We start from the raw sequence: 286493 nt of genomic DNA, 5'->3' as shown, positions 1-286493 counted from the left end.
GATGGACACCAGGCATGTGGAATTTGACTGGAGAGACTAGTCAACCTCAGGCCACACCCTCACCCTCCAAGGCCAGTTGACTTCATGTGGAGCCACATCAGCAGGCACAGAGACCCCGTCTATTGACATAATATTGGCATTGGATTTGCCATTTGGGGTTGGGAGCCATCTTTAGAGGTTCCAAACTTTGATTCTGAGGCAAAGCCGCTTAACTTCCCCTAAGAACTTGTGCCTGCTATCAACCCCACCCCAGCTGAAACTCCCAAGCAGCTTTTGAAATTCCTCTTGTGTGATATAGCACCGCTCTGAGTGCCAACAGGCAACTGTCTTCAAAGGGACAGCCTGTTGGTATGCCTGTTAGATCTCTTGTGTGATGTGGTCCTTGGACTTTGTGTGGACTTGGAGTGTCCTTTCAGAGTCTCTCCTGTTGAAGAATCCAGAGACCAAGAAGCAATAAAAGCCCTTCCAGAGTTCCTAGGACATTGCCTAAACCATCTCCCCAGACTTACCAAATAAAGATCAGAAGAGATCAAGCTCTTCAGAACCATGCGCACACATGTAATGTGTCCAGTGGGCCACAGCATCCAAGGCCCAGCTAGAAAAATTGGCTCCACAAACTAGATAGTTTAAGGTCAGGAGTCATGTCATGAAAATATAAGGAAGACAATCAGTGTTTGCCTGGCTCCAAACTTGCATCCCCTTCCTGTCACCTGAAGGACATCTTCCCAGAACTGCCAGATATAAAGCAGCACGGGGCACAGAAACTCAAAGGCCCCAAGGTATGCTAATCAGAGTAGAGGTACAAAGCCAGCGTAGGTGCATGCAGTCCTTTACCCAAAGAAACAGCCACAAGCCAATATAAAAAATCACACAAGAGTGCAGAGGAGTTTGTACACAGAGTTGGGAGCAAAGGGAAGGACTGGATCAGGGACAAAGTAGCTGGTCAGCCACAGAGCAGGACCAGCCCAGATCCTGGGAACACAAGGGAAGGAAAAAGGAACAGAAGTCATTCAGAGGACAGGGGTTTGAGCATCTACACAGCAGTCAAAACCTCCCGCTTTCCCACCACTCAACTCCAGCATGTCACTGGTTCAGCACACTCAAGGCCGTGTAAGACCCACCTTGTCAAACCTTTGTGCTGCATAACTCCACACCATCCCCATTTCTACAGCATTGTTCTTTGGAAGAAATGACAACTTTGATTATTCAAGGGTCTCCGTTGGAGCACTAAAGACCAAACTCACACCCCTGCTCAATCTTCCTACTCATCCCAGTCCTTGCTAGGTCAATGTGGGGATCATGACTCAGACTCCAGACACTGGTCAAGAGGGTATTGCAGTTAACAATTTCATAGGAGCAAAGAAACAAGTCTAAAAGACTGGATGGAACAGGAAGATTCTTACTGGAGCACACAAAGTTCTCCTAGACAGTGCCTAGGCAGCAGCCCTCAGGCAAATGCCTTTACCCGACGTGGCAATAGCAAATGTTCATGATGAATTGGTCTCCTCCTTTGGAGAGTATTGGCCCCTCTTTCTAGCACCTATGCCCACGGTCAGCACACTCATGACCACCTAGGAAGTCAACTAAATGCTACAGACATGTAAGTTGGTGAATGTAACAATGAGTGACCCCCAAGGCTTCCTGTGTTAAAAAGGAATATTGTAAGCTACTAAGAGCACAGAAACAGTCTGTAGTGTTTAGAAATGAGTTTTGGGAAGTGATTAGGATTACATGAACTTTGAGGCTCCCAAGGTTGGTGCTGTTGGCCTTAAGTGGAAGAGGCCAGACAAATACATGAGCTCCCTACCCCTTGCCATGAGATGCCCTGCACAGCCTTATTGATTGCCAACAAGGTCATCACCCAATGATTTAGGACCTTGCACATCTAAAACAATGTGCCAATTAATCCCTTCTTTAAGATAGTGTTGTAGTACAACAGAAAGTTAATATGTTGCTGGCCAATCAGATGCCCTTTACACAATCAAAGACCTAAGATACTTAAAGCAAAGAGGATGGAAGAGTAGTGGGTAAACCCACAGAATGTGGTTCCACTGTTGCATGTTAGATTTTGAGGTCCAAGGAAGACAGTAGAAAAACCTCAGAAGTCAAGATGGTACAACAGATGGCACCATCTGATCAAACTAATCCCATGAAGTTGGCACGACAGCCCACAGTTCCTCCCTAGAACTAAGACTTCTGGAGGAGAAACAAGGAGACATGTTCATGCTTCGATACCAACCCACTACCCTCCACGTATAACAGCATTGGTAAGCTTCCAAGAACAACTTCTCCAGAGGGTCTGGACACAGCACACTGGGCTCATCCCACTGTTGACACTCCCAATTTTACAGCCAAGAAGCCAAGAAAGAATGCGAGTCGTAACATTTAGAGATGGCCTTGAGGCCCCCGCCCCCCGCCTCCCACCAGGTTGATGGTCAGAAGAGTTGCCCCAAGAGGTAGAGTCCTTCCCTCCATGCACCAGCAAACAGTGCATCTGTCTGCTACAGTCCAATCTTTCTCCCCCTTGGCATCCTTTCTCTGTTAAAATGAACTCCCAGAACATTACCAACCACGAACTGGAAGTTTAGGACCTGAAAGCTACCGAAAAAAAACCTTTCCCCAGCCCTGAGAATATACCTGCTCAAATTTTTACTGCATGGAGCAGGGTTCTAAATGTTCCTGGTCACCCAAGTCCACCAACATGATCCCCGATTGCTCAGGGAGAATATGCTCCTGCCACCCATAGCGAGCACTGCCTCACCTGCCTAGAACAGGCATCTCAGTGGTGGCATGGACAAAGTTCAGGGCAACAGGCTTCAACCATTCTCAGTTCAACCCTCTTTCAACATTTAAGCAGTCACATGCAGAAGGAGCAAGATCACATTCATTTGCTGAGATTTTAGCAAGAACCAGCCTGGGAAGACCACATTTCAACTAAGACCTAGGTCTAGATCAGTTTCTAGATCAAATACACGTTAAGTTACATCTCAGGCAAGGAAACAATGAAACAAAGAACCCACAGAGCAAAGATGGGATTTCTTTAAGCATTCTACAGAGATTGAATTCCCCTATCCTAAATCCGAGATGTTCCCCTAATCCAAAAGTAGCACACTGACAAGATCAAGAAGGTTCAGAATAAGGAACATTTCAGATTGTTTTTGCAATCAGGGTGCTCAACTGCTAACATCCATGTGAGTCTTCCAAAATCAGAGAACTACAAAAAAATAAACTTTGTTTCCACAAGTTTCAAATAAGGAATGTTTCCCTTCAGATAAGTCCTCCCTGAAGGGAACACCTTGAAAATGTGGGTTTGGGGAAGAACACCTCAGACAGGCTCCTGTCTGACCCTTTCCACCCTCGGAGGCACATAGGGGATTTCTACAACTAGGCATTTTTCACAGTTATGGACAAAATTCCTTTGGGCATCGATGAAAGATTACCAGGAATGCCCGCCCCGCTCCGATTCCCATATTTGGTTTCAGACCATCAGTAACATTGGAAGCAGGGCAAGACTCCTGTCTCATGGCAGATTTTAGAGAACAAGATGAGACAGTTGTAACTGTCCAGCTGATTTCTAGGACTCCTCCTCCTCATACCCGAGTATAACTTACCATCCTTATAACCCTGTCAGCAAGCACCAGGAGCTGAAGTCCAGTAAATGACACAGAAAAACAAGGAGTAGTGTCAAGTCAGCATGTCTCCCTTGGGAGGCAGTTTTTGAAGCACTGCCAACCAAGGTCAACACTACAAAAATCTCAACACCCTACTTTGATTCATCTTCAATGGTATGGTGGGATATCATGATACAAATCTCTGTATTCTCTCCAGTTCTCTCCAGACTGGCCAAGACTTGCTTATAGCCCTGCTCTCTGGAAGGGAACCAAAAATCTAGAGTATATACAGAAAGGTTGTAACCATCTCAGAATTGACCTGACCTCTTCACGATGGGTCCTCATGGCAGACTACCCCTGAACTCCCAATGAGCTTGGCCCCAAGGATCAAGTCTACTTTGTGTGCCAGATGAATCTTTGTTGTTTTTGTTCATTTTTAAATAAACAAAATTCCCAGCTGGTCACTTAGGTCTGCTTCATGCAGAGTTGTTGACCAGCAGAGCTGCCAGGATGTGGAAAGTCCACATGATTGCACACTGGCAAATACAGAATTCCTTATTAAGAGGGGCTCCATGGTTCTTTACTTTCATTGTATCACAGCCATTCCTTAGAATTCTCCCAAGAATCTCAAGTAGAAGCAAGACAGTGACTCATCTCTGGAGAGCCTGGCTGACTAGCTGCTTTTCAGATCACTGTGGCTCAGGATTCGTTTTTCCCCCACAGGATGGCTCTGCAAGGTTCAACCTTCATTTCTCCTAGACAGGCCCTGCCTATTCACAGAATGCCCAATACTGTCAACATCTCCCACCTGTCTGAGAATCACTCTATTGCTGCCAAAGCAGCAGCTGTAGACAGGTTTTACTCCATGCAGAAGATCAGCTTTCAGGCAAGGGTTGGAAAAATCCCAGAGTCAGGACGTTAGACTGGGAAAGTTTCAGCAATCTTCCCCAGATGTCGGGCTACTCAGAAAGGGCACAATGCTGCTCAGGACAACTAATCCCCCACCTGGGGGGGAATGTTTTATTGGTACCAAAAGACATGCCTCCAATATAATACCTCCCTGCTCAGTTGTAGTAAAGGCTCAGTTGTAGAGGACAGAAAATGTCTTTCCACATAACCATCTCTCCCCTCATGGCCTCTAAAGTGCATAGTAGAGGTGGAAGAAATTTAAGAAGTGTCAGAGTTGGATTGTACCAGTTGGTCAAACCTTTAAAGTATAGCCAGAGTTGGGCCATTGAAACAGACATCTTCAACATGCCAAGGCAGAGTAGATCGAGCATGGAGACCTGAGAATCACTGATGTGGAAGCCCAAGAACATGGGAAGACTTAGGTGACCATACCCTCAGTAGCTACCAATGAAATCCAAATCTAGCGCAGCTTCTCAGGCAGTGACCATCTCCTCTAGGCCAGAGTATGTGGAATGGTTTCTGGGATTCTCTCAAAAGGTAATGAGCCCACTATTGGCACACAGGGCCAGAGTATCTGGCAGATAAAGATCACAGGACAATGTAGGTTGTGCCCAGGAGGGTCTGGGATGATGAGAGTCAAACCCCAAGTGTGACAAGATAGTCCCTAGAAGAAAGCTCCCACTTGTGAGCAGACAGTCCTCACAGTGGGGTCTGCCAGGACTGAGTGAAAGGGCTTCAAACGGCTCCAGGCTCTCCACCTGGAGAGCTGTTCCAACCCCAGAACACTGAGGAGGAGTTAAGTGTTGTGTTGGCCCAGCTTAGAATTCCAGGGAACTGAAGGGGAGCCATTCTCCCCCCCCCAAAAAAAAACAAAAACCAACCATCAGCTGCTCAGATTCAGACAAGACATAATGTCATGTGAGACTATGAACAAGGGAGGACGCCTTATAAAACAAAGCGTACGATACACATGAAGGTAAGTATCAGTGAAATGCAATAGTTGGTGTCCATCAGGGTTCACAAGTCCAGAAATCTAACTCCTCTCTTCCATTACATCCCATGAACAAATAAGTCTTATTCTTTTTACCTCATCTAAGCAACTCCTGCCAGGAGGTCCAACACAAGGTACATCTAACTTTACATGCTCATCTAATACTTTTCTTCCAGAGGAAGTGTGACATAAAAAGTCGTCACCCTTTAAATAAAAAGGTAAGCATCCATCAACTTTTATGCTTAGCTTGCGACTTCCTTTGGTATTTGGCTCAAGCATGCATTGGGGAAAGCAGAGGGGAACATGCCTGAATGATAGGGCTATGCAGAGAATTGCCCCTACACACCCAGGAGAGGGAACAGTCTCCATCACGGGAAGCTGGAATAGGGAGCTCCTTCCTGCAGTGGGCACTGTGCCAGCCACTCTTCTGAAGGGAAGCCCATGCAGTATGTTCTGCAAAGGTGGGCTGCCTAGGAACAACCTCTAGCCCTTCTGTCTACTCGTTTTCACACGAAGTCACATCCCAGTAGTGCAGGGGAGCGATGCCTCAGAGAAAGATGACAGGGTAGCAGCAGGAAGTGTAAGTGACCAGACTCCAGATCCATTCTATATTCTAAGTGCATCACCAGTAGGACAGAGCCCCAGTCATCCTTGCATGTGACCAGCTCAATGCATTCCCCTCAACTGGCTGTCCTCCAGCCTCACCGATTCACCTTTGTCCTCTGGGTTTCCTAGGATCCCTTCCTAGTGAAAATAGCCATGTCCTAATCACCAGAAGCTGGGAACATGGTATTTGACACACCCGCTGAGGGACAGATAGGACTGGGGTTGCTAATGAGGTGACTGAGAAGCAATGAGCAACCTGGATCATCCAGGAGACTATTACCAAAAACGGTAATTAAGAGGAAGAGGGAGGCAGCATTTCAAGCAAGGTTTCTAAACCCTCCCAACCCTGATGCTGGAGGAGGGCCCGACCCTGAAGATGAGCCATGTGGCCCCAAGGCAGCAAGTGCAGGTGCTTCTGAAGGGGCTGCAACAAGACAACAAATTATCCTACAGAGCAGTCAGGAGGAAGGCAACCCCACCAGTACCTTCATTTCCTCCAGTTGAGGCCCTTCTCAAACTTCCAGTCTAACAATGAAGGAAACCGATTCTTCATCTGTTGCATTACTGAAAGAAATACAGTTCCTGTCCATAATTGACATAGTCCTTCAAGTTCCACACAGGAAGGAGTGGAGTCAGATTTAACTAGCACATTAAGGAAGCATGACTATTCTTTCCCTAGGGTCCCTGATCATGGAAAAAAAAATGACATCATCCTAGATTTCCACTATAGATAAGTTAAATGAAGGCTTTTCACTTCAGCACAAGTGCCTTGAAAGACAGGTTAACAATTGAAGATTAACTAGGTAATAATTATGAAGGTTTTCAGTGAAGTATGTAGTCAATATTCCCAAACTATTCTGTATTCCCAGATAAAAATCTACTGTGAAAGTTACCAGGTAAGGTTTTGGGTAGAGCAATTGTGTAAGAATTATTCCAGGCAGTTATGAATGGGATTATTTTCTCCTAGTTTCTTAGCTTTTCTATATACCAATAGAGAAACTGCTATTAGTTTTTGTATATTGATCTTGGATCACACTTTGCTGAATTTGTTCAGCAACTCTACAAGCCTGAAGTTTGTTTTTTTTTTTTTTAATGGCTTCTAAATGTAGACTCTTATCTGCAAGATAGTGGTTTGACTTCGTATGTGTATTCCATGAAGTTCCTTATCTTGCACTAAATGCTCTGGCTAGAAATTCCAGTACTATATTGAATAGAAGTAATGAGTGTGGAAATTCTGGTCTTGTTCCCGATTTTAAAGGAAATGCTTTCTGTTTCACCCTGTTCAGCATGATGTTAACTTTGAGTCCGTCATAGTCTTTATGATGAAGTTCCTTCTACCTGTAGCCTCTTCACTGTTTTAATCATGAATGGGTGCTATATTTTGATGAAGGCTTTTTCTTCCATTTATTGGAATGCGATTTGTCCTTAATTCTGTTTGATGCATTCATGTGTCAATTTGCATATACTGAAAACTTGCATTTCTGGGTTGAAACCCACTTGATTATGGTGTACCATCTTAATATATTTAGCAATCTACATTCAAAAACCTTAAGAATTTTTGCATCTGTGTTCATCAGGGATAGTGGTCTGCAGTTCTTTCCTTAGTGTGTCCTTTTCCTTTGGCATCAGGATGATACTGGCTTCAAAGAATGAATGTGGGAGTGCCCCCAGCCTCACTTTCTACTTCATAGACTAATTTGAGCATTGGCATTAGTTCTTGAGGTTTCTGGTAGAACTCGGCCAAGAATCCATCTGGACCCAGGCTTCCCTTTGGTAGAAGTCTTTCTAACTGGAGACTTTCTCCAAATAGTGCTCTTCTCAGATGACCCAAGAAAGAATAGCCAACAGGCAGCATTCCCCCAAACTGAAGGGGCTGGGAGAAGCTTGCTCCTTGGAGTAGACCATTGGATCCTTTCTCTTCATGAGCCATAGGAGGGAACAGCTGCCTAGGAGGCTGGACGTTTCTTCCTGCACCCCCCACCACCCCCAGACAACAAGCTCCTCCTGACCAACATTTGAACCTTCATCACCTTTTATGGGCAGCTGCCTTTCATGTTCTCTCAATGAGCTTCTCAAAAAAAATGAAGTTCAAATGTGAAAGGGGCTGAGCCTATACAGCAAAAACAGCAGCTGCTCCCATATCATAAAGCAAGCTGAGGCTCACTTCCCGTCTTAGGGGACTAACAGTCCAGAACTACCCTCATTGCAGTGATGGAAGTGATTTCAGAATCTTTATTCTTGGAGACTGTCTTTCCAGCCCAGAAGGATGGGTGTGTTGATGTGACATGATCAACACTATCTCAAGACATTCTGGGGCAGTCAAGGTGTTGGTAGGTTGTCTTCCTTCTAGCTGCTCTATGCCTGGGTAAGCAGGGCTCCCTGCAGCTGCCAAGGCAACTGTTCCGTCTTAGCCACAGATACTTTGCAGACTCTCAGTGGAATTGAGGGTCAGAGGGAAGGCTGGGTACAGAGCCTATAAAGAGTAGCACTCAGCCCACAGTGGATTCAGTCTCAAACTGGGCTGCTGAGAATGTTTCTGAATCCAGGTTAGAGTTATCCCACATGGACGGGAAAAATTCAAGGAATGAGATTTTTTATAAACTCATTAGGGTGAGACTTAAGGAATCATTGCAGAGCTGCTCATGGATGTTCCAGCAGCCTTTTGGCTCAGGAATCCACAAGGCCCTTGAGCAATTCCACCATGGGTTACTACTGGAGAATGAAAAGTATGTTTTAAGATCCAAAGGCCTGGGGACTGAGGTTGTGGCTCAGTGGTGGAGCACTTTCCTAGCATCTGTGAGGCACTGGGTTCAATCCTCAGCATCACATAAAAACAAAGGCATTATGTCCATCTACAACTAAAATTTTTTTTAAAAGATCCAAAGGCCTGGCATGGTGTTTGTATGGAAGAGATTGCCACTTATGGCCACACAAGATCTTGAGCGCACCAAGATACTGAAGGCAGACCCGTAAGTATCATCTGCTCAGTGCTCAGCCCGAGAATCCGATCCCCATGTGCAGTGCCCCCGAGAACATTCAATACAGCAAGGAAATAGATTCCCTGGCAAACAGCACTGCACTCATTGCTTGGGGTGTGCAGGTGTCCAGTAGTCTAAGACCACTACAGTGTATAGACCCAAGGGCTGAGAATCCCACTAGAGGAGGCCCAAGCTAAACCTTGATGTCCCATCTGCTGCTCACCATCCGAAGGTCGGGGCCTCGGTTGGTGAGCAGCATTTTATAATCCCTTTGTTTCACTGCTCAGCGACTACTTAAGTTCATGAGAACTACTTCACATTAAACCCTCACCTCCCACCCCCAGAAGCCTGTTCAGGGGGAACTCATGACCTTTCAGCACTTGGATCACAGGGTCCCCTCCAGGCACTAGGCAGGTACTAGGAATACCAATGGATCTTGCAGCTAAGAGAACATGGGACAGTAGCAGGTGATGATTTTTCTGTTTAATATTAAATAAGTTTAAGTACATCAACATAAAGCATCCTCACTAATGGCTTTGCAGATTTGTGTTTTAGAATACCAGGGTCATTTTATCTTCACTCTGAAACTCAATATACTTCAGGCTCATTGGCCATTATGAAGACAAAGTATAGGAAACCCCACTATTAAATTTATCTTTAAATGTTCCCAATCACAGTGAGGATAGCAAATCAAAATCTTATTAAATAATGCAGCATTTCCACAAGACAGGCACAAACAAGCCCTTCAAATGGAGTAAATCCTGTCAGTAAGCTGAAGAGGACACCACTTCATCACAAGAAATATCTTGTGGCACCAGATATTTCTGGGAGCAAGGAGGCTCCTGGTCAGGCTCTGCATTGGGGGAGGGGTTAGAGAGAATCAAAGTGCATTTCTAGCTTTGCACTGAGCAGTCCCTTACCTACTCTCGGCTCAGTAAGGAACGTCACTTCTAGGGTTCCATAAGGAGGACCCCCATCTGTGCCAAGTCCTCCAAAAGGGCACCTAGTTGCTCCACATGGGTCAGCAGCAGAGTGGGGAAGCACTCTCCCTTCATGCTGGATGCATGGTGGACCCATCAGGTTCCTAACCTTGTCCTTTATCACAAAAAAAAAAATAACTGAACATGCACAGGTTGAAGCACCCCCGGTGTGTGAACCTTGAAGACACCAGTGCCACACCCCCACAGTGAGCACTGCACATGTTAGCATCCAATGGGGCCTGCCTAGAGATAGTTGGTACCAAAAGAACTCCCCATGAAGTTTGGGTTGGGGGAGACCTCTCCTGGACCGACTCACATTCCAGGATAGGGAATTTTTTCCTCAAATGCCAGGAAGGATTGTCAGGAAACCCAGAGGATGACCACAGCTGCTACTCAAGTAAAATAGTTTGAGCATAGCAAGGACAGAATCCAGTCCAACCTGGGTGAGGCTCTGCCTAGGGTTCCAAGCAAGAGACGGTTTAGGAAATCTCATTCTGGATTCAACCATAGAAAGGAGCGTATTCCAGCCAGGAATCACCAAGATGTAGAAGCCCAACAAGGATATAGAACAAAAATTAAGCTCTTCACACAAGATTGGATTGCTTCAATTCAAATGAAAAGTATTTCTAGAGGCTTAAGAAATTGAGAAATACACTGTTTCCATGCTAAGTGGAAGCTATAAAGCTTTTCATGTTCTCTCCCCCTGAGCACTGAGGGAGGTGTGTGCCATGAGAAATAGACACATTAACATGAGAATGTAGAAACCAAGCTTCAGTAACTATTTCAGTCAGACGAGCTGTAGATTTCTACTACACCAGTTACATGGTCTTGTATCTAAGGTAGATCCAGTTTCTACCTAGTATGCACTCATTGCAGAGAGCATGAGTTTCAAGAAGACACTGAGACAACACTTAGAATTCAAAAGTAAAATATTCCATCATGAAAACAGACATTTGGTTCTGTGGCCAACATTTCTCAAAAGTAGGAGACAAAACTGAATGGATTGCAACCTCTGAAGAACATCTTCCCATAAAGAGAAAAGGCCAGAGTAAGGGGACAGGTGGTGGGGACTCGGCTGGAATCCTGGGAGCCTCACTGCGATAGGAAGAGGGAATAGGCCCCGAACCTGAGCGAAGAGCCCTCCTTCGGGCACAGCCATGAAGGACAGCACCATCCCAGTTTATTCTTTCAATCCATCTTTCAGGTTTTGGACTTTACCCAAGATTTTGGGGGGCTTATCCCTTTGAATCGGTCTGGACCGTATTAATAAGAACTATACAGCAGACATCACCAAGATGGCCCCCATAGATAATGTCACACACAGAAGATAGCTCCAACTCTGAAGAAGAGATCTATTTACAGTATGGGGAACCAGTTTCAGACCTTCATCCCACTGTGTTAACAGAAATCTGACTCCTTGTAATGAACATCCAGGTTGCATTTGTCTGGCCACGTCTGTAGTGGCAATCACAGAACCCCAGGCTGAGGGAATGTATGACACCCACTGGCTGCTTCCTTAATGCAAATGCTGAGCTTATGATTTTGATCCACTGAAGCCAGTGAATCCCAGCAGGGTGTTGCCATGACTGGAGAATCCTGTGCTCCACACCTTAGTTTGGACCCATCTTCAAGAGGTACCAACATTGACTGTAATGAGCATGGCCCTCAGCCTGCCCATCTCTCTAGCAAAGGCACCCAAAAGGATGCAAGACATCTGGCTCCAAGTTTCCTGCATTCAGCCATTTGCTTCTATTACTTTAAGATTCTGACTGAGGTATCATCCTCAGATCTGGGAGCTGAATACGATTATGTAGCCAACATCCAGTGACAACTGGGTATACTGAGGTACTCATCCGTTTCAGGGATAATTATTGTGACGAACACAGCTATTACAGGTACTTGAGGTACCTGATGCAAAGAACCTCTTGAGATCAGGAAACAAACTTAGGTACTCAAGGACAGACCAACCTCGGCTGTCTTCAGAGGCTTGGATCATGTGCATCACTCTCACCAACCTATGCTCAGTACTCAAAGGAGATGGCTTTGGAAGAATTTCCCTCTGTCAGTACAGAGGCAGGACTTGCAGATAGAGAACACCTAAAAAATATGTCCCTGCATAAAAGCAATGAGCACTGACAGATTGCTGAAGAATGAACTTCTCTAGTACCCTGGAAATAAACCAAAAACAATCCAAGGAGTTAAAATAGGTATTTATGGTATCTCGTCTTATTCCAGTCCTCTTCTCCCAGCTGTTCAGTTGCCTGGGAAACCAAAAAGCTTCACAACTATAGCAGCTGCGATGCCCTAATGATTAGAGGCTGCTCGAGACGCTGAACTTGGACCCCCATAAAGAGCCGTGAACACAGAGACTTAGATATTTGGTCTTCCTGGCACCTGTTAGTGAACTCCCCTTCCTCAAATTGTCTATTTGACCCATCTTCAAGCTCACTCATTAAGAATAGTGCTTTTCTCAAAGCACGGGATACATAAAAAAAATTGCTGCTTGTTTAACATCAAGGATTCTTGAAGTTGCATTTGCCAGTTAGGGAAAATGAAATCAGATTTAAAGGAGAAGACTAAGGAATAAGATGTTCACAGACAACTTTTTTTTATTTCTGGAACTGTAACAGACCAAGTACATGGCTGTGCACATGCCCAGGAAAGACCCGAGAAGACCCTCTCATCTCCTCTGGATGACCTAAAGGCTGCTCACAGAGGGGGAGACTGAGGCAAAGTCAAGTGCTGGATAATCAAAGCTGTGCCCCCAACACTGGAAGGCTTGATGGTTCTGAGCATTGTGCAGGAAATACCCATCATTACCAGCAAAGATAACCCAACAGACTTCAGAGGCAGCCCAAGTGTTGTACTACTAGCAGGGGAAAAAACTTCAAAGATGCCTACTCCAGTTCTGGGCAAGAGTGAATTTGTCAATGAGCTTGGAGTTGCTACCAGACAATGACAGTGCTCCCCCAGATCCCTTCTTACCACGAGGTACCAGGAAACCACTGGAGAAGTCAGATGTTCAGCGAGTTTTGGGTTATGGATAGTTCTAGAGATGCTGAACAGCTTATGCCTTAAGTTTATCATGTTGTGCCCTTTAAAGTTTACCAAGAATGCATATCAAGTGTTTGATACAGTTTTTTTTAAAGCAGTGGCATTAATCTACATAGAGTGGTGACCTAGTTTGAGTAGAACTTCGTACAGTTGATCCACTCTACTTATACCTAAACATTTTTGTAGCTGTACTTGCTGATGGGGTGATGTTAAAGGCTCAAATGACCATGCTTTAGAAAATACAGTAGGAAGAATGTCAAATGGAGGAACAAAAAGTATTAATCCTTTGAAGGACAAAATACTACCATGCATTCAACCTAATTTGTCATTTTGGAGGAGAGGAGATACCAGGGATTTAACCCAGGGATGCTTAACCACCGAGCCATATTCCCAGCCGTTTTTGAGATGGTCTAATATACTTAGGGGCTCCCCCAAGTTGCCCAGGCTGGCCCCAAACTTGTGACCCTCCTGCCTCTGCCTCTTGAATTACATTGCTGGAATTACAGCCATGCACCACCATACCTGGCTGGTATTTTACTCCTTGCTGCAAGGGATGAGGCAGTATACAAGCAAGGGCTAGTTTCAGTGACACTGAAGATTGCCCTCACCCAAGATCAACAGCATACCTTCACTAAGTTTGTGATATTTAACTGCCTATCAGTGAAGCCATGGGACCTCGTGTATACTCATATCCTGTGGGGCCTAAAACTAAGATGGTGCCTGGCTAAATGCCAGTAGGACACAAGTTGTTTTGAAACCTCGCTGATTGGCTTACTTCTCTTCTGTGCTCGTGCACAGCTCGTGCTCTTCATTAGAAGCTATGATATGGATATACATGTGAATTCCTCCTGCTGATTCGATCTTTATGTTGATTAAAACGCGGAAACGCAGGAACCAAAGTGTTTGGCTTTTACTCTTTATATAAGTTATGAGTTTCAATAAATGAGATCCTGCTTTGACTAGTCTCCCTGATGCATCTGATTGTTCTCTGGTGGGGAGGGCTGGGTGGGCAGCTGGCCGATCCTCACCTTTTTTAATCTGTCCAGGTTAGAGCGTGCTTTCCTAAGCCTCTTGCAGGATGGAGTGGACAAAAGCTAAAACAATATCCCACAGCCCACAACACTGGTATTTGTCAGTAAAGCATTAGATTACACTTAAACAACAAGAAGCTAGCACCATAGATAACCTTCCAACATGTAGGAGTGCCAGAAGTTGGAAGTTAAACCACCCCTAAAAAGTTGAGGCCCACTGTATCAGTGGCCTGGGTATAGGAGAACATCTGGGATTATCAAATTGTTACAGCTTGCAAACACCCATCAGGGAGCAAGAGACCCAATACTTGGTGCACATTTTTAGACTTTGGAGGCAATACACCTTTGTATGCACACATGTTTAGCTGCTGCTCAAACCCACTCATCAAGGTGTCCATAAGCTACCAAGCTGAAGTAGAATCCAGACCAAGAGTGGGTTAGACAGCAGGTACACAGGAATATAAAGATCAGATCCTGGAGTTGTCTATGATAAAGAGATACCATATGGAGCTTCATACAATCCCAGTAAGGAAACCACATTCTTGACATCTAGAATACCAGAGCCAGTCAATACCCTATTTTCCTGAATAGTTTGATTTGCTACTTGGCTCTGCCAGAAACCAAATGGATATTCCATGACACAAGATTTGATGATTCATAAAACCCAGCTCACGAGGGACAACTTCAGGTCACAAAGTTAGGCAAGCACCATGAGGGTGCATCATAAAATAAGATCAATTCTGAGTAACCAGGAGACAGTTGAATAATGAGCAGGTGGTTCAGAATCCCATGGTATCTTCTCCCAATGCTTTGTTAATCCACCTACAGCCTTTTAGAAGTGTCTGATTAGCTGAATCAGCGTGCAAACTTAGGTTTAAATGCAGCATTCTTGGTATGCCAGCAATCCTAGGAAGTGGTCACTAGATCATAGCCTATTCACTGCAAAGCCTAGAAGTGTAGGACTGAGAAATCTTCACAGGGCGACTTGCAGGCAATATTTTTCATGAAAGAGGACGATTGTCTAGATTTGTGCACATTCATGGTTAGTCAAACAATTCGGCTGCTAGGTAGAGGCATAGACCAATACTGAGGGCACCAGCCTGCCTCAAGCCACACCATGCACTTACTCCCTCATGGTAGAGGATCATGATGGCAGGAATAAAGGTTGTAGGATGTTTTCCAAAGGAAGCAGAGGGATGCTCTCATGCAGGAGGTTTACTAGAGATTGCTCCTAGACCACCACCTGAGGGAGAAGGATGCAGGATTGGAACAAGAGGCTGAGCTGAGAATTCAGTCTCATAAGGGCTGCCCCCAACCCCACAGGGCACTCTAGAGATAGCTTGGGAAAACCTTAAAGCCTTCCGAGGCAGAAGGACCAGACTTCCACAACAATCAGACATGGGTCAGCCACCCACAGGGAACAGCTCTCTTCAGGCAAGACAGGGAGGGTGGACACAGAAGGCCATCTTCCAGAGCATTCCCAGAAGTAGAGGCAGTATATCAGGGTGCTCACAAGGCCATTTTTGAGCCTCAACATCTGCTTCACCTCTTTGCAGAGTACTGTGAGAATACTGGTTTTTCTGAAGTCAACTGGGATCCAGAGTTGCCTCAATGAGAGGATGGGAGGGCCCCCAGTTCTGTCAGCTCCCAGCTTAGACCCCGTAGGGTGACAAATTTTGGAGACAATTTGAGTCACTTATATAGGATTTCATGTTACTTATCAAGTTTATCAATGAAGTACACGTCAGTTTTGTGACCTTCTCAGGTATACACCCCAGGTTCTAAACTGCAGGAGTCCTTCAGGAAATGCTCCTGAGCCTGCAATAAGCAGTTTTATCAAGTGTTCAAGTAAGACGAAAACTAGTCATTGTAATAGAGAGATTTATATTACTGCCTGTGATGTCTTTTGCACGTTTAAAGAAATATGCTTCAACATCCGAGGAAAGGGTTTTATCCATATGGGTGGCCTGTCTCATTTCTTGCCAATGCACCAGTTGATGGGGCACTGATCTGAACTCCCACTAAGTCAATGACTTGATGGCTCATTATACAGTATTGCCTTCTGCTTCCAGGGAAGGCAGCTCTGGAACAGAAGTTGACTCCCCGTGTTACTCTGAACAGCAATCTCAGGCAACCAATGAAGGGGCACCTGCTGAGCCCTTTAGGAATGGCACCCAGCACATTATCGTGGCCCTAAGTCTAAAGAATTCCCCAAGTCTAAACCTTTCCTAGAAACCATGGTAGCTTCTACCCAAATTCATTTCGGTTACTTGAGTTGAGTCTGGGTGGTAGAGACATTTAAAGCTTTACCCCAGTCTCAGCACTGCCCATCCCATCCTTTCATCCAAAGGACCAATCTCAGCCAAGATCAGCATTTATTGTCATTGTCATTTCCCAGGAACTTCAGGGCACTTATCCATCCATGTCTCATTTCACAAACACCAAGTCTTTGATCTTGGAGCTCACGAATTTCTGTAGGTGTCTTCTGAGTCAGCTCTAGGTTGACAAAGATAGGCCTGTTTGAACAGTGACTCTCTGGGTCTGTCATCTAGCAGTACCACCTTGGAAACTACAGTCTATGGACTGATAAGTCAGTTTTGCAGGCAAGCATCTGGTCTGTAGCCCACTTGACCTGGCAAGTTGTGAGCTATTGAGCCCAATAAATTGTAATTATCTAAATCATTTGCAAGAATGGAGTGTTTGACTTGCTTTAGTCAAGACAAATGAATCTTTGCTCTTGGCTATAGCAACCATACATACTCCCTATGTGGATAGCTGAACAAAACATGCATCCTATGTTTCCTTCTACTGTATCATTCTAAACTGCTCAGTAAATAGCTTAAAACCTATTGTATCTTCTGAGTTTGGTTGTCAATTCAAACACATGGTCCCCAGCCATGCTATAATTGCCATACCAGGAGAAATTCTAGTGGAAAAATCACGAGTTCCATATTGGAAAAGACACATACCAACTATCCAAGTTGCAAGTAAGATGTATGATTGCTTCTTTCCCAAAGCCCTTAATGTGCCCAGAAGACACAAGGCGACAGCGATTCCACTGGAGAGTTTAAGGCACCATCAAGAGTTGCCATTACTCTAATACTTCCTTGACTCCCAATCTTCCTCCCAGCCCATTTGTCTGCTTACCTGAACACTCCACGAGAAGTCCACTTTAGTCTGCTCAAGTTTTATCCCGTCTTTGAAATTGATTCTAACTCTTAAACTCAGCCAATCAGCCAATCAAGCTTTTCTTCCTATCAACCCAAACTGTTCAGCATGTTAAAAAGACATTTTTCTTATTATATCACCCATCAGCAGCATTCGACAAATGACCTCTCCCTTCCGGGAGCCACTTTCTGAACATGGCTTCTAAGGCATCTGCCTCCTTGGTCCTACCAAGCTGACCATTGCTTCTCAGTACCATGGGGCATTTCCTCCTTTTATTCCAAGTGTCTTAATGGCAGTAGGGATGAAATTCATAGTGTCACTGAGTAAACAGGAAAGAAATCTGAGCTAGACTCCATTGGGAATATATTATCTGATGCCATACAGCAAGACTCATGCTTGGTGTCACATTAGTAATTGTGATGGGAAAAAAAGAACACCCGAGAAAGGTATGAGCTTTTTGTATCACATCATATAATGGGAAACTGATGTCCCATTATAAGATCATTCATAACATCTAAGCCTCTGGCCACAGTTCCTGAAAACTGCTGTTGTGTACCTTTAAATGAATCTCTGTACAACTCATTTGAAAAATTTTTCCGTATTTGACAAGTTGAAGATTTTCATGAAGATTGAACAAGGGACACTATTATCCAAGTAAGTGCCTAAAAGGGTTTTCCCTGATCCCCTAAAAAAGTCTTTCAAAGATCTGAAGAAAGCACCCTGAATGTGTGCTCAGACAGCAGGACTGAACAGGCATGACTTTTTCCTCTGGAATTAATGGCAGCCCAAGCAAAGGGAAGCCAAGCACCTTCATCTGGTAGACAGGGGAAGTTGGTTTCCTACAAACACCTTTGGAAGCCATAGAATTACAAAGATAATATATTCTATCAAATGCTTTGACACTGTGGGTGGAAAGACTTAGAACAAGATGTGCACAACGCTGTGTTGCTTTCCTTCCAGCTCAACTTTAAGAGGATTACCGTCACCAGCAAGGGGAGGCAGTCATCTGCCAGATTCACCACTGTTCATGGCACTTCTCTGGTCGAGTGCGAGTGGGCCCTTTAAAGGCTTTGCCCTCCAACCTTCTGGTTGGTTCCTGCTCCGTTTTTTACATCTGGGGTCCTAGCATTTGTGTGTGAAGAAAATTCATTGCCAGCCAGTGGCTTCTATCTTCTGTAGACAGCCTACAGGACACACACTTACACCCATAGCTTACCTCACCTGGAGGGCCCCTTACAGGGGGATACCCATTTCATAAGGGCATTCATTGTGATTAGTATTTCTACATCAACTTGGTCCAAAGGACCACCATCTCCTATGGCCCCAAAGAGCCTTTCTTCTACCATCATTTTCTTCAAAGAAAAGGCACAAACATAGTATCTCAGGATCTGAGAAATACCAGACTCAATCCAGGCCATCCCATGTGGAAAGCAATCCACCCCTCCAAAAACCAATAATGCCTATGAAAGTCTTACAACTCTTCACCTACCGTCATCATGGTAGACAATACTACTTCAGTACACAAACTCAAGCTTCTAATAGGTGAAATGGAAACAAATCCATTCTTCTGTGACAAATCATGAAGTTGATAATAAATGTAAGCTCACCAAGTAGGGTCAACAGGGTTCATTGCATAAATCTCATGTATTGGCCACCAACAATTGGATTGCTCAAAAACCATGCGTTCTGGTTTAGAGATTCACTCAAAATACTGTTATAAAAAAACTTAATATGACAAGATATATCTAAAAAGATCCCATTTTCATATCTTTAGCCAGAGTTATCTAGTTAAAATTGGACCCTGATTATTAGAGACAGGTTTACACTTAAGATTTACTTTAAGATGAAATAGTTTATTTTGGGGGAGTACGGACAAAGACACCTGAAGATCATTGGGTATTAAAGAGTTGGGTCCAGAGAAGGAGAATTCCCAAACTATAGCGTAAAATGAGCTTAATGTTAATCTCGAGTCTTCCAGATGGAGCTCAGGTTGTCATCTTAGTAAGGTATCTATTCTAGAGTACGAGAATCAGATGAAAACACCTCAATAAAAAGTATTTGCTTGGAGAGCCAGCAAATGAAGGACAGGCAATATCAAAGCCATGTGGCAGGTGCCAGCCTTTGTGTTAGAGGTATATGACTTAGGGAAACACCTTACTTGATGACCTTCTGGTGACTGAAGAGCAGGACCTTTGGCTTATAAGAAATAAATGGCTCTGTTGGGTAAAGGAAAGGGCAATGTTTATGAAGGCCTCCCCATGGTCAAAACTTCCAGGCAACCTTGACTGATGGCTTGAAGAACCACCCAATGAAACATGCAGTCTGTACATACTCAGAAGGGTTCTCCTTCCTATGTCTCCCTTAGGGTTGTACTAGCAGCACAGCTCTCAGATCTTAAGTTCCTCTTCCTTCTTTCGACTATGACAGGAGCCTTGGGTAAAGGATACTGGTACCCAAGGCTCATAATCAATATTTCCTATTATCCAATATATGAAGGAATTGACCAGGGTTTAATCAGAACTGGAAACTGGGAACACAGGATGTGGGATGCCCCTTCATTGCTTTTAGAGGGTGCAGGAAGACTCAAGTCATGGAAAAAATGGTTAAGAATAAATATCAGAATCATCCCAGCCCTCAACAGACCCAGTCATGAATACCATCCAACTCCTTTGGGAGTGTGTGTAGTCATCTGGTGCAGTCAGTTGACAATTAGCTGGGTATACACTGGAAATTCTCAACTGAAGTTAGAATATTAAGTTGCCAACCATAGTGTACTCTATTCACTAAGAGACCTCAAACACCCGAGATTTATAAAAATTTCTAAAGAGGAATCTGAATTATGACTCGGGTTTTGAAGTGTTAAATTATTCCTGCTGGAGAAACATGACTATAGAGGGGCCAAGTTCCAAGACAACAGGAGCAGCCCTTGACTGGCCACTCATGCTGACAGGAAGTCCACCCTAGACAGTCCATGGCCCTCAGATGAAAGCAGAGCCATCTGTATCATTCTCAGTGGATAATAAAGCCTGGGAAGTAGTCTCATTTGAGGATGGAGGAAGATTACTTAAGATGGATCAGAACCACTTTCTGATCTGACAATACTTCTATACCCCAAATTATGATGTAAATTATTTCATGCTTGTAATAGAAAAACATGAAAAGAGGACCAGAGGGGTAGTAACTAAAGACAATGGCAGCTACTTAGGACCCCATCTCCCAGTATTCCTCCATGCCCAACTCAGAGCAAGAACACATCAAACAGTAAAATACTCATGTCCAAGGTAACTTAAATTTGGTATTTTCCTCAAGTTGTGTAAAAAACAAATGTCAGCAAGCCATCTCATGATTCTTTACCACTGCAAACCTCTATGATCAAGGGAAGGCCTAGAGAAACAGTTAAGGGGGAAGTTGGGAGCTAGTGAAAGGCTCAAACTTGATGTTAAGACCATCACCAAAAGACCCAAGTCCACCTTAAGCATATTCAGCAATATGACTATTCTAATTATACATGATGGCAGAACATTTCATATTATGTCGGGAACTAGAAGGAAATTCTCCTTCAAAGATTAGCCTGACAGCCCCCTGGGAGACATTCTGCCCTGAAGGCATCCTGCAGCTACCCATCTCCCTGGAACACCCTGTGGTTATCAGGATCAGACATCTTGCAGCTGGCAGTTTTACCCACCCACATCCAGCAATTGCTAAGAGCTTCCCCATCCCCAGCATATAAATACCCCTGTGTGAACAATAAAAGTTTGCAGCTTGATCAGAACTTTTGTCTTGCTGTCACCTTTCGTGTCTCTTGTCCCTTCATTTCTCCCCATCTAGGTTCGCTGCCCAAGTTCATGTGTCCTGCCGGACGGGACAATATTACACATGTAGAGCAGTTTTTCAAGTCACTGATTGTACGCTAAGTTTTTTCACACCATTCGTGTCTTCATGCATGTACTTATGAGATGGACATCATTACCCTTCCACCATCATTCCAACCCCCCCTTAACCCCCCTTCCTTCCCTTTGCCCTGAAGTTCTTCCATACCTCCAATGCTCCCCCCACCGTCACCATTATGAGTCAGCATCCTCATATCAAAGAAAACATTCAGCCTTTAGTTTTTGGGGGATGATGCTAAGCGAAGCTAGCCAATCAACTATCCATTTACCTGCAATTGCCAAGGTTTTATTTTTTTAATACTGAGTAATGTTCTATTGTGCGTGTATGTATAAATTGATTTGATATATATATATATATATATCAAATCAATCAACATATATCCATCAAAGTTTCCCTATCCATCTACTGAAGGGCATCTGGTTGGTTCCACAATTTAGCTATTATGAATTGTGCTGCTATAAACATTAATATGGCTGTGTCCCTGTAGTATTCCATTTTTAAGTCCTTTGGATATAAACTGAGAAGTGGGATAGCTGGGTCAAATGGTGGTTCCAGTCCCAGCTTTCCAAGGAATCTCCATGCTGCTTTCCTGATTGCCTGAGTGTGCCTTACCCCACCCCCCACATCCTCACCAACACTTGTTTGTATTCTTGATAGCATGAGAAAATCTTGGAAATGAAAATCAAAACTAGTAATTGCTAGAGATGAACTTTTATATATATATTTGTTGATTATATATCCTCTAAGAGGTGTCTATTCAGGACCTTGGCCCATTTATTGGTTGGGTTATTTGTTAAGGTTTTTGAGTGCTTTATAGATCCTGGAGATTAGTGCCCTGATGTGGTTGTGGTAAAGACTTGCTCCCATTCTGTAGGCTTTCACCTGTTTCTTTTGCTGAGAAGCTTTTTAGTTTGAATCCTTTCCATTTGATTCTTGGCTTTAATTCCTACGCTATAAGAGTCTTAAGGAAGTTGGGGCCTAACACAACATGGAGATTTGGGCCTACTTTTTTTCCCCCCACTAGGAACAAGATCTCTGGTTTAATCCCTAGGTCCTAGTCCATTGTGAGTCGAGTTTTCCATATGGTGAGAGGTGCGATTTCATTTACATGTGGATTTCCACTTTTCCCAGCAACATTTGTTGAAGACGCTCTTTTCTCCAATAAAAGATAACTATAGTTACATGGGTTAGTCTCTCCTCTATTCTGTACCATTGTCTACAGATCTTTTTGGTGCCAATAACATGCTGTTTGTTACTATTGCTCTTTAGTATAATTTAAAGTCTGGAATAGTAATGCCACCAGCTTCACTCTTCTTGGTAAGGATTGCTTTGGCTATTCTGAATATTTTTCCAGAATTTCATGACTGCTTTTTTATTTCTATGAGGAATGCCATTGATATTTTGATTGGGATTACATTTAATTTGTATAGTGGTTTGGTAGTATGGTCATTTTGAGAGTATTAATTCTGCCTATCCAAGAACCAGGTAGATCTTTCCATCTTTTAAGGTCTTTGACTACTTTCTTTAGGGTTCTGTAATTTATTGTAGATGTCTTTAACCTCTTTAAGGTTTTTATTTGTTTGTTTTGTGGCTATTGTAAGTGGGGTTATTTTCTTCATTTCCCTTCTAGAGGGATTTGTCATATATTATGCCACAAAGCAAATCAATACAAAAAAGTTAGGATGCTACCCTGCATTCTATCAGACCACAATGGAATGAGATTAGAATTATAATGTATAGAAATGCCTTTCATTTATGGGTGTTGATTTCATATCCAGCTACTTTGCTGAATTCATTTATTAGTTCTAGGAGATTCCTGGTAGAATATTTTGGGTCTTTTAGGTATAGAATCATATCTGCAAATAGTGATAATTTGATTTCTTTTCCTATTTGTATCCCTTTAATTTCTTTCATCTGTCTGCTCTGGCTAGAGTTTCAAGAACTATATTCAATAGAAGTGGTGGAAGAGGGCATCCCCGTCTTGTTCCCACTGGGCAGATCTTCCAAACAAGCTAAACAAAGAAACTTTAGAACTCAATACTACAATAACTTAAACTGACATATATAAACAAATACACTTCTCAGCAGCACATGGATCCTTCTCTAAAATAGAGCATATATTATGCCACAAAGCAAATCAATACAAAAAAGTTGGGATGCTACCCTGCATTCTATCAGACCACAATGGAATGAGATTAGAATGATAAAAAGATATTCCAACACCTGGAGACTAAATAATATGCTATGAATGAACAGTGAGTTGCAAATGATGAGATTTAAAAATTTGAGGTAAATAAGAACACTGATACAACATATGGAAATCTCTGGACACTATGAAGGCAGTTCTAAGGAAATTTCCTTCTTAGATGAAATAAATGTAATTCATTATTATTAATGTAATTCATTGCATGGAGTTCATCCCTTCAAAGAAATAGGAAACAAGTGACCTAACATTACATCTCAAAGCCCTTAAAAAAAAAACCCAACCCCCAAAGCAGAAGGCAGGAATTAATCAGAGCTGAAATCAGTTATACTGAAACAAAACAATTGGAAGAAGTTAAAAAGTTGGTTAACTAGATAAGTCATTAGTAACTTGAGTTCTCTTTAGTATGGCTAACGTCCATGATGAAAAATATTATGACAGTACAGAAATATAGGAGATAGCTAGAAATTACTTTGAGAATTTGTACTCCAATAAAGAATATTGAAGGCAAGTTTCTAGAGGCATATGATATGACCAAACTATATTAGAATGATATACATGATTTAAACAGATCTCTACTTCCTTGCTTGAAATTGGACACCATCAACAGCCTACCAGCCAAGAAAAACTCAGGACCGACTGGATGGATACACAGCCGAGTTCTACAAGATTTTAAAGAACACCCAATACTTCTCAAACTATTTCATGAAAGAAGGAACACTTCCAAACACATTCTATGAGGCCAATATCACCCAACTCCCAAAGACAAAAGAAAACTTCAGACCAATCTAATGAAAATAGATGCAGAAATTCAGTAAGATTCTGGCAAATCAAATACAAAAAACAAAAAAATAGTGTTCATCCCAGGGATGCAAGGTTGGTTCAACATGGAAATCAATAGATGTAATTCATTAATATGATCATGATTTTTATCTTTGAGCCTATCAATAAATGCAGGGAAAGCATGATAAAAATACAGCATCCCTTTCTGTTCAAAAGGCTAGAAAACCTAGGGATATCAGGAACATACCTCAACATTGAAAAGCTATCTATGCTAAGCCCCCAGGCAACATCATTCTAAATGGAGAAAAATTGGAAGTCCATATGATTTAAAGGGTCATTTTAAGAAGTTGACTGTTGGGTATAGCAAAAAGGGCCTAATTTGGGAATTCAACAAAGAATCAAGGAATGTATTAAGATATCTTACCAAAAGCCTCCAATCTTCCATAGATGTAGGTGCTACCTTCTTAGAGGAAGTAGGTTTGTTTTGTTGTTTTAAGCTCTTTCTATGGACTTTTTTTTCTGCTCTGCTGAGGGTAGACAAAGTTCCGTTTTTTGAGATACTGTCTCAGGGTACATGGACTCCACTACATGAGTCGTGTCACCCAGGATCCCAGGATTCACCATGTTCTCTATGTTTAGACCCCCAAAACATACATACCTGTGCACAATATCAAGATTAGTACAGTTCCGAAGTGGTGGTCTGATCAAACTACACAGAATGAAAGACATCCTAATACTCCAGAAAAGCTTCCAAATTAGATACCTTCCATCTAGAAGAGGGCCAAAATAAAAGCCAACATTCACAGCTAGCATTTGGTTCCAACTTCCTCAGTGCTGGCATGACTCATTGGCAGGTTATAAGAGCCAACTGTAGGAAGAGACCTGGCACAGGATCAGCAAGGAAAGGAAACAATGTCGGGCAGCAGTACAGCAATCCCCATCATGGTTGGTGGTACTCAGACATCATTCAGATCCTCCTTCAAGGACACATGTGGTGCTCCCTGCTGGGAATGCCATCTCCATATACTTCTCAGCCCTTTTAGATATTGCCTTTGCTATAGAGAGCCACCTTACCCCAAAGTCATTCCCTCTGAGGGGAGCTTACATCCAATGACCTATCAATGCAAGTATATAAATCATTTCATCCCAACACAGAACATGGACTTAAGCAGTTGTACCTCCAGAGCTTCTGCAGAATCCTCTGAAGTTTCAGTCACACATAGTGTCCTATAAACACTATGAAATGCCTCAATGAGAAAAACCAGATTACTGGAGTCTGTGAAACATGGCCAAGCCATCTGCAGCAGGGAGTTACCTTTTGAAAAAAAAAGGTTTCTAAAATAGGTTCTGATAGAGGGGGAATACTCAACCAAGTGATCAAGTGACCAAGTGACCAAGCATCCACCACTTCTGATTATTAGCTGGGCTCAATGCATTATTTAGGTAAGCCCAACAAGAATTCATCAAGCTTTTTAAGTTGTCCTTACAGAAGTGAGCATGAGCAGGACAAGAGTGCACAAGATGCACACCCATGACTCAGTGTTAAACCAGCACCCCTCTTAGCTCTATGCCCCAACATGGGACACATTACACTTAGCTGAAGAAAGAGCACCAAGGTTTACCAGTTAGTGCAAGTCAGAATGGGTATTCTTAGACAAGGAATAGAATCCTAAGAGCGATACTTATAGCAACGTTCTCAACCATTTCATGTAGAAGAAAGTCCAAGACTAGAGTACATGAGCAGTGGCACATGGCTTGGCCAACTGGAGATTTAAGATTGGAAGGTTTTGAGCAAGAAATTCTTGGGCAGAAGATACAGATGGACATGAGACTAGGCTCAAAGCAGATCTTTGCATCACGTGTTAAAGCCTGCCAGAGCGTATCTACCATGGAAAACATACTTGACCAGTTAGACAAATTGACCTTGCTGGTTGATATCAAGCCAAACTTGGGGTGGCCAAGGACAGAATGGCCATGACTACAGATGAAAGTTGAGCATGGTCACAGTGGCAAGGTGTCCCACATTCCAAGGCTGATTCTACCACCACTAAATAACTTGCCAACATGAGCGATCAGTGTCTAGCTCCCAGTACAACTCCATTCCTGTGGTGGCTAACCAACTGGCCACTTGGTAGGAAGCCGACTACCACAGGTTCTTGCAACTCTGGATAGGCCACTTGTTTTCTTCTTATAGGACTAATAAACACATAGCCAGTACATGGAATTCCTACCCACAGATATTTGGCACAGTTTCCTGAAGGTTTGAAGCAGTCAATCATGTTTCTGTGGGACACTAGATTTCCAATCATACCTGGGCATGTACTTCAATGAGAAGTGTGTAGCCGACTAATAACCATGGAATCCACTGGCTAGATCACAAGCTACGAGTCAGCTACCAACTTTACTAATTTGATAGAAAATAGGGTAGTATCTCAACTGAGCCTTTGGCAGTCCATCGCAAATGCTCTATATACACGATGCTACCCCCTCCAGGATGCAAAATTTCATTGATTTCAGTACTTTCAAATTGCACTATCACTAATCAGAAGGATACCCAGCACACTAACAAGGAGTAGCCTACTTGCCATCTCTCCCAAAGATCCAAAGAATGTGTGCTTTCCATCCATGCAGTTTCAGAAATCAGCTCTGACCCTGCAGAGCCCAAAAGAAAACATGTTTATGGCAAGGGACACTGAGCTACTTGTGTCTAAATAAACGGGCAGAAGGTAGACTTGCCATCTTGTCATAGATATTGGACTTTGAGAAACAAGAGAATCTAGGGTCACAGTTGGGGCACTAACTGTTTAGTGCACAATTGACCCAGTAGGTACTTCTTGGTACCCCCTTCCCAGTTATGAAAGTAAATGGAAAAGTAAAGCATGCAACTCCAATCCAAGAAGGACATGGTGACTAGGGGTACAGACTTCAGGGCTGAGAGTAGTTGATGCCAACCAGGTAAGACAAACAGGAGTGCCATGGAGAGCAGGAATCAAGACAGGAAGATAGATGGTTAGTGATGAAGAGTCACCATCAGGACAGTGAATGTTCCTGATAACTGATTAGAACAGACTGTAGTTTATCCCACTAACTCTCCTTTTCTGGGTTTTTCCCGAGGAAAGGAGATCCATCTGAACTGTAGAAGAACCATTTCTCCAGCATGTGAGGAAAGATCTGACATGCCCCCCCAAAAAAATGGGTTGTAATAGACAAGCAGATGCATCACACAGGTCTCCCTTCAAGGAATGACTTGTTCTGCAAGCTGTGAGAATGCTTTCAGCAGACAGGAATGGCCTCAGTCATAGAAAACCACTTCCCCTAGATCATGACTTTCCAGAAGTAGCCACACCTAATGATCGAGGTGACGTATCAAGGCATGGTTTGAGTCCAACACATCACAATCGGATGATATGCTCATGGGGGATATTTGAGGCTGACAGAATCACAATGCAGGCCAAGTTCTTCTACTCAGTCCAACTCCTTGCCCCATCCTTTGTACAGATACAGATCCCAAAGCACAACCCTGAATGAGCACACTGTATGCTATACTTTGTCAAACTGCTTCACCAAGAAGCCTGGTAATGACAAGGACTGAGGAACATACACAGTATCCTTTGTAGAGCTGAGGAATGAAGGATTCTAGACACAATAGGTCCTCTTCAGGAAATGGAGCATCTAGAGAACTTTACCCTTGCCAAGTTATTGGATCTTTCTCCCCACTTTATAAGCATCTCTTGGGAAATAGTATGACCTAATGTGGGTTTACCAATACAACTATGAAACTTGGAAAACATCAAAATTATCACAGAAAAAATCATTTACCTCAATTTACATCTACTTCGTGTGCTGCCGTTGTGCTTTACAGTAGTGGACTGTAATTGATAATGCATCTGGAATACCATGCAAAGGAAACTATGGGACCACCCCCACAAGTCAAATCTATGCAAGCATTCCATGTTATGTGTGCTTCTTTCCAAACACTGGAAGTAACTTTGAGGTCAAAAAAGAAAATGGAATGACTGATGCCTTAAGCCATGAAGTCTACTGTGAAAGGTCACTCTCAGGTCCTCTCCCACATGGGTACAGAGCTCAGCATCTGAACTCTACATTTCCTGGTCACATCCAGGTTTATAGAGCAAATGGTAGGATTTCACTTATAAGTGGAGAGCTTATTGAGGGATAAAGGATCTTTCGTATGTCTCTTTAGTTTTCCCAAAGACCCTTTCTCTGCTGTATATTACTGCCTTTAAGGGTGAATACTTAGACATTGAAGACAACTTGACTTTCCTGCCATCTTCCAGAGAGTTAGAGAATTTTATTAGAGTTCATTTTAATACATTTAGAGAGTTGTCCCAGGGACCCAACTTTCGATCACCCTTTCCACTAAAAGCCAGACCTGGCAGTTAGGTGGACTCAAACTCCAAAATCTCAAGCTTCGTGGTCCCAACCAGGTACCCTTTCTGTGCTAAGCTCTACGTTCACTCTGCATTCCTTATTTTCCTGTTGGAAATTGAACATTTTGCGTGTAATATGCTAGACAGCTATCAGTACTCTCAGGACCAGACCTGCTATGTGCACAGGTTTGAGAGGTTCCTTTTAAAAAACACTTGGTCATAGACATAACAGATTTGAAGAGTACTTGGAAAGTGGAAAGAAGGCATTCATGAAGCTGCATTATTGTCATGTGGATACATTGTGCTCACTTTATGTGGGTAACCAGTGAACCGGGCAGGTTGTCACATTAAAGGTGAATCTGAACTACAAAGTCCACTTTTGGGATCTTATAGCACACAAGAAATATCCTTAAAATAGCACAAACACATAGAGCCAGGCACAAGGTAATACTCAAGTATTCATTCCCTTGAATAAAAGGGAACAAAAGCAATCATGACTGATCAAAAAGCTCTCACCCAGACTGTTCTAGCAGTCACAAGGCACATCCAAGAGTTACCAAGGGAAAAATATGTTTTGATCCAACAGCCTGGATTTCAGTCCATGAACAACTCCTAACTGACCTCTACTACACGCAGTCTGCTTGCCAGGCCAACCTCCATTAGCTGCAGTGGCTGACTAAGTGGCCAGAGCACAGAATGGACATAAACAGTCTGCAAGCGAGCTCAGGAAGGCTTAAGAATCTTCCATGACATAAGCACAGAAATCCCAGAACTTAAGGTAATGAGGAGCAGATCTTCAGCCATCTGTCTACATAGACAAATACTTTATTAAAATGGGCCTACATGGTCCAATCTCATCTTATGCCCAAGTGAAAACCACTAGACCTACTGCACAATAATCCATATCACTCAAAAGCAGGTAGCATATGCTAAGATGAGTATATCCAATAACCAGTTGCCCTGGATTGTTTCTAAGGAAACAGAATTAGTATTCCATGTCCAGAATGAAGTAGTCCATAAATGTGTATCTTCCATAGAAATAGAGACCATCAAACCTGCCCTTTATGGTCATCTGCCCTATGGATTTGACTTATTTAGGCATCCTCACTATCATGTGAAGCAAATTCTTACAATGAATGTCCCGATGTCTGATCCTCTGATCCCAAGTGATCCAGGGTTCACTTCTGTCTTAGCTTCTTAAAGTGGTTTCAACTCCTCTGAAGCCGATTTTGGTTCAAGGGGTACCCTGGTCAAGTATAGCTGTCATGTCACTCATAGCTTCCTTCCACTGTAGGGACATAGTACTACTTTCTCACTCAGCATCTGTTCAAACCAGATATAAGCCAGAAAACATTCTGCTAAAGGACTTTAAGGTCATTTAGAGTCAGAGCCCCGAGCAATAAAGAGTCCATACTGGGATATATACAATTTAGCTACAAGCTTCATGACCAAAAAAAAAAAAAAAAAGAAGTGGTGAAAAGAATTCCTCAAAGAAAAACAGAACAATGAAAAGATCCCAGGCCCTAGGAACCAGTAATCCAGAGATGACTTTGGGGAGGAGGTCTCTTGTGTTTGCCAATATACACTTTCCCAACTTTGTAAGATCACTGGGAAAAATTCACAAGCAAGCAGCATACCAGCCATGAAGGCCCCCTAAGAGAACTGCAGACACTCAGGTGTTCCTGGAGAGTCACTGAACTAGGTTCTCTAACCCAAAGAGATGTGGTTCCCAGTGAAGATGAGTGGCTGGAGAAGGTTTTCTATTATGTCCAAGGAATGCTACTAGTCATAGCCAGGATAGTCAAGGGATGCCGAGTAACATCCTACAATGCACAGGATAACCCACAATGGGGAACCATCTAACCAAAATGTCAGTACTAATATGGTTGAGTCTGGCTAGCTAATAACTGACACGAAGTTCAAATACTTGAAGATGTGGAAGGATGCATAGAAGCATAGGTACTTTCAAATTTGTAGAATTTATGCTGAAGAACCACATGATAAAGAACCCCTACTCCAGTTGTTAAAGCTCATTGCCCACAAAGCAAGCCACTTTCCATGTTTCAAAGTTTTCCCATAGGTTCTGCCCTCTGCCACACACTGCCACCTTCAAGAGCGTTGCCATTGCAAAGTTCTGTTTAGTCTCATGAGTGGTTTGGACTACTAAGCCAAGAGCCTGAATACAGTGCTTAGAGCCTCTGTTCAAGCCAGCCTGCTGCTTGTTTGTGGAAGTTTTGTGGAGCAAACCTTTGCACTGAAAGGCCACCTGTCAGCATCACGTACCTTAGGGTCTTAGAGAATTCAGAGAATTTGGCTTCAATGACATTTGGCAAATGAGGTTTTTATTTAATTATGGGAAAAATTCAACACTGGGTTCTGACATTTTGATACTGCAACACATCTGAGACCTACATCCTAGATAGCAGCCTAGAAGTGCTGTGCCCTGGCATCACTTGAGGGGACCTAACTGGAACTTCACTAAACATGGACTGCAGTCATCTGTGGGGCAAGATAAACACCTACAGAGAATCGGGGAGAAACATCCCCTCCATGACAGGTTTCATGATAGTTCCAATTATTCTGAAACTCAAAGAATTATGATCACAGAGCTGTCAACAGCCATGTCCAACCACGGACCAAGAGAAGTACATGAAGGAAATTCTTATAGTTAAGAAGAGGCAGAATTTAACTTGACTGGAAAGACTGTTCTCTAGTAAAACTGGTAGTCCAGTGTGAAATGGGCTAAGATTTCCAAAAATGCCTGGTTCCTTGTCTACTTGTGACTTTTCACATTTGGATTCAGTATACGGAATTTTCCATTACAGAACCAGAGGGAAAGGATCTGTTAGACGCTACAGAACACAGCAAGTTGTAAGAAATGCCTTGTCCTTGAAAATAGTAAGGACTCATCCATGAATTGCTAAGAAGCTACCTGCCAAAGTACTTGGCTCTTCCCACTCAAGAAGACTCCACCTTTTCTAGTTCTCAGGACATGACACATTCCTGGCGTGGATACAGCTCAACACCACCCATAACCCTAGACTAGAAGTGCAGATGTGCCTGTTCCCTCAAGATGGCCCAATGGACAGTGCTAGAGCCAAGGTCAGGCCCATCCCAAGGGAACCACAGCCAGCAGCTATTCTGAAGAATGTGAAGTCTTAGCCAGATAGCTTTCTTAAATTTGGCGAAGCTCTTGAAGACAACTTCCAGCTGTAATTCCTTGTGGGGCCAAAGCTTGTACGGCAAACATACTATAATACTATAAGTCAACTTCTTTGTCCCAAACTTCCTTCCCTTCCTTCCTTGTATTCCAGGGAACTCATCCATAAGCCTAATGCATATAAGTTCCCATCTGTCTCTGATAAACTGAAAAAGTGTTAAGAGCTACATGTTCTATTTTTACCAGCCTATGTCATCTAAAATTTGAGATAAGATTCTCTTCAAGCTACAATGCTTTCTAACATCAGTCCCCTGGCATTTACTATTATATTAATGTTTGAAACTAAAGACTATTTGGCTTATAATACAAACACTAGGTGATGGGTTGTGGCTCAGTGGTAGAGCACTGGCCTAGCATGTGTGAGGCCCTGGGTTTGATCCTCAGCAAAGACAAATAAACATGTTAAAAAAACTGAAGATCTTCCAAGGAACCGCCTCAGACTTCCACAGAAGATACCAACCCATTGCCCAAACTGAACTAATGAGATATAGAAAACTAAACAAACTGATGACAGTGGGATTATACAACAACTTTCCAAAGAAAATCCTAGGAACAGATGAATTCTCAGTTCTATCAGACCTTTAAAGAAATGCCAATCCTTTCCAAGTTACTCTATGAAATATAAACGGGAGATTTCCAAGTTCATTGCATGCCTTTTCTAAAGCACATAGCAAGTTTCAGTTCTTTGATCTTCACCTATTAGTGTACACTTTTATTTAAAGAAAGCAAATTTTCATATTGACCTCAAGTAGAAACTTCAATGTCAGCACAAAGGATTAAATTCAAATGATAGCAAAGGCCCCATGGCCTGGGACTATTTTCTGAAGACATGCCTAGACAAGAAAGGTGTGGAACAACTAGTCTTCAGCCACCAGCTTTTTCCATGTTCCAGAAAAAAGTGAAGAGCAGGCAAGAAAGTTCTGAGACATGGCACCTTTCTCTCTAACCCTAGCAGAGAAGGAACAAAGGAATAGTGTTATCCACCATACTTGTGGCAGAACAATCCAGACTGTTGGTCATTTGACAAAGTAGCATTAGAAGTGGGCAAATTGCCTTGCTGCCCAACTATGGGACAGAGGTATCGCATCTCCTGTACTTTTTCAACTTAAAAGCCAGTCTCACTTCATCCCAATGTACGTTCGTTCAACCACTAATGTGAAATGGATACCAAGGTCTCTTAGATCGTATGTTTGTGGCACTCCTCCAGCATTGCTCCCATTGAGCCGAAAGGGGAGCCAAAGAGTCCAAGTACCCCTGACTCAAACCCACAGGGAAAAGCCAACATCTTGTGATCTGAGACAATAGTGCCTCCTTGCACTAACCCAGAGCTCCTTCAGCATGCATATTCCACATTCCATTGTCTGACAGGAAAACCCTAGTTCTATATCCACAGGAATTAACTGTCATTTTAGCCATGAACCTTACATGTGCCAAGTCTTCACAAAAATGCACTATAAAGCTCTTATTAGTGAAGCAGCCCTAGTTCCTACAGATGATTACTCTATGTAACCTGAGTATTACTATTTGAATCCCTAGGGTACCCTCAAAAACTCATGTTCCAGAATGCAGCAATATTAAGAGGTGAAATGATTAGAGTATGAGAACTATAGCCTCTACACTGGATTAATCCATGTGATGGACTAATGATTTGAAAATACTGGGCAGTAATTGTAGACAAGTGTGACATGGCTGGAATATGTAGGTCACTGGAGTGGAGGGTGGCCTGGACTGTCTTGTCCTTGGCTCCTCTCACCTTCCTGGCTGCTATGAGCTGAATAGATTTCTTCCATGGCCATCCACTATGTTCTGCTTGACTGAAATCTCAGAGCAATATAAGTGGTCATCCATGGATTGAACCTCTAAAACGATGAGCCCACCTTCCTCCTCCAAATCCGTATGTATTTTAGTACCAGCAATGGTAAACCTAACAAACTGATACTAAGAATTAGGGTAATCACTATGATGAACCTGACCATGCGATTCAGAAGCCTTTGGAACTGATCTAAGGAAATTTGGAACAATTTGGAGGTTAAGGATTGAGAAGCCTTAAAATGTTGTAAGCAGAGCTTAATAGGCAATTCTGGTGGAAGCTCAGAAGACCAAATGCCAACAGGAATGTTGACCGCAAGGACTGTACTCAGATTATAAGAACCACTGAGAATTGAACTAGAAGCCATACGTGTTATATTCTGGGGGCGGGGGGAGGAGAGAGAGACTTGTCTACATTTTGCCCATGTCCTGAGGTTTTCTGTAAGGCTTAAAGGTGATGGACCAACTAATCTGTAGAACATTTCATAGTAGCACAGCATTCAGGCAGTAGCACAGGTATTTCTGGAATATTTAAATTAGGTTTACTGAGAACTGAAGCACAGATTTTTAAAGCTTTGGCCAGAAATGCACTTATAAAACAGGAGCCAAGGAAGACAAAACTGCTGAAAGATGATCATTACTATAGAGAAACTAGGTACTTTGCACAGAGACGAGGAAAGAGGTCTCAAGGTCATCTAGGAATCAACAAGCCATAGCAGGCTTAAGGGTTTAAACATGAAAATTTGAAAAAGGTGTGTTAAGAAAGCACCAGGAGGCTGGGGATGTGGCTCAACTGGTAACACGCTCGCCTCGCGTACGTGCGGCTCAGGTTCCATCCTCAGCACCACATACCAAAGATGTTGTGTCCGCCGAGAACTAAGTATTAAAAGGAAAAAGCACCAGGGTTGCCTAAAAACCCGTTTCCCTAGAACTCCATCCACTATTCTCAGTCACCAGGTACTCTGCAGCCATGGTAGGAGGCTTGGCTACTGTTCAAGCTGGTGGCAGACCTTGGCATCATCCACATGGTATGTCTTCTGTAGGAATGTAGAATGCTGGAGTTAGTGGAAGCCTTCAAAACCCCATAAGATTAAGGGAAGACCTGGGAAGGCCAGGTAAAATGTAGCTAAGTCAGAATCCCTATGGGCAGCCCAAGATGATGCTGTGTGAAGCTGAGAGAGAAGCTAAAGCTACAGTAGACCCCCCTGGAATTGAGAGAAGCCACAAACATGGACCATTTGCTGAGGAAAGCTCCAAGTGGCGGACAGAGCCAGACCAAGAGAGGACCTGTAGACTGCAGCCAGCAAGGCCAAAGGGATAGACTTTCCAAGCCCTTTGGGTCCCACATCACCACCATGTCCCCCGAATGCCAGGCATAGAACTATGGGACCCAATATCCTGGCCAGGTTTCATTATTTTGGTTCCATCCATTCTTTCTCAGTATTAATCCATTTTGGATTTGAAGCATTCATTGTGCCATTGTATTTTGGATGAATGTAACTTGCTCAATTTTTATAGGGGCTCACAGCCAAGGGTTTGCCATAGGTCTTGGCAGAGACTTGGCCTAGCCTTCTAGACATGGCTGAACTGTGAGGTCTATGGAGACTCAAAGATGGACTGAATGAGTTCTGCATTGTGAGAAGAACATAAGCTTTGGGGGCCAAAAGTGGAATGTAATGATTTAAATCTTTAATGCCACCAGAAAAAGCTCATGTGTTAGCCATGCAGGAATGATCAGCAATAGTCATGAGAACTATAACCTCTGGAGTCATTCACTGATGGATTAACTTGAAATGATTAACCCTAGTTACTGGGTAGTAACTAGGCAGATGGGGCATGGCTGAAGGAAGTCACTGCAGGCGTGGCCTGGATTATCTTTCCTGGCTCCTCAGCTTCCTGCTTGCCATGAACTAAGTAGCTTTCCTCCACTATGCCTTTGTGCTATTATGTTCTGCCTCACTTCTGGTTCAAAGCAATGGAGTTATAGGTGAACCTCTGAAACCATGAGCCCTCAATAAACTTCCTCTACAATGTTGTCAGGCATTTTGGTCAGCTAACACTGGCTAGCTACCAAAAGACATTTTTAACCAGATTCTAGATTTTATCCCAGATTACTGCAAAGCAGATCTTTCAGTGAAGAGATTCCTCAGGTGTATCAAGACAGTATAAGTCCTGAAAGTTCATCTTCCCAGGAGTTTTGAACTGACAAGATGAGGTTAGAAAACTTATTTAAGCAAGTTGGTGACAACCTACCATAATCATTTCATCAGAATCTACCACTGACAGATTTTCTGATGCCCAGAAGTAAATATGTAGTTGCTTGGAAGAGACCCAACTTCTACAACAGTCATCTCAGTGACTGAGATGGATGAATGCTGTACAGCTGCACTACTGTTTTCCGCTATTACATGCGGAACTTGGGCAATACCCACTCCAATTCTGGGCTAGCTTGGGATTAAAAATTTCTGGTGGATATCTTGTTTGGGTAAATATGAAAAGCTAGATATGTTATAGTATTTCATGAATAAAATAAAAACTAGTTCTGTGTGAAAGGATTATTTTTTTTCCTGTAGCACAGAAAGGAACTTAGCAGGCTGTTCAATGTGGCATGGAAGAGGAAGATTTCTGGCAATGTGACCATGTGAGAAACATACCACCCTGAGAAGAGCATGCCTTCCTAAGGAACACACTTCATCTTAGCCTAGGGTAGGAGCCTTCCTCCACTTAGCCTGGTGCAGGGCAGACTTATGAGCCACATGACCACTGCAGTAAGTACCTAGATCTGTTCTGAAAACTTGCATTCAGAAGCAATGTGATTCATTTTAAAAAATGAGAAAATTTTTTAAAATGTCAAAGGTCTACCTTTATCTGGGCACAGGGACTAGGTGTGACTACCTCCCTCACATCTGCCAGGGAACGTGTGTTTTCACAGTGCAAATCCCATCCTGGATATACCCTATCATGTGGGACTCAACTGCAGTGGTTTATCAAGATATACATCTGAAAATGAGATACCTCTGGTTACAAAATGGTTCCAGTTGTCCAAGTTCTAAAGCTTCATGCTTGATTATCTCACCCACCCAAAGTTATGTAATATCATTTCTACCTACAGCCTTGAGGTTTTCATGAAGCTTGCCTTTAAGGCTCAGAACAGCTAAGAAACACGTAAATGATTTTAATAGCTTCTTTAAAAAGAGTTTAATGGATGGATAACAGACTGAAGTCAAAAAGGTCTAAGGAGTACAACACTGATATGGAACGAGGTCATCTAGAGATCAGATACAGAGGAAATTAAAGGAGGCTCAGGCCCTGAGGCCCTGGGAGCTCCAGTGCTTGCCTTGGCCAACACAGAGGCTCTGGTCTCACACACACCCACCATCAGGAAGAGCCCATGACTTGATACCAGCTACCTGGTGATGGAGTGTCACCTGCAGTACACTGCTATCCTATGATTCACCCTAGGGTCACAACAGGTGGTACCTAGACAGCTTAGTGAGCGGAGGACAGCCCTCTAATACTTAAATTTGGTGAGAAGTCAAGGCAATTATTGTTATGGAGCCATTTGTACAACTTTTACCAAGAAGCAGGTCATGAACAGTCAAAGCAGCCGGAAGACTATTTCCTTGCAAATATAATTATTCCCTGGGTCTCAGTAACATACTCTAATTATAACTATCATGCCTTCAAACCTCAGGCTCATTGCCAGAATTTCTTAAGGAGTATACCTTGAGAAATACATGGCCCTGTAAACCATTATCTAGATTGTCTTGGTAGCAAGTAGCTGCTTGGATACAAAAAAATGAGACCTTTTCTGAAAGCGGCACATAATTTGGTTTCTTTTAGGTTTAAACTGGCAAAAGACATACAAGTATAGACAACTGAGGACCAAAGGATGAACAGGAAGAACTAAATTCATCATGAGTACATTTGGCAAGAGGTCACACATTCTATGAGCAAGAAAAACGCCCCATCAGTTGGCTGTGCTCAAAATCCAAACTTCCTAGTACTAAAAATAAAAAGTACAAATTTAATAAGGATTTACATGAAGTTGCTAATGTCTGTTTTAGTCATGGGTCTTTCATCTGAAGATTCGGCTGTCCTCAGACAAGCTCATCGATTAAAAACAAGTTAAGGCTATCCCCTCTTCCTCCTCTTGCTCTGCAAAAAGGCTGTCATTTGATCATGCAAGTAGATTTCTCATCTCAGACCATCCAGGACCCAGGGTTAAACCTCACATCCAGCCTTAACACCTTTCACTGGCACCTGCCCTTCATTTAGATCACAGGATATTAGATTGCCTGGAATACATCTCTGCCAGCAGGAATCTGATGACCAGCTATCCTAGACTTTGAATAAATCCTCATCTCCCTTATTAAAAAAAGTTTTTCTACTAGTTAGTACAGAGTCTTTCATCCAGTATTAGGCAACATAAAAGATCAGATCAACTGGAGACATCCAGTAATCTTTGGAATTATCACATAATTTCACGTTTCCACATAAGTAGAGAAAATGTTGTGGAGTAATGCAACAATGAAACCTCCAGAGGTTCAGAAGCCATTTGTACCATTCAGAGAATTGTTAGTTCCAAGTATTTCCTCAGGAAAAATAGATGCTCAAAGATGTCCAAGTGTCAGTTCTTCCAAAAGTTAGGGCCATTTGTCCACTGAACACACCGCCTTCTAGACCTCCCAATGCAGTCTTCACAAAAATCTTTGTCAACTCGGTATGTTCCTTCTGCTACAGATAATCTGAGAAGGACAAGTATCAACATGGCAATAGTCTAGGCCTCATTGGCCACCTTTTCCAGTGACAGTAACACACACATGGCAATGAGAGCTTAAGTCTAGAGTCGAGCACAGGTTGTCATGGGAAAGTAGATTACATCCAAATGTACAGCAGTTTCCCCGAAAAAAGGTTCTGGGACCCATTTTTACTCCCAGAATCTGTTTGCTAACCACCCCTCACACACAAGCATACACACCCTGCCACTGGTTTGACAGTTTATAAGTCTCTAGTTACACAAAGGTGCATGTTGGCAGAAGGATCCCCTTTGATCAAGGATATCCTCAGGGCATCTTAGGCAGCAGACCAATGAGGTGGCTACTTTTCATCTTTAAGCCTGTGGCATGGTGAAAACCAAGAGAATGCAGCACTTTAAACCTAAACAGGCCTTAGACAGGGGACCAAGTTGTCCTTTAAAAAAAAGGAGTGGATTTCTACAAGTGTATGCCAGTAAAAATAGTGTTGGAAGTGACTCCCACGGGCTTAAGTTAAAAATCATTCTGGAACATTCAAAGCACACACCCATTCTCTTGAGGGGGACTTGGACCAGGAAGCTTCAGAACTCAGTTTCATTTTGACTGACAAGAGACCATCTTTTGAGTGCCTCTTCTGTTGTTCCGAATAGGAGGGAAGTCTGCCTGCACTGATAACCGTCTTTCAATTCAGAATTTGGAGTCATATCCAGTGACACAACCACCGTATGCTTTAGGTGTCAGTGTCATACAAGGCATCTTTTGTAGTAAAGTCAGTTTAAGATGAAACTATTCTTTGCTTCAGTTTCTTCCTGAAGTTTGGGTTTGTCTCCCAAACTTGAGTAAAATTCATGGCAATAGTGGAAGGAGAGTGAATGGAGAGAACTCCTGCAATGTGGGGGAGAACCCGATAGCAGGAAAACCCATTTGGGTGGGCTGGCCTAGAGGGTTAGTTTCTGGGGTATGAGCATTAGCCAAAGTCTGCATTAAATAGGCACCGAAAAAGTATCAAAGCCATTGGTCAAAATCTATGTTAAACAGGCATGGAAAAGTGTCAAGGCTGTTGGCCCTGTCCTTTAGCCTTTGAGTTTTAATCCTCCTCGTAACTCCTATTTGGCTTCACCTCCACCTTCCATTCCCACAGCTATGGGACAAGGAGCTGGCAGGAATGTCTCCATAAGTTAGCTTCATGGAGTCATCTTTATATTTGAAGAAAGATCTCATGGTGTGATCCTTACATAGGATAATGGGCCTCAGTTAAGAGCTTCTTCCTGATTGCTAAGGAGTTGAGGGTCCCTGTGGAGTAAGGATAGCCAATGGTCAGGCACAGTAACAGATTTGGAGAAGGCATCTTCAGATCCTCAGAGCATCTGTGTACTTTATCATGGGATGGCAGCAGTAAGCCTTCAGTTAGTGGTCCTGAGCTTCTCCAACTGATCCCTATATAGTGGGATGCATAGGAATTTGGATTATATTGGCATTCCACAGAAAGCTTGCTGGCCCATTATTGGCATAAGTCAGATTTTATGATCAATTAGCAAGTATTCTGGGTAAAAAAACCCAGATGCTAGAGTATGGGAAAGAAACCTACCAAGACATGGGAGGCCTGTCACATCAGTGATGACTGTCTAGGGCATGCAGATCGCCACTTGTAAGACAGTAGGTTACTTATTTCTTACCACAGTTGTAACTTCAAAACTGGAGGTTCCTTTGGATTTTAGGGATAGCATGGCACAGCTCCAAATGTTTCATTGAGCCCCATTGTCTGAATTTTGAGGACTTAAGATGGGCTCTTCAACTGCCTTGACCTCTGACATTCTGCCTGAACAGGAGTTTAGACAGATCCATAGGTCTCTGGACATCTCAGGAGGAAGAGTATACTGCAGCCCCTTAAGATTAAATCACAAGGCCATATTTTCACCAGTGGAAAACTAATTTGGCAGTCAACTTCATTTAATTTACTGTTGAGACTAAGCTACTGGCCATAAGTATTAAGTAACTGTTTAGAGCTACCCAGTGTAAGCTACCTACCATAAAAATCATAATTGTGTAAGCTCTGTTGGTCATATTTGCCACTTTAGGGAGGAAACTGTATGCATCTCTAGCAAACATACTATTAAAGTTGCAGAACAGGCGGCTCAGACGCCCTCATCCCCAAACTACTGTGCCTGTCCTTTCCAAGCTCACACCTCCAGCCTCAGTGGGATATCCCTAGGCCAAGTCAGAGGAAAGTGTTGGCTCCTAGCTGCATCAGCTCAATTTGTAATAGTGAACTTACAACAAACTGCTGTTACTACTCTTGCACAGGCAGAGGGAATGGGGTTCCCCTCAGTGGAATGGGCTAGCTGAGAAATAAAAACAGAAATAAAACAGTAAAAAAAATAGTTTCAAAAGCAGGGAGCAAGAAGGGCAAGCTGATCAGACAGATCAAGCTTCTAGACAAAAATGGAGCCCGTGCCTGCTGTATTTATATTGGAAATGAAGCGACTCTATAGAATGTTCTCCAAAAATGGTTGAAGGTAGACTGTTCAGTCCCTAACAGGTTACACCCATCTCCAGAGCTACTATGAGGAACCTCCCTAGCAAAGCTGAGGGAAATGTCATGTGCATTGGGCAATCTACTGCCACAAGAGAGCCATGGATAGTTCCAATGCCAGGCCTAACTCTCCCTGGCTACATACCGAGAGAAGATCCTTATGTATTTCACAGATGGCTTCCTTGTACAGCTACGGCTTTTTAGAGGGTACCAAAAATCTGAGTGAAATTTCTGCTAGTGGGAAGATATGCAGTCAATATACTTGGTCATCTCTATGAGGGAAGGGGAAAGAGGTAATAATTAAGTGCACTGGCAAATGCATGGGCTGGGTGGTCAGCCTGGAGTAGGCAAGATTAGAAGACGGGTGACCTGGAGGTCTGAGGAAACGGCTTGTGGGTGAACTCATGGGACACGCACAGCCTAAGTAGGTTGCATTATATATCAAAGCGTAGCATAGAGCATTCACCACAGAGGTTACAGTCCACAATCCAGTAGACAAGGCTCCTTGCCAGAACTTGGCTTCTGCACTTGGCCATACAGTACGTGTTGGAAGCACTTAATTGGGTAAACTTCATAGTCCCCCATCATTTAAGGGGATCAGAGCCTTTTTTGGGGGAGGGGGGCAAGCCAACTACATCTGACCTTCAAAACCCTGAAGGAGGGAGTATTTAATCAATTCTGTGACATTCTCAGAATATTTCCCTTCTATAGCTCTAAGTTCTTCTGGAATATCTAGTTTACTGCACAAAATTTCATACAAGCCACCGGGAGCAGGTGACTCATTTCATAAAAGGGTAAAGGAGGGAACAAGATGTGACTTACATCCTCTAGGATCTGCCACCCTGGTACATATTGGAACAATCTTTTGAAGGAACATCAAAAGAATCAAGTTGGGGGTAAACCTCAAGGCACTGCTTGACAGCCCCAAGACAGGAAGTGCTGCTTGTTAGGACAGAGATATGCCATCTCTGGCTCTTGGTCCCTTCCATACCATCCCACAGCTAATGACCAGCCCCACCAGGAGTGGGAATTCCATTCACCTCGACACAGGACAACTCTAAGACACCTGCTATGGAGTTCCCTGCCAGAATCACTCCAGTCTGACACCTTCTGCTAATCCAGCTTTTCTTTCCCTTCTTGCAGGCTTTAATGTTTTATACATCATACCATCAGTTTCAATCTTGACTCACATCTCCTTCTCAGAGAGCTGAAGTTCAACAATGAAGCATCAGAAGTCAGACAGTGTGGTATATAAGGAATGAGTCAGAAATTTGGTGCACTCTTCCATAACCCAAAGTTCACAAGCAACTTTCAGAGACAGTTTAGTAGGAGGGGGTTAGGGGACACCCAACCTATGACAAGTCAGTGCATCTGCGCTACAGCACTGTCATCCAACACCTTATTTCCCCAGCCATCAAGAACAGTTCTCAGAACTAAGTAGGTTTCTCATCACAATCCATTTTCCAGGGGGAGGGCTCTGCTTTCCAGCCATACAAATGTAGGTCCAGTGGGTCCTGGTTCTAGATGCTGCCACCAGTGGCCACAGATGGTGCCGCTAGGCCACCGGGCTCCTTTTGCCTGTAAACCATGGAGTTATTGCTACACAAAAGAAAGCCAAGAACATGAAGCTAGGGTAATTCCCTGGGGAATGTCTTCTGCTTATGCCCAGTGTTAAAAGGTTTGGACCATTCACAGCAAATGTGTTCCAATAAGACCCAGGCCACCAGGAATCTGACCTTAAATGAGGGTCTTGACCACAAATAATGCGAGTGCTGACCCAGTGCGAGACCCTCAAAATAAGTCATAACATCAATTCCTTCTAATTATGGTCCTTGTAGAAGTGATACAGTAGCTGTTGAAGATTTGACATTGTAGCTGCCTAGTAGACATGCACTCAGCTTTTAAGCCTTTTAACTGAAAAGACTGACCTATGCTCTAATCAAAGTAAACTGCATGGGACTCAAAGTTATTCTTTCAGAAATAGAAGACACCTGGAGCAGACAGATACTATGGTTTGTTCAATAGAAGAATCAAAGGAAATGGAAAAGGATCCAACCTTATCAAAGTCCCCCCACCAAGACTCCACTGCTCTGGCAGTCCTAGTTCACCTCCCAGGATTTCCACAAGAAAGGTACCCTGACAGTATGGACCAGATTTCCATAAAGCCCTGACCTACTCCACCTCTAGGCAGACATCCACACACCCTGGCCACCATCTACCTCTCCAACCACAGTGGACCGCTCCTTCTGACCAGAGCACAAGGTGAAACATGACCTTGCATGCAAACTCCAAAAGACTTGAGGGTAACATCCCATGACACCAAGAACAGGAAGGTCAGACTTTGATAAGGACGGTGTGGCAAGAGGCCATCTGTGTCTGCAGACTACTTGACTACAGATGGACCTATCTTCCATATTCCTGATGCCAAGTAAAGGCCTCTAGCCTATTTCTGGGTAAAGTTGCTTGCTCTACCTACACAGGTAGTACAGCGAGTTGAGGATAGTGATCACTAATGGCCAGCTGACCTCACATCACAAGTGCCTTCCTCAGCAAGGCCAAGCCACCAAAGGCAGCATCTCTGGCCAAATATGATGCAGGAATTCCACTCAAGATTCCTGCAAGGAGAGAGAGACAGGTCCCGTATATAAGATACAGCCTTCCCGTCCATGCTCCGAATTCCCCGCATGGTACTGACAAAGGCCCCACATCATTAACCATCTAGTAGCTGAATTTCACTAATGATCGGATAAAAATGACTAGTATACTAGTTGAAAAATATAACTCAGATTCCCTTGTACCATCCACAGTTCTAAACCTAGACACACCTATTAGAACTGGCATGGGTATAGCAACACGGTCCAGAGAAGTGTTGGCAAGACCAACCATTTCTCAGTCAAAACTGGCTTTGGCACAGTTTCAACATCCCAGGTTACCCCCAGGGAGGGCCGAGATACACCTCGGAGCATCTTGCTATTTAATATACCTGGTGACTCCAGGATGCTGCTGTACAGAGAAGAGTCCGTGTAATAGATTCTGTTTTCCTTATTTCCAGGAATGATTTTCTAGAGAATCTATTTAGAATGTATGATGATCATTTTATTTGCTGACTTACCAGGAATACAGTTTCTGAACTCTAATCAAATGCTAGTCTAGGTGGCCCTGACAAGTTATCTGTAGAGCTCAGAGTCTACAGTCACTTGATTTGGGGGAGCAGTTATCCTGATCTGGGTAGGCCCAATTCATTTGCCTGAACAGCAGAACTGAGGCTCCCCAGAAGACTCAGCTCCTGCCAGGAAGTCCTAGTCCACCCTTCCCACTGAGCAGCCCAGTAGATTCTTGACTTGGCTAGCCAGCCCCCATCTACAGGGAAAAGATCCCCGAAATAAGTGGCTTTTTTTGTCTCTGGGGAAATCCTGAGTAATGTAGAAATCATGCTACCCAACTCTAGCAGGTTAAGTCATCCCAAGCTGGTTTAGGCTCAAGGGTGAGATGGTAGTGGGCAGTCCTTATGTCATCCAGTAAGTTAGGTCATAGGCATCGGAAGGATGTACCAGAATCTGTCACTCAGCATAAGCTGGACAATCTAAATGAGAAAAAAGAGGTGTCCCACAGGAAGACACCAAGGTCATTCAGATTCAGACTTCTGAGCAGCAAGACATCCAGGCTGGGACATGCACAGTGGAAGTGTGATGACATTGAGCTACCAGACCCATGGGCGTTAGTCTCCATCAGCTTGGGATGACTTATCCTGCTAAAGTTGGGTAGCATGACATCTACATTACTCAGGATTTCCCCCCAGAGACAAAAAAAGCCACTTATTTCAGAGATCTTTTCCCTTTTCCCAGATGTTAAGGAGTCAATATCCTGAGCTCTTGGCAGGCCAAGACAAGCGAGAACAGCAGACTATTCTCAGGACGTCCTCAGTTGACATGGTCAGACTTTCCACAAGTTCCTCTTGAGACTGTGGACCTGCTTCATGTTTTTCTTATGCTTAGCCACTAGTATAGATCTATGACAGATTAAGGAAATAAATGTAAACATAGCATTGTTTTTAAAAAATATTTTGGTGTTTTGTCTGCCTAACCTCAAGGTTGCATTCCATGGTTGGGGCTGTAAACTAAGATTCTGGACTTGCCAATAATCATTGTCCTTAGCTGCACCAAGCTTTGGATCACTTGTGTACCTTCTTTCAACTTGTTCAGCTCTTCAGTTCTCATCAATAGACAACATGCAAATCCCAGGCCCAAGAGACAGACTGGGTGGAAACTTCCAAAATATTTCATTTTCCACCATCCCAAGATCACAGAAACTGCACAAGCATCCAGCACTCCATCTGTAAGAACCCCAGGGGACAACAGGTACAAGACACTTGGGTGCTCCTGGAGGAGCAGATAGCTAGTGGTCCTCCACCAGGGAGACATTGCTCCCCAGGTAGAACGTCATTGTCTTCAGGCATTTCTTTTGTCAAATTGAGCAGTTGCTAGAAGCTTCTAGTGAATTAGTCAAACGATGCTGAACATCCTACCACAAAAGGACACTCGTGAATGACAGTAATCATCCACCCGGAATATCAGTACCAATGAGGATGCACACCTCCTGCCAGCTGGAAGCCTTGACGAAAGTGTGATTTGAAGGATTCTAGGAGCAGATGAATCTTAACATTCCTGATTCTGCACACTGAAGTACAAGGTAAAGAGTCCCACCCTGGTTGCTAAGTCTTGTCCAGGGAGAATATCCTTTTCCTATCCACTTAGTTTTCCTAAAACCAAGCATTCTGCCTGACACAGTTCCCTGAAGGGTTGGGATCTAGACATTAGTGTATGGACATTTGTGTTGTCCCATTTCCCACTTAGGACACTGATACAGTGGTCACATAGTGACATAAGCAATGACCAGTACTGCAACCTGCCCTTCACACTTCCCCACCTGAAGTGCTTGGTGCTGGTCTAGGATCCTAAATAGTGATTATGAAGGGCAGTCCAGATGCCTCTGTAGGGCTGTCTCAGTTGTTATGGGGATGAGAGAAGACTTCTTTCACTTTAAACCCATCAAGAGCTATATGCCCACTGGAATAAATAGCCAAATGCACAGTGCATTCAAAGAAAGGAAATACCAGCTTTCCAATCTCATGTTTCATGAAATGAAGGGTCATCTGTCAAAGGTTCTGCCAGGCCATGTGTTTCACAAATGCCATCTTTAATACAGCCTCAGGTATGATTCAACTGCAGCGACAGGTGTAACAGACATGTGCTTGAATCCAGATTGCAGTGAGGACCCTCGAGATACCTGATAATTCCAGTTCTCCAAGTTGCCCAAGCACCCACTATTTCAAGCCCACGATCTGGTTAGGACCTCAACTAGTTTCATCCACCTCACTGGCCTCATGTGCCCAACAAATGACATACTCCAAGAGGAAAACCTGGGTGTTAAAACATCCTGGTCTGCCATTATCTAGCTCAGAATCATACTCTGCCAATGTACTGGTTTTAGGGAGCTCCTGAAAAATGCATTTGGTTTCAGGTATTCAACCAACAGACTAGCCTTAGAGTTGGAAAATGATTTGCATAGTTTCCTTGGAGAGCAAGAGTGCCTTCACAAAGCAGCAATCTGAGGACATGAAGAATTCTCACCTGGGATGGAGGAACTGACCAGAGAACTCCAGTGTTTTTCCAATTGAAAGCTATGCAAGAAACTGCATACTTTCAAAAAGTTTCTTACATGGAATTTAAGGCCTCATTGTGATCAGTGTTATTTCACAAAGCAGACATAATATACAATAGCAAATCTTAATACATGAACAGCTGGGATCCTCCCCATGAGAAATTAATATTCTTTCTGAAATCACATGGCATGTATAGGAGAACGTAACATGGAAGTGTTCAAGTTTAATTGGAAGATGGAAGGAAAAGCCCAACCTCATCAAAAGGCACCCTCACCCAGGTCATGTCTTCCTGAAAGTCGTAGGAGGTCTAGCTTTGCCACAGAATGGGATATATCTTATCCAATAGCTCAACTGGAGAGTCCATGACCAATGTCTCCCAACTGACATCTGCAAAACTGGGTGCCCCATCTTATCACATTGGTCACAAAGCCTAGGTTAACCAAGTCACAGCATGGATGCAAGTGTTCATCTTAAAAGCAGATGACACGTAGAATCCAGTATACCCTGCTCAGGCTATACAAAGATAACAAGAAACAGGTTCTACATTTGCACAAAGGAAATATTTGGTTAAATTAGACTTTCCTGGTTCATTCTCATACCCTGATGTCCAGATTAACACCTCAGCCTGCAACAGGGCAATGCAGGCCACAGATATCACCAAGTCTTGAGAGCTAGAATGCCAGCTGCCCAACATCACTAGTCCTACTCAAATAAGGCAGACCTCAGCGCCAGCACATCATAGCCAGCATAAAGCAAGCACTACATTATAGGTATTTCTACAAAAAAAAAAATGATCTAGCCCATTCTTGATAAGCCCTACAATTGCCAATCTGGCTAGCCAGCCCCTGGTACCATGTGAAGTAGCTCCCTACAATACATTCAATATTTCCATTTCTCTGAAAAATTCAGAATGATAAAGTTATGCTACTTTAACTTCTCAGGGGTCAGAAGTCTCCTGAAACCGGTTCTCTTTAGAAACGTTTCAGAGGCAGCTTTCACGTCATGGGAAATTCAGCCATAACAGCATTCACAGTGTTCAGTGTCTCACTGAGCATCTGTCCAATTTCAGATAAGCCACCCAAAGTCAGATAGCAACATCCCTGTACAGCGTCACGAACTTTCCAAAGCTGAAAAAATGAGGTCTGAGCTAACAGCCATGACCCTGACCATGTAAAAAGAAAATGAACATTTGAGGAAATTATGAAGAAGCGAGGCTAGAGGCAAAAGAAATTACCCTAAGTAGATGATTTCCTTCTATTAGAAAAAATCCAGGGAGAAAGGAGACCAGGTATCCAGTCACATTTTCTGGATTCTTGGCTAACTTTTGCAATCAACATTAAAGGGGCAAAAAAGATCTGGTTCAGATCAGGTGCAGAGGTCCTCATGACTTGGGAGTAGGGAAGCAGAGATCAGTCATACAGCAGATCCTGGAGAGGGGAAGAAAGATTCAGTACTCCAAAAAAAAAAAAAATAAATAAATACCATCTGAGCCAAGTAGTTTATGAAAACAGGTGAACCATTAAGAATACACCTGCCAAAGCCCTTGCCCTTTTTCACTAGACCTGTGCCCTGTAAGGTTAGGATGAGAAAACAATGCAATGAAAATACATCGATAAGTCTCATACCAAGTCATCCCAGATATATGCTCATTCACCAAGCCCAGGGATGGCACATGTAAATGTAAGGACAAATTCATGGACCAGGTCAGAAGTGAAACTTGCAACAGGGCAAAGAACATGTGATATTTATGATCTAGATAAGTGAGCTGGGGAAAGTTACATGTCTTCTGATTTCCTAAAAACCTGGTGAAGGCTCCATTTCCTTTTTTCCTCATAAAGAGCCAGCCATGTTCTCTATGATTCTGGATATTTCATGGATGCTAGCCCACCCTTAATAGCAAGAACCTGTTCCACAGCCATCCCAGTAAGGCCATCATGTACATTTCCATCCGAGTATATGCAGAACCTTCCAGATGCCCAGTCTTGGCCAAGTGCCTTCTACCCAAGGACAACCCTTCTTAGGCACTTTTTCCAGATACCATGTTCACCCCAATTCTCTCAATGCAGGCCTAGATTTTATCTGCTCAAGATAGAAATGTCATATTACCCAGTCTCCCTGACAATAGGCTTGGGCCATGGACTTTTAGCAATCAGACTTGTATCCTTTCAGTACAGTCACCTCCCTTTGCTATGCCATCTGAAGAATTGCTAGATAACAGGAGGCATTTACAGTGCCAAACCCAATGGGGAAGTGCCCACCCTGTAAGGCATGACCAAGAGCTCTCTAGTAGGCTGCTTCAGGGGCAAAGCAGAATAGACTCAAGGGTCTGCTTTCAAGATCCCCTTCATGGGCCCAAGGAACCTGTGTTACCCCTAAAATACCACAGGATATACATATTGTGAAGTCAAGTGCATGGTGATGCTCAAGTATTTGTTGGCTAGAAGTAAGGGTACTGAAAAGTAACCATGAGTTTATCAAAAGCATCACCAGGGCCAGGTTCCCTTGACAGTCACAGGATATCCGAGTCACAATATAGGCAGACTTCCCTGACCAAAAGCTCAGGTCTGATCAGATTCAAGACCAAGTACTCCAAGTTACATCTGACTAACCCAGTCACCAGGTCTATATTGCCCATCAGCCAGTGGCCAACTCCTACCACACAGGACACATATTCCAAATTAACAGAAATCCTCTATGAAAAAGCATAGAAGTCCTCTCCATGACAAGAATAGGCAACAATCATGAGGATGACTGTCTAGAAGGGACATCTTGGTTAGAGATGTCTTCTCTGGTTCTTGTAGTCCAATGTACAGGTGAAGCTCAAACACTTCAGGGCTTACGTAGGTTTTCGGGCTTTGCTTTTGGGAAAGGATGCCAGTTCAGTTAGGTGATCAACATCCCAATCATGCAAATATTCCCGAGACCAAATGAAGACAGATTGATATTCAACTTTTTGGTGGTGCTGGGGTTGAACCAAGGGCCTCAAGCATGCTAGGCAAGCACTAACAGTGACCTACATCTTCAGCCCATAACTATTCAATATAATTGCATAGACATCTCTGAAATGCATGAAGGCAGGCAGAATGTTTCCCCAGTTTGATGACTAGTGAGCACAGGATAGTTGCCAGGGAAGAAGCAAAGCTCACTCTTAGCTATGCTATATCCCTGGAATTTGGCTAATCTGCTAAACCATCACTTGCCTTATTTGATGTCATCATTTAAGCCGAGATAAATGGGGAGAGCCCCATTCCTACAGAGGGATTCCAAATGAGGGTACTAGCCAAGAAGTTGGCGGTATCTCTGAAAACAGGATAAAGGTCCCAAAACTAGCAAATCCTCTAACGTCATCCCTTCAGTACAGTCATCTCTTACTTTCAGCCACTTCTGCCAATATCATCAGGACAGTGCAAACAAGCATGGGGTCACCCAGGAGCCTGGCTTCCAACCCTGCAGCTTGTTGCCTGGACTCTCCTTGTAAAGATATGTGGCTCTAGAATCAAGGGACTCAGTCCTGCCAAGATGCAAGGGAAACCTCATTCAATGAGAGCGGGTCCCAGGACACAAGTTCTAAGCCTAATCTGTTTGTTCCCAGAACACATGACATACAACCTTCCCAAGCCAGACCTTGTGCTGTACCACTAGACCAGAAGAACCTAGACACTCATCCTTCACTGATGGGAGCTGTGTCACCATAGGTCATGCTCTTTTTCTGGAGAAGCCACACACAGATCTTAAGTGTGATGAAGAAATACAGCTGGGTCATCAGTTCAGGACAGTTATGGAGGGCCACCCAACTCCAGAGCTCCATGTGGACTAAAGCTTCTGTTGCAGAAGTCGAGTTCTATTCTCCCTGTCCCATCTTGCTTCCTTGGCTTCCTTTCAGGTCTTGCTACTAAGCACACTTTATACGTAAACCCAGTGCATGTGAATGAGTTCCCTAGAAGCAACCTGGGAGATGGCCAAACTCAGATCCTCTTCACGTTCTCAGATGCAGGAAATGGAACCTTCTTGGAGAGTATGGGCAGGGATAGACCCTGGCGGTTACTGTTTGTTTTTTTTTTTTCTTTGCCAAATTGTTCTAGACTTTGTTCCAGCTATTGCTAAAAGGTTTGTTTTCACTTTGCAGATGTTATTAGCAAATAAGACTTCTCTTTTATTTTATGTTCCACATACCAAGTTTGCTTTAATTTTAGTAACTGCTTGAAGAGGTGGGGAGAATAGAACTCAACTTTCACAACAGAAGCTTTAGTCCCATATGGAGCTCTCCCATGTAATGTTTTTCTATATTTAGTATTCTGTCATCTTCAAACAAAGGATAAATTCTCCAGTTTTTATAATATTGAATTACAGTGGTGAAAGTGGGCATCCTTGTCTGGTTCCAGATCTTAAAGGGAGAGTTCAGTTGTCATTGCCCAGGATGCTGTTAGCAATAGACCATTGTGTGTGTACTTCATTGTGCTTTCCTTCTATAATGAGTTTTTAAATCATGAAGGGTTTGGAATTTTACCAAGTGCTTTCTGCATCTTTTAAGATTGGAATCAAGGATAAAAAAACTGTTGGTTTGATACATCATTGATTTGCACATGTTGAACTATTCTTCCATTTGAGACAAACTACTTGGTCATGGTGAATGTTTTCAATGTGTTATTGAATTAGGTTTACTAGAATTTTGTTTAGCACTTTTGCATTGATGTTTATTTGGTCACTGGGGCCATTGGGCTTATGTTTTGTGTAAGTCCTTCTCTGGTTTTGGTATCAGTAATGCTGACCTCAAGTTTGAACAAGTTTGAAAGAATTGCCTCTTCAAAAACCAGTATCTGCTCTGGTGCAGATGTGGTTTGTTCAAAGGCTTACATGTTGGGGGCTTGGTCTTCAGAGTGGTATGTTGAGGTGCTGGTCTTATATAAGGTCTAGCAGAGGGTGATTGGGTCCATTGGGGACACTGCTAACATGAACAGTGTTCCCCAAACAGTGATGCTCCTAAGGAAGCATGCTTTACAGAAATCCAGTGGTCTTGAACAATCAAGTTATAGTCTGCTCTGGTGGATGGGCTTTAGGGCCAGAAATGTTCTTAAGTACAGGAAATTTCATTTTGTTGGTTAGTTCAATAACATGGGCCTTTTGTGTGCCTCTTAGAAAGTATAGGAATGAAGTTGCCTTTCATTTGAGATCTCTTAATGTAGAATTTAGGATCTCATGCCAAGTGAGAGCAAACTACCATATGCTTAACCAGACAACTGTCTATCATACAAGATACGGTACTGCTAATAACCACCAGCACTTCTGGCAATTAATACAGGTCTGAAAAATACCTTCTTTCAAACCTTAGTGAGGACCAATGTCAGTTTGCTTTGTCATGAAAAGGCCAGCAGTATACCCTTAGGTTCTCTGCCACAGTAACATTAAGAATCTTGATTTTATTGGCATTTCAGATCTCACTGGCTCAGAGGTCAGCCCTGATGATCAGAAGTAGCAAGTACTCTTGGGGGGAAAAAGACAAAGTGCCACATCATAGGACTTAAACCTCAAAGACCCAGGAGTCAAGCTTAATTATGTTTTTAGGCATTTAGCAAATCATTTCCCACTTTTAAGTAGTTGGTTACATCATCTTCTAACAAGGAAGAAACTTCAAAACTGGTAGGCCCCCTTTGGAGTCTAGAGAAAGCATACGTCACACTCAAGTTACAACTTTAAACCATTATTTCAGTGGGCTCTGAAGACTGCAAGTTTTGGACAAGACTCAGGAATCTACAACTGATCTTGGCCTTCCTTCTGCTTTGCTTCCCAAGGGGTTAGCCAGATCCCTGGTGAAAGTAGTACCAGGTGAGGTGCACCTCTGTACTCCCCTTAGTCCACACCTTCAGCAGTAGAAGACTAATGGGGGTTTGGAAGTCACTTCTAAGCATATTACTGTACCTCTTGGCCACAAGACTAACAGCATGAGCCTACTGTGACGTGAGCCAACTGGCAAGTTTCTTAAGGCCCAAGTCCCAGCAGACAGTAACAATTTTAGGAAGATAGTAACGTTCGCTTCGAGTCTCAGCTCACTACTATAGCTTCCGGGGAAGAGTTCAGTGACAACCAACAAAGGTTAAAATCCTGGTTCATAAACGCATTGGCTTAATTTGAAAGCTCAAACCAAAAATGTACTGCTATGACACCATGGTTCCTTTGAGAGTACCCAAAACTAAAACGTCCCCTCAACAAGCAGTTAATACACTTGGATCATCTGAATAGAAGGGAGGAGGGGTCCAAGACAGGCTCACTGCTTAGCTACAAGATGTTCACCCTTTAATGTTACCTCCTAGAAGGAGCACACGGCCAGCAGCCCAAACCAGGAGTAGAAATTCCAGTCCAACTTGGGACAAATTCAATGGAAGGCACTCTGGAGCTCCCTGCCATCTTAGTCTGATATGTTCTGCCCAATCCCACTTCTGCCTTTCACAGGTTTTAATCCCTGAACATCTTATACAACAAGCTCTATTTGTGATCTTGATTCAGTTTCTCCTCAGAGAGCTCAACTAAATACTATGAAAGATCAGGAGGCATAGACTCAGCATGGTCCAAGCTGGAGAAGCAGTCGGGCTCCTGGTGCCTTCTCCTTCCCAAGCCCACTTTATTTCTAGCAGTCTCAAGGGAGTATTTGCTAGAAAAACCCAACTGTGGTGAGCATAGTGCATTCAAGTTGCAGTAACTATTTTGAACTTTTATTGTATGGTACTATTTCAACAGGCAGAATAAAGGTTTGGAAGTCAAGAGTGGATGTGGTGAGCCGTTTCAGCGGACCGTGGCCGCCATTACAAGATGGCGCCGGCTTCCGCCATGGATTGCGACAAACTCCTTATTAGGGAGAGTTGGCACGTCATTGTTTAACACCCTATGAGAAAGGTCCACGTGGCGGCTTTGCATTGGAGCTTGGTGTGCTTTATTAAGTGTGGGAGGCGCGAGCAGAGAGAGAATGCTTGAAGACATGTCTGAGTAAAGGCCTGAATAAACTGCTGAGAGAAGATTCCCGAGTCGTGTCTTCCTTGCTGGCGAGGGGTCACAAGTGGAAATAAGTTTCTCCTATCAGTGACCCAGTAGAATATTTGTGCCTTCCATCCACACAAATATGGGTTCAGGAAGTCTAGATGTCATAGTTCTTAGATGCTTCTACCAAGGGATACAATGTTTGCAGGTTACTTGAACTTGTTGCCAAGAAAACAAATTCTTGCTGCATAAAAAAGGAGGGAAAATACAGCTTGTGATTTGCTGAGGCACATCTTGGTGCCTCCAGGATCAACACTGAAAAGAAGCAATTCACAGCAATCGTGGACTGGTAAGGATAAGGTCATCAGGGGCTCAGACCTAGGTCTTAGTTGTCCACTGAGCAGCAGACTGAAGCCATTGACGTACTGGACAAGTGTAAACAATGCTGGGACTGATGGTACGAGGACAACATTAAGTATACCTTACAGTGGTCCTCAGACCAGCTGCAGCAGTGAGAGGGTTGAGAACTCATAGCTGTCCATTACAGGTAGACAGGAGTATATGCCTAAGCATCTGCTTTATCCGTGAACCAGTGAGAGACAGCTCTTCCTTGAGTTTATAAGTGGTTCTCTAGCAGGGAAGATTTTGATTGGTTTCTTTTAAGAGGGTGCTATGAACATTTAACAGTCAAGGGATGCTGCTAAATATCCTACCATGCAGGGGCACCCATGGGAGTTAATCTAGCTCAAAATGTTAGCTAATGAAGCCGAGTTCTCCTGTGCTGGTTGGCAACCCTGATAACATTATTTGAAAGCTTTAGGAGCACAGGTAGATATGTCAAGTATTTTCATTCTTCTTGCCGAAGCAGAACACAAGGTAAGCCCTACCCTGGCTGATGAGGTGCATGAGCACCTGTTCCTGTTCCATTCCCTCAAACATTGCCTCTATTCAACAACCTGTAGGATGTGGATGCCAAGTCTGATGACACCCCATTTCCCACTAGTGATGCCAATATGGTGGCCACGTAGTGACATCTTATAAGCTATGACCCAGACTGAAACCTACCCATCACTTTCCCCCTAAAGCCAGACCTGATGTTTGAATGCTGGACCAGTGCCCAAAACAGTAAGACTGGCAGATGCCCAAGAAATATCTTATTAGTCACAAGGATGGGAAGTGACTTTAGAACACAATGGACTTAAGGTGGAGAAAGGCAACTAGTAACCACATGGCCACTGGAATAAGTAGCCAGACTTGCACTGGCATAAGTGTTTCCAAGTGAGGGACTTCAGGACTCCCGAAACACATTTTATGAAGCTAAGGTCAGTGGTTAAAGGTCTCACCATGAGAACAGATGTGTCCAAAAAATCTCCTTCATCCAGGCATTTGTCTATTATGTCATGCAAATCCCACCATAAACAGTGTATCATGTGAAGTAAGTGTAGTTATACAGTTAAAGTAGATATGTTGGATTCTAACTCAGAATAGGATGCACCTTTGCCTGCACGGTAAGCTCAGCTCTCCATGGCACATAGGTTCAGACATGATGTCTCTAGAGGTATTTACGTCATCCTCTAAAGCCTCAGATTCTTCATGCCAAGGATTAGCTTTAAGGCTCAGGACACTTAGGAAACATTTAAATCTTTAGTGAAGTACAGCTTTTGCCCGACAGGTATTATTGGAGTGACCTCTGTCACAGAGGTCTGGGATGAAGTTGAAGATGTTGAGGTAAAGTCATCCAGAAGTCTCACCAGAGAAAAGAAAGGAAGTCACTCAGGCTGCCCCAGAGGCATCAGTCACACACCTTCTGATCACGTCCTCCCACTTGGTGATGGGTATCAATTGCAGGTACACCACTGCTGTTGTGAGTATTCTGCAGGTCTAGGTGGATGGTTTCTAGATCCAGCTCAGCCACTGAGCCGAGATCAAACGCTAGCATCTTAGTCCCTAAAGAAAACCAAATGTGGTAAGACTTATTAAAGGGGGGGGGGGTCAATGCTTTATTTACTTTTAAATAGGAGTTTATATAGCTTCTTCCCACATCAAAAAAATGTGTTCCTGAAGGATTCTCAGGAAGCCAGGGTAGTGTGTATCAATTTCCTGAAATTGTTTCACAAGCCCCCAATTATCCCCAGGCCTCAATGACAGATATCATAGGTGATATGGCTGTGACGTCTTCTAATCACAGGCCTTGGTTCACTGCCGTAATCCCTTAAGCAGGGCTCAAGAGCTCATGTATTTTGTAAGGTAGAGCTGTATCTAAATTGTTCTTGGCATTTAGTAGCTACCTGGACACCATCCAAGAAGTAGGAGACCTAGATGCCTTTGGGGAGAAGTCCTAACGAGATTCTCAAGTTTAAACTAGACAAAAGATTGAAAGGTTTTAAAACAAAAACTGATAGGTATAAGCCATTCTATGACAAAAAATGCCCTGTCACTTGGCTGTGCTCAAACTTCACTAGAACAATTTTACAGGAAGTTGCCAATATCTACTTGAATCAGGTGTTTGACCTTTTCCTTACAGCTCAGCCACTACTCAGACCAGAGACCAGCTAAAGACTGCCCTGTTTCTAGCTTTTCATGAAGTCTGAAAGGCCCCATCCCTGTGAGTTGGCTTCACTGTTCCCATCTCCCTAAAGCAATCAGCACCCAGTTAGGTCCCAGCTTTATCCACCTCATACTGCAATAGGACAACCTCTGGGATATTGCAGGTAACTGGATCCACCCATGTCTAACAGCACATCCCTGTGGGCAGGAAATCTCAACATCAGCTTTCCACAACCACTTTTCCTCAACCTTGCACATGGAGAGGGCCTATTTTCAGAGAAGAATCAGGCACTTGTTTCTAACTGATGCCACAAGACATCTAGTTGATGGACAGTAACTGGAGGCTTAGGATGGATGAAGACTGGCCGGTGAGAACTGTCCTTTCCAAAACACCAACTAGAGATCGGGAAACCCACAGATGGTCATGCTCAATAACAGGTATTACTCAATGATGGCTATCAGCAATTCAGTGCCTACTTAGAACCGTCACTCCTGCCCCTCAACAAGGCAGATACTTCTGCTTCTGGCCACAAACACCAGATATGGCCTGCTAGCATTCTGCATGTGCACAATTCAGACACTGTTGGGCTAAATAACACGACGACCTCAACTACAAGCTACTTAACATGAAGAGGAGAGTCAATTTCCAGAAAGCTGTAGGAGCCAAATTTAGAGAGGTTGTCCAAGGAGGCAGAGAGCCTTCTAAGTGAATTTCACTGGCCCCCATCCCAAATCTCCCCAGTGTTAAGTATTGATTCCATCATCCAGCCTTCTTTCATGGGGGTCCATTAGGACTAACAGGGCATCTTGAAGTGCTTCTAAGAACAGATCAGCTATCCTTCAGTGATGTGATATAACCTGTCTCCCTTGCATGGGGAGACATTTGTAGTTGTAAGCTCGTGGGATGTGGCAAAAAGGAACAGAGACTACTTTTCCCAGGAAGCTTTTTCTGACCTCCACCCCCTACCAAGGGCAGAAAAGATTCTACCCCCTTGAGTCCCTGTACCTTTGTGTGATTAGGCCAGGTCCTGAATTTTTTATTTTTAACTAGCACATAGCAAAAATCATACATAGTAGAGTACTGTGCGATTTTCCATGTATGTATGTTGTATAATATTTAAGTCAGGTTAAACATCTCTTTAGTCATATGACATTAAGATAAAATAATCTATCCTTTAAGAGGATAGAAGTTCTAAAAATCCTGCCATATACAGCATAGCCCTACAGAGCAAGAATAATGCAGCTAGAAGATCAGTAGCACTGAAGGGGAAAACCCATCTAATAGGTGCTTCCAGAAAAGATCCGAACAAGGCCCAGCCTTGGCAGTCCATCCATAGGCAAAGGTAAGATCTTTAGGATATTGAAGTATTTATGACCTGAAGCAGCACACAATGATAAACAAAAGCCTGACCCAACTAACAGAAAGGTAAGACATTTCACCCATCTTTACAGTTTCCCCAAAGACCCTCTGTGCCATGCATGGCTTCCTTTGAGTGTACACAATGAAAGTTAGCCATGAAAATCCCATGTCCCATCTTCTTCTGGGAACAGAGATGCTATACCATCATGAAATCAACCAGGGGACCAACTAGCCCATACTCTAGGGATGATGGATGGGTGCTGGACTCGGACCAAGCTCCATGTTCCACATCAAGTCCTTCTGTGCTGCTTTGTTCACATTTTGTATTCCTTCAACTGGAAGGAAACGAGCACTGACCAGGGCCTCCCGAGAGTGAATTCAAAGTAAGCTCCGGTACCCCATGAAGTTTTTCATTAGTTTCTCAATACAGTGGAGGCTAATTCTCTCATGCAAGTTAAACTTAGAGAGCGCAGTACTGGACCCCCTCACCTCTGTTGCTCCCCCTGCATGGCTGGTGTCCTGAAAATTCTACAAGTGGAACTTCAGTGGTCAACACGGCCTGAGGTTATAGGGCTATTTCTTGGTGAACATGAATCACCTATACAACTTAGGAATGAAAATGCCCCTTCAGTGTGTGACAGCTTTCAACTATTTTGTTCACAACTAAGCTGTTGTCTGAGCCACCTCCAGAAGCTGCAATTGGCCGCTTTCTGTTTCTACAATGGATCACCCCCAAGTCTACCTGGCAGCTGCCACCAGTTGTAACCATCAATCTGTATTGCAAAGACTAGAGACCCTGTGTCCTTACAAGACATGACCCTCAATAGTAACTTCAACCCTGGCAAGCTCTGATCTTTCAGTAGAATCTCAGATCAAGAAGCCTCCACAACTTAAGGGAAGTCTGCTTAGATTCTATCCTCTACTGCCTTCCCCTCCTCCATTGCTACTATCCCCCTCCTGTTTTTCTGGCGTTTCTTTCAGTCCCACTGCCACCTCAGTTCTGGGGACTTTCATGCCCAGTACAGATAGAGCTATGGGTCTGGAGCAGCAGCTTCACCAAGGGGTCCTTGTTATGACCTTGGAGGCAGAGAAGTCGACACCCTGGCTGGGTGTTTTCTGGCCTGGTGTCTGTAGGGCAGCAGTTGCCAGGTATATAAATGGTCAGTTGAAATATTCTGTTCAAACATGTCTAGAGTTCTGGGTTAATTGTGATGAGGCCTGTCACTGAACCTGTCTCAACACGAAAGCCACATTTGAACAGGAAAGATTACCACCAATTGAAAGATGCTGGCCTATCATCTAACCCCGGACAGACCTGGGTATCTCCCCAGAACAGTTCTGGTCGTGGTAATGCAGACTTGTGTTATGGATGAACTGTCCTGCTTGGGACCACTGGAGAGCCAGAGGGGGCCTTCAAGAAGCACAACCTTATAGGCAGAGTGTCCTGGAAGAGAACTTCCAGAAGTTGCATAAGGCCACATTAATGGCAAAGATAACATGCTGTTGTCCACTTTCACGATCCTACATGCAGGGAAAGAAAATATTTCCTCAAATGGCACACCGGCATAGAATTCATGAGTGTTTGACCAGGGGATTGCAGGAAATGAAAAATAGCCTTATCACAAGGCATCTTCACCCAAGCCATGTCCTTCTGGAACTCGCAGGACATCAAATCTTACCACAGAGAAGATATGCCCTGCTAAAGAGCTCAAATGCACTCAAATGCACAGTCTGGCCAGCGACCCCTAAGCTGGCCGACTTGTCTACTTCCCAGGGAGCCTCAATCTAAAGCCTATTCTTTCTGATCATAGCACAGGATGGAATTCCTCCGGAAGAAAATTTAACACTGGGGGAAAGGAGCAGGAGCCAGGAAGTCATGCTCAGACTTTACAAGACTGAGAAACCCATCCCAAGCCATGTATCCACAAAGGTCATATTTGATTAGATTGTACGTTAGTGTAAAAAAGTAACCAGAAGTCCCAACACCTCAGACCCTGCCATAGGCCAATGCAGGCCACAGGTGTCACCATGTCTTAAGGATAGTAATCCCTGCTCACCGTCTTCCAACATCACTACACCCTGAGCAGCTGGCCTGCAGTAAGTCTCCTAATTTCTGTTCTTTTGAGATGGAGGAGTTATGCTACCTCCATTCCCGAGTCAGAAGTCACTGAAACCAATTTCTGCTCAGGGAAAACAGTTCTGGGAAGTTCCTATGTCACCCAGATGCAGGCTACAAGAGCCATCAGCAGAGCATATTTGTGTGACCTGGCATCTGCCCAGATGTTCCGGGTATGAACTAGTGTCCCACATGAGGGCACCACAGCCATTCAGGATAAGCTGGCGAGCAGGAGATGGTCCAGGCTGGGACCTGCACAGTGAAGATGGAGTGGCACTGAGCTATACATTTTACCACAGGAGTCTCTGGTGAAATGATCTCAAAACAAGAGAACAGGAAGTAAATCCCAAGCCCAGACAGCTCAATGGAGGCAATATTTCTAAGGAGTTCGGGTATTTTCTGTTAATGAATTCATTTTCTCTAGAATATTCTCACCCTACTTTCAAAGTTCATCAAGGAGTACACATAGTTGGGTGCTTATCTATGAAGGTCCTGTGAAGTATGGCAAGACACCCGCCTGGTTCCCGCAGAGCTCAGCACTTCACAGTGGAGCATTCTCCTTTGAAGTTAAGGCACCATCTCTAGAAATCATCACCAACACCCAGGAGGATTCATCAAGGAATGCTGTTCAACATGTGCACAGAACAGCTCCCCCGTGAGGAAGTGGAGGGGAGAGGAAAGGAACCCCCCTTCCCCTAGCCCTACCCTCAGAATTGATGAGGTAGGAGGGTCCTGACCTAGGTGCCATCTTTGATGCAGTCAGTACTGACACCTATTCAAGGCCTCACACGAGTGCAGGTAATGCCTTCAACTTAAGTTGAAGACACTGAGGGAATGCACAAAGATAACCACCCCACAAGGTCCCCGATGCTTGTTCTCCAGAGCCGAGAGAAGCTTCTTCCACCTGTTCCCCTTGGAGCATGGCTGAGCCCCATGTCCTTGGCCATGCACTGCTACCTTCACAGGTGGTATTTAGATGCTGCAGGTGCTCAAGAGGTATGGTGTTCCATTTTCCTCTGGGGATATGGACCATACAGTGGCCACAGCAACATCCTGCAAGCTGTAATTGTTCCACCTCTCCACTTCCCACTGGGCCAGACACAAAGTGTCAGGCCCTGGACTCAGACTCCAGGGCCCAAGCTGTGGTCCGAGCCAGGAGCCCTTGCTCTGCTACCCCGAGTTCACTTTCTTACAAAGAAACAGCAGACCAGTTTGGATTAGAGCCTCACAGGAGTGAGCAAATTCTTCTGTAGTCAAAGCACCCAAGAAGTTACAGAACTCACCCTCCATGGTGATTTGCGGGTAAGAATTTTGTGGGATAAGGTATTTCTATGTGACGACACTATGGACATTCAAAATACTGTAGAATTCACTTGATGTCAAGTAATATGGAAATACTCTAACCAGGCTACACCTACCCACCTCGAGTGGGATTCCACTAATGAAATCTTACCCCATCACCCAGATGCAGGACACCTATAAAAAACATGACTTATGGGAATCTGAAGTTTTTAGAGCTCTATTGAGAAAATATTCAAGTTCAAGTCTGTTAAGATAATTGTGAAAATGGCATAAGCTGTACCAAGTTACTTTTATTAAACTGCCAACTGGATAAAACATTATAAACTGATAATTCATGAATTTTATAGAACTATATTGCTCTTGAGTAATGCACCTGTACTTTTGATTGTCAATGTTTGAAAGTAGATTTGATACAAATGAATTATCAAGTGGTTAAATATCATTGGAATGAACTATAATGCAGTAAAACTACTTAAGCCAAGTTCAATGTGGAGAAACAGCCAATGTACCCCAACCAAAAGGTAGTGGGACCTATGATAGTTTCAGAGATGTGAATAAGCAACTGGTAGTTTTCCAAAGTATCTTTCCAGAGTTAAATGATATTGGCCTTTGTTCAAATTGATGTCCAATGCATGGATTATTCAAATTTGAAATCAACTTGATCTTCACAAAAGACATCTTAACACCTAAAACACTAATAAGAACACACCAGGAAGAGAGTCAACATTCTCAGACATGCTATTGTCCGAGAGAGTGTTAAGACTTAATACATCCTCAGTGACATTAAGACGAGCCATGTTATAAGAAGCTGACATTGTCAATTTACTTTGAAGTATTTCCTTTAAGTTATCAAATGGATCCTGTCACTACGTTTATGAAGTGATAGCATGTTTGTCCAATGTCCTATTTATAAGGAAGCTTATATATATGTAGAAGCTATACTGTTCTAGTGCCCTATTCATAGAACCTGTTTTCATTAATGATAAAAAAGCATATGTAAGCTCTGGATGATATCCAACCTATTTTAATATGCGGTATCAATTTTGTTCAATGATTCACAGAAAACTTGTATTAACAGACTGAGGTCACCAGACCCTTAGGACAGAAGGGAGAATTCTGTCAAGAGTCAAGTGTCTCTTCTATAGCTAGAGAATTACCACACCTAAGTATTCTAAAGCTCAGGTAGGACTAAAACATGAGCAGCCTGGAGTGGAATGAGTCTACCAACAAATCCCTTCCATGCTCCACGGTCTTCCATTCAACATGAAATGGGGAAAAAATAGATCTTGTAAAAACTTGGGAAACAGAGGGACTAGAATGAAAGTGGGGGTATTGGACATGTGGTAAATGCTGGTGGGGGACTAAGAAACATGCAGTCCATTCAAGGAGCAGGGTCTTCTACTTCAGGGAGTTATGGATGCAATAGGTTCAGTGAGAAACAACCTGCAGCAGAACTGACCCTTTCCATGTGCTCAGTTTACTTCTAAGTGACTGAGGACACAGAGGAAGGACAATTTACAGTAATGCAGCCCAGTCACCCCTGAAAATGCTCATTCACCAAGCAGTCACAGGACATCAAGCCAATGTGTAGAGAGAAATTCATAAGCCAAGACAACATATCTATTGTTCTAGTGTCTTACTGATACAGCCTATTTTCACTAATGATAAAGAGGATATGTAAGCTCTAGATATTAAAATAGGTTGGAAATCATGTGGTATCCTCTAGAACATGAGGACAACACATGTCATTTTGTCACTATCAAGGTCCAGTAAGCCTGACCCAAAGCTCAGGTTTGAGTCACGTCTATCTTGCCCATCAGCCACAGTGGCCAACTCCTACTAAGGGCACACGCTCCTCTTGTTAGCCAGTTTCAGATTGAGGAGTCTGCTGTGACAAAGCACATAAGCCCTGACCACAATAGGGACAATAAACAAAATGAGGACTGCTCTGCTACAGATGGCCTACATGATTGTCATAGGCCAGTGTATAGGTGAAGCCCATCAACTCATCAAGGCTTACACAGGTCCCGTCTGATTTGGGATGCAAGTAAGCTCCAGTTTTCAATCTCATCACTACTCCAAATTAGTCTTGAGACCAAGAAAGATATTCATGACTTTCTCAAAGACAGGAGAATTCTGGGCAAATCTGAGACAAGGCAGGCAGAGTTTTCTTCAACTGACTAGAGCTAGCATGATAGTGTCCAGGAAAGTTTTTAAGTTCACTTGGAGCCAACACATGTCCCCTGCCATTTGGCTAATCTAAGTTTTTAGTCCTTTCATCTGTCATCACACCTAGGATAAAGTAATGGGTTAGGGAACTTCAGAGTTGAAGTTATAGCACTAGTTTAAAAAAAAATGTTAGCAATCTCTGGAAATAGGATGGAGGTCTTAACCTGGCAAAACCCACAGCATCAGTTTCAGTCCAGTCAGATCTTGATCTTGCTTCTGCTTCCAGCTATTTCTGCCAATCTTCCAGAGTCAGTGCAAACAAGTGAGAAGCACCCTGCAGCTTGTTGCCTGTGCTTTCTTCAGTAGGAGTCTGTGGCCTTAGAATTGAGGGACTCCAGTGAAAACCAGGGTAATAGACCCTAGGGTGAGAGGTTTAGCGCATGTCTGCTCGTTCCTGGAAAGATATCATGCACACCCCGAAGTGTATCTCGAGCTGCACCCAACCATCCCTGGACTGGGAGGGTCAAGATACTCATCCCTCTCAACACTGTTCTCATGACAATGGGATCTGCTTCCCGAGTCATGCTGCTTCCCAAGGAAGCCACATCCAACAGTGTGGGGGGTATATTTGACAGCCATATACGAGATACAGGAAATAAAGGAAGTCTTTTCGGACAAGATGTAAACTAGCCCCAGTCCCGCATTTAGCAGATTAATTACAATTGTTTTTGGTTAAAGGACTGAAAGTTTCCATGTTGACCATGCAAAAGGCTTTGTAATGTCACTACAAAGGATTCAATTCCAGAGAAGACAGTCCCTATCGGCATCAATATTGGCATTAGATTCACCATATTCTGTTGGGAGCCATTTTATCTAGATATTCCACAGTTTTGATTCAGAAGCAAAGCTGCTTAACTTCCCATGCTCAACCCCATCCCAGCTTAAATTCCCAAGTAGGAATTTAACATGAGCAGCCTGGAGTGGAATAAGTCTACCAACAAATCCCTTCCATGCTCCACAGTCTTCCATTCAACATGAAATGGGGCAAAAATAGATCTAAAAACTTGGGAAACAGGGACTAGAATGAAAGTGGGGGTAATGGACATGTGGCAAATGCTGGTGGGGGACTATGAAATTCCTTTTGTGAGCTATAAAGCTTCTCCGAGTGCCAACAGGTGGCCGATTTCTTGGGAGGGACGGCCTTGTCAGGTATGCCTCCTGTTACTGACAATAAGTCTCTTATGTGACAATCCAGTGTGTAGCATGGTCCTAGGACTGTGTGTGGACTTGTGAGTGTCCTTTCAGTCCCCATGGGTGGGACTACTTCCTAAAATGTGTTTGGTAAGGAGCAGAAATGGAATGGCAAGGCTTTAGCCAGCATCTTACCTACTGGCCCCCAGAACAGAGGGAACAAGGCTTTTGTACATATGGCACCCTCCTCCCACCAGATATGGGGAAAATTCAGAAAACCACCACTCAATGAGGCTGTGATGGGGAGGAAACAATCCAGATTCACATCTGCAGCATGTTTGGTGAGTATTCTGTATGTAAGTGATGTTTTTATAGTAGCATTAGGCTGTTCAGGTTAGAGATGATTGCTGGTTATGTATTCATTAGTCTTCAGTTTTATTTCATAATATCTATACCTAAAAGACTCCTTAAGAGATTCAGAAGTAAAAATTTAGCAGTTGCTACTTCAAGCTTACATGACAGATCACAGGAATTTTAAGTATTTAACAAGTATTACCTAGATCTATTCTCTATTGACAAGTTTACTTTTGACCTTGCCAAGTGGTATTTAAAGTTGTTTTGAATCAAGTGTTTGACTTTTGATATTTAAGTTATTGAAGACAAACTTGTGTCTCAGGTCTCATGAGTGACAGATGCCCCCTGGACAGAATGTTAGTGAGTGCCTGCTTAGGGCACAATACCCAATTAGGGGCAGACCTTAGGTGCCCAGGTCTCCTCAGACATGTCTCCCTAGGCAGTTCAGAAGTACACACAAGGTGCGACTCTTCTACAGGAAGGGGAAGGAAGAGAAATAGAGGAAACATTCAATGTTGGCCTCAAAATTAATCTATCGCGGAGTCCCTGGAGAGCTGATGGGATTTGTTTCTAGCCTAGTGGATGAGAGACATCCTTTGGCACCACCTGGTGGCCATAAGGCAGAACAGCAGACATGGAGTCCAAAAGCACCACCACAGGAGGTCCTGTGCACCCAGGAACCAAGATCTTAATTTTCCCCCCAGGAAGGAGAGACATATCCTACATCCTACTTGAGAAAAAAAGGAGCCCAGTTTGACTTTTAATAGTCAGATGACAGTTGCCCAGAATCGGCCTGAGGCAGCAGGTTCCAGCCTTAAAGTCAAGGGGAGCCGTCAGCCTGGGAAGACTCACACTTGACTGAAATGTCAGGAATGTATGTACGCGTTCCCCCCCACACACACACCCCGGTCCATCCCCCGTCTGTCCCCCATCCCCCACCCCCACTCCACCCCCCAGGAAGCTCTAGGTTCCCTGTGCAAGGCTGCCTGGGCCAATGCTTCTCACCAAGCTCTGATGGGGGGGTGGGGGAGACAGGATTGTGTTGGGGAAGAAGTTACTAATGAGATAAAGGCTAGTATTAAGCATACTGAAGGATTCCTGCCAAAGTCACTTCCTTAGTCCAAGGTAAAATATTTCCATCATATCCCTCATTCTTGTGTCCCAGAGCCCATGTCCACCTGCCTAAGCAACCAGGGTGCTGAATCTCAGCTAGACTCCCAGACATTGTGTGTTCCTTAAGACTCGAAATGAGCTTTGCTAAGTTTCTAGGAATCAAACCCCAGAACCTTTCCCATTGGGTATAACCAGAGCCACATTGTCCCTACGGACACTTTCAGGCCAATGACCACGCCATCTATAATGGACCTTCAGGCTTCATAGTGGAAATCAAGGTTACTGGTTTTGAACAGGAAGATGCAAAGCTGAATGCAGAATTCCCACCTGAAATGGCAAGTAAAGAGCACTTCCACTGGCCCACAGAACACTCAGGCTCTTGCAACTTCAGTATACTCCAGGTGTTCAGAGTATGTATTCCTTTCCCAAGATCCAGTGACCACTCTGACTATTCCATCTCCCTGAAGTCTGTTCTTGCTATGTGAACCCTTCCAAATGATGCATTCCTCCAGGAGGTCTAATACTACATGAAACTAGCAAGTTTCTCCTGAATGCCATCTTGGTCCACCCCCACATCTATGTGGCTTCTCAAGACATACCTAGCTGTATCCCTAATCAGATGCAACCCCCTTCTGCTTACTCTCCATCAGCCACAGGCTGTGCTGGCCCTAGTTTGACCAATGCAAGCCCAGAGCCAGCTCACTGCACGATCTTCTGGCAGAACTGCACCAGAACAAGTCTTAGAAGGGATCTTACAAGGAATTTCCCACTGTATCTGTCTCAGCGGCTGGAGGAGCTAGAGAAAGTTCACAGGCAGGAAGACATTGAGAAAAGGCACGCTAAGAGAAGATGTTGGGACTCTTCCAGGTGAGGATCCCAGCTTGGAATCTGTAATGGTTAATTTGAATTGTCAACTTGATTGGATTGAGATGTTATGTTAGGAGGAGTATAGGTGTGTTGAGGAATGATTGGCACGTGGGATAGCCAACTGAAGAGACCTTTCCTATAAGTGCAGGCAGCACCGACCAGTAGGATGATGACTTGTATAGAATAAAAACTGGAAGAAAAGGTGCAAGCTTGATTCTTCTTGAGTTCTTGATTGCTGCTGTGATCATCTGAGAATATAAGACTCTTGCTTCTCCTTCAAAGAAAATTCTCCAGAAGTCTTTGGTCTCAGACTATGGTGAGTATTGATCCCTCTTGATATGAGGCTTTAGCCTCTTGTACTGCACAGCTACTGTTCTTCCAGCCTGCCGATTGCCATTGTGGACTATCCAGCTTCTGATTCCTTAAGCCAACCTAACAAGTCCCTCTTTTGTAACTATACTGCCTATTGATTCTGTTCCTCTGTATTGCCTATTGATTCTGTTCCTCTGGAGAACCTCAATATAGAAAATGGTACAAAGAGTGGTGTAGCTCTGGAGAAACAGAATTGTAAGGATTAATTTCCTTAGTTTTTTGAGTTCGAGTTGGCCGGCTACTACCTTTAGGTCTAAAAAATTTGAAGTCTCCCCTACTGGTATTATTAGAGAGCACTGATAATCCATGGTATGAACTATTTGAAGAGATTCGTAAAGTAAATGTATTTGATGCTCCCAGTTTACCACTTGTTAAAAAAAATGCATTTAGTGACTAAGTGATACCTTTTAACAGTTCTGGAAGGACTCTGAAGGACAGTGGTAAAGGGAAGTCTCCACAATGGGAAGGGCACCTGGTTGTGCATTTTGCCTAGAAGGAAAACTGGCCTATAGCCAGCTGGTCAGGGAACTGGAAAGAACATAACTGGAGAATGGGCAACAAGGACATTTGGGGGAAGAGCTATGTGGATAGATCTCTCTGAATGGGCAAAGATGTGAGGATATTTGTCTCATGTAAATGCCACCAAAAGGTGACCTCAGCAGAGGATTTTAATAATCAGGTAGATATGATGACCCAATCTGTGGATGGCAGGCAGTCTTTCCCTAGCCACATCATTGCCCATTGGGCACAAAACAAAGTTGTCATGGTGGCAGGGATGGCAGTTATGCATGGGCTCAGCAGCATGTACTTCCACTCACCAAGGCTTATTTGGCTACAGCCAGTGCCAAGCGCCAGTTGCCAACAGCAGAGACCAACACTAAGCCCCCAATGTGGCATCATTCCTGGGGGGGGGGGCGGGGGAGAGGAAGCCAGCAAGCTGGTGGCAGGTTGATTGTATTGGGCTACTTCCATCATGGAAGGGGCAGCAGTTTGCCCTTTCTGGAGTAGACACTTATTCTGATTGTGGATTTGCCTTCCCTACACAGTGCTTCAGCCAAAAACGACAATCCGTGGCCTTACAGAAGGCCTTATCTTGGTATTCCACACAGCACAGCCTCAGACCAAGGAACTCCATGGCCAAAGGAATGAAGCAATGGGCTCGGGCTCGTGCTGATGGGATTCACTGGTCTTACAATGTTCCCCACCATCCTGAAGAGCAGCAGGTTTGATAGAATGATGGGATGGACTTTTGATGCAGTTGGAGTGCCAGCTAGGTGGCAATACATTGCAGGGCTATGGCAAGTTCTTCAGAAAACTGTACCCTGAACCAGCATCCACTATATGGTACTGTCTCCTATTGTGAGAATTCATGGGTCTAGGAATCAAGGAGTAGAGACAGAAATGGTATCACTATTACCCCTAGTAACCTGTAGGAAAGTTTTTGCTTCCTGTCCCTGCAACCTTATGTTCTGTAGGGCTAGAAGTCTTAGTTCCAAGTACAGAGCCAGGATGTTTCCATTAGACAGCCTCACAGGAAAAGATGCTTCTGACAGTCCAGCAGCCAGCCCTGCCGGCAGTCTAAAACCAGCTTTGCTTTGTTCCAGCAGGCCATCCTGAGGCTTTGAGGGAGCTGGGGCTCCCTTCCCAAGTAGGGGCCACCTTCGAGGCCAAGAAGGGCTTTTCCCACACACTTGCACCAATGAGGCTTAGTTTCCTTTCATCAGGGAGTCAATTCCCCATGCTGGCATCACTTAGGAACTGCTGGGGCCCTGTATGAGAACGGCGGTCAGACCTGCAGGGCTCTGAATGCCACCCCCTGACAGTGACAGTGCAGCTGCAAGGATCTTTCCTCCAGGCTCCCTGCTCCCCCACCCCTGCAGGCAAAGCTCCCTTCTCTCCATCCCCTCACCCCTTCTTTGTCTCCTCATTCCTCCCTTTTCCTTTCAGTCCCCATTTGAGTCCAGGCAACAGGTATGAAGAGGTCCTGTAGTTCTAGGAGGGGTTCAAGTCCCCTCACATAGGTGGCTCTTGCCAGGCTGCTCACCCTAGAGGCCAGTGAGGAAAACAGGATTGTTCCCCCTGAAGAAGTTGGTAGCTTTCAAGTCCCCTACCAGTGTGGCATGTGGAAGATTCAAGTCTCATCTTCCTCCTCTCCCACTCTATCTCATGAAGTATCACTTTTCCTTCTAGAACACCAGGTCTACAGAACTCCTGGGAATGAGTGGCATAGCAAGTATTCTCAGATTCTCTTTTTGGTACCTCTTTTCTAGTTGGAAAAGTTCTCAGTATTGTACAGTTAGACCACTTTTATGATAACAGAAGTTCTCTTGTATACAGACTGTCCACTAAAACTGAACTCATGATCTCAGTCTAGGTAAGTAGCCCCCCACATCCAAGGGAACATTCTAGATGACTAGCTCTTCCATGCCCCTCACCTGAGGACAGATTCAGGATCACGTGACCCCTTCTCCTGCCCCTCCCAAGCCTCCCCTACTATTGCATCCTCCTGAATATCAGTCCCCGACTAGGAAGCCACCTTGGCCTCCCACTTGGGGTTTCATTCTGAGACAAAGAAGCAGCTCATTGGGTTTTTCCTCAGAAAAATCTTATGGAGAAGAGAACCATATGAAACTTTTCTTTTCCCCACAAGAAATTAAGGTGTATTATATGCAGGAAAAGGTTAAGATTTCACTAATAATTTGGAACTAGTAAAATTTCAGGATAGATTCATAAAGTTAAGCTTGTCTCAGCCCCATACCTGGCGAGATGCATAGTCCTGGTTCACTGCAACTGCAGGAGGTGGATAGGCATGTATTGTGCCCAGGAAGTACTGCATACAAGGTGGGGAGTGACCATGCCAGAGGACCTGGGTGGGATTATGGCCACAGGGGTCATAGGGAGTGAACAGCAGCTGAGGACAGAAGATGCATAGTCAACCTATAAGTCAAGTCTGAGTCCAGCTGTATTCTAGCCAGGCTAGCGGAGGCTTTCAGCAAATACACTAGTGTAGATCCTAATGCAGAGGGAAGAGACCCTAATGGCCACAGATCATTGAGAATTACAAATAGAACAGGGACAAACTCATTGTTACTGTGGTTGAGGACTTTAAGGTGTCAGATGACAGGGCAGAGGTGGCAAACCAGTAGGATAGGTAACCAGCACGTGGGTGGCCCTAATCTAATCCCGATGACCCTGGGAAAGCCCTTCCAGGAGCCGAAAAACCTTCCACAGCCCTCAGAGCTCAGCACACTTACTGCTAGAAGATGGGAATGCTCCAATCACCCCTGCCCAGGCTGTCCAAGTGGCAACCTAAGCCAAGGACCCCCTTGGCACTGCTGGAAGATGAATCCTGCCATGGGATGGGGCCCTGGCACCCTTGCAGCTACAGGAATCCAGAGCAACATCATCTCAGAGGAGCCTCAGATCCCCCTTGGAGTGGCAGGTGGAAGAGCTAGGTTACTTACAGCCTACTGTCCCGACTCAGTCTATTCCCCTTATGAACGCTCCAGTTTGATAAAGGACCAGTGAACTAAGGTGAACCGTTTCACTTGTCCTCTTCCATAACCTTCCAGATTCCAAATCTTGGCTTAATATGAACACTAAAAAGCAAGGGGAAAGAAATCTAGACTAAAGGTCAAAGGGCACTGGAGCCATCCCCAGCTGGGTCACATCTTTGGGCCTTCCTGCTTTGGGCCTATCCCAATTCTTTATATTCTGGAAGACTAAGTTGAGCTTTAAGGGTTCTAGCCCCAACAATGGTATCTTTCACAAGGATGGTAGCCCAATCCTCCAAACAATCAAATCCAGGGGCCCAGAGGCCACTGAGGTGATGTAAGATTAGCATTTTCTGTGAAAGTGAAATCTAACACGTGTTTATAATAACCTAAATTCTATGTCTAATGGAGCCATTTTACAAAACTTGTTGACAATTGAGCTCCAACATGTATCCAATTGTAACTAAAGCCCTTTTTGCCTGCCCATATTTTGTCCATTCAGGTGGGTTTTAACCCTGAGCTCCTATCAGTAAGGGGCAGTGCCACATTAGGGCTCTCAGGCAGATGGCCCTCCCAAGTGTGCTTGGCAGCTGGACTCTTCCATAGCAGAAATGAAGTATGCCTTGTTGAGCTACTTCTGAGCCCATGCTGGATTTTTTACAGCTCCTCAGTATCTAACATCTGCAAATTCTCCAATGTACTACAATTTCAAGTCTAGGTGACTTCCTAAATAGGTGGGAAGTAACTGTAGGTGGCACCAAGATAGAATATGGCAAATTAGAATGCAAAGTTTGTAGCCAAAGCCAATGATCCCATGCAGTGGCATAAACATGGCCCTAGACCCCAGCCTTCTAGTTAAAATACCCTAATGCCCTCCACAGAAATACAAAAGAGTGGATATACCATGTTAATTAGATTGCTCAGATAAGCCAAGTTTGTTCCCAAGGATGATCAATGGAAAACTATACATTTACAATGAGGTGACCTCCACCAAGGGGCCCCTAAGAGACATCCTCTAAGACCTGATAAAGAGGCTTTGCCGGTAAGAGACCAGGACTATTAAGCAGGTTGTTCAAAACTATCAAGTTTGCATTAACTACCCCAGAAACCATCCAGTGCCTTCCCCACACTTTGAAAGCCTGCCCAGTATTGGGGTACATATCCAGGGGAAGGTCAGTACTTAGATACAACCCAAATGCCCTCAAATGTACTGATATTTAGACAGGATAGATGGAAGACTTCTCACTGGGACAAAAGATATAAGTATTTGAGGCATTCCCCAATTTAGGGGCCCAGAATCTCCATAAAGTGATAACAGGCCATCTTTTATTAAAGTTATAAATCCCCCTACAGCTCTTGCAATTATGCTGTACTCAGCTTCACATCCCCAGCTCCCAGAATCAGATCCTTAAGCCTTAGCCATACTGTGCTGAGGTCCAGTGCCCTTTTCAGAATCAAGCTGCCCCAAAGAGCTGCCTAGAATTACACACCCTCAAGATGCTACAGCTACACTGTAAGCCCTTCCTTCACCACTTTTTGGTTTAACAAAGACATACCACACCTTACATGATTAGCCTAGGCAAAACCCAGCAGGCTCTCCTGGAATATGGCAAAGCTCTGCCCGATCTGACAACTGTCCTTCCAGAAGGTCAGCTAAGAGACAAGGTTCTGCTCAACATGAGAGGGGTCGCCAGAGGACCAACTGTACCCTGAAAGGGAAGGGACTTTAACAGGTTGTACTAGTCACCCCACCCGCACTGCAGTTACTGGAAATCCTCAGGAACCACTGGTCCTCGCAGGATCTTCTGGACTACGTATACTTGAGAGCATCTAGGGTATCCAAAATACCTGTTCAACCACTGTTGCGGTGTATTAGAAAATACAATTTAAATACCTGTTCAAGGAAGTTAGTCCACCAGCAAGTAACATGGTGGTGTTATCTTGCAGGGGCCCATTTGTGGATATTGAAGTGTTGCTCAGGGGTATAGGCCCCTCCCAGGTCAAGAAGCCCCTATTGCCTATGCTGTACCTTTGGATCAGGTAGGGAAAGTTTAATACAAAAGTAAACATCTAGAGATGAGAACATTCCCATTTCAGCAGGAAAAGGCTACATTAAAACTAAGTGTTCTCTTTCAAAATTGAACTCTAACATGTTTACAGTAACTTAAATTCCACAAGAAACCATGTTAAGAATGGAACCATTTTTGAGCCAACTTTTTTTTTTAAGTTATAGTTGGACACAATACCTTCATTTTGTTTATTTTTATGTGGTGCTGAGGATCGAACCCAGGGCCTCACGCGCTGGGCGAGTGCTCTACCGTGAGCCACAGCCTAGCCCCTTGAGCCCCAACTTGTATCCACAGTCACTATAGCCCTTTCATTTGCCCTCCCGTTTTAATATTAGCCAATCAGATTGAAACAGAGCTCCTTTCAGAGGAAGGGACAGCACTGCTTTAGGGATAAAAGGCAGCCTGCTTGTGTGCGCTTGCTTGCCAGGCTTAGTTCAGTAGCCTACCTTCTGGAAAAATAAAGTTTGCCTTGCCAAGCTACTTCCAAGCATGTGTTTGATTCCTTGTGGCACCCTGGTGTCTCACCCTTTTGGAAAAAAAAAATCTCAGGAGGGAACAAGTTGAGGGAACAGATTTACCAAATGTGCCTCATTCATACCCTCAGGAACAGGACACCAAGAGCAAAGGCCAGTGTGTTTCACTTGGCTTTTCACAGGGATAAGATTCATTTAACATTTTTAAAGCCCACCCAGCAGGCTGAAGTGAGCCAGCAGGAAGTTCTCTTGTTGGAGCTGCATCTCTTCCCAAGTGGGGCCCCAGTAGAAACTGCTGGATAGTCACACTTGCATGACTGGATTTCATTTCCAATCAAGTCAAAGTTCCCAGCATGTAGCATCACCCAGAGCTCCCAGTCTGACAAGGACTACAGTCAACAGTTCAACTTTGACATTGTCAAAAGAATCAGCAAGTTTAAGAAACACCCACATGGTGTACCCAGCACAGCACGGAATGGGATCCAGACTCCAGGGGAGGGCTCCACTTCCATAGGAGCACTCCTAGCCCCACAGCAACACTCCCATGGGATCCAGGCTGCCTGCCACACCTGCCATTAGCCACTTACCCCTCAACCCAGTTTTTTTTTTTTTAAACAGCCTATGAAGTTGGCTGAGCAGAGGCAATTCTTGAGATAAAAGATTTCTAAGTTGTAAGGGACTGTCAGGAAATGGAAACACTGACCAGTTCAACTAGGTTACAAACTTGACTTCTGTGGCGTGGCTTCTCTCCTCGGCCAGACAGCTCTTTATGGACAGACTTCTGACATAGGCCCTCACAAGAGCCCTAGAACACAAGGAGTCAGTTTGGTGGGCTGATAGCTACCTACACAGGTAAAGGTTTCAGATTAGAAGATCTTTTCTGGTTCTGCAAATAAACCTAGTTGTGCTGCAGGGCAGCTCTAGCTTACAAGAGGCAGACATGTGTTGCCAAAATCTGCATCAGCCAGGATGCTACCCCCAAACCTCTTCCATTAACCTCAAGCAGCCGCCACCCCTAAGGTACCCTGTGTTGACACTAAGCAGCCACAATGTCATGGATATCCCTCTCCAAGTTACCAGATGCCAAAAAAAAAAAATCCTGTGAGCTTATCTCTAATACCCTTTTCCAGGGAATTCCAGGAAACCCCTCAAGATCAAGAGCCCACCCTGGGGTTCAGGAGAAAAGAACTCTGGAGGCAAGCAAGGACTCATGCTGGCTTGTTTTGAGAACTAAAACCTGTCCACTGTGGCAGGGTAGGGGCAGTAAGGCCACTAGGCCTGAACACCCTGCATCGAGTATTATCCATCCTCTTACCAGGGCCATGAATGCTTGGCTTTTTGACCTGGAATAAGGTTCCCAAATATGCTGCAAATGGGAAAATGAAGGGCCTAATCAGACATCAATCCTTGTATCATGTTTTCAATCCAGTTACCACACTGCATCCATGGGTTCTAGAACCTGGTCACCAAGAACATTCCATCCCCAGGGTAAACATGCAATCCCATCCGAGCCCCAAACTGAAGGGGCCTGGGGAGTCCCAGTGTGCCCCAGGCAAATCCCTCTTACCTGCGCTCATGGACCTAGTACCTTAGCAGCTGTGGCCCCTCCTAGTTATGCTAGGTACTCAGTTTTTTGAAAAAATTGGAGATTATGGTTTCAGTGCTTAAGTTCCCCTGGATTCATACATTTTGTTTTAAAGAGTCTACACCGAGTTGCTTAAGGCCTCACTAAGCTACTGAGGCAGGCTTTGAACCTGCAATCCTCCCCACCTCAGCCTCCCTAGCTGCTGGGATTATGGGTATGTGACAGACACAGCAGAAACTCAGATTAAGATGTGGCTATGTTCCTTAGCAAATGAAGTCACCTATTCCCATAGTGAGGGCATAGCACAGGGTGTAAGGTCCTTGCTTAGCATCTGGATGGCCATCGTAAGTGAGCTGCCATTTTAAGGAAAAAAATTTCACTTTCCCACCCAAGGGCGTTTCTGAGAAACGCCACTCCCTTATACCAACCCAACCCCTGACTGCCCAGAGCTCCAATTCCTGAGCCCGCCCCATAGAAGTCCTGGAACCCAAGCCCGTTTTGCCACTCCTGGATTGAGATGGCCTTTGTCAGGTCTGACAAAATCTTATGTGTATTTCTGCCTGGTCTTTCATTTCTCACAGGACCTACCCACTTATCATTAGCGTCCAAAAAAGCAAGGACTAGGGGAATGGGGAGGGAGGTTTTCCCCAAGTGATTTCCCAAGAAGCTGCTGGTACTCGGTCTACCTTGCTAGGTGAACAAACTGGGAACAAGACTCTAGCCGATCCCTCCCCACAATGGTTTGGTGGGCTTACCCCAGCCATGTCCCTATGCAGAGCTGACCATCTTCCCTGACCCCCACCTAGCCAACTCCTTCAGGTACATGACATTTGGGGTTCCTCTTTCACCGAATAGGTCCTCTAGGGAAGTACAGATGTTAACTTTGAAAAGTGGCTAAGCAATAACCCCTGAGGGAATGTTCATGGGTTAGGGGATAGCCTTTCACCAGGGTTAAGGAAACTTATTTCCTTGAACTCAGTTGGATTTCTCAAATCTCAATTAGGTCGATTATATCAATTCAAGTCTGCCCTAAGCTGATAGGATCCATTTTTACTTGACGTTTCTCGTTTCACCTTCATAGGCCATATCAAGTCATCCTTGGAAATATGAGCCAACAATGCACCATGACAGTTGGTGGCACCTACTCTATCAAGCCATCTGTGTCCATCCATAACCATCTCCATCAAGAATGGAGGGTTTCAGTCACTGACACTACGGTATTCATCAGAAACCATCTTGCAAAAAGCCAGCGAAGAGCGGTTGAGATGAAGTTTCAGTGAAGACCAGAGCAAGGAAGCCTCGACTATCCCACCAGCACAATGCTGTCAAGTTGGACACCTGACCCCAAGTCTTGGGCTGCCCACATCCTCAGTGTACATAGGAATCATTCATTTTCCATCCTCAACTGCCTCCTGCGTAGCCCAATGACAAGCAGGTGCTGTGGCCTCAGTACTAGCTTTCTCTTTCGATATTGGGATGGAAGCTGAGCATTGAGATCAGGTCTCCGGCAACTTCCTATTTAACCTCAACTTGAGCCGAACAGGCCTGGGGAGTTCCCAGTGCGCCCCAGGCAAATCCCTCTTACCTGTGCTCATGGACCAGTACTTTAGCAGCTGTGGCCCCTCCTTGTTATGTTAGGTACTCAGATTTTTGAGCAAAACTGAATCCAGGGCACTTAATCCTGGATGCACTATGCTCTTTCATAAGTTTGGTGACGAGCAAGAGAACCTCAGGTACACCCTCTAGCCTTTCCCTTGTGTAAGGTCAGAAACTGCATAGGCAAACTCAAAATAGCCCGAGAAAATCCGAGTTGCAGAACTGGAAAGCAATAACAGGATTAGTTCATCCAAAGGGCCTGGAGCCACAGGATTAGCTCATCCAAAGGGCCTGGAACCACAGGATTGAGAAGACTGTTCCTAGGGGGTATGACTCTAGAGACAAGCAATTCAGGTCTATTGGGGTCTTCACAGCAGACTCTCAAAGCACATAACCACAAATACAGTCAACAGGTCTGTAACAAGGAAAAGAAACATGGTAAAAACCCAATGGGATTTACTCAGACTCTAGAATGACTGGCTATACTGAGGGTATTTCATAGGTGGCATTTCCACTCTGCCCTCCAGTGAAATCTGGCACATGATAGGTAGCCTACCTATGCATGGACTGGTAAATGGGAGTGAGGCTTTCTCACCTGCCACAGTCTGGCTGGGCACAAATAACCTGGAGGTCATGAGCCACTTGTGGGTTCAAACAGGAACTACTTTATTGCCCAAACCCCACAGGAACTCAACTGGAACTCAACGGAAACTCCGTGAGAACAGGAACTCAAGAGAATTCAATGTAGCAGGAGCCGCCTTATTGCCAGACAGCAGAGGTTTATATATACAACTGAATACACTGCTGTAACTGGATGATGCTAAATTGAAACAAGCTATCATTATCTTAATTATACACAGCTTAACTTGATCATCTTAATGGCTCACTGGCGTTACTTCTCAACCACTCCTGGCAAAATGCCAGGTGCCATCTTGACTTGGTTGTGGCTCTCTCAAACAGGAGTCAATTTTTCTAATACAGAAAGCAAAGTCTTCCAACATTGATAGATTCCTCTCCATGCTGATCACTTGCCTCTAAAGGCTCTGAAACATTTAAGGTGGTCCCACATACCTTGAATTGGGTGCTTGCCCCTGTGGGATCCCTTACCTACATTCCTGGCCTCCCATCTATTCTCCAGGGGGCAGGATGTGTTTTGGAAAAGTTCACTGAAGACTTAACATTGAATTCAAAGAATTACTTCCAGTAGCAGCGACCTCATGTTACTGGAGTTGAGACTAGCTATATCATCTTGGTCCAACCTGCTTCATTAAGCCCCAAGATTTCATTCCTGAGGTTCAAAGCATTGTCCGAGTTCACAGTGACAAAGGTCCAGTAAAGCCCTGTTCTCCGAGTAGTCATTGCCCCAAGGCCCACTGATTCCAGCTGCTGATCAGTAGTCACATGTGGGGTCCAGTTCAGCACACGTGGGGAATGAAACAGCTACTGCAGCTGATGGCAGTTTGAATAAGGTCCTTAAGCTATACAGGATGGACAACACCCAATAGGCTCAGGTCAGATCATGGCTTGCAGAAGTCAGCCATCCTCACATCTAAGTTCTTCAGGAAAACATCCTCAGATTACCAAATCCTCATCATTGGAATAACCTCTTGGACTCTGATCACCATGCAGCCTCAGGGCTCCTGCCCCATATGCATCATATAGCGTGTGATCAGCTCTGCTTCCCCACACAGCCCCAGCCACAGAAGGCTGAGAGCAGCATGGGTTTTTTTTAGTTTTATACAACATAGTTGGACAAGTTCCTCTCTGGGCCACTAGCTCTGGGGCTATGTCCTTAAGCCTCTTCAGACCAGAGTTGCTCTTGGCTCAAATCCTTAGGTCTGCTCAAACAGAACGCAGACAAGTCTGCTTTAGCCACAAGGTGAAACCCTTTCCTGGGGATATACTCTGGCTGGATCCTTGAAATCAAAGGCATGTTTGGTTCAAGATGTTGCGAGAGCCACGGCCACGTAAGCCAGAGCCAGTTGTAGCCGATCATTTCAGCCAACATATGCACACAGCAGCCTTTCTATATAACTCACATCTGGCAAGACGACCAGCAAGATCAGGAGGCACCTTCTCCCTATAACATGTTGGCCTCTGTCTGCAACAAATTAAGCTGCACCTGTCAGTAGGAAGCTCCATTTTAGCCTGGAGTTCTAGGGGTTAGAAGTGTAGCTCAGCGGTAGTGCTCTTGCCCAGCATGTGCTAGATCCTGGTTCCATCTTCAGCACCCGCTACACAGAAGCTGTATAACCTTGAGTCTAGTCTAGTTCTTCCCATCCAGCTTGAACACGAAAAGTGTGGGAGGGAGGAGGCCCAACCCAACCTGGGAGCTCTGATCAGGCAAGTTTCCTTGATAAAGGTCCTACACAGCACAGCTGTATAAGGTCAGCCACAGACTCATCCAGAAAGACAAGGCATGCAAGAGTGACTTCGTTGACCAGAGGTGCAATTCCACGGGATAATTAAGTGGGGGAATTCACAGGACAATGCAGCTTCCTCTGGCAAAGCAGGGTGGATGTTCCCCTTTCTCCCATAGAAGGGGTGTTTCCCATCCCTTCACCCTCTCATCCTTTATTATATTCTCCCACGGTAGAAACAGCTTCTCCCACAGAACTTCACACATGCTCATGAACCCTGGCACCTAGTTTAAGGTAAAAAGGAAATCTGTCAACTACAATCAGCAAAAGGTCAATGGATTCTCAAAGCCAGCATGGTCATATGCCAGGAGATACTGGCATTGTGAGTGCACATAGCTGTGCTTTCTGAAAATGGAAAGTCAAATTTTGCAGAACACTTATCTCCTAACAGAAAGGTGCAAAAGTACCTTATTCTGTAAGAACCATGAAAGCCTAGCAGCAAGACTTCCTGAAAATCCCATTCAAGTTCAGAATTTCAAAGCAATCTTGATCACTCAAGAATCTTTGAGACTTGAGTCACCGCCTGGCCCTACTGAGACTCAGCAACCTGCCACCCACATCCAGGTCTGGACCTTTTTCCTTGCAGACCCATCAGAAGGAACATCCAAGGCCCTACCCTTATTCCAGAACTGGTGAAGCAGAGGCTGGCCACTAGGCCAGGGCCATATCATGCTCTGGAGGACTTGCCCAAGATGCTCTTTCTACAGCTGCTCGTAATCAGGTTTTCATGGAAGATCACGTGGAGATCCTGAAGATTGTGCTGGCCTGGTCTTTCATCTGCCTCTTTGGGGCCCCTGATGAGGACACCAAACTATTGGATGGACTGGACATGCTGCTTGCCCCAAAGATTTGCCCCAGGCGGCAGAAACTCCAAGAGCTAGGTTTTTTGGGATGTGCATCAAAACTTCTGGATCATAGGATCCAAAGCCATAGCTAGTATCCCTACCCAGAGGCCTCATGTCAGAAGCAACAATGAAATATGGTCCAAAGATGGTAGCAAAGCAGCCCTTGACATTCACAGGTCAAGGAAATGGTCAAGGATGAATTCCTTACCCGCTTCTCACTGTGGGTTGCAGAGAAGGCAGTGCTGCGAGAAGTAAAGGATCAATTTGTGCTTCATCTTTACATTTCCGCATGTTCTGCAGCTAAACTGTCCAGGGGCTGAAAGTGGATGCTTCCTGGGGTCATGGACAAACATTTTGTTACCCGAGCAAGACCAGTAATCATTTCACCAAATGTCTAAATTTTTTTCCCCACTAGCAAAATAGGTGATATCCTTATAAACAAAGCCTTCATCTGAGAAGGCTGAACAATCTCCAGGAGCTTTGTTTATGTCTTCACAGTACTGCATAGAATACTCAGGAGCCAGGCCCCCTTGAAGACTCATTGAGTTCAACTCCATTTAGATTCAGACAAAGCATTTATCCCAGTGTCTGAGTACCCATCAGCTGAAGTACCTGGATATCTAAGGAGATTATGAAATGAAAGTCCTAAACCTTCCCGAGTTCTGCCAGAGAAGGTGTCAGACAGCCTGGTCTTACAGGATTGACACATCACAGACCAAGCCAAAATGCCATCCTTCCATCCCAGGACTGATATTTCTTCTTCTATGGGAACCACATCTCTATGTCCTCCCTGAAGAACGAGCCACTTCATACTGCTAGGCTGATCCTGTTAAGCCAAGGGCTATGCCCCATCTCTGGAGTGCTATCGCAACTGGATTTACAATAAAAATGAAGCCTGAGAAACTTGCCCAGATTCAGGTGGAATTGATGCAGTTTGTGAGGAACACCAGGCCTCACCATGACATCTAGGTTTATACCTTCTATGTTCTGTCAGAGGTAGATTCTGCTCCCTGGAGCCTAGTGGCAGTTGGGTTGTCAAGGGATGGTTATCCTCATCACATTCCTCAGACTGAAGATGTGGCCCAGTGGTATAGTGTTTGCCTGGCAGGTATAAAGCCCCAAGTTTGATCCCTAGAACCATGAAAAAGAGCTTATAGAAGGACCTCCTAACTGGATGCATGCACCAGGATGACAAATCCCAGGCCAGTCTTGGCAACTCAGCAAGCTCATAGCTTTAGGGGGTCAAGTATCCCTGGTTTTGGTACCCAGCACCTCCCCAAAAAGTGTAGGTGAGAAGTTGGCCTTCAGGTTGGGGTGAGCAAAAGGGTCTCCATTTTACCGTCTTTCAACTGCATAGTTATGTGTAGGTTATGGTCTTTTGCTTGTATTTGTAGTCAAGATTCCATAAAAAAGTGTTTATTAGGACTATTCATTGCTATAAGCTAATAAGTTTGAAGACAAAAGTAACTCCCCTCCTCCAGGCGCTCACACAAGCACTCATTCTCCTCCCTAGGCCCATGGCACGCGGAGAGGTTCCCTGCATGACCTTTTAGACTTCCTTGAGGAGGTAGACGAACGAAGGAGACCCAAGAGATTTCTGAGTGGATGGGAGTTCTGCACCTGCCCCATCCCACAGGTCCTCCCTCTGGCCACTCTCCATCTCTTGTTACCCCTACCTGTTTGAGTCACCGGGAGTGTGTCTTGGTCTCTAGGAGTGGAATAGGTGTTCCTAGGTGCATCTTCTTCCCTTCATGCTTCCCCACACCCTGCCGGAGGTGAGGCTGTGACCACCTGCTGGCTTGTGTCCTAACCACATTGTCCCTCATGAATAAAGTCCCATAATAAAGGTTAAAAAAAGTAACTCCAAATGGGAAAGGTAAACAAGATTATAAGAAATGAAGCATAGTGGGGTTGGTTTGTGGCTTAGAGGTAGAGCGCTTGCCTAGTATGCGTGAGGCACTTGGTTCAATCAACAGATGTAGGTGGACACACCACATCTAAGTAAAAATTGAAGTGAATAGTGACAACTCACACCTGACTAGTGTCCTCACATCTGGACACCACAGTGGTTAAGGGGATCAGATGCAAATTACCCAACAGATGATTCAGCCTAGGTACTTAATATTGCAGGGGTCAACCCAAGCAGCACATGAATTTATGGTTCTAAGGGAAAGCCCTGAAACCAGACATTGGTAAAGAACAGAATGGCCCCTATGAAAACAGGACACCATAAGATCAAGGGAGCAAAATCTCAGGTGATCAGGACAGCCTAGCAGTACCCAGTCATGTATGGATTACAGACATCTGTAAACTAAGTGAAAGTGTGAACCAGTGTAAAATTAAAACTAGACAGGTTAGGAAGTCAGCTCAGTCCAAGACTGTTCAGCCCAGGTTAAGTAGCTGTAACAGGAAAATTAAGGTCAACTCCACTGAGGCATGGCAGTGGTCTACCCTGTTCTGCTCTAAAACCCAACTAAGAAGTATCCCAAGGTCAATTGCAGGTGGTGAGGAGCACCTAGAAGCATAGTAGCTGAAGTGACCTATGATTACCTTTAATAGCATAAAATCACCCTGACATGGAGACAAGTTGTGATGAGCCGTGTGTTTCATGAATCTTAAGCACAGATGCCACTAAATCCCCTCTACATATAAGGGCATTGAGATAGGATCCTAGCCTATCCCAGAAATGCCATAAAAGATGCTGTACATACCTTTCTACTTAATGTTGGTATGCGATTTGTCCCCAGCCATGTGCTGCCTCTCCCTTATACTAGAAGTCCCGAGTCTCAGAGCACAAGATCCCAAGGAGCTCATCACAGGTCAGAATAGGGTTTTCCTACAGAGCCACATTTTCCTCAGAGGCTGCATTCTTATTTGGGAGTTTCCAGGTCATTCAAATGCGACCCATTGGAGCATTGAGACTTTATGGAGAAATGTAGTTTGGGCAGTCTAGATGGTATTGGAATATCTTCTTATAGCCATCTTGTCAGCCTGTCTGACCTCACATTTCTGTGGCCACTGGATAAAAGTATACCGAGCTTGACAGACCTGCCACTCCCGACCTGAAGGCTGGGAATGAGGGGATCTCCTGATCTTCCCGAAACAGAATCGGAATCTTGTAAGATTTCTAATCCTCTGCAATCTGAGTATTTGCTGAACCCCTCCTTTTGGCATCATACAAGCTCGGGTCATCAAGGGGAATCATGTCTTTCCAGGTAACTTGAGCCTAAGTTCCCAGAGCATGGTTGCTCATCTTTTGGCAACTCTGGGATAAGTTCTCCCAGTTTTAGTAATTTTCTGTTAAAAAAAAAAAGCAGTGGCACCATCCCCACTTTCCTTCCCTAGGAAAGCAGGCATTCACCAAGTTCTCTGCCAGTCCCTGGGGATGTGCTGGTAACAAGATTCAGGCCCTCTCGCCATCATTTCTGATGAGCTCTCCGACAGATCTTAAAAGCTTTCCTCAAGTCTTTCAAAAGTTACAATGCCTTTCCTAGCTTGGCACATCCTGGAGATCCAGGCCTGCTCCCCAATCCTCTTAGGGTGTTCCTCCGAGATCCCTGCATTGAGTGACCCGCCAGGCTCACGGTGCATCTTACACTGGCTACCAGGACCTCCTGCCTTCTGCGCACCCTTCCCCCACAGGGAGTACCGTGCTTTTTGCATCCATAAAATTCAACTTAATGCAAGGTGAAGCTCCCACTGAGAACTCTAACATCAAGAGGTTAGGAAGAGTCTTCCCTATCTGAGCCCACCACCCTTTTGTCTAATTAACTTCATTAGTGAGTCCTTGCCAGAGGGAGTCCATCTCTAGGAGGCCCTACCTTCTCACAGCCTAAGTTGTGAGCATAGACTTGGGCATGGTTCCCCTTGTCCTTTTAACATCTTGAGCACTCAGTACAATCTGAGCAGTTTGAGAATTTTTACCCCATTCATAGAGTTTTAACGAAACACTTGAAGTCTGTTCTGCCAGTTATTTTATAGACTCAGACATCAGTGTCAAGTGAGAAAGCTAAGTATCCTGGGTCCCATTCCATCACTGCCTCTGATGCAACCACATGATTTCACGTATAGCATAGATCTTGTGGGGGCAAAATAAAGATCTGTCCACAGGACTAGTTTACGGACTAGGTACACTGCCCAATTCTACATTACCCAAGAATTCAACAAACCTACTTAAGTTGGGTGTGCCCAAGTAACCAAAATGAGAGTTCTGATCCAGCAGTTAGCCACTGCTTGTGTCACTTGCTATGTCATTTTGATCATGTCTTAGTGATTTAACTTGCCATGAGAATGGCGACAGGTACTTGTGTCCAAGATAGATGCCCCTTAAATCAGCTAGTTTATCAACACTCGGTTATGTGTACCATCCCCCAGCACGGAGTTCAGCCACGTTCCTTAAGGCGTAAGTTCTTTAAGGCTTGTGGCTTAGCTTTTCAGTGATTAAGTCCACCCAGTTGTCCGAGTCAGAAAGGCATTCATCCCTGGGCTCCTTTTGTGCCCTGCTGTGTCCTGTATATAATGTTGCACATTCGAGTGCTGCTCTCCCACCTCATGCCGGCCATTTAGTCATGCTAGTCCTCTCCAGGATTCCAGCTGGTCCTCCTTTCTCCAGCCTTGCTATACCCAACCTGCTCCACATGGCTGAAGTTATGACCCAAAGTAAGCCTGACCTTGGTCATGTTTGGGGTCCTGAAGGCCCTCTTCAAATGCCATGAGCCTGGACCTCAGAGGGCCTCAGGGATTTTCCATGAAACTGCCTCAGTCACTTCAGTCCTATTTCCTTGTCATGGGAACATACCATCATGTGCTTTCTAGGTTACCATTCGTTATTCTGATCCTTCAGATGAACTGGAGTCACTTCTAAGTAAGAGGGATGACATTCACCTATGGTTGCATAGCACCCCAGCTACCTAGCACACTTGGTCCACAAGACATTAAGGCCTTCCAAGGAATGCGATTTTACTTCTAGTAAAAACTAGCTTGTAAGTTTTACTCAATACACAATTTCACAAAGAAAGACCTACCAGGCAACAACTCCAGACTTTACATTTGCTTCTGACCTTTCACAAAGGACACATCCCCACAATGGTGGCCCATGATTAAGCATTTATGTCTTCCAAGCTTTTGAAGTTACAAGAACACTATGTACACTTAGGGGCCACTTCCCTGAAACACTAGCTATGACAAACTCGTTTATTCAATGTACACAGCATACCAAGGCGGACACCAGGTACACTGTCTGACCTTAGTCACCTCCAAATTGCAGGGGCAAGGCTGAGGATCTACCCCTACTTTCCCAAGTGTCTAAATCTTGGGGCCAAAACTGCAGTATCTGTCCTTAATGTGACCACTGTAGTACCAAGAACACTTGTATCAGAAGGCCCTCGGTTTAGTGAAAACTAAAGTCCTTGCTTAAAAGTCAAAACTAGCTGCCAAGTATTCCCAAGTGAGCATGGTGGTGGCTGCTTGATTCACTGGCATCAGTCTGAACTCACCCATGTCCAAACTCAACTCTGAAATCTCCCCTTTAATCTTATGAAAATAAACCACAACACTACTTAAATTGTAACATAGGATCCCTTACTGGCCGGTCCCAGTGATGACACCCAGTGGCAGTGACTGGAGCCTAGCCAAGGACCTGGCCTGGTCTTTGCACAGACCTAGGCCCCCACCCAGAGCAGAGACAGCAGCCTCAGCCTACAGCATAACCATCCTCTGACTGCACTTGGAAGCTGAAGTGTTCAGGGCTTCTCAGGTCAGAGATGCCAAGTAACTTCCTAGCAAAGCAAAATGCTCTAGTGCAGTTTTAAAGGCTGCCATTTAAAGTCCGTTTTAAAGTTGCTGCATTTAAACATTGTATGCACATTGTTAAACTGTTACACTGAACATTGAATAAATTCTCATTCCCCTTGGGTCAGGTGCTGGCACAGGGAGTAGCTGCTATCGTTTCAGCAACACTTTGGTCAGGAAGGTGTCATGCAGGGGACCCTGCCCAGGGGTCTCAAGTTGCATCCTGGTTCAAGGTTTTCCCAAGAGCTAGTGCCTCAGGAATGGGTGACAAAACTTATGGTAAGTCACTGCCACCATCCCATAGGCATATTTTAGCAAAAAACCCAACTGTCCTTATAGCCTTCCTACAAAGGGGGCCGGCTTAAAGGCTAGGGTTGATCTTGTTTAGGGGAGAAAGAATGACAAACCCAGCCTGAAGGGTTAGAGGCAGAATCATGCCCCATAATTCATATGCTGAAGTCCTTACTTTCAATGCGACTGAAAATCGGGTCACTGCAGAACATGGGTCTAGTTCAGTAATCCTTACAAGATAGGAAAATGGAGACAAGAATGTCACGTGATAAAGAAATGGGTGACGCTCCCACAAGCCAAGCAACACCAAGGCTGCCAAACCCCCTGAATCTGAAAAAGGGGTCTGGAACAGATTTTCCCTCAGCCTCAGAGGGAATCAACCCTGAGCACTCTATCTGGGGCTTCTGGACTTCCCAACAGTTGAAGCCACTGTTTGTGGTATTTTGTTATGGCAGCCATAGTAAAATAAGAACAATCGCATACCTGCCTGGATGTGAGTCTACATGGACTCATGAGTACCTGAAGGAAGCAAGTCAGAACCTTTTCCCAGCAGCAAGCAGAGACCCAATCTCAGGGCTGAATGACATTCACCCTGATCTCTGGCTCACTTACAAGTCGCCTCATCTCTCCCCATCAAGAGATAAGAGAACGGAAAAGCCCAGAGTGGCCAGAAGTCAGCATCCCTCTCCGTGGAAAGGGACACTTGGACTCTGCTAACACCTGTTTGTGCTTTGCAAATGAGCTGGGCCTCTGTCCAGAGAGAGAGACTAGGGCGAAAGCTAAAGAAACAGTTTAGAAGCAGCCAGGGGGCTGCCACCAAGGAATCCAGGATGGTCAGCCATTCTGCAGTGGTAGGTGCCAAAGTTAAGGTGGACTTCTAGATGTTTCAGGAACACCAACATCCTCAGCACTTTGGAGAGTGCTGGATCCAGTGAAATTTGAGTAAGCCTGATACATGGAGTATGGAGGTCTGTAGTTCCTCTAGGCAGCGGGCCTGGGATTTAAGGGCTGAGGTACTCAGCACTAGGCAAAGGCCAAGGGGTCTGCAAGGGAGAGTACAGACAGCAGAGGCCCAGGACCAGGAACTCCATAGCATCAGCAGTGAGCACCCCAGGCAAGACCGGCACCCCAGGCAAGACCACCCCCCCAGGCCAGCACTGCGGGATGCAGAGTGACCACAAAACCAAACCCCCATGCTATGGGCACAACCAGGCAAGACATCAATGCCCAGAGCTGATCATGTCATGACCACAACCAGAGGTCAGCAAGTGCTAGTCTCTTTGGTCGAAAGTCAGTAGAAAAGGCAGAAATATTGGAAATCAATATTTGCCCAAAAGATGACACTTCAGTTCAGGAGTTACTTACACCATCCTGGAACTCGGTGGGATAAAAGCCACTGGCTTCTACTCACTGGATTGGTAATTTACTCAGCACAGTTATGATGTGAATAGTGGTCCTTCAGTTTCAGCCTCTCACATGCTAAGGGCCATCAGCTCCAGATCTGAGAGGAGCAATCTGACCTCTAGTCCTGGTTGTTGTACACCACTGGTTTTTGAACTTGATTGATAACCTCAGCCCTTGCCTCATGAAAAATGAGCTGGGAGCTCACAGCTAGTGCAGCTCCCTCAGGGTGCTAAACCAGTGTTGAGGTCATACAACACTGTCCTAGAAGGGGCTGGTCCCCAGGGAGGCAGACAAGACAGGCAGGAGAAAGAACAAGACTAACGTCACTCTGGGCATTGTCGTATGCAGTCTCACCAGCAGGTCAGGGCAAGAGAAGCGGCTGAGCACCACCCTCAGGAGTTTGTGCAAAAAGGGGAACAGAAGACAATGACAGCCCAGAGCCCCCTTGCAATTAAGAGAAAAGTTCTGACTGAAGCCATACAGGACAAAGTTTAGGCCCCCTAAGACTTTCAAATGAGATTTGTCAACTTCAGCTGGTTAAGCCCTTGCCTAGACCCTATAAAGATCTCAGCTAATAGCTTAGCTGCCTATGAAGTGACAGCTTAAAGAAATTGAGCAGTAACTTGAGCAAAATCCCTGGACTATGTTACAACTGGTATTGATATTGCCAGTAGTGTTCAGTTCTTAGAAGTATGTTTACCATAGAAACACAAGGTTCCATAAGTTATAGGGGATTGGAAGCTAGCATGGCCCTGGTTAAAGGAACTGGGTATCCACTTCCCCAGCAAGCTGCTCAATTGGAAACTAAAGGTATTTGTAAATAGGCCAAGAGAGGATCCACTAACTTTGCTCAGGCTGGGGATAAGAATTCACTTGCTGCTCATTAAATTTACAATGCATAGGTTGATCACTCTAAAGTTTTGTATCGGTAGGTCAGTCCTGGGGGACAGAAACAGTAGAGCACGCTTGAGGGATGATAGCGTAGCTCTTTCTAGAGAGACAACCCCAGGCCCCACCAAGATTCTGCAGTCACGGCTGAATGCCTCATGGCTAATTTTGCCCTATGGGATCCCACACCCTGCTTAGACCCCAAACATAATTAGACTGAAAGGAAACTTGATTCAACTTGGTTTGGGTTGATAGTTTCTAGTACATCTCAAAGTCAGACTAATCAAATACTTTGCACTTTAACTTGGGCTGTGGACAATCACTTCCCACCCATGGGTTAGATGGCCTCTAGAGCTCACTAGCAGCCCCCTGGAGGATCTGCTCCTGGTGCAGATTGGTGGTAAAGACAGTGAGACCACTTGAAGATAGTGGAGCTAGAAGCGACCCACTTGAGTCTAGAGAATCCTCTAGAGTGATTTTTCTAAGTTTTACAAAGTCCAAGGAAGGACATGGAGAGGAAATGACATTCCTGGGGGGCTGTTTTGAAAGCCAGGTCAGTGACTGCACCCAACATTACTTCCAGGAGTAGTAGTCTACAGAGAACTCCTGGAGAGAGAAGGGGCATCTACCTTGTTCCCGGCTGCATGCTCCAGCACCTGGCATAGGTCTTTCCCTACAAGGAGTAGGAAATGGGGCAAAGGAAGTCCCTTTCATTTTGGCCTTAACATGAGGGCTAAGAGGAAGTGGGAGCATAAGCCTTGGGAGTTCAGAACTGTTCTATTGCTCTTTTCTGCCCTTGCCCAAAGGTTCCAAGAGCATGGTTCTTACAGTTCTTGTAGAATCCCAGTTTGCAGGGATGGAAATGGCTCAGGCAACTTCTTGAACAGGTGATTGCTATAGAGCTGTGTGCTTGCTCTCATTACAAGAGAGATCACTCAGCCCAATTCACCTGGAGTCCATTTCCCTCTTCCAATAGATATTGTAAGATCTTAACACACCTAAAAACAGTTTAGCGTTTGCCCAAGTTACCCAACTCAGGCAAAGGGAACTAATACACTTAAGTCTAGCCTGAGTATTTAAAAAATTCTGGAACTCACTGCAAAGTTTCGGTGCTTATGTCACCGATTTCCTCAGTGAATATCAGCTTCTAGTTGTTTGGCAGTCCCTGTGCTAAGTGTTGGAACAAGTCTGGTCCCTGATGTCATTTATGGATCAGGAGAAGCTAACTCTAGTCATGGTGATTACTATGCAATAGTTACCATGTGAGAAGGGTAGTTTGAGAAGGAACTGGCCTTAAACACGTGACATCAGGAATGGCCAGAAAACAGATGCAGCAGCCCAGAGCAGGTGGTGGGCAGAGCACAACCACCTCCGGTGTTAGGCTGCTTCAGAGCCAGCAGGGTCAGAGCATTCTAGGGCCTTGGAGGCCCCTAGAGGTCATTTTTCCTCGAAGATACAGGAGGAAGGACAGGTTTTTAGAACTATTCAGGCTGTCGTGAGGCCTAGTTGATATAAGGAAACCTATTAGGAAGTGGTAAAAGTGCCCACATGAGGCAAAAAGCTTGCCCAGAACAATGGTGGTGAGACTTTCAAAGTGACTAGATTTGGTAAAGGAAAACGTGGCAGGGAGAGTGGGGTGTGTGAGGTTTCAGCCAATACAAATGGACACAGGACAGTGATCACTGTGGGGACCTTCCAGAGACATCTACAGCAATAAGTTAAAAAGTTTGATCTCAACCTCAGTTTTGGCCCAAGAAGGCCCCTTCTACATATTCCCACTGAGATGCCAGGCACTTGGTTTCAGAAGTGGGTAGAAAAGTGGCCAGGCGGGCTCACAGCTGAAAGTCACTTGAGTGTCAATGCCAACCATAAGGATACTAAAGGATGTATTCAAAGTTTGAAGGGGTACTACAGTAAACCCAATAGACTGGCCACAGGGGCTTTGAGGTGTTAGAACCCCCACCCCTGAGGCAACCCAGGTTTCCCTGGCTTCTCCCTATCAGGCAAATGCCCCACTGTCTCTTTTCAAGCCCAACAAATTGCCCACCAGATGTTTTCTAGATACTTAAGTGATTTTTGTAGCTAACAGCTGCCCCCATATCCAAGTACTCTGGAGCTCTGACATGCAACTTCCTAGTTAAGCTGAAATAAGCCATAAAGCCCACCATCCTGTCAGGCTTTCAAATGTTTGAGTCAATTTTTGCATTGTGGTTGCAGTGTCAACTCCGACAAGGCTTTATACATACACATGAAGGCTACCCACTCCCAAGAGCTTAAAGGAGGAAAACTATGAGGAAATCTAAGGAACCAAAGTGTACTAGGAGTGCGCATAGTTACAATACTTGCTTTAACAGCCTCACTTAGGTCTGATCAAAAGCTGGTTTCTCAGGACCAGTACAATTGTATGTGGACTATGTTTCAGGAATCTCATTTTGTACAGCCTTAACACTCCTAGGACCTTTCAGTTTAGAGAGGCACTTTTGCTTTTCCTCAAGAATGGTTGGTGGGAAGTGGGGGTCATCCGTTTGAGCCTTGGTTATGATCCAGCCAGCAAGTATGGAGAACAGGTGATTGCTATAGAGCTAGATATTTGTTTGCTCTCATTACACAAGAGATCACTCAGCACAATTCACCTGGAGTCCATTTCCTTCTTCCAATAGGTATTGTAAGATCTTAACACCTAAGTTATGTTCCAGCCAACAAGTATCACAGGGAAAGGAGGGCCAGGAATAGGTCTGCTTTGGAGGATATGTGATTGCTATAGAGCTACAGATATTTGTTTAAAGGCTGAAGTTTAAAGTAAGGTGATCAGGATAAGTGAAAAGTCAGTGATGAAGTACTCCAGAAAGTCACCCAGGTAGATCCCCTAGGCAGCAAGTTTCAAGTAGGAAAATATCAGAGGATCTGGGAACAGAATACATGCCTGGGATGTTCCTGCAACAAAGATACTGATGTTAGTGCAAAGAGGACGAAGGGACCCCAAGAGTAGTAGTCAAGCAATCCTGAGTCCCATCAGACCCTGATGGACTATTTAAAATCTTCAGTTTGCTTCATAGAACTTGGAGCCCCTACATGTTTAAGTCATTTTTGAGAGCTCAGGCACCCTAGAGAACAATGAGGTACAGGTGGAGACTCGTGTGACCAAGGCCCAGGTGAGGGCTGGATTCTGCAGCAGTACCCAGCAGACCAGGTAGCAAATGAAGATGGATACAGCTTCAAGTACAACCAACAGGACTCAGCAGCTTGAGGAACAATGAGGATCACTGCCAGGTTTCCTAGCATGGGTGTGGGACTTCAAGTATCCTCAAGTGACTAAGAGGTCTTCACTTTAGCCCCCATCCGCACCCACCCTCCTTAAAGTCAAGGTTCGAAGCCGCAGTGCTTTGGGGGACCTGGTTTTCCCCGCTGCAGACTTAAGTGGGAGTTCTTTTTCTCCTCTCGCCTTTTTAGGCAACAAGCCCCGGTTTTCTTAGCACCCACATCCTTTCGGCCCTTAATTTCTTGGCTTTTAAGAAATTCTCGAGGAGCAGGGAACTAGAAGTACATCCCCTCAAGTTTGGGAACGATTAAGCCACGTTTGCTTTGTAGTCGCCCCGTCGAATTCAATAGAGCTTGACATACGCACGAAATTCACCAGCTCCTGAGAGGCCGAAGCTGGTGCCTTCGTTTTCCTCACAGCCATCTTAACTTTTTTAGAAAACGAGATGAGTCATACCCGAAAAGAAAGAAGTACCCTGTTTGCAAAACCAGCACGGGTTTCAAGACTTCTGCAAAAACCAGAAGGCTGCCGGCTCGGGAACGCCCGGCGCCGTCAACCTCAAATTTGGGGAGAGCCCACCCCAAAAACTCGAGAAAGACCCGAACCCGCTCCCACCACCGACCCACTGTGCCCAAGCCTTCCGCGCTTCGCTCACTTCAGGAGCAGCAGCTAATACCCTCCCAGCCTTCCGCCCGAGAACCCGCACCTTCCCACTCCAGACACCCTTCTGAGGGAGCCTGGGCCCCGCGCCGCCTTTTCACAGGGCCGCAGCCGCTGTGGGACGTCACTTCCGGGGTGGACCCGGAGGAGGGGCGCGGCAGCCCGCGCATGCTCCCGAGGCCGCAGCTGCCGAGCTGAGCGCTTGACTATATATGGTCAAAGCTGGGGGCGAGCCGCGCGCGGGGCCGCGCTTCCGGGTTGGGCGCCGCAGCGGCAGCGCGCAGGGCAGGCGCGAGCCGGCCCCGGAGCCTGGCTTCGGACCGCCCCCTCCGCGCCCGGCACGCCCGGCGCCGCCTTCCGCCCGGTCCCAGTCCCCGGACTCGGCCTCGGCCAGGTGTGACTCGCGGCGCGGCGGGCCCCGCAAGCTCTCGGCGAGCACGGCGCGGTAACAAGTGGGCGAGGATGCCGTACGAGATCAGTGAGTGCGCGCTGGGCCCCGTGCGGGCGCGGCTGCCGGCCTCGGCGCCCGGCGGCGGGGAGGGTGCGGGTCGGCGGCGCGCCCGGCCGCCCGGGGTGCGGGCCGGCGCCCCCAGCCCGGGCCGCCCGAAGTTGGCGTTGCGGGCCAGGCTGCGGAGCCCGCGCCTCGGAGGGCCTGCCCCGGACATGAACCAGGAAGTCGCGCCAGCCCCTGCGCTCCTCGAAAGTGGCGGCCGCCCCTCCCGCGACAGGCAACAGGTGACCGGCCTCGGCCGGTTCGGGGGCCCCCTCTACTCCCTGGGACCCTCCGCTGGGCTCCGGGCTGCGGCAGGGGCCGCCTCTCACACTTCCTGTGCGTTCGTGTCTCCACAGAGAAGGTGTTCGCCAGCCTCCCCCAGGTGGAGAGGGGCGTTTCCAAAATCCTCGGCGGCGACCCTAAGGGCAACAATTTTCTGTACACCAATGGCAAGTGTGTCATCCTGAGGAACATCGACGTGAGTACCCCGCACCCCACCCGTCCCGGTTCGGTCCCTGCCCCTGCGCGCTTCCTGAGGAGTAGGTGAATTCTTTTAGTCTTCCCGCCCCGTGGCCTGGGGTGGGGGTGGGCGCCACGCCCCCTCAGCTTTGGAGCCGAACCTCAGGAGCCCCCAGGCCCCCCTTGTTTTGATGGGGAAACTGAGGCCCTAGATTGAGGGATCAGACAGACCCTTATGGGCTTGATCCCTGGTGATTGGGTGACTTGGGCTTCTCTGAGCTCAGTTTTCTCATTTGCAAAATTGAGGTGATGGCCCCCTCCCCCCCACACACACACACACACTTCCTCTGACTCCCTGGGGCTGACACTGAATGAGCTGATAGTCCTCAAGGCCAGCCATGCCTGGCACACATTGAGCACTGGGTAAATGGCCCTCACGCAGAATCATATTAATGCCCTTCGTTTCCCAGTGCACCGAGCCCAGACTAACACACCCAGTCCTCTGGACTTCATCCTGATCTGCCGCTACCCATCTGAAAACAGGAACCAGTTTATTCCCATGAATCATCCTCTGCAGGCACCTTGTACCCAGGCTGAAAATCCTTCTAGAGCTAGCTAGGGAAGTCCTTGCAAATTCATGGTTTTTTCTCTGTATTGAAATAACCCAATCTGTTTGTTTTTAAAAAAAAAAAAAAAAAAAAACCCACTTCCAGGATTGCTTCTCCCATACTCAGCCTGGGAGGTGAAACCCAGAGTAGAAGCAGGAGGAGCCAGCAAGGCCATTTGGGAGGGTTTCTGTGCTGTTTTTAGGTGTGGGATTGATAAGGTTGGGTTTGACTGATTTGCTCACAAGAGATGTTGGCTTCAACTCAATCTCTGCTGTTAGGTACCTTTGGCGGGTCAAGGTTGTGGCTCATCATAGGCCCTTAACCTTACAGCTAGCTGCCTGTGGGAAAGCAGGGGATCTGTGGGCCTGTTTCCATGTGTGTAAAAGCAGAGACTACTTCTTGGTTTGAGGTGGTGCTGGCTATGTCCTTTTCTTCCTGGGTAAGCCATCCTGTTATGGATGTTCTTCTACTAAAGATGGAGCTCTGTCAGTGGATTCTGCCTGCCAATGATTGCTGGGCACCTCAAATGATGAGGTGGGTGGGAGTGAACCTGCCTTGAAGATGCTAACACCTTGCTAGTCACGTGGATTCAAAGAAAGCTGTCTCTGCCATGCTCAGAGCTGGGGAATAGTCATCAAAAACTTAAAATGGACTGGGCACTATGTTGCACGCCTGTAATCCCAGTAACTCGGGAAGCTGAGGCAGGAGGATTGTGAGTTCAAAGCCAGCCTCAGCAACTTAGCAAGGCCCCAAACAACTCAGACCCTGTCTTTAAATAAAATACAAAAAAGGCCTGGGGGTGTGGCTAAGTGGTTAACCACCTTTGTGTTCAATCCCTGATAACAAAAAAGAAAAGGAAAAAAAAAAAAACTTGGAATGAAGTTCTGGATTTGGAGAAGGTAAAATTGAAGTGGCCTCAAGCAGGCACTCAGTAGTTTGGTAGTAAAGGTGCACTAAAGTATTTTCAGGGATGTGGAACAGTATTTGGCTTGGTCCCCAGGATCACCTCCCAATATCACTGCAGTCTATTCACTTCCATCTAGAACTGCTTGGAGTAACCCTGGCTACTATTATGCTGGTGTCCCTTCCTCCCACGTGGCCTGTTATTGCATAGAGGATCCTGCTCAGCCAGGTGGTAGAGGCCAGGGATGAGCACCCCTTTGCAAGGACTTAGCCCAATGAAGCCTCTTCTGCCTATGCTTTCTGAGGTCCTCATTCACACCTCTCTCCAGGGTTCACCATTCCCAACTGAAGGCACATCCCCTTCCCTTCCTACCTAGTTTTTAAGTTCCTGTAGTGCTTGAACAGCATGAGCTGCCTGCCACTACTACATCCCTCCCTGTACTGGATGTTGTAAGGCACTTGGTTTTTCGATGGGCAGCTGGTCTTCAAGTAAAAGAGGGTAAAGATTTTTATCAGGGCAGAGTATCTCTGGAGAAAGTGAGGTATGGATTCTCATGAACATTCAGGGTATAGGAAGAAAGATGGTCCGGTTAGAATACAAGCTTAGGGAAAAGGAAGATCATGGGAGATTGAGATATCTAGTTGGCATATCAAACTCAATATACCCCAAGCCACTTTTTGAGTTTTGTACGTGCTCCCCCTGACCCCAAGAAAGTGACTTCATCCCTCCAGCAGTTAAAGCTTGTGACCTGGGACTCCACTGTGTCCCCCACTTCCTGCCCCACCACAGTTGATTCTCCAGGTCCAGCTGGCTCTGCATTAAAAGTATCTGCAGAATTCTGACAAATTAGCAGTCCTCTACTTCTATCTGTATTCACACTACCATCTTCTCCCACCTGGGTTATTGCCCAGAAGAACCTGAAACTGGCCAGACAATTCTCCCAGCTTCCACCCTTGCTGCCCAGTAGTCGGCTCTTAACATGAGCTGGCATTGTGTTCAGGCACATGGGATCAAGTCTCCTTGGTGCTTACTCTCCAGTGGCCTTGCTTTCTGAGTGAAAGCTAGAGTTCTTCAGTAGAGGAAGCCTCCTCATCCCCTCTGGCAACTCCAGTCCTGCTTGCTTCTTGGACATACTGCACATTCTTTTTAGAACTATTGCTTGCCCTTGCCTATATATTCTCCCTCAGGTAACTGTGGTCTTGCTCCCTCCTCCCTTCCTCCCTAAGTCTCTGGTCATATGTATCTTTATTAGAAGGGTTACCCCTAATTAGCATTTCTACACACTCCTCTGTTACAGTAAGTGGCAGGTAGACCACTGCCCCCTGTAACTAGATGCCTGCCTTTGGTCCCATCTAGACATTGGCCTCAGGAAAGCAGGGCTTTCCCTGTTTCAGACACAGTATGTCCTCACCCTGGAAGAGTGTTTGGCACAGGCAGTTGCTCAAAAGTTACAGTTGGTTGAAGTACCAAGCTTTTCCTGCCTGAGTCGAGGTAAAGTTCTGTTAGTTTAGGTGGCTGGACCTCGGTTTTTGTGGAACCCATCTTTTAAACTCACTGGAGAGAACTCTTGTCAACTTTCTACTGCGAACTACCTGTCATTTATTTTGTTGATTTGTGAACCCAACATAATGGCACTTGCTAAATGAACGGATTTTTTTTATCTTTTTCAACACATCCCATGCCTCACTTAAAGGAGAAATTCTCTCCAGGGTTATAATAATGTAGTGGTGTGATAGTGGCCATCTATCTAGGAACTAATTGTCCCAAGAGAGAGCTCCTGGAGTAAGGTTGCAGTGAGCAGCATGGGCTACTTGCTTGGCAAGAAGCAACCCAAGGAGGGGATATTGGTGCATGCAGAGGGCTTCATGAAGGTGCCCCGTGGGCTGGTGTCTGCTCAGGTCTGTGGAGGTTCCTTCTTGGCTGCAAGGTCCTTAGACACTACTACCTTGAGGCCCATATTGCCCCTGCCTTGTCTGACCTGTGCAGACACCAGAGGCTTACTCCAGGGGCTGTGGAAGAACCTCGTGGTGATTTATGCCAGGATCACTTCACTTGCTCCTGAAAACGAACTTTCTGACAGTTCTGCCATGCTGGCAAGTGTGGGACTGACTTTTTTTTTTTTTTTAAGTGTCCAGTTCCTAGATTCTGGAATTAAAATACACATTTGAGGAAATTATGTCTATAAAATTGAATTTCAAGGAGTGAAGTGTTTGTAATAGTTTGACATTGCTTTGTAGCCAGGTTCTGTGTCTGTGAACTTAATTTCTTGAGCAAGATGTAGACCAGTTTGCAAGTTGTTGAACACACCAGGTTTCACTTGGCATGATCTGCTACCTGTCCCATGCAGAAGGACCCATTGTATGTCCCTGCACGTGTGGGTAATGGGACAGAGCTTGAAGACTTAGGTCCCTTGTCTGGTCTTATACTTGCAAGGAGAGGTGAGGTTAGAAGCCTTAGCCACACAGAGCACACTGTAGTGGGAAGGAATTAAATGAGTTTCAGGCAGCAGAAGGAAATGGTGTGCTGATCCCCCGGGCACACGCATCCTCTGGAGCCAGGAACCCCAAGAGACCCTTCAGCCTGACCCCCTGACCAGTGAGGGGAAGCAGTGGCTTTTGAGTTGGGAATCCTTCTCAGAACTATTGCTTGCCCTTGCCTGGATAGTCTCCCTTAGGTGACTACAGCTCTTGCTCCCTCCTCCCTCCCTAAGTCTCTGCTCATGTGTGTCTTTATTAGAAGGACTTCCCCTTCTAATAAGGGAACTCACTGTTGAGTTGGGAACAGCAGATGATGAGGCTGGGGTTGTCTGTGAGCAGATAGTGGTGGTGGTGGGGTAGGCAGCCCTGTGCTGGAGAGCACTGGAGCCCTTAGAAAAGGTAGGCAGACAAGTGGTAAGATCAAGCCTGCAGTGGCAGGCTTGAGGCAGGGAGACAAGTTTGGAAGTTGCTCCCAGGTGAATGCATGATGGACTCGTGGGTGGGTGCAGCCATCCCTTGGTTCCTGGTACTCAACGCCTTGGTGAACCATGCCTGTAAGCCAGGGGCTGAGACTTGAATCACTGGCTCTCAGGAGGGGTGGGTTTTGCCCCCACCCTCATTTCCCTGTGGGCTGTTTGGCAATGTTTGAAGACATTTTTGTGCTACTGGTATCTAGTGGGTAGAAGCCAAAGATACAGTTAAACATCCTACAACACAGAGAATCATCTTCTAACAGAATTATTGGACCCAAAATGCCAGTGTGCTCCTTTGAGAAGCCCGATAAATGACGTTCTGACACCGGATTAAAGCACTTTGCAAGAATCACCAGAGCTTTGAGAACATGAGAGAAGAGCCAGCCGTGAAACAGGGTAGTAAGGAGCTGCTGGAGGAGCAGCACATTACTGTTGGGTCTTGGGGGCTGAGAAAGAGTTCTCAGGGAAGAGGCTTGAGACACAGCATCTTTGAGGAAATAGCGCTGGGATTCTCATCCAGGACCCCTGTAGAGTGGCCTTGATGTGTTTCTTTCCTGTGGGGGAGGAGAGGGGAGTGATATCACAACCATCTTTGAGGTTAAAAAAAAAGGTTGCAGCCTCCCTCTTCAGGCAGTGGGGAGAGAGTCCTGTGGGCCATTCTGTGGAAGCCGCACTGGCTCAGGTTGCACAGAGGCGTCCTTCTGTGTCCTTCACCCTGGGGAGGGCCCTTTCTTCCTCTGTCCCATCTAAGAGCCAGGCAATGTGCCCTTTGCCCAAGAAATGTCTCCAGGTTCCCAGCTTTGTTGGCTTGCTTGTCATTTCTTCCTGAAAAACGTACCTGCATTTAGGATCGGGTATAAAAGGGCCATCTCACCTCTGTATTCCGTCCCTAGCCCTACCTCTCTGGTCAGCTGCTGAGCTGCAGGAGCACTGCCATTCACTACCCCGTGCCTCTTAGGGCAGGTCAGTGCATTGCATGCAGGGTATCCTGGCACTTGTACTTGCCTCATTCTCTTCCATGTTCATACCTGGAAGAACAAGCAGGGAGCATGTTACTATGGGCAGCATGAGGTGTAACTGAGTCAGCTCTCACAGCAGGTATGCTCTCTGCCTTCACCTTAGGGTCTGTTGGATGTGGGCTGCCATTCATCTTTTTCCAGGTGAGGATACTGACACTGGGGGAAGGTGCTAGGACTTGAACCCTTTAGCTGTCCCTAAGACTTCCTAGGTGACTACTCAGTAATGTCCCGGCTGGGTAGACAAGTGCGGGCAGAAGTGAGGTGATACTGTTTTGGTAGTCCATGAGGGATACTGATGCACTCAGGGATCACAGGGCCATCCACACAGGCTGGGCCTCCAGGGCTGGAACCGGGCAGGTGTTGGGTAATTCTTTGAGAAAAGGAACAAGTTGCACTTTTCAAGATCTGTCTGTGGGACAGTGCGGCCAAGAGCTGAGCCTTTGGGTTCAGCTTTCCCTAGGTATGAGATCTCTTCTGAAAGTGCAAAGGTTTATCTCGCTTCTTTGGAGCTATGTTTCTGCAGCGATTCAGCTTTTGGTCTTGGTCAGCAGGGCCCTGCACTGCACATTTGTTTAGCACATAGGCCCAGCCCAGCAGGATCTGCTCTCAGGCCTGGAAGTGTGTGTTCTTGTTGCCCAGGTTGGCACTGCTAGAAGCCCAAGGTTTCCACTGTGGGCTCCCTGGTGCCCTCAGCAACTAAAATGCACAGAGGCCCCATTTGTAGTGCTTGTCTGCCTGTTTCAACATTTTGGTTGGGATACCTGTCCAACATTGCACCATGTTCTGTCAGTGTCACTTCGAGCTAGGAATTGAGCAAGCCAAGCTGTGGGACCCTGGGCCATCACAGCTGGCCTGTCGGTTACCCCTACCTCTGACCTGGCCACCCCCCCATCTATTTCTCACTGCTTAAGACTAAGAACACCCTAGGCAAGAGAACCTTGGGAGCTGCAGGGGTGGCTAGGCTGGGTGCTCCCTTGAGTAGAGCATGGCTGAGTAGTGCACAGCTGTGTGCTTGTTTGCAGGACAGACTGAAGGTGTAGGGGGAGTCTTTCCAGCTTCTCCTGTTTGACAGGATTCCCAGGGAAGAGAGGACTGCGGTACAGACAGAACATCCATGTGAGGGGGGTGGGAGGAGTATTAGAGGTGTCAAAAGACAGACTGAGGGAAGTAGAGGGAATGGCTAGAAAGCCATTGTCACGTGTCCTCAAGAGGAACAGGAAAACTGAATTGGGAGTGAGTGGGAAAAGGAAACGCTTGGGAGCTAATGGAGACTGGGCAGTCCCTTGGTCGAGGTCCACTGGACCTCTTGTGCCTGGGCTCCCTGCTTTCTGCCTGTAATCCTGAGTTTTGGAATTGCTTGAGCCCATTCAGCCTATAGGAGCGCTGGAAAGGGACTTGGGAGGTGGGTCGTATCCCAGCCCCGAGGAAACATACCCACAGTGGTGACTGCACATCCCTGCTCCTGCAGTGGCTTTCCTCCCAACTCACCTCTTCACTCCAGGACTCCTCCACACATGGGCTGCTCACCTGAATTCTGTCTTCAGGACAACAGGAGACGGTGGGGTGGGGGGTTGGGGAGGGCATCTGCAGGGCAAGGACACAGGCTGTCAGCGAGTTTGGATTGGGCCTCACACCCAGAGTGACACACTGGGGGCAGGGGAAGTGTGCCACCTTCCTGGCATAGTAACGGCCTCCCACTGTGAGCTGAGGAGGGTGGGAGGAGGCTGGATGACTCAGATGTAAGTCATTATCTGTAATTTGGAGTCTCTCACCCCATAGCTGACCCAGTTGTATGTGGAATACAAACGAGAGTGAGTGATTCATCTGGCCGCGCGGGATTCCGTGCCCTGTGGGGCTCCACACACCATGTCTGCAAACACCCTGGCCATTTAGGGGATGGAATTTCAGGGGTAGGACTTCCTCCAGTGGCCCCTGCCTAGTCATCTTCCATTCCTGGATGCCCTTCCTTTCTGAGGGGACCCCACCCTTGGAGGGTAGTGCAGCCTAGGGAGGAGGTCACTGCCCTCGGGATTGGCTTGGTCATCTGTAGAGTCTGGTGAGCTCCCTCTATGAGTGCAGGGCCCTCAGTCAGCTGGAATGGACACTGAGCTAGTGTCTTGGGGTCAGCCACATGCTCTGTGAGGGAACTTGATGTCAGAGGACAAGTCGAGCAGGTGGGGTTGGGTTAGGCAGATGGAAGGTAGACACTGGGCATCTTGGCCTCCATAAGGATGTGATAATAGACAAAAGTGAACAGCTTGAGTCCTGAGGAGTCTTATCTAGTCTCATGACTGGCTACAGTCAGGAAGAAAAACCCTCTTGGCTCCCAGCAATCTTCTGCCCTGATTGTCTGCTTTCTGTCTTAGTCTTTCTGCAGATATGGCTTTCATTCCTTGTGGAGATACCCTGAGAGCGGGGCTGTTGTTTGGGTGTAGGGTGTGTGTGAACAACCTGTGCAGCTGAATCGTTTGCAACTAAGATTTTGTGTTTCCACAGCATTGTCTGAACATCCCCTCACCCCTTCATCCTTGCCAGCATGCAGTGATGTTGGTCTTTTTAATTTTACTGATACTAGCGGGTGTGTACTGGTATAGTTTTGGTTTTGATTTCCCAAGACTAATGACATTGAGCCCTTGTTCTATGCTTATTTGCCATTCATAATGACTTCTTTGGATACTCTATATCTCTATTTCACTCGCAAATGTTTATTTCAAAGTGGATTAAGTTATGATTCACATATACCAAATAATGCTGTTAAGTCTTAACGTGAACTTTTTTCCTCCCCAAAAGTCGGACATAGCCAGCTGCTGCTCCTTTACTGAGCACATGTTACTTGCTAAAAGCCATGAGGTAAAGAGATAAATGTCTCAGGAATGTGCTAATGCCTTGGAGGCATGGAAGAACCAGGAGGGGCCACCTTGGGAGCTTCCTTCAGAAGATGCTGCTTAAATTGGGATAGTGGATGCAAAGTGCCATGTGGCTGGCAAGGGAACGGTGCTCAGAGAGGCAGAAGTCACATGAGCATGGCAGAAGGTGCCAAGTGTTGGTTGGGCTGTAGGTTAGGGCTATCAGTCTTTGGGGTGAAGGCCTGCCTGAATGGACAAGCCCCTGGGAAGTTGTTGGGTAAAAGGGAGAAGGGAGGGGATTATGGCATCCTGTTTCCTCCCCTGTGGACTTGCTGTGTCTTCTGGGGTAGGAAGCTGCCTCTTTTCCAGGGAATTCTGGTATACAGAGAGCTGACATCAGGAGCCAGAGACTCTAGAAAGCTACCTCTCTGCTCCCTCCCTGAAGCAAGTGCCACTGGAACCTGAGAGCAGCCATTGTGGGTGTAGAGAGATGCAGGACAGGCAACCACTTGTTCACACCTTGTTGCTGAATATTGAAGATGCTCCTAGTTTCTAGTACTGGCCCCATCCTTGCCACAAAGTCCAGCCAGCCTTTGGTAGTGCCTCAAAGAAGCACGGGAACGTGGGGAATCAGCATGTCTTCCCAAGCCAAAGGTTCTGATAGACAGCTCCAAGCTCAGAGCCAGGAGCTGCCCTAGATGACACCGGACACAGGGGTGACCTGGGTAGGATGGGTACTCCCTGGCAGTGGCGACTTCAGGAGAGTACGCACCCAGTGGCTTCTACATCGCCTCTGGAGGTACCTGAATGAGCATAGCCAAATGCTGCATCTGCTCATAGCTCCCCACAAACGGGAAGAAGCTAGTTTCAGGATTCTTTTTTAATCAAACTCGGTACAAATGCACACTCCACAAGTATATTTATGTGTTGTGGAAATTACACAAAAGCAGATGAAAAAAGATTTACCTAAACTCAAGAAAGGTGGGTGGGCAAATGGGAGTACTCCAGGATTTTCCCTCTGTTACTCTTAAAGGTGTTCATAGGTGAATTTGGAGGGCAGGGAGCTGTTGGCCTCTGTTCCTTCCACTGACTCTGTGCTCTTCTCCCTACAGAACCCAGCTGTTGCGGACATCTACACAGAGCACGCCCACCAGGTTGTGGTGGCTAAGTACGCACCCAGTGGCTTCTACATCGCCTCTGGAGGTACCTGAATGAGCATGGTTCCTGGATGCTTGTGGTGGGGCTCAGAACCAGTCCTGCTCCCAGCTTGAAAGGGGGGGGTGTGTGCAGATTTCAGTTAAGAAGTGAGAGAACCAAGGTGATTAGTTTTAGTTGGAACCAACAAGGATATCTGTGCCTCCAAAATGCCCCATTTCAGACCTAATCTTTGTTCAAGAAAGTACATGTTGTATTTTGCAATGTTTCAGTAGGTTCCAATTTTGAGATCAGCAGAAACATTTCTGTGTGATTGTCCCCAGGCCTCTGTTGGTCGTTACATCATGATATGTTGGTGCTAGGGGGTGTGAGTGTGTGGTTTGTGTTTTGTAGCTGTGTTTTGTGCCATCCTTATTCATTGCTCCTTTCCCAGCTGGCCTCAGAGCAAGTTCTGGCCTTTGCCCTTTCCAGCCTGGCTTTCTGTATGGCTCAGTAGGGGGCTGGGCCAAAGGAAGGGGGTATGAGGATCTTTGCATTTTTTAGGAGTTTTACTCATTTACCTGGTCAAACTCTTTGAGGTAGAGTTTAGCCCTTTACAGATGAGAAAGGGAGGCACAGAAGGTAGAGGGCACATTCTGTGTCTCATTAATTTGCTCATTCATTCATTCATACACTCAACAAATATCTGTGGCCTGTGTTCAGCCCCAGGGAGGGCTATCTGAATGAGCTGATGTGGGCTTCATCAGCATTGCTGGAAAGTGACAGTTGGGAGGGAATTCTGAATTACCCAACCAGGAGAGTGAGGACCAGGATTTTCAGGTGCTATAGCCATTTTGTCTGCATCACCCTCACACTGTGCGTGGTGACATGTGACCACTCCCTGCAGCTCTTTATGTGGGTCATGGTGGCCTGCAGGGTTGAGGGACCCAGGCTCTCCCCTTATTACTTCTGTAGGCAGTTATTCAGCTTGGCTTCCTGATCCTTGGTTTTCTGTTCTTTAAGCTGGGGCACTGAGTGCCTCCTTAAAGGGTAGGAGGATCCAAAGAAGCAACATGTGCCATGGTACCTAGCCCAGATCTTACATGAGTGGGTACCTGACACCAGGGTGACCATTTTATTCATCACTGAAGCAAGGGCATGCTTTAGAGAAGGGGTTTCTGTTCATCCTGTTCTGAAGCAGGATGACCTGTGTGCTAATAGCTGCTAACAGCCTGCTGTGGTCACAAAGAAGGGCTGGGCCAGAAGTCTGGGATAGAGTAGGCACTTAATAGTTTTTATGTTTAGGTCTACTCTGACTGCATCTTAAAATTTACTCTAATCCTATAGTTTATTTTAGCCCAATACCCATCCCCACCTGGTTGTGGCCTTGCTTGCCAGCAAAATGTCTTCATTTAAGCCTCAAAATTTGACCCTGGTGCCTTTTTAAATTGTGTCCAATACCAGGTGCTCTGAGAAGTTTTCTCAGGAGAGAAAAGTGGCTGATGAAGGTGTCCGCCCAGCTTGGCACAGCTCCCACGCTGTCTGCCCCAGCAGAGAGCCTGTCATCTCAGGCCTGGCCTCCCTATCCCCAGGGGCCTTTCAACAGGACAGAAGTCAGTGACCTTCAGATCTAATGCAGAACCGTGCAGCAGCCTGGCATAAAAGATGGCCTACATAAATGAGTGACCCCCAGCTTGAGGTTCTCCTCTTAAAAGTGGGTTGTAATTTTTTTTTTTTTTTTTAAGTATCCAGACATGATGGAGGAGTCAAGGTTTTGGGGTAGAGATTATATTTTTGTATTTCTAATCCATTTCTTTGAGTAGAGCAAAGTGACTGTTAAGGGTTACAGTGGAACATTTGCTGCAGAGATGAGGGCCCTGGGCTAAAAATAATGTGGATGAGGGTTTGGAGTGTGGAGGCCTGGGAAGACTCTGGCTTGTGAGTGGAGACTGGTGCCTGGTGTGGCATTAGAGTCCCATTACCTTGGGAAGCCACAGCTTACTCCCAGAAAGCCCCAGCCCTCTGGGGCCAGAAGATGCTGTTAGTCAACAGCTACTGGAGAACAGAACCTTCTGGAAGACTTCTACCAGCAGTGAATAAGACTTGAGCTCTGGGAGTTCACACTCCCATGTTGTAATCCTTGGAGTGCAGGATCATTTCCGGGGCAGCCTCCATTCTCTTTTCAGCACCTTCCTCAGGGGTAGCTTTGATGTTGGTCTGCCACTTCATGCAGGCTCCTTGGCATCTGGGCAGTGATGCCCAGATAGCCCTTGGAGTGCAGCAGTGGCCTCAAGGCAAGATACCTGGTTTCGCCCTATGCCCAGGGAAGGCTTTCTAGAGGAAGAGCTGACTGCCCAGAGATGAAGAGTTGCTGAGATCTCCTTAGGGACTGGAAAGCTGGCCCTGCCCACTGCTGCGTGCTCCCTCTGCTCCACCCTATGGTATTTGCTGAGTGGTTGTGTACCATGGCACTTGTGGAGTGTAGGGATAATGCAGATACACCAAGCACAGTTACTGGATATGGTGACACATACCTATAATCCCAGTTACTTGGGAGACGAGGCAAGAGGAGTGTGGGTTTTCAGGACTGCCCAGGCAAACTTAGTGAGACCATCTCAAATTTTTTTTTTTTTTTTTTTGTAAAAGGGATGGAGGTCTAGCTTTGACATAGAATATGCCTGGGTTCTGACCCCAGTACCAGGGGAAAATGACAGCTATTTCCCTCAGCTAGCTCCTCATCCAGGTATGGACCATAGCCTGCTGGGGAAGGAGCTCTTCCCTGACACCTCTATCTCCTACACTCTGTAATTTCTCTGCCTGGTCTTATCTCAGCCAATAGACCTTTGCAGGTATGCCTCTTTCACTGTGCTTTCCCTCCAGGGCCCTCTGCAGGGCAGATACTTGGCCTGTGTGGGTCAGGGTTTGGCCACTGCTGTGGGCCTAGGCCCATCAGATTCAGGCCTCGGTGCCTGATCCCCAGGCTCCCTGTCTCTGCCCCAGCTGCTTGTGGAAAGAACGAAATAAACAAGCAAGACCTAGTTAATATGTGAGGCCAATCATCTGATGGGGGAGGATGCCAGTCAGGGAATGGAGCTGCAGCTAGCAGGAAGATCAGCAGCAGGTCTGTGAGCCTAGGAGATGGAAAAGCTAGGCCCTGTCCTGTGACGCGCTGGGACACCCTCTGCCCTGTCCTGTTGAGCATTGTCTTCCCTGTGGGGCAGCATAGCCCCTGAATGTGCCCAAGCACAGCAGAACATGTGGCTGTGGTAAGCGTGGGTGAAGGTATGTGTGTGTGAGGTTGTGCAGGCTTGTCCTCTCCAGTGCTGCCAATTCTGCTGGCTCCACCCCTACATCCCTGATCACCCCCAGCCTGTTTATTAGCAAGGGGACTTAACTAAGCAGGTCAGTTGTCTCTGGAACACCCCTTGGCAGCATGCCAGCCTTTCTTCCTGAACCCCATCCAGAGGTGACAGAGGCCCCCTCATGTGTTCCCCCATGCATCTGCAGATCTCACTGCCCTGCTGGGTCTAGGCGCTGGCTGTTTGCACATGGGGAAGGGTCTTTCTGCAAAGCCACAGTAAACTCATAGCATGTACTCACTGGGGACTAGGACTTTACATGTTAGTTTCAGCATCCCTAAGTGATGACAGTATTCTTTTTCCTGTAGTAGGTAGGACCCCAAAAAGCCCTCATGACTTGTTTGAGGCCCACAGAGCTCACACTTAGCCGAGGTTGAATTTGGATCCAACACTGGCTCCCAAGACCAGGCGCATGATAGTTGCCCTACACTGCTTCTGCTCTGCCCTCCCTTAGTGTGGGAGAAAGAAACGGAAGCACTTTTTACTGGAACCTGCTGCTGAGTTTGTCCAGGCTCACTGCAGTGGCCTGGAGTCCCCCAGAGAAGCTATGCCTACCTGCTTGAAGGATGAGACATAGGTTCTAAGGCCTTAACAGAATAGTCAGACACAGTGGAGCATGTCTATAATCCCAGCTACTTGGGAGCCTTAGGCAGAAAGATCCATTGCAGTTCAAGGTCAGCCTTGGCAGCTTAAGACCCTCTCTTAAAACAAAAATAAAAGCTGGGAATGAAGCTCAGTGGTAGATCACCCTTGAGTTTAATACCCAGTAGCACGAGAAAAATTTAGTGTGAAGTGCTATTATTTCTTCCTGCAGCCAACACTGCTGATTTGGGAAGCGTGTGTTGGGACTTTTGCTTACTGGTAGCATTGTGGTTGTTGGGGGCGGGGGGGTGCTCCTTTCACGTGTCCACTGCTGGTGCTGCACTGACAGCAGAACTGGCTCCACATTCTGAACACAGCTCCCATTCATTCATTGCTTCTGCCGTGGCCGTCTCGTGAGAGCATCTTTCTCTGTCCCAGATCCTAGGAATGGGATGGTTCATGTGCATGTGTGATAAGTGGGGCTGCCGTCTCCCTGGCAGAGCACACCAGAGAGGTGCAGTAGTGCTGTTCCAGAGTGGAGTCCTGTTCTGAGTGGACTTGGTGGTCTGAGGCCTGAGCACCATTTGGATGCCCTCATTTGTAAAGCAGAACTGTTTCAGAGCATATTCTGTGTGTCCCTGGGCTTTTCTGTTACCTAAACAGGGTATGGTGTCCAAGCGAAATGCAGAGACCCCACATGACATCCCTTTGCAAGTGATGGCTTGACTTAGGACTGGCTAGGTGCCTAGGCCAGGCACACACAGCCTCTAGAACTAGGCTGAAGAAACCAGAGCTGCTGCTGAAGAAGGGTTGGCTCACCCTGCTCATCTGTGTCCCTAGATGTCTCTGGGAAATTGAGGATCTGGGATACCACACAGAAGGAATACCTACTCAAGTATGAGTACCAGCCTTTTGCCGGGAAGATCAAGGACATTGCTTGGACTGAAGACAGTAAGAGGATCGCCGTGGTCGGGGAAGGAAGGGAGAAGTGAGTTACTCACCTCAATCCCTCCATTCCCATGGCTCCTACCACAGCTTGTCCCAAGGGGAGGAGCTGCAGTGAGGGCTGTACCTGTTCTGCCCGTGTGGCTGATTCCTGACAGCTTCAGCCCTCTGACCTGCCCAGATGCATGGCTGGTCTGCCAGGGAGACTTGTATCACATTGGGTCTCTCATCAAGGCGTAGGCCCCTTTTCTCTTCCTTCTCTGACATCCTTAGCCCTTTGCCTTCTGGAACTCCAGCTGTCAAGCCCACATTCCAGGCAGCAAGAGTGGGATAGGTGAAAGAGATGCACCTATTATCAGCATCTTCCCAAGAGCTCACACATGACCCTTGAAGCTGCAGTACCCTATGTGTCTCTACTGGGCACATCACTGGGGTTCCCTGAGTGGTGAAGAGAGGATACCAGCCTGGTCATGAGGCTGGTGACCAGCAGGGGCAGTGCTGAGCACAGGTTCCAGTGGTAAGGGTTCCCACAGCAGCTGCCCTCAAGCACTTGAATTTGACAACCTTGTGACTTTTTTTCCCTTTCTCAGAGGCTCTTTGTAATACTTGTTCTTGCAGGTATTAATTCTGGGGCTTTTCAAGTCCTCCCTGTTGGTTTTAACAGCTCCATTTCTTATTTAGTAGCAAATAGTAACTAACACAAAACATTTTCATTGAATGCCAGCTGAGAACAAGGCATATTCTTTCCAGCAGGGCATCTGTGGTAATTGGTATCCCCAGTGGCAGCTTCCTGGAGTGGGTGCCTTCCATATAGGAGGCACTGGCACTGGGCCATGGATACCTAGTCTCTTCCCAAAGGCATTAGAGTTGTTCCTGCTTATTCTTGGATTCTTTTGATAGATATCTGTGCAGCCAGAGTCACAGCCTGTCAGACATATCCTGTTAGCAGCCCAAGCTAGAGTACCAACGTCCACCTCCAGCCTTAGTGCACAGACAGCTCAGCTATTGCATTTCTCCTCCTCCTTCCAGGATTGATTTTTTTTCTTCTTGACTCCTCTTGTTGAATAAAGGTTTGGCGCAGTCTTCCTGTGGGACAGTGGCTCTTCCGTGGGTGAGATCACAGGACACAACAAAGTTATCAACAGCGTGGACATCAAGCAGAGCAGGCCATACAGGCTGGTGACAGGGAGTGATGACAACTGTGCTGCATTCTTTGAGGGACCCCCGTTCAAGTTCAAGTTTACAATTGGTGTAAGTGGACTCCTCAGGGCTTTTGGGTGAGCTTTATGGAAGCCTGGTAGAATTCAAACCTGTTTAGATGCTGATTTGGGAGGTCAGAGTATGCATGTTGCCGCCGTGATGTCAGGCAGAAAGTGGAGTTCAGCACGGGAAGCATTATGCAAAGGTAGAGAGCCCAACTTTCACCTTGTCCTAGGTTGGCACTGAGGTTCCAGCAGGGAGGGGCCTCATTTCTGGATGGTGTACATGTATCTGAGGTGAGGGCTGGGGTGTCCTGAGCCTGTAACCAGATGAGTGTCCTGAGCTGGAGAACTCTGTCAGAAAAGGGGGCCCAGGGCACTGGCAGCCTGCTGTTTGTCTGTGTCAACCTCAGACTTGCCGAGGCACAGAGGAAATGAATTCCAGGACATCTAGATTGGTCTTTCTGGTGCCTCCCCTTTAGGGCCGATGAGATCAGAGACATGCCTACAGAGTGGCAGATGATTAGAAGAAACAGAAGTCTCTGAAAAGAACATGCCCCAAGCACGCTGGTAGAATGTGGCAGTCTTGTGTATAAATGGTGGATCTCAGGGTCCCCACTCTGCACGTGTCCCAGCAGGCCTTGCTTAGCCTCATGCTTTCCATTGTGAGACAGGAGCATGGCCATAGACATATGAGGACAGTAGTCATGAATTTGAACTATGAATAGCTGCCTAGAGGCCAAGAGTAGGAGTCGAACACCCAGTAGGAGAGGGTACAGCAGCTGGGCTTGGTGTGACCCTGCAGTCCTATACCTTTCCTGGCAAGTCTTGTGCACACACCATGGAAAAGGTAGCCGGTGCTAGTGCTGGTGATAGAGAGTCAAGGATGCAGCCATCTTTAACTACAAGAATGAGCATGTTGTCAGGCTATTTGTCCCTCGAAGGGATCAGGCTGAGGGGTCTTGGGACTCATCGTCTTTGAGGAACCTCAGTGGTTCCAGTGTCCATGCCTCAGGAGCAATGTAACAAGATAATGTCCTTAATGTGGTTCCCTAAGAACTGTTCATTTAATGACCTGACGTAATGAATGATAACTAGCAGTAGTGTCACAGGAAAGGGCAAGGGCAAGACTTGCAGTGGGCAGAATTTCCTGAGACATGCTGGTTTCTGGTACAGATGGGCTGTCCAAGGATTTTTCATTTGTAGTGAAACTAGCCTCGTTTTGATCCTGGAGCCTCAGCCTGATCAGGTTTGGGGTGGCTGGCAGTCTGTTTGGGAAACCAAGTGAGGCCTCTGTGTCTAGCCAAGTATGTGGCTCCTGGGTTCCTTCTGAACACCCTCTAGTTCTCAGATCCTATCTCCTGTGGCTACTGTCTAATTGGTAGGTAGTAGAGACGTAGCTATTTTGGGAACTTTGTTGAAGACTGCAGCTCAAGGTCAATGTTTCTTAAGTGGGGTAGTGGTCCTGTGAATTATAGGGTGAGTGATGCTGAGCCAGCCAAACACCCAGACCTAAATCCAAGGGTGGAAGGAAGAGAGTAAGGGGTTCTGTGCCAGCCAGAGTCTGTCCCACTTCCCAGGTCCCCCACTAAGTTTTGTTTGGCTTTGATCTGGTCTGGCTGTTTGTGGGTGGGGCTTCTTGTCCTACCCTGCAAGGGCTCCTTTCCTTTGCCAGAGCAACCAAAGGATACATAATGGAACCAGGGTCCCAGAGTGGCTGAGCCTGTACCCTCCACCCTGTGTCCTTTGTGTGTGTTTGGGGGCTGGGCTAGAGTCTTCTCTCTTCCTTTCTAACCTCAGCACACAGTATTTACCCACAGCACCAGTCCAGGTATGTCAGGAAGAGTTTGTCAACTGGCACTGTCCCCAGGATGGGTACTACTGCTTAGAAAGTCCTTCCTGGAGCCCAAGCCCACAGGTCCTGTCTGAGGACCTCAGAGCAGTGGGATAGGGCTGTGCACCAAGGATTGGAGACACTGAGAGGCTGGCTGTGACCTTCAGACTAGGTGTCTCTGGGCTCCCCAGGTGATGGTGACCCTCCCCTTCAGCCCACACTGTGGGAAGACTCGAGACCTATGAATGTCCATGTGTTCACCAGTGGTGGTTTAGACTTTGTCTAATGGTATTCTTCTGGGCTCAGGTGGAAGGGACAGGGAATATGCTCTGGGACCCCACACCTGCCCAAAATGCCTGGTAGGTGTTGATGTTTTTGAAATCCAGGTGTAATTGTTGGCGTGTATGTGACCTAGGTCCACGTCTGCACAGGCGCAGGGGTAAAGCTGCAGTTGTGGGGGCTTGGTGGTGGGCTGCTTGTCCTCTACTCATTCCTGCCCCATTCCTCTTAATGGGGAGTGAGGGTGAGGTCAGAAAGCCCACTTATCCCCCAAAACTAAAGGGCAAGTGTGCAGACAGATAGGTTAAGGAAGGGATCGAATTGATGTATGTGAGGCAGTAAGGGTGTTTGTGGGAGGCTTGATGGGTTGAGCACCTACTGGGCTGCTGCTGATGTGTGGGTTTTCCAGTGTTCTCCAAAGCTTGTGACATGGAAGTTCTAAAGAGTGAATTGAGCCTTTCTTCTATAAAACTGCACCTTTCTTTCATAAAAGGCTTTTAAAAATTAAAATGTGTGAAGTTCCCCCCCCTCCCCCCGCCAGAGAGGACATTAAGCTCCTCTTACAGTGAAGTCCAAACAGGAGCAGTCTCTTGTCCCCAGCTCTTTAGTTCCTAACCTCAGGACTGCCCCCACTTCATCCCCAGCTCTGCAGACTGAGTGGCCACTGCCTACTGGAACCTTCTGCTGAGAGTGAGCAGCCCACAGGCAGTGCTGTCATGTGCCGTCCATCCATTCCCACACAGCCCTCCCTGCCCCACAGCTGGTGGAGGTGAGAGACTGGGCAGCTGGGGGCCTGGAGTGCAGAGATTGCTGACAACGCCATAGGAAGTTTCCCAGGCACCTGATCAGGAAGGGATCCATTGCATGTGGCTGGGAAAGGGTACAAGGGTCAGTTCAAGCCTTGAGGAGTGAGTTGTCTGGAATTTCAGTCCCTAGTATGCTGTGGGACGCTGTGCTGCAGTGGCAGTGAAAGCATAGCTCAGAGGAGAGCAGGAGGAACCTTCTCTACAGAGGTCATGTTGGGCCACTCCTTCTGGTTGGCCTAAGTTTGGGGGTCATACTGCCTTCTGTTCAAGAGCTGTTTGCCCAAGGTGAGTGTAGACTGCTGGCTCCTCTGAATTAGAGTCCTGGCTCACCTTAGATAGATGCCCCTGCATCCTCCAGACCTGGGATCACGGCCCAGCTTTGTCTGCATTTGAAGATGGGGGTGGTGGTAAAACCCTTTTCCTGGAGTGGACCCCATATGCCTTGTCCTATTTTCTCCTGTAGCTGGTCCACATCACCTTGTTCTTTCCTGCTCACATTTTAGATGCAACATGTGGTTCCCCCACTCCAGGATCACAGGAGAGACTGGGTCTGAGAAGGGGATGAGGTTTGGGCCCAGTGGGCTCCCTCTCCAGCACTCTCACTCTGTGGATGGAGGACCTGGCTGTGGCCTAAGGAGAAGGGGCTGGTCTCCCTTGCTCCCCCCATGGGGATTTTTTCATGTTGAGGGACAAGTGTATGTTTGCACTTGCAATCAAGACCCACCAGGCTCTCACTTGCCCTCTGCTTCCTCCTGAAAAGTGAGCATTTCACTGCCCTGGGGTGACCACAGCTTCCACAGCTGCATTCGCATCCTGGCTCCCAGGGTTGATGGTGAATGGTAAAGTCTCTGATCCTGTAGATTGCTTGGAGTAGCAGTGACCGTGTCACCTGGAACTGGGAGCTCCCTGCCAATTCCAAGGGGAGCAGATGTGCACTGAGGAGCCTGGTCTTCCAGGCTGGTAGCACTCTGTCCCTCATCCTGGGATGGCACTCACCCCTCACAGCAGACTCTGAACTGGACTTTCCCACCTCCAGGAGAGGAAGAGAATGAACTAGGCCAGAACCTGTTGTGGCTCCTGATGCAGCTGCTGTCTTCTAGACCAGGCAGCCTGAGCTCTAAACATGTCAGGCTCTTGATTATTATTTTTGTTTTTTTTCTCTGTCCTTCCTCATGGCAGGACAGAAAGCAGACATTTCCATTCTTAAGTGCTTCTGGCTGCCTGCTCTGAGCAAGCCTCTGGGCCCCCATAGCTCTAGGATCCTGCTGACAGCAGAGAGTGGCCCCGGGACAGAGTGAATCTGTTGTCCATTCAACGGGTCCTTGATCCCCAGAGAAAAGTTGTAACAGGGCTTCCTGTCCCATGTGACGGGGAACTGTAGGCAGCAAGGGGCAGGGTACTCCTTTGGGCTTCTTAGCCCACGCTGAGGCAGTTGAAGGGCATAGTCCTGCCCTCTGGATACTTTACAGGGAAGACAGCTGGCGACTGAAGAAGAAGCCATGTATAGAGGGGAAATTGGGCAGAAGGAAGGAAACCTTCGTTTATGTTCAAGGGGAAACCTGTTGTTGGAGCGCTGACAGCCCTGGGACTGTGGAGGCATGCGCTGGGCTTGGTTGGGAGGATCTGGGGGAGACATAGGTCATGTAGAGGTAGGGGTGGATGTTCTTATATACAGTGACAGCCTAAGCTGATGGGAATTGAGAGTTCCCAGAAAGGACACCTGACCTGACCAGGTAGTTAGCATGTACACTTTGGAGCCAGGCCATCTAGAGCCCAGGGTCACCCTGTCCCTGCCCGTGGTGTGGACTTGGGTGGTTATTAATAAGTTATCAAATTGCTTCAAGCTTTGATTTCCTGTGATGAGAGGGAGATGATGGGGGTGGAGGTACAGTGAGGGAGGTAGGAGGGAAGGGAGGGTTCTTGGGGGACTTACTGACACAGCCTGCACCAGGGATCCATGAGTCTTGGCCATGAGGGAGTGGGCAGGTGCAGTAGCCTCTATATCTAAGGCTTGACCTGTGAGATTGCTCTGTGAGCCCTCTGGTTGACTGGCACAGGCTAGGAGTCCAGCTCAGGAGGCGGCCAGGTCAGGCAGCCCGTGAAGTCACCCAGCCTTCAGACTGGCCATGACAGTCCCCCAAACACTCCCTGTCTGCACTGTTCTCCCTGTGGGAAGCGCTATTTTTAGCCCTTACTTTCCTTGGTTAATGGGCTATTCTCTGCTCCCTGCCTGTGAAGGGGCTATTTCAGGAGCAGATATCAGTCTTCTGACATTTGGACTCTTGGTGCTTGGCTGAGTTGCAGGAATCCCTGACGGAACTGGGGCTCTAAAGCAGAGGGCCCTGGGTGCATGTGGCCCTGGCACTCAAAGGGCATCTACTATGTATAGCCTTCATTGGGCCCCTCTCTTAAAACTGTGTGGTCCCCAAGACACACAACACTGGCCCTACTAGAGGCCTTCAGAGTGAACACTCGGGCTGAACCACAGACAGCTGTGGGGTTCTAGGGCCTGGGCATCTGGGGGTGATTCCCAGGAGTATCTGTGTGTGGTCTCAGGGAACCTGTGAAAATGGGAGTTCATTACGGTTTGGAATTGGCTAAATATTCTTTTAATTCATGGTACATTTCCTACCGATGGAGTCTGCCTCCCTCTGAACCACATTCAGTCCCAGCTCTGTTCCATTGGGATGAGTGCTTTTGGCCTCCCAGTTCTGGAACACCCTGCTGCTTCTGCAGGCAGAGGAACCTGGGGTGAGCTGACAGCACATCTCTTCTGTCCCCTTCACTATCCAGGAAACACTGGGGGAGTGCAACAAGCTAGCACAGAGGCCAGGCCAAGCTCCCTGAGGAGGCAGAGCTGGGAAGAGCCGTCTGGTCTGTCTGTGGTCACATCTTTACTCTGGTTGGACTTCATCTGCAAGGCAGGGATATGCATGCTGACCCATCCTATTACTGGATCACATATTAACTTAAGAGACAGAAGTTGGTAGAAGGAATCAGAAGATGGAGGAGGCCTTTCATCTGAAATCTCTATCTTGGGGGCTTTAGGGTATAAAGAGCTTTTATAAGGGAAGAGGAGGGTACTGTGAGTGAGTCATCGGGCAGAACACCCCACTTGCCAGTCAGGGTCTTCCTCACTGCGTGCTCTCTGCCTTTGCTTTCTTCCCAAAACATAAAAATGTTTTTTTTCCTGGGGTCAGTATCGTCATTTTCTTTTTAGCCAAATACCACTATTCTGCAAGTTATTTAACACAGATTACAGGTTAATTCACCAATTAACCTGTAATCTGTAATTCACATAATACATGCCATTTACCATGGGACTAAAGAGAGCAGGGACCTTACAGAGGCCTCTCCTTGGAGTTTAGAATATCTGGGTGAAAAGGATGGATCATTAAGAGATCAAGGATGGGCTGGGCATGGTGACACATGCCTGTAATCCTAGTGGCTTGGGAGGCTGAGGCAGGAGGATCAGCCTCAGTTCAAAGCCAGCCTCAGCAACTTAGCAAGGCCCTAAGCAACTCAGTGAGAGACCCTGGCTCAAAATAAAATATAAAAAAGGGCTGGGAATATGGCTCAGTAATTAAGCACCTCTGGGTTCAATCCCCAGTACCAAAAAAAAATCGAGGATGGGTTGTCCAAAGATTAGAGAATTGATTAGGAGTGGGAGGCCAAAAGATTTCTGTGCACTGGCACAGTCTGGCAGGTTCTATCTCAGAAGTCTTCCTTCCACAGATTTTGCATCTCAGCTGGCCCCTGCGCCCCTGAGGGAATTGTGGTGTGAGTGCTGTTGCTGAGTGTGGACAGAGGGACATTGCACTCAGTGTGCAGCGGGCTCACACAGCTGGGAAATGGATGGCAGGGTGGTTGCAGTTGGTCTCAGGAGTTAAGGATCTGACCTCTGGGTTGGCTCCCAGCCAGAGCATGCCCGGGCCTGCCCAGCACCTGCCAGGGCCCAAGGCCGGTGCAGTTGGAACAAAACTCCCAACAAGAAACTGGAGGCCAGATTCCCACGGCAGGCACTCCTCAAGTTACCCAGCCTTTCTGGGCCTGGTGTTCTGCAAAAAGCTTGCCCGAGGCTCACCATTGCCCCTGTTGGTGGTAAAGTAAACAGGTTGCCAGGGTGGCAGAGGCAAAAGCAGTTCTGCTGGCCTGAGATGGAATTTGGAAAGTTAGTTTTGAGTTAAATGCAGTTTGGTGGGTTGTGCCTATTGGTAAACTGCTTTTCTTCAACTCAGTTGCTTTTTTTTCTTTGTACCAGTTGTTGAACCCAGAGGTACTTTACCACTGAGCTAATATAACCAGTCTTTTTTGAGACTGGCCTCAAACTTAGGATTCTTCTGCCTCCCACTTCAGCTGGGATTACAGGCAGGTCCACTACACCTGTCCTCCAACTCATCTTACCTCCAAATGCTAGAAAACACTTAAGCAGGAAAGGTTTGTCTAGGAAATAGCATGAAAAATCAAAAGGAACTAAAAATTAAAACATGCTACAGAGTTTAAACTCAAGGAGGGGATTTCGAGCACTGTAACCAGGGCGGTGGTTGCTGTCACATCTTAGCAGTGGGGTGGAGCCCTGGGCCTGCCTAAGCTGCAGCACCTTGTGAGAATCCCCCACCTTGCCATACTCAGAGCACTTCTCCTCAGACTCTTGTTCCTAAAGAAAGCCTAACCATGTTTCTTTTAGAAGTCATCTTCTACATATGCCCCCTAACACCTATTGTCTTCTGGGCTCTGGAGCCTCAGGACAGGGCCTCATGGTCCTGGCTGCAGTGAAACCTGAGGGTTGGGGCAGTCTCTTGAGAGCCCAGAAGAGAACAGGTCAGGGTGTGCATGACTGGGAGAGGAGACCTAGCTGAAGGACAGCCTTCCAGGCAGAGCCATGGGGCAGCAAAGCCGAGGAGGCTGAATTGAGCACTGGGGGCCACTGCCTGGATTTTTTCTGAGCGCTGGCATTTGAGATTCCCATGCCTAGCTAGCGTGGGAGGAAGCTGTGCATGTCATAGAGAATGCTTCTGAAGTTGGTCTGCTGGTAACTGTCCTCTTCCCACAGGACCACAGCCGCTTTGTCAACTGTGTGCGATTCTCTCCTGATGGAAACAGATTTGCCACAGCCAGTGCTGATGGCCAGGTAAGGGTCAGGGGCGGGCAGTGGACAGGCAGGCCTCCAAGCGCCCTCCACTCTCCCACCTCCCAAGGCATAATCACAGGGTGTCCTTGTAAAGAGCATGGGAGGCTCAGTCTGTAAAGTCACAGCCCCTGGAGAAATAGGTGCTAATTTCCCAAGGGCATTCACACATTGGTTGCTTGATCCACACGTTTTTGTTTCTTGGAAGATATACATTTATGATGGGAAAACGGGAGAGAAAGTGTGTGCGCTCGGAGAAGGCAAGGCCCACGAGGGAGGAATTTATGCTGTGAGTATGGTCTGATTCCTGGCACGGTGAATGTAATTTGGCTGAGTCTGTGTTCCCAGCCACTGCTGTTCATTTTGAAGTTAAAACTTTGAAAAGAGGGGTAAAGGTGATAAAGTGGAGCTGTGTGGTTACAGGGAGGTGGCAGCGGCTGCCAGTGGCTAGAGTGGGGCCTGGGACTGAGCAGTCCCATCACCTCCCCGCCTTGGCTTTTCTCACTCAGAAATTCTCTGACATTTGATTCCTTATTTTTTTTGAGTAGATTAGTTGGAGCCCTGATAGCACCCATTTGCTTTCTGCCTCTGGAGACAAAACCTCTAAGATTTGGGATGTCGGCGTGAACTCTGTTGTCAGCACGTTTCCCATGGGCTCCAGTGTTCTGGACCAGCAGCTGGGCTGCCTGTGGCAGAAGGACCACCTGCTCAGCATCTCGTTGTCTGGGTACATCAATTACCTAGACAAGAACAACCCCAGCAAACCCCTGCGGGTCATCAAGGTGAGGCTTACTCCAGGCTATGGTTCCCCTTTGGAACAGGTAGGAAAAGCACCTGGGTGGCTAGGAAGAGGGGGAACTAAGGCCTCATGGAAACTACAGCGATGCCCCCAGACCTCTTCACCCTCGAGGTTTTGGCAGAAGGCCTGGATACTGGTTGCTTTTCTGGGACATGTTTAACAGAGGTGGGAGACCAGATGCCAAGTCGGCTTGAGCTACTGTGAAAGCTGGACAGTTGGGCCTGAGGGTTTCAGGGTCAGTGATGATTGCCCTCTACTCCTGGGAGTCATTACTTCCTAAGGGACTTGTCTTCCCCTGATTAGGAGAGCCCAGGCTATGCCTAGTGACTGCAAGGCAAGACCAGTGTAGGTGGTAGTGCAGTGTGAGGATGAAGTGGACAGCAAGGACCTGGAGACTGGGCAGACAGTGTGCATGATTTGGATATGGCCCTCAGTATCAGGGAGCAGTAGCACATGAACATGGAGGCGTAAAGTCCAAGGGAGAAAGCCTGGGGAGAATTTGGTGATGGCTTCTGAACCCTTCATGGGAGGACTCAACCGTGCCAGGTGCTGCAGGCTCCTATGCTCCATAGGCCATGTGGGGCCTGCCTTCTCCCTCCACCTGCCCCTGCCACTTTGACCTCTCATGTCCCTGCATCTGCTGGTAGCTCAGGTCACCCTCCCTGACTCTGGTAGTCCACTTGGGTGAGCCCACAACCAGATCCTATGCCAGGAACCCCATCCTGACAGCTGAGCTTTCTCCTGTGGTTACTTGCTCTGGGTGGAAACCCTAGCACTTCCCTCGTGCCCTGTGGCCTAGCTGCTCTGAACTAGGTAACAGTGCCTCAGAGGGCCCGAGCTCTGCAAGGTCATCATCTCCACTTTATAGGTGAACTTCCTTACAGGAAGGGGCCTCCGTGCAAGTGACTCCTTGGGTGGGGAAGCCCAGTGCTGTCCTGAAGACAGGGAATCAGAAGTCCTTCTGTGCATCAGATCCCAGATTCCTTGGGGTGACGAGTATGGAAGGGTAGGGGTGCATAGCCTAGAGGCAGGGAGGTCATGCCTGAGAAGCTAAGCAGGCTTACCAAAGACCGACACTGCTCTGCTGGGCCCCCCAAGAACAATGACAAGAAATTGCACATGCAATTTCTCTAGCTTCCACATGAGAGAAAATGTATGGCCTTTGACTTTCTGAGTGTCTTTATTTTGCTTAACATAAGAGCCAGCTTTTTTAATACTCTGGTCATGGAAGGGACACCAGTGACAGCATAGCTATAGGTTGAGAGCTTGCCTCCTTCACAAGGCAGCAAGTGGGCATGCAGGTCCCCAGGGTCTTGCTGAGCATAGGTTCTGTCATCTGGTCAGGCAGGCTTAGATTCCCAGCAAGGGCCCCACTGGTTTGACCACACTTTAAGTAGCAGGATGGGCCAGATGCTGTTGAGAAGAGATCCTCTGGCTCATAATGCTCCTTACTGGGACACATAATTGAGTTCACCCCCATGTTTCCACCAGAAAGATGGAAATGACTCACTGGTTCTCCATCCTGCCAAGAACTGTGTGTACCTTTCTCTGAGGGTAAATGCCATATTGTGGTAGCAAGTGGAACCCCACAAAATGCTTGGAAATTTCCTGGGAAAAAGCCCTGAGCATGCACTGTGCCAGCTGGCACTTGAACTTGATAAAGACAGAGAGACACTGGGGCCGGGGAGAGGTTGATTAGACCACACATCGGCCAGGATTTCTGTTCCAGAAGCAGTTATAGGAGAGGTTAAATGCCACCTCTGGAAGCACATGTCTGGTTTAGACGAATCCTCTATACATACACACACACACACACACACACTCACTCTCTCTCTCTCTCTCTCTCTCTCTCTCTCTCTCTCTCTCTCTCACACACACACACACACACACACACACACACACACACACACACACACAAACTCATGCACCCTAGTCCCTAGCAGTCAAGGAGGTTCAGGTAGGGGTGTCAGGTCTTTGGACAACTTTGGTTGGGAGTGGGCATTTGGGAGAGAACCTCACCAGGCAGAGCCTGAAGCCAGAGTGGCAAGCCTGCTGTGTGAGCACTAATTACCCTCATGTCCACCTCATCCAGTGCAAGGTGGAATCCAGATAGGATTCTCACCTGTGATAGGCAGGAGCAGCATTTCCTCCTATAGGTGGCTTGAAAGTGGCTGGGCAAAGGCATGTATGTCGACAGTGAAAGGCTCAAGTGCTGTTGTTATGGGACCATGTCCTTGGAGCCAGTGCCTGGGAGGAGGCACAAAATGGCATGGGTTTGTCAGATGATTGATCAACCATGGGGAGACCAGCTGCAGTTTGTGAGACATGTATATGGGCATTGTGGCGACTAGTGTCTCTGCATCCTTACCTGCACATGTTGAGGGACCTGTTTCCTCCCTCTCATCCTTACCTGCACATGTTGAGGGATCTGTTTCCTCCCTCTCACCAGAAGAGTGACTGACAAGTTAAGTTGCAGAGGGCAGGGCGGCAAGTCCTCAGCTCACCCTGCCCTGGCCTTCTCCTCCACAGGGCCACAGTAAGTCAATCCAGTGTCTGACGGTGCACAAAAACGGCGGCAAGTCCTACATCTACTCTGGGAGCCACGATGGGCACATTAATATCCTTTGACTCGGGGAGCTGGCTCTAGCCTCTGGCAGGATTTCTTGTTCCCACGGTGCTGGAGGTCAGACCCGCCAGGTGGCATAGCGCCAGCACCAAGCTTTGAGCAGCGCTGCCCTCTGTGGTGCGTGGCCTGCACTGAGGGCTTCTAGTCTCAGGCTGTGGACTCGGGAAGCCCTGCAGCCACTGCACAGCCAGGCACTTCTTGCTATGCAGTTCAGTGTGCTGCTTGGCATCTCTGAACATGAGCTTCTTTTCTTATGAAGGACAGCTGGTGCTAACCTTGTCCCTGTCACAGGCAGTGGAGTTATTGGGTCTTAGAATTCAGAAGGTCTTAGAAACCCCTTGATGGAGTCTTGAAAATGGAAAAACAAGCTGAAAGAGATAAGATTTCTTCCTCAGAGTCACACAGCCAGTGAACAACACAGCTGGGACCAGAAGTCCCAAGGAGGTTCCATGTGGCTCCTCAGTGACATTCCCTGGAGACATGTGGGGCCCCCCACACTAGCTCTCCTGTCCAAGGCTTCCTACTGTGCTTTCTGTCCTCGGAGGACACACTGAAGCCCTGGGCAGCCACTCCAGGGCAGATGGGGCCCAGGCGCCTGCACACTCCGTTGAGTCAGTAGTCACCGTTTCCTTCTGCCCCCTGCCATGTATGTTCCCACAGTGCCAGGCCACCCTGTGTGTAGATAGCCTTTGTTCTGCATGCCACTGTCCCTCCTGGAGTGGGCTGCTCCACACCCCTTTCTTCACGCCTCAGAAGCCCACCTTGTCTCTTTAGGGCTTTGAGGTTTCTGTAAGACCCAAGAAGGTTCTTCCAGCCTACAGAGGGAACAGATAAGACCCTCTCTGCCCCACTGGATGGGAGGAAAAGCATCACAGCTGGTGGCAGACAAGGCCCGAGGACCAGTCTCCTGTGGTCACAGTTGGACCTCAGCAGGCCCTGGCCACTGCTCTCTTGTCCCAGTGTCAGGACTTTAAAGTTCCTGACTTTAGCTATGTCTTGCACCTGGCTGGACTCGCCCCAGCAGTGTCAACCTTGAACACACAGTCAGCTTCCAAAGAACCATGATCTTCATTGAAAATAAGATTCCTATTTGTCAGTGTAAAAGTAGTCTCATTGCTTAAGCCACAACTTACACCTGGACACCTCAGGCTCAGAAACCGTACACTGGCCCGTGGAAAGGTGTGTCACCCCAGGGCTGTCACCTAGCATCACCTGGTGAGCAATGTTGCATAGCCAGCCTCACTGGGGATGGCCATGGGCTTGACTATGTATATCAGAAAACAAATGAGATGGCCTACTTGCCCAGAGTTCCAGCAGACAGTGTCCATCTGAGCTGTCCACTAGCTGTCTAGTCTCTTGTGAACCACCTCTGAGGGCACTTCCATGAGTCATTAGTGGACATCCCTTATTCAGACATTTTGGGGCTGGATTATTTTCAAATTTGGAAATATTTGCATATACAAGTTTGCAGGGGACTCAAGTCTAAACACAAAATTGCAGTTGTTATACCCTGAAGGTAACTTTATGTACAGTATTTTTAACATGTCTGCATTTTGACTGTACCATCATGTGAATGAGTGGGATTTTCATTTACAGGATCATGTCCACACAGAAAGTTTCAGACTTTGGCACTTTCTGGGCTGGGGATGCTTGATCTGTGCTGTCACAGATAGGATTTCATGTTCTGGAGCAGTCAGGCTCTTACCACCTCGGCCCATGGAGTCGGACAACCTGCTGCCCTGCAGTCAGAGCACTGCACTCCTTTCTGAAATGCTGGGCTTGAACGTCTGGGAGGGTGCCTGTGTCCTCTCAACTGCTTTGCTGCTGCTCTTTCTGGGCCTCCTGGGTAAGGGATTGCTGTGGCAGGCACCACCCTTCTGAGGTCATCCTTAACCCTGCCCCACATTATTGGGATTCAGAGACAGGGGAAAATGACTCCTTTTCTGGAAAAGGCCACACGAATCAGGTGTCCAGGATGACTGTGGACGAATCTGGGCAGCTCGTCAGCTGCAGCATGGATGACACTGTGCGCTATACCAACCTCATGCTGAGGGACTACAGGTGAGAACTGCCTGTGGGGCCAGGGATGGGCTGGAGGGGTCCAGAATGAGCCACTGCTGCCCACAAAGGGCCCACTCTAGGAGCAGTGGCTTTTCTCAGTGATGTTTTATTTGCTCTTTCCACTTCTAAGCATTGTTCTGTTGTCAGGTCTGAGCTACAGGGTCCATGTGACCTACATGTAGCTCCTAAAACAGTGACCAGGGGTAGGCTCTGTCCCGGGAGTGAATAGCAGATCATACACCTGCTCTTCTGGAGCTTGCTGGGCCTCCTGTACCTCTTTTCTCATCAGTAAAGATGGGTGATGGTGGAGTCCCAGGCTAGTGGAAAGGTCAGTCAGGTGAGGCCCTCAGGGCACCTGCCTTTGGCACAGAGCACATACCTGCTCAAGCATGAGATGGGTTCCCGAGCACTGATTCAGAGATGCTGTCCTCCTGGCTTTGCTCTGATGTCTTCAAATGACAAGTCATTAGAGCTTAGAGAATAGCTGTTATCAAGGGACCAGAAGTTCCAGGTGCAGGTAAGGGGCAGTGGAGGGAGCGCTGCATGTCCCTAATGTGGGGCGTAGAGACTTTCAGACTTGACAGGGCCTCTTGACCCCGTGTCCCCACACCTGGGATTGACCCTCCCTTGCCCTGTACTGCTGTCCTATGCAGACCCCAGCTTTTTGCCTGGGACCTGTCTCACCTGGGGTCAAGGATCCTGGGGAGCAGCTGAGCCTCATAGGCACTGCAGCCTCCTTAAGTGTGTGCACTTGATACTCATGCCTTACTGGCTCTCTGACAGCCTCTGACCCTGTCATGTCTCCTGTCAAGGCATCCAATGTCTGCTGCTCTGTGGTGACCCTGTTCCTAACATGTCCCTTGTGAAGGTCTTCCTATGGGCAGGCCATGGCCACACACTCTAAGAGAACCCAAGACTCTCAAAAAGCTAGCCACAGCCTGGGGACCTTGCAGAGCCCTTCCAGGGGGCTCCACATTTGGCCCAGCTGCATGGAAGTGTTCTCAGTTTACAGTTTACAAGAAGTGGGTGCATGTGTAAGTTACTCAGGGATGATTTTTTTTAGCATTAGCCAAGACAAAAGGAAGGTAATGTCTATGAAAGGTAATGAAATCTTAAGTTCTGCTACTGGCAAGAATGGTCCTACCATTACCGTTGGGAGGGAGCAGAGCTCAATTCTGTTGTAGCAAAAAACTTGGGTTTGATCTGCAGCCCTGGGGACAGAAGCTGAGCTTTGGTGGAATTGATAGGGTGGCAGGGTCCTATCACAGGTAAATAGGAACAGACTGTTCACTTCCTTTCCCCTCCTCCTTTACCATAGCTAGTCTCCCATCATAATTGGCCACCACTACCATAGAGTAAGGTATCTGTTTGTTTTTTTTTTTTTTTTTTTAAACCACCATAATGTAGCAAATTTCTCCTTCAGTGTAGATTACAGCAGGATCTCCTCCTGCATGGCTAAGTGTGTGGCTTTGCAGTGCACATATATTGAACACCTGTGCCAAGCTGCTTGCATGTGGAAGTGATGCTTTCCTTTCTCCACAGTGGACAAGGAGTTGTGAAACTGGATGTTCAACCAAAGTGCGTAGCCGTCGGCCCTGGGGGATATGCTGTGGTCGTGTGCATCGGGCAGGTATGGATCTGGCTCATTCTGGCTGCAGGTGGTGGAATAGGGGGTTGAAGCTTCCAACTGTGATGTCTAGTGTCTAAATGCCACTCGTGTCCCATGTGCCAGTAACTGCGGCCAGCACTTTTGTCTAGCACCCATTGGCACTGTGCCATGCTCCCTGCCGTCCTACCAGTTAGGCAGAGCGTTGCCTCCAATTTATAAATAAGGGATGCATTGCTACCTGTGGTCAGGCAGGTAAAAGGGCAGGGCTGGGATCTGTCTCTAAACAGCAGACCACACTGCAGCCCATTAACCAATTGGGTCTGTGAGGGGCTTGGCTAGATGGTCCTGTCATGTTTGTGTTCACATCCCAGCCCTGCTGCATTGGAGCTGTGCAGCTTCAGGCACTTGCCTCACCCTCTCTGCGCATTACAAACTCACATATCATCATGTCAGACTCCTATCTTGAGCTCCTTTAACACAAAAGGAAGCTAAAGTTTAGAGCTGTCTGATGACATTACCAGGCCTCATGCTGGCAGGGTGACACCAAGGCTGATGGGCTGACTGCACAGCCTGGCTTCCCTTTCCCACACTGAGGCCACTCACTTCTCTTTTGGAACTTCTGGAACACAGTGCCCTTGATTATGATCCATACCTGACCCACTTGAACAGGATTTTGTTTCATGGTGCGTATCATCTTGTCAGCAGCCTGGCATCCTGCTGTGTGGACAGGGAAGTCAGGTGGTGACAGACCCAATGACAATCCATGCTAAAGAAAGCTGCCATTCTGGATGCACCCAGCCTTCCCCGGGTCTGTGAACCCAATTGCTTCAGGGAGAATGAATTTCTGTGTGTCCCAGATAACAGGAACTCCCTGCCAAGTAATTATCACACAGCCTGAATAGCCAGTTGGGCACAGAAGGAGCATGGGACGCCTGGGGTGGGAACTGCTTCTCCACAGGGGAGAAGCCTCAGCATCAGAACCCCAGCCCCTCTAGGCAGTGGGGGAGGATGTGGGTGTGGCCTTCTCTTTGCGCAGGACCTAGAGCAGAGTGCTTGCTCCCTGCCTCCGAGCTACATGGTGAGAGTTACCAGAGGTGGGCAGGTAGGGGCCCAGCCAGCTGCTGCTCAGGAAGTGCTGGTGAGCTTCTCTGCAGCATCCTAGCAGTCCAGGGAACAGGCTCCCAGAAGTCTCAGGAGCCCAAGGAAGTGCATGTGTACCTTCTACTTACCTGCCATGACTCACCTGGTTCTCAGGGGCATCTGCGACTCCTGTCCAGGTGAGGAGTTCTGCAGGGGCCCATTATAGCTCATGTGACCAGGAGCACTGCAAATGGCCTGAGACATTAGATCAGAAAAGCTAGGTTCAAGTCTAGTCTCTGGAGGTTCAGACAGGTATGTGTACCCTCATCCACACCTATCAGGCAAGGCTGCTTCTTCCTGTGGCAGGTAGACAGCAGAGGGGTACATGAAGTGCTGGCCACCCCAGCACAGAAGAGAGGCCCCTGAGGAGGCAGGGGCCACACTTAGGAAAAGGAGTATGATGGAACCAAGCCAAAACTGTCAACACACCAAGGCCATGCTGTCTGGGAACAGTCTAGGAAGTTACAATTCAGGGCAGACAGGAGGAGGAGGGTTCCATGCATGTGTAGGACCTCTGCTGGGTACCTCCGTCCTGAGTAGCAGCCAGGGGCAGGGATTCTTAATTTCTGGGCATGAGTCCCAGCTCAACCCCTTGAGGGCTGTGGGCCTCTCGGGCATGTGTCATAAGTTCTCTCTGCCCTGTTTCTCCCTTGTGACATGAGACAACAGATCCCTGCTATCTCTAGGTCTGAGTGCTCCTGGTGAGACAGGTGGCCCTCCTCTGGCTGACAGCAAGATGCTGCTTGGTTACTGTTCCTAGTGCCTGGTTCCTCCTGGGCATGCAGTCTAGACCCTGCTGGGCTCTCATCCCTTGGACCATTTGTGGATTCTTCATGAACAGTAGATGGCAGGGCGAGAATCAGGCTACTGCCTACTTGAAGAGCCCTGGACACCTGGGCTGGCACATCCCGTGTTCTAAGGACTGAGACCAGTGCAGTTTGGCCACCCCAGGCATCTTCTTGCCCCTTTCAGCAGAATCCAGAGGGCCCACAGAGGTGGGTGTCATCTCTCCGCAGAGCAGCTGGGCTGTGCCAGGCCTTCAGGCCCCCACTGTGATGCCCCTCCACCTCACCCTCCCCTCTGGGTCCATAAGAGCTCTGCTGCTGGCCTACTGGGCTCGGGCAAACACTGGACACTGAGTTTGTTTTGTTGTCTGCCATGTAGACACCCAGCTGTACCAGGCGATGTGTTCATGACAGGTTCTGGCTGTGTTTTCTGTCTTGAGAAACCAGAGCCTGAATCCCCACATGCTATGCCATCACCCCACCCTTTAGAGTCATGTCCCTGCTGCTTTCCCTCTGTCCCTGTCCTTCAGAGACCTCCACAGCTTTCCGGAAACTGGTTCCCATATTTGGTCGTAATGTAGTGATGACAGTAATGGCCAACATTACTGAGATACTGGCTGACAGGGCTTGTCACTGCCCCACTTGATTGGGGTCAAAGGCTGGTACTGACCCTGGGCTATGCTCAGAGCCCAGGTCCACCAGGATGAGGAGCACTGCCTCACCGCTGCTCCGCTCCTCCTGCAGATTGTCCTGCTGAAGGACCAGAAGAAGTGTTTCAGCATTGACAGTCCTGGCTACGAGCCGGAAGTCGTGGCAGTGCACCCTGCTGGAGACACAGTGGCTGTTGGAGGCACGGTAAATAAAGTCTTTTCCTTTCTCCTTTGCCCTCCAACCTGTGTATGAGCAGTTTAGGGACTGCGTGAGCTGTGTGAGTGCTGGGGAGGTGGGAGCCTCTCTGGTTCCTGGCGTGGCCAGTTTGCTGCGGTCCATGGGTGTGTCGCCTGTGGTGGGCAGACAGCATCGCCAGAGGTATGTTGGTGAGCTGGGCCATGTTTGCACTGTGGTCATTCCATCTGTAGACCTTTAGTAAGTGTCCTCTGGGCCACAGTGTGACCAAGGTGTCCCCAGGCTTTAGGAGCCCAGGGACCAAGACACTAAGGGTGGCAAACAGGTCAGGGAGCCACCTAGGAGGGGACATTTTGGCCATGGAGTTGGAGTCAACCCTGCATGTTTGAGGGGTGAGAGGGAACAATAAGGGTGGTGTACCTTGGTGTCTCTTGATTAGACTCATAGCTGGCAGGAGAACAATGAAAGAATACCTGACTTCCTCTGGGTAAAACATTAACCTGGTCATTTTCGTTTGCTTTGAGTTCTGGCTTCTGTTCATTTACAGCATAATTCTTATCACCTTTAGTAGCTACAGTCCAGTCACACAGAGCAGTTATCATTTGTTAGACTGAGTCCTAAGGGCTTCACAGGCAGCCGGTGCCCTCCTCTCCCTGTCCTAGGAGAGCGGTGCCTCTGATTGAGTCCCACCACTGAGGATCATACACACCCTTAAACCCTTGAGGAAAGCAATCTCTCGCCCTGCTCAGGCCAGGCTCCAGGGCCAGCCTGCTGGGTGCAGGTCAGCTTCTTGCCCCAGCCAGCTATGGCCCTCAGGAAGCCGCAGTGTGTAAAGATGCTGACGAGCTTCCTCACAGCTGTCCAGGCACGAGCAAGAAGGGGTTTGCCTAGTGCCTGGCGTGTGGGAACATGCTGTAGCGCCAGCTCTGCAACTTGCACCCTGCCTCACAAGCTGTTCCTGCACTCACTGCTTTGGCTTACGGAAGGGTATGAGACCAAGGACCATGGGATCAGCCAGTTGGTGACTCCCCGACTCCCTCAAGGGAGTCACCCACACCCCAAGAGCCGTTTCCCACCTAGAGCCCATCTGCTGTTTCCAGCCTGGCCTCACTGGTCTGAGCCCGTACTGCCCCTGGCTGCTGGCTGCCTTCACAGCCCCATTGGGGCTCATGGGGCCTGTTAGACCTGTTGCTCCATTTGGTTTCCTGCTGGTCAGGAAAAAGCTGACCTTGGGGTCATTCTGACCAGGAGGGTGGGCCTAGCACCTCAGTCACAACTACTGTTTACTGCTCTTAGTGTCACCATCCTCGGTGATCCTAGTGATATGTAGACCTTGCCATCTCTACTTTTCACAAATGTAAAACATTACCTTTGGCCAGCTAAATGGCTGAAGTAACCATGTCTGTGTGGCTGCACCTGCTGTCCTGTGCTGAGCCATGTAGCTCCTGCCCAGGAGTAGCCCCTCACCCACCTCTTCCTTTTGGCTCTGGTTGGCAGCACCACAGGCCCCACAGGCCCATCGGGCTCCTTGCTTTGCTGTGAGGGTCCATCACTTTTCCACCCCCTCTTGCCTGTACCCAAGCCCAGCCCTATTTCCAGTAGCCGTTGTCCCCAAGGCTCTGCTCTGGAGCTCTGGACCTGTCACTGTTCTCCTTCCCCACACTGGCCTTTCCTGGTCCATCTCCAGCTGCCCTCTGGCATGTTTGCCTATTCATGAGGGGTGGACAGCCAGGTCCTTGTCACATTTGGGTCTGAGCCTAGTGACCCCCTTCTGTGCCCTCATTACCACGCCCTGCTCCTTAGACCTTGAATTGTTTCCTGTTGGGTGAGAAGGTACCCTTCACATGGTCACAAGGAGGAGGAAGCTGGGTTAGCTCCCCACCCCCACCACACCCGATTCTCAGGCTTCCACAGTGCCCATTGCCCTGGTATCTCCTAGTCTAGCCACACGTCTTTATGAGCCACGTGGGCCACAGCTCTGTGCTTGCGGTGCTCTTTCTCATGTACTACACTCAGTAGGCTTCGTTTGTTTCAATGACATGGTAACATTTCAGCAAGTCAGTGTCTCTCAGCTTATTTAGCCTGATGTTATGTTTGGTGGTTGATGCCATTATCTCCTGGGTGCACCTTGAGCCATCTTGGCAATCTGGGAACACACCTTTGATTTGAATGCTTTCCCTGTGGCCGATTTCCTCCTTACCAGACCACGAATCCCTGACCCCTTGCTACTAGTAGGCATCCAGAGTCCAGGAAGGGCTCTTGACAGCACAGGAGGACAGGGACAGGGATGGGGGGATTCTAGCGGGGTCACTGTACATCTTGTCAGCCCTCACTCCTTCCAAGCATGTGTAACGCTTCTTAGGACCAGCCCTCAGTGGAACCGGTGGTGACTAAGATGTCAAAGTCCCTGGAAGCTAGGTGTGGCCTCCCTGAAAGGAGGTATCTGAGCACCAGGTGACTGGGAAGCCTGCCAACATGTGGACAGGGAGTGCTCTCCCACTGGAGGGAGCAGGTACATGTGGAGCACCCTGGAGGGCTATGCGTGGGTTTCTCCAGATTGGCCTGTGAGCATTGCCTGGCATCTGACGGGGTGGGGTGTGAGCAGAAAGAGCAGGCTCCTAAGCATTCAGTGCACAGATTAGGAATAGGGAGGCCTGGAGTTCAGTTCTAATAACCTCCTGCTCATTCTTCCCTGCTGGGAGGAAGCCAGGAGAACTGTTAAAGACCTTAGTTGAGGGCTTTTGGTGCCAGGGAAGAAAGAACAGCTCCCCTGCAGCCAGAGCCCTCTTGGCAGGGGAAAAGGCTTGCTTCCTATCAGCATGCCCTTTCCTTTCAAAAGAGGTGAGATCTCCTGCATATCAGGGAGTGACTCCCCTCCTCTGTCCACACCTGCAGGATGGCAATGTCCGTGTGTACTCAATCCTGGGCAGCACACTGAAGGACGAGGGCAAGCTCCTGGAGGCCAAGGGCCCTGTGACAGACGTGGCCTACTCCCATGATGGCGCCTTCCTCGCCGTGTGTGATGCCAGTAAGGTGGTCACCGTGTTCAGCGTTGCTGATGGCTATTCGGTGAGTGGGCCTCAGACCCTTCTGAGCTGGGCAGCATGGGCCTGGAGAACCCATGGCAGGAGGCTCCTGGCTGTGCCTTTTGAGCCTGTCTCCTTGTCCCTGGGGGTACCAGACGCCTCTTGTGATTATTTCAAGGAGACAGAGACACCTAAGTGCTGCCAGCGTAGTGCATGTGCTTAAGGAACGTGGGCCCTCGTGTGAAGGAATTCATCTGAACCCTGACCTTTCCACCTTTGTTTTCAACCTGCAATTAGGAGAACAACGTTTTTTATGGACACCATGCAAAAATCGTCTGCCTGGCCTGGTCACCAGACAACGAGCACTTTGCCTCTGGTGGCATGGACATGATGGTGTACGTCTGGACCCTGAGTGACCCAGAAACCAGAGTCAAGATCCAAGGTGACTCCACCCACGCCTTAGCAGGGAATGTCCTAGCGGGCCTTCCAGGCCACCCCAGAGACTTGTACCTTGGCTACTGTCCCCAGGGCTGAGTGTCTAGGGTTATATCGACATCTAGAGAGGTGACCAGTAGAGTTGGGACTCTCATTCTTTGGCTAACAGAAGGTGCTCTGCTGACCCTAGCAGAGGGACTCTGGGGTACTTCTCCCTGGGTGGCACCTGGGAGCAGGGCTCCTTATGTCTTTCCTATCCACTCTCCTAACTCTCCATCCACAGCCAGCCTTTCTTGTCATGATGGTATCCAGTAGAACGAAAGCGTAAGCTGCATGTGGATGGTAGATTTTCTGTTTTGAAAAAAAATGTCATTTTTAAGAGTATATTTGATTTAGCCCAGCATCTAATCACTTCCACTTATGCTAGTGGCTCATCCGCAGGGCTCTGCAATGTCCTGTGGCTGTCAACCCTGTGTGGGACAGCAAGGTTCTCAAGTTTCCCCTCTTCCCAGGTGCTTCCATGTTGCCCTGGCCACTCCTCTACTCTGCCCACAGAAGAGTACAGCTGGATCCTTTCCTATTTAGATTGACCCGAGTCCACCCCAGAGCTTCAGGGAATGAAGGGTGTGCCAAGGCCCAGGTGGAGGAGGCCTGACAGGTTCCCGGGGGCCGTCCTGGTCTGTAAGGAAGTGTTCAGCCACATAGTAAGAATTGGCAGGCTCATGAGTGAGACCAATCAAGGACCAAATACTGTAGGAGCCAGCAGGGTGGGGAGAAGGGGGTCCTGAACCTGCACTTCAGCCAGGACCTCTAACACCAGTTGCCTCTAGCTTGCCTTCTGTGCCCGAGGGTGAGCTCCGCACCCACCAGTGTGATGATGTGGATACAGCGCTGAGGTCCAACCATACCTGGGCACCAGCACCATGTGCCACCCGCCTTCAGAGGCTCATGGCTGACTTCTGGGGCTGTATCTGCTCCTGTCCAGGTGGGACTATAGACCCCAGAGTTGGGGGGCCACCCAGGGTAGGACCCCCATTCCTGGAACTGGAAAGACCCCCCCCCATTTCAGTACCACTGGTGATATGCATAGTAGTCCCTCTGGAGTGATTCCAGGACCTTAGATCATCATAGTTCAAGATCTCCGGTCCCTTGAATAAAGTAAGTATTGATATATAATTTAGACACATCTTCTAGATTACTTAAAATACCTAAAACAGTGTAACAATGTGTAAAGAGTTGTTATACCTTGTTGTTTAGGGAACAGTGAGAAGTCTGTGTTCTGATAGATATAACCACTATGGGCAATCTGCAGTTCGGATCCTTGGCTGGTTGAGAACACAGATCCAGAACCCAATTACTGAGACCCCAGGCATCATGGTGCTCACATGTAATCCCCTGACTCAAGAGAGGAAGGACGGACTAGGGATCGAGCTCAGCTCGGTGGTAAAGGGACACTGGGTTTAATCCCCAGTACAAAAATAAATCCAGATGCTGAGGATTGGCTGAGTATCTGTTTTCTTACCTAAAACTTTTTGCTTTATGCATAAAAGAGAAAGGAGTTTTTCCTCCCTGTGGAGGGAGAGGACATTTTGATGTTGGAGAGGAGCTGCTGGGGGCTGCAAGCAGAGGCCAGAGATGCTGCTCATCACCTTGCAGTGTCGATAGCTCTAGGCCAACCATGGCTGCTCCCAGCTCCTGTCCTTCCAGGCTTGTCCCTCTGAAGGTGGAAGGGGATCTGGCTGACAGCCACCAGGTTCCCAGAGCCCTGTGGATGGCACAGGCTTGCTTCCATCTTCCTAGACAGGTGTACACAGAAGCAGAGAAGGTCCAGCTCCCTAAGTGGCTCCCTTTCTCCCCAGATGCACACCGGCTACACCATGTCAGCAGCCTGGCCTGGCTAGACGAGCACACGCTGGTCACCACCTCCCACGACGCCTCTGTCAAGGAGTGGACAATCACCTACTGAGGACGCCCTCCCCACCCATGGACCGAATCAGGGACTAGTGTTTAACCGCAGCGGAGCATATTCTCTTAACTGTTTCTGTAACGCGCCCCTCGCCCCCCCGCCGCCCAGGAGGGAAGAGGGCCTGGGTGGCCACCTGCGTCCCTGCAGGGTGCTCGTGTCTGTACGCGTCCTTCTGAAAGCTTTAGACAGTAGCAGTTTGCACATGAAAAATAAAGTGAGCACTTAAACAGCGTGTGGAGCGTAACTAAAACCCACAGCCCAACCAGAGCTTGAGAACGCGGAACATTCCAGAGGCAGCAGCCTCCAAAGCACAGAGACCCAGCCCATGACTCTTGCTGTCCCACGGGAGCTTGGGAGCTTGGACAGGGAGTGAATGGGCTCCCCCTTTCCTCCTGCACAGGGAGGGAAGAAGGGACGCGCATTGCAGCCGACAGGCTGTGTTCTGAGGAGCTGATGTCTGTCTCCCCTATGGTGTGTCGCCACAGGGCTGTCTCCAGGAACCGCCCCCAGATCACACAGGGGCACACATTAACCCTGGATGTGTTTCTTTTGTCGATTTTGTGCTTGCTTTTAAGAATGGAATTGTGGGATTTTTTTTTTTTTTTTTTTTTACGTATCTTGACTGTTGTCTGTCATGTTCCCGAGCTAGCGGCTACAGCACCAGGTCCAGGCGTTCAGAGCCCTTATTAGCCAGATTAAGATGTCCTGGTTACCACCATCGTCACACTTCAATGTTCTTGTCTCCCTGCCCCTCTGCCACAGGAGCAAAGGTTAATTTAACAGCAAAGTTGAAGTCACTGTTACCTAATTGTCATCGTTTTTACCTTTTTTTTAGTGCAGAAATTAAAAGTAAGTATAAAGCACCATGATTTGGAGTCTTTTGCGTGTGTCGGAATCACTGGTAAATGTTGGCTGAGAACAATCCCCGCCTTGCACTTGTGAAAACACTTGGAGCGCTTTAAGACATTAGCCTGAGAAATAATTAAATATCTTTTCTCTTCATTGTGGGTCACTGGCTTTGTGTGATGGGGCCTGTGGGGGGGACTCGTGGGAAGGTCTGGGGGACCCTCATGGCTTCAGGTAGCTCCTTCTGGGGCATTTAGATGAAAATAAAATTCCCAAGCATCCACATAAGCTGTAAAGTGAAAGGCGCTGATCTTGATGGAAAGACATCATAAAATTAGGAATTTACAATCCCAATAAAATGTTTTCTCCTCCTAAGGAGCTAATCAGTGGCTCCTATGATTCATGAATAAAACGGCTATAAATCAGGAAGAGGAGACTAAATATTACTCTGGTGTCTAGAGCTAGGGTGGACACGGAATTATTGAGTAATGGTGTGGATGAAACTTGTGACAATCTGAGAGAATGAGGTGGTTACCTTGTCCTTAGACCAGGCCAAGTTAGCTATAGATCAAAGTTCTGAATTTTAGCAAATGGGGCCATTTACACTAGAGTACAAGAAGGAAACAGGAGTTTAATCACCAGCACAAGTGTGGAAGAACAAAAATTAGAGGGTAAAAGGGATATACGTTTGTGTACATAAATACTTTAAATCCACTTTGAAGAGGAAAAAAAATACCATCCACAAAAGCATGACAGACACTACCAGGCCAGAGGATGTGTATGATGTTAGTTTTTCTTTAACACATATTAATGGAAATTACACGTGTCATAGATTTCAAGATACGTGACTGAGTCACAGAGCAATGCATGTAGAGTAACAGCACTTAGGAAAAAGTGCCACTTGGGATTTTAGAACAGTTTTGAGAGAAGGTCCCCAGGGAGGAAGGAAAAGAGCATCTGTCACAAAATTGGATTTTTTAAAAAATGCACCCAAGATCTTTACTTGCTTCAATAAGGGAGATACTTGTACACACAGTAAACTTTAAAAGGAAATTAGAAATCAAAGGGCCACTTTGCCTTTGGAGGGAGAAGACAGGCGCAAGTAGCACTTGAGAGTCAGCAGTGTGCTCATTATCAGTGGTCGCACACCCCAAATCGCGAGCAGTTCTGGAGAGGAGAAATTCACAGGTGAGATGGGACCTGCCCTCTAGCTTTGTTTATGGCAACAGCAGTTCCTTAGTGTAGGCCAAATTCATTTTGTAGAGCAGCTTTTTACCTAAGCTGTTTAAGGATTCCAAAGCCTTTCTAGGCTGCACTATCAGTGAGCAATGTCTGATGGCAGAGGGAGCGGCCACGCGCCCTATGTCAGCCTCATCTGCCAACTTTGCGCAGCAGGTAGACCTGGTCCTCACCCTGGAGGAAGCAGTGTTATACAGTGTGATAGAAAGAGCTGGACCAGTCAGGGATCTTGGGTCCTGTTTTCCACCCTCATGCTGACCTCTTGGGGTTGAGATGAGGAAGCATGACTAGAGGACTGCTGTCCCTCGTGGGCCTCGGTGGATTGCAAAGCTGCTTTCTCCAGCGTTCCTGTTCTTGGATGGCAGAGTGGATGCCCTGCACTTGAGCACATTGAGCAATGCAAACTGAATATACAGACTGGATATGCCAAATGGAATCCCTGACAGAAAGAAAACCTTCATGTTGACACTGGTCTCTGCATTTACGTGTCTTATTTTTTGTCTTTGTTTTTGAGTCATGTCTCACTAAGTTGCCCAGGCCGGCCTTGAACTTGTAATCCTCCTGCCTGTAGCAGGGATCTCAGCCACAGCTCGTGATCTCTGCCTTTGCATAATGGTATCAATCACCAGACAACCAGCTGGGCATATGCATTCTCCTCCAAGGAACTCACTTACTTAGTAAATGCCCCTGAGCCTGTCAGAGCCAAGTGGAGCCCCAGTGTGATGAAGAACAGTCACAGCGGCACTCTTGATATTCCTGGGAATCATTAAAGGCCCCAAAGAGGTTGTAATTATATGGAGATATACTGTACCAGACATTGAAAACCAAGCAAAAAATTAAAACACTACTGTAGCTTAGGACAGTAAAACCCACTACTTGTTAGCATGCTTTTTTAAAAAAATATTTTTAGTTATAGGTGGACACAATATTTTTATGTGGTGCTGAGACTCAAACCCATTGCCTCATGCATGCTAGGTGAGTGCTCTACCTCTGAGTCACAACCCCAACCCCATAGCATGCTTTTAAGAAAAATACTTTCCAAAACAATAGCAAAAAAACAAAACCAAAAAATTTGACTATGGCTCTTACTCCAGAAGAGGGAGAGGAGGAGAGCCAGTGGACCTCCAATATGTACCAAATTCTAACACCATCAAGATGTTCACTTGCCTTGCTGAACTCTGATGGCTTTGGGGAAAATCTGGGGATAGATGATTTTTGCTGATATAACAGTTAACAAGGTGAATTTTTACAAATCTCATTTGCAAGTGTCCCATCTGAACAAATCGCGATTTCCTCAATACTGTGCATCTAAAATGAAATGGAGAAATGTTCGATTACTGAGATTGACATGAAATTGTTGAGACTGATATACAACTATATGATATAAAAATAACAATATAATATAAATATATAAAATTACTAATGCTCATCATGTCAATGTGATACAATCTGCAAATCAAACTTGAGTTTTAATTGTGACCTATTTTGCATTAATTATATATTTGAACTTAGAGCATTCTATTTTTAATAAATATCCACTTACCACTTTTTTACAAATTGAAATTCTGGGTAAGATTTTTTTCTATAAAAATGATGTTACTGAAAAACTTGACAACCAATGGTTTGGATCATTTTTAAAAAGCAATAGTTTCTTATTACTGAATAAAAACCAACTTCAAATTTGCCCATGAGTATTTAGGCCCAGAAAGAAAGATTCTAACTTTTAACCTTTGATAACTATTTTTATATATTTTACTTAAGGGTGAGCAAAAACAATCCCCAAAAGAAAACCCATGCCGTTTCTGCTCTAACACCTAAGAGGCAATTTAGTAGGACTAGTATTAGTGATCCCTTTATTTAAAAAGAGAACAGGGCTGGGATGTAGCTCAGGAGTGGAGTGCTTGGCCAGCATGATGGAGGCGTTGGATTGGATCTAAGTTCTGCAATCAATCAATCAAGTAAAAATAAGAAAAGAATTACTGTGCTGGGTGGGCCTACTTTTTCTTCTATTAGGTGCAGGGTATCTGTTCTAATGCCTAAGTCTTTGATCCACTTTGAGCTGAGTTTTGTGCTTGGTGAGAGATAGAGGTTTAAATTCATTTTGTAATATGTGTGACAAATTTCCAATTTTCCCAGCACCATTTATTGAATAGGCTTTCTTTTCTCCAGTGAATATTTTTGGAGCCTTTGACTAATATGAGATAGTGTATTTATGTGAGTTTGTCTCTGTGTCTTCTATTTTGTACCATTGATCAATTCTTAATAATTATCTAATTATGGAAGGGAAAGCAGAGCCTTGGATGTTTCAGGCAGGACAATTCTTCATGGGGTGGTTGTTATTCTGGACTTTACAAGAAGTTTGGGTGCATCCTTGGCTTCTACCCACTAGATACCAGCTGCACCCCCTGCCCAGGTGTGATGACCAAAAATGTCTCTAGACATTGCTAATTTAAAAGGGTCACTTTTTATTTCTAAGAGCTAGATTTTCACTGTCACTGTTAAGCAGAAGAACCTTGCAACATTCTAAATTTAATTAATAAGTTAATTTTTTTAAAAAAAATCCATGAATCATATATTTGACTTCTTCATTGTATTCATTCAAAGTTCACTTAGCTGCTTATTTGCTCATGTATTCAGTGGTAGGGCAGCAAACAGCGCCGCACCTCTCCTCCTTGTCGGACAAGCTTGAGAAGCATGCGGCATCCTTCCCATGGGAACTTCATCTGCTGTCATCTGGTTCCAGAAATGTCACGAAGTTTGGAGTGCTCTTATTACACCTGCTGTTTTAAAGATGCATTTAATTTAAGTAGTCGGTGTGCAGAATGGCGTACTTTTGATTCTTTCATGACTAATACTCCTTGGGCCTCCTCTAATACCAGCCCCTTGCTTAATTTGGGGGACACACTCGGCTTTGAGAGAAGGGCAGATGTGGTTTGTCATTTCCCTGAATTTTGCGAGCGGTGGGAGGAGTTTGAAGGAAGATTCTAGAATGAACGTGCTACGTGTGGTAGAGGATATCCACGGAGCACAACGATCCTGAAGACGGGATGTGAGACCCACCTGGCGTGGGGGCACGGCTGGCCATTAGCCCACCTTTCTGGTTCCAGTGAGATCCTGGACGCACAGAGCCTGGTATAGAGCTGGCGCCTTTCGTACCCACCTCCCACACTTCCTGACTTGCAAGGGAAGCAGAAGCCCTTCTCCCGATTCTGGTGGCCTGCATGTCTCTGGTTTCCGAGGTCCTTGGTTGCAGTGCACAGCTAAAAACAGCAGAGAGCAGCTTCAGATCATGGCTGGCGGAGACTGAGCCAGGGTGCTGGATAACAGGCTCCGGCCAGAGAGGCTAGAGGAAGCCCAGTGTGGGCCAGCAGCCTGGCAGGCCTCCTTCCCTGCCTCCAAGCAGGAAACCCTGTTTCCTGGCTGGCTGCCCTCAGAGAAACTGGCTGGGTCTGTTTTAAAACATCTGAAGTTGGCTGGAAGGGATAGCTCCCCTCACTGGCACTGGTTCTCAAGCCTGCTGGGCTCAGCAGGCGGCATGCCAGCCTTTGATCTCACCTCCTTTGTGAGGAGGGTGGCTACCAGGAAACTGCCTTGCAATTATCTTGTTTAAGATGAGCAGAGGAGATATTCACTCCCTGCAGGAATAACCTGAGTTTCCGGGGAGGTCTCTTTTTACTAGGAAATAATGAACATTATTCTAGTTCAGGGTTGGGCTAGTGTGCTGGCACAGACTTCTGGCTTCTCACCTTCTTGACCTTGTTCGAAATCCCCTATTCTCAGCTGCTTTCTGGGGCAGAGAGAGGAGTAAGTTGCAATATGGATGGAGTTTCTCTTCTTCCTCAGGTCACCTTGCCAAAGGCAAGCTCTTCCCTCCTCGAACCCCAAGAAAGGTGGACAAGGTGGACTAGGGAATATCTTTGCCCATATATTGGAGTTTTTTTGGTTTTTTTTTTTTTTTTTTTTTTTTTAGAGTGAGAGAGAGGGAGAGAGAGAGAATTTTAATATTTATTTTTTAGTTATCGGCAGACACAACATATTTGTTGGTATGTGGTGCTGAGGATCGAACCTGGGCCGCACGCATGCCAGGCGAGCGCGCTACCGCTTGAGCCACATCCCCAGCCCATAGTGGAGTTTTTAGGCAAGGAGCATTTCTCAAGGTGTGCTCCAAGACTGCCCAGATCTGAAACTCCTTACCAAAGTGTTTATTCCAGTTTGGCAGCAACTGTGGCAATGAAGCCTCAACTGTCCTGCACCCATCAGTCTCACTCCTAAGTCTATATGGGAGCATGGAATGTTTGTGTGCATCCAAAGAAACAGATAAGGTTATTGGGGTAGTGCTGTTCAAAAGATTCTAAGGCTGGAATCAACCCAGCTGTCCATCAACAGGAGAACTGAGGAACAAATGTGGTCCATCCATATTCAGCAATAAAAGTAAATAACTTTGGATGAAGAGAATGCATTCAGCTTGCTGAGCACAAAGTCCAGGCAGAGTGTGAGTCCACTCACAGGAAGCTCAAGTGCAGGAGAAACCATGATGGCAGAGTTTAGAACACTGGTGCCTGGAGGATGGTGGAGTTCCTGCTCAGGAAAGTTATGCGGGAGACAGCTGGGGCATGGGACACGCTCAGCAACTCCTTCTGAATGGTGTTTTTTTAGATTTGTGCCTATATGTGCAAACTTGCCTAAGCCATGTCCTTAAGATCTATACCTTTACTAGACACACATGCCCCTCTCGACTTCATCCAAGACCCACCACGTTGGAATCTCAGCCCGGGGCCTGGGGGGCAGTCCTTTGCACCCCTGATGGGTGCCCACTAACCATGTTGGAGCTGAGCAATTTTGAGTGAGGTGTTTTGGTCATTTCCTAAAATCACAGTAGGCCTCTCTGGCTTTGCCTTAGTTGGTCACTAGAAAATAAGACCAGTGAGATATTTCTCATCTGTTACGATGGGGCAGTAGGACCCTGTGACCAAACTTGTTACCATTTTTACCCAAGATAGAAGCCACACTGTCATGGAAATAGAGGCAGGGGGATCTTTCCCATTTTTTAAAAAATTGAAAACCGAAACCAATTATTTCTATTGTTAGTAGACAAACAAGTATTTTAGATTTATAATCAGTCTACATGTAATTTTTGAATCTGTCCCCTTCTCCCCGAGTGTCCTACAGTGCAGTCAACAAGAGGAGGAGCAGCTGACTACTGCCAAGACTGGCACCTGGGCAAGGCCCACTTCAGAGCCCAGGCCGTGGTCGGCAGCCTGCCATTCCATCCTGGTAGATGAGAGGCTGCTCCCAGGTCCCTGCGTGTGGCTGCTGGGAGCATGGCAGCTTGCCTCTTCACAGCCAGCGAGACAGAGTCCCCTGCAAGACGGAAGTCACAACTTATGCCACGTCGTCAGCCATGTGACCAGGCGCACCCCTCACCTGTGCCATCTGCAGAAGCAGGTGGTAGGTCTGTCCGCCCCCAGGGAAGGAGACCCACAACCCACACACAGTTCCTGATCACTTGCAGTTGTACGTATGTGTCCATTCGATTATGTGTTAAACTGTTCTATGTGCATTTTGCGATTACCTCTAAGCCTACAATAGCTTTCATAATTTTTATATTTTAAATCTGAAATGAGTTTTTTGGATGTAAGTGTGCCCAGAGGCAGCCAAGCAGAAAGAAAGTCACTGCTCTCTGTGTTCAAGGTTGTGTAAACTCTGGACTGGGTCAAGAGGTATCTGCTGCGTACAGAGGCCACATTTCAAAAGGTTAAATATTCTTAGCTCGTTGGTAAAGTTAGTGAGTGAAGTTTAGGAGTTTAGTCATGTATGAACCTCACTTTCTTTCTTTTTTTTTTTTTTAAAGAGAGAGTGAGAGAGAGGGGGGGACACAGAGAGAGAGAGAGAATTTTAACATTTATTTATTTTTTTCTTAGTTCTCGGCAGACACAACATCTTTGTTGGTATGTGGTGCTGCTGAGGATCGAACCCGGGCCACACACATGCTAGGCAAGCGCGCTACCGCTTGAGCCACATCCCCAGCCCTGAACCTCACTTTCTTGCCACATTTCTTGTGTTTTGTTTTTGTTCCCATTATGGACAGCCTCTTTATTTTTAAATATGATTCTCATGGATCATTGCTGTCACCCAGGAACTGGGCTGACTTTTGGATACATACCAAGTCTCCTGATGCTTTGCTGAACTCCCACTAATTCTAAGAATTTTAGTATTTATTTTCTTATGATTTCTTGGTACATAATGTTGACATCTGGAAACTGCCAGTTTTTATCTCCTCCTTCCCGGAGGCCATAAGCCCAATTGAAATCTTGTGGGAGAAAGTTCTTTAAAAAGCTTTAACACTCAGTTATAAACCTCAGACGATTATGGGGTTTCTTAGCCTCCCTGTGTCTCCTTAAGCATCTTCCTCAGAGAGCTATTGTGAGGACTTAATAAGATAACACTTGCTGGCACAGTATTCACCTCCAAGCTCATAAATGGACAAAGCATAATAATTACAATAGGAACTTAAACGGCGACAACGGGGAAGAGACAAGTTGATAACACCACGCTGCAGGGAGGGGTCAGGTGACAGATGGCGGTGACATCTATGGAGGACCCTCCCCTAGGGATAGAGCTGTCAGTCCACAGCCTTGGGAGATAAAATGGTCCCAGACCCCATAACTAACTGGAAGGCAAGTGGGACTCGGTCCAGCTGACCTTGCCCCAGAGCCCGTGCTGGCCCTGCTGGCCATCATCCCGGGGAGAGGACTGAATGCTCACTCAGCCCGAGGCTCACTCCCAGCTGCACCTCGGGGACGTTGGGGATCTCCAGCAGTGGCCATCGATGTGGAGGCGCTCTGACACCGTAACTTCTCATGGCTCCCAGGTGATTGCAGTGGTCAGGGTGGCGAGCCTCGGATGTCCCCAGTACCACGTCTGTAACACATACGTTTTGGGCAGTAGTCATGGAGGCCTGGCTCCCAATTCCAGATGACTCCAAGAACATCCACCCTGTCTTTGTAATAAGTTAATGTCTCCATCGCTGTGAGGTTAATTTTATGTGTCAACTTGGATGGGCCACAGTGCTCAGCAACGTGGTCAAATATTACTCTGAGTATTTCTATGAAGATGTTTTTTTCAATGATATTATATATTATACTCTGGACTCTGAGTACAGCAGTCCACTCTCCATTAGGTGGGCTGGTCTCACCTCATCAGTGGAAGGCCCGCCTCTGAGGCGGGTGGGATGATGCAGTCAACCACCCGGGGGGCATGTGTGGCTTCAATTAAGTTCCTAGCTGCCCACAACTCAGATGCTCTGCCCACAGCACCAGGCCAGGGTGAGACCCGGGGTGGTGAATGACTGAGCTGTGTAGCTGCTGCTGCCGCGGTTTTAAGTATCTGACAACCTTGCCAGAGGGCCCGGCACAGGGAGCCAGGAGGCCACAGCAGCCCTTCTCTGCTGAGAATCCTCCTCTGTGCTCACTGCCAGATGTGCACATTCGCACCACAACCTCTGCCCACTGGCATGCACCCAGGCAACCACAGCCATGGGTGACAGTTGGGGCACAACGTCTGATCTTGGGGATCGGCCCTCTAATCAGGCTTGTTAAGAGGGGTTGTGAGTAAGCGGGGAAAGTGAACTAGGGGCTGGGTGACACTTCAGTTTCTTTGTCTGCAAATGAGGATGTTAAAGCCACTGAGATTCTCAGGATCCCCTGGGATGGCGTATAGACATGGTTAGGGACCTTCGGGTCTTTGGAAACCTTCGTCTCCTCTCAGCTTGTCCTACATTTCAGGGGAGTTCCTGGGAGGATGCTAAACGCTAAGAAAAAATGGGCAGTCAGGACTGTCCTGAGAGGCGGGGCGTGAATCTCCAGCTGAGCGCTGGGGTCTGCAGGCAGTTCCCAAGGCAGTGCTACCACCTGGGGTGCAGCTAGCCAGTGGTCTGCTGCCAGCAAAGGGGGAAGGAGGAGGCCAGGGCGGGCAGATCTTGAGACAGACTGAGACGGAGATGGCCTTTATGGGTGCCGGGGGCGCGGGGGGGTGGGGTGGGGGATGTTGGGGCTCAAGAACCTATTTCCTCCAATTCCTTCCATTCATTCTTTTTTTTTTTTTTTTAAATATTTTTTAGTTGTTGATGGACCTCTATTTCATGTGCTTATTTATATGTGGCGCTAGGAATCGAACTCAGTGCCTCACACGTCTGAGCCACACTCCCAGCACCCCCCCCATTCATTCTTTTAACCCTTCCTTCCACAGAGTGCTGAGCGCTGCCTTCCTTTCCTGTGGCTGCTGTAACAAATCACCACAAACTCGGTGGTTCAGGCATGCCTGACCTGCCGCAGGTCGGAGCCCCTGATGCGCCTCCCTGGGCTGAAATCCAGGGGTCGGGCGCTTCTTTCTCGAGCTCTGGGCCGCGTTTGCTTCCTTGTTTTCAGGCACCCGCGTCTGCAGACCTTAGCTCTTGGCTCCTTCTCACGTCCCATCTCTTTCTCCCACTCTTTAGGACCCTTATGATCGCTCTGCAGCCAGCCCAGCCACACAGGGTCTTCCCATGGTAAGGTCAGCAGGTGCCAATGCTCTCTGCAGCCTTAATTCCCCCTTTGCCAGGTAAGGTGACACATTCCCTGTTCCTGGGATTCGGGTGTGTACATCTTCAGGGAGGTGAGGGCATTGCGTTCTTGCCACCAGTCTCTGGGCTGTGCTGACACTGTGCATAGTGTACATGGGACAGATGGGAGCTGGTCTCCTCCCTCCTGGGGAGGGTACAGGAGAAGACAAGTGGAACAACGTAGCAATGAATATCAAGTGGCGATAAGTGACAAGGAAACCTTGCTATGTCCAAGGATGGAGGGTGAAGGGTACTGTGTGTGGTTTTTCCAAAGCACATCGTGAAAAACCTCTGTGAAGGTCACATCTGAGCAGAGACCTGGTGTTAAGAAGGACCCTCCAGTGGGGGTGCTGTATTCCAGGCAGGGCAGGGGAGGGGAGGAAGTGCAAAGGCCCTGAGGTGAGTTGAGGGAGTTAGGAGAAGACCAGCCATGTGGAAGGGGGAAGTGGAAGGAGACGATGAAGGCAGGGGTCAGGTCATTCGCCAGGACACTGTGGGCCAAGTGGCTTGGGTTTTGGTTCAGAGAATAACAGAAAATGGCTCCCCTCAGTTTGCAGGGGGTTGTGGGTATGGCAGTGAGGGCTACGGTGATGTGGGCAAGAGACACCTGGCTGGCTGAGGGTGGAGGGTGACCTTTGGCAGCTGTGGGAAGGGTTCTAGCAGCACAGCCCATGGGACCATGCCCAGTCAGGTGGCAGGTGGGAGGAAGAGAGGGAGGGGAGAGGGTTGGACCCCTGCCCAGAGCTGCTGCAGGGCTGTCTGCCCCGCTGACCGAGGCTGATGGAGCCCGGGGAGAACAGAATGGGTGAGAACCAAGGTGCTCTCCATGGGCACAGGCCTCTCAGGAGGGGCAGAGCAGCCTGGGGACAGAGCCTCCGTCAGGAGGCGTGAGCTTGAGAGCCTGTCGTGGGGAACCGAGGTGGATTCTCTGGGGCCTTAGGCCCAGCAAAGGACGGAGAGGCAGATTCCATCCCACCTGGACAGGTCTGAGGGACGTGGTAGAACCGTGGGGGGAGGAAGTAGCCCTGACTCTTGGAGGCTCATGTCCATGTCCCTTGAGTAGCAGAGGGAACATGGGCCTGAGGCCACAGCCATGGCCACGCGCTTGGGCCTCATGGCCCCGCGCTGCCCACAGCTTCGCCTGTGTGAACCGCTTGCTGCTCTCGGCAGCTTGTGGTATTCAGAGGGTGGCCTGGACAGTCAGGGCCGGCTCAGGGACCGGGATACTTAGTGGGGGCCGTACAGGCCAGGGCAGAGACCAGGCTTGGGAAGCGGCTGCTCTGAGTGTCACCTCATCTCTCCTTGCCCGGGACCTGGGCTCACACCTGGGTTTCACAGTGAACCCTGCAGAGGATGCTGAGCCCAGGCAAGGACTTTGCCCAGGGCCCCGCACACAGTAGGCGCTCAGGGGCTGGGCTGCCAGGCAGGCTCCTTCCTGCTGAAGACAGGAGTGTGGGAGAACTCACTCACCTCGCTTTCCTTATTTCTCTACAAAAACAGGAAGGAAAACTGGGGGACATCAGATTCACAACGTCTCCTGAATGGATCTCAGTCTAGGCGATTCTTTTTGTGACTGTGGGCTCCAGGGGATGAACCCAGGCTCACTTCCTTCTGAGCTACACCCCTAGCCCTTTTTTAAGACACAGTCCCTCCAAGTCCTTAGGCCCTTTCTAGATTGCTGAGGCTGGTCTTGAACTTGGGATCCTCCTGCCCCGGTCTCCTGAGTGGCCGGGTGTACAGGTGTGTGTCACATGCCCGGCTGCAGTTTTTTTTTTTTTTTAAAATAAAGCCCTGTCCTTTTTTCTTAACTTGACTCTTGGAGGACAAACAGGGTTTTAAGTGAAGCTTCAGATTTTGAAATCAGAAGAGAACAATGCCCCACAGGAGGGAGTAAGACGCACATATCCTTCCCCGTGTCTCTCTTCCTGCCTTGTTGCCCACTGAAGTTGAGTGGGCACGCCCCTGCTGTGGCCCCTGGGGCGCAGCACAACAGGAGGAGCTTGCAGCGGACCCTGTATAGGAGCCTCTTTGGAGCCCAAGCAGCAGCTGGTCTTCTGTTTCCATAGGAAAAGGAGTGATGGTGGGGTCTTGTGGGGGGACTGGGACTGGGAAGAGGAGACATGGCCTTGAGGATCCTCAGCCAGGAGCCACAGGGTACTTTGGTGAGTTTCCCCTCTACCTCCTCCTGGGTTCCGAGTGGAGGGGCAAGCAAGAAGGCAGGATGGCATTCCCTGACCAGGGATGACTGGTCACCCCTGCTCCATTCTCAGGGCTGCTCCAACTTCCGGCACAAGAGCATCCATCATGTCAAGACAGCACACTGGAGCTGGCCCTGCAAACCCCCCACAGCAACGTGGGCAGCTGGCTCTGCGGTTTGCCTCCTTCTGCCCTCCAGCACTCCTCCTACTGTCTTGTGTTGAACTTCATGAACAACGATTGGGAAACAGGTAAGAGAGCTTGAGTCCACAACAGCTGAGTACCGTCCAGAGCCAAGTCTTGCTCAAGAACGCTGGTAATAGTCCGCCCACCTATAATCACACTGTATTCCTCAGCCATTAACTTTCAAGCATGTTCCGTGAGCCAGGCATTGTGCTGAACAGACAGACGCCCTGGTTCCTGCAGAGGGCAGCCATTGTCCTGGAGAGGGCAGCCCAACACCAAGTCAGCAGGGAGGAGGACTGTAAGAGTGACAGGTGCAACAGAGGAGGACTGGGGAACAAAGGGAGGGCCTGCTAGAAACGCAGACATCCTACAGGCACCAGGGGGCGCTGTCAGGCCGGCAGATAGGAGAGCAATGAAGGCCAGCGGGGCAGGAGTCCTGTGGGAGAACAGGGCTTGAGATGCAGTGGGACCTGGAATCAGGCAGCTGCTGTTAGATGCATGAGGTAAAAAGGAAGCAGAAGGGACCAAGGGCATTTCTGAGGGTTCTGGCTAAACAAGGAAGCTGCAGGGCTTTTTACTGAGATTTTGGGTCAATAGGGGATGGGGAAAGGAAATATTTGAGGTGGAAACTCAGGAGGCTGTGATTATCCAGAGGTGATGGCAGGTGCACCATTGGAAATGCAAGTCTGGAGCTTAGAGCTGTCTGGACTCGACATTTTTGTCCAGATTTTGTCCCATAAATGCAAATGTTTCTGATTATTTTTCCTGATTGGCCTTGACAAAACCCCTTGGCTAATCAAGAGCAGCATTCCCCTGCCTAAGACTGTGTCAGTCTGCACTGGGAGACAACCTCCCTCCCACCCACCATCAGGCAGCAGCTGCAGTTGCTACTTGCTTAAGATCCAAAGTCCTAGGGTCCTCTGCTGTGATGCATGCAAATTTTGTAGGTCACATTGGTAAGTCAAAGAGGGTGTTGATGGGGGACAGCCACATGCCAGTGGTGGGAACATAAGGTAAGGGAATAATTCTATAAAATGGGCCCACTATGCTGACCCACACAGGCTTTCTTTTCCAAGGAGCAATTTACCTGCAGCTCTGCCTGGCTTAAGAGGACAGGGCATGTCAACAAACTACCTCTTACCTGCAGGAGAAATTCAGGCCTGAAATAATTCCAATAAGAGGAACACAAGTTACCCAGACGGGTGGGCTTCTGTGGACCTTACACAGATCAGATCTCAGAACTCAGGGAAATAAGGATAATTCCCCCAACAATAAATCTGTAAGAACAGGTTCCAGTTGGAACCAGTTAGCATAGGCCCAAGTGACCTAGAATGGTCACGGCAGTGGGGACTTGAAAGTCTGATGTCATCCTGCTGTTACTTAAGAGTCAAGGGGTGGAACTAGATGGGACTTGCTGGAAACTTCCCTGGGACCCTACAATAAAACTGAAATGTGGGAGGGGTGTGCTGCCCCTCTCCTCTCTGAGGGGACCCACTCCCTCCCTGAGAGTACCTTTTCCCCTTTCCCGTCCCTCTAATACACTCGTGCCTGCTTCTCTGAGTGACACGTCTGAGGTCTTTCTGACTTGATCACAGGAATTGGGATTTGAAGTGGGGCTTTTCATGCTGCCTCAGTTTCCCAGAAGTTCCCTGGCCTGTCACAGTAGGACAGGGACCACCTGTCCCGCAGGCGTCAGGACTCAGTGTGGCCCTGGCCTCGGCGGCCTCCCCTGGGATGTGGTGTTGCTTCTTGCTCCCTGGGCAGGAGGTGGAAGGTCTACTTCCTGCTGCTCTTTCCTATGCCTATGACTGTCACTCTACAGATCAAGGAATCATGGCCAAATCCCACCCATAGGAGTTCAATAGTTTGAGGTCTTCTATTTAGGTCACTAGTCCATTTTGAGTTCATGTTTGTATGTGCTGTAAGGTGGAGTCCAACCCCATTCTCTGGCATGGAGGTAGCCAGTTTCCCAGCGCCGTGTTGAAGACTGTCCCCAGGCCAACGTTTAGCATCGGCAGCCTTGTTGAAGATCACGGGCCACACGTGCAAGTCAAGCATTACTGCTGGGCCCTCTGTTGTGTTTCGTGGGTCTGTCCTCATGTCTCACCTCCCTGTCTTTGTTACTGTTGTTTCATAGCATGTTCTGAAATCAGGGAGCGTGAGTCTCCAACTTTGTTCTCTTTCAAGATCATTTTGGCTTGTAATTCCATACAAATTTTAATATGAATGTTCCTATTTCTGCCAAAAAATTGGGATTTGATAGAGATTGGATTGAATCTGTAGATTGCTGTTAAAGAAGATCTCTATGACATCTCTTTGACAACTTCTCCCTCCTCCCCCTCCTCCCCCCTCCTCCTCCCCCTCCTCCCCCTCTTCCTCCCCCCTCCTCTCCCTCCCCCTTCCCTCCTCCTCTTCCCTCTCCCCCTCCCCCTCCTCCTCCTCCTCCCTCTCTTCCTGTTTGGTCATTTCAGTATACAAGTCTTTCACTTCCCTGGTTAAATTTATTCCTAGGTATTTTATCCTTTTTTGGTGCTGTTGTAAAAGTTATTTTCTTAATGTCATTTTTCGAATTGGTCACCGTTACTGTAGAGGAACACAACTGATTTTGGGGTGTTGATTTTGTTTTCCAAAACTTGGCTGAATTCGTTTGTTCTAAGTGTTCTGGCGGAATCCTAGGGGTTTTCTAAGTACAAGAGCACACCGTCTGGGAACAAAGAGAGTTTTCTTCTCCTTTTCCAACTCCCGTTTCTTTTCTTCCTCTTTCTCTCCTACTGGTGTTGCAGAACTTCCACTGGTTTGCTGAGGGTTCACTAGTGGTGAGGATGGGCATCCTGCCTGCTCCTGATCTTGGAGGATCAGGCTCAGTTTCCCCACGGAGGACGATGGGAATTGTTAGCGTCTTGTGCCACTCTTTGTCATGCTGTGGTAGTTTCCTTCTATTCTTAGCATGCTTTTATAAAAGCTGGCCAGATCCTGCCAATGCCTTCTCTGCCTCTGTTCAGATGATCATGTGCTTTTTGTCCCTCCTTTTGTCACAATGACTGATTTCTATGTGTTGAACCATCCTTCCATTCCAGACTCACACTCACCTGGTTACAAGGAGCAGGCTTTCACTGTGCTCTCAAATTTGTTCTGCTAGTGTTTTGTTTAGGATCTTTGGGTCAGTACTTATAGGAATATTGGTCTTCAATTTTCTTTTCTCATTGTGTCCTCCTCTGCTTTTGTGTACCTTTGTCAGGGTAAATCTGGCCTGGTAGAATGGGTGTGGGAGGGGCCTCTTCTCTTTAGTTCTGTGGGAGTGTTTGAGAAGAGCTGTGTTCCTGCTTCTTTCAACGCTTGTAGAATTCTCTGGTGCGAGCGTTTGGTCCTGAACTTTCCATTGCTGGCGGGTATTTGATTACAGCATTCATCTCCTCACTAGTTACAAGTGAGCTCAGATTTTCTATTTTTTTATGATTCAGTCTTGGTAGATTGTCTGTTTCTATGAATTCATCCATTTCTTCTAGGTTATTCAATTTTCTGCTCTTTTTTTTAAAAATTCAAAGTTATACACTAGTAGAGTATATCTGAGCATGTCATGCCAAATAAAATTATTAGCATGATTTCAAAAGGATCGTCCAGCAGAATACAGCATGAGCTACTTTGCAGTTGTGGGATGCAACTCAAAACCCACAAGCCACTGTCTGCCCTTTATTTTAAAATGAAGTTCAATTTTCATGATCAAATGTTTCCACAATTAGAACAGAAAAACACAAGAGATTTAGAAATAAATTGAAAATGTAAAAGGAAGCAAAACCGAACACATTTCTGGAAAATACCACGAACAGTTTTTGGTATTTGGCTCATAATCATTGGTTTGTTTACTGAGTACCTTGGCTGCCCTGCAGGGGACATGGACACTGCTATTCCAAACTGCAGGGCCTGTTCAGGCGGCCACCTCCCTGCAGTTTCTTACAAAGGGCGGGTTCTGTTCTTGGCAAGAAGTCATCCAGACTTCTGCGACCTCCAGGCTCTGGGCTGCCCGGCCCCTTCCGTTCTGCTCCGCAGCCAGGCCTCATTTCCCTTCCCTCCTTCTCTTGTTTGGCCTCTGTGGGGACAAGCAGGAGCAAGCAAGTCCCCAAGTCTCTTCAGTTCTCGTGAAAAGTCCCAGCAGGTGTTCACCAAACCAGTGCCAGGGGCCGGGTGAGTTGCCTTGGCATAGGAGAGTGGACCAGGGCCAGCACCCCAGCTGGACAGACTCCCGGCAGAGCTTCCCTCGCCAGCACACGGAGAAAAGGGTCTGGCTGGAGAATCCGCGTCCCCTGTGCCACCTCTTGAAGGTGACGCCCCGTGAGTACTGCTTGAAGGGTGGCTTCATCTCCCTCCGACTCCAATCACAAAGACAGGACATCTTGCAGTCAGTCTTGCTGCTGGAAGGAAGATGTCGAACTGAGATTTGTCTGTGGCTTGGCAGCGGACACCACAGGTCACCCAAGAAGCCTGTCACTTAGAATGCTTTCAGGAGGCTCCTGACCAAGTGGACCCCAGGGGTCCGCATAGGAGGGCTCACCTTCTTCTCTCCAGAGTCTAATCACTCAATCTCTAAATGGTCCTAACACCCACAGGAGCTGAGAGCTGGCTGGTCTAGGAGAGTTCCAGTCTCCTCTGCTCCTCGGCTCTTAATCAGATTCTCTAAAATTTAGAAGAAATTCTAACTCTATTGTGCTGGTGAGAGAGCAGTAACTGCAGTTCAGTTTCTCTCAAGTTCGAGTGCAGCCTGGGGTGGGAAAAGATGGAGGAGGGGTCTGCCCCACTTCAGTTCCAGTTCCTGGGTGTGTGACCTCAGGCAAGTAATTCGAGCTCTCTGAGTCTTTGTTTGTTCCTGTATGGCAAGAAAGCCAAAGCAGTTGAAGAAACCCTTGCACTGAGGATGAAGAAGGCCAGCTTTCTCAAGGGAGGTGAGCAGATGATGAAGGCCAGCTTTCTCAAGGGAGGTGAGCAGATGATGAAGGCCAGCTTTCTCAAGGGAGGTGAGCAGTAACTGGAAAGCAAGCTGGTTCCTCGCAGGGCTCAGGGCTGTTTCCCTTCCAGGGCTCTTGGCTTGGCATTGCTCCATGCTTAATTCTGAAGATCACTCAAACAGTTACAGTTAAATGCAGATCAATATCAGTTCTCAAAAACAGAAGCCACTGCCACTTACTCAGCTGGCTGAGCTCAGCTCTGAGCCTGCCACAGGTGCTGGGTTGAAAGACCTGGATCCCAGAGGGGCATGGGGCCTCTGCCTGGGGCAGCTCACAGGCTGCTTAGGAAAGTCCTGCCAGTGAGTGGGACCCGGTCAGGTGAGGAGAGCAGGCGAAGGGAGGGCCTTGCTGTGAGGCGGCATGACAAAGCAGCAGTGGAGAAGAGGCCAGGGTGTGGAAGCCCAGGGCTGCTCTGTGCCTAGGGCCAGGGGATGGATGGGGCATGGCCAGGAAGGGGTGCTGCTGGCACGACGCTGCCCAGAAGAGCCCTGAGTAAGGGCCGCCCTTCCCTCCCCATCCCCCTCCTTCTCTTAGTCTTCATCCCAAAGGAAGTGGGAGACGTTGAAAGCTTTGGAACAGAGCTGTGAAGGCTTTATCAGTCTTTGAGGCAGAATTCTCCAGGGATGCTTCTCTACAGAAGCAAAGGTGGAGACTGGCCATCGGGAGACCCGCAGGCTGATGTCCTGGTGGAGAGGCCAAAGGCCTGGGCCAGGTGGGATGGAGGGCTGGGTTGGTCAGTCCTTCAGCACTGAATCGAATACCTCGATAATCAAGTTGTAAAGAGAAGAGGTTTAGCTTGGCTCGGTTTTGGAGGTTCAATCAGTGGTCGGCTGGCTCCGTGGCTGTGGGCCCGTGGTGAGGCAGCGCATCATGGAGGGAATGTGGGGGAGTAGGGTTCCCACCTCATGGACAGGGAGCAGGAAGGACAGGACAAAGAGGGGACCTTTTCCCCTGGTCCCCCTCAAGGGCACACCATTCAACAGCTTAAAGTCTCCCGGGAGACCCCACCCCTTGAAGCTTCCACCAGCTGCCAACAGCAGCTCACTGGGGACCAAGCTGCTAACACTGAGACATTGAAGACCCGAACCAAAGCAGGGACCATTAGTGACATCTGAGATAGGATGAGCGTCCAGGAGAAGGAAGGAGGTGGGAGATGAGGTGTGAGAGAGGGCTTGTCACAGAGAAGGCGATGCCACAGGGCGGACATCAAAACCGTAGTGCTCAGGGGAGGAGCCAGACACGGCAGGTCACGCACTGCACGATTCCGTTTTTCCAAAATGTCCAGAAAAGGCAGCTCTAGAACCTACAGAGACAGAACCTGGAGGACTGTTGCCAGGGGCTGGGAGCAGAGGGTGACGGCCGATGGGCACGTGGTTTCTCTGGGGGACGATGGCAACATCCCCCAAATTAGATAGTGGTCATGGTCACATGACTGCTCTGAACAGATTCAGCAGCAACAAGGGGTCTGTTTGATGGTGTGAAATCATACTCAACAAGCTTTTTAAAAAAGAGAGCAGTATTGAAAGGCCTCGAGGAATTACGGAGGAGAAGCAGCCTGGTTAACGCTGCCGGCTGAGAACAACGGACCTCTGTCCGCCTCAGCCTGGTGAGAAGTGTTCATTCATCGTCTCTTTTAATCTGGACCCAGTGTGAAAATTAGGTGCATTTTTTTTTCAATTTTACAGATGAGAGACCAAGACTCAGGTTTAAGGGAACATGAATAGGGTCAGACTATTCACATGTATGAAAATCCAAAGGTTGAACTCGTCGTCAGTGCTGGTCTAATAGGATCAGTTAACTCTTCCCCATGCAGCCATCCCTTGGTACCCACAGGGAACTGGTACCAGGATGCCCCACAGATACCAAACTCCACAGATGCTCGAGCCCCCTCTATAGAATGGCATGGTATTTGCATATGAGCCGTGCACGCCCTCTTGTGGACTTTAGATCATCTCTGGGTGACCTACAATTCCTAACTTGATGTCAGTGCCACACGAGCAGTTGTTACTGTGTTGTTTAGGGAATAACGATAAGAAAAATGTCAGTGTTCAGTACAGAGGCAGTTCTTTTAAGGGTATTTTGGCCAGTGGCTGAACCCACATGCAGAACCTGCAGGCATGGACGGGTGACCTTGTCCCCGGCCGCAGCCGCGGAAGGAGCCCTCCCAGGGACAGCTCTGTGCTGGTTGCTTTTGTTCTCATTTTTCAGATGCAGAAGCTGAAGTTCAGAGTTGATCAGTGACAGCTCAGGGCCAAGCAGCCAGGGAGGAGGCAGCTGGGACCCCCTTGGGCTGGCCCAGGCCGAGCTCTGAGCACTGAGCACCTCCTTCCCCAGGGTCTGGGAGTCCCTGGACTGAGAGAGCCTGGCTCAGGGCCAAGGGCACTGTGGAGGGAGGACTTCAGTCTGCCTTCTGATGAGTCAGTGGAGGGGGCTGTGCCAGAGCTCACGGGCCAAAGACCAGGAATGTTGGCGACAGGCCGAAAGAGAGGCTCAGCATGGCAGCTCTGGGTGCTGGCAGCCCTTGGACCTCGGACCTCAGAAATCTGCAGGCCACACTGTTTTGCAGGGCATGGAGTCAAAGTGACAGAAACCAGAGAGGGCAGAAGATAGTGCATTGCCCAAGTTCAGTGTTTTCAACAGGCTGACGAGGCTGACGCCAGAGCTGTCATCTAAGTTGGCCTAAAGTCAAAAGTCATCGGCCCCACCAGGGCTTTGTACCCGAGCTTCCCATGCCCAGGCTGAAAGAAAACCTGTTCCTGGAGAGCCAGGGGACTCCAACACGCCTCAGGAGCTACTGTGGCCGAGGGAGCTCAGCTTAGTTGTCCCTCTGCCTTTTTCTTGCTGGGTGACTTTGGGTTAGTAGTTTCACCTCTCTGGGCCTTGATTCCCCAACCTGTGACCAAGCATTTTCAGGCCAGATTCTGTAGGTATCTGTTGAGTGAGAAAATAAGTAGATGAGTATGGAGCAGGTATTTTGCTAGTCTAACCAGGCAATGGCCACATTTGGATAGCCAACCATGGAGTCTCCCTTAGGTGTGAAGAAAGGGTTCTCCACAGATAGGGTGTGAGTAACAAATGTTCCAAAGAAGCCAGGATGAACGTTGTGCTCAATGACATCTATGCCATGTTCCTTTTTTCTTTTTTTGCTTTTTTGGTGGGCTGAGGCTGGAACCCAGGGCCTCGCACTTGCCAAGCAAATGCTCCATCTATGAGCTGGAAATACAGCCCCGGCCCCTCAGGGTCTTTTCCCCTCTTCTTCCCTATCAACACTGTCTCTCTTAGGATTGAGAAAACCATGTCAATAAAGAATGAACTTGCCATTTTGAACTCCGTGGAGTCCTGGGGTATCTGGGGTCCTGGCAGCTCGGGTGCAGTGTCCTGGGTAGGAGGATGGAGTCATTAGCTCCCCCGCTGTGGCTGTTGGATGAACCTGGGAGGGAGGTGGAGGCAGCATCTGGACAGGCACAGAGTCCAGGAGAAGCTGAGGTGATGGGCAGGAGGTTGCCATGGAGCACGTGCTCACAAAGCAGGGCACATGGCAGCGAGGGCCAGCAGGTGGGCCCCCGGGGCCACCCAGACCCCAGCGCCGAGGAATGCCTGCGGCACTGTGCCCAGAAGGATGCTGAGGGTGAGGCCACTCACTGTGGGGACCAGGGATCCCATGTGGTCTGGCTCAGTGGAAAGTGGCCTGATGGGTTCAGAACATCTGCTGCAGCGTGGGAGGGGAGTGCAAGGGCAGGAACGATTTGCTCCTTCTTGGCTGACAGAGGCTGGAGAGGCGGGGGACCATGTGCAGCCTGCTGAGAACTGGACTTGATCATGGGAGCCAGACAGGCAGAATGGAGAGAGGAGCCGCCCAAGACTAGACAGGCAGAGCCAGGAGCGGGGAGCCAGGGTTGGTGGACAGGTGGGGTGTCAGGACTGCACATCTACCCGTCGTTGCCGGACAGCCTTCATTTCTTCCTGTAGCACAGTCCAGCGTGACAGAGTCAAGTAAGCTGTGACTAGTCACCAAGTGGAAATTCAATTTCGACAGAGCCCCAGACAAAAGGAGCAAACTGAGTTTGGCACTCAGGGTCATGTGGAGAGGAGGTGCACCCCCACAGCAGGGCTGAGCTTCCGTGAACAGCTCCCCAGCGTCCGGCTCTGGGCCTGGAAAGAGAGGTCAAGTTTTTGCTTTACCAAGAAAGGCACCTGCAGCTCTGCTTGCCTGCATGGCTTGCCATGGTCACCGGCTGTGCTGTCAGAGTTGGAAACCAGCCAAAGTCCACTTGCTGCCCGTGGAGCTGAGCCTCTCCCTCCATATGGAGGAGGGTCTCACCTCCCTCTGCAGCCTGGTGTGCAGGCTGCACAGCCCCAGGTAGTGACAGTGGCCAACACGGGGCTCCTGCTGGCATGGGCCAGGCACCCTGGAGCTAAGCATGCAGGGGCCATCTCCTGCCAACCTGAGTTCACCTTCCAGTGATTTACTGTTACTAGCCTCAGCAGCAGTAACAGTCTATCTATTTAAGGACCAGATTAATCTTCCTGCTTCCACCACGTCACCATCTTCCAAATCTCCCCCAACCCTCACATCCCAGCTCCAGGTGACCACAGGCAGAACTTTGTAAAGAGGTGATCTGATCTCCCCACCCAATGCTTTCCATTGCTCTCAGGACCCAGTGCCACTTTCCTGGCCTTGTCCCATGCCACAGCCGAGAGCTCCATCTACCCGGTCTCTCAACTCCCAACACAAGCTCCCCCCAGCCCCAGGCCCTTTCTTCTGGCTGTTCCTCCTGGTGGCCCACCCCACTTCCGACTCGCACACACACCCCCAGTCTGAGCGCTAGACTGGAGTCAGCTGGCGGCCTCTCCTCCTAACCTGTACCACTTTCTAGAGTTCGCCATAATTGATCTAAACGCCAATTAAGAGGCGTGGTTGTCAGTGACCACCCTACCCCTAACCCACTGGACTGCCGGCTCCTTCCTGCCTTGCACAGTGCCTGCGATCGGGGGGCCAACCATGGGGCAGGGCTCACCACTGGGCGGACAGCAGGGCAACGAGTGAAAACCCAGGTTCATGGGACATCAGCCAAGCGCCACGCCTCCCCAGCCCTGGCTTTGCCTGTGAGAAGGAGCAGTGCATGGGGAGGGTCCCAGTGTCCCTGAGCCCACCCCACACAGTGTTCAGGCAGTCGAGCCTGTCCACGTCAGCACCCTGGGTGCTGGGAGTCCGGGTGCCGTCCTCCAGCAGTGCAGCTGCCAAGCCGCTTATGGCCAGTTCTACAAGGAAGGATTTCTGCCTGGCTCCTCTGTCCCTCCCTGGCAAGGACTGAGATTTGAGAATTTTACAACTGGAAACACTCACTGTTTCCTCCTTTAAAATACAATTAATGTGGGGGTCCCTCCTGGCATCCTACTGGGCTTCCGACCCTCCTCAAGGGTGGGAAGATAGAGCCGACTTGGGGCTGGGAGCAGAGGGGCCTCCCTACCCTCTTCGCAGTCGCAGCTCCTCGCGCTCCACCTGGTCTGGAAATGTGTCCTTGGGGACAGGATTTGTCAACAGCGCAGGCTGTGTTCAGATTGTGCACAGCTTTGGAGCGATTAGGCTCGCCCAGAACTACAGGGCACGGCGCCCCAGCAGGCAAACCCTTGACCACCAAACCCTGGTCTTCATGATGCTGATGGCAGCTTGGCTCCTCTCACAGGGTGAAGCTGCTTCTTTTTTCTCGTCTTGGAAGTGGGAGGCGGGCAGAGGCAGGCAGTGTGGAGTGGTGGCTACTCTGGGCGTGACTGGCCCTGGGCCCTCTCTCTTAGCTGATGTGCAGCCAGTGCACTGCCAGAGCCCTGGCTCCCCAGCCAACTGTGCCAGGAGCCTGCCGCTCATGCCTCTGCTCCTGACCTGGCAGAACAGCTCGACAGGCGGAGGCTGGCAGCAGGGGCCGCGTCCTCAAGCTCCGAGAGTTGGCCTTCAGGAGCCTCTAAGCCTTAGTTTCCTGATCTGTGAAGTGGGGAGGTGAATGGCCTCTGGCTGAGGGCCACTGTGGGGACCAGAGGTCCCACGTGGTCTGGCAGCCCGGGGACTGGAGTCAGTAGGAAGAGTTGTGTCTTTTCCTAGACTTGGAACAAAAAGCCCCGAAGGGCCTTCACATCTGGCCCAGTGGTTCCCCAACCAGACAGCAGGACACCTGGGTTGTTGCGGGGGAACCGTCTTTGTCACTGTTTTAAGAGCACTTCTAGGTCATATCGACTCTGGGAGGAAGGTGCGGAGGTGCCCCACATCCCCGCCCCCTGCACATGGGCAGTGCTCGTCACTGCGCTAACCCAGGAGGACAGACCTGCGTCCTGTCTGCAGTGGGCAGCCCAGGGCTTGGGGAGGAGGGAAGGATTGAAGAACGAAGAAGGAGACATAGGGAAGGACGGGCAATGTAAGTTTAGCTTGAGGTTCCACACACCTTTCCAGGCCTGTCCCTTCCCAAATTCTGGGACATCTGCCACTCTTAAAGTCACCATGAACGTAGGCACTCCTGAAGGTTCCCTTGTGCACAGTTAGACAGCCCATTATAGGCAGAAACCTGTAATTCAGGGCCCTTTCCAGTGTTATCGACTGATGGATAATGGAGACCTGTGGCCGTGGCGTTCTACTGTGAAATCACAGCATAAGTCGGCCATTTTAAGGTGAATGACTTGGTGGCATTTAGCCCGTTCCATGTTGTAGGACCACTGTGTCCATCTAATTCCTGAAGGTCTTTTTCACTCCAAAAGGCGATGGTTACTCTTTAATAGGTGCACCCATTCCCTTCTCCACCCCACCCTGGCCAACCACTAATCTGCTCTGTCTCTGGGGATCTGCAAATTCTAGGCATTATAAATGTGGTCATACAAGATGTGGCTTTCCCTGAAGGCTCCTTTCACTTAGCATGACGTTCCCAAGGCTCAGCCATGTCGTGGCATATGTCGGTCTCACATTCCCTTTCATGACTGAATAATATTATTCCACTTTACAAATAGACTAGATTTTGTTTATCCCTTCCTTCAGTGGTGGACAGTGGGCTGTTTCCACCTTCCGGGTGCTGTGAAGAGCACTGCCCTGGACGGACGTTTGTGTACAAGCGTTGTTTGAACACTTGTTTTCACCTCTCTTGGGTATGCCCCAGGAGTGGAATTGCTGGATCACGTGGCGACTCTGTTTGCTTTTTGAGGAATCACCAAACTATTTTCACAGCAGCTAAAATATTTCACGCTGCCCCTGGTGTTGTGTGAGGGTTTCATTTTTTCTCCATCTTTGCAAAAACCCCTTAAGTCTTTTTATTTTTTAGATGGGTGATAGTAAGACGTTTTTCTTCATAGCCCGGAAGGATCCAACAGAGGAAGAAATTGCGTGTGCTGAAGATAAATGAGATCACTGCTGCAGAGAAATTCAAGAGGACAAGAGGCACATGCCCGTAGACCCAGTGAGGGATCCTCCAAAATGAGAAGCCTGTTAGGTGTTGGACAAATGAAATGAGAAAAGAGAACTGTCTCTGCCTTCAAGGCCCTGGAGGGTCTCTGGTGGGCTTGTCCCCCTGGGTGAGAAGCTTCCCCACGGGGCAGTGGGGAAGAAATGGGATTGTGAGTGGTCTTGCTTTAAACCTTAGTGCTCACCCACGGATGTTGCTTTGGATGCTTGGTCTAATCCTTAAACTTCAGTATCCACAGACACACAACGGAATGCTCTGCTCTAGGACTCAGTGAGGCTTATGTATGACATGTGCCTGGCAACAGTAGGTGCTTACTAAATGTAGGTCCTGCTCCTTGGTTCATTCTTTCAATACATTGTGAATTATTGGATAGAAGTAACAAATTTACTGCTATTTGCAGCCTTCTTAGCTTCTAGCCCTATGCTAGGTACTTAGTAGGTGCCCCGTAAACATTTGAAAATGAATAAATAAATGAAAATAATAATAAAGAGATAGACCTCCCCTACAGGATAGTAAACATTCTGGACACTTGCTACATGGCAGGCAAGCTCAAGGGCAGTATCTCATTTGATCCCCCGGACATGACCTTGAGGAAGTAGCTCCTTCCCCCACTCTGCAGAGGCGTGGTGTGTCCAGGGTGACTCGGCTGGGAAGAGGCAAGCTGGGATTCGGACCTAAGACCTCTGACGTCCAATCCCGGGCAGTCCTCATTGTGTCCTGTCCCTCTAGGTGTGGCTAAACCGTTGGCTGGCCACCCTGGAGTGGGAATCCTGTATTACAGCTAAAAAGAGCCCACGTGCAGCTGGGTATGCAGAGAAGGTCTGAAGGTCCTGGGAAAGCAACTCTTCTGCCCAGAGGTGACCTGGGCCTTGGTGCCTGTCCTCTTAGGCACAGGAGAGCTCTCCCTGGGCACAAAGATGCCATCTTCCTAGTGCCCAGGGGTGCGACATTGGAGGTTGATTGCTACAGACATCTCCTGCAGGCGTCTCCCACAGATTCGATGGCTTCTTCCCGCACTAGGCCACCCCTTTGTCAACACCATGACACCAGGGAAATGGAATGAGCCCAGAGGAGGTGGCCTGTTGCTCTGAACGGATGTTGGGGAAATGTAATAGGCCTTTCCTGGTTCCCCCAAGACCTGTTTTTCCAGACCTGAGTAGATGGCTGAGCTGGACACAGCATCCCTCTCCCTTGGGGCTGGGACCCCAGGTGCCCTTCCTTCCGTACTCCCCCTGAACACCGCCCTTGGCTCCCTGTGCCCTCACCTCTCGCAGGGATGGGCCTGAAGGTGGCTTTTCAGTCCTGCGCTGGGCTTGGATCTTGCCCTGGCTGCCCAGATCACTCAGCTCTTCCTACCATGTCCCTCTGCCACTGCAGCGCTCCATGTGTCTCAGGCTGTTGAAGAGTGAGAATTAGCAAGTGCGCGTCACTTTGGTGCTCGGGCGAGACGGCCATGCGGTGTTGGTGAAACAGTGACGATGGCGGTGGCCGTGGCACAGCACTGCACAGGTGGCTGCTCTAGGCGTTTCTCCACGGCTGAGTTCATGCCAACCTGGACCGAGGAGCAGGAGCTCCCTCCTCGTGCGGCTTACCTGGACTCAGGGCTTGCTGTGCCTGTTTCATGTGTCCCTGCTTTGGGACCCTTCCATGACACCTCATTGGACCCTCCTCTCTGTTCCGGCTGGGTCTCCACTGGAACCTCCTCATGTCAAAGAGAAGGGGTCTCAGCTATCCCACTCCTCGGTCCATGCCCAGAGGACTTAATCAGCATACTATAGTGTTGCAGCCACATCCATGTTTATAGCAGCTGTTATATGTTAATCCAGAACATGCTGAGCCACACCTGGGCATGTGTGTTAGTCAGTATTTGTCACTGTGACCAAAATGCCTGACAAAAACAACTTCAGGAAAAGTTTATTGGGCTCACGGTTTCAGAGGTTCGGTCCATGGTCACCTGACTCCATTGTCTGGGTTAGAGGTGAGTCAGGACATCATGGTGGAAGGATGTGGCAGAGGAAAACTGCTCACCTCCTGGCAGCCTGGAAGCAGAGAGACAGACGGACAAACAGACAGAGAGCAGGAGGAAGGAGCCAGGGAAATAAGATATAGTCCCCAGGGGCACACCCCCAGTGACCTATTTCCTCCTGCCTACAATTCCCATGGGTACGGTGTCCTTTCCCATTATTAATCCAGCAAATGGATCAACCCACTGTTGAGTTACAGGTCTCTTAATCTTTGGTCACCTCTGCACATTCCAACATTGTCTATCCCATGAACTTACTGGGGGATACCTCCTCTCCAAACCCTAGCAGCATGTTCTTAATAAACCCAGTTACCCACAGATAGCTAGCCATTAAGCTTATCAAGATGGGCATCAGGGGTGTTTGCGGCAACAGCTGAATGCAGTTTAATCATTAATGCTGTTGTCTTTCACAATTTCTCCAGTATAACCGGATTCTATTAGGAGGTGATCTGTCGGTGACACACATCCCATTTGCTCTTTAGACTGGACAGGTGAGGAGAGCCCAGGACTCGGGTGAGTGATGCTCGCTGCATTGGGCCTGCTTTGGAAGGGTGTCTTAGATGACTGACATTCACAGCTGGAGTGAGGGGTTTGACAGGTGAGGGATTTGAAAATCAGTCTTACAGGGTTCTGGGAAAGACTAAGCCAGAATGCACACAGGGTCAGTGGGGTGTCCCTGACAAACACTGATACGGCATAGCGAAACCTACGCTGATGACAGTGGCTGTGGTTATTACTGCAGTGTCTGATACCAATGTTGTCACCCCCCCTCCATCCTTTTCTCCTTCCTTCCTTTTATCCTCCTTCCCTCCCTCCCTCCCACTCCTCCTCCCCTACTCTCCATTCCCTTCTTCTCTTCTCTCCCTCTTAAAGCTTCCATTTTTCACATCTTTCAGTTTCTTGTTTTGGAATTAGCTTTAGTCATGGTGAAGTCAGCAGGGGGCCCGGAAGTGAAAAGCCAAATCAGCCACTCAGTGGAGCGCTTGGGGCCGGGTTGGGGTTTTCTGCTGAGAGCTGCTGGCCAGCAGCTGGCGGGAACCACGTGGCTTTGCTTGGTGGGTCTCAGCTTGGAGTGGACAGGGAGTGCCGTGGAATGCAGGCACTTCAGGGAAGGTGGCCTTCTGTGGCCCATGCCAGAGAGGGAGAGGAGCCTGCGGCTGCTGTTTGCTGACCCTCTGTACACATCTGTGCTGGCCATGACCTTTCCTTTGCCTTTATCCTTGCACCCAACACAGCTCTGTGGGAGGCTCTGACTTCAGGCTGTCTGGGCTCAGATCCAACTTCTGTGACGGCTTCTCCCAGCATCATGTCAGAGGCAGGGGTTTAATATCATCGATGGCAGAAAGGGTAGTAGCAGAGGTGGTTATTTAAATATTTAACCTCGGGACAGCCTGGGTGTGGGCCAACTCTGCCTGGAGCAGAGTTCTGGGGCTCTGCTGTGCTAGGTATTAACCCTGTCACTGCTGGATCCTGGGGAGCATCCTGGAGAGGGACATTGTGCACTGCTGAGGTGGCAGGTAGGCACTCAGGGGACGGGGCAGGGGGCCATTCAACCATGGGCACAGCAGCACTTTGCTCTAAAGAACTTGTATGGCCACACTGATGGGCACTGGCAGGCCACTAGTCTTGAAGAGCAGAGTTATCAGTGTCGTTTCTGCGGGTTGGGGAGACAGGGAGCTGACATTTTGGGACTCTTCACCATGCACGGAGCTCTTGCTGATTTATCTTTTGTATTTTATTTTATTTACTCTGTTTAAGCCTTAGATAATTATTTTGAGGGAGCTTAGGGTTCTCTATTTAAACACTGCGTGGGCTCAGATGGGTAAGCCATCTTAACCATCCTGAGATGTCATCATTGAGTCAATCCGGAAGCGCTGCACCTGTGGTCTGGGAAGACCATCCACTGTGCTTCCGGAGGTGATCACGATGGCTCCAGGGCACCTGACATCTGCAGTGTGCTTCAATAATGAACTCACTTCACCCTCACAACAGCCCCTGGGGTTCATCCTGTTATTATCCCCATTTGAAATAGGAAGAAAGGGAGTGCAGAAGAGTTCAGGGTCTCCAGTCGGTTTACTAGCAGTAGAACTGGGGTGTGAACCCAGAGTCCCATTGGGCACACGCTGCCCGCATGAGGCCTCGAAGTGCCCCAGAAGACAGTCTCACGCCAGTCATGAGAGGGCTTAGGGATGACGGGCATCCTGGACCCTGCCGTGGTCTCGGCAGGATGAGTCCACAGTCGAGGGCTGTGCTGGGAGCAGCTCCCTGGCGTGGGGCCTTGTTGACTTAGCAGTCCTCTTCTTCTTCCTTACTGGTGGTGGGTGAGGAGAAGATCAGAGTTGATCCTGAAAGAGAAAGAAGCATGGGCCCCACCCACGTCCTCCTGGTGCCCCACCGTCCCAGTTTGCAGCGTGTTTCCTGGGAAGAATGACAGGCTTGGCATCCGAGCTGGAGCGCTCCTCATCTCCCTTGACTGCGTGGGGACTGCTGAGCTCACAGTCCCGTGCACCCCAGGCCCACGTTCTGGATCCTTGTTTGTCACAGGGCAATATTTTACACACCGTAATTTACTACCGCCCACTCCGTAGCTTCTCCCCCCCACCCTGTCCCTCCCTGTACTCATTCCTTCCTCGCACATCTGTGACCACACCTGCTCTGACCTTGATTTCTAGGTGGCTCCATGTTGGATGGTTGTGGTGGAGCCCAACCAAAGCCACACCCTGGTCACAGCTGGAGTTGTGTTTTCTCTCCATGGGTAAACTCAAGAAGTCTGGGGACGCTCTGGACACCCACCATGTTTTCTTCCACTGTGGAGCCACGAGGGGTCCCTCAGCACCAGCCCATGGCCAACCGGACCTGGGTGTTAGGGCTGTCCCCTGGATTCCCTTATGACTGCTCCTCACCTTCCTACCACTGCCCAATCGCCCTCCTCTCTCCCCTTTAGTCGGTCACTTTACCTCACACTTCATGTGGACGCCATTGGACTATAGATGGTGTTAGACAGGATACAGAAGATGCTAGAATACAGGAAATTTGCACAGAGCTCCTGTTTTCCCACTTCTGGATCTGAAGTCTTCACCACACTTACCCATGTTCCGTCCTTGCCCCCCCATGCCTCCCCCTGCACCGCCCTCACCTCCTCATGGCTGAAGCTCTATGAAGACCTGTCTGCATACGGGCTCCTCTTCCAGTGCTCCGTCCCTCCAGGGCCACTCCATCCAAGTCACCCTTGAAACAGTTACCAGTGGCCTCTGTGTGATCAAATACCCTGGACACTTTTCATTCCTCTTTCTTGATTGCCCTCAATCAATGTCGACACAGATGCCCCTCACATCCTCTTAAAGTTCTTGTCTTCTCCACACTTGGCTCTGCTTGTTTTTTCCAACTCAGTGTCCTTTGTCACTTACCGTTCCTTGTCTCCCCCCCCAGGCTGGGTTCCTTAGGGATCTCCTCTTTCTACACTCCTTCCCTGGGTGGCCTTGCCCAGTCCTCTGTCACTCATTCCCACTTAACTCATGTCCAGCCCAGACTATTGCTTGAGCACTACTCTTATTTCCAAGTTCCCAGGTGACATTGATACGTAGATGTTCCACAAACTGAAGATCAGTACTTCTAAACAACCCTTCTTTCCTCCTACCCACAAATATGTCACTTTCTGAGTCTTCAATAGCCTCTTGAATGGCAATTGCCATTCATTAGACACCAAGGATTTGGCAGGCCCTTCCCAGGGCCACCTGAGTTCAGGATTCCTCATCTAAAAATCACACTAAGAGAGTGGCAGCTGTCTATGACTGACGGACAAGGAAGCAGACTCGTGAGTTAGTAACTTGCCCTCGGTCATAGTAGCAAAGCCAGATGGAGATCCAGGTCTCTGTAATGGCCTCGCTCTTTTCCCTCTCCTCATGTCTTTTCAAATCCTGGCTTCCGCTTCATCCCCAAGAGACCATCTTCATCCTTAGGCACATGTAGGGCCACCATGTTGCACAATTCCAGGGGAAAGTCACAATGTCATCTGTGTGAATGGTGGTCCCTGGGGTGGCACCGTGGCAGCCATTCACATGAACTAGACTGGGAAAAATCCCCAGGAGGCAGGCAGGGTGGTAGCCACAGAAACCATCACTTAGCTCCCTCTGCCCATTTTCTCCTTCTTTCCCTCTCCTCCTCCCCACCCCACCTCTTCTGCCTACCGTGCATCTCTTCAGCCAGCATTCAGTCCGACTGTGGACGGGAGATGGATCACTGAAGCCCTCAAGTGTGAGAAGTAGGGGAGGGGGTAACTCAGGGTTCTGCGGGGAAGCAGAAGCAATGGGTATGCATGTCCTCTTGTCTGTGTCTCTGTCCCCTGTTTCCCCTGGAATAGGCTCAAGCAATGGTAGGGCTGACAAGCCCCAAAGCCACAGGCGAGCCAGCAGACTAGAAATTCCAGCAATGCTGAGGTTGTACTCTTATTCCAAAAGACCTCTCTCAAAATTCAGTTTGAGGCTGAATTCCTTTTTCATAAGGGACGTCAGCTGCTTCTCTCGAGGTCTTTAGCTTAGTGGATGAGGCCTTCCACATCATGGAGGGTCATCTGCTTTACAGCTCACTGCATGTGCTAACCCTATCTAAAAGGCACCTTCACGACACATCTAGACTGTTCTCTAGACATCTGCTAAATGACAGCAGCATGGCCTAGGCAAGCTCATGGGTAAAATGAGCCTCACAGGTAGGGACCATCCCCGATGAGATCTCAGACACCCTAAGCCCATGCAATCCACTGGCTGTGAGCTCTGGGATGCACTTGAAGAAGAGCATTCCGTTTCCAGAAGAAACCCATAGATGATCGGAGGAGGCGAGCCTGGCAGGGGAGGCAGGCGAAAGGGAAGGGCCCTCCAAGCCCAGCAGCCTAAGCTGTGGCCCAGAGGCCTGCAGATGTCAGGAAAGCAGGCACAGGGCTGGAGTGGCCCTCCAGGTGGGCTGGGGTGGGACAGGTGTGTCAGCCCCTCGAGGCAGGGCCTGCAGCGACACTAAAGTGGGGCTCAGGCAGCTCACCAACCTGCATCCTTGTCAGGCTGCAGAAATGGCTTCAAGCTGAGTCTATCGAACCATAGGAACGGTGTGTCCTTCCAGGGTTGTATTTTCTGCATTAGAAAGAAGAGCATTCAGAGATGATGATGATGATGATTATTATTATTTAAATTTTAACTCTACTTGGCTACTTGAGACTGTTAGGGCTTAATTCCATTAAGAAAACTTTTTTCTTTTTAATTTAAGGCAATTTCAAAAACTTATCTAGTTACAGCAGTATTTTATTAGGGCCACCATGCTGCACAATTCCAGGGGAAAGTCACAATGTGTGGAAAACTAGGAGAAAACAATAAGATATAAATTGGCCACAATACCTCAGCCAAGGGGTAACTGCAGGTCATTTCCGGCTGTTTCTGACCTATTTTCTATGCCCATAAATATGTGTCTGTCCCCTGAGTATCTCTACTGTCCTCCCCCTGCCCTCCCCATGCTGGGCCACCACTCACCTTCCATACGTCAACACGCTCTCTGAATGCTCTTCTGCTGTTTCTCTCCTCCTGACACCAGCTCCCAGAGGACAGGATTATCCCCATAGCCTTCCCTAGGGACTTAATATCTGTCGAATAAGTAATGCATAATTATTACATTTTAAAATGAAGTAAGGAAACATGAAGAATTTAAGCACATCTAATGTTTCATTGTGTAAACCTATGTATGTATATTTTTAGTGTTGAAAAAAGTAGGTTCATTTATATATCTTCCCTTATTTGTCAACCAAGAATGTATTCTGAGCATCCCTCCGTGGCATCCAATGTTCTTGTAGAACACAATTTTAAAGGACTACATGAATTTCCATCGTGTGAATGTGCCATCATGTAGTTAAACTTTTCTGCTAGACATTTTTTATTTTTCTTTTTTTAAATACCATTTTTATCACACACACACACACACACACATGCTGCACTGAATATTTTGGACTTCCATCTTTGTGCACACTTTTAGTCCTGCTTTAGGATAAATCTTGTCGAACAAAGTTATTGGGCCAAAGGGCAATAGAAACACATTTCCAAACTCCAGAAAAGCCGTGCAGTTTCTACTTCCGTCTCAGCAGCGATCAGGGTGAGGATGTTGGTGATCTTTTCCACTTGACAGGCTGCGAGATCAGCACTGGGTTTTCATTTCCACTGATTTCATTTTCACCTCTTGGAGACAGACAGTCTAGCATTTCTGAAATGTGCTCCTTCTGAAGAGAATGGTGTGGGAGCAGCCTGGGTCTAGTAAGCCCTAGGGCAGGAGCCGGATGCACCGCAGCTCAGCCCAGCCCCCATCTTGTAAATGGGCCAGAGCAGGCAGGTGCCAGGTCCCAGGGCCTGAGTGAGGACACTGCAGTGTCTTACACTGGCGTCCTTTACACTGGAAGGAACCTTTTGGAGGCCATTTGGAACCACCTGCTGTGACCTGCCATCTGTGGCAGCAAGTGTCTAATGGCTCCATCCCTTTTCCTCTTTCTCAGCAACAACAACATCAACAAGTCCAAAATCTGAAGAATAAACCATGGAGCTCAGAGAAAAGGACGCAGCAGAGAGCAAGGAAAACAAGTCGACAAGAAAGAAAGCGGTCAGTGCTGGCTTCTTGCCCTCCCCTTGCATGGGCATTCTGGTGGCCTGGGCAGTCCCTCCTGTCCCCCTCGCCCTCCGTCCTCCAGGGTCAAGGTGAGGCCAGCAGAGAGAGGATCTAGCAGGGGCTGGGAGCAGAGCCCCGTGGGTGGAGCTGGGGGAACAAGAGCGAGTCTGTGGCCAGGCTCGAAAGTCGGGAGCCTCCATGGTACTGATCTGCTGGTGGCTTTCTGGACTTGGGGCATTCTTAAGGTCATTTCTCAATGAGGGAACATTGATGCTGACAGTGATATGTCATTGTCCTTATGAGAGACATGGAACCCATTCCCTGCTCTCTCAGATGGAGCCAGTCTCAAACTCTCTCAGATGTGCCTTGTCGCCTCCCAAGGGTGTGGATGTAACCACAAATTGCAAGAAAAGATGCCCATATTCATAATAAGCCTCTATTTGGCAGGACAGAGATCAACACAAGTCTACTTGCCAAATGGCCAGGCTAGTGTGGAATTGGCAGACTGGACATTATGGGTCCCATACAGTGTGTAATGACACCACCTGCCTTGGGTCACCCAAGGACATGGGAGAATTGTGTTAAGTAGATGTGATTCCCTCTAAGTGGACACTGTATCTTTTGGTGCTTATCTTAGGTGAGCCGAGCATCCAGTGCCTAGATGTTTGGTGGAATGGGGAAGGGCGATAGTCATTTCATGCATTCTGGTTAAATGACACTCAATAAAAAGCTCCTCTTTCCCTCAACACTTCCCTGCTAGAGAACTGTCGCCATCTCTACGCCAAGCTTCTAGCCTCAGAAGTTATTTCTAAGTCAAACTTCTAGCCTTAGAACTGCCCTCTAGATGATTTGAGCTCAATAGCAAATGTGTATCTAGGGACCAGAGGCTGAGGCCGATGTGCGTTTGCTCAGGCTGTCGTGGAAAGCCCCTGAGACAGGCTGGCTTCAACAGTAGAACCTATGGTCTCACCGCTCTCAAGGCTGGAAGTCCAAGACCAAGGTGTTGACGGATTGATTCCTTCTGCGGCCTCTCTCCCTGCCTTGTAGATAGTGTCTTCTCCTATGTCCTCACATGGTCCCCCTGTGTGTGTTTGTGTGTATCCTAATCTCTTCTTATATGGACACCAGTCAGATTGGATTAGGGCCATCAAAAGACTTCATTTTGACTTACTACCTCTTTAAAGACCCTGTCTCCAAATACGGTCACATTCTGGGATACAGTTTCAGAGATCAGGACTTCAACATGTGAATTTGGGGGGGACTCACGGTCCAACCTGTGCGATACACACAGTCCCTGGAGAGCTCCTGTCCAGAGGGGAAGGCATACTCAAGTGGCAGCACATGGCCCAGAGAAGTGGCAGAGGGAGGTCCAGGGAGGCCTCCTGGAGCAGGTGGGGAGGGAGCTGAGCATTGAAGGGTGAGAACGGTTAATAGTCCGAAGGGCCCGAGCCGGGGCAGGGTAGCTGGGTGCGTGGGTACTTAGCCAGTGCTGGGAAATGGTGTGTGAGGAAGCACTCGGTGCAGAGCAGGCTGGTCCAGACCCAGAACACTGCGGAACATGGGTCCTACACCTGCCTCACCCCTAGAACACCTGGGATCTGCTTCAAACCACACCTGTGCCAGGAGTTGAGCTTCTGTAGGATCTACCGCAGAGTACAGGGCCACAGGCCACATGGGACAGACACTGCTGGGGATTTGGAGGCTGGCAGCTCCACGCCCTCTCTGGACTTTAGTTCTTCCTGCTTACACAGGACTAGCAGCTCCCCCAGCCCACAGGGTGTGAACGCACTTGGGAGAAAAGTGTAGGTGCACGGGTCGAGGGGGAGGTGCAGGTTGTGGGGAGCCCTGGTTGCTGCCTCTGGTTCCTAGTGGGGCTCCATGTCCTCCCTCAGGCTTGACGCCCAGCTCTGGGGCCCACTGTGTTGACAGCCTGGTTCCTGGCATCGTTGGAGTTTGCACCTGCAGCGGGAACTATGGAGCTGCTCATACAACAGGCATCCAAGCCGGCAGCCTCCACCCATGCCCTTCCCCACTCAAATACCTCCCCAGGCTCACCCATCCCGAGTGTGCTCAGGAGTCACCTCTCCCAGAAAGACTCCCGGATCCAGCTGAGATTGGCGCGGTGCCTCCCCGGCACTGTCCCAGGGAATTCTCGGCCCTTGCAGGCGTGTGGTAACCCAGTGCTTCTCACTGGGCTCCTGCTCTGGACCCGCCATGCAGTGAGGAAGGCAGCCAGGTGGCTGGAAACCAAGTCAAGAAATAACCTGCTCTCGAAGAGGCGCCCCCCTGACCAGTGCACAGAGCAGCCAGGTTGCACTGCTCGAGTCCCAGCCTAACCAAGGAAGTCTGTTTCCCATTTGCTCAGAGCAGCTGCTGTCCTGCTGTAGGGCGGTGGGGGCTGAAAGCTTTCTCACCCACGTGCATTTACGGCCCCCAGGACGCCTGCAGTTCTCCCCATCTTTTTTTTTCTTCAATGTGTCCTTTGCATTAAACCCAGTTTGCTGGCTTCTGCCCCTTATCTGTGGCCCGAGCACTCTGAATTCACCAAGCATGCCTCTGTCCCTTCCCAGCCTCTGTGTCTGCCATCTGCTTCCAGGAGCAAAGAGTAGAGGCCACCTGTCCTCGCCATCATGAAGGTCCTTCTCTGACATTTGGGGTGAATCAGCCATGTGGGGAATTCATCCTCACTATGTCGTGCTGGGCACCAGGTCCCAGCCTCCTGGCTCCTTTTACTGAGTCAGCCAGGGTGGTGCAAGGAGGGGCCGCTCGGCCTGGGGCTGAGGAAGCAGGACAGAGTCATGGCAGCTCTTTGTTCTTGGGCTGCAGGGCTGCCCACGTCCATCTCCAGCATGCTGCTAGGGGTAGGGTGGGCCATGTGGTTTCTGTTTCAGCCCTGGAGTACCTCTGCAGGCAGCTGGAGTGAGACCAATAGCCCGTCTTGCACTGGTAATGGCAGCTCGGAGAAGTAACGTGACTCGCCTGAAGTGGAGGAGTCAGGACCTGAGCAACACTTGAGCCAGTTATTAGACCGCTCCCTGCCCCAGAGATTAGAAAGGTGCCCTGGGTTCATGCCAGTCTCCCCACCTCTGGAATGTTGGACTTACTAAAGAGAGAGGAATAAAATGATGACAAAGAAAAAAATCCATACCCTGGGTGAAAGTCCCCAGAGGACAGATTTCCTTTTTAGGATTTTCTCGTTGCTGTAATGACTTAGAACAAGGAAGAATATGTTGCCCACTTCCTGTCCAGGCATGACCCAATTGCCCCATTTCCTGTTGGGCGCTCCAGGCCTTCCAGTGGACTCTGCCTCCTCATTCACGGAAATGCCCTGGCAGAGTCCGGGGGCCTGGCGGAGCCGTCAGCTGGGCCACCAGGGCCCATAGTAAGGAAACCAAGCATGGATCCCAGGGAACTGAGCTCTGCTCCCCTGACACACGACAGGAGCTACCTTGGCCCTCCCGGATCAGGCAGGAAGCCGCCAGAGTGTCACCGCCAGATGAGGAAGAGCAGGGTGCCAGGTGGGAGGAGAAGAAAGGTAAACACGGAACCGGCCTCCGGCCTCTGGCCGCGGTGCACAAGGGCAGGCTGTGGGGAATGCAGGTGTAGGTGGCTCTGCGGGACACGTCTCCACCCCGGCCTGGCAGCTGTGTGGCTAAAGGGCCTTGGGCTCTGAGTTAGGGAGGCCTGGGCTTGGACCAGCCACTCTGACCCATGTGACCTTGTGTGGTGTTTTACTCCGAGTCTCTGCATCCTGGGCCGGCTCCTGGCTGCCTGGCTGTACCCAGAGAACGTCCTTGTGAGGCCCTGCCCTGTGTGTGCTCCACTGCCCCTTCTACCTCCCCAGGCATGGCCAGGCAGCAGCATGAGCTGTCAGGTGCCAGGAGGGGGAGGCAGCAGGCTGGGCAGGCCACCCAGGGGCAGGGGGCTCCAGAGAAGCAGCTGAGGCAGGGAGGTGGCTCCCATGTGCCCTCCTCCACCTCTGCAGGGGCCCTCATACCAGGAGCTCCCATTCTGATGGGTGCCGACAAGAGGGAGGAGACCAGGTCCTCTAAGGTGACCAGGACTAGGATGGAGGGAGTGTAGGGCCCAGATAATAGCCCAGCACAGCTGGTGCTGACGGCTCAGGGAACTGGCTCCTAGGATGAGACACAGAGAATGAACTTAGAGGGAAGAGGTGAAGGAGACGGAGAGCTTTTTCTGAAGGGACTCTGTCCCATCAATGGATCTCATTCAGCTCAAGCTGCAGAAAACCATGCCGGCCCCATTTCACTGGGCAACACCATCCCCTTGGCCACAAGCCCTTCCTCAGCCTCCACCTGGTCCCTAGCACCTGCTGAGCACCTCTTCTGCAGCAGGCTCAGAGCCCAGAGCAAAGAGCAGGGAGCACAGCAGCTGCCCTCCCACAGGAAGACCCCTGCCACCATCCAGCCCTGGCCACTGACACTCATGGGCACCCAGCAAGTGCCAGGCTCTCTTCTGACCCACTTAACACCTTCCCTAAAAAGGGGGTTCCAATATCATTGTCTTCTTCAAGATGAGGAGACTGAGCAGCCCTGCAACAAGCCAAAGACTACAGTCATAAGTGGCAGTTGAATGACAGATCTGTAGTAGAACAAGGAGGAGGAGCTTCCAGGAGATGGCAGGAGAGGAGAGGCTGGCTGTGGGTCTCAGGTCTGAAGCTTCCAGGAGGAGCACTTCAGGTGGACCAAGTAGAGAGAACTCTGCCTGTCTGTTTGGGAAGCAGCTGGACCAGAGGGAGTGGAGAGAGAGGAACAAAAGAAGAAAACACCTTTCTGAACACTGGTGACATCTGGCAACCACTGACCCTCAGTGACCTGGGCAGCAGTGTGGCATGTTAGTAAGAGCCCTTTTACAGGCGGGCAAGCTGGACTCTGAAAAGTCACACCGCTTGCTCAGGCTTCTGCCACTGCATGGTGGAGCGTCGTCGGCTGCTGGAGCCCCCCTAGGGAGGTTAACGAGGTGGTGGAGAAGGGAATTGGGATCAGGGATCTGCATCCCTGTTCGCTTGTCCTGCTCACTGCTGCGAACGCTCCCAGAGCTTCATCAGGGCCTAGCACCTAGAAAACACACAGACATGCACGCTCAATGGTAAATGATGGCCAAGAAATTGTCTTCCAGAGTGCCTGGTCCCTGTCCATCTGGCCCATGTTTCACAGGGCAGCCCGGGATGGTCAGTCTTTGTCAAGGGGCCGGATGTTTCTGTCCTGGCTGTGGCCATCCTTGGGTGGAGCAGCAGGAAAGGCCCCTGTGGGGGCAGATGCCTTATTCTCAGCACCAAGTTCTATCTCTCTGTCTTCAGGTCCTTATTCCAAGGTGCTTGGACCAGGCTGTCGATCCATGCCTCAGCGTGAGCGTGTGTGCATGGGCATGCCTGTGTTCCAGACAGGCAGGCAGGTGGAGTTGGGGGATTGGGGAGGAGCTGCAGCTGTGACCACCAGGTTCCTGGCCCCGCCCCAGGCAGCACCTCAGACAACTCTGTGCCCTTTCCTGACTTCTGCAATAGGATGCACCGGCACTGGTGGAGGGATTCCAGATGACGCCCAGAAAGCTCTCAGAACAGTGCCTGGCAGGGGGATCAGTGAGCACCGGGCGCTGCCCAGCAGCTTAGTCTAGCTTTGCTCTCCGCTCCTGTCTGGGTCAGACCCTAGATACCTGTAGCTAAAATGATGCGTGTGGCTGCTTCCAGATGGCTTGCTAAGGGCAGCAGGCGGGCTTCTGTGCTCCCCGGCAGCCTGGCTGGGAAGACAATGGTGTGTTGTGGACCTGGAGGGAACCCTGTCTGCTGCCCCCCACCCCCACCTTTCCATCTTCTCCTTCCAGCTCCTTTTTGGCCCCAGACAAGGAATTCTATCAGGGAGGCCTCCCCCAGCTAAGGGGGACCGTCCAGGCTCTGCACCCAAGGGCCCGCGCTGATGTGCTCTCCTCTCCCTTCACAGGACTGGTCCTGCTCCCTCGTCGCTGTCTCTCTGGTGGGCGCCTTGGGCTCCTCCTTCCTCTATGGGTACAACCTGTCCGTGGTGAACGCCCCGACCCCGGTGAGTATCCGTGAGGAGTCCGCGCGGCAGAGGGCACTGGGGCCACGGGATGCTTCGCGCAGCCCTGCTTCGGGCATTCCCATCTGCGACCCTCTATGGGCTGGTTGATGCAGACCTTGTGCGGGACATTAAGGGGCAGGGGACACAGAGTGGGACCAGAGACCGCCCTCCGGGGGCAGATAGGAGACATAGGAGCAGACAATGGTGATGGTGTCTGTGTGTGTTGGGGTTAGGATCCTTGTGGCTGAAGTGTGGGTATCCTGGGGGAGTTCTGGGGGGACCCTCCCCACCCAACCCCCACCCCCATCCCCTCCCCATGCAGGACAGATTCCTGAGAACTCTAATGCTGGGGAAGGAGCAGGAGAGACCTTAAGCCATGGAACTTGCACGTTGTCTCGACTTGCTCTCTGTTATCTTCAGATCATCACTCCTGTACCCAAGACCCCTCTGTGGCTTTTGCTTTAGCCTGAAATCAGTGCTAGGTGCGGATGCCCCAGGCCTCCTTCACGGGTGCTGGGTGCAGTGGGTTTGCTCCCTTACCTGAGCTGTTAGGGTGCTGCTCGGCTTCTGGGCGCGATGGATGTGTAAGGGAGGATCCCATGCAGGTGGTGGCTGAGCCTAGCCTTGGAGGTGGGGGCTGGCAGCCAGGCCTGAGGTCTGGGAACAGCTAGGAGACACAGATAGCTGCAGGTGGCTGCAGCCCAGGTGTGTTTGGGGGGTGCACAGGGCTAGACAGTTTCACACTTTTTCTTATTTGGGGGCCAGCACCCCTGCATGCGAAATACAGGGGGCCAGGGCCTGTGGGTTCCAAAGGAAACCTGGGATTTTGTGGAGGCTCCATTTGTGCTGGAGCAGACCTGGGTTGTGTTTAAAAGTTCTGTTAACTGTTTGACGTTTGGAGATCTGTGAAGTTTGATCTGGAAAATTGGCTATGTGCTGAAAAGTGCTTGAAAATAGGGGCCTGGCAGCTTCTCCAGGTACTTGGAGCAATCCACGTTTAGCTTTGTCATTGTAGTATTATCCTGAGAAGGGGCTCTGACTGGTCCTGACTTGTCTCTGAAAGAGGACCGGGAATTTGGACTCTGCTTCATCCATTCAGGGTGTGGGAGCCTTTGCACGCAGTTTGTGGAGAAGACATGGGAGATTTGAACTTGGAATAGCACGATGTGTTTCGACAGTGATGGTGGGGACAGGAGGGAGGACCAGTTCTCATTGATTCTTGCAAATATTTTTTGAGCATCTATCACATGCCAATGCTGGGAATTGGGGCAGGCAGCCTGGAGGAGGCAGCATTTGAGCTGAGCCCTGAAGGACAGGTAGGGCTTCCTCTGACATGAGAGGGAGGGGTGGGGAGCTAAAGCACACTGCCTGGTGTGTCATTTTGGTGGCATGTTGGGGACAGTAGAGGTGTGATGTGCAAGTGCCTAGAGGAGTGGAAAGATGGGATGGAAGAAGAGGCTGGAAAGCAGGGTGGATCAGGGGAAGACCTCAGCTCTCAGCCAAGAAGCAGGATTATGGTCTATGGGTGCCAAGGAGCCATGGCAGATTCAGGAGGAGGGACAGAAGAGCAAGCAGACCATCCATGTTACCTCCATTTCACCACAAGGAAAGAGAGACACAGAGTTTAATCAAATTGCTCAAGATCACGCAGCTAGGAGAAGGAGGTGCTAGAATTCAAACCCAGCTCTGCCTGAATCCAACCTGTGCCCCTTCCACCCCCATGATGGCCAGGATCCCCCATCCCAGCATTCTGGAGCCTTGGCAAGGTCAACTAAGGCAAGGAATCAGCCAGGGGAGGTGGGAGGGGCCACAGTGCACTGAGTGGACTATTTCCTGCCATGCCCACCACCCCAATGACTGTGCTGGGTTCTCCCCACAGCAACGCCAGGGCCAAGAGCGAGTTCCGATGATGCTCAGTGGCATTACAACAGGGACCTAGATTGTCAGAATCCCACCTGATCCTCCCTCATTGCAAGGAGCCGTTCCTGTAAAGTGCATGATCCAACAGAAAAATGAAAGGTAGCTTTATTGTTAGCTGACCAGCTCCCCAAGTCTTGCCTTCCCATGGAGGCGTGGGTCATTGTAGCCCCTTTCTCTGTCAGGCCCCAATGTCCCGGGTTTCTCAATGTTTCATGGGGCAGGCTCCATGGGACAGGCAGCCTTCACTGGGCATTTTGTTCTGTCATGTGGTCAGGTGCTTGTTAGGGAGGTGAACAGGACATCCCCCAGGGGCCCCAGCAGCAGCAGCAGGGACAGACACTCCAGGGTTCACCCCACAGTGAGAGGCGGGCTGCAGGGGCCTGTGGAAGGGCTTCATCCTACCGGGGAGTCTGGGGGCCTCGTTGGGGCTTTCTGGGCATGGTGAAGACCTGGGAGTGGCTGTGTGCTGGGGGGGAGGCAGGAAAGAGGCCCGGTGCCAGCTGGAGAAGGGTTGCAAGGGCCAGGCCTGGGGCAGGATCCAGGATGCCTGGGCTGTGAGCACAGAGGTGGAGAAGGCAGGCTGAGGGCCAGACTCACCCCGGTGCCCTCCCAGGGCAGAACCACCCACAGCCGGAGCCGGCAGGTCTGCACAGGAATCCAGGCTCCACCCCTGAGCTGCCTGTGCAGAGTGGTGGTGCGCACTCTAGTGAACTAGTTGTGAGAAGGAAAGCAGACGTGATGCTGGAGCAGCTCAGCTAGGTGTCCAGCAGGCACTCTGATCCTCTTTCCCTGCGGTAGGCAGAAGGCTGGGGAGCAAGGCTGCCCTAGAGGCAGGGGGTCAGGGATGGAACAGGGACTCTGAGAAATGGAGCCCAACGCAGGCCAGAGGACAGAGCCAGGCAGCGCATGGGGCATTGGGTTCTCAGGAGAGCAAAGGAAGGCCTGGGACAGAGAGGTGTGGATATTAGGGCTATGGTCGCCACCAGGGGTCGCTGTTAGAACCAAGATGCCACATGGACACAACCCTGGCATTAGCACAGGCACAGGCTCCTCAGGCCCTGCTGGGCCAGCCTCTGCTATGGATAGCTGTGGTGCAGAGCATGAGCAGGGGGCTCCAGCTGCTGGCTGCTCGCCCCAGGCAGGCAGTGTCTCGCTATCTGTGCCATTATACCCACATTCACACCCTCCTTCCCAGTTACAGTCCTGGGGAGCCACAGCTAATCCCCCTGTGTGGAAGAGGGCACTGAAGCAGGGGAGGTTAACGTGGCCAAGCTCCGAGGCTGGCCCATTTCCTCCTCAGTACAGTCACCCTACGTGAACTGCATCCTGCCCACCTGGCTTTCAAAGAATCCCCAGAATCTGACTGTATGGGACCCCTTTGGAGAGAATATCGGGTGTCTTGTGCATCCACAAGCATCTGGACCACTTTGGTCCCACTGGATGTGAACTGAGTGTGCACGAGCCCTGTGTGTGGCCTGTCCTCAGAGGACCCCGTGGGTGTTCAGTTCTCTTCCCTCTGATGGTGCAGGAACAGGACATAAACCTTCAGGAAATTTTCGTTGTCTTTGGCTGTTGAAAGCTGGGCTTCTGTGCAGGGGGAGGAGTTGATCGCTTTGATTGAACCCAGCTGCTCCCCTCCTGCAGGCCCATCTGTAGCCTGGCACACCCTGGGGTCTTCTAACCTTCCCCGACTCCACCCCGACTCCTGCAGTTCATTCTGCACTGAAGCCAGAGAGGCACCTTGGACAAGTTGAGGTGGATCATATTGAGCCTCTGCTCAGAATCTGCGGCTGCCCATCACACCCAGAAAACAATCCACACTGCTGTGGCCCGCAGGGCTGGGTTTGCTCCTAGTCACCTCTGGGTTCTCACCACCCTGTACTCCCCCCACTCCTTTTGCTCCATGCACATGGCCCTCTGCTGTTACTGGTTGCCGCCCTCCAGACCATTAATATTTTAAGTTTTGCAAAATCATATGGTCTTTTTGCAACTATTCAACTGTACCTGTGTACTGAAAAAGCAGACCTAGACAACCTAAAAACTTGGGGCCGGGGGAGGCTGTGTGCCAATAAAGCCATGCACAAAGGCAGGTGGTAGCGGGGAAGGATTGTCTGATCCCTGCGCTTGGGGTTCTAGGAAAGGCAGGGCACCTGCCATCACTAGACCTCTGGGCAGAAGGCAGGCTAGCTGGATGCACAGTTCTTCCGAGGCCTATGCTCTGTGTCATCTAACATGGGGGATAGATCTTCCTGCAGCCATTGTATGCATTAATTGCCGATCATCCGGGTTTTTGTTTTTTCAGTTTCCAGTGTCTAATTCTAATTGGCATAACAAGCTACTTAGCTAGCCATCATCTCTATCATCTACCTGTCAATCTATCCTTCATCCATCCACCTATCTACATATGTATCTAAAGCATTCTGAGGGCCTTGTAAGAGACTGGACAAGAGCTGGGAGATACAGCTCACTGGTAGAGCATTTACCTAGCAACCACAAGACCCTGGGTTCAGTCCAAGGCCAGTTTGCACACAAGTCAGATGCGTAGGATACCTGCCTGGATTTTCAAGCAGCCGAGCAAGCGGACTGAGGATGCTAGTCTGGAACCTGGCGCATGGTCTCAGATTTATGTCATTTAAGTTTTGACCTTTACTAGGAGAATGTGGCTCTTCCAGAACCTGCTTCATTAGTACTGCCAGAAGATCTGGGACTGCAGAGTTGTAGTGGGAGGTGTCTGGATGGTACTGTGGGCCTGGTGTCTGCACCCACCTGTGAGCCAGCTGGTGAGAGCCAGGCAGACAAGAAGGCTGTGGCGGGGTTTCTGAGCCCCAGGGGCTGCTCTCTGGAGGCCCAGGCAGGGCTGGGCGGGGAGATCAAGTCTGGGCAGGGGATGGATCATAGCGCCTCTTGTGCATGAGTGTCATCCAGAGAGCCTACAGGAAGGCTCTGGAAGCAACATCCTAAAGAAATGCAAGCTCCAAGCCAGGGTGGACAACATGGAGCCCAAGTTCCAAGACAAAGGGGCCCGACAAAGGCCCAGCAGGATGGGGCTCAAGAGTGGGCCACGTGTGAGAGCCTCTGGCGGGGAGTGGGGGCCTGCTGATGCCGAGCTTCCTGTGCTGTGGGAGGAGGCTACAGGGCAATGAGCCCGGGAACAGCCGCCCAGGCAGGATGGGCACTGGGGTGGACGTGAGGAGGGCCACAAGGAGGACAGAGGGTGAGCGGAAGGGGCTTGGAAAGCAGGCCTGGGATGTGCAGCCCAGGACAGAGGGAGGTGGGAAGGGCGAGCAACGCCTTCAAGGAGAGAGGGCAGACTCCTGGGGCCTGCTTGCCCAGGAGGCTGGGGGAGGCTTGGAGGCTCGGCAGACACACAGCAGACAGGACCCCCAGGGCCTTCCAGACCAGGTGTCTTAGAAAAAGCAGGTTCCCCAGAGGTTCACAGTGACTTCTGACACCAGCCACTCGGACACAGGCAGACTTCACAGTCACCAACCGCCCTCACTTCAGATGCCAGACCCAAGCTTGGGGGTTCCCAGGCCACCCACGTCTGAACATCTGGGTCCGCCACCCTTGGGCTTGATAACATGCTAAAATAATTCACCGATCTCAGGAAAGTGCTCTACTTGAAATTATGGTTTCATTATACCAAAAAGGATGGAAATCAAAATGAGTCCAAAGAAGAGATACATCCAGTGGGGTTAAGAAGGTACGAAGCTTCTAGTGTTCTCTCCCAGAGAGTCAGGCACCCCCACAGCAGTGGAACTCCGTGCCCAGAGTGCCACCTGCTAGGGCGCCACCCAAGCCATTGGGGCTTCCTTTTATAATGCTGATGGATCTGATCATTGGCTAACTCAGTCTCCAGTCTCTGTCCTCCCCAATAGCATGAGGCTCAAAGCCCCAACCCTCCATCACAGGCTTACTCTTTTTAGAATTAGCCAGTCCCTACCCTGAGTTCTCTTTTTGCATACACTAGTCTGATACTTTGGATACTAAAGACCAGGATTTAAGAAGTCTCAGGGGTGTGTGTAATCCTAGCCACTTAGGAGGCTTAGGTAGGAGGACTGCAGTTGGAGACCAGCCTCAGAAATTTAACAAGATGCCATTTCAAAATTTAAAAATTCATAAAAGGGCTGGGGATGTACTACAGTGGTAGAGTGCCCCAGCAACACACATGCACACACACGTGCACACGCATGCGCGCACACACACACACACAAACACACACACAAGAAAAGAAAGGGGAGAAATCCTAAGGACTTAGAGGCTACTTCCTGTTATGGTCTGGATATGAGGTGTCCCCCAAAAGCTCACGTGTGAGACAACGCAAGAAGGTTGGAGGAGAATTGATTGGACTATAATCATCAGCCTTAAACTAATCAATGGATCCCTGATGGGATTAACTGAGTGGTGGCTGAAGGCAGGCGGGGTGTGGCTGGCGGAGGTGGGCATTGGGGGCGTGGCTATGGGTAGGTATTTTGTATCTGGAGAGTGGAGTCTCTCTGCTCTCTGCTCACCATGTGAGCTGCTTCCCTCTGCCACACTCTCCCACCAGGATGTTCTGCCTCACCTGGATCCCCAAGGAACGGAGATGGCCTTCTATGGACTGAGACCTCTGAAACCCTGAGCCTCCAACTAAATTTCTCCTCTCCTACAGTGGTGGTGGTGGGTGTTTTAGTCACAACAGAGAAAAAGCTGAGTGAAACACCTCCCAAGGTCCAGGGACCAAGCCCACTCAAGTTCTTTCCTAAACAACTATACAGCTGCTTATTGTTTTACAATGTACATCCTACAAATGTGCATGTTAAACAGAAAAACACTTAAAATGTCTGTTAAATGCCTCAGTGAATGAGAGAAGGAAGGCCTGAGTAAAAGGAATAAATGAGAGTAAAGTTTTTGGGGGGTCTAATGTGTGGCCCTTGTTGTACCCACTTAAATTAGGATTTATTTGGAGAAAAATATCAGAACCACAAAAATAATAGTGAATGGTTTGGCTTTATCGTGAATCCCTCACATTTCCAGTGGTTTCTGAGTTGGAAATGTCTTGAGAGAAGCCTCAGAATCTTGGCTCCCTGGTGTTAGCAAAATAGGCCCAGGGCTTCCGCGGTGCCATCAGTTGGGCTCCCCATCAGTTTCCCAGAAGAAATGGTCTGTTCTATCACCTTCCTCTCCCCTGCTGCTTCCCTGAGGACAGATAAGCAAATGATAGTGAAGAGTAAAACCAACAGCTCTCTCTACTCAAGCAGAGCTGCCTGATTAGCTGCAGATGTGGGAAGCTGGGCCAAGAAAAGATTCAAATGAACCAACAGACAGCGAAGCCAAGTGAGCCCTGGGGTTTGGGGCTAGCTCTGTTGGCAAGGCCCAGCAGCTCTCAGATCAGGAGCCCGCAGCGGGTACCTGTGTGGCTGGAGGCCTATTCTCAAGGCTAGTGGGAGGGGATGGTGATCTTAGGTGGTGACCTCAGGGCTCTGGTCAGTGGAGGCTGGGTGGTTGGACTTACTTGGTGAGAGAGAGGCCAGACCAGCGGACCATCACGACAATGAGCGGGTCCTACCTGCAATGCAGAGACTCTTTCCTTCATTGCCTCATTCTTTCTCCCTCTTGGTTTTGCATGGCCTGCTCTCAGTGTCGTCAACGCAACAGGCTTCTATCAGGAAAAGAAAACAACTCCAACGCTGACACTTATTATAGGAACTATTGGCATGAATCACGTCCTGTGAGTCAGGGGCTATCTCTCATTTGTCTACCAACCACGTGGGACAGACATTGTGAAAACAACCCCATTTTACAAATAGTGGGGAGACCGAGTAGTTTTCCCTAAGCTGTGAGGCTGGGGGCAGACTTGGGTCTGAGCATAGTGCAAACTGGGGCTCCTCCCAGGGCCGCCGGGGCCTTGAAATCCTTCCTTGAAATCCTAACTTTTGGAAGGTCCTGCACATTTGCTGTTTTATATAGTTTCTGGGCATCTCTCCACATTGCTGGAATTCCTGCATCACCACAGTGTCTAATAGCCTAGTGCCGTGTCACACTGGTGGCCTCTCTGCCTAACGCAGGCCTCCTAGGTCGCTTCTCATTTTTCTCTAATAGAAGAGGCTGCTGCATTGTTTAAGTTGGGAGCTGTGGTTCGTGGCTTGGTTGGTTTTCAGCAGAGCAGATGGAGCCCCTGGCTGACGGGAGGCCGGCCCTTCTCAGGCCTGCCGCTGGTGTTGGGGTGTTCCAGGGGCTGCCTGCCCGCCAGCCTGCTCCATCCCCTGGAGGCCACAGCTTATTAGAGCCAGGCAGCCTACATCTTTGCTTCAGACTTTTCTCATTTCATTGTTTCTCTGGGGGAAAAAAATGCCACTTTTTCTGGCCTAGCAGGGGAAGGTCCTCAGGCCTATCAAGGCTTGGTGGAGTAGGGCAGTGGTCACTGCAGTCAGAGCTGGGGACAGCTGACCCAGCAAGGTGGGGGGGGGGAACTTGGAGGTGTACACCTGTGATCTTAGTGACTTGGGACCTTCGGTGGGAAGATAGTGACCTTGAGGCCAGCCAGAGCAACTTAGCAAGACTCTAGTCTTAAGTTAAAAAATGAAAAAGGGCTGAGAATGTGGCTCAGTGGTAAAGCACCCCCAGGCTCCACCCCCAGTGCTGAAGCAAGCACACAAACACACTTGGAGGGAGGTGCTGGAGAGGGACAGTGCACAGATGCAACCAGGCCGCCTGCTGACCAGGGAGCCAGACCTAGGAGCACCCACTAGGGCCGGCACCCTGCTGGGGACTTCACCCACCCCATCCTTCTAGCGGCTCCATCTCGAAGCTTGGGGTCTTATTCTTATTTACAAATGAGTTATTCTAGAATCTGCTCTAAACCACCAATCTGAGCTTGTAATGGATCCGGTGCCTTTTGAAAGCCACCATGGACTCCAGGTGGCCTGTCCAGCCAGGAGCAGCCTGTCTGGCGATGAAAACACCTGCCTTCTCTTCCTGTGGTCCAGAGGACATGCGGAAGGGGTGGGGCAGGGGGACACCACCTGCATGCTAATGATGGGTCAGGGCAATATAGTGACCCTCAGGGCCAGGATTCATCAGAGTGAGGGACACAAGGCAAAACCAGCAGAGGGAAAGGCGCGGGGGCCGGCACAGGCCTGCAGGAGCCCTCTCTAGTGGGGGAGCACTGCGTCCCCAGCAGGGAGTCACCGCAGCTCCTGCAGCATCGGCTACCAGGAGGCTCCAGAGTTTGTGTCAGGGGCTGATCACATGGACCCCCTCAGCTCAGCAGGTAAAAACTCCCCAACTCCAGAGGGAAGCAGGTACAGACTTCAGGGAACAGCACTGACCACACTGCCTGCAGACTAGGCACCGCGAGCCACGTGTGACAACCCTCCTGTGTCCCAGTCCCCGACCCTAGCCCAGGGCCACTTGCCAGCAGGCCTTTCTGCGGAGAGCAGTCTCAGGGCAGCTGTGAGAACTGCTGTCTGCATGGAAGACTTGGTGTGGGGAGCCAGATGACATTAGGTGGCACTGCCAGGATTTTGTGGTTTGGTGGCCAGAACTTTTGTAAGGACTTTGGCATCGTTCTCAGGGAGCAGTGGGGTCACCGGTGCAGACCGTCTTTACAAACCCTGTGGGCTCCAGGGCGTGACGTGCTCTGCTCTGCAGCACGGGGGTGCCCAGGCCACCCACCAACTGTGCTATAATTATGTGTGTTTTTATGGCACCCCTGGAAGGCGTGGCATCTCTTTGTGAATCAGTCAAGAAGATTAATACCGTGAGATAGGCGGCCCAGCGATTTCCCTCCCACAGTCTGGTGATTGCCACGGTTATTTGGAAGATGGAATCGCACAGTTCAGTTTCTTACCAGAAGCCCGGCCCCGACGTTCTCAGGCTGGGAGATGCTGGTAGATTACTCACAGATTATTGGACCTGAGAAGTAAATGTGCCTCGACCTTCAGTTTACAACTACAGAGATAATGACAGGGACACCCCCATTTCTGTCTTCCATTGCACGTGGACCCAGAGCTCTGCATTATATTTCTCACAAAGACCCTCACAATAGTCCATTTGAGAGGGGCAGTAACCTCACAAACAAGGGTCCTGAGGCACAGAGAGGTTAAGTAACTAGCTCAGTCCCCCAGCAGAGAAGGGGCAAGGACAAGCGTGGAATAAAGCCATGCCAGGTTCCCAGCCAGTGGGACACTGCCCAAAGAGAAGGAGCACCTTGAGGAAGGTTGCTGAAGGTCAGAGACGGACACAGGGAAACAAGCAAGTCTTAAACCCAGGGCTCTTCCTTCAGCCTCCTTTTCTTATATCACGTGGCCTCTTTTCCCTTTCCTTGTGGTGTGGGCTCTGGTTAGTTCTCGTCCTAATACAAACACTCCTTGATGAATTCATAAGAAATCTCCACCAGCCTCATGATCTCGAACCAAGTGCTGCAGCCTCCTCACCAGCCTGGCCTCATCCACTCTAAACTCTAAAATGGCCTTCACTCCACACCTGCGATGAACACTCTGGAACAAATTAGAGCATTGATCCCATGCTCCCTGGCGCCCGCAGGGGTAAGTGTGGGTTCCTCGGCGGGCAGACGGAGCCAGGATGCCCAGCCCCTGCCTCCTTCTCCAGCCTTCCCTGATGCCGAGCCACCCCCAACCCCACTGGCCACTTAAGCTTCTCTCGTCGGCTCATGCTCCCCAGCTTCTGCTCCTCGAGAATCCTGGGCCCTCTGCCTGAAAGGTCCAGCCTGAGCCGCCCCGCCGGCCCTCACTGCCCACCCCATCTGGTTCCATGGCCTCTCCTGGCTTCCTGCTGTCAGAGCAGTCCCACTGTGTTGAGTTCACACACATACGGGGCTGGGACTTGTGTCTAGAAGACAGGATGCACCCTCGTGGGAAGGAGGCAGATTCGTAGAGACAGACATAGAATGGGCCTCTTGGTTTCTTTATCATTCATCCACTGAAGGGCATCTAGGTTAGTTCCACAGTTTAGCCATTGTGAATTGAGCTGCTATAAGCCTTGATGTGGCTGTGTTACTATAGTACACCGTCTTTAAGTCCTTTGGGTATAGACCGAGGATTGGATAGCTGGGTCAAATGGTGGTTTCATTACAAGTTTTCAGAGGAATCTCCATACTGCTTTCCATAGTGATTGCACCAATTTGCAGTCCCACCAGCAATGTATGAGTGTACCTTTCCCCACATCCTTGCAAACACTTATTGTTGTTTGTATTCTTGATAACTGCCATTCTGACTGGAGATGAAACCTTAGAGTAGTTTTGATTTGCATTTCTCTGTGGTATATAAACACAATGGAATATCACTCAGCAATAAAAAAGAATAACATTATGGCATTTGCAGATAAACAGGTGGAGAATATCATGCTAAGTGAAGTAAGCCAATCCACAAAAACCAAAGGCTGAATGTTTTTTCTGATAAGTGGATGCTAATCCATAGTGGGGTGGAGAGCATGGGATGAGTGGAGGAACTTTGAATGGGGCAGGGCACGGCGGTAGGAAAGATGGTGGAATGAGACGGACATCATGACCCTTGGTACATGTGTGATTGCATGAATGGTGTCACCCTACTTTGGGTATAACCAGAGGAGTCAAAAATTGTGCTCCATTTGTGTACAATGAATCGTAGAACATTCTGCTGTCATGTATAACTGATTAGAACAAATAAATTAAAAAAAAAAAAAAAAGAATGGCCTCTCCAAGGAGGCCTAGAGGTGCTCACGTCACAGCGATGTGGAGACTCTTTTATTGCGAGTGCTTTCTTCGAGTGAAATCTAACAAATTCTCCCAAAACATACAAGGAAAACTCTAGGTATGGGCCCATATCCCAGGCCTGCCCATCCTCTTCTTTTTCCCGCCAGGACCTTGCACGTGCTAGGCAAACAGCCCACTGCTGAGCTGCATCCTCAGCCCTTTTTAATTTTGAGACAGGGTCTTGCTAAGTTGCCCAGGCTGGCCTTGTACTTGTGATCTCCTGAGTAGCTGGAATTACAGGTGTGAAACACCATGTCTGGTTCATTCCCTCCTTCTAGAAGCCTCGCACCACAGTGCATGTGCTGGGCTTTGGCATTGGGTTGATTGTGTTCAGGAAAACCAGCTGCTGTAACAGATAAGCCTGAGCTTCAGTGGCTTCACACAATGAAAGTTATTTTCTCATTTGTGTCACTATGTGAAACAGTGTGCAGGGGCACCTCTTCCGGGAAGCCATTCGGGGCCTCAGGCCTGTCAATGGAGTGGTTCTCCTCTAGGGCTTTGGAGCCCTCTGCTGGCTCCTTCCAGAATGGCCAGCTGACAAGGAAGGAATGAGCCTGGACAGCATCCCACTCCTAGTGCCTGGGTAAGGTGACACGCATCACCTCTGCCCACTCTGGGCCAGTTGTCCTGTGGCCCACCTAGATGCAAGGCACTGGGCAGTGTGGCTGGCCCTGTGACCAGGGAGGGGAGAGCGCAGGCGCGGAGAGGCCTGGCAGGCTTTACCATTCCAATGGATTCCCCGTGGCTGAGGCTGCTTCTCAGCTCCAGGTCTCCGCTCCTTATGGAGCCTCTCAGCACGGCTGCAGGGTGAAGGGCAGTGAGGCGTGCAGGTGCCTGCCACGTGCCTAGCAGCCCACCAGCCCCATGCCTCCCCTTCCATCCCATCCCTACCCTTCTCCTCCTGTCCAGTCTTTGTATTTTGCAGGTTAAGAGTTAGGATAAAGCAGTGGCTAAGACTGGGTCTGGAGTCCACCTGCCTGGACTTGAGCCCTGACCTGCTACACCACACAGCAACAGTGTGAGCCTGGGAAAGACTTTACATCTCTCTCTCCCATTCCTCACCTGCCCAGAAGAGAGCTACAAAGATGGCGCCCTCTCACAGGGTCTTGGAGGGGGAAATGGGTTGGTTGATGCGTGAATAGCACTCAGCAAGTTGAAATATGATGAATGGGGCACCTGGTTGTTTATTATTATTATTATTATTATTATTATCTATTCATTGTGTTACAGCCCAGCCTGCTTTTATTTATTTTTATGATTTTATTTTATATGAGCATTACTGACACAGTGGAAACTCAGTTTAAAACACAAACACGAACGTAAGCATCTGCTCCATACCACTACCAGTCGTGTGTTCACAGATATTTATGTCATGAATCTTAATAATGGTTTGAGCAATTAATTAGCAGAACAGCCCCTATCGCCTGGGTCCCTCATCACCCAGCACCTGTCATCGGGGCCATTGCAAGCTTTTCAGCTGGAAGACAAACATTTAATCACCAAAGGCAGCACTTGAAACCAGCTTTCAGGGAACTTTGGAGAAACGTGTGCAGGGGGCACAGGCTGTGCTGCAAGTCTTCCAGCTTTCTGTGGAAGCTTCTACTCCACAGAAAAATTTCCCACAAAACGGCATCTTTTAGTTTCCTCACTTTAATTCCAGGAGACTGGTCACTGCTGTAAGCAAGGCAGTCAGAGGCTCTGTGGAGCCTGTCTTGGCCAGACTCCTTGCAGGAGAGCTGTGATCAATGGGTGCAGCACTGCAGTAGGGACCAAGGTCACCCCCAGGAATGACCTTTTATACATGTGAGGAACAGTCAGGTGGCAGGCGGGTTGCCTGTGAATTCCTAGACACTTGGGAGTGGGATAACTGGGTCATGATGGTTCCATTCCAAGTTTTCTGAGAAATCTCCATACCGCTTTCCAGATTGGTTGCATCAATTTGCAGTCCCACCAGCAATGTACGAGTGTGCCTTTCCCCCACATCCTCACCAACACTTAATGTTGCTTATATTCTTAATAACTGCCATTCTGACTGGAGTGAGATGAAATCTTAGAGTCGTTTTGATTTGCATTTCTCTAATTGCTAGAGATGTTGAACATTTTTTCATATATTTGTTGATTGATTGTATTTCTTCCTCTGTGAAGATTCTGATTAATTCCTTTGCCCAATTATTTATTAGGTTATTTGGTTTTGGGAGATTAAGTTTTTTGAGTTATTTATATATCCTGGAGATTAGTGCTATATGTGAGGTGCGTGTGGTAAAGATTCTCTCCCATTCTGTAGGTTCTTTCTTCACATTTTTGATAGTTTCCTTTACTGTGAAGAAGCTTTGTAGTTTGATTCCATCCCATTTATTGATACTTGATTTTATTTCTTGTGCTTTAGGAGTCTTGTTAAGGAAGTCAGTTCCTAGGCCAACATGGTGAAGATTTGGGCCTATTATTTCTTCTATTAGTGCAGGGTCTCTGTTCTAGTGCCTGAGTCTTTGATCCACTTTGAGTTGAGTTTCGTGCATGGTGAGAGATAGGGTTTAATTTCATTTTGTTACACATGTATTTCCAATTTTCCCAGAACCATTTGTTGAAGAGGCTATCTTTTCTCCAATGTTTTTGTCTAATATGAGATAACTGTGTTTATGTGGTTTGTTCTGTACCATTGGTCTATATGTCTGTTTGGTGCTAATACCATGCCGTTTTTGTTACTGTAGCTCTGCAGTTCTCGTATTGTGATTCCTACTGCTTCACTTTTCTTGCTAAGGATTGCTTTGGCTATTCTGGGTCTCTTATTTTTCCAAATGAATATCATGATTGCTTTTTCTAACTCTATGAAGAATGTCATTGGGATTTTAATAGGAATTGCATTAAATTAGATTTGCTTTTTGACTCTCAGGTTTAATATTTACTGAGCAAGTGACTTGGTCTGTCTGAGCCTCAGTTTCTCTGTCTACAAAATGTGGTAAACTTAGGATCCATTCCCTTTCTTTGTTAGAAGAGTCCAGTGCTCACACAGCATTTAGCAAAGTGTTCAACGTGAAGGAATTGCTCTGCATAAGCTCTTTTGTGTGTGTGCCGGCTGGCTTCAAGCACAGGATGGAACAGAAGGAAATAACATGGCTTGTTGTTCATTTCCAGTATATCAAGGCCTTTTACAATGAATCATGGGAAAGAAGGCATGGACATCCAATAGACCCGGATACTCTGACTCTGCTCTGGTCTGTGACCGTGTCCATATTCGCCATCGGTGGATTGGTGGGGACACTAATAGCGAAGAAGATCGGAAAGTTTCTTGGGAGGTCAGTAGAGGACTGTCTGTGTTGGGGGGAGGCTTCATAATGATCTTAATACATCCGCACCACGGTCCGATCTCAGCAGACACAGAACTCCACTCCGACAGTTCAGCTGGAGAGATGGGAAGGGCTAAGAGGAGGAAATGGGGCACAAGGGCCCAGGGGAAACTGGAGCCGGGGACGCCTGGGCGGACAGCAGGGCTGAGTTGTGGAGGTGCTGGGCTGTGGCAGAGCCATAGAGCCCGAGTGGGGGGGAGCAGAAAGAAACGCCTTGACCTCGCTCCCCGCCTACCTTGAGCCATCAAGGAGGGCCAGCTCCCAGGGTGCAGAGTCAGGAGGCAGGGAGGGTGGATCTGGATGTGGGGGCAGATGGAGAGCAGCCCACAGGGAGCCTTAGCGGTTGTTCTACAAAAGCACATAGAGATCTGTTTTAAAGTGATTGTCTTCTGTTATGTTTATTTAATCACTCTCTAGTTGATAAGCATTCAGGCTATTTTGAATCATTTGCATTATAAATAAGGCTGCAGTGAGTATCAAAAGCTCCCTGTGGACATTTCCCACCCAGGCCCTCTCCAATTAGATCTGTTTTACCTGGTGAGCTCACTTCCATTTGACGTGAGGCATCTCTCAGAGAAGGATGGTCCAATAAACACCCCAAATCGATGCTTTCTCTGTACCATTGCCCCTAGCAACAGCCTTCTGGGAACTACTGAGGTGTGCCTGGAAGCAGAGAGTCTCTTGAATGTTCATGTCTGACCTTGAATCTTGTGTCTTCTACTTACTCGCTGGGGGTCTTGGTCAACTCATTTAATTTATTTGGACTTCAGTTTTCTCATCTGTAAAAAGGGAATGATAGTCCCCACCTGTGAGAATGTTATGAGTGCTAGGGAAAATGAACACAGAGAGAAAGTCGTTAGTAGTAGCTTAATAAATGGAAGCTGCTGTTATTTACCATCTTCTTCACTGTCAACATGGCATCCTTCATAGAGGTGCCCAACAAGGCTCCATCCTGCATTGACTTGAAGTGCAGAGGAGGTTCATCATACCCCAGGACATCCCCCAGACCCAGGGCTGCAGAGATGGTGCTGAGAAGGGTCCCACCTCTTCCTTTACATTCTGCCTCACCTACATCCCACCCGGGAGCAAGTTAGAGCAATGAGGCTCCAGGGACGGCTTGGTGGCTCATGAAGGTCTGTGGGACCCAGTAAGTGCTGACAGTTTCCTCAGCCCCAAGGTCACTTCCAGAGCAGTAACTAATGGGGACTCAGCACCAGGAAGTACAGCTGTTACCTAACAGAGTGCCATTTTCTGAGGTCCTTCAGTGCTCCAGGTACACATGCACCCTCAGTGAGGGCATCTGCCCAAGGCTAGCTGGCTCACACACGGCTGAGGTTGCACTGGGACTAAGCACAATTCCTCAGCACCCCGATCTTTCCCCTAGGGGAAGGAGCTCTAAATTAAAGTCCTGTTGGCAGTGGTCTTCCTTCCTTCCTTCCTTCCTTCCTTCCTTCCTTCCTTCCTTCCTTCCTTCCTTCCTTTCTTTCTTTCTTTCTTTTTTTCTTTCTTTCCCTAGGATTGAACCCAGGGGTGCTCAGTCACTGAGTTACAACCCCAGCCCTTTATTAAAAAATATATTATTTCGATACAGGGGGTCTCTAAGTTGCTGAGGCTGGCTTTGAACTTGAAATCCTCCTTCCTCAGCCTCCTGAGCCTCTGGGATTACAGGCGTGCACCACCACACCCAGCTTGGCAATGGTATTGTAAAGTCCATGGTGGTGGGCAATTGATCAGTGCCTGACCAGCACCCAGACTAGCGCCCATGGTCAGAGGCTCTCGGGTGCTGTCACTAAGCCTGAGGTTCTTTCATGAAGCCCTTGGCCCAAAGCTAGACCCTGTTCACACCCTCCTGTCTATCTTAGTTAGATGGAGTCACCTCCTCCCCAGGCTCCGTGGACTGTGAGGCTGTGTTAGATTTTTGCCACTGTGACCAAACTTAGAGGAAAAGTCCACCTTGGATCATGATTTCAGAGGTTCAGTCCATGGTAGGCTGGTTCCATCACTCTGGGCCCAAGGTGTGGGTGAAGGAGCAGCACTCTGTTCATGGTGGCTGGAAAGCACTTTTCTGGCCAAACCACAAAGTTTTAATATCCTTTACTCTTCTTTATGCTCTTGATTCTCATAACAAATCTGGATAAAAGTTGCCAGCAATATCCATGCCAAAGACTGAATGCTGTGCTGCCTTGACATTTCTTCCACCAGATTGCCTCCTCCATCAGTTGTAAATCCAGCTTTTCACAAAGCTTCAGGACATGGATGAAATGCAGCCAGTGCTTTGCCACAATATAACACCAGTGGCCTCTAGTCCGATTCCCAATAAAGTCTTCATTTCCCTCTGAAACTTCAGGGGCACAGTCTGCACTTCTGTCTGAATTCTGACCTGAGTTCCCACCAGATTTTCCCATTCAGTTCTGATTACAGCACTGTAAAGTTTATAACCTCATCTCCAAACGCTTCAAAATTCCTCCTGCAAACCATTTCCAGTCTTCTGAGCTACAGGGTCAGGTCAGACCCAGCAACAACCCCATGTCTCAGTACCAATTCCTATTTTAGTTTTTTTGTGACTGTGACCAATACCTGACAGGAGCATCTTCAGGGAGGAAAGGTCTATCTGGGGCTCACAGCTTCAGAGGTCTCCGTCCACAGACGGCCAACCCTATTGCTTTAGGCCCAAGTTAAGGCAGCACATTGGGGGATGGGCCCAGCAGAAGAAAACTTCCCAACTCATGGTGGGGTCAGGAAACAGAGGGATGGGGAGGGGAGGGGAGAGAGAGAGATAAGAGGGGAGGAGAGGAGAGAGGAGGAGATGGGAGGGGAGGGGAGAGAAAGGAAAAGGGACACAGGGAAGAGGTACACTTCCAGCACATGTCCCCAGTGACCCACCTCTTCTAGCCACAGCCTCCTTCCTACAGTTACCACTCAGTCAATCCATTCCAACTAAGATGGACCCATTAGGTTCTAGCTCTCATCATCTAATAGTTTACCTTTGAAAATTCCTGCATTAAGAGGAGCTTTGTGGGACACCTCATATCCAAACCATAATACACCATTTTGGCATTTGGCCTTTGTAATCAGGAAAGACACAGCTGTGGCTGAGGGCTGATGCTTGGGCAGAGGTGTCCAAGACCCTGAGTGATTGGTGATGCAAGTCACCATGATCCTGGGCAGCGCTACAGTGGGGTAATGGAGACACAGGAAAAGGCAGCTGGCTGGCTCTTAGTTTTTAAATCTGTAAAGTACAGATAAGCAAATCCAGTGTTGGGAGGATTTCCTGAGGGAACAGCCACGGTGGGGTATGAGAGCAAATTTACAGGGTATCTCATGCCATTCAAGAGCTTTTGGAATGCCTGTGGCAGGAATGCAAATCAAGTTGGTTGAAGGCTGAAAGGGAATTAATTGGCTCAGATAACTGAAACATAATTTGGTTGAATCCAGTTATGGTTTTATGTGATGTCATAAAATAATCAAATCTATCTCTTTCCCCCATGTCCCAGCTGTCATCCTCCAGGTTGCTTCATCCCCAGGCCCTTACTCCCATAGAGGGTCACAGAGGCCCAGCATGGAGAAACTGCCCCTTCCAACAGTTACAGTGAAGGTCCCAGGGAGAATGTCCTGAGTTAGGGTGCATGTCTTCAGGGTTCTCAACCAGGGGACAATGCACACCATGCGGGGACTTTGACAATGTCTGGAGACTTTTTTGTTTGTCACAACTGGGTGCTGCTGGCCTCTAGCAGAGGCCAGGGAGGCTGTGAAACACCCTTCAGTGCACAGGAAGCCTCACAACACAGAATCCCCCAGCCTCGGGTGTTAATATGCTGAGGTTCAGAAATCCCCCAAATAACCTTCTCATACACCAGATGAGGCGTTTGGAAGATGTTGGGTGATCCCTGTACCATGCACCCAGCTCTGGAGCCACAGTGAATGGAGATCCGAGCTCCACCAGCCCCCACACTGAGAGTGTGGGCAGGACCTGGGGTGGGAATCCATGGGACTCCTCCAAGGAGGATGGAGCTTGACCGAGCACCAACAAAAGGCATCCCACTCAGCATTTCAGGAAAACAGCAGGTTCTCAAAAATACTGTTTTCTCCTCATCTTATTCTACCCCAATCTTTTCAAATGTGTTCTTAGTTTACTGTAGTATGAAATAACTTGAGCTCCTCGTTTAGCTGGGGGAGTCTGCCAAGCCTGTGCTCCAGCTGCCTTAACAGAAGGTCACAGACCTGGGGGATTCAACAGCTGACTTTGTCATCTCACAGTCCTGGAGGCTGGAAGTCCAAGGGGAAGGTCGAAGTAGGAGTCATTTCTCTTAAGGCCTCTCTGCTTGGTTTGCCGATGGCTGCTTCCTTGCTGTATCCTCATAGGGTCTTTCCCCTGTTGTACATCCCTGGAGTCTCCTTAGCTTCTTAAAAAGACACTCGTCACGTAGGATTGGCCATCCTTATTAAGACCTCATTTAACCTTCATTAACTCCTTAAAGACCCCATCTCCAAATGCAGTCACAATGGGACCGGGCCTCTGACATGTGAACGTCAGGGGACACAGTTCAGCCCAGAATGGAGCACATACACTGTGCTCCTGATAGGTTCTTCTATTCGGCTGGACTTGTCTCAGTAAGTCAATTCTCCAGGAGCAGAGCCTGCGGCAGGGGTTGGGAGACACGTATCACCCAGGGAGGGTCCTTTAGAGGGAAACTGTAAGGTAAGGGAAGCGGAAGAGGTCGGGCAAGGAGCCAGCAAGGCTCTGCTCTCAGGTCAAGTTCAGCCTCACCTGACCCAGGGGTGGTTCTGGAGCCAAAGTCACACCAGAGTTATCCCACTCAAGGCATCCCACCACTGTCTGTCATCGGCTGCAGGCTGCCTGTAGGGAGGATCCATCTCCAGGCCATTGTCAGTCTCCTGAGCAGGAGTCTTTGGCAGCCAACGCTGAGCTGGGGGCAGTGGGGGGTGGAGAGTGGTGGGTCTGGGACAGAGATGTGGGCTAGAGAGTCACCAGCCAGGAACTTAGTACTCCAGCCTTGGTCCTGGCTGCCCACCTTGAAGGGCTTGCTTAGCATCATAGTGAAAACGGCAGGAGCTCTGGGAGATGGAAACCATCCTGGGTTCATTATAGGTCATAAGAAGGAAACCTGGGCATGATTGGTGAGACCAGAGGACTTCAGGAATGCAGGCTTCCAGAGATGAAAACAGAGTCAGCAGGATCTCCAAGCACAAAGTTTCTTTGGTACAAGTTATTCCCTATTCATCTCTGTTTTTATGGACATGACCCATTTGGTATTGTAGACGCTGGAAATGTGTGGCTGAAAATCATAGTAAGTCTTTGCCCTTGCTATGTTTTTTATGTGGTTTAAGTGTGCCCCCACTCCCCAAAGATTCATGTTTTGAAAGCTTGGTCCCAGTGTGGTGATGTTGAGGGGGTGGTAGGACCTTTAAAAGGTGGGGCTTTGGGCTGGGGATGTGGCTCAGGCGGTAGCGTGCGAGAGGCCCGGGTTCGATCCCCAGCACCACATACCAACAAAGATGTTGTGTCTGCCGAGAACTAAAAAATAAATATTAAAATTTCTCTCTCTCTTAGTGCAGGGTAACTAGGTCATGTGACATCATCCCTGGCAGGGTTTCATGTAATAGTGGGTGGTTATACAAGTGAGTCTGACCCATGCGTCTCTCTTTCACACATATTCCTGCTCTGATGCCATCTGTCCTGTGGCCCTCACTAAAGGACAAATCAATGGGGCCACCCAATCTTGGACTTGCAGTTGCCCAAACTGAGCTGAATAAATTTCTTTTTAACAAAAGCACCCGCCCTTGGGTGTTTTGTTAAAGCAGTAGAGATGCACTCGCGTAACCTGTCCCCTCTCTTACCACACGTCTACGAGAAGAACCACGCTGGCCCTCTCTGAGCTCAGGCAGGACCTTCTGCTTCCCTGTCACATCGCTCAGCATTTTGTGCAGTGATCACTTTATTACATTCTGCCCTCCCCCGAGAAGGGAGCTCCCCAGGGTAAGAACCATGTCTGTTCAGACCCCAGCACCTTGCGCTGCAGCTTGTACACAGCAAATTAATGTTGGGCGAGTGGGAAAAGCTTGATGTCCTTCTACTGCAGTCACCCAGAGCGGCCATCCTGTGTCCAGGAAACCTTTCAGACTTGCCTACTTTTGTTCCTCCACACGTATTTGCTGAGCACTTACCATGGGCTGAGCCCTGGGGATGAACATGGTTGTCAGAGCCCCTGCCCTCCCAGGCACGCAGTCCAATCAGGCCACATAGGCAAGTAACTGGCACGTGGAGTATGTCACTTGGCCGGTGACAAGAACCACCTAGAAAAGCAGAGCAGGTTAGGAGGTGATGAGGTGCAGGGGAGAGGTACCACTTGCTGGAAATGAGAGGCCTCTTGGGTGGGAGGGAACGAGCCACGCTCATCTTGGGGTGACAGCTCTTCAGGCAGAGACAACAGAAGTGCAAAGGCCTGTGGGGAGGAGGAAGGAGGGAGAGGAGGAGGAGAGGGAGGACAGGCCCAAGAAACGGTGTGCGGATGCAGCTGGGTCAGACCCTGGGGCCGGGGTGAGAAGTTTGGCTTTTCCTCTAAGGTGGGGAATGGCTGGGACTTCCTAAGGATGGACCTGACCTACATTTTGGAAACCATGCTGTCCTCAGGGGACCTGGGAAGCCACTCAGGAGAGCCGCCCAGGTGAGGGTGATGTGGTGGCACCAGGGTTGCCGAGACAGAGTGCTGGGTGGTGAGAGGTAGGAGCAGGGACGGCCTGCTGGGGCCACCAGGGAAGGCAGGGGTGTGGGCACAGAGCAGGAAGGGCAGGGCATGCGGGGAGCATGAGGAGGGCCTCCTGGAATGGCTGAGAAGGGAGAGCAAAGTGACCAGCTGAGAATGAGGGAAAGAGGACTTGAGAGGACAGCAGGCTGCCAGATGGACCAGGAAACTGTAGGATGGAAGTCACCTGAGGTTGGGGGTCATGAATTCCAGCTGAGACCAGTCCACAGGGTCATAGGTTTCATCCAGCTGCACTGAGCTTTGCAGATGCAGGTGCACAGCAAGGAGACATTCAGCCAGGTGGGGTTCAGCCAGGTGCACGAAATGAAATGGAGAGCCATGGACTCCAAGCTGCGGACGCAGGAATGGATGCACATGAGGGTGGCAGATGTGGAAATAAGGTATGGTCTTGTGCTATAGGACTAAAGAGGCTAAAGAATTAGAGGTTGTAACTCAGTGGTGGTGTGTTCATCTGGCATATGTGAGGCACTGGGTTCGATCCTCAGCACCACATAAAAGTAAAGTACATAAAATAAAGGTGTCCATCTACAACTAAAAAAAAATAAAAAATAAAAAGAATTTGTAGAAGAAATGTGAAGGCAGCCGGTATTTCCAGCATTCCCTGGTTTCACAGGAGCTTGGTGAAAAGGACATTCCAAATTCAGGCTGAAATCGTATTCCTTGTGTCTTACACTAACTGATCCCTGCCTGTGTGTCAAAAAAAAAACATGATGTAGAAGGCAGCAGCTCTCAGGCTTTCTCTGACCTTCCTTGGTCTGAGCTGAGTGTCCCCAGTTCTGCTGGGCATCGTCTCAGGCAACCTGCTCTCCAGTCTCTTGAGATTGTCTGCCTGAGAGCTGATGGTCTTCTGAGTCTCACAGGGAAGATTCTCTACTCCTGGCAGAGCTCAAAGTAATGAATCAGGGTCCTGTTTGGAGTTCCAGGGGGTCCTGTGTCCTTCTCTGAGAATCGATCTCCTTGGCTTCTGTTTTTGAGTTCATCTTTGGGGGAAAAAATGGAAATACATAATTAAAGTCCCCATCCCTGCACCCCAGTGAGTCAGCTTTGAAATATTTGCAAATAAGGTTTCCATCCTCCTGGGAAGCTGTCAGGCTGGGGGTTATTTGGGGAAGTAATGTATCAATATGATGGACTTGCTCAGAGGGTGCCCAGTCTCACTAGCAAGTGGGTCAAGTCAGACTCTGAAGCTTCCCTGCATAGACCAAAGACACCCTGGTGGCTGCTGCAAGAGCTCAAGCCAGTGCCCTGGGTGACATTCTTGGCTCCTCTCTTTCTCTCTACCTTTGTGCAATCCATGAACAAATCCCAGCTGTTTCATCCTCAAAACACCCAGGGTCTCACCACTTCAACCTACCTCCATTGCCACCCACCTGGTCCAAAGCAGCATGGTGTCCCCAAGCAGGCCTCCTGTTTCCACACCTGCCCCCCAGGTGCATGAGCCACACGGGGAGACTATGCGTCTTGTTAAAATGTAAGTCAGGACCCATCATTCCTCTCCCGGGGGTCTCGCAGGGGCTGCCTGCCGGACCCGGGGTGGAGACCTCATCTTCATGGCAGCATAAAAACCCTTTCAGGAGCCCCTTGGCCACTCTGCTCCCCTGTTCACCTTCTGCTGCTTGCTCTCTCGTCCTCCATTCCTCCAGCCATACAGGACTCCATGATGGACTCCATGGTGGACTCCATACTGGAAGGGCCCTGCTTGGCTCTCTGCATCTCTGCCTTGAGTGCTGCTCCCAGATATCCATGCGGCTCATTGATTCTCCTTCTTCATGTTGGTGCCCAGGTGTCACCTCCTCGGGCACTCCCTCCTGGTCCACCCTGTAGGAGTCACACCACGCTCTCTGCTTTAGTTGTCTCCACAGCATCCACCACCATCCACCTTGCTGTATTTTTCACTCATTTATTGGGCAAAGCACAAAGTCAGGGACTTTGTCACGTTCGTTGTTGAATGCCAGCCCTGGATGGTGTCCAGCGCCCAGTCCAAGCTGAATGAGTGAATGATTTTTGAAAGAATGAGTGGTTATGAGTGAATATGGCGGCCACCCTGCAGGTAGTGGAGCATCATGGCTACTGGGCTAGTAGGTCAATAGTGTGTGACCTTGACTTGAGGTTCTTCCAGATCTGTGTCCTTCAATGTGAATGGAGTGACAAGAACCTCCTCGGAGGGTAACTTTACACAATGAGTATAAAGTTCCTAAAACTGTGCCTGGCCCACAGTAAGCCCTCAGTGTTTGGCAGTTATCATTATTGCTTTTATTTATTTTTTAATTTCTTGAGAATCCAAACAAGATCCAGGCACCATCCAAAGAATTCCACATAAATCATCTAATTCTCATGGGAGCCTGTGGGATAGGAATTGTGATAAATTTTATAGTTAAAGACACCAACACTAAGAGAGTGTAAGTCACTGAATCAGTAGGTGATGGAGTGAGTCAAGAAGGGACATTATTTGGAGGCAGACTGGGGAGAACCCCATATTTCCTTTGCTCAGAACTAGAAGTTGGACTGAGACTTAGGACAGACCAAAGCTGGGTCACATGAAGGAAGCCTGGCCCAGCCTGGCCTGGCTCCTAGAATCTATCGTCTTAGTTATGCAACAGGTATGTATGGGACCCCTGCAGGCACAGAAAGGGACTCAGTGGCAGGGTCTTCAGTGACAAGACAAAAATTTCTGCTCTCAAGTTGCTTACATACAAGTGGGAGAAATGGGCAGCAAACATGAAAACACAGAAATATACAGTGTAATTTCTCAGGTGTTGAGAATGGGGAGAAAAGAGCAGGGTTGAGGATGGGGCGGATGGGCTGCGGTTGGTGGGGCATCCAGAGGTGACCTGTGAACTGAGACTAATGAGATAAGTCAGTCATGCACCAAGCAGAAGGGACAGTAGTACCCGAGAGGAGACAGCAAGGACAAGGACCAGGAGTCGGGGACCAGCCTGGCATGCCCGAGGGATCATGGAGGCTCAGGAGCTCAGAGCAGTGAGAGCGAGCCTGAGGGTGAGCAGTGAGAGAGAGCCCGCGGCAAAGGCCATCTCAGGCAGGGTCAAGGGCCCTGGTGTGGAGTCTAAGTTCACCGAGCAGGGACCAGGTGGCTTTAAACCAGGGATGGACGTCAGCACATGCTTTGAAAGGATCACAGGGCTGCTCTGTGGACAGTGAATGACAGTAGGGCAAGAGTGGAAGCAGAGCCATCTGGGGCCACTGCAGTGGTCTGCAGTGACATGGCCCCCACCCTGCCACAACATGGGACTGGAAATGAGAGGGGTGGTTTGATTTGGGACGTGATTTGGAGGCAGTGATGGATTGGATGTGGGCAGTGAAGGAAACAGCAAGTGTGAGTCCGCTTGTTGGCTTACATCATGGGGAAGATGGGCTGAGTTACTCAGACGGGGTGGACGGTGGAGAGGGGCAGTGCATGGCGTCGGGGTCCTTGGTAGTGAGAGCCGAGAGTTGGGTTTTTGATGGTCAGTGTGAGATGCCACGAGGCATCCCAGAGGACAGATCTAGAAACTGTTAAATATGCAAGTGTGAAGCGAGAGGTGAGTCCAGGCCAGAGAGCTGGGGATTGTCATCCATTAAGATGACATTCCATATGAGACTGGGTGACACCTTCTAGGGAGGGAGTGCAAACGAGAGAGATGAGCTCGAGCTTGGGGACACTCCATGGTCAAGGGGCAGGAGATGAGTGGGAACCAGCCCAGGAGAAGGGAGAAAGCAGGGGAGGGGACCCAGGCGTCTGGAGAAGACCATGTTTCCACCAAGAGGGGCCATCCAGCCTGGCAATGCAGCCAGAGGCCGTGAGCGGAAGACAAAGCCAGAGATGGGCTCTGTCAGAGCAGATGTTGCTGATGGCGCTACAGGAATGGCATCTCTGAGTGGGGGTAGGGATGAGCTGATCCAGGAGCAGCCTGGAAAGAGCAGCAGGAAGCTCACAATTGATAGCAAGTCTCCCTCTAAAATGGAGCAGAGGGTCAGGCAGGGATGAGGACAGAGAGGCAACGCGGAGGTGTGTGTGTAGGGCCACTGAGCAGAGGTGGAGTGAGTCTAGTGGGGCAAAGCAGGGAGACCCCACCCCAAGGACACCCACAGGACTTCTGCCAGAGCTCATTGCTGGCAGGCGGGCTGCTGGATTTGAGGCTGTCATCTGATAATGGCCTTTGCTTCCTCTTCTGTGAAGACATCCTTAGCACAGAAAGCTGCAGGTGGTAGATTAAGTGGGATAATCTGTGCGGACGCCACGACTTTTCTGGTATCATGGAGGCCTTGCACAAGTCTGTACCGAGGAGTGAGATTCTCTAAGAATCTGTTTACAGTCACATATCACACGATGATGCCTCGGTCAGGATTCTCGTGAAGTAACATGGTGGTCACTTAGGTACGTTAAGCACGCTGCAGGCTGTCCACACATGGATGAAATTGCCTAACAAGGCGTTTCTAAGATGTATCTCTGTCACTGAATGACGTGACTGTACATCAAGTGCCTTTGGAGAATCTGATGAGCATCCAGGCTGCACAGCCACCCGGAGGCTAATGGTGTGTTCAGGGTCATGTTCATGTCATCCAGAGCCAGGTGTCGTTGGCTGCAGAGGGCTGGGTGTGGTTCCTAACGAAGCCTTTTCTTCCTCGCCGTCTGTAGAGCAGGGAGCAACTGTGCCACCTGAGAGCCTGGCAGAGCATCTCACAGACTCATTTGATCTAGACCCTGCACAGCAGGGATGTGTCCTGGGAGGCCTCGTGGGGCGGAGCGGACCCTAGGTGGGAGCTGCAGGGAGAATGGTTTGGCTCTTTGTCTTTGATGTTTTACAGTCAAGCTCCTTCCACCCCTGGGATGGAGTCAAAATGGACAGGCAGCATTTATTGGGGTTCAAAGGCCAGAGCCACCCCGCTGGGACCACAGGGAGAGGGCTGGTGGCCAGAGGAGTGAGGCCTGCTGCTGTGGGCAGAGAGGGAGGGAGACCCTGCTCCTCCCCTCCCAGCCCTGACAGGAGGCTCTCACTGGCCAATCCTGCCTGGAGCTGGGAGGTCACAGAGTTCCAGAGGCAGGGAAAGGGAGGGAGGGCAGATGGCAGCTGTGTGCAGTGGTCTCCCTTGTGTGGTTTCTCCTCCCACAGCTTCAGCTACCTGCAGTCAACTGAATATTAAATGGAAAATTCCAGAAATGAACAGCTCCTAGGTTTTTAATTGCATGTCATTCTGAACAGCAGGAGGACATCTCACTGTTAAAATGTATGGCTCCACTTTGGAAAAGACCCAATGGATGTAAAGTTAAGGGTCCCTTTCCACTCTGCCCTCCGGTCACTCCATTCCCCACCCAGAAGGCACCCAGCATTTCCAGTTTGTGTGCGTCTTTTCCAGCTTTTTGTACCTAGTCTACAGACAGACAGACACACACACACAGACAGAGACACACACACACACAGCTTTTCCACACGCATTGTTGCATGTTTACACAAATTTCTTCACCTCTGGCGCTTGTACCTTGGGGTCTTTCCACATCTCAACCTGGAAAGGTCCCTCTCTGAACGCCCCACTAGGGGGAGGTGTTGCAATTTATTTAAACAGTCCCCTAACAGGACACTTAGGTTGTTTATGTCACTGCTACTACAGAGGATGTTGTCATGAGCAATCGTGGTACATAATCATGGAGCCACAAAAGTCAGTGACTAGGGGATTCTTTAGGAAGATGTAAAAGGGGGAGAAAATTTAATGGAAAGTTTGAGACAGATAAGTGGGATAAGTCAGGTAAGCCGGGCAGGCTCTGGTGTGGAATCAAGAGACCTAACTCCTAAAAGTAATTACGAGTCTCCTTCCAAGCCCCTGGCTTCTCACAACTCACCAAACAAGCCTCATGGAGTCCAGCGGTTTCTTTGTTTTACTTTTTCAGTACTGGCGACCTAGCCCAGACCCTGTGCATGCTAGGCCAGTGCTCTACCACAAGCTACAGCACTAGCCTTTAAATTTTTTTTTTTTTTTTAATTTTGAGACAGGTTCTTACAAAGTTGTTGAAGCTGGCCTTGAACTTGGGATCCCCCAGCCTCAGCCTCCCCACTCTCTGGGATTATAAGCAAGTGCCACCACACCTGGCTCACTGAGTCTTTAGAGAGAGAAACAAGCTGTGAGAGCTGAGTCGTTTCTCCAGCTCCTTGACTTGTTAATGGCATGACTAAAACTAAAACTAGGCCAGTGCCCTAGTTAACATGTCCACAAAATGGGGATAACAAGAATAACTACCTCAGCCAGGTGCTGTAGAGCACGCCTGCAATCCCAGCAGCTCAGGAGGCTGAGACAGGAGGATTGTGAGTTCAAAGCCAACCCCAGCAAAAGCGAGGTGCTAAGCAACTCAGTGAGACCCTGTCTCTAAATAAAATACAAAATGGGGCTGGGGATGTGGCTCAGTGGTTGAGTGCCCCCGAGTTCAATCCCCAGTTACCCGCCCCCACCAAAAAAACAGTAACTGTCACTGGGACATTTTGAGGATTAGATGAAGCTCATGGAAAGTGCTTAGAACAGGGTCTGTCATATAGCCAGAGTTCCATAAATGTGAGCAGTTATGATCTTTTTGCAAGTGAGGAGAAAAAACTGAGCAAAAATTCCCACATCCTGAAAGGTAGAACTGGTGCAGGAATCCAGGTCTCGAGGTCTTAGGATACGCTAGTAAAACAGCCATCACAGTCCCCATACATGGCATTTAATACTGATTATTGCCATGGGAATTCACCTGGCCTTGTTCTAGGGGACACCTTGTTCTGCAGTTCATCAAGTCCAAGATGCATGGGGGTAAGAAGTAGTGTTATGTATGCACCATGGAGGGGGTGGAGGTGGGGAGGAAGGAAGGTAGGGAAAGAGAGGGAGGAAGGAAAGGCAGAGATGGGATGGCAGGTGGGAGAGGGAGGCAGAAGAGGAAGGAGCCAAGCAGAGAAGCAGGCACCATGTTCCTTATGGAGCTGCTGTCCACTCCACATACCCTGCTCTGCTCGGCTTGCTCAGCAGGCTGGGGCCGGAACCTGTACCCCCATCTCCATTTGTTCTTTGTGCGTAGGAGCCCTGGAGGAGGAGAGAAGACTTGCTCAGCTTTGTTTGCCTGAATTTTCCACCATTCCCAATAATGCCCGTGGCAGTTGTTACAGCTTCCAGCTTTTGTTCACACCTCGGAACTGTGCTCAGAGTTCCTCTCCAGGAAGCAGTACCCGCGGGCAGTACCCATGCCCAAGCTCTGAGTGGCCCTCCAGGGCCTCTCTTTCAAAACCTCAAGTTATCAGTAGGACGTGGGCAGCATCCATCCTCAGAGGTCCCCCTTTTGAGATCTCACCGTACCCCATATTTGCTTAATCAATTCCCTGTGTTAAATTCTCTCCATTAAAATAACTAGAGCGTGGGGCTGGGGCTGGGGCTCAGCGGTAGAGCGCTGGCCTAGCACGTGTGAGGCCTTGGGTTCGATCCTCAGCCCCACATAAAATAAATAAATAAAATAAAGGCATTGTGTCCAACTACACCTAAAAAAATATTAAAAAATATAAAACAACTAGAGCGGGTTTGGCACCCCTGCCTGGCACCCTGACTTATGGATCATAAGAGGGATCTTATTCCCTGAAATCTTATACAAAAGGCTTCGAACTGATAAAATAAAATCCCACAACAGGGGATTCCCAGGGGCCAGGGCTGTCGGAGCTTTGGAAATGACCTAGTTGAGCCCGAGGTGAACCCAGAAGGAAGGAAGGTCTCACAGCTCAAGTGGTGGGGCAGGTCCTGACTCTCAGGCAGGTCCTGATGCTCCTCCCACGGTGCCTGTCCTACTCTGCCCATCTTTCTGCTTTGAGGATGGATGGGTCCTTGACATGCCTCATAGTGGGTCCTCATCAAACCCCTTTTCCTTCCAGGAAGAACACCTTGCTGGTCAACAACGGGTTTGCCATCTCTGCTGCCCTGCTGATGGCCTTTGCCCTCCAGGCTGAAGCCTTTGAAATGCTCATAGTGGGACGCTTCATCATGGGTGTGGATGGAGGTGAGACCCCTGTGAGGTGGATGGGGGCAGTGACACGTTCCTAGGAGGTGTCTGAAACTGCCGGCAGTGTTTGGGGCTGTCACAGACTGGGGCTCCTGATGGGTAATGACTTGGCAGGACCAAGGATGCTGGAACTCTGCACAGGGAGAAAGTCCAGTGTCATGAAACACTGTTCACAATGCCCTAGCACCTGAGAACCTCCGGCTGGCAGACCCCGTCAGCCCGCCCAGCTGGAGGTCTTCAGCACTTCATATCCTCCTTTGTCACCTCCCTCATGAGATCCATGTTCCAAGGAAATCTGGGTTCCCAGGGAGCTTCCGCGAGGCCCGTGCTTCCCGTCTGCCTGACTCACTAGTCACCCAGCACTTCTAGGGCTCCTGCTCTGCCTCGTGTCCTCGGGCCGAGACACAGCCATCCAGAAGACTCTTGCCCTGCAACTCACATTGCAAGGGGTGGACAGAAAAGAAGCAGATGTACACATCCTAGGAAGAAAGCGAGGGGGCAGGGGTGGCATGGGCTACTCTATAAGGGCCAGTCGGGGAGGAAGCACGAGCAGAGACCAGAATGAACCCAGGGTGAGGCCAATACCCAGGGCAGAGTGATGCAGAGTGTGAGTGAAGCCCTGCACCAGGGAACCTGGAGGGCAGCCAGGGATGGGGTCAGACGCCAGGAGAGGCTATTCAGGTGTGGGGATGCTTGGTTCAGCACCCAGGATCCAGACTGACCAGCCATCCTGGAGTGTCCAGGACTGAAGTTTCCTGGGATGGACGGTACTGGGCAAACTGGGATGAGCTTCTCATACAGCCCACCTCCTCCACCACTGCCTAGCCTCGGCTCTCTCCCATCCCAGTGACATTTCACAATTGACAAGCAAGAACAGTCACCATGTATTGACAGCTTGATGTATGTCAGCGCTCTGCCAAGCATCTCACACTTATCCAGAGTGTGCACAGCCCCCGTACAAGGCAATGACATCACTGTCCCAGCCTCACGGAGGAGCTAGGAAGTCAGCCCACGCCCTCCGCCATGACCCTCGCTGCCTCTTCCATTCTGACTCTCTCACTCCCTCACTGCTTTGGGGAGTTGATGAGCATTTTGCCCAGTGAGCAGGAGGAGTACCAGGGCAAGGAAGGTAACAAGATACTCAGGTGGCCCACGTGAGCCGGGAGCCTCATGGGCTGTCATTTCCTTCCCACCACAGCAGGAGGAAGTGAGGGTCCTCACCCCATCTTGCAGATGAGTAAGCTGAGCCTGAGAAAGGGGTTCAGTCCACCCAATGAGGAAACTGCAACGCTGGGATCCAGACCCATCACAGCACGTTTTCCCCTGTTGCCCCGCCCACCGAGCACCAGGTGCTAAGTGCACGGGGAGCCAGCTTTTTACTAGGAGGCCAGTTGCTCCTAACATACATGTTTTGGGTCAAAGTTCAAATTTCATCTGGCCGATTTTGTGACTTTCCAAATAATTGCTGTCTCTTGGCTTTTCAAGCTGTTTTAAGTGGTCTGTCCTAGACTAAGATGCAGTGGAGGAGATTCTGAATTTATCATTGATATCCAGGTCATGCATTCACTTTCCTGGTCCCCCCGCCCCTTAGGAAGGGCTTCCTTGGATACCAACAAGGGAGTGAACCCAGCTCCTCTTGGAGCACACTTACTGGTCAGGAGCTATGCTAGAGGCAATGGGAAGCCAAAGCTGGAAAGAAATTTTTGATATTCTCTCAAACTGGTAAAAAATTAGACAATAGTAGCAAGTGCTGACAGTCTTAATTTGCATAGCATTTTGGAAAGAGGAGGTGCAGAGCATATCTGAACTCTCACAGAAATCCCGCAAAACTTAAACTCAACCCTTATCCCCTTCCACCTTGGGGACGGGAAACTGAGGCTAAGAGAAGCTCACAGCCCCTTGCCCCAGGGTCCTGCTGCTTCCAACCAGGACCTCCAGAACATGCCATGGCTCCAGAACATGCACCCCGTGGGCTAAGGTCAGGAATGCACCTGTGGGAGCACTGCTACCAGTTTAGGCACACACGGGGCCTTCAGAATAGCCCCGCCCGGCATAGGGACACAAGGCCTTGAAACCAGCAAGGCCTCATTTTTATTAACAGGTGTGTGCAGTATTTTTGTAAATTATTTTTATAGCTATGACTTTTTACCTGACACCTATCTGATAGGCCTCTGACATATAAATGTACTTCACAGGCACTGAGGTCATATGTGGGTGACCTATTCTGTAAAATAGGTCTACCCATATCCGCTGTAACCAAGCCCCATAACTTAAATAAAGAGGCAATTCAAGCTGGTGGGAAAAGCTTAGGCTCCAGAGCCAGGGAGCTATTGGGACTCTTGGGACAAGACAACATCTTTGGTCATCTCTAGATGCCACTTGGTGATTAGGAAAGTTACTCAATATCTATGCCTCAGTTTCCTCATCTTTACAATAGAGATAATAGTATATTTACTTCAGAAGGTTATAGGAAAAGCAAATAAGTTAATAGATGCAGAGAGATGGGTGGGACCTCAACTAATGGTAAGCACTATATGTGTTGATTATTATCATCATTGTTACCACCATCATCACTACCACCATCATCCCCACCACTATCATCACCTCCACCACCACTACCACCACCAACATCATAATCACCTCTACTACCACCATCACCACCACCATCACCTCCACCGATACCAACACCATCATCATCATCTCCACCATTATCATTAGCACCACCACCATCATTACTTCCATCACCAACACTACCACCGCCAACATCATCACCACCTCCACCAACACTACCACCATTAACATCCCCACCATTATCATTAGCAACACTACCACCTCCACCAACACCACCACTATCAGCTGTATCCTCTCCCATGAAATGCACCTCCCAGCCATGCCCTATCGGGGAAAGGATGGAGTGCCCAAGGAAGCCTTACAATTCGTACAGCAGGCTAGGAATGATGCTTTGGCTCCAAGGTTGTCTATCATCATGAGCAGAGCAGAGGCTAGCGAGGGGCTGGGACAAGAGTGCCCGCCCCAGGGAACCCCACTTTCTGACATCTGTGTGCTTCCTCCTCAGGCATCTCCCTCAGTGTGCTCCCCATGTACCTCAACGAGATCTCACCCAAAGAGATCCGCGGCTCTCTGGGGCAGGTGACCGCCATCTTCATCTGCATTGGGGTGTTCACTGGGCAGCTGCTGGGCCTGCCTGAGCTGCTGGGAAAGGTGAGTGTGGCTTCTGGCCAACCCCGCCACTTCCTCTCACTGTGAGTCCTTGCTCCAGGAGCTCATCCCCACGAGCCCCATCCTGAGTGGTCAAGCCTTTTACTTGGTATTGGAGAGAAGTGGTTGTGTGTCCCTTCGTATTTTTAAGACATAAAGAACACAAATTCGACAAATTCAAACCGTACAGGATGTTCAGATCCACCTACCCAGTGACTGTTGCCAGCAGCTCAATTTGCCTTTCATGGGTGTCTTCTGTGCTTTGAAAACCTACATAAACATCCACGGTTTGTTGTGGCTTATTCCATAGAGTCATGCCATACACATTGCTTTGCAACTTGCTGTTTTCATTTAATATGATTTGGGCCCCTTCCAAGATGTTAGTTAACTGTATTTCACTCTTGCGGTTTTTTTTTCTTTTTCCTAAATAAGTAATCTTGCAATCTTCTGGTTTGGCTTGCTGTTTGGTGAACAGGAGATGGGATTCGAATTCCAGCTCAACAGTGTTCTTGCAGTGTGGTCTCAGCAAAAGAGAAGGGCTCATCCAGGTCGGGGAGGGGTGGGGTGAACTTCCGCTTCCCAGAGGCTGTCCTCAAAAGTGGGCCCCCCAGGGTGAGCAGGAGCTAGGCCAGCAGTGGGGGAGGGTGGGAGAAGACCCTCTGGAGAAAGGGAATCACAGAGAAGGCCCCAAGATGGGACAGAGCCCTCAGGAAACAACTGGGAGGGCTTGGGGGCTGAGGAGGGAGGAGGGACCTGCTCACTGGGCCCAGCCAACTTCAACAGGGGAACAGGGAGCGCAGGTGGCCCTAGAGCAGGGGATGACATGGCCAGATTCACACTGGAAGGGGGCTCTGGGTGGTGATGGGGAAGCACAGGCCACAGTGGGGAGGGGGAGCAGGGATGCCAGAGGCTTGGCAGAGGTCCCTGCTGCTGCTCTAGGCGATGAAGGTGGGCTGGGGCCCCGGGGACAGGGAGGAACCAGTGGTAACCAGGGAGGAAGCAGGGCTTGCTGCCTGGGTATTGATGAAGATGAGGGAAGGAGGGAGGGGTCAGGATGTGTGGCGGGGGAGGGGGGGACACGCTCATTATGGTGGAGAGCCCAGCATGTGTCCAGTGCATGTTGCGGGTGCTTGAAGACCTTGGCTCCTGCGCTGCTGAATTCTAGCGGGGGGAGGCAAGCAGTGGAAACAGTCTTAGTCAGTGGGCTCGGCATGGAGTGCACTGTTGCCTGGCTCTTTGATTCTGTGTCCTCCTCAATAGCAGGCATGATGGCATGTCCTAAGTCCCTGAGCTCTGCTCAAGAATTACTTCCTCTGGGAAAGTATCGCTGGCAAATAGTAACCGTTCAGTATGTCCTCAGAACACCTCGTGCATGGGCTTCTCCTGCGACATGATTTCTGTTTGCTTCTGCAAGCTGCCCCTGTAGTAGAGCAGCCATGCTGACATGTGTGCAGGAGCCCAGAGGCGGTGGGTTTATCCGCCCACTCACAGGTACTTACAATATGCACCAGGTGTGGGGCTGCCGCTGCTGGAGTGGTGGGCAGAGCCACCCTGCCCTGGGCAGCTCACAGGAAGGCAGTGGCCAGTGGGCACCAGGTGATGGGAGGCAGAGGTGCCTGCACGAGGTCAGGGATGGTTTTCCTGTGAGTGATGACTAGGACTTGTCTGGGCCAGAGCTGTGGAGAGAGGGACAGAAGTGGGTGTTGAGCTGGGGGAACAGTTAGGGGAGTTCCCAGACTCTAATTGAGAGGCAGAAAAACCAGAGGACCAGGGCATAGTGGTGAAGGAAGGGAAAGGAGGAGAGGAGGAGAGGGAGAGGAGAGGGGGAGAGGATGCAGGAGAGAAGAGGGAGAGGGAGGTGCCTTGGAGAGTGGGTGGGTCAGATCCCTGGGACAGGAGGGCCACACCTTTCTGGTAAAAAGCACAGAAGAAGGCTTCAGAGGCCTGAGTGCTTGGGGAAATGCTCCCAGTCCCACTTGTCTCTGATGCCCCTCCTGGTGACCTCTATTTTATTTTCTATGGATGAGTATTTGATTTAAAGATAAATTTTTTTTGGTCCTCATGTAAGATCAGGCAGGATTTTTCTTTCTGATCCTGGCTGAGTTCTAGTATAACATCCTCAGGTTCATGCATGTTGTGGCCGATGGCAAGATCTACTTCTTTCCCAAGGCTGCACAGTAGTCATATTCATTCTTTATTCATTCTTCCACCCAGAGGCACTTCTGCTGTCCCACATCCTGGCTGTGTGACACGGCAGTGACCCTGAGTGCAGGCATCCATATGGTGTGGTGATTCTGTCTCCTTGGGTGTTCCCAGAAGAGTGACTGCACGGTCACAGGATAGTTCTATTTTTAACATCTGGAGGCTCCTCATGCCATTTTCCACAAGGGCTGCATCACTCTCCCCTCCCACCAAGGGCTGGCCCACCCCTACCTCTGTCTTGATGAGAGCCATCCCCGTAGCTGTGAGGTACCAGCTCATTGTGGTTTTGATTGGCATTTCCCTGACCCCAAGTGCTGCTGGGCATCTTTCCATATACCCATTGGCCCGTGTTGTGTCTTCATTGAACAAACATCTGTCCAGGTTCTTTTCCATTTTTAAAACTGGTTATTTGTTTTTCTGCTGTTGAGTTGTGTGGATTTTTTAATATATCTTGATACTAGCCCACAGTCTGCCATTTCATTTTACTAGTTGCTTCCTTTGCTGGGTAGTTTGATGTAGCCCCATTATTTACATTGCGCTTTTATAGCCTGAGCTTTTGGGGCAGTATCCAAAAAATTATTGGCAAGGTCAATGTCAAGTGGCTTTTTTCTCTATGTTCTCTTTTAGGAGTTTTATGATGTCAAGTCTTATGTTTAGGTCTTTTATCCATTTTGAGTTGATGTTGTATATAATAAAAGAGTCCAGTTTCTTTATTCCTTTCTTTTTTCTTTTTTTTTTTTGCATATGGATATTCAGTTTTCCCAGCGCCATTTATTGAAGAGACTGTTCTTTTCTATTTTGTCTTTTCAGCAAGCTTCGCAAAATTTAATTTTCTGTATGTTTGTTGAAGTTTATTTCTGGAGTCTCTTAGGTGCTCCATTGACTGGTGCATCTGTTTTTATGCTCCTTTGATTACTAACACTGTGTAATATAATTTTAAATCAGGGAATGTGATGCCTCCAACTTTTTTTTCCTCCTCAGAATTGCTTTGGCTGTTCAGGGTCTTTTGTGGTTCTGTGTGAATTTTAGATTTGTTTAAAACATACATACATGGGAAGGTCACTCGCAATCACGGATTGGAAGAATTAATACTGTTAACCTATTCGTGCTATCCAAAGCAACATACAGGTGCAACACAACCCCTACCCAACTTTCAGTGGCCTTCTTCACAGAAATAAGAAGATAAACATGCTTAGAAATGCTCTTGGGCTGCAGCAGGGAGAAGATTGGCTCTCACCCAAGACCCGAGGGCTTCTGCTGATCAGCCATGAGCTGCCAGGAGCCAGGATAAGAGCAGGTGGACAGGTTGAGTGAGGTTGGTGGGTGATGGGCTGTTGTGTCCTGGGGAGGCAAAGTCAAGGGCACTGTCCCTGCACCTGACCCCTCTTCAGGTAGAACAGAGGGGACAGACACAAGACAGGGGCCGGGGAAGAACAGGAGCAGCTTTGCAGGGACCAAGAGGACAAGTTCACTCACATGAGCAGCCTGAGAGGCAGAGCTGGACCAGGAACCTAGATTCCCAGGTGGGGGACTCTCCCTGGAACCCCAGGGCTCATTGGCACGTTGCTGGTCAGGCACAGCTGCCCATGCCTGCCCTCTGACCTCCACCAGCAGAGAAGCCTTACACTGAAAGGTCCCTGGTCCCTGCAGGCTGTCTCTTCCCCATCAGATTGGAATTTCCAGACGGGCTTGACTCTGGGAGGAGGCTGTGTGAGCAACCCATTAGAAGCCCTTTTTATTTGTTTATTTCATGATCTTGGGAGGTGGCTATTGGGCTTCTGGTCCAAGCAGGAACATCAGGTGGAAATTTTTCATTTATCTCTTTGGGGATTTACAATGTTCCAGCCAAGTGAGAGCCACAGTTATTCAGCTGGGTGTCAGAATTTCACCTTCTGTATTTCAATCATGTTTGTCATTTACCTTCAAAAACTGAGACAGCTAAGCTTTGGAAAAAAATTAAAAAATAGAAAAGCTGTGCTTCCGTGCAGGCAGCTGCTTTGAACCATGAAGGCTACAGGAAGTGGGGAGAAGGTGGTGCTCAAAAGAGGAGCTGGGAGCAGGGTGGACTCTGGCTGCAGTCAGAATGTGCTCAGAGGCACTGTGAGACAGGTGGTGGATGGACATCGATGTGACACTTCATGCTTCCAAAGGATATTTTTAAAAACGCATTAAATAGCTATTTATCTTGCAAAAATGAAAATAAAGGAATTTATGATAGTCGTAGGCAGACCTATGAGAAGAGAGATGGGAACAATGTGGGTCAGAAATGGTCACATATGCTAGGGACACCCATTCAGATGCAGTGCCGGGGGAAAGGCAAAGCGAAGCTCAGAGCCAATTGCTGCTGTGTGGACTTCACACCCAACTCGGTCCCTATTGTTCCCGTGTAGAAGAGTTTGTGCTCATTTCAGAACATTTAGAAATTATAAAAAGGGCTGGGCATGGTGGCGCATGCCTGTAATCCCAGCAGGTCAGAGGCTGAGACAGGAAGATCACAAGTTCAAAGCCAACCTCAGCCACCTACTGAGGCCCAAGCAACTCAGGGAGACCCAGTCTCAAAATAAAATATGGAAAGAGCAGAGCTGGGGATGTGGCTCAGTGGTTAAGTGTAACCAATCGACTGGTTCAATTCCCAGTACCAAAAGAAGCACTATATAGCAAGGAAGCAAAGTCATTGAAATTCCATTGAGGGTTTGATTTTTATGACTAGGATGAATCCACACCTATTGTGTGCAATATGAAAGAGTTTGGAAAGTGAAAAAATTAAAACTTCTATATCTCACCATCTCTGGGTGATCATCTTAACAGTTCTTAAAATTTATTTTCATTAATTTTTCTATGATCTCACACAATTTGATTCATTCCATTTCTAGCTTTTTGTGGGATATTATAATTATTTACCATGATAATGTTAATAATTATAAAATAGTTATTCTATGGGGTCCTGTAATTTGTTCCATTGTTCTTTATTTGATGGACGTTTGGATAATTCACAATAAGGTTGGGGAGGTAGCACTAGAGAAGAATAGCGTTACCTTAGAATAGGTAGAGGGAAGTGACAGGAGGGGTGGGGAAGGGATCGGGGAATAGGAAAGATAGAAGAATGAAACAGACATTATTACTGTATGTATATATGTGACTGCATGACTAATATGATTCTGCAATATGTGCACTCAGAAAAATGAGAAATTATGCTCCATCTATGTATGATATATCAAAGTACATACATGCATTCTACTGTCAATGTAAAACTAATTAAAACAAAAAATTAATATTTTTTAAAATTTTAGAATAGTGTCTAGTTAGGTTATTTATGGCCTTTGACTAATTTGCTGAGGCTGACCTCAAACTTGCAATTCTCCTGCCTCAGCCTCCCAAGTCACTGGGGTTACAGTATGTCCTCGGCGCCTGGCTGCTGCTGATTTTTAACTAAGGAAATAGAAACCGTGATTCTCTTAAGATGTTCTCTATTTTGTTGCTGCTGTTGGAATTTCCTTTTTCATCATTTTTTTCTAACTGGTTATTAACAAACTATGGGAGAGCCATTGACTGACATATATGAATCTGGAATTCTCTGTACTTTCTAATAGTCTTTGCTTCCCTAGACAAGTCAAATAGTGATTGTTGACAGCATCTTCAAGAGTGATCATTTTCTCCTCTTTGCCACACATCTCACACATCTCATTTCTTTTTACTGATAGTCAGGTCTCATTGAATTGCTTAGGAGAATATCAATGATGATTAGCATCGTTGGCATTTTTCCTGATTTGTTGGCAATACCTGTTGTGTTTCATTATTGTGATCTTTTATTATTTGAAACTGACAATTATTTGGACAAGGAATTATCTGTCTCATCTTAGTTCTTACAGACCATCAGCAATGAGTAATATGTTTTCTGATATTTAATAAACTATTAATACTTTTTTGTTATCTGGTAACTAATTATTGGGTGTTATATCATCAAAGTGCCTTTCATGACACTGTCCTCACAACCTCCTGGAATATATCTTCCTGGTCATGGTAGACTCCTTTTTTCTTTCTTTGTGGTGCTAGAGATCAAACCTGGGACCAGCACCTGCTAGGCAAGCTCCGAGCTACGTCCCCAGTCTGACTCTTCTTTTTATATATTGTCAAATTTGGTTCATTAATATCTTATTTAGAGTGAATGTGCTTACATATATGAGTTTTTTTTTAAAAAAAACATAGTTGTAGATGGACAGCATGCCTTTATTTTATTTATTTATTTATTTAGCTTTATGAGATGCTGAGGATCGAACCCAGTGCCTCACACATGCTAGGCCAGTGCTCTACCACTGAGCCCAGCCCCAGCCCCTGTTTAATGTTTAACCCACACTTGGATCATCAAAAGACCTCCCTCTTAAAACTGTCTCAGCCAGTCTTCCTTTGGAGAGAAGTTCTTTGAAGATCTTTATCAGTTTTTTTCCTTAATTAACAATTTATTTTTTTTTCCTTTTTTGAGTCAATTTTGTTATTTTCCATCTTCTCAATGGAGTTGTATATATCACTAAAATTTTCCAATGCATTAGCATTCAGCTATGTGGATTTTAATGTCTATTTCTATTTTAATTTCTGTTTTTAGATGCCTTTCCTTGATTTAATTTAATGTGATTTTTCTTCCTTTTTTATATAAAATTTCCAAAGGGTTACCTATAATTTTGTTTCCTGAAAAACCAAACTCTTTGAAATACCCATTCCAGTGCTGTCCAGTGTTACTAGTTCTGCTTTGTCAATACTATTTGTCCTTTTTAAATACGGACTTTCAGTGGTCCAGAAGTTTTGATGGGCCACATTCTCAGTGACAGTTTCTTGAACACTCTGTCATTGCGATTCCACCTTTAGAGTGTCCTCAATGTCACACCTGCTGTTCTGTTGTGGTCACTCATTTTCACCTTTGTTTTTCTCATAAAGACAAAGTGATCCATAAATTCCTCTTCGGGGACCGGGTCCCGGTTTGCCTGCAGGTGCCGGCTCTTTCTGGCTCATGATAAAATGCAGACCTGGCATCACAATACGATGGTTTCAGCAGTCACCATTGTTGATCCACAAAGCAGAAAGGTGCTCAGACCTGAACGTTTCCCATGAGATTAAGAAGGGGTGACATTGTGTGGCTATGTCCTGGAAGAGTGAACTCCCACAGGAAGGTCCCACACGGCTCTGTGCTGCCCCTGCCCCTGCCCCTGACAGGCTGGCTCTGCATCCTGGCCTTCCCACCACTCGCCGTGGGTCCTTGAATAGGCCGCTAAGCTTCTCTGAGCCTGGGTCCTTGCCTGTATAGCGGGATTAATGGTGACACCTCTTTAGTGGGGACTCTATAAGGGTTAAAAAAGAAATGTGCACCAGGTCCTTGGAACAGCGCCTGGAGCTGGTGCAGAACCGATGTTGGCCACCATCTCCTTTCATTCAAGTAGCGATACCCAGGAGTGAGTATTGCTAATTTCTGTTTTGCAGATCAAAAGCTCAGACTCGAGGAGCTTCACTGCTTACCCGAGTGGTGCAGCAGGGCGGCAGTGGGAAATGGGCTTCCTCGGTTCCCAGCCAGTGATTTCTCTGTACTGGGGCAAGGCCTGACTCCATGGGGAACTGGCGGGCTGCCCAGTGGTTAGGGCCCTGTGTAGGAAGTCAGGAAAAAGTCCTGTTCCGTCTCGTTTGTCTCAATGGATGAAGACGTGAGGCACTTGTCTTCTGTGAGCTTTTCGACTCCAGACCTCATTCGAACCCAGGAAGAGAGGAACTTTTGACTCTTGTCAAGAATACTAGAAACGTGTTCATCCCAATGAGAGTTGTTTGAAGCCCCAGCAGCACAGCAGCCTTCTCACAACTGACCTTGGCAATCACACCCTTCCCCCTGAAGCATCTCATTTGTGGCTTGACCCAGGTGCTTTCTGTGGCTGGAGTAAAGGGTCAGATGGGCAGGGAGCAGTCGTGCAGAGAATTGCCTTTGGAGGGAATAGGATAAAGCCCCCCCCCCGCATTCCTAATGCCAATACTAAGACAAGGTCCTTTAAAGAGGTTCTGGGTTCTGACTCTCCTCTTTGGGGGCAGTGAGTCCTGCAGTCTTGCTGTGTCCACTGCAGTTCATCCTCCTCCCTAAGGGTAGGAAGCAAATGCTCTCCTGGGCAAAGTGCTGCCACCTGCTGGGCAGCCGGGCTGGTGTCAAGAGGCCTCACTCATGGCTGCAGGGGGATATGGCCCAGGTGTGCAGGGACTTCAGGCTGCTCCAGGGCGGCACATCTTCACCACCAGCCAAGGAACTTTCCAGAGGGGGTGGATTCCCTCCCCGCTGGGCCCCTTCCTGCGGAGTCAGATCTCTGAGATCCAGAGGACACAGTGATGGCGAAAGCTTCCCATTACCCAGGGGCCCCCCACCTTGGCTTTAATCGGCTCTCAGCTGCAGTTTTGTAAAAACGATAGCCAGGTATCCTGTCCACGTTCAGTCCACGTGCATCGCCGGCTCCCCGGGACAAGGTCTAGACTTCCCAGGGGGTGACAAGCCAGGCCTCTGAGGCCAGTCACTCCTGTGTGCTTCTTGCTTCCTTACCCTCCGTCTCACAGACCATGAAGCCAGAGGCGTCACCTTGGAATCACCTGGGAATTGTGAACCAGGCTTCTCGCCCACTCCAGGCCTGAGCTTAAACCTTAGGGGTGGTTCCCAGGAATCTGCATTCTTATCAGACTCCTTGGGGCCCTCTGGAGATGGCTCCTCTCCTGACAGCCACCAGAATTAGCTGCTCCCACCTCAGTGTTCCCCGGAGGAGACCCCTTTGCCTCTTAATCAAGTCCTCATTCACCTGTTGCTCTTGACCAGGGGCCTAGGTCAGATACAAAGATGAGACCTCTTCCTCATCCATCCAACTGCAACCGTGAGCTGGCCTCCCAATGAGGATGGAAGCACACGATTCTCTTAACCTTGGAATTATGAAGACCCTGGGACTGAACCCAAGGGCACTTTACCACTGAGCTACACCCCTAGTCCTTTTTATTCTTTATTTTGAGTCAGAGTCTCACTAAATTGCTGAGGCTGACCTTGAACTTCCAATCCTCCTGCCTCGGCCTCCCAAGTCATTGGGAATATAAGCATGTGCCACCACACCTGGCCTGACCCGAGATTTTGCTAAAGATTCTTTGCTTCTGAGAACACAGAGACCCCCACGTTCACCTGCAGAGATGTGCATGGTCAAAGTTCAGGCCACCAAGTGCCTGGAGTGCTAAGACTTGGGCCGGTCACCTCTCCTGACCTCCAGCCTTCTGTGGATCAAGGGAGGCCTGCTGAGTCTCTGACTTGATGGCTATTGCTGTGCCGATACCTCCCGGGGCAGGGGCACTTCAGCCCCTTGGTCAGTTCAACTGCTGTCTCTGTCTGCAAGCAAGGAAGGTGGGAGGGAAACAGAGAGAGATTTAATGGCTCTTGAAGGCGTGTCAGCTGGAATTTTAAAGAACGTCTTTGAAGCTTGTCTGAACTTTGCTGGGTTATCTGTGAGGCAGCCTCTAGGGAAGCGATTAGCTCAGCTGCCCTTTGAGTAGGTGGCCTCCAGTGGAGGCTGGAAGGGGGTGACTCGGGGTGGGCTGCACAACTTCCCGGGAGGCCTGCACCCCCAGCATCGCTCCTCTGAGCCCAGCCCTGTCCCCCGCACCACATGTGGCCTCTCTCTGTCTTGGCAATGGTTTCCCTGCTGCTTATGGACGCCCTGATGAGCCATCTCCTGCTGTCCCTCCCACCCAGGCAGGGGTACCTGTGCTACCGGTGACAGGACCCAGGTACCTGCAGAGGTGGGAGCTCTGTCCACCCCGTCTTTGAGCTGCCTGACTGTCTTGCGCAAGTCACTTGGCTCCTCTGAATGCCTGTCACTCCTAGAACAGGCTCATGACAGTTAAGGAAAACAGGAAGTGGGCGCAGTGGGAGGAAGAAATTCTCAAAGTGCTTGCCCAGTGCCAGGCTGGCCGTCAGCACTCCATCTCCACCCACTCTCCCCTCTGCCCGGGCGGGAGGGAGTCAGAAGATGGAGACTTGTGGGGAGACTTGTCCAGAGTGGTTAGTGGCCTGGGGCCATGTGTCAGTCACTCTGCGTCTCTATGACCTCAACACCTGACATGAACGACCTCAGGAGGAAGAGCTGAGCCTGGCTCTTGGTTTGAGTTTCAGTCCAGGTCAGCCATGCCTCGCTCTGGCCCCAAGTGAGGTGGAGCACCAAGGCCGAAGGGCAGCGGCAGGAGAGAGCTGCTCAGCTCACGGTGGGGGTGGGGTCAGGACGCAGAGAGGGAGGGAGAGAGCCGCAGGGAACATGTGGCCTTCTAGTCACTCCCCACCTGTCTGCAGTTGCCACCCAGCTGTCCACTCAAACTAACACAGACCGATTAGGCCACAGCCTCAGAACCCAATCCTTTCTCCTCTGAGCGTTCCTGCATCAACACAGACCACGATCAGCGTCTGGGTGGGCGATATTAAGGTGTGTCGGCTCGTGCGACCTGACGGTGCCTGGCATCTCACAGTCCGGCTGCTGCCTCCTTGGGCTTCTCTCTGTGAGAGCAGGAGGATCCAGTTCACCTCTCCTGACCTCTCACAGCCCTGAAGACAGGACCAGATGCTACTGGACGAGTGGGTACTGGGTCCCTCCTCTGTCTGCAGAGGGCTTGCTTCCTGTCAGGTCTGTGCTAGGTCTTCACCAGCAGCATCGCCTCGGGCAGTCTCCACACTGCACAATGATGCTACCAGGGTGGGGGGATTCTGGAATCATGCCCATTTTGCTGAAGGTTGGAGAACTTGCCCAAGGCTAGGTGCTCAGACACCAGAAGCCAGGATTCAGCCTGTCTCGCCCAGACCTTGCTCATAATCGCTCTGTCTATAACCAAAGTCAGCCCAGGACCGTACTTTATGGGGTGTACTTGTTAGGACAAGTGAGCCCAGGGGCTTCCCGGCCTTGCATGTGTGGTGTGGGGTGCTAGGTCGGAATCTGGCCTGGGACCAGGCACCCTGCAGTGGGCACAAGCCTCAGCCTGTGACTTGGACAAATTTATCCATTCATTATCCACATATTCATTGAACAAGCATTTATTGAGCACTACTGTGTGCCTGGCACTGGTCTAGGTTCTAGCCAGGAGTGAGCCTGGTTAGTTAGAATTCCTCCCCTCACTGGCCTTGCGTCTTAGTGGAAGACACGGTTAGAGACAAACACACGAGTCCTGTGAAACAGAACGGGGCAGGAAGGAGGCAGGGTGGCAAGAGAGGCCTAATGGGCATAGATAGTGTGGCCATGTGGGAGCCAGGGAGGCCTGAGGCCTGGGCGCAGTGCAGGCTTGGCCAGCAGCTTCTAGGGAGGGACCCCCAGCTCTTCCCCAGCAGGGACCCTGCAGGCCACCTCTTCTCATCCTGGCTGCTCCTGCTTCCTGCTTCGTGCTGGCCCTCCAAGGCTCCCTGGTCTCATGTGTCCTCTCCCCTCCTGCCCCACCAAGTGCCCCTACATTCAGACCTCCTCACCTGGAGCCTCTGCAGGTGGCCTGCGTCCATCACCTCTGCCTCCTCCAGCCATAGCATATGATCGACTCCTTCCACGGGATTCACTGCGTTCCCACAGTGCCCCGGACCCCAGGGCATGAGTCAGGCAAAGCCCCTGCCTGCAAGGCACTCGCCGCCAGAGAGCCAGGTGTCAGCTCCGACAGCAGAGGCCGGGGTGATGTGACCCACGGGCCACAGGGAAACCCATGAGCGGAAGGACCCTGGGAAGGGCCCTAACATAACGCAAGAGGGCGGTGGAAAACTTTCTAGAGAAGATGCGTCCACCTTGCAGTCTAGGAGACAACGGCTTAGCCAAGTGGAAGGGCCACACTGCGCTGGGTGGAGGGAAAGGTCAGTAAAAAGGACCAGGAAGGATCGAGAGAGAGCTCAACACGTATGGAAACCAAGAGTGGTTCAGTCAAGGTGCCAGAGAGACAGTGACCGGACAGGGTGAGCTGGGCCACCCTGCCCCTGCATCCATCCACCTGTCCTCAGTCCATCTGCCCCCCATCTTCCCATCATGCACTCTGGGTGGGGCGCTGCAGCCCCCCAGAGGCAACGTCCTGACTTGGAAGTTGGGAAGTTGCAGGCTTGAACCCACCTCTGTGGCTTGGACTACGTTCTTCAGTTCTCAGTATTTCAAAGGGGTGACACTCAGCCAGGCTCCGTGGAGTTAATGCAGCGGTTAAACGAGGCGCCCTGACTGAGTGCACGTTCACCTCTCTCCTCACCCTCTCAATCACGTCACTCAGCCTTCAAGAAAGGTCCAACAAAACAGCAGAAGTGGTTGTCACCGCCCTTCTGAAAACGGGGAGGGGAAGCCAAGCCCCCTTGAGCTGCGCCCCACAAAGCCTCCTTCCCCTGTGGAGTGCTCACAGTAGACGTGACAGCGCCTTCGCTCAGGGGCTGCCCGGGAGGCGCCACCTTCTTGCCCTCCTCTGACTTCCCCTGAGGGTCCTGGCTGCTCTTGTTCAGATTCTCCTTTCTGTGCCTGTGGCGTGGGGAGGGTGTCACTGAGACTGTCCCCGACTGAGCACTAGGTGAGGACGGCCAAGCAGTGCTCTCACTCACTGCGTTTTTTTTGTTTTTGTTTTTGTTTTTTAAAGAGAGAGTGAGAGAGGAGAGAGAGAGAGAGAGAGAGAGAGAGAGAGAGAGAGAGAGAGAGAGAGAGAGAGAATTTTTAATATTTATTTTTAGTTCTCGGCGGACACAACATCTTTGTTGGTATGTGGTGCTGAGGATCGAACCCGGGCCGCTCGCCTGAGCGCGCTACCGCTTGAGCCACATCCCCAGCCCCGAGACGCTACTTTTGGCAGACTTCAAGTCCTACTGTGTGGGATGATTAGACTCCTCTCACAGGAACCTCCTTGCCTCTGGGCTTCCTAAACAGCACCCACTGACTCAACGCCTTCCCAGGCTTTGAAAGCTGAGGCAGAAGAGCACCCAGTTAGCTTGGGTCCCTGCCCAGCAGGGCTGGGGGTTGAAACTGGACAGTGATTGGAAAGAAGTCCACTTCTCAACCCCAAGCACCCATTTAGCTGCCAGTCAGACCAAGGGTGTGACTCAGCCCTTCTGAGAGCTGTTCCTCTACCTGGCTGTGCGGCTCACCTGCAGCCGGTGGAGACTGAACATGGGGATGGGTTTCACCACCTACAACAAACCTCCAGGGCGTGCATGGCCTCCAGAAAAGTATCCCCTAGACATTATTCATATTTCAATTTCACATTTGTCTTAAAACTTCAACTGGTTTAGTCATAACAATAGATAGAAATGGTTCAAAACATCCAACACACCAGAAGTCTTGTGATGGAGAGTGGAGGGTCATTATCCCACCCCCTCAAGCCCCCCGGCTGCCTTCCAGTGGTACCCCGAGAACACTGTTACCTGTTTTCTTAATAATTCCCCCATATTTGAAAATAATCGGGTATGACACTACTTCTAGATTCATTTGCTTTTGATATTGTCCACTAGTGGCCTCCTATGATAGTTGAGATCTTAGCATTCTTACGCCAATATCCCTCCCCTTTCTCCATTCTACCAATATAAGTATAACCCAATTTTTTACTAACTCACTGGTTAACATTTGTATTATTTTTTTTTTATTTTTTAATATTTATTTATTTATTTTAGTTTTCGGTGGACACAACATCTTTGTTGGTATGTGGTGCTGAGGATCGAACCCGGGCCGCACGCATGCCAGGCGAGCGCGCTACCAGTTGAGCCACATCCCCAGCCCCTAACATTTGTATTATTATGAGTATATATTGAGAATTTTTACTTCTTATACAACTTTATGTTTTTGCTAGTGTTAATCATTTCTTGTTATTTTTTCATTTGCTTAGAATTTTTTTCCTATGCCTATGATTAATCTTTTCCAAATGTTCTGATATTAAAGAGCTGATAATAAATTTGCAAAACACTCATATATATCACAGACATTCTAGAAACTCTATTTTCCTGCCTCGGCCCTCTAACCTATTCCTTCCAACTAAGTGGGTAGTTTCTGATCCTGGTCTAGAACGATCCTCCTGGGCTCTTTGCATTTGATTCCTGAGTAGGATCCTTTGTTTCCTGGACTTTGCATCTTTCTCTTCTTGGTTTATTTCTTCATCTTGTTGAATAATTTCTTCTAGTACTTTCCTAAGAAAGAAACAGGGAGGTTAAAAGCTTTTGAGACATTTCACATCTAAAAATATCTTTATTCTACCTGCACACGCCCATAGATAGTTTAGCTGGATACAGAACATGAATGAATATTTTTTCCCTAAGGATTTTGAAGGCACTGTCCTCTGGCATCTGGCACTGCTGATAAGAATCCTGATGTCTTTCTTATTTCTGATCACCTTTATTTAAGTTATTTCTCTTTAAGAATTTTTACAATCTTCTTTTTGTTTCATTTTGAAATCTTTCCATTCTTTGGTTTGGGTCATTTTCTATTGGGTCATTATCCCACCCAACTGCCTTCCAGTGGTACCCTGAGAACACTATTCCCAGGTTCTCCTGGAAGCCCAGGGCAGTGGGAGCCTCAGGATGCCCCCTATAGTTTTTAAAAATCCAAAAATGCAGAGACCTCAGTCCTGTATCCCCCTGTCAACGTACATACTAATTTCCTCTCATTCTGAGAAATTCATTGTGTCACTTCTTTGGTAATTTTCTCCCTCTCATTTTTCTATTCTCACACAATTTCTCTGAAACTCCTTGCAGTCAGTAAGACCACTCTTCTAATTCTGATTTTAATCTTTCTCTCCTTTCCTCTATCTTTATTATTTTGTAGTTTCTCTAATTCAGCTTACATATTGTCTAAGACATTTTCTTAGTTTCATATTTTTAATTTCTAAAGGTTTTTTTCTCTGTTCCTTTCTCATAGCATCTGTTTTTGTTTGCTAGTTACAATATTTACACCTCTATTAATGATAAGGTTTTTTCCCCTTACATTTTGTTCTGCTATATGTTTTCTTTCTTGGCTCCAGATTTCTTATTTTTCTTTTTTTTTTTCCACCCCCTCTCCTCCATGTTAGGACTTTTTCAAATATCTGCTGCTTTCACTCACGTTTCAAAAGATGAGCAGAAGCCTAGGTGAGGGGCAGGTTCCACACTCAGCTGATGAGTATATGTGCAGCGTTTCTGTGGGGAGAGCCCCCCCATCAGTGTGTGGCCGACTTTTCTCTTGGAAGCAGGTGCTATTCTGATTGTAGATCCGCTGCAGGTGGTGGAGGGCTCTGAGGCTGGTTTTCCTGTGTTGCCCTCTTGGCTTGCTGCCATCCTGGAATTACCACGGGTCCACTGACTACAAACAAACGTGGACTCCCCCTCCCGTGGGAGGGCTGGCTGGAGCGAAGCCGTGGCGTGTAGTCTTTCTCCAAATCTCTCCATCTTTCATCTGCAGCCTCACCCTGCCCAGTGGTCCCTTTGTTCTGACCCACTGGGGTCTGGGGGTGAATGTCCTCAGTGCCCCATGGAGGCTCAGAGGACTCTTCCTCCTCTTGGTTGTTCCATCTCCAAAGCTGGACTGGAAGTCTGGTGCCGCTCTTGCCACTTTCCCCATGTCCTCGTCCTCACAGTTGCTGCCTGGGTAATGCCTGTGCCCCCAGGTCTAGGAACTGGAGAAGACAGACAAGTGCAGACTGCCTGCCATGTTGGGAAGTTTCCATTAAAAAAAAAATTCTCTGCTGCTCAACAGAGAAGATGCAATTTAGAATGATCCAATTGTAAGGTCTGAAAACACTCTAAGCAAAGCTTGAGCAGTCATCTCAGAGCAGGGAGCTGTCTCACCTAGTCGCTGACTGTACAGGATGCTGCTGGAAGGAAGCTCTGGAGCCGTGATGGAGGAGAGGTGGCTGTCCATCAGGATGCCCCCGGGATAGTTTTTAAAAATCCAGAACCTTGAGCCCTGCCTTGGGCCTTGGAATCCTTAGATGCATGGGGTACAAAAGGATCACCCTGAGCCGAATTTGGAATCTTTGAGAGACTGAGGCAGGGGTCAGACAACACCTCGTCTAAGTGTCAGGGTTGGTGGGAGGGCCCGGCCCTGTGAGCAGGAAGCAGGCTGCTCGGTCCCTGCCACCTCCACCCACAGGAACATTTGGGTCTGTAGAGTGGGCACTCACCCAGGGTCACTGCTACTGCCCAATGCAGGGGAAGGAGCAGAGAGGGGCCTCACCCCTGCGTGTTTAGGCCCTTACTAGATTGGCAACTCCACCAGCCCGCATGGACCAGTGGCTGTCACCCAGTAACCCAGTACCCAGCTGTGCCTTGGCAGGAGCCTGGGTAGGGCGGGAGGCCAGGAGCATGTAGCCAGGTCCTCCTGGGAGCCCAGGGCAGTGGGAGCAAGGGCTGCCCCTCCTGCTTACTGCAGCAAGCAAATGGCCAAGTCTTCAAGGAGCTTCCACGCTTGAGTCCCCTGGGCACGGCAGCTCCTTGGGTTGCTTGAGTCGGTAACCATGACAGCGGTGACGAGGAGCCAGGCCCAGGACAAGCACTTGATCCCGTGCAGGCTGTCACAGGGTCCTGTTATCCTGCTTCACTGATGGGGAAGGGGCTCATGGGAGTTCAATGCCGGGTCTAAAATCACGAAGGGAGCAGGCAGTTCCTCGGAGTCAAACCCGGTGGGTGGGCACCAAGTGCCCACACCTGCCCCTGCCCCCCCCGTCCATGGCTGGGCCAGCTCCTTCAGGGGCAGGTGTGGCTGGGCTTTGGGATGGAGGAGTGGACAGTGAAGGGCCTCTCGTCGCTGCCCCACCGTGCTGCCTCGGCAGGCGAGGCACTTCTCACTCTGGACTTTGACCTCCACCTCTTCCTTGTGGTCACCTGGGTCTTCTGCCAGTAGGAAACGGTAGGAAAACCTTTGTGAGGCTCCAGACAGAGGGATCCGCATTGACCCACACCCCCTAAAAACCTGGATTTTCAGAGTCTGAAGAAAGTAAGACTCAGATTTTGTGCATCACAACAGCTTGGTCATAGAATGTGTTTGCCCCAAGTGTGTGTTTCTAGGGTTGTTTCAAAGGATCTTGCGGAAAAGAAATGATGGCTCGCTAGAATTACAGGAGGTTCATCAGAGAACCCACAAGTAGAAAATGAGCTTTGCAGAGATGACCCCACCCCTCCCAGAGTGCAGACACTGCCCCCTAAACTACCCTCGTATGGTTGTATTTGCTATTTGTCAAACACACATGAAGCGCTCCCCACACGGGGACAGATGAGCCCACGGAGCAGCAGAGACCCGGGGTGGAGCACCTGGTGTCCATGAGCGGCAGAGTCGGGGTTCAGGACCCCAGCCCTCGACTCCTCCAGCACAGGGACTTGTGGGCTGCACCGTGGGGCTCAGAACCACAGGCCTCTGTCTCCTGCCTCCCCACCAGGCTTCTGCTCCAGCTATTTTGGTCCCTACTCTATTCTGAAATGATTCATTCACACGTTAAATGAATCCATTGTAAATTTCCTGTCTCCTTCTGATAATTTCACTTGTCAAGTTATTTTTCTCAATTCCATGTCAAAAACTTTCATCTCTCCCTCCTCCTTTCTTGGGGGATAATAAGAAACATTTAAAATTTGATTTCTCACATCCCAAGCTTATTCTTTTAGAAAGAAGTGTGTGTATATTTTTTTTAACACAGAAATGACAGTTCTCAAAAAAAATCCAAAACCCTAAAGTTCATCATTTAAAAAAATTTCTTTCTCAGCCCTTGGTTACATCTTCACACTCACCCTCAAGTTTCTGTGCAGGGAACTTGGCAAATCGGACGAAGGTGGAGTTTTGCTCTGGCTATTTTGTATTTTCCTCTTGATGTGTGTTTTGAGATGATAAAGGATGTTTCTTTGAAAAAGAAGAGAGAAAGAGAAGAAAGGGGACTTAATTTTCTAATCCAAAGTGATTCCGACGTGTGTTATTATTAAGTTTTTTTGTCACTGTGACTAAAATACCTGACAAGGACAACTTAGAGGAGGAAAAGTTTGTTTTGGCTCCTGGCTTCGGAGGTGTGAGTCCTTGGTGGGCAGGCTCCGTTGCTCTGGGCCCAAGGTGGGTCAGAACATCATGGCAGGAGGGCCTGGTGGAGGACCTCGCTCTGTTCTCAGCAGCTGGGAAACAGAGAGAGGGCGTGGGGGAAGAGACGAAGGGAAGCCACACCCTTCCAGGCCTGTGCCCCGTGACCCGATTCCTCCAGCCAGGCCCCTGCCCACAGTTACCACATCATCCGTCCATTCCAACTAGGATGGACCGACTAGGTGACAGCCCATCATTACACCTCTAAATATTCCTGCCTTAACCCAGGAGATTCGGGGGCCAGGGGAACGAGCAGGAAAATGACATGGGGACAGTTTCAGAAAATGACATTTGGGACAACAGGGATAAGGAAATCGGTGTGGACACCTGAGACAGAAGTGGCTGTGACTTTTCAAAATCCATGTTGGAGTCCTTCCAAGTTAATTAGCATCTCACTCAAAGGTGAGGAAGGAGTGAGGAAGAGGCAGTGGCCGTCCATTTTCCATTCATTAGCTGCTCTGGTGAGAGCCATGGCAGGAGAGCCGTGGGGACGGGCCGAAGCGAGGGTCACTGGCGGGAGGGCTGGGTGGAGGTGCCGACTTCTGGGGTAGGCGTGGGTCTCCTTCCCCTGCCCCCACCAGTAGGTTCTGCAAGATCAGAACCCTACCCCGGTGCCGAGGGCTGTCCCTGCTGCTCCCCTCTTCCTACCCAAGGCTGTATAGAGCCCAAGGCTGGCACGTGCTCTGCCGTTCTCCCTTGGGCCCCTCTTCAGCTCCTTCTGTCTGGGGAGGCCCTGGGATGACCGTTCAGCCCTGGGAATCAGGACTGTCACCTGCCTAACTTTCGGCTTAGTCCAGCAATCTGCGTGGAAGCAGCGTCTCTGTTGGTGATGGCTTTCCTCTTCTCGACCACGGTGAGGGGCCCTGACTGTCCTCTGAGTCCAGAGTGCCTCATGTCCAGTCCTCACGGAGGTCTGTCCTGCCCTCTCCCATTGGAGGTTCTGCGCCTCGGGAGCTTTAAGCAAGCTGCGCTGGAGCTAGGCCAGGACAGCAGCCAGTGTCTTCATGCCTGCTCCAGGGGCTCCTTCCTGTGCACTCTCTTCTCTCCCTGCAAAAAACACCTGGATTTTTGGCTCCTCTCTAGTCTTTCCTTGGGAAACCTTGGATGACCTTAGATCCTAGACTACAAAAGAACACATTTAGCACTCAAAAAAAATGCTGTTCATCTTTCCTGAACAACAATCAGCAGGTTTCTCAGAAGCAACCATGTGCATCCCCCCATGCTTTCAAATCCTGCTAGTTTCTCTGCTTGCTGTTTCCTGCTTGATTCCTATTTTACTCCTGTTAAACACAAGAATTGGAAAATAAGTTATGATTAAGAGTTGCTCCCATAGACTGAGAGGTTGTCAGATAAACAAAACAAAACAAGTGCAGATGCTGGCCACGGGAGGTGTGATCACACAAACCAATCCCCCCCCCCCCCCGCCAAATCAAACCCAGAAACCATCCCCACCACCACAACCAAATGTTGAAAAGGGAATAGAGGGACAAGAACATGCAGCCCAGGAGCATCCACTCCAGTGGCAGTTCAGTTCCAGGGCTGAAGGCCACTGGGCCACCCTCTTAATGTCCCACTCAGAGACTCAAGGCAAGGTGCAGAGCTAGGGGATTATCTAGCCTGGAGGTCATCATCCAAAATTATCTAGACTGCTTGCTTCTCTGAGGGGCAGCACTGAAGGTGATCTCAGTGACCAGAAGAAGGAGGGTTCTGGGCCAAGGGCAGCAATGGCAGGCCTTCCCATGGCATGTCCCAGGACATGAAGACAGGGCCGGGTTCTGGAGTGCACTGGGAAAGAAGTACGAGGTGGGGCCAGAGACACGACGGGGACTAGATACATACGTAAACATGATGTGGAGACTGCTGCTCCCAAACATGATTAACCCTCCCACCCCAAACCCCTTGGAGATTAGCAAAATCTGTGAAGCAGTTTTACCCACTGGACTGCAGTCAGGAAGGACAAGAATCAAACCAGAGGGGAAATAGGAGAATGGTCTTGCATCTTTACCAGAGAGGTGTGTGTGTGGGTGGGGGGAGAGAGAGGGAGGGGCATGTGCAGCCCTCTAGGTGCCAGCAGAGGTGTGCTCAAGTCTTGCTGGATAATGCTCTTCACGTGCATCTGATAAAATGACCTGAAACAGGGATGGAAACTTCAGAATAAAAAGTCAGCCCAAGAATATCAGGAGTTCACACACATCTGGAAAGAGTTTGGGTTTCAACTGGGCACAGTGTCAAGACCTCCTCCTATGTGGGCATTAGGCAGAATCCTCAGTAGTGGGGCTGAATTAGTCTGATATCGTGGGTGCTCAGAATTCCCTGGAATAGACTGTAGAGCTTCTAAAGAGAAACTGATTCCAAGGACCCAGCTGTGTTCAAGAACACAATTCAACACTATCTAAAGAAATAGAGGAAAATGCCACAAACAACTATGTAAAATTCACAATAACTAACACCCAATTTAAAAAATTACCAGGCACATAAATAAGCAAGGAAATGTAACCCGTAGCTGGAAGGAGAATCTACCAAAGGAAACATAGCCAGAAATGTCGGAGATGATGGAGTTTTCTGGCTATGGTGTTAAAGCCCCTGGGACAGATGCACTCCATCTGTAGCAGAAGGAAGAGGAAAATATGGGCACGATGAGAGGAACAGAAGATGGAAACAGAGACCCAAGCCAAGCCTCCAGAGATGGAAACTGCAGGGTCTTACGCGCAAAGCATGCAGAATGGGATTAAGAGTGGACTGGACATCGTGGGAGGAAAGGTCAGCAACCTGAAGGTGGAGCAGCAGCTGTCTAAATCGAAACAGACCGAAAAAGACCAAGAAAACGTTCAACCTGAAATGGGCATTTAGGAAAAAACTGAAACACTACACTTCCCTGGGGAAGATTGGATCTGGTTTAGTCAGCTTTGTCGCTGCTGTGACTAAAGGACCCAACAGAACAACTGTAGAGGGGGACGTTTTACTTGAGGGCTCACAGTTTCCGAGGTCTTAGTCCATAGAAGGCCACTCCATTCCTCAGCACGGCTTGAGGTGAGGCTGAGCATCATGGTGGAGAGTGCGGTGGAGGGGACCAGCTCACCTCATGATCAGGGAGCAGAGAGAGACTTTCCTGGCCACCTACAAATACATACCCAAAGCCACGCCCCAAGTCCCACCTCCTCCAGCCACACCCCACCATTTCAATAACCACTCACTTAATCCCTGTCAGGGGATTAATTCACTGATTGGGTTAAGACTCTTAAAACTCAAACATTTCTCCTCTGAACCGTCTTGCATTGTCTCACCCGTGAGGTTCCGGGGGACACCTCACATCGTAACAGATGGCTTTCCCTGAGACCTGGAATGAAGCAAGAATGTTATCTCTCATCATTCCCATTTAGCATTACAATCCAGGGCAATAAAGCATGAAATACAAATAAGAAACATACTGTTTCTTTTTTTAAAAAGGAATCAACACTGTGCATATTTGAAGATGACATGGCCATCTGTATAGTAAATCCTAAAGATTCAATAAAAAAGTTGAAACTAATAATTAGGCTTATTCAGGTTACAAGACAAATATTGATTGTATTTCTGCATGTTATCAACAAACAATTAGAAGCTGAAAAAAATCACATGCAATAGCATTAAAATGTGAAATACATATAAATTTATCAAAATATATGTAAGATTCTACACCAAGACATGAAAATACTGTTGAGAGACATTTAAAAAGATAAAGAAATAGAAAGATAAACCATACTCATGGAGTGGAAGACTTACTATTGTTAAAAGATCAATTTTCCTCAAATTTATCAATGATTCCAATGGCATCCCAATCAAAATCCAGCAAGCTTTTTAAAAAAATTTAAAAATTGATAAGCTGATTCTAAAATTCACACGGAAATTAAAGGTCCTGGAATAGCCAAGGCCATTTTGAAAAGAAAGAACACAATCAAAGGTCTCGTATCACCTGTTTTAAGACTTACTGTTAAACTCTAGTAATCAGCTCAATGTCCAGAAAATAGATCAACAAAAAGAGCAGAAAAATTCAGCCAAACATGTCCATCAGTGGATTCTCAACCAAGGTGCTGAGGAATTCTCAGGAAGTGGTTCCTGGGGGCTGGACATTTGTATGGATCTGAGTGAAGCTGGGAGGTAGGTGATGGGCTTGTTCAGCAAAGGCAGGAGGAAGAGCTGGTCTGGGCTCTCTGGCTCCCTGCTCCTTACTTGCAGAGATACTCTTCTTGACCTACAGGAGCAACACAAATGTGTCTTTCTGGGAATGTGCCCAATCTTAAGCCTTCCACTTTGCAATGCTTTGCTTCAGATAGACATTGTTTTCCACTTGAACAGCTGTGGCCATTACCCAACTCCAGCTCCCACACCCACTCGTCAAAAAAAGAAAACCAGGGAATCTTGGGCTTCACAGATCCTACAAGGTGTCACCAAAACCCTCACAGTTTGGTCTACCTAGAAGGAACCAATCTTGAGCTCCTCAGCAGGCGTAGACCTCTCTCTGCAAAAGCTAGGGCGTACTGTCAATCCTGCACTCGCTGATGGCCATTGATCTCCCACGTGACCAGCTTCTTGATGAGCTGACCCAGTGCATGAAGCAGGCTTGAGGGAAACATTGACCCATTACGCCATACTTAAAGGGCTTCAGAGAGGTATGTGCCCGGGAAGCATGGGGGAGGGACACTCTGTGTCTGTGAATACAGGGTGACCCCTGCATAGCAGGTACCGTTGCAGCTGGTTTAAAAGAGAAAGCAGGAGATGACCAGGAAGTGGGAGAAGTCAGAGGTCTCCCTGATGGAGTGAGCAGCACCTCCCAAGGCCCAGCGGTCTCAGGGAACAGGAGCTCTTGGAGCAAGCTGGACACAGGATGTGAAGGAGCCCCAGGCAGGAGCTGAGGCTGCCTGGCCACCACCCGCAGTCCCTGGTATGTCAGGGTAAAGAGCAGGGGCTTTGTTCCGGTAGTTTCTCTTCACGATGTGGTGTATTCTCTCCTTCTCAGAGCCCTGGACACAGGCCACACCATGCTGGCTGGGCCCTGTGCTTACCCCATGTACTGGCTCACTTGGACTATGTGTCCTGGGAGGAGGGAAGCCCAGGAGGGGCCCACGGCAAGAAGCCAGGCCACAAAATCACCCTGGGTTTGCAGTCTCCTTGCCTTCTTTGTCCTCCCAGCCTTTAAGGTATCACAGGTGAGGGTGACTATACCCAGGGGCCACCCCTGCTTGCCAGGCCCCCACCAGGCTGGGATATGCGGGACCACAGCTCTGTGGAAGGCGGGTGCATTGAGAGCAGGGGAGTCAGTGCCACGGGCCTGTGCCAAGGTGCCCCCTGCTACTGTTTTGCTGTCTCAGACCTTCCCGTCCTCTCTGGGAATGTCCACAGGTGGAATGAATGATGTCACGTACAAGTGATTGATGTTTTTTTATCACTTTGAAAATCAAGCTGCACACCTAAAGAGCGTCCCAATTCGAGGGTGCTCAGAGCCCCAGGGCATGTGCGACGGTGCCCGGGAGGGAGGGTGCCAGGCTCGGCATCGGCAGTTCTGCAGGACCTGATGGAGGAAGGGGGGAAGCCGACAGAAGGCAGGGCAGACCCCCAGCAGCCCCGAGGGACCTAGTGATGTCAGCGCTGGGTGGAGGGCATCCAGGCCTTCTCCCTAGTGGCACGGACACCCACCGGGGGCTGGCTGGTGGGGTCACTCCCGCGATGCTCATTCCGCCCTTCCTTCTAATTCAAGGAGGTGGGAAGACAGTCCTAAAATCAGTCCCATGGTCTTGGGATCCTTGTCACAGCACACACCCAAGACAGTGAGTCTAGAATAGCACATTGACTGCAGTGAATGGGGGCATCTTGGGAACTGGATGGCACTCTCTAGGCTCAGGTGTGTCCATGGCGGCAGACTGACCCTTCAGGGCCAGTGGCAGGTTGATGCAAACAAGGCTACCCACATGCAGCCTCCAGGGCTCTGTGAAGCTGTGGCCACAGGGTCCTTCCCTGGAGGCCTGTTGGGGGATGGTGAGGGCTCCGTGGGCATTCATGGACAGGTGCTGCCTCCTTGTGGGACCAGCTCCTGTGGAAGGGAAGAGTGTTCAGAGGAGTAGAAAGCCACCTCTCCAGGGAGCGCAGGTTGCCCACACCCTCTCCTTCACAGATGGTTGGCACAGGCTGTGCCTTGCCTCGCTGTGGTGGGCCCTTTTTGGTAAGGGCTTGAGCTATGGGAGCTGAGCTTGAACAGTGTCGGTGAGTTCCCATGGAATGTCCTGTCGAGGGGTGGGACTGGCTCTGTCCACTACCATCTGCAGGTTGACTGTCAGAGACAATGACAGCAGCCCTTGCACCCGGCCTGGCACCAGCCAGAGCTTCCTCAGGTGGCCTTTTCTGTCTTTTCTGCCCTGCTTCTGCCTTTGGCTTTCCTGAGAAAGCAGCCAAACTCGGAGAGAAGCAAGGTCACTGCCAACAACACAGCAAACGGTCATCCCTCCTGTGCACGTGGGGTGGCTCCTGGGTTCCCACGGGAACCAAGATCTGCCAAAGCTGCAGCCCCTGCGTAAATGTGTCCCACTTGCATGTGACCTCTGCTCACCCTCCCTGAAGCTTCAAGTGCCCTCTCAGTCACTTACAGTAGCCAATACCACACAGAAGCTGTGTAAATGGTGTGACTCCGTCTCCTTTAGGGAATAATGACCACAGTGTTTTCAGTGTTTCCAATCCACTAACAGAGGGTGACTCTGTGTCCTGCTTCTTTCTCCCATGGTTTCAAACTTTTAAATTGAGATAATTTGCATACCATAAAATTCATCCTTTGACAATCGATGATTCAGCGGATTTTAGAATACTCACAGAGTTGCGCGGCCGTCAGCCTGACCTAATTCTAACACATTTCCATCACCCCCAGATGAAGCCCCTGCTGGTTAGCACTCCGCCCCACTGCCTGCTCTCTCTCCCTCTGGCCCTTGGCAGACCCTGGCTGCTTCTGTCTCCTCCTCGGAAGAGCCAGTCTAGGCCTGCGGGTCCCCTGCCGTGCAGGCTCGTGGAACCAATGCAGCTAGATGAATAGCAATGGCCACTAGTTCAGAAGGGGACCAGTGCCTGGGAGGTCGGGCTGGACCAGCACTGGCCCAGTGCCCCTGTGAGCCTTCCCAGCTCACTCTACACTTCAAGGGTCCCTGCTGCTCTGCCCTTGTGGGATCCAGGACCTCGCATAGGGTCTCTGCCATCAGGGACGCTGCAGGGAGGAATTCTGCAGGAGGAGGGGGAAGGAGCCACAGCTGGTGCCCAGGCCCGGAACTGGTGGAGGCTTCGCCAGGACTTGAAGTCCCTCCAGGTCCCAGTGTGCCCTGCTTCCCCGCCGTCTCCTTTTCCTCTCCTAGGATAAACCGTCCCCAGAACTTGGTTCTTCCTCCTGCCGTCGCTGTCCTCTTTCAGTGGCACAGAGAGGGCTTACTGTGACGCTGGGCGAGGAGAACTGTGGATCGGGGAGGCAGCAGCCTCGATGGGCACAGTGGCCTGGGCAAGCACTGCTAAAGCCACCAGGTTCCCATGAGCAGTGCCTGTTGCAGGGGCCTGTTACTCTCAGAGCCGGAAGAGGGGGAAGTCCCCTGCCTGAGGGCAGCCTGAGCCCTCAGGACCTCCATCCTGGTTTCCAGGCCGGGGTGTGCCCAGCTGCCCTTCTTGCGTCCCCACCTGTGATGGTCGATACAGCAGCTGCAGAGGGGTTGTAGGGGAGGTGCCAGCGCTGCCTTGGTTCACCTGCTGGGCGCAGGGCTCTCAGGAGGCATCCACTGATCCACACCCAGGCACCTGCGAGGTGGCCCTGCTGGAGAGAGGCGGGCCCTGGGGCGCTCAGGCCCACCTGGGTACCTGTGGTGAGGGAGTCGGCCAGTGCTGCTCCAGTGCCTGGCCACCTGAGGCCCTCAAGGCTGCCGTCAGGTTGCTGTCCACAGAGGGCTCAGGACTGGCATGTGCTAAAATGCCCTGTGTGCAGGCAGGTGCCTCCCTGTCTCAGTCCCCTGCCCTGGCCTCTATTCATGGGACCCTGCTGGGTAGGGAGGCCCTTGGCAGAGTCAGAGCTGCTCAGTCTAGTGGCCCAGTGCCCAGCACAATGACCAAAGGGCACCCTTCAGCAGCATCTTCTCCCCGCAGGAGAGCACCTGGCCGTACCTGTTTGGTGTGATCATGGTCCCCGCTTTCATCCAGCTGGTGAGCCTGCCCTTCCTCCCCGAGAGCCCTCGCTACCTGCTCTTGGAGAAGCATGACGAGGCCAGAGCCATGAAAGGTAGGGCCACTTCCCCTCGTCACACGGAGCAGGCCCCAGCTGGGCACGGGGAGGGCACCACTTGAATCTTCTCTGCAGGCACCGTGCTGGGCAAAGAGGATCTCTTCCTGCTGTGGAGGGCAGAGGGGCACAGGGAGTCACCTAGGGAGTCTGGAAAAGCCAGCTCAGACAGGATAAGACCAGGTCCCCTGCTTTACAGCCACCTCCTGATGGCATCCACCCCCAGAGGTGGAGCAAGTGGCCTTTCCCAGTGGCTTGGGTGTGTGGCAGTGCCCCTTGTCTTTGCACTGTAGGGAAGGAGAAGAGCGAGCTCAGAGTAAGTGCACGGGCCTGAGTGCTCCTGTCCAGTGACCCTGGGGTGTCCCCGGTGGCCCTGTGAGAGAGGAAGATTTTGATAGGAGAGGATAATGAGGCTTGAGATGAGGATGGGGAGTGGGCTCAGGTCACTTCCTGAGACCCCTAAGAGGCAGAGTGCTGGACCAGGTTCAGAGCATGACTTTCAGAATCAGAGACATGCTGCAGAGACCCAGGGAAAATCTTTTTGCCCGGAGATGGCCAATGCAGAATGGATGACCAAATTCTTACTCTTTTGGTTTATAAAACAAGACCTGCTGACAGTGCTATAATGAAACACGAGGACTTGGAGCAATCAGGCAGCCTGTGTGCCCCAGCTCCGCCTCTGACCTTGAGCCATTCACCCACCTGTCTGAGCCTGCAAACCCTGGTCTCTGACAGGAAATGCCATCAGCCTCCTCCAGGGGCTGTGGTGAGGACTGAGTTCCGTGGTACCCAGGAGGTTCAGGGTGTTAACTGCTGTCTCACTCCTGAGGACCTTGCCTGGTTTTTACCCGTAGTCTCTCCTCCAATCTAAATCTCACTACTGCCCGTGCCCAGGGGAAATTCTGAGTATTATACACATAATTTTGCAACATCTTTTAAAACTTAAATTGCCAGAGAGACCCTAAGCCACTTAGTGAGACTCTGCCTCAAGATAAAAAATAAAAAGGGACAGGGATGAGCTCAGAGGTAAAGCACCCCTGGGTTCGATCCCTGGTACCCACCCCCAAATTTAAACTACCTACGTGCTTTTAAATTGACCAATTGTAAAATGAAACATTAACAATTGTTTGTATTTGTATAAACAATATTTATGTTTATCCAGCAGCTTACGGTCCGATCTTCAGATGTACTTTCTTATCTTATGGCCCTTGGAAAAGCCTCCTCTAGCACAGAGGGACGGGCAGTGCCTGGAGGTGCCAGAGTGAGGAAGGCTTTAGAGGGTTCTTTCACAACTCGGTAGAGGGGGAGTGCGGCTATGAAACAGGAGGGACACGATGACTGTGCTTTATATAAGGAGCAAAAAATATCAGCGTCAGGCTGAAACAGAATCTTGAAAGGTACATTTCCACTAATGACAATACCAATTCTGCTTTAGCAAACAGTAGGAATTCACCATGCGGGGCATTCTGTCAAGCAAGTGCAAAGACAGAGACACTAGATGGCACCCCTGCCGTCCAGGTGGGAGGGTGATGTGCCACGGTGGACAGACTCACTCATCCATGGCTCTCAGGTGCTGAGAGCTCAGCACTTTCCCTGTATTAGCTCATTAAATCCTCATTTTTATTCCCGTTCCACCTTGTGTCATGTAGTGAATAACACACTGCACCCCATAAAGATGTACAATTACTGCGCGTCAATTAAAAGTGAAAACAAATTACAGGAAGGAGATGCAGGAAAGGGGCGGCTGTTGATGGGGGTGGGAGTTTCTGGGGTTTCTGAGGACTGAGGAATGGGGAGGCCCGGGAACAGAGCAGGAGGTGGCACCCCGCGGAGCCCCAGCCCTCCTGCTGCCTCCAGCCCTCTCCAGCCTAGTGCTGCTTTGTAGGAAGGGAGACGTCATTTGACTGCAGCCTCCTCACTGAAGGGCCCAGGGGTGGCTCCGTAGCCTTACAGAACCGCCAAGCACGGGGAGACGGTGGTACGCACTGGCCTTTGGGGTTCTGCCTCACCTTGCATTTGAAGAGAGGGATTCTATGGCTAAAAGGAGTGTGGAGCCTTTGCTCTGGGGCTAGAGAATCTTTTTTAAATGTTGGGTGGAGAAATCACCCCCTCCCTGCTCAGCTTGACAAATCAACTCTTGTCCCTTAAACCTGGGTGGTATGTGGATTCATCCCCTAGGATGCTTTTATTCCTCCTGTCCCCTCCCATCTCTGTGTCCTAAGCATGTTTCCTTGTCTCTATCCTTATATTGTTGCATATGACCAGTGGGACAATGGCCCCAAATATGTTCATATCCTGATCTCCTCAGCTTGTGACTATGTCACCTCGGATGACAGAGGGACTTTGCAGGGGGTGATCAGGATTCTGAGAGAGGAGGTCACCGGGATTATCTGGATGAGCCCACTGAAATCACCTTCTTGCACATGGGAGCGGGAGCAGAGAGTTAGGGAAAGTGACAGACGTGATGTTGGTTGGAAGCAGAAACCCAAGAAAGAAAGGAAGGGAAGGAGAGAGAGGAGAGAAGATGCTGAGCTTTTTGCTTTGAAGATGGAGGGGCCATGAGCCAAGGAAAGCGGGCAGCCTCTTGGAGCTGGGAAGTCAAGGACATGGTCCTCCTTCAAGCCTCCAGAGGAATTCAGCTCTACTGTCCTCCTGATGTCAGCCCAGTGAGTCCCACTTCAGTGTGTGTCCTGAAAGTGACCCCACACTCACCAGGACAAATACGTCAGTCAAAGACGGTGGATCCACTGGCGACTGGGTTTCAGGCTCAGAAACATTCTGCCAGAATGTTGTGGTTCATGCATTTGAAAAGGCCCCAAGTGCATCTACCGCATCAAAGAGCAGTAAATGTCTTCCTAAATCTAAAAGGTCTCCCCCAATGCCAGCTTCATCCACGTAGTTACAAACAGTCATAGGATAATCAAAACATGACCAAGTGGGCTAAGCACACAGCGTCCAGTGGGAGAAAATAAACATAAATAAATCGCCATCACCAAAAGGCAGACACAGGTGCGGGGACGGCAGGAGGCTGGGCGAGGGATAACCTCAGAGGCGAACTCTGCCCTGTCCCCTCCCCAGTCACTTGCCTGCCAAATTGCCCACTCAGCCAAGATAAGTCTCCAGGACAGAGGCCATGGTGACCCACTTCTCCCAGGCCCCGCTGCCAGGCTCTTACCTGGAGCCCCCAGGCGTACCCGCACCCACCTGGGGGTGATCAGAGATGGCGCTACTTCCTAAACTTGGGGAGGGAGCTGGGCAGAGGGAGGCATGGTCAGTTTGCCTCCAAGCCCTCAGGCTCTGTCTGCCGGCAAAGTCACCTACTCCCCCAAGGAGACCAGGGTCCTCTCTGGGGTCACTCTGCTTTTGTCCTTAAGGTGTGAGCCCAGATGGGTTAGCTGGAGAGGCCTCTCGTTTGCCCTTGGACTGGCCACGTGCATCCCAGCTGGCTGCCTTTTCCCTGGCTGGAGAGCAGCTGGGTGCAGGGGACTGAGCAAGGTTCTCTGCCCGGGAGAGGAGCTCCTTCCTGCAGCACCTGCAAGGGCCAAACGTCCCATTTCTCCCACAAAGGCAGGCCCGCAAGGGCTCCAGTGTGTCTGCATCCCAAACAGCAGGAGCCCGAGCATCCACCGTGACGCTCTTCAGACCTAGAGAAGGGCTGTGGGTGCCGCTGGGGCGGGGATGCAGCCTGTCTCACCTGGGGCTGGTGCACCTGGTGTAGCTGCTGAGCCGCTGGGTCTCCGCACCCTTGAGAGCCGGGAGGAACCGCCTATTTGATCTAGGGCACAGACAGGTTCAGCGCTCTCTCCTGGGTTTCTCTGAGGTCCTGCCCCTTCCTGAGCCCCAAGCTGCCTCTGCCTCCTGGGCACCAGCTCTGTGGCATCCTCCTCTCACAATAACCCAATCTGAGACCAGCGCCTCCAACAGCAACTGCACCCCCAGCCCCTGAGCTGTTTAGGGAAGAGTTGGGGCTGGGGGTCACTGGCTCCTCCTTCCTTCCCCTCTCTCTGCCTCTCAGAGGCCCCTGGAGCCCCGGTTGCTTCTCCCTCTAGCGTGGTGAGCAGCTGCTCGGCTTCCAAACACGGAGCCAGCTGACGTGTAGACTGGCAGCCATGTGACACCCTGGGTGCCAGGCACTTATGAGAACCTTCTCAGCCCAGGTGGCACCTTCCTGAGAGACATCCTGCTGAGCCGATGAGCACTGCTTCTCTCACCTGCTGTGTACCTGCTAACGTCACAGCTGGCAGTGCTCCCGGGCTCCATGGAAGGCCAGCTGGGTGCCAGCGTGGAGGGTCGCCTGGGAGTCCTGGGAGCTGGTCCAGCCTCCCTGCCCTGCCCCTCGCCGTGCTGACCCTCGCCCCGGCAGGCTGCCCAGGTCGGAGGTCGGCTGTCTCACCTGTGGAATGGAAGCAACACAAGTGCTTCTCTCCAGGGACCAGAGGACGGTGGAATCCCACTGTGGACGTGGGGATGCTGGGCCACATGGCAAAGTGCGCTAAGCACACAGCGTCCAGTGGATGGTGTGCATGACGCCACAGCTGCCCCGGTTGCAGGGACTGTAATCGCGTGGCCGACGTCAGACCCTGACAAGCCTCATCATGTATCAAGCAGGTTCTTGTCCAAAGAGTGAAAGAATTGACTTCTGAAGCTGCTTCAGGCACCTGGACCCAGCCGAGACCTCAAAGTAGCCCAGAGAGGTTTGGGCCTGGAGGCAAGACCCTTCCACCATCCTGTAACTGGAGGCTTGCCTCAGGAGTCACAGAGGGCGATTGAGAGGACAGAGGACGGGGTGATTGCTGCCCTGTGTCAAGTGCTCGTCCTTCCCGTGGGCCAGCTGTTCCCTTTGCTGAGGCTCATGACAGCTCCACAGGAGCATGGCATGCTAAGTGTCTGGTTCACCACATGTGTCAGTCTGGTCCCCCCAAGAAATAGACTGTCTGAAATAGACCCATCTTCTGTTGCTGTAACTGAACGCCTGAGACGGGGAAATTTATAAAGAAATTTCCTTCTTGTCATTCTGGAAGCTGGGAAGTCCAGAAACATGGTGCCCGTGTCTGAGAGGCCTCCTTACTGCACCACAACGTGGCAGAGACGTCACGTGGCGAGACAGAGCCGGGCCTAGCTCAGGGCTCTCTTCTCCTCGTAAAGCCACTAAATAGCATGACCTTGTGACCTCATCTAACCCTGCTCAGCTCCCAAGGCCCCACCCCCACATGCCCTCAGCAGCTCCGTTGGAGCCCCGCCCTCCTAATACTGTCCCAGTGGCCACTCAGTCTCCTCATATTCAAGCCATAGGGCAGAACACGTGATTAAAGGAGAGGGGACGTCACTGGAGTCAGTTTCCTTGTGAGAAAACGGGAAGAGTCCAACCCCAAAGGGAAAGGAGGGACGACGGTTGGGGAGGAGCACCCCACCCCCGGCTGCCTGCAGTATGAGGAGGGTCCAGCGAGGCCCCAGGAAGTCCTGGAGCCACCATGTCCCCCCAGAACGAGGCTGCCTGGTTTCCCTGCTCTGCCCACCCCCTGCAAGAGAAGCCCTGGGGCGTGCGGCCTGGGACCCGGGGGTCCGTCCGTGTCAGCTCCACTCCTGGAGCTGGAGGCTGAGGCACATCCTCGGGCCACCACACTGAGGCCACCACCTTCCTCTAGAAACTGCGTTCAGCTGGGGGCTCGGTGGGGAGAAGTGCTCTCTGCCGCCCGGGGCTGGGTCCAGGACAGCCCCTGGGTGGGTCAGGGCTCCCCAGGGACACAGGGCCGGTAGGACGCCCTCAGAGGAAGATGCATTTTCAGGAAGTGGCTCGTGGACTGTGAGGCTGACCAGCTGAGCTTCGGGGGCAGCTGGCAGGCTGGAGACCCAGGGCAGCGCTGTCCTAAGGCCGAGGCGGGATCTCCGCTCCCTCAGGGAGCTGGGCCTTCTTTCCTGAGGTCTTCAATGGTGGAATGAAACCACCTGCCTCGGGGAGGCTGCTCTGACTTGACCTTGAATGCTCCCACAAGCCTGAGCCGAGGTCGCTTGCCTCATTTGGCTCTGGCATGTCCACTGGTCTCCTGACAGGGCTACTGACCCCTCAGAGGGGACAGTCCAGGTGCTGCCCGTGCTGAGCCAGGCTCGGGCTCTGCTATGTCCCCGGGTGGCAGTGACGGTGCCCTAGACACACAACCGCGTAGCCACCCGCGAGCACCAGGGATTAGGAGATGAGGGCTTTCCCGCCCGTGGTTGGGGGGCCGTGGCAGCCACAGGGGGTACGCTGCTGCCCTCCCTCAGTGGCTGGCTCAGCTTCCTGTGGCTGCTGCACAGAATTCCTCAAAATTAGGGGCTTAAAGCCGCACTCAGTTAGCATTGAAGTTCCAGGGGTCAGAATTCAAAGTGGACCGTGCAGAGTTTGCCTTGAGGGTCACCAGGCTGCTCCTTCTGGAAGCTCCAGGGGCAAGTCCACTCCGAGCCTTTCCTGCCTTCTAGCATTCCTCCGTGGATGTTCACATGTGGCAAAAGGTGACAGTTTCTCGGGGGCTGGAAGTTTGCCTTGTTCGGTCTGGGAACAGCATCAACAGCAGGCTGAGTTCCAACCCTGGAAGATGTGCCCTGTGGGACTGTGCTCATGGTGCCCGGTCCAGAGGGCGTGGGAGGAACTTGGAGGCCCAAGGTCCCTTCCCCTCCAGCCCTTGGGGCATCCTGGGCCAGCGGAGATCCCACTCCTGCTGGAACCTCCCATAAGGGTGAGCACAGGCTCAGGCAAACAGCAGGCGCTCAATGAATGTCCAGCAAAAGACTCTTCCAAAGGAGAAGCCCCGCACCAGACGCTGTGAGATTATCACAGCAGCCAGGCCAGGCAGCAAGGGTGCAAGGGACCCCGGGGACTCCTGCCGGGAGGTGCCTGCTGGGCCTAGGGACGTCGGAGACCCTGGACAAGGGGTGCAAGTGGTAGGACCGGCACCTTGGGCTGCATCGGCCATAGGACATCCTCGCCCCGCCCTCAGCCTGTGCCTGTCCCTGTTCACAGCCTTCCAGACGTTTCTGGGCAAAGCGGACGTCTCCCAAGAGATGCAGGAGGCCCTGGCTGAGAGCCGCGTGCAGAGGAACGTCCACCTGCTGTCCGTCCTAGAGCTGCTGAGGGCCCCCTTCCTCCGCTGGCAGGTCATCACCGTGGTCGTCACCATGGCCTGCTACCAGCTCTGTGGCCTCAACGCCGTGAGTGCTGGGCCCCCGCCAGGTGCTGTGCACGGGAACAGGAACCGAGGAGGGAGGCGGGTGGCTCAGGGCTCGGCTCTGGGTGCCCAGGTTCAGACCCAGCTCTGCCGGCCTCCATGAACTCCGCAGCATCGGGCAACCACAGGACGCCTCTGACCCTCGGTGTCCTCCTCTGTGGGATGGATCACAGTGATGTGGAAGGAGACGCTCCAGGCACGGTGCCCAGTCCCAGGCTAGAGCCAGCCCCCGGTCAATGCCACTACCACCCTGGAGTCCTGCTCCTCAAAGAAAGGGACACTTAGGCAGTCACCACGGGGAGACGGGAGAGGCTGAGGTGACTTCCTCAGAGGAGCGTCTTGGCTGGGCTGCCTCCCGCCTGCGACTCTGGCCTGGAAAACCTCCAGGCTCTCGGGGAGCCCCTGGGCCTGAGCTGCAGCTCTCCGGGTTCCAGACCCAGCTGCCTGCGGCCACCCCTGCTCTCTCCAGGGCAGTGGCAGCTTCAGCCCTGCTCCCTGCTCCTCAGCCTCCAACCTCTAGGTCAGCTCAGCTCTCTACAGGCCAGGGGCAGAGGCCTGGCTTCCTGCCCCCATGTGGCCATGAACCTGCCCTGAGAAAGCCCTGCCAAGCGCGTCCCCACCCTGGCTTGGTGCCCTCAGCTGCACGTGCACATGTATTAGCCAGGAGCCGTCCCGTGCCAGCCCTGTGAGTTAACCCCCACTGTTAGGCACAGAGACATCAAGACGCTTTCCAAAGTCACACAGCTGAGAACAGTATGAGGAGGACTTAAGCTGTCTGGCCCCAAGGTCTGGGTGCTTAAACCCTAGCAGGGAGGGTCACCAAGAGCCCCTGAGAGGATCCCCCCATATGTCCCTCACGCTGTCTCCAGCTCACCCCCCCCCCAGGCAGCCACAAAGAAAGTCCAGCTTCTTGCATTTGTGGTTGGAGCAGCAAGTGCCAGCCTCTCAGCTGGACTGTGCCCATCTGGGTCCAGGGCCTGCCCACACCTGCTGCCCTCCAGTCCAGACCCGAGGCCAAGGAAGAGAGCAACAGATCAACACTACTTGTGCCCTGTGAACTGGCTTGAACCCTCTGTTTTACCAGAATTCACTGGGGACACGGCCTGTCCTTGGGGACCTTAGTCAACTCAGCCAGGTGCCTACTATTTGTCACCTTGCTCCAGCCCCAAGCTGTCCTGCAGGGCAGGTGGCATCATCCCCGTTCTCTGGATGAAGAAGCTGCAGCTTCCCGAGGCCAGGGGCCTGCCCGGGGTCCCAGGCGTGGCACCTGCCCTGGCACACTCCCCTCCAGGCCTGCGTCTGGGGCGGCTGCTGGCGTCTCTGCGTCCTCAGCCCCTAGAACAGGCAGCGCTTCTGAGCCGCAGGACCCTGGGGGCTGCAGGATGCCCAGTAGTGTCCTGGGCCTCTAACCCCTGGGTGCCAGTGCCACCCCACCACCTGTGACAACCAGAGTGTCTCCAGAAATGCCGAGCACCCCCTGGGGGCAAAGCCGGCCCCACTGAGAACCTCGACCTAAACCAACGTGACTCGCTCGGTGGCTCCGGCTGAAGCTGAGTGGCCGTCCCGTGCTTTAGCGATCAGTGAAGCTGAGTCTGACAACACTGAGCTGTTTCCCACTCTTTTCCTCTGTGACTCAGTGATGTGGAAGCTTTCAGATCCCAAAGTTAGACCCATCACTTAGAATCCCTCACCTTAGGCTGCTGTCCTCCCGAGCAGCCTGGCCTCTGCGTGGACACTGGGCTTCTGGCCAGCTCCCGGGTCAACGTCCTTTGAGCGCATGCCATTCCCAGGAGGTGGGGTTCCATAGGGAAGACAGGAAACCTGGGCGAAGGGTGGAAACCGAGGGCCGCCTCGCACAGCTCCAGCGGTGGCTGGATTGGAGGCAGGGCGTAGATCAAGGTCGCACTGACCTTCCTCTTTCTTTCCCATGTTACAGATTTGGTTCTACACGAACAGCATCTTTGGGAAAGCTGGGATCCCTCAAGAAAAGACGCCCTACGTCACCCTGAGCACGGGCGGCGTGGAGACCTTGGCCTCCATCTTCTCTGTGAGTCCTGAGGGGGATCCCGGGTCGGGTGACACCGGACCCAGGCAGCCAGGGTGGCCTTCCCAGGGGCACACCCCCCTGTAGGTGGCCCTCGGGATGTCTGACCAGCTGGGAAGGTGCCCCTCTGTACTGTCCCCTCCTGCTAACCCCTCCCACTCCCAGTGACAGGGTCCGACCCCTGTGCCTGAGGCCCTGTCCTCCCTGGGAGTTCAGGGCAGAAGGACCCTGTGTGTCTCGGATCTCTTGCCCCGACTTTCAAAAAGTTCCACGACCATCATCTGTCACCTGGTCACCCCAGACAGGTAGGAGTTTAGGAAGCAGAGGAGGAAGGGCAAACCCCGTGCCAGGGAGGGCCAGGTGGGTAACAGTGCCCAGAGCGGAGACTTGGAACCCACTCTTTCTCCACCAGTGTATGCTAAGTAACACTTGCGGGGATGGGGGAGGGGGGAGTCCTGGGAGAATCCGGAGTCTAGGAGGAAATTGTCCAGGCTTTGGAATCCGGCCAGACTGGATTGAAGTCCCAGTTCTGCAACTCCTTGGCTGTGTGATGTTGAACCATGTGCACAAACTCTCTGAGCCCGTTTCCCTCTTGATGCCTGCTCAAGTCCCTGGGCTCTCACTGGGTGGGTCCGCACCCTGCATTTTAGCACTCGGCACCTGGGGAAGGAGCAAGGACTAGACCAGAGAGCCATGCCCCCTCCAGGGGGCTGCTCCCCAGATGGAGCTGAGGGTGTTGATGCCGGTGCAAACCGGCAAAGCTCCCCGGTCCTGTTTCTGACTGATTTCACTCTATCTTGCTCCTTGTTCTTATGGAGTCATTCTAACCCAATACTCCTGATTCCAGAAGCCGCTCCTTCCAGCCCCCCTCTGGCCAGCATCGTCCTCATCCTTGTTAACAGCTGATATTGAGCGAGGATTCCTTGGACGTGCCAGAAGGGAGGTCAACAGCTCCACCCTCCGGGAGAGGAGGAGGGACTGCCTAAGCTCAGGACTCAGACCCGGCCTCTGGAGGGTGCTCCTACCAGCCCCTGTGCCTCCTCCAAGTGGCTCCACAGTGGATCTCAGCCATTTGGAGCCGGGAAGGTTCGTGATGGTGCCCGTCGGCCAGCTTGAGTCCAGCTGCTGACCTGTGCTGGAGTCACAGAGGGTCACTGCCGTGGCACCTTCCTGTAAGAGCTCACCATCCAATGGAGGCAGGCAAGACCCACGGTGGAACGAGGTCGTGCCTCTAAGGGCACAGGCTCTGTGGACCCTGAGTGGGGAGCAACAACTTCCTCGCTCTGGGGGTGGAGCCATGTAACCCCACACCTGTCCACTTCACAGTCACCCTAGGAGCTCTCTACGGACTCGGGGTCACCCTCAAGTTGTGGTGATCTAGAGAGAAAGACCCAGAACAGATAATGCCTGCATGCAACACTGAGTCAGCTCCTGCGCGGAGCTTCAGGAGGGCTCCCTGGAGAGGGGGCCAGGAAGCCTGGAGCTGAGGGAGCCACAGGACTCGGGAGAAGGGGAGTGCGCTGGGCAGCTGCCCACCTTAGCTTCTAAAGGACCTGGAGAGGCGAGGGCAGGTACAGAGCAGTCCAAGGAGACTGCTTCCCCAGCCCTGGACCTCCACGAGACCCCATGCAGCAGCACAGTGCTGGGATTTGGGATGGACGCTCCTGCTGAGCAACTCTGAGCAAAATCCCGATCCTCACTTACCAGCTGAGCGATCCTGGGAAACTGCCTGGCATCTCTGACGCTACTTGCTCATTTGCAAAATGTGCATAACTGTGGCCATCTGTAGTGGGCACAATTTTGGCTCCCAAAGAGGTTCACATCCGAACTCCAGGAAGCTGCAACTATGTCCCCTGGCTGGGCAAAAAGGGACTTGCCAATGTGGTCAAGTTAGGGATCTCCAGATAGGGAGGTCATCCTGGATGTCTGGGTGGCCTCGGGGTTATGACGGGTTCTTTTAAGAGAGAACAGGAGGGTCAAGAAGAGAAGGAGGCGGGACCCTGGAAGCTGAGGCAAGAGGGAGGCCATGGCCGCTTGGAAGATGCCCTCAGGAGCCGAGGAACTTGGGGAGCTCTCGAAGCCGGGAGGGGATGGAGACAGATCTCCAGGAGGGACCAGCAATCGGAGCTGCCTTCTGGTTGCCATGGAAACTAGACTGCAAGGGTGTGAAGGCCACTCCCTCCTTCCTGACGGTCAGCACCCAGCGGATCCCTTGCTATTTCAAAGTGCTGCTGACCTTGTTCCCAAATCATCTGACCTTCCAGGTTAACCGCCTATCAAAAAGGACCTCTCAATGTTTTCATTCTCACTGAAATTCTGACAGCTCAGTGCGCTGCCTCTGAGCTGGGGACATGGAGGAGGGAACACTTGCACCCCATCCACGGTTCGTTCTGACCGAGGCTGTCACTCGGCAGCTTGGCAGATGCACTGACTGCCACACTGTGGGATGGCTGCTGTTCCAAGTTGAGTCTTCTGTGCGGTGTTACTCTCCTGAGCAGTGGACACGAGTGTCCTCCAGGCCAAGCAAGGCAGAAGTCTGCAGCTACGTGGGGTGGGGGTGGAGTTCACAGCGAGTCCTTATTCATGGCAGGGGGCGTTTGTCATGGAGGTGGGGGCTGTGCCCTGGCACTGAAGGCAGTAAATCCTTACTAGGACTCGCTGCCCGCTACCCGCAGTCCACCCGCTCCCAGCAAATCCCATTTCAAAGTCAAAGCCTTCAGAGTTCACGCCTGAGGCTCAGGACATGGGATCTTGCACATGGGCCAGGAGAAAAGAGCTCAGTGGTGGAGTGTTTGGGCTCTGTGGTTCTGACTTCCCAGTTGGTAGCCTTGGGCCAGATGCATGGCCTCTCTGATTCCCATTTTTCCTCCTTGGGAACGTGGAGGTGATAACAATTCTAGGTGTGATTGTGAGAACGGGGCAGTAATTCCCAGATCTGTGCCCACAACAGATGCTCAGTAAATGTGATCAAGCAGATACTTCATAATACTAGTTATGGTTGAATTATCTCCATAAATTCACATGTTGAAGTCCTCAAACCTCAGAATGTGACCTGATTTGGAAGCAGGGTCCTTATGGATGTCACTGGTTAAGCTGAGGTCATACTGGACAAGGTGAGCCCCTGTTATGGTTTAGATGAGGTATCCACCAAAGCTCATGGGTGAGACAGTGTAAGAAGGTTCAGAGAGACGACTGGGCTATTGCCGAAGTCTGGCTGGGCACAAGATCACGAGCCACTCACACCTTGTAGATTCAAACAGCAATTCTTTATTCCCGAACTCACACCGGCCCTGTACAAACACGTTCTGGGGAAATCCCAGTTCTGCCCGCCCAATTCACTTCCCAAATACTTTCTCAATTCCATGAGAACTCAACAGGAACCCAGGCAGCAGGATATGCCCTATTCCCAGCAGGAATAACCTTAAACCTGGAACTGCCCTAAACCCAGATTGTCTTAAACCGGGACGCCTAAAATTTGTCTTAAACCAGGAACGCCCTAAACCCTAGGAGCGGGATACTTCCTAAAACCTGCAGGATGCACCTTAAACCTGGATCCACCCTGGTCCTTGAGCAGGGTCACCTTTCTCAAACACACATGCAATGTCACAGCGAATTTCCAAGGCAAGTCCATTTAACATGGGGTACGCTGGCAAGGAAATTTCCATGCGTCATTCCTACTTGGCAATGGCCCTCAGCAGGCTATCTCCTTAACCCCGCCAGCGGATTAATCCCCTGGTAGGATTAACTGAGTGGCCCCTGAAGTGGTGGGCTGTGGCTGGAGGAGTGGGAATGGCAGCGTGGCTTTGGGTACATGTGGTGTCTGGCAAGTGGAGACCTCTCTGCTCCCTGTCCACCATGTGAGCTGCTTCCCTCCGCCACACTCTGCCTCAGCCTCACCTCCAGCCCCGAGGAGCGGAGCTGGCTTTCTGGGGACCAAGATCTCGGAAACCCTGAGCCCCTAGACACACCTTTCCTCCTTTACAGTCGTCCTGTTGGGTCCTTTAGTCACACCAGTGAAAGGCTGGCTGAAACAGCTCACATTCCACATGTGTGTCCTCGTGGCGTGGAGATGCACACACAGGGACAAGGCCAAGCGACTATCAGGGCTGAGCCGGCAAAAGACAGGAGACCCAGAAGCGACGGCCCGGAGCACCCTCCCCAGCACCTTCAGGGGGTCGCAGGTGGCCCTGCCAGTGCATCCATCTCCTACCTCTCCTCCCTGCTGTCCTCTCTGGCCTCCACACGTCCCCTGGCCTGAGAATGAAGAAGGCAGGGATAGGCACTCGCTTCATCGGCAGGTGTTGGCTGGACACCTACTGTCAGGAGCAGGGGGAAGGCCCTGGCCTTGAGGTGTGGAAGGACGCCAGGGGGCGGGAGCGAGGCGCACCAGCAGATGGTTGAACACTCTTTGTCTCCGTGTTCAGGAGTTGGATGTCCAGGTGGGACAGGGACAGTGGGATATTACAAAGTAGTGGCTTTGTCTACATCTAGTTTGGGAAATCTTAATGTCTCAAGAATCAGAAAAGACTTTGTGACTGGTCCCAACTTTGCCACTTACTAGCTATGTGACCTGGGACAAGTTCCCAAAGTCTCTGCACCTCAGGATTTTTATCCATGAACTGAGATGATTAATAGGAACTACTTTGTAAAGTTACTGCCGGTGTTAAATTAATTGATGCATGCCTGCCTCAAACATAGGTGCTCAGTCAAGAGCCACCAACTATTTTTATCTAGACTAAATGCATTGGCATCAGAAAAGGGGAGAAATTAATTCACAAAAGAGCTGACCAACTTGTTCAAGGCCTTACAAACAGCTAGAGGCAGGAGCTGAGGCCAGACCCCTTGATTGACAGGAAGAGTTCGTCTTCTGCCCTGCCTCGGAAGCCCCTGTGCATTCTCTCCCTCTGATCTCAGCCCCTGCAAAGAGGGCGCTTCCATTCCCACTTTTCAGGTGGGGAAACTGAGGCTTAAATAAGCTCAGTCGCCATCCTTGGTGCAGGGACGGCTAGTGCAGGGTTAGGACTGGAACCCAGGTACTTCTGGACGTTGCCTGTGCTGTCCTGTGGGCCCAGATTTTCAGAGGGCTGAGTCTGGAGGCCTGGGTCAGCTCCGCCCTGAGCCAAGCCTTTTGGAGAGGAAGTCTCTTCCCTGCAGGCGTCCATCAGCCAGGCCTGCTTTCCGCCTCCCCCTGGCTTTCTGCCCCAGAGACACCCTCCTGTCCCTCAGTGCCTTGCCTCAGTGACTGGCGGTCTGGGATCTAAGCGGCCCACAGAGCCATGTCCTTCAGATGGGCAGCTGCCACTCACCGCTCGGTGCCCGCTCACCAGGCAGAACGGCTGGCCCTGCTGAGCTGGGGAGAACACAGATTTGCCCAGATAATGTCTCATCACCCACCCGCTTCAGAGCAGGGCGTGGGGCAAGAGGGAAAGTCAGAGGCGCTGATGTCCCTGCAGTGAGCCTCCCTGCCAGTCTGTTGGCAGCAAGCAGCGTCTGTTGGCATTTTTCTAGAATGAATCTCAGTGTTGAAGTGGTCCATGTTTCTCATCGGCCAGATGTCTTAAGGTCCCAACGTGTCTAGAAGAGGGCTTTGGGGCAGCTTGCAACTGTCCACCTCAGTGCTCTGGCTTTTGACCATCGCTGGAAGGCTGACGTGCTTGGCTTCTCCTTGTCCGAGCCAGATGGCCCTCTTGGAAGGGTCTCCCAGCCTCCAGGCCTCTACCCCTCTGCCCGACAAGCTCCCTCCATCTCTGCCAGCTAGCTATTGTCTCTTCCAAAAAGCCGCACCAGATTGCTCAGTGAGCCAAACCATGAATTTCTGCACAGACAACCGAGATTCAGTTCCTGGCTCTCTCACTTCCCAGCTGTGTGGCATCTGCTGAGTTACTTCACCTCTCTGATTCTCTTCTCTTTTTGGGAAATGGGGATGGGAGGACGGCCCCCGACATAATCAGAGTACCTAAGGTGTGTGCCGCGTGTGGTCCCGTTTAACCCCCGCCCCCCAGACACCCTTGTTGGAGGTGTTTTGGTTCTCCTGTCGCAGATAGAGGCCCCAGGCCTCTGGGAAACTGACCCTCCAGGCTTTGGGGCAGGAGCAAAGAACACACCTTCTCCAGGGCCTGCTGCCCTGTGCCCAGCCTCGGGATCTGACCCTAGGGAGGTACACCATGGGGGCCAGAGCAGGGGCCTGGGTGGCAGGCTGGCTCTGCAGGGGGAAGGGCTGCGGTGACCACATCCTTCCAGCAGAGCAGGAGAGGGACTGCTGACCACGCGGGCACTGGGAGCTTCTCTCCCTCCTTTGTCATGAGCACCCTTGCTCCTCCGGCTGTGGCGATGGGGGCGAGGCCGGGCTGTGTCAGGGTCAAAGCCAGGCTTGAACCATGGCCCCCACGGGCTCTCAGGGCCGTTTCCCTCCTCCTGCTGTGAAGGTGAATAAGAGCGAGCTCTCATTCTCTCTCTCTCTCCCCCCCTGGACTAGGGCTTGGTCATCGAGCGCCTGGGCCGGAGACCCCTCCTCATTGGAGGCTTCGGGCTGATGGCCGTCTTCTTCGGGGCGCTCACGGTCACCCTGGTGCTGCAGGTGAGTGGGTGCAGCTGCCGCCTCGGGGGAGGTCAGCCTGGAGCGCCTTCCCGGCTTCAGCACCCCGGGACCTTTGGTCAGCAGAGCCCGTCTGCCTCCAGGCTGCCTGTGATACAGCCCTCCCGAGGGGTCAGCTCCAGGGCAGCCGGGTGGTCACCAAGGCCTGGCTCTGGTCCTGTCACAACCACTGATGAGCCGTGTGATCTTGGGCAAGCTATGACCCTCTGAGCCGCAGTGTACCCCTCTGTGGGACACAGGAGATTGCACAGATGACCCTTCCAGCACAGGGCGCCATTAGGTACCTCTCCATTGCCACCCTGTAGCCTGGAGTCACCCGCAGGGCCCTGGAGCTGGACCACCTGTGTGGAATCCTGGCTTTCCCACTTGCTCACCCCGAGACTTGGCCAGCCCCTCGCCCTGTCTGCCCCTCCTGAGGCCCCATCTCTAAAATGCAACCCTTGTCCCTATACCCTGGGGTGCTGCAGGGGTTAAATGGACAAAGGCTTGTTGAGCGCATGGTTTGCAGGAGGGAGGGCGATGCTCTTCATCCTTGTGAGTTCACCGTTTTCTCCTTTTGTGGATATGAGAAGCCCCCAGCATGCACGTAGACAAATGAGCAGAGCCGGGCATGGATCCGGGGTCTTGGGTTCAAGCCCACTGACCCCTGTGCCGTTCAGGGCAGCTCACGTTAACTAGGCACTCACTTGAGATCTAAGCCAGGCTGTGGCAGCAAGCAGCGTCTGTTGGCACTTTTCTGGAATGAATCTCAGTGGTGAAGTGGTCCATGTTTCTCACGGGCCAGATGGCTTAAGGTCCCAGAGTGTCTAGAAGAGGCGATCGTAGCATGATGGGGGCGGAGGGACCTTCAGAGGGGAGGCCATAGGGAATGTGCTGACCAGCAGGAGGAGGGGACTTCTGGCAGGTTGGTTCCCTCCCATGGCCAGGCCCGAGGTGGTTCTCAGTGAGGGCGGCCATGCAGGCTCCTGGACCTCAGAGGTTCTGAAAAGCCACATGGGCAAGGCGCTGGGCAGGGTCTTCCTGCTGCCGCATCGGATGCTCGAGGGGCTGCAGCACACGCCCCTCCAAGTCTTGCTTCACAAGGGTCCAGAGCTCTCCTACTGGCCACTCTGGCCTCCAGGGCCACTCCCCAGCCAGATAAGTGGCAGCCCATCCAGACACCTTCCACGGTGTGGATGAGCTCCCCTCCTAGCTCACAGGATGGCAGGTCCAGTGTGGTGCTGTAGGGAACGAGAGGGACAACTGAGAGGACTGTTTGGCGTGTGATGACTGTGGACCTTCTCCCACTGCCTGCTTCAGGCAGCAGCCTCAGGCAGCCGAGCTCTTCATCTGGTCACCACTTCCCTGTGCCCAGGGCTCTAGGGACTCTGCCTGCCATCTCACTGCTCCTCCGGGGGTGGGAGGCCAGTGGATGAGATGTTCTGAGTCGTCCTCATGGTCTCCATGTCATGGATGTTGAAAATGGGGCACACAGTGGCCTGTGGTGGTCACGCAGATGCCCTGAGCGGGAGCGGGGCCAGGTCCTCCTGTCACACCCGGCCTCGTCCCCAGCCTGCATCGCCATCCTCCCGCAGGACCATGCCGCCTGGATCCCTTACCTGAGCATCGTGTGCATCCTGGCCGCCATCGCCGCCTTCTGCAGTGGCCCAGGTAAGCCCCTCTGCCTCACACCTGGCCCGGGCTCGTGACTGCAGCCAGCAGAGGGCGGGCCTCACAGATGGGAAACCAGGACCCGGGCAGGGGAAGGATGGGGCCCTGCCTTCCCCTGGGCCTTAGAAACAATCCCCAGGGGGCTGCCTTCATTCCACCCAGAGAGGGCAGCAAGTGCTGACCAGAGGTGAGTGGACAGCACCGCACACAACGACAGCTCTCTCAGGACTGTGGGCCAGATCCAGGGCTGGTTTGTGGTGAGTCAGATCTGGCTGAGGTGCGCTCTGCCCAGGGAGAAGTCGTGGTTAGTGTGGAGGAGGGAACAGTGAGGTGTCCACACTGGACCCAGGCACACTAGGTGTGTGTCAACTCACTTCAGACCCTGGCCATCTAGAGGAGGCAGAGGCAGAAGGTGACTTTCAGGAGTGAGCAGGTGAGGGCGCTGCCTGGCCGCAGGCTCAGCCCTAAGCACCACCTCATGTGGGGCCTGCGTGAGTCTGGGGCGTGGAGGACCCTAGCCCCGCTTGGTCAGGACGGCCATTCCCTGGCCACGGGTCACTGGGAAAGTCCCTCTTCTTCTAGAGCGTTGGTGTGCCCATCTATAGGATGGAATGCTACCGAGGGCCGTGCCACTCCTTGGCCCTGTGTCCATGTCCAGCAGAGGCCTCCACTGAGGTCAAGGCAGGGCGAGGAGGTGGCCGGGGCAGGGTCTGACGGGGCTGTGAGCCCTCTCCACGAGATGATGTTTGCGGCTCTTGGTTTTTATTTCTCTGTGGATGAAAAGACCAACTTTCCATCAAAACCAATGGGCTTGAACTCCTGTCTTTGTGCGGCTGATTTTCATGGTCCTCATGTTCTCAACTCTGTCACGTTTGTGATGGATGAAAAGCACTGGTCCCTGTCCAGGACATGGGGTGGCATAATGAGGTGGCAGAGTGGTGATGCCGTGGCTGGGGAGGGCAGCGGGCACATGCACACATCCATTCCGTGCCAGGGGCTGGTGGGAACAGCCGAGGCGGCAGAAGCCACCTCCCAGGTGGGCAGAGAACGGCAGGTGGATGAGCAGCAGCTCACGTGGGGTCAGCTGTGGATTCGGGAGTCGCAGTGCCTAGACCACAGCGTGTGTCCCCCAATAGAAAAAGAGGACCTCGTCTGCCATCCTCATCTTGTCCTGAGAAGCTGGAACTGTGCCCAGGACAGAGGGAGTGCGTCATGAAGGTCTTTAAATGAAATGACTGAGGGAAGCTGGGAGGGGCCGTGGCAGTGTGAGCGGGTGAACGGTGGAGCCTGACCTGGCGACAGGATCTTCCAAAATGAAGCCTCGGGGGTAGGTGGGGGGCATGGAGACCAGAGGTCCCCGTTGTGTGGTATCCCTGGGGCCCCAAGAAGAGGCTGCTGGGGTTTAATAGCATCAGAAACAAAGGTGAAGCCAACGACACCGACCGCATGTGGCAAAGGGGTCAGTGGAGCCCGTTCAGTTCTTCATTAGAGAGAGAACACAAGACGGTTCGACCCATTCCCATGGATTTCCAGGCCCTGCCGAGCCCCTGGGGGTGGGGACAGCGGGCAGAGGCAGGGAGGTAGTGAACTCCATGTGTGAAGCCCTAACATGGACCTTCCTTCCACCTCGGCCGGGAGCTCCTTCACTGCCAACCTGAAGGGTGGTCTTGGGACTTGTAACCAAACCTACTCACTTAAAAACAATCCCCAGGCGCTGGGGCTGGGGCTCAGTGGTAGAGCGCTCACCGGGCACGTGTGAGGAACTGGGTTCAACCCTCAGCACCACATAAAAATAAAGATACTTACAATGAAAAAATTACGTATTATACATATTTTTAAAAATCTCAAGGCCAATTCACATTTGCTAGACTGTGGAACCAACCCAGATGCCCTTCAATAGATGAATGGATAAAAAAAAAAATGTGGCATTTATACACCATGGAGTATTACACAGCACTAAAAAGTTACAAATTCATGGAATTTGCAGGGAAATGGATGGCACTAGAGCAGATTATGCTTAGTGAAGCTAGCCAATCCCTAAAAAACAAATACCAAATGTCTTCTTTGATATAATGAGAGCAACTAAGAACAGAGCAGGGAGGAAGAGCAGGAAAAAAAGATTAACATTAAACAGAGACATGAGGTGGGAGGGAAAGGGAGAGAAAAGGGAAATTGCATGGAAATGGAGGGAGACCCTCATTGTTATACAAAATTACATATAAGAGGTTGTGAGGGAAATGGGAAAATAAACAAGGAGAGAAATGAGTTACTGTAGATGGGGTAGAGAGAGAAGATGGGAGGGGAGGGGAGGGGGGATAGTAGGGGATAGGAAAGGTAGCAGAATACAACAGTTACTAATAGGGCATTATGTAAAATTGTGGATGTGTAACTGACGTGATTCTGCAATCTGCATTTGGGGTAAAAATTGGGAGTTCATAACCCACTTGAATCTAATGTATGAAATATGATATGTCAAGAGCTTTGTAATGTTGTGAACAACCAATAAAAAAAAAAGAAAAAAAATCCCAAGGCCACTGACCAAGAACAGTAACCCTCAGTAGCACACTCAAGCCATGTGCCTTGAACGCTTGCTACGTGTAGTCTAAATTCTGAGCCACTTGAACAGCTCGTATTATCACTGTGGCATGAAAACATGTGCCCAAGCGGCGGTGGCTCAGCACAGCAGACATCCGTTTCCTACTCATGTGACCGTCCGTGGCTGTCGCCCCAGGCAGATGGGTGGCCTGGGTCCAGGCTCCTGCTGTTCTCTGGCTCTGCCCGCCCTGGGGTCTCATAGTCTCATATCCAGTAGGCAGGAGGGGAACGGGCTGGGCACGGAGCTTCCTAGAAGCCTTGGCCCAGGGAGCCCTTCGCGTCCACTTCTGTTCCAGCACGTCCCTTGGCCTGACCTAGATGCAGGGTCTGTGCTACGAACAGCAGCTTCCCAAGAAGCTCAGCACTGGCCTGAATCTAGAAGGTCCTCAGCAGGGGCGTGTGGATGGATTGATTATGACCAGGGAACTTGGAGGGAAGGGGCCGGGCAGATGCTGTCACAGCCGAGAGCAGTAAGGTGTGGACAGCAGAGTGCTGAGCCCACAGGGTCCCCGAGTGATCAGCTCCACTGGAGGCAGGGGCTTGGGTCTGCCCAGCCCTGTCCTGCCCCCTGCTGAGTCCTGGCCAGGCTTGCTCGGTTTCCACTCACTCCAGCATCAGGGCACTGAGTGAAGTTCTTGAGCACTGACTTTAGCCCACACGCTGCCCCCGTTGGCCGGCATCCATCACCCGAGACTGCACGAGAGCCTTGCAAATCAGGGGCGACCACTCCTTTTACAAGGAGGATGCTGAAGCCCAGAGAGGTTGCAAGGCTCCCCTAGCATGGAACAGCTAGTATGCGTTGGACTTGGGATTTGAACCCAGATCTTTAAAATCTTGTTCCTTTCATTCCACCACAAAGCATAAGAACTTGAATCCAGGCACTGCCCTGAGCTCTCCTTCATATGTTCACATCTGTTCCTGTCTTAATCTGTTGTGTGTTGCATTTTTTGTTTGTTTTTAAGTGTTAGTGATTATTTTTTTATTTGTTAACTAGTTATCCATGAAAGTAGAATGCATTTTGACACATCATACATAAATGGAGTCTTACTTCTCATGACGTAGAGTCACACCAGTCATGTAATCATGTATGTGTATAGGGCAATAATGTCTGAATCATTCTACTTCTACCCCCTCTCTTCCCTCCACTCCCCTCTGCCTATTCCAAAGTACCTCTATTCTTCCCTATCCCCTCTCCTTTATTGAGAATTAGTATCCACATATGAGAGAAAACATTCAGCCTTTGCTTCTTTAGGATTGGCTTATTTCACTTAGCGTGATATTCTCTAGCTCCATCCATTTACTGGATATTGCCATAATTTCATTCTTCTTTAAGACTGAGTAATATTTCATTGTGAATGTATACACCACATTTTCTTTATCCACTCATCTTTTGAAGGGCACTTAGGTTGGTTCCATAGTTTAACTATCATGAGCTGAGCTGCTATAAACATTGACATGGCTGTGTCACTGTAGTAAAGCATACGAAGTAAAATCAAGAATCAATAAATGGGTGGATTTAAACTAAAAAGCTTCTTCTTAGCAAAGGAAGCAGTCAATAACATGAAGAGGGAGCCTACAGAATGGGAGAAAATCTTCACCACCTGTACCTCAGATAGAGCAGTAATCTCCAGGATATATAAAGAACTCAAAAAACTTAACACCAAAAGATGATAATAACCCAATCAATAAATGAGCTAAAGAACTAACAGACACTTCACAAAAAAAGAAATACAATTGATAAAAAAATATATGAAAAAAGGTTCAACATCTCTAGCAACTAGAACAATACAAATCAAAACTAGTCTGATTTCATCTCACTCCAGTCAGAATGGCAATTATCAAGAATAAAAGCAACAATAAATATTGGTGAGGATGTGGGGGGAAAGGTTCACTCATACATTGCTGATGGTACTGAAAATTGATTCTTTTTAATTGATTCTTGATTTTACTTCTTGTGCTTTAGGAGTCTTGTTAGGGAAGTCAGTTCCTAAGCTGACATGGTGGAGATTTGGACCTACTTTTTCTTCTATTAGGCGCAGGGTCTCTGTTCTAGCGCCTAAGTCCTTGATTCACTTTGAGTTGAGTTTTGCGCAGGGTGAGAGACAGAGGTTTAATTTCATTTTGCTTCATATGGATTTCCAGTTTTCCCAGCACCATTTGTTGAAGAGGCTATCTTTTATCCAATGTATGGTTTTGGCGCCTTTGTCTAGTATGAGATAACTGTATTTATGTGGATTTGTCTTCTACTCTCTATCATTGATCCATGTGTCTGTTTGGCACCAATACCAGGCCATTTTTGATACTATGGCTCCATAGTATAATTTAAGGTCTGGTATTGTGATGTTTCCTGCTTCACTTCTCTTGCTAAGGATTGCTTTGGCTATTCTGGGTCTCTTATTTTTCCAAATGAATTTCATGATTGCTTTTTCTAATTCTATGAAGAATGTCATTGGGATTTTCATAGGAATTGCATTAAATCTGTATAGTGCTTTGGGTACTATGGCCATTTTGACAATGTTAATTCTGCCTATTCAAGAGCATGGGGGACCTTTCCATCTTCTAAGGTCTTCTTCTACTTCTTTCTTTAGAGTTCTTAGTTTTCATTGTAGAGGTCTTTCACCTCTTTCATCAGATTGATTCCCCATTTTTTTTTTGAAGCTATCGTGAATGGGGTAGTTTTCCTGACTTCTTTCAGTGGATTCATCACTTATATATAGAACACATTTGATTTATGGGAGGTGATTTTATATCCTGTTATTTTGCTGAATTCATTTATTAGTTCCAGAAGTTTTCTGGTGGAATTTTTTTTTAATCTTTGACATATAGAATCATGTCATTGGCAATAGGGATAGTTTAAGTTCTTCTTTTCCTATTTGTATCTCTTTAATATCTTTCTTCTGGTTGCCCTTGCTAGGATTTCAAGGATGATGCTGAATAGATGTGGTGAAATAGGGCATCTCTGTCTTGTTCCAGTTTTTAGAGGGAATGCTTTCAGTTTTTTTCCATTTAAAATGATGTTGGCATTATAGCTTTTATATGTTGAGGTATGTTCTTACTATCCCTAATTTTTCTAGTATTTTGAACATGAATGAATGCTGTATTTTGTCAAGTGCTTTTTTTTGCATCTATTGAGATAATCATGTGATTCTTGTCTGTGAGTCTATTGATGTGATGAATTACATTTATGGATTTCCATATGTTGAATTAATCTTGAATCTCTCAGATGAACCCCACATGATCATGGTGCACTATCTTTTAAATATGTTTTTATATATGATTTTTCAGAATTTTTGCATCTAAATTAATGAGGGATACTGGTCTGAAATTTTCTTTCCTTGATGTGTCTGGTCTGGTTTTGGTATCAGAGTGATACTAGCTTCACAGAATAGGTTTGTAAGGGTTTCCTCCTTTTCTATTTCATGGAATGATTTGAGGAGTATTGGTTTAGTTCTTCTTTGAAGGTCTTGTAGAACTTGGCTGAGAATCCATCTGGTCCTGGGCTTTTCTTAATTGGTAGGTTTTTGATGGTGTCTTCTATCTCATTTTTTGAAATTGATCTGTTTAAATCATGTATTCCTCCTGATTCAGTTTGGGTTGGTCATGTGTCTCTAGAGATTTATCAATGTCTTCAAGATTTTCTACTTTATTGAAGTATAAATTTTAAAAAGAGTTTCTGGTTATCTTTTATGTTTCAGTAGTGTCTATAGTGATATTTCCTTTTTCATCACAGATTTTAATAATTTGAGTTTTTCTCTTTTTCTTCATTAATGTGGCTAATGGTTAATCAATTTTATTTTTTTTTCAAAGAACCAACTTTTTGTTTTGTCTATTTTTTTTTAATTGTTTGTTTTCATTTCATTGATTTCAGCTCTGTTTTTAATTATTTCATCTTTTCTACTGCTTTTCTTGTTGATTTGTTCTTTGTCCGGGGCTTTATGATGTAATGTTAGGTCACTAGGTCATTTATTCACTGACTTTCTATTCTTTTAATGAATGAGCTCAATGCCATGAGCTTTCCTCTTAGCGCTGTCTTCATAGTGTCCCAGGGATTTTGATAAGTTGTATCACTATTCTTATTTATCTCTAAGTATTTTTCAAATTTACCCTTTATTTCTTCTCTTATCCATTCATTATTTAGTCTCCAGGTGTTAGAGTAGCTTCTACTTTTTATTCTATCATTGAATTCTAGTTTTATTCCATTATGATCTGATAGAATGCAGGGTATTAGCTCTACTTTTTTGGGGGGGGGGTATTTGCTAAGAGTTGCTTCGTGACATAATATATGGTCTATTTTAAAGAAGGATCCTGTGTGCTGATGAGAAGAAAGTATATCCACTCATTGATGGATGGAATATTCTACATATATATCTGTTTAGTCTAAATTATTGATTGTATTATTTAGTTCTATAGTTTCTTTGTTTAGTTTTTGTATAGAGGATCTTATCCAGTAGCGAGAGAGGTGTGTTAAAGTCACCCAGTATTATTGTGTTGTCTATTTGATTCTTGAAATTGAGAAGGGTTTGTATGATGTATATAGATGCTCCGTTGTTTGGGGCATAAATACTTACGATTGCTATGTCTTGTTGTTGTATAATCCCCTTAAGCAGTATGAAATGGACTTCTTTGTCCTCTCTGATTAACTTTAGCTTGAAGTCCACTTTATCTGATATGAGGATAGAAACACCTGCTCCTTTACGAGATCCATGTGAATGATATGCTTTTTCACATCCTTTCACCTTGGTCTGTGGATCGCCTATGAGGTGAGTCTCTTGGAGACAGCATACTGTTGGCTTTCATTTTTAATCCAATCTGCCAGTCTATGTCTTTTGATTGATGAGTTTAGGCCATTAACATTCAAGGTTATTATTGAGATATGATTTATATTCCCAGGTATTTGGGTTATATCTGGTTTATAATTTGAATTAGTTCCTCCTTTGATTGACTATTTCTTTAATGTAGTTACTCCCTTTGCTGGTTTTCACTTTTTAAAATTTCATCTTCATGGAATATTTTATTGAGAATATTCTGTAGCACAGGCTTTCTTGTGAATTGTTTTAACTTTTGTCATGGAAGGTTTTTATTTTATCTTCAAATATTAATTTTTCTGGGGATATTATTATTGGCTGGCATCCATTTTCTTTCAGCGCTTGATAATATTATTTCAAGACCTCCTAGCTTTGAGGGTCTGGGTTGAGAGGTCAGCTGAGATCCAGGTTAGTTTCCTTCAAAGTGTTAAAGAAAAACTGAAGTTTTTTCTGGCAGCCTTTAAAATTCTATGTTAGTCATTCTTATTATGATGTGCCTTGGTGTGGGTCTGTTGTAATTTTGTACATTTGGGGTCCGTAAGCCTCTTGTATTTGATTTTCCATTTCATTATTTATGTTTGAGACATTTTCTGGTGTTATTTCATTGAAAATATTGTGCATTCCTTTGGTTGGTAGCTCCATGCCTTCATCTGTACCAATAAATCTTAAATTTGGTCTTTTCATGTCATCTCATAATCCTTAGAAGTTCTGTTCATGGTTTCTTAACATTCTCTCTGAGTGGTCAAATTTATTTTCAAGATCATATATTTTGTCTTCATTGCCTGAGGTTCTGTCTTCCAAGTGGTCAAATCTGTTGGTGATGCCTTACATTGAATTTTGAATTTAGTTTATTGATTCCTTCATTTTGAGGATTTCTGCTTGATTTCTTTTCAGAATCACTATCTTTATTGAAGTAACCTTTTACCTCCTGAATTTTATCCCCGATTTTACTCCTTACATCGCCCTTTGCCTCACAGATCAGTTTAACTATGTACATTCTAAACTCCTTCTCTGACATTCCTTCCACTATGATGTCACTGGATTCTATTGTTGGCGCATCTTGGTTTGTTTGAGTTGATTTGTTCCCTTGTTTTTTTCATGCTGTTTGTGAATGTAAATCATTTTGACCTGCACAGTCTCCAGCCACCACTGCTTCATGTGCTGTCTCAATACAGAAGCCAGAGGCAGCCCTTGGTCTTTGTCTATTAAACCAGACCCCAAAATCACAGCACTTTGTGTGGCTGGATGGCTGTGCCCATACATGCTGAGCTTCAAAACAAACAGAGACAGAATAAGAGCAGTAGAACAATGTCAGAGCTGGAGGAGACCCCAGAGGTCACTCAGAAAATGAGGGAGCATTTCAGGGTCTGGAGTGATTTAGAATTCAGGTGTCTCAAGTTCAGAAGAGGCCAGAAGATTTTCTAGTCCAGTCATTCATTGGAGCTTAAGTTCCAGCTATGGTTTCCTGGCCATGAATTTGTCCAGCTATGGCTTGATTGCTCCTGTTGATAGGGAACTCACTACCATCCATAGCAGATAAGATCCAGCCCATGGCCTATTTTGCATGTTATGTCTCAAAGACAAAAAAAAGTAAAAGGATATATGTCAGTGACCATGTGTGGCCTGAAAAGTCTCATACAGAAGAAAATCTGTATGAGATTTTCTTTGAAAAATCTCTGTTACAGAGATTATCTACTTTTACAGAAAAAAAAAGTTTGAAAATTGACTCTGCAGTCCCTTGATTCTGACATCATTCAGAAGTAGTGAGAGTGAGGTATTACATGAGGGACACATGAAGAAATTCAGGCAGCAGAAATAGCCAATAAAACTGTCAGAAATAAAATGAAGTTAATGTCAATGGAACCACAAATAAAACCACTTAGGCCAGAGTTACATGGCTCAAAAATGGTTCTATCACCTAGAAAAGTTTTTAAAGCCCCAAAACCCAGGCTGCATCGAAGGTTAGGAAAGTCACAATCTCTGGGGGTCAGATGCAGGCTCAGGATTTTCTAACAGTGCATGATTCCAAAGTACAGCACCTTAGCTAGTACAGGGCTTCTCAAACCTGGCCAGATGTGGTAAGAGCCCCCCCCCCAGGGCAGCTAAAATACTACAGCTACATTGGCTTCATCCGACCTCCACTGAGAGGACATCTGGGTGGTGCCCAGCAAGACCCACCTGGCTGAGGTTGGCCCCTTACCAGCTCCTGCAAAGGGTCATGCACCTTGGGGTAAGTACAGGTCACGGGTGCAAGGAGACTTCCCCTCTCACTGCGTGGTTTTAGAGCTTCCCAGGCTACCTTGGTCTGCAGCAGCTGCTTTCCCAAGAACAATCAATGTCCGCCCTGTGCCTCCCTGAAAAGCCTGGCCTCCCTCCTGTCTACCTGTTCAACAAGGAAGCCAGGCGCATCCACGAGCCTGTTCAAGGTGCTCTGCTGACCAGACCACAGAGCTCTGCCTTCTGTGTCTTCTCAACCCTCCCCATCCTTGGGGTGATGAATTCCCCTTGGTGTCTACAAAGTCCTTATCACCCTGAGGGTGGGCTGCATCTCCAGGGCTCCACGCGCTGAACCCCCACAGACTTGAGGGGACTCCCTCCAGGGAAGGCTCCGGCACCCCACAATCACAGATCAGCTGTCAGCCCCTGTCCTCCACTTTCCAATTCCCCTGTGTTCACCCGGCACCAGGCCACCCCAGCTAGCTGCGACCTTCACCACAAGGTTACGCTGGGTCAGGAGCATCTTCAAACTCACCTTGAGGGTCCACAGCTTGAGGCCCTGTGACATCACCTGTCTGGGGGAAGCTGCTGCTTGGATTGTGAGGTCATCTCTATCCTCCAAACTGGACAGGAAGGAGCAGAACAGTGAGTGAGGCTGGGAGAAGCCAGTGGTGGAAGCGGAGATTCCTCATGGTTTGGGGCTGCCCTCATGATTGAGTGGGCCTCCAGGAGGGAAGCTGGGCATCAGCCCGAGGCAGCTTCTCTGGGGAGCAGATCAGTGTAAGGAGACTTAGCGGGGAGTTAAAACTAGGTGCAGGGGAAGAAGGAAGGCAGTTTCCTACCATGTTTCATCGGTGTGTATAACCCCGAGGCAGGGGTGGAGAAGTGTCAGATGAGGCCAGTGGAAGAGCCTTTCCTTCGAGGGAAGGAGGGCATTGCCAATGCCCTTCAATTCTAGTTTGGAAAATCTTATTATGGCCTGACTAGCTGCCCACACTAAGCCCCCCAAGGGGAGAACAGGCCAGCGAGAGGGACCGTGGTCAGTCACTGTGATCATAAAGGTGAAAATTAGGTCCTGGAACTCCAGGAGATATGCCAAGCTCCACTCAGCAAGGCCTGGCTTGAGAAGAGGCTCCTGTTGATCATGTGGATTTCTTCTGCAAAGACATAAGGGACCTTTGTGGTCTGTCTCTGTCTGCCCCGCCTACCCCTTCTTCCTCTGTGCACCTGTGCATTCTCCCTGAGCTCTAGCCACCCAGAGCCAGAGGCAGCAGACATACCCTACACACACACACACACTTGCATGATCCCAGCCTTTGCACATGCTGCCACCCCCGCCCACACAGACCACTCTATTCAGCCATTGTAAGGACGCTTCTCATCCTCACCAAATCAGCTCTGACTACATCTCCAGCCTATCCTAGAACCAGACAGTCCCCTTGTGTGGGCCCAGGATTCATGCTGCCAGTACTGCAATGGCTGCTGTGCTCAGCTCCTTGATATCTGGGCTGCTTCGAGGAGCTGCCTCCCTCACTTCCTTACTGTACAAAGTTTAGTTTGCAGCCACACATCAGAAACCAAGACGCAGGTGATGGTAGAAAAAGAACTTTCTCACAATGAGCTAGCTGATCACCCCAGTCAGAATGGCAGCTGTCAAGAACACAACAACAAGTGCTGGCAAGGATGTGGGGGAAAGGCACACTCATACACTGCTGGTGGGACTGCAAATTGGTGCAGCCAATATGGAAAGCAGTATGGAGATTCCTTGGAAAACTAGGAATGGAACCATTATTTGACTCAGCTATCCCTCTCCTCGGTCTATACCCAAAGGACTTAAAAACAGCATGCTACAGGGACACAGCCACATCAATGATTGTAGCATCACAATTCACAATAGCTAAACTGTGGAACCAACCTAGATGCCCTTCGGTAGATGAATGGATAAAGAAAATGTGATGTATATACACAATGGAATATTACTCCGAAATAAAAGAGAATAAAATCATGGCATTTGCAGGTAAATGAATATAATGCTAAGTGAAGTTAGCCAATCCCAAAAAATTAAATGCCGAATGTTTGCTCTGATATAAGGAGGCTGACTCATAGTGGAGTTGGGAGCGGGGGCATGGGAGGAAAAGACGAACACTAGATAGGGCAGAGGGATGTGGAAAGGGAGGGGGCATGGGGGTAAAAAAGAACGGTGGAATGAGATGGACATCATTACCCTAAGTACACATATGAAGACACGACTGATGTGGATATACTTTGTGTACAGCCAGGGATATGAAAAATTGTGCTCTATGTGTAAAATGAATTGCAATGCATTCTGCTGTCAGGTATAACAAGTTAGAATTTAAAAAAAACAAAAAGAAAACAACCAGACTCTGGTGCTAAGGACTCTCTTAGAGGACAAGAGCAAGCTAAGGACTTCTATAGGAAATTGAAAGAAGTTTATTTTTAGCCACAGACAGGTGGGCACTAAAATAATTGTGAATCCTCAGTGGTCCAGTTCTTGGATGCACACTCTGATGTCATCTGAAGGTCACCAGATGTGCTGGGTTCTGCAGATGATTGACTAGGAGCTGTGGACTGTCCCCAGGAACAGGAATGATGTATCTTTTGCTCCTTTTTCCTGAAATAGTAGACTCTGTATCTTAATCATTTAGCTGCAGCTCTTCTTTAGGACTGAAAATGCTGGGCACTTGCAAACATAACTCATTTGCAAAGGACAAGTTCATTAGGTGGCTTTAATTCTGTACCCCGGATGCCAGACACCTGATGCCCGCTCCGCCTCGGCAGGTGGGGGTGCGTTTCCTGCACCCATTCCACACGCACGTGCTCAGATCTTATTGTGTGATGTGTGGTGACGCTGAGTGTGGGTGTGTTGGACACCACGTACATGTCGTGACTGCTCGTCAGGCCTCCAGTGCTCCAGCACCAACAGGGCCAGTCCCTTGGATTCCAATGCTCCACTCCAGGTGTGCCCCTCCCAGCACCAAGGGTGGCCCACCAACTGGAAGACCCCACCGGTGGTCTTGAGGTTTCTGTGGAGGTTTCATGAGTAAACATGATGGATTCCATCACTGGCCATGGGTGATGGAACCCACCTCCAGCCCTTCCCCCTCCTTCCTCTAAGCACCGCCAGCTCTGGGCCACTCATTAGCATAGACTGAGGCGCGTGGGAAAAGCGCACCTTGTGAATAGCCAAAGTCACTCCTGTTCCTGGGGACAGTCCTAAGCTTCGGGGACTCTGTGCCAGAAACCAAGAACAAAGACCCAATATGCCAAGTCCTCATTCTACCCCTGTGCCAGGGCCTGGGCCAGGAGTGGAAAGGAAGGTTGAGTGAGACAGTGTCCCTGCCGCAGGGTCAGATGTCCACTAGGGACAGCTTGACCCCACGTGTGCCTGGCACTGTGAAGCCCCTGAAGTAGGTGGCCACAGAGGAGGGACGGGAACAGGCCACTGCAGCAAAGACCCTTTGACTAAATAAGGCCACATCCACAGGTACCAGGGGCTGGGGCTCCAACGTGCAGTTCAACTCACAAGAGCGATGCATGCACATAACAGAAAATTCAACACAGAACCACAACCGGAGAAGGAAATAAATGCCCCTCCTCTGCAGCCGGACAGGATCATGATTAACACTCTAATATAACACCAGGGAGGATTCAATAAGCACTTGCAATGATTATTGCAGGTATTATTCAGAGCCTCCATGTGAATTATTCCACTTAATCTTCAGAGCATCTTATAAGGTAAATGTTATTATCATCCTCATTTCACAGATGGAAAAGGTTACCCAACTTGCCCACGATTACTCAGGTGGACCATTAGCAAGGATCCATCAGAGTGGCCTGACCTCAGAGGGGTGTAGGAGGGAAAGAAGGGAGAGAGGGAGGAAGGGAAGGGGAAAGTGAGCCCCAGCCTTTTACACACATCTGTCTGCATCTAGACAGATGATAGACAGACACATAGAATAAGTAAATGGGGATCATTGTTTCTCAATTGTTTCTTCATTATTGACCCCAAGGATGAAAGTTTGAAATTTAAATTTAATGCAGATTAGTTTTAATTAAATCACTTAAGCTACTTGATTTATAGTAATTAACTAAGTGGTTCATAATTTTGATTGTTTACAAGTAATTTCCTCATAATTGAATACCAAGAAATAACATTTTTGTCCAAAGTGAGCTTCTAAGTCCCACAGCCACTGTGAGATTTAAGGTTTCTTGCTCCTCCTCTAAACCCAATGTCTGCCTCCATGGAAAACGTGCACCATAGATAAAGACAGATCCATTTCTGATTCAGACGTAGATTCATTTCTGTGTTTGATTTGAAAAAAATCATTCTAGACCCTGAATACTAAGCAGATAAATTCAACAATGTGATGTGCTGCTGCCTGCGGCCTGGTTGGGCTCCCCAGCTCAGCCCCACCCTTGGATGTTGTTTTACAGGCAACTTCTGGTACCCGTCTAGGTATGGTCAACAATGCTGAAGAGGCCAGGTGCGGTGGCCACGCCTGTAATCCCAGTGACTTGGGAGACTGAGGCAGGAAGATCACGAGTTTAAAGCCAGCCTCAGCAAATAGCAACTCAGTGAGACCCTGTCTCTAAATAAGATTCAAAATAGAGCTGTGGATGTGGCCCGGTGGTCCAGTAGGTCTTGGTATGGAGAGGCTTGGTAGGATGAATTCAGGGAGCTCACAAAGGAATTTGTATCAGTTAGCTGTCACTGTGGAACAAATAATCCCCAAACCTACTGGGTTAAATCACAGCCTGTTGTTCTTGTTCCCAAGACTGTGTGTCAACTGTGTGTTTTGCTTTTGTGAGTCAGACTCTTCTGATCTCTGCCAGAATCCTTCTGTGTTCAACCGGCAAGTTGGTCAGACACCAGCTAACTTAAAGTGGGCTCACTCTGTAAGGGTCCAGTGGAGCGTCGGAGAAAGAGACCACACAAGAGACTGGCTTCATGCAATTGCAGAAGGGGATTTATTGGGGATCCATTCCAGCGCGCTGGGGCTCCGTGCTCACTCAAGAAGGGAGAGCAGCCCAGAGCCCAGAGCAGAGGTCAAGCAGAGCTTAAGTACACTTTTTGGAGAGGGCGGTGGGCTTTGCATACATCAGAACAAATCATCATGAGGCGTGGGAAAATTGAACAACAACTCTGAGACATGATTAGTACATTCATTGGCGGGAACAGTCTGGGCAGGGGTGATTGGTCACTCCTAAGTGGGGTACACATTTAAACTGATTGGTTTTGTGGCCTGGATGCTTATGTGCTGAGCTACTTGGAGCCCTTAGCTATTAAACAACCAGGGAATTAATGGAAATATTTACTGGGCAGTTCCAGTATTGTCCTAACAGCTATAGGGATTACAGGTTCTGGGGGTAGCAGAGAAATTTTAACAATACCTAGTCTTTTACACTTTAACTCAAGCTTTTGCAGCTTAGAATCAGCTTAGAAATTTTACCTTTACAACTCGTTGGTGTGGTATGAGTGGGGTGACACGGTCACATGTCTGTCATCACCTAGTCTGACTGAGTCTGTGTACAGAGAAGAAGAGGAAGTGTGCAAAACTGCTTGCGTGTAGGTGGGAGTGGGGAGGTGGGGGGGCTTCTGCTGCATTGTCTGAGCCACAGCAAGTCAGAAGACCACCCCAGAATCCCAGGGTGGAGAAGGAGACCAAACCTCTCACCAGAGGGGCTACAGAGAACTGTGGTCATTTTATAATCTCCCCAGAAGTTTTAACACTCCAGTAGGCTACAGGTGACAATAAGGACTCCTGTCACAGAGAGGAACAGCCACCATTCGTTCACCAGTGTACCCTGCACAATTGTCGTGTGCCTGCTATGGAGCAGGCATCCTCCGAGGCCCAGGGAGGCACTGGCGAACCCAACACAGGAGCACCAAGCCTCTGCCCTCAGGAGAGGCAAGTAGCCGTCAGGGCAAGGCGCCTCTACCCCGGGAACAGGCAGCACTCTAAAACCGGGATCATTTGAGGAGTGTTTGATGAAGCAACCAATCACAGGGGCCCAGGAAGGCCCTGGGGCAAGCTAAGCACCTTATTATTTTGGCAGCTTCAGCGTATGATGCTCACTGCCCAGGGTCTGATCCTCCGCCCGTAGCTATGCAGGCAGCAAAGCCAATTCATGAGAAGTCAATGCGCTGAATGGTCAAGTGGCTGGAAGCCAAATCCAAAGAAGAGCAATTTCCTGGATTTACCTGAGTTCTTCTAACAGTTCACCAGAACGCTCAGAACCGTGTGTGAGGAATTGAACGGCTTTAACAGCTGTTGTCAATTTCTGTGAAGCTCTTCTGTTTGTCCGAATCATGAATTCTGCATTTTTTTCCTCTCCCTAAACCCGGCTGCTCCTCCCCAGCTCTCCCGCCTGGGTCTGAAGGCTGGTGCTCCTGGTGCGGTCCTTGACCATGGACTCACCGCAGACTCTCTCCAGGGGAGGTGGTGTCAATGTCCACTCTCCTCTGGGGGCTCCCAATCCGTGTCTCCCTGCAGTTTTCTCCTGAATTCCAGACCCAGGTGTCTACTTCCCTACAGAGCAACTCCACCTGAACAGAGGCCCCCAAAACTCACCATGCCCAATCAGAGATCCCCACCGTTCTCCTTGAATCTTCTCTTCACCTAGCAGACCCCCAGCTAGGTGAAGACATGCTGTTCCCTGACTTCATCCTAGACGCCTTGTTCCCAGCTCTCTCATTCCCCACTTCTACACTGGCTCTGGCCTTGAGGTGGCCTCAAAATACCACTCTCATTGTTCAACAGGGAAACTAACAGATCTCATCAGGGTACTGAGATTAGTTCTCTTCATCACCACCACTATCATCATCACCATCATCACTCTCACCTCCAACATTACCATCACCACCATCATCACCTCCAACATCACCATTATCACCTCCATCATCACTATCACCATCATCACCTTGTTCACATCCATCATCACCTCCAGCATCACCATCACCACCATCATCATCACCACCACCACCTCCATCATCACCACCATCACCACCACCACCATCACCACACCCTGTCTTAGTCTATTCTGGTTTCCATAGAAAAAATACCACATACTGGTTGACTTAAGCAACAAACAATTATTTTTCATAGTTTGGAGGCGGGTGTCCAAGATCAAGATACCAGAAGATTCAGTGTTGGGTGAAGCCTGGATAATGGGTGGTGCCTTCTTGCTGTGTCCTCACATGGCGGAAGGAGCGAGGGGGTTCTCCAGGGTTTCTCAGAAGGTTATTAGCGCTGTCTATGAGGACCCCACCCCATGACCTACTCACCTCTTCCCGCCATCCCACTGTTGGTTAGGATCTCAACATTTGAGCCTCCAGAAGACACAAACATTCAGTCCATGACATCCCACCATCCCCACCGTCATCACCACCACTGTCACCAGCACCCTCCTCACCAGGCCGTTCACAAGCACCTATGCTCCAGGCCTGGTGCCACCTACTTCACCTGCGTTATCTCCCTAACGAGAACCCCAGGATCCCTTTACGGAGACCACGGGGCTCTGCGCTTTGTTTGCCTCGGCTGGTGGTGGGAGCCCCTGGTGCGGACCGCAGGCTGGCGCGGGTGCTGGAAGCCGCCGTGAGGGCAGCGCTCCATTTCTTCTTTCATGGTTTTAATGACCCAGCTCTGGTGGGAGCCAGGGATCAGCGTTCACCCTGTTTTAATTTGTACCTTTCCAAGTGAGATGTGATTATGTGATAATGATTCATTTCTCTGATGTGTCAAAAATCAACTGCTAAAAATGGAAATGTGGCCCATCGCCCTCCGGAGCCGTGCGTTGATGATCTGTGATCTGAGGAAGGCAAGACTCACGCTGCTGAGTATTGGGGGGTTTCTGTCCGTCTCCCCATGTTGGCCACAGTATGACCAGCATTGGAAGGAGATTGAAGGCGCCAAAACCTGAGTCTTAAAGGGCACAAGACGACTTTGGGGTGGAGGCTTGGTGGCTCTGAGTCCACCGGCCTCCGTTTGGATCCCCCAGGCAGGAACAGTGTGGTCTTGACTGTTCTTACCTTCCTGTCGTCATTTTGTCACAGGCAGGATGGGTTGTGGGCATGGTGAGGATTAAGTGAGATGCCATAATGAAGTGAGTGTAAAGTGCCACTCCTCACACACACCGTGTGTCCTTCAGATCTGCTCCCCCCTCCTCCTGGGGACAAGTACCGACAATCGGCACTGTGACCACGGTCATGGGTGTGCCGTTTACCAAGTATCCCAGGTCTGGCCGGTCTTCCGGCCCCAGTTCTCAGATGCTGCTCACCTGAGCCAGGAAGCTGGGCAAAGGCGAGAGACAAAGTCGTGTGGACTTTCTGTTTTAGGAGTTTGGACCCCTGGTTCACGTCCGCCTTTCTGGCACCTGTCGATAAGAGCCATGCAGGTGGAACAGCCCCGGGAGCTCCACATCCAGGCAGGGAGCTGGGCGACAGCCAAATTACATACAAATGTGAGCCAGGTCACAGCAAGTCCCTGCAGGGGGGCATGCTCAGGAATAGAGTGACAGAACAGAGTAGTAAGGGGGGGGGGGACATGCATTGTAACTGACGTCATCAGGAAATGCCTCCCTGAGCCTGTGACGTTTGCACAAAGATCTGCAGAAAGTCAGGAACTGAGTCCTGCAGGCAGCCAAAGGGGAAATCGCCCAGAGAGAAGGAATGACTGAGGCAGGAACCTACGGGGCATGTTCTAGAATGGTGCTGCCCAGGAGGGGTGAGATGAAAACCACCCAGGTGACATTGCAATTCTAGTAGTTACGTTAAAAAATAAACATGCAAAAACACTTTAAGTATTCGGCCCAGGATACCAAAAACATTGTCATTGGAGCACACAGAAAACGTCTCTGCTCCAGGCTTGGTCCTGGGAGGCGGTGCATACCCCCACGCAGACCTCAATTCCAACCAGCCACGTTCCAAGGGCTCAAGCAGCAGCACGTGGGGCTCGAGGCTGCCACACGTGACAGTGCAGGTCTAGAAGCCAGGAGGCCTGGAGTCGGGTAGGCAGGGAGAGAGGGAAATGAGTCAGAGAGCAGGAGGGACCTGTAGCCTCTGGAATCCAAGTGCAACAGGACACGACTGGAGGGCTTGAATCCAAGGCCGACTCCATCCAATTTCTATGTCAAGTGGTGCCCGTGGCTGCGGTGCGGCAGGACTGGAGGCGTGCTCAGAGTGCACGGCAAGGAGAGTTGTGCAGGGGCAGGTGGGTGGGGGCTAGCAGCCAGTGCCTTGGTAATAGTCCCAATGATGCAGCCTGTGACTGTTTCATGGGCAGGGCTGTCACATGCATCAGGGCCCACACCTGGGGCTCAGTGAGTAACTGTCCTCATGTGACAGTGTCAGCGCCAGGACTGGGGCTCTCCCACGCCACAGTCCCTCCCATGCTGACCTGTCCATCAGTGGCAGCAGATCTCCAAAGACTGTCAAATATCCGGTCAGCTCCCATTCACTGTCTCCTGGAAGAGCAGAGAGCTCACCCAGCCCCAGGGCATGGAGGGAAAGGCTCCCCTCATTACTGGTGTGACCCTGGGAAGGCCTTCACTCGAGGACCCTGAGCTGCTGCACACAGTGCCTGGCACAGATGGTGGCCGGGGAGTGGTCATCCCTGTCCTCTTTCCTTCCCCTTATTAGGCAGGTGTAAGTGCATTCTATAGCAGCACAAATGATAACTTCAGAGTTCTAGAAAGAAATGGTTAGGGGTCTGATAGAAATTTGTGGCTTCCTTTTTTTCTGAAAGGATAGCATGTGACAGTTGCATGAAGCTCCTGCGTGACTGACTGGGACCTTCTGCGGCAGGCTTCTCCACCCAGCACTCCCGGGGCATTTTTGGAGCCAAAAATACATTGTCATGGGTTCTCACCCTGGGCACTCTGCCATGTTGCACAGCCCCCTGGCCTCTACTCTCTAGCGGCCAGCAGGACTCCCTGCCAAAAGTGTCTCCAGACATCACCAGGTGTCCCTGGGGTCAAATCCACCCCTGGTGGAGGATCCCTATTAGCCGCCACCTGGTTCTGCAGAACAAGTACCAACTTGGATGGGACCACCTGACTCTACTTCGCATTTGCTGTGTGATGTGGGGCAAGTTGGTCCCACACCCTGTGGTTGTGATTCCCAAAGCAGCGCGGAGAAACACCAGAACCAGGGAAGCCCACGTGCTGACGCTCAGCTACCGAGGCAGACCACTGGGCCTCATGTCCCTCCCCTGGCTCCACACCAAGACCTTTCTAAGTCACTGTGTCCAAGACACCTGGATCACCAGGACTCCCTCTGTCCCCCTGACCCTTCGCTCACCCACATCTGTGAAGTCCTTATTGCCATGTAGTGTCACAAGTCCACCTGGCCTGGGGATGAGCACAAGGACCCTGGGGAGAGGGGAAGGGGCTTTATCTGTCCAGCACAGTGTTCTCTATGTGCTGAGTGTATCAGGGGAGGAAAAAATAGGTCTGGGTGATGGCATTTCTGCTACTTGGTCCTTTCCAGATGAGAAGCTTGAGCCAGTAGAGAATATGGGCTGTGTCCTCTCCCAGCCTTGGACTAGAGAGCCAGGACCTCACTTAATGGCTCTGTGACCTTGGGCAAGTCAGTTCACCTCTCTGATCTGGGTTCCATCTGTAATATCAAGGGGACCCATGTCCAGCAGGATCTGAGGCTCCAGATACTTGGATACGTTTAAAAGAAGTCTCTGCAAGTGGCTTACTAAAGTTCCAACCCATACAAAGCACTCAAGAAGTGGCAAGGATTGTGACTTCCCAAAGCTGCAGCTCAGCTTCCTGAGGTTGGGAGCACTGGCCCTGCTGGGTTGCCCTGTGTGAAGCAGAAGCCTGGCTTCGAGCAACTGTCCCCAAGGATGCTGGGACTCGGAGGCTCTAAGGAAGCACAGGCCCAGGTGCCGAGGCAGGAACTTGCCTGCAAGCTCTGGAGATGCTGGAGCGTGGGCAGGACAGAGACGTCCCCCAACCCTCACAGGCTCTCGGTTGGAATGAACTCTAGTAACAAATGACGGACTAATAAGAGAAAAGCAGAAGCTTGTTAATATGTGTGTCTCACAAACACATGGGGGACACTCAAGGCATGAGTCGTTCTCCAAGAAGGATCTTTGAATTCCAACTTCAACAGAGAACAGGAAGCACTTAGGGAACTGGCAAGATGAAGGAAAGGATCACAGCAGCAACTGTGGGAGAGCAGAGGCAGATGAAGGTCAGGGAGCACAGCTTGTGGACACGGAGTCCTCTGGCTTCCCCAGGCCAGGCCAGGCCATTTGCAGTGGTTACCTGTTGCTCTCCGTGGAGGGGTGGGTGGGGTGCCTTTTGTCTTTGTAAATCTGCTTTAGGCACGTAGAGGGAGCACGGGGGTCTCTCACCCCTGCCTCCTCTTTCTTAATGGATTTTAGTTTTGGAAGGACGGTGGGGATTGATGGAGGGTCTCGCAGCTCCCTGGTGAGGGGCTGGGTTGGTCTTCAGGGCTGAGAAGCCCCTGGGAGTGTGAAGAAAACCCTGCACCTTGTAGGTGGAGTTGCAGCCACAGAAGCATCCGTCCCTTATCAAAATGCAGCGATTCGAGTTCGACCACAGCCAGTCGGGAAGATGCTGAGGCAGGAATGGGTTCGTAGCATGTGGCAGAATTTGCTGGAAACTTTCTTCTCCGCCTCTCTGCATCTCAGTATGGCTGGCATATCAAACCCCTGCTCCTCCAAGCTCCCAGATCTACTTCACATTGGAACCAAAGAAAGAAGGAAGATGATCGTGCCGTCCATGAAAGGAAACCAACAGGAGTCTGACCTGAGCGGTAAATGCAGACAGGACTCCTCTGCCATCTCTGTCCTTCTGAACCAAGGCTGTTGGCAAAGGAGCCCGGGATCCGGAGGCAGGAGACCCCGCCGTGACCTGTCTCCCCCACTCACAAGTGGCCAGTACCTCGGGGCCCCTCCAGGCCCCGGAACCTCCACTTCTCACACTGAAGTAACAAGTCTTCACTCATGACTCCTGGGCCACAAAGAGGGACTGGAAAGGCACTCGAAATCGCTTTTGTGTGGATATTAGAGTCCATAAAAATAGAGGCCCCAGATGGAGAATCTGAAGGAATTCCCTACTCTGACTCGGCCCCAGCCCACACTTCTGAAGCCTGCTGTTCCGCACCCACACACCAACCATGAGAAACGCCAGCCACGGACCTCCAGGAAACTGAAAATCCACAGATTGTAGGAAAACATGGTCCTCCCAGCCTTGACTGTGGCAAATATCTAACAAAATGAGCAGGAAAAAAATAGTCTTTAAAAAAAAACTTAACTAGTCAAGAGGATTTTGAATGTTCCCGACACAAAGGATGGCGAATATTTGAGGTACTGGACGTGCCAGTTATCCAGTCTGATCACTGCACACTGCACCCACCGTCTGTATCGTCATTATGTCAATTAGATTTTTAAATTAGATTTTTAAACACCATCAATGCAAACCTTCTCCCAGGGGGAAAGCCGTGGCCCACAGCAGCCAAATCAGGAAACATACCACAGGCCTCAGAGACTGGCACGGATAAAGGGTGGTTCCAGCACTGTGTGTCCTGTCTCCACTCTTAGAGGACAGCACTGGTCAGAGGAGGAGACCCATGGAACCTCAGAACTCTCCCAAGAAGCCCAATTTGGAGGGCGAGGACAAGGGAACAACATGAGTAGCAGTCCAGGGGTAAGACTGAGAGAAACCTGCCCGGCCACAGCCTCCCTGGGCCCTGGCTGGCTGTTTTCCAAGACTTGGTCCTAATTTGAGGGAACCAGTTAAAGCCCCTGGAGTGGAATCCACCCCGAACCGTGTGGAATGGCTTCCAGCGCAAGTCACCCTACAAAATCTCAGAGGAGAGAGCAGAGCCCAGGCCCCCAGGAAGGCGTGAGCAGCATGTTGAGGGGGACATACAGCAGGCGATTGGGAGAAAGGGCGTCAGAGATGAGTTATCTGCCACCCACTGACCCTGAGCCCTGCTCCAGCCCACAGTGGCCCTGAAGCAACAGAGACATGTGGGGACGGAGGTGGCCAATGCCCTCTGTGTCGCAAGTCAGCTGCCATACTGAGGTTCCAGCGGGGAAGTGCTGTGGAGTCTCCCGGGTGGCCGACCAGGGGGGTGGCTCTCCCGTTCCCACCCGCGAGGGCTCCAGTCCAGCTGGGAGTGCGGCAAGGTCCCAGCTCTGCTAGCAGCGAGGCCACTGGAGGTGTGACACAAACACTCCTGGCATGACATCTCGGCATCGGCGGGACCTGGAGGCTGGGCTCAGCACATCTCAATGTGTCACCACTGTCCTCACACACTTTGATAGACACCTCTCCCCTTTATCAGAGCATCGTAGTTACACACGGTCGCTGGGCTCCTCCCCACAAGATCACCCACGCTGGAATCTCACCACCGCTCCTCAGTCTCGGCTCCTCGATGCCTTCCTCCCACCGACCCCCTCCACTCGGCACATCCCCGCTTGCTCGTCCATTCATCAGTCCTCGATGGGTGCCATCCACGCACTTAGAAATCCCCGTGGAGTGTTTCTGTATGCACGTGACATTGGTTTGTTCAGTTCACTCTGCACTCCCTCCCCCTCCTGTCCCTCCTCACTCCTCTCTCTCCCTCTCCACGGACCTTCCCTTTAGGACAGACCCCCTCCTGGCTTCTTTCCCTTTCTCTAGCTTCCTCATGTGAGAGGAAATATTCGACCCTGGATTTTCTGAGTCTGATGTTCTCTGTTTCCATTCATTTGCCAGCAAATGTCTTCTTCTCTCTGGCGTGGTGAACCCCACTGTGTGTAGACCACATCCTCTTTGTCCCTTCATCTCCTGACAGGACCCCGTCTGGAGCGTAGTCAGGCTACTGTGAGTCGTGCTGCCGTGAGCACTGAAGTGGCTGTAGCGCTATAGGACGCCGAGTTTAGTTCTTTTGGCTAAACACTGAGGAGGGGGTAGCTGGGTCATATGGCGGTTCTATTCCCGTCCTCTGAGGAATCTTTACTGCTTTCCAGACTGGCTGTACTGGTCTGCAGTCCCACCCATGACATAGGAGTGTACCGTTGTCCCCACAGCCTCATCAACATTTATTATTTGTATTCTTGACAACTGCTGATCTGACTAGAGTGAGGCAAATTCTTCGTGTAGTTTTGATTTGCATTTCCCTGATTGCTAGACATGATGAGCATTTATTTTCATATATTTGTTGGACAATTGTGTTTCTTCTTTTAGAAATGTCTGTTTGGTTCTTTAGCCCATTTAGTGATTGAGTTGTGTTATTTTGGGTTTTGTTCTCTGTGTGTGTGTGTGTGTGTGTGTGTGTTTTTACATTTCTGAGTTCCTTATGTGTTCTGGCTATTGATCGGAGGGGTAGCTGGCCAAGGTTTTCCCCGTTCCTAGGCTTGGCCTTCACGCTCCTCACTGTCTCCTTTGCTGGGCAGAAGCATTTTCATTGGATGGCAGCCCGTGTATTGACTCTCGGTTTTACTTCTTGAGCCTTGGGGTCTTGTTGTGGAAGAGGTACCTGCACCTGCATGCTGGAGTGTTGACCTTGTTTTCTTCCAACCCTGCACAGTTTCTAATTCCCAGATCTTTGATCCATTTCGATTTGACTTCAGTGCAGAGTGAGAAAGAGGGATCTAGTTTCACTCTTCTACACATAGATTTCCAGTTTTCCCAGCACCATTTGTTTAAAAGGCTATTTTGGGGACTTTTGTCAAGTATCTGAGGCTGTAAGTGTGTGGGTTTGTCTCCGTGTCTTCTACTCTACTCCATCGGTCTTCATCTCCATTTGATGCCAACGCCATGCTGTTTGGCCACTACAGCTCTGTGGTATAATGTGAGAGCAGGTGTTGTGATACCCCCCACATTGCTCTTCTTGCTCAGGACAGGTTTGATAGATAGCTTTAATATATGGAGTTCGCTTTCTACATGGCAAACTACATAGTCAGTAGTCCAAATCGTGAGCATTTAGTAAATATCGATGGTCTATCTGATGCCTTTCAAACATGCCAGGCAGTGGAGCTGGTGCCGGCCCAGGGGTCTCACGGTTAATGGGTGATGGGGTGATGCTTCACCTGGATCACCTGTGATTTGCTGGAGTCCAGGTGCACCGGCAGCAGGACAGAGCAAAAGCCCTGGAGAGGGGCCTGCTCCTGGCTCTGTGGCTCTGGGTGCTAGGTGGGTGCCCTTGGTGGAGTGCAGTGCTCACACAGGAAGCTTTGCCTCCACGGCTGACGAGTCTCTGAGTCTGGCCCCTTGCTCTGCTCCACGGCCACCATCCCCTCCCTCCTACAAAAACCATAGCCTCAGCTCCCCCTGTACTCCCTCCTCCTCTCCCCAAAGAGCAGAGGTCTCCATGAAATGCACAGAGCACAGCCGCCCCATGTGGAAGCCCTCAGTGGTTTCCTCCAAGAGCAAAGCCTCTCTGGGTCTACAGGAAGCTCCTCCCTGGCCTGGCTCACCTGGGCCACCTCAGCCCGTTCCTGTCCACTTCCTTCAGGTGTGCAGGCAGATCCACCCAGTCCTGGACGTGACCCCTTCTTTCACCCCAGGGCCTCTTCCCTCCCACCCCTCTACCTGGCGAGACCTCCATGGATCTTCGTGTCCAAGGTCACCTCCCAGGGGGCTGGGCACCTCCTCCAGGGGGCACATCACACTTTGCACTTACTCATTCTCTCGCTTCCTGACAAGAAACAAATCACTCTGCCCCCTGCCCCCACGCAAGGAAGCCCACCAAGGGAGGGGCCCTACTGCTCTTGACCCAGCTCCCCAGCCAGAAGTAAGCGCTGAGAGCTGACAGAACCCACGGGTTCAGCCCAGGGACTTCTGAGCTTGGTAAAGGCCCCTGGGGGACCCCTTCCACTACCCACCCTGCCTTGTCTGAGGAGTGCCAAGGTGCAGATCTGATTGGCAGAGTGGCAACTCCAACTGGGGGCCCAGGGGTACAAACAGGACCCCAGATTCACTGGGCAGGAGGTGCCGTTGGGGAGGGTCCAACCCAGGACGGCAAATGGGGTGCATGCAGGTGGCTTAGGTTGCCATGGTATTGGAGAGGTGGTAAACATCCTGCACGGACAGTCTCCGGAAATAAGGAATTGTCCCGCCTTAGTGTCAATGATGTTGCCATCGATTAACACTGAGCTACGGGGCCACTCAGGAACAGGGGCCCACCCAGTCAAGAAGTTAAGGCGCACAAACAGGAACCAACTGGGCAGGGGCGTCTCTCGTCTCTCAGGTAGGGATTGGCAGGTGGAACCCCGAGACTTGGAGGCCAGGGTCTCAAGCCTGTGTTCTGACTCAGCTACCTGGGAACTGGGTGACCTTGGGCAAATCTAGTGACATCTCTGGGCTTCAGTGTTTTCGCCCAGGGGTATGACAGCCAATTCCTGCCTAAGTTATTCTGAAGATTAAATTGGAAACATCCTGACACAATAAACAGATGGTCCCCAACCTACCAGGGTTTGACTTTTTGATGTATGGAAACGATATGCACTCAGTAGAAACTGTACTTTGAATTTTCATCTTTTCCTGATCTAGCAACACACAATGTGGTATTCTCTCCAGATGCCTGACTGTGCGCTAATGCAAGTGTTCTGAGCGCTTCTGAGGCGGGCTACCCCAAGCCACCGTACTTGGTAGTTCAGGTGTGCAAGATGCATTTTTGACCTGTGCTGTCTTCAACTGACAGTGGGTTTATTGGGACATTAAAATCCCTTCGTTAAGGAGCACCTGGACTCCGCGATAGTCAGTTGTGTTCTACGAATCAAACTTACCCGCGCAGTTCTCTGTTTCTGATGGACTGTGGCTTGACTGAGAGGGCAGAGAGCCGAGGGGATGGTGGATCTCTCACTTGGATGGTCAGAGGAAGGTTTGTGGGCATTAGAGCTTCCGTACCAGGATCGCCTCGCTGCAGCATCCCCTCCTAAGGCCACCCACCAGGGCAGGGCTGGCTTGCTAAGAGAGCAGCCCCTGGTGCGTGGGGGGTCCTGCAGCCTGCCCTGGGGAGGAAACTGGGGTCTGGCCCGCTCCGGTGGTTGATCCGGTCCTGCCTCTGACGTTGCAGGCGGCATCCCGTTCATCTTGACTGGCGAGTTCTTCCAGCAATCGCAGCGGCCAGCTGCCTTCATCATGGCGGGCACTGTCAACTGGCTCTCCAACTTCGCCGTCGGGCTGCTCTTCCCCTTCATCCAGGTTGGTCACGGAGGCTTGGGCCTGGGAGCCCACCTGACTCTCAGACGGGAGGGGTGGTCAAGGGCAGAGGTGGCCCTCTCCTGCTCCTGCTGGTATCCCCAGGAGGAAACTGCGGCCTGGAGTTCCCCTCTCCCCTGTCCTTCTCAAGCTGGCCCTCGCTGCTGTGGTGGCCTGGGAAGGCGGGGCCGCTCCCTGCTGAGGGCGTTCAGGGAAATGTAGATGGACCCTCGAGCCCACCACTTACCTCTCATGTTTGCAATGTGCCCATCCCTGGGCTGGACATGATAAGGGCAGTGCAGACTGCCACCCTGCCGTGCATCGGCCTAAACATAGCTAATGGGCCACCATCCCAAGGGCGTCAGTGATTGGTAGAAAATGCCCGTGTACTTAGAACTGAGGAACCAGTCCTCCTGGGCAGGTGGAGAGTCTAACATCACTCACTAATTAATTCAGCCGGTGTCTACTGAGCCCCTGCGCTTCAGGCCGTGGGGATGGAGCAGGAACAAAGCTGTGTTATAAGTCCTGAGCCGAAGGGAGGCAATGGAGACAGAAGTGCCACTTGAGAAGGGGTGGCCCAGGAAAGCCACCCAAAGGAGGTGACAAGGAGCAGAGATGTGAGTGCAGTGAGGGAGCAGAGCACTCCTCACAGGGAGTGACAAAGTCCAAGCCAGAGAAACAGACGTGCAAAGGCCCTGAGGTGGCCTGTGAAGGGACAGCAGAGGCTGAAATGGCTGGAACAGTGTGAGCAAGGAAGATGGCAGAGTAGAAAACGAGAACGGAGCCTGAAGGAGGGAGGTGACACGAAAGATCAGGACTCTAAGGGTTCTGCACAGAGCAACGGCCAGCAGCATCCGCCTAAGGAGGGTGAGGCTCCCTGCTCCAATGCCCACCAGGGCTCCCTGCTGCCCGGACACCGGTGACATCCCCTGGTGAGGCCGCCTGGAGAGGGCGAGACTCTGGCAGGATCCTCGCAGAAAGAGCCACCTAGCCTCCTCAGGGACAGTCTCAATCCCCCCACCCCCCCACCCTGTCTCCGAGCCATCTACCTTACTAACACCAAGCCCAGCGCAACCCTGAGGCTCTGCCGCTAGCAGGGGGACCAAAGGCCAGCCCCAGCACTGCAGCCAGCCTGAGAGAAGCACCCTGCACCAGAGTGTCCCAGGGCAGCTCCCCGCCCTCCCTTACCTCCCTTTGGGCGCCTCCGCCCAGCGGCCCTTAGACCTAACCCCTGTATTTTCAACTGTCCTCAAACCTCAAGGCCAGCAGAGCCAGGCTGAGAGGGGCCCTTTCTCCCTGTGGAGGAAACCCACGCCCAGTCAGCCCTCTCTCAGTGCCACTCCACCACCTTTGCTAATGAGGGGAGATTCCAGAGCCTTCCACGGCCCGTCACGTGGGGCTGACCACTACCCTCTGAGGCACTTGGGGGCGGGCAGGTGAGGGTCTTGCAGTACCTCAGACCCAAACGGGCCACCTCATTTCCCGCCAGCACTGACAGTCTCTTCATCACCAGCGCTTATGGAGCACCCGCTGTGAACCTGCCACACCCAGCCCCTCAGGGTGAGGATCAGGCACACACTGGGAGATCACTGCAGCCTGAAAGGAAAGAGGGGAGACCTGGAGGGGTGACGACAGGGGGCCTGGTTCAGGGAGCAGGGCAGGCTGCCCAGGAGGAACATAGGAACCAGAATGAGGCAGGGACCAGGAGGAGGCAGGGGAGGAGTCACAGCGAGTGCAGAGGCCCTGAGGCCCAGGAAGCAGTGTGAGAGGCTCCAGGAGGCCTCGGTTCCTGGGTGGGGCTCCAGGAAGCCTGCAGGGGGCAGGGAGACCCCAGCCATAAGGGGCCTCCCTCCCGGGAGCAGTGGGAATCGATGGGAGGTGTGAGCTGAAGGAAGGCTGGCGTAGCTGGTGTTTCTGAAAGCCCCTTCGCCTCAGTGTGCCGAACAGTGAGGAGAGGCCACAGGGACAGGGCCACAGTGGAGAAGGGACAGGTCAGCAGCGAGGTGGGCACACCGCTGATTCTGGAAAGACAATTCAGCTATTGAGATGGAGCCCTGTACCCACACCCAAGTGCCAGTGTCCATGGCCACTCTCACACCACGAGGGCAGGGCCGAGTGGCCCTGACCAAGACCATGTGGTCTGCACAGAACCTTGGCCACCCCCGGGCTAGACTTCCAGAGTGGACATGAAGCCATGAGAGGCTAGACCAGGGGGCGATTAAAGAAAGGACCCGAGGAGGAGGCCCCACCTGGCTGTCGAGGGTGACTTTCAGGTTCCCGGTTGGCAGACTCCGTCCCCATCCCCATCATCTACCTTGTGCAGAGCCCCAGAGGCACCCGAGCCCTGATGGCAGCCGCTGGAATGGCTGGGACACGCTTCCAGGAACTCGCGCCAGAGTTGTGAAGGTTTAAATGTGAGGTGTCCCCTAAAGCCCATGCGTGAGACCAGGCAGAGGGCTTAAAGGTGAAATGAGCCCAATCAGTGGCTCCACCCAGTCAATAAGGATCAACTTGATGGAAACTGTAGGCAGGGGGCCTGTGGCTGGAGGAGGGGGCCACGGGAGGTGCGCTTTGGGGGTGTATATTTTGTCCCTGATGAGGGAGCATTCTCTCTCTCTCTCTCTCTCTCTCCCTCCCTCCCTCCCTCCCTCTCCCTCCCTCCCTCCCTCCCTCTCTCCCTCCCTCCCTCCCTCCCTCCCTCTCCCTCCCTCCCTCCCTCTCTCTCTCCCTCCCTCCCTCCCTCCCTCTCTCCCTCCCTCCCTCCCTCCCTCCCTCTCTCTCTCTCTCTCTCTCCCTCCCTCTCTCTCTCTCTCTCCCTCTCCCCCTTCCTGGTGCCATGTTCTCAGCTGCCTTCCTCGGCCACACACTTCTCCCTGATCTGCGTTACCTCAGGTCCTAAAGAACAGAGTAGGCCATCTGTGCACTGAGGCCTCTGAAACTGTGAGCCCCAAATTAAACGTTTCCCCTTCTTATTGCTCTTGTCTAAAACAAGAGCAGTTCACCCCCAAGTGTCGTGGTGAGCTCTGGAGACCCGGGAGGACTGACATGTGCCCCAGGCCCCACAGGGAGCTCTCTGCCGGGTTGTGACAGCCACTAACAGTGGGCCATTGACGCAGAACCCTTCCTTGCTCCTGACAAACCGATTCAATGGCTACCGCTAAATTTAACCCAGAATCACAGGAGGTTATTATTTAGTTACCTCTAGAGAAATTGGTTTTCTGTGACCAGGTTTCTGGGCAATGCCCACGCCCCGCCCCGGGCCCACCCAACACCACGGATCTACAGAGGAACCCGGGGTCTAATGTGTGGGAGCGTACGGCGACATTCCCAGCATACACTTCTCATCTATTTTTCCTTCTTCGTGGAAGTTGTTACATTTTCACACAATTCAGATGAAAGGGAGTAGAAAAAAGCTGAGATTTGTCTTTAATATCCAGGAACTTTGCCAAAATTGCCTTTTATTTTTAGCATAATTTGACATTATACCCTATTTTGAAAAGAAATGTTCTTATAATCAGAGAATATGGAACATTTCATGACCATTTCTAATAATATAAAAGATATTTTTTCAGCAGAAGTAAAAGAACTACAGTAATAGTTTTTATGCAAGAGGGGAAGGGAGAATGGGAAAGAGATTTCGCCTTGGCAGGAGGACCAAGCGGCCACCTCAGCGGTTCTAATAAGCCTATCACTTTCCCACTGCCTCAGTTGTCTTGGGAGCCCCCGGGAGGTCCCCAAGCCTGCAGGGGTCAGCTCTGACCTCCAGAACGTCCTCAGCTAACCCACGCTGGTAAAATTCCATTTGAGGCTGATTCAGGTAAAATTCCATTTGAAGTTCACTCACCTTGTGCAGATTGCTGCTTTGTTTTCAGTTCATGCTGGAGACGTTACTGTATCTCTTCCCTATTTGTGACTCAGGTATTCACTGTCTGGTGCCTTTTGAAAAGATGTCCTTAATTTTTTTTTAAGAAATTTTTTTTACCTTTATTAATTTATTTTTATGGGACGCTGAGGCTCGAACCCAGTGTTTCACAGGTGCCAGGCAAGCGCTCTACCAGCGAGCCACAACCCCAGCCCCTGTCCTTAATTTTTAAGTAGCCAAATTGATCAATTACTTTCAGGATGGGTTACACTTTCTAAATTGTGAAAGTGTTTTTACAGAAATCCCCCAGTGGGATTGTGCCCATGTGCTCTTGGGCAACAGAAGGCCCTATAGTGGAGGTGCTTCCCGGGTCACGTGATAGGTCGACTTTTTGGTGGAGGCAGATAGAGAATCAAGGTCTGGTGGTGGGGAGGCAGGGTCCTTCCCAGAAGTGCTATCTAAAACCACTTGCTGGAGACACTGGGCAGATCCTCCCTCCAACAGGAGCCCAGAAGAGACTGGCTCGCTCGGAAGCCCCTGGGCCCACGCAGGTTGCCGAGCCCCTTTGGGGTGGAAGAGGAGGCGGCAGGAAGAGAGTGGCATACATGCCCTCTGTGGGGGCCCTTTTCATGGCGGCCTCTGCTGAGTGTGCATGGACAGGAGAGGCAGGTACAGAAGCAAGACTGTGGCTTCTGGTCGCCCACCTGGATTCGAATCCAGATGCAAACCTCACACCTGGCCGCCTCTGGCACATGGCCTGTGAGAGAAGGTGCCAGATCCCTGCCCCACAGGTGCAGTGGGGGAGCCCTGTGGGACCCCAGCACCCTTTGGCTGCCCCCCCATGTATGCCAAGGAGGGTGTGGGGGTAGAACTCGCAGAGAGAGAGAGCCGCCAGCCAGACTGACCCGGCCCCAGGTGTCCACTCATTCCTCTGTGGCCTTGGACATGTCTCAGAAGCACCCTGTAATCCCCAATTTCATCTTTTGTAAAAAGGAAATGAAAACAGTTGTGTCCAGCGTGGCCATGGGGATCACACCATGTAATGTCTGTAATATCACTGGTGCGCAGTAGGTGCTTAAAAGTGCATTTCTCTTCTCAGATCTTGTGCAATTGCTACTTGCAGCATACTAGGCTGTTGCCTGATCATGGGCACAAAATTATTTCTCGCAAACAGATACCAACAAATGTCCTTCATCTGCCAGATCTAGGTGACTTCCAGCTCCTAGCTGGGAAGGCTTGGGGTCAGCCCCATAGTGAATCTTCTTCTTCTGTCCTGCCCAGCCCTGGCCCTGACCTTCTCTCTCCCCTCCAGGCTTGCAGGAGCTAAAGGCTGTGGTTTCTTTCTCCGGCTGTCCGTGGCCAGGCCTCTGCATGTCTTCTCACGGGGCCTTCCTTTCCAAGCATTGAGCACAGTGTGGCAAACACAGGCTCCGGGGTCAGGGGGCCAGATTGAAATATCAATTTTGCTGCACAGTGTCCCACCTCCTACCCCCTCCCCCAGAAAAACCTGGACCAATGTCTTCAGCCCTCTTAGGGTCCCCATCAGTACAACAGCACCTGTACCCCAGGGTTGGGCGGAAGGTTGGGGGCCAGCAAGGCCCCGCTCAGCAAGCTGTCCCAGACCCCGGCTGCTCTGCACCAGCCTCGCCCTCTGCTCTCAGCCAGACCCTGGTTTCCCCACATCTTCACCCTGGAGGCTGCCGAGGCGGGGACAAGCGTCCTTTCCTTCCCAGGGAGGCTGCAACAGTCGTGGGTTCTTGACGAAATCCTGGGAAACAGAATGACCTGAGCAATGCCCATCCGGTGTCTCGGGAAATGAAGTCCAACAGGCAGCAGCTCTGTAGGTGGCAGAGAGGCCTCACACATCCCTGCAGGTGGCCTGGGAGCCCCCTGAATCCCACTCCATTGTGAATTCAGTAGATGTCTACTGAGGCTCTGCTGAGCTGTCAACCACCCTTGGGATATCAGAAAATGTCGGAGCCTGCCCTCAGGTAGCTTGCCTCCTGTGGGGAGAGGGCTGATGAACAGGGGGTTCCCTGCGATAGTGCCAAGGAGGGGCGGGTGCCGGGAGAACAGTGGATCCGAGCCGGGAGGGGCCCTTCAGACATGGGAGCCAGAGAGACCTTTAAGCTGAGATGAGAAGAAAGTGAGAAAGCAGGAGGAGCAGCTGTCGCAAAGAGTATTCTGAGAAGAGGGCCGGCAAGGGCAGAGAGCCCGATGCCTAAGGAAAATCACAAGGGCCAGGAGAAAGCAAGCAGCGGGAGGTCAGAGAAGGAAGGGGCTCAGGGTGAGTAGGCCTGGAGGCCATGGCAAGAACTTTGGCTTGACACAGAGTGACTTAGGACATCATGGTGGGTTTTGAGTGGAAGAGTGAGAAGGACTGGCTGGCCTCAAACGTGCAATCCTCCTGCCTCAGCCTCCAAGGCACCCAGATGGCAGGTGTATGCCACCACACCCAGCACCATTGTGCTCATCTTACAACCATGGGAACGGAGGGGAAGAGTCAGACTCTTTGTCTGGTGGATCTGGAATGCAAGCTAGAGGTCAAGCTCTTCAGCATCATGCTAGGCTCCGATGAGAAATGTTTTTCAAATCAAAAGAACTAAATGAAATGGGCTAAACTTGAGACATTGCTTTCTGTGATGCATCCTAAGACAGTGTCACTTTTCTTTGGATCAGTAGATAGTGTTGCATGAAAAAGTCACATCCCTGACACCTAGAACCAGAAAGTCTTTCACTGCACAGACACCGGGAGCCACAGAGGGGACTGTGTCACTGTAAAACTCAAGGTCTAATCCAATCAGCAATTAGGACACATGAGATCTGGCTGCCTCCAATATTTCTCACTCCTGGTCTCCCCTGTCAGCATACTAGTCAGTGTGTTAGACCTTTTTGCATATTAGAAAAAATGATATTTTTCTTGGCCTAAACTATGATCCATATTTTTCTTATGATCTGAGACATTTCTCTTCATGTTTGGCTTACCTGTGTCTCATGTGCATAGCAGAAGAGGAGAGAGAATGTGAATAACGGCAACTAGAAATTTAAGATAATATTCAGCATTACATTTTGCTTTCGTGGTGATTCATTTTCAAATGCCTAATTTGCAAAAAGTAAATAAAGCCTGACATTTCCTCATCTTTACCAGAGCAGGGAGCTGGTTTATTCATGCTTCCTTTGGGAACACAGCAACACAGCGCCTTGCCTCACAGGGTCAGCTTCGCATGCAGTGTGGTGTCCAGGAATCCTGACATTTGAGTGGGAGTCATGAAATGGAGCATCCTCCCAGAGACGGTTTTACAGCCACATAGTTCACTGATAGCTCATCTGATCTTTTCCCTCTGTCTTTCCACAGAGAAGTCTGGACACCTACTGTTTCCTAGTCTTTGCTGCAATCTGTGTCATAGGTGCCCTCTACTTCTATTTTGTTCTGCCTGAGACTAAGAACAGAACCCACGCAGAAATCAGCCAGGAATTTGCCAAGAGAAACAAGGCGAGTCCGCCAGAGGAGACAGGGGACACGGCCGTGGCTGAGAAGGCAAACGGAGGGCCAGGACCGGACTCCTCCTCCACACTGGACAATGGTGTCAAAGACAGAGCTGTCTAAGTAGACCCCCCCCCCCGTTTCAGGAAAACATACATCTCCACATCTGGAGGGCTGGCACCTGGCTGAGGCCGTGCACCTCTTACATTACAAGAATCAGCCTGTGGTCCTCCAGCACGACACCCTGTATTCACAGCTGAACCGCTCAGACTCTTGAAGTCATCTCATGGTTGCGAAGACCCAACCTTCTTCTCACAGCTTAGTGGCCTGCCTTCTTCCTGACTTAGCCCAGTATCGGAAATTGGGAAAATGGTATCAAAATTCCATCTCAAAAGAAAAACATCCAGTCTGATGAAGGACTCGTTGGAGCAGAAGTCACAGGCTGAGATCCTACTTCCTGCTCCCTCCCTCTGCCTGGATCCTGGAGCTTGGTGATCCTTGGCTTTGGTCCTGGATGCAGTCTTTCAGGATTCATGGCAACTCTGTACCTCCTAACCAACGCCTGTCACCAACCTTTGGCTCTGCCTGTGGGCCTCAGACTTAGGAGCGCCTAACCCCAATGCACCACCCTGAAGCATCTGCCTCTCCCAGACTCTTTCCCTGGGCTCAAGACCGCCAGGTCTGAGGCTGTCTGAGGCTGGGACTGTTACAGAGGCCATAAGAAGGTCAACGTGAGGAAGGCCTGGAGAAGCAGCGGTAAGAAAGCACTTCCCAGTACCTGGGGCAGAGGCTAACTCTGTTCCATTAAAACACAGCATTGAGAATGATTCTGAGCCTCCACCTCGGCTGATGGGAAACAACACTGTGGCTGACAGATGGCATCCAGTGCAGGTGCAGCAGTGAGACATCAGCTCCTGTGGCCGTGTTGGCCAAGTCCAAAGGGATTCATCTGAAGATGTACTGAGCTGCCTTGAGAAACAGCAAGCCCACCATCACTCCAGGGCTCAACTAAGGCTGCGTGGAGACTCAGCTGCTGTTGAGGAAATCTAAGTGACAGTTTTAGAAAGGTATTTGGAGTAGACATGCCTGTGTGCCCTTCCAACGTGCCAGGGTCGTGTAGCTGCAACAACCCACAGCCCATCCTTGTCACGCTGACCTTGTGATTTGGCTGACTCCATATGCTCACCTCCAAAATGAACCAAAGTGCAAATGACAAATTTCATAAGTGACAGTGTTCTTGAATTAGACCCATATGTTTGGATTTAGAGTGTCACAGCATGTCTGGGGCCAGAGAAGAAAGACTCTGGATCTACCAGCTCCACCAAACCCTCCATCTCCTCTGACCATTCACAACAAAGGAAGCGTCAGCCAAAACCTGAGTTCTGATCGTTGTTCCCCATTCTTGCACCTGGTCCTCTCCTTTGGCGGATTGCTGACTGGCTGGATAATTTGGGCAGCATTTGTCAACGTGGAGAGGAAGTGAAGTGTGGGTACAAAAAGCTTGTGAGACTAAACAGAGCCAAATAAAGTGTCAACTAGAAATCTTAACTTTAGCCTGTTGTCACTCCCTTGGAGACCTGGGACGGTCAATAAATATTATCAGTCACCTACCATGCACCAGGCACTAGCTGGGCACTGACACTGCATATGCAAGGTAATGCCCTGCCCTCACCTGCACACGCTCGTGTCTGACAAAGAAGGAGGAGAATCAAAGGATTGTTAGTAAGGTACCCTCAAGACTTGGGGAGGGGACAATGTCATAGGAACATGTGACAGGAGTGGTTGGGGTGACAGAGAATCAAAAAACCTTCCAAAATAAGCAACCAAAATAAAAGAAGGTGACAGAAGAGGAAATTTTCTTACAGGATGTTACATTTGAAGAGATAGTAGAGCCACAGTAAGAATTTTTAAAATAAAACAGTGGGACACACATCATCTCCTGTGCTTCATTCTCCCTAACACGACCATTTTAATTTCCATACGAGCATGTCCATTTTGTCTACTGTTTACCCAGTTTCAATCGCAGGATACATAAGATACAACTGCAATCGTCTTTCTCTGATCTTCTGTTTTTTCCACTTGATATTAAATCAAAGTGCATCATCTCAATTCCAAAGCCTTGCTCATGATCTAGTTTATCCACAGCTGTGACCTTTTTTAATAGTTGTTTTTCAGACACTGAAAGATAATGCAGAGTGATGAGTCAGAGAAATAGACATTTCTGGGAGCTTCACCCCACAGGCTTTGGTGTTTGCTGAAAGGCACTGAACATTTACAGCACCCTGAACGTGTGCACAGATCCAGAAAGAATCTCTAGTCAAATTGACAGTCCCCTTTCCTAAATCCTGCCCAAGTGTTAAGGCTTAGGTCCTTGTCTTCCTGTTTTACCTATTCCCTGTATTCAAGCCATGGGGGCTGGCATTTCTTCCTTTTAGGTGGCTGAAAGAAAAGTAAGTCTTTCAGCTACTGGCTCTGGCTAAGATGAAGTAAGCACACGCCACCCGACTTCTCTCACTTGTTAGAACTAAAAACCCTGGACAGAACCATAAGTCAAACAGGAGCACTCTTAAAAAACTGTAGCAAGCAAATGGAGGAGGGAGATCAAAACCAAAGCACAGCTAATGTGGCTGGGAGCTCTCTGCAATTCCCCTCCCGTGTTTCCTGGCTCACACTCCAGGGCAGGCCAGTTCCCAGAACTGCACAATCAGCATGGACAGCAGATGCTCAGGAGAAACCTTCCCTGTGTCCCTGTCCAGAGTGAAGCAAGAGATGAATTTATGGAAGAAAAATATGGACCGAGGCTAAATTGCTAATACGGTGGCAGCTCTGGTGACCACCAACCCACCCAAAGAAAATCCTTCTCTCTGATACAAGGACCTAGAAGAATGGGCCTCTGTGGGCCAAACAGGGTGGAGAATGAGCGTCACTTTCCTCTCTTTTGTTTCCTATTGATGCTTCAGCCTGACACAGACAACAAGGAGGACGAAACCTTGAGTGTCAAGCTGAAAGACCAGGAGAAGTGAGAACTGGGAAATGGAGAGGGAAGGGAAAATCGTGGTGAGGAGAGAATAAAGGGAGTCCCTGGATCTATGTCAAAATCCTGGGCTCATCTGTAAAACCCACATGCCTAAAAATTAACTGCAAGTAATATGTCAAAACCTTTGAGAATCAAAATACATCACAGACACTTTCACAGTTTCAGACCCCCAGGTGGTACCCACACAGAGCAGACCCAAATAGTTCTACCAGTACATTCAAAATTAAACTGAAATTGGACTCACAGTCCACAGAACGTGGGTGAGGACTTTCAGTCTAAAGATAATTAACAAAACAAGTTTGCCCATTTTAAAATGAAGCTGTCCAGAAGGTTTTAATAGCACCTCATGTATAACACTCAAAATATCCAAAATATAATCCAAAATTACTAGACGTAAGATAATCTAGAAAAACCTCACCAAGTCTCAGAGTAAATATCAACAGGTGCCAACCCCAAAATGACCCACATACACTAACTACTCTAAAGTTACTATTATAACCATGTTCTGTGAATTGAG

At 49.3% G+C, this 286493-nt stretch overlaps 2 protein-coding genes and 4 long non-coding RNA genes across 14 annotated transcripts; 3 read left to right on the top strand and 3 right to left on the bottom strand.

Annotated features, from left to right (window-relative positions):
- Positions 1-91988: 91988 nt before the first annotated feature.
- Wdr1 (WD repeat domain 1) lies at positions 91989-132551 on the top strand. Of its 4 annotated transcripts, XM_078021038.1 has the most exons (15): positions 91989-92189; positions 92561-92682; positions 102103-102193; positions 106906-107053; positions 108081-108261; positions 116182-116259; positions 116465-116545; positions 116805-117038; positions 119585-119674; positions 121588-121742; positions 123285-123372; positions 126021-126131; positions 129018-129191; positions 129446-129590; positions 131443-132551. In XM_078021038.1, exons 1-15 carry the CDS (start codon positions 92174-92176, stop codon positions 131547-131549), a joined length of 1821 nt encoding a protein of 606 aa, XP_077877164.1. In that variant the 5' UTR covers positions 91989-92173; the 3' UTR covers positions 131550-132551. The 4 variants fall into 4 exon arrangements, with proteins under 4 accessions (XP_077877164.1, XP_077877162.1, XP_077877163.1 ...); XM_078021036.1 differs by lacking the exon at positions 116465-116545 and having other exon boundaries at positions 92037-92189; XM_078021037.1 differs by lacking the exons at positions 116182-116259; positions 116465-116545 and having other exon boundaries at positions 92037-92189.
- On the top strand, positions 108268-115597 carry LOC144366611 (uncharacterized). Its single transcript, XR_013425689.1, has 2 exons — positions 108268-111413; positions 113922-115597. It is a non-coding gene; the product is annotated as an uncharacterized LOC144366611 (long non-coding RNA).
- A 14545-nt stretch (positions 132552-147096) lies between the features above and the next one.
- On the bottom strand, positions 147097-155461 carry LOC144366609 (uncharacterized). The gene is made up of 3 exons (XR_013425687.1): positions 155087-155461; positions 152934-153767; positions 147097-152546 (listed from the first exon to the last, which is right to left on the bottom strand). It is a non-coding gene; the product is annotated as an uncharacterized LOC144366609 (long non-coding RNA).
- On the top strand, positions 148685-284869 carry Slc2a9 (solute carrier family 2 member 9). 6 transcript variants are annotated; one of them, XM_078021034.1, is made up of 14 exons: positions 158432-158563; positions 159500-159568; positions 165598-165701; positions 171665-171763; positions 186549-186709; positions 201423-201547; positions 204627-204772; positions 231163-231295; positions 238293-238480; positions 240434-240544; positions 247017-247118; positions 248711-248786; positions 275469-275596; positions 282811-284869. In XM_078021034.1, exons 3-14 carry the CDS (start codon positions 165639-165641, stop codon positions 283060-283062), a joined length of 1584 nt encoding a protein of 527 aa, XP_077877160.1. In that variant the 5' UTR covers positions 158432-158563; positions 159500-159568; positions 165598-165638; the 3' UTR covers positions 283063-284869. The 6 variants fall into 6 exon arrangements, with proteins under 6 accessions (XP_040148598.2, XP_077877161.1, XP_005319021.2 ...); XM_040292665.2 differs by having other exon boundaries at positions 159500-159590; XM_040292664.2 differs by lacking the exons at positions 158432-158563; positions 159500-159568 and adding an exon at positions 148685-148944.
- Positions 160795-163241, bottom strand: LOC144366608 (uncharacterized). Its single transcript, XR_013425686.1, has 3 exons — positions 162214-163241; positions 162035-162094; positions 160795-161422 (listed from the first exon to the last, which is right to left on the bottom strand). It is a non-coding gene; the product is annotated as an uncharacterized LOC144366608 (long non-coding RNA).
- LOC120892414 (uncharacterized) lies at positions 178654-179524 on the bottom strand. The gene is made up of 2 exons (XR_005737096.2): positions 179232-179524; positions 178654-178861 (listed from the first exon to the last, which is right to left on the bottom strand). It is a non-coding gene; the product is annotated as an uncharacterized LOC120892414 (long non-coding RNA).
- Positions 284870-286493: the final 1624 nt, after the last annotated feature.

This window comes from Ictidomys tridecemlineatus, chromosome 9 (assembly GCF_052094955.1).
Source record: "Ictidomys tridecemlineatus isolate mIctTri1 chromosome 9, mIctTri1.hap1, whole genome shotgun sequence".
Lineage (NCBI taxonomy): Eukaryota > Metazoa > Chordata > Mammalia > Rodentia > Sciuridae > Ictidomys > Ictidomys tridecemlineatus.
This window is presented reverse-complemented; position numbering and strand designations above follow the sequence as displayed.

Coding starts and splice junctions, on each gene's coding strand:
- Wdr1 (XM_078021038.1), top strand. Junction 116,546..116,804: donor ACGAGGGAGGAATTTATGCT/GTGAGTATGGTC, acceptor TTTTTTGAGTAG/ATTAGTTGGAGCCCTGATAG. Junction 129,192..129,445: donor GCGTTGCTGATGGCTATTCG/GTGAGTGGGCCT, acceptor ACCTGCAATTAG/GAGAACAACGTTTTTTATGG.
- Slc2a9 (XM_040292663.2), top strand. CDS start 169,105: ATGGATCCCAGGGAACTGAGCTCTGCTCCCCTGACACACGACAGGAGC. Junction 248,787..275,468: donor CGCCTTCTGCAGTGGCCCAG/GTAAGCCCCTCT, acceptor CTGACGTTGCAG/GCGGCATCCCGTTCATCTTG. Junction 275,597..282,810: donor TGCTCTTCCCCTTCATCCAG/GTTGGTCACGGA, acceptor GTCTTTCCACAG/AGAAGTCTGGACACCTACTG.